Source organism: Columba livia, chromosome W (assembly GCF_036013475.1).
Source record: "Columba livia isolate bColLiv1 breed racing homer chromosome W, bColLiv1.pat.W.v2, whole genome shotgun sequence".
Taxonomy (NCBI): domain Eukaryota; kingdom Metazoa; phylum Chordata; class Aves; order Columbiformes; family Columbidae; genus Columba; species Columba livia.
The window spans coordinates 6,457,558-6,745,915 of NC_088641.1; the positions used below are offsets into that span (position 1 = coordinate 6,457,558).

The 288,358-nt window shown below is 44.2% G+C and overlaps 2 protein-coding genes and 1 long non-coding RNA gene across 21 annotated transcripts; 1 reads left to right on the top strand and 2 right to left on the bottom strand.

Moving 5' to 3' along the window:
- Positions 1-6,775: 6,775 nt before the first annotated feature.
- LOC135577077 (uncharacterized) lies at positions 6,776-17,602 on the bottom strand. Of its 2 annotated transcripts, none has more exons than XR_010468680.1 (2): positions 17,471-17,602; positions 6,776-12,976 (listed from the first exon to the last, which is right to left on the bottom strand). It is a non-coding gene; the product is annotated as an uncharacterized LOC135577077 (long non-coding RNA). The 2 variants fall into 2 exon arrangements; XR_010468681.1 differs by lacking the exon at positions 17,471-17,602 and adding an exon at positions 16,825-17,463.
- A 208-nt stretch (positions 17,603-17,810) lies between these two features.
- Positions 17,811-200,231, top strand: LOC135577076 (protein FAM219A-like). 18 transcript variants are annotated; one of them, XM_065044748.1, is made up of 13 exons: positions 17,864-17,983; positions 47,868-47,961; positions 50,669-50,770; positions 86,875-87,082; positions 95,540-95,647; positions 134,729-134,828; positions 161,347-161,449; positions 163,659-163,739; positions 164,097-164,151; positions 189,434-189,549; positions 192,980-193,027; positions 197,130-197,217; positions 198,593-199,249. In XM_065044748.1, exons 6-12 carry the CDS (start codon positions 134,792-134,794, stop codon positions 197,203-197,205), a joined length of 516 nt encoding a protein of 171 aa, XP_064900820.1. In that variant the 5' UTR covers positions 17,864-17,983; positions 47,868-47,961; positions 50,669-50,770; positions 86,875-87,082; positions 95,540-95,647; positions 134,729-134,791; the 3' UTR covers positions 197,206-197,217; positions 198,593-199,249. The 18 variants fall into 18 exon arrangements, with proteins under 18 accessions (XP_064900809.1, XP_064900827.1, XP_064900817.1 ...); XM_065044750.1 differs by having other exon boundaries at positions 95,540-95,600; XM_065044746.1 differs by lacking the exon at positions 95,540-95,647.
- Positions 180,635-188,164, bottom strand: LOC135577075 (uncharacterized). The gene is made up of 2 exons (XM_065044736.1): positions 185,127-188,164; positions 180,635-184,927 (listed from the first exon to the last, which is right to left on the bottom strand). Exon 2 carries the CDS (start codon positions 184,923-184,925, stop codon positions 183,081-183,083), a length of 1,845 nt encoding a protein of 614 aa, XP_064900808.1. The 5' UTR covers positions 184,926-184,927; positions 185,127-188,164; the 3' UTR covers positions 180,635-183,080.
- Positions 200,232-288,358: the final 88,127 nt, after the last annotated feature.

The following is a 288,358-nucleotide window of genomic DNA, read 5'->3' on the forward strand; positions in this document are numbered from 1 at the left end:
AGCTTGTAAGGTTATCAAAAATTTATTCAAAGTTTCTAACTCCATTTTGGCTGTCATATTTATTGGATATTGTTTTCCCTTACCGGATCGAAGTCCTATTTCAGTTCTATCAGTGTAGTGTTTGCTTTACCAATACTTTGGTTGCTCATACTAGTGGAAATACAGCATTCGAAACTTCCTTGGAGATTTCTTGCTTGCAGCAAGCAGATCTGCACCATCCAAGCAGCTTCTTGTGGGACATGCAACTGAACAGAATTCTCAGAAAATGTTATTTGAGCTTACAATTTACTCACCAAATCTTGACCCAAAAGAGGTATAGGGCTTTCTGGCAAATGCAAGAATTCATACGGTAAAACTTTGTTCCCAATTAGGCACTCGACTGGTCTCAAAAAACGGTCTTTCTATTATTTCCCATGATCTCAAAAACTATCATGGTGAATTTACAAAGAAGTCTTTTACAACCAGTTACCACAGAATAAGTTTATTAACAGATTTTTGGTTTAATTTCCCAGTTTCATTAGAACTACGGATCTGCTAGAGATGCCTTTAAATATCACCCTCAGGTTTTTTCCTCTTTTTTTTTTTTTTCTCTCTCCTCTCTTCTTGCTGCAGTTTAGATACAGGCAAGGCCACGCAGGTGGCATTAATTGCGGGTGCTAAATGGGAGCTTCCTAGGAGCTGCCAGGGAGCTAAGTTTATCTTGCAGCTTGACACAGGCCTGAAATTTATGTTCAAACAGTACAGCACAGGCCTAGGATACTTCGCTTTTTTATTTTCCCATTTCATTCCAGCCATAATACACTCTATATGCAATTCTAATTAGCTGAGCAATAGTTACATTCCTCAGCCCCATTTACTGTTTGCAATGTCTTACAGATGTCAATAAATAGCATATTAACCATCAATCGATTACTTTAATTTTCCTAGATCCAAATCAGGTCATATTCTAGCAAGTTTTAAAGACAACCTCCTCCAAGTCCGCATCCAACACAGCATTTAGTTTTATTTCCCTTACCTCCAAACACACACAAAAATTCAATGTGAATTAGAGTTTAACAACTTAAATTCTTTTCTGGTTTCAAAATTCTTATATAACAATAAGAGCAATTACTCTAATGTGTAAGAATGCATCCTAAGGGTGAACAAGGTGGTATTTTAGCAGCAGAACCGGTTCCCATTTTGTAATTATCTCCCCAAACAAAATTATTTTGGTACCAAATATAAATATGCAAATTAAAATGCTGAACTCAGATATGAAAACCAAACACCAAGTTCAGATATGCAGATAGATCACAATTACACTTATTCAAGACAATATCTCGATGTTAGCACTGCACCTTTGATCCGCTTACTGCTCAGCCAGGTGGAGGTGCCACTGAGTCTCCTTGACAAAACAGGTCAGTGCATGCTGGAGCCCAATCAGCACCTGCCTGCCCGCTGCAGCAAGCTGGACTGGGCAAGGCTTTTATTAGAATCTCATCTGTGGTGATACAACTGTTATCCCCAAAACCAGGATTCTTTACTTTGTGTGCATACAGAAGAGCCAAATTTAGTACACCGAGATGAGACACAGCCTATCCCAGAGTTGCGCAAGTCCGTATGTTGGAATAAAGCTAGCATGCTAGAAAGAAAAGTAACAGCTGTCACACACAAAATCTTATAATCACATTCACGCAGTGAAGAACTGAATTACTCATGATCTTCTCTATAATCACAAAATCTACATATTGAGTCAACAGATTCTCATGATTTAGCAGTCTGTGAAATCATTGTACCATATAACAGGCAAAGACTTATTTAAACTGTAATATGCTTAAACAGCTACCTACAAAGAAAACAGGTTAATGAGGAAAAGTGTCTTGCAGAGCTCAGCAAGTTTTCTGTGACTTGTGTGTTGTTAATTAATTCTCTCCCAGCTTGTTGAAGTTCAAACCTTTCCACCTGTAAAATTGTCTGAAATGATTTAATGATCTCTTGTAGACTTTTATTTTTGTCCTGCTCTTCTCGCTTTAGAAACAAAGTGTTATACTTCAAGGTTCTATTCTCCAGACACTTTTCCCAATCATCTAACTTACACAGCAGCCACCATTTATTACCATATTTCACAAGATCTTCCTTCCTCGTATTTCCAAGTGCTTTCCTATGTTCTAAAACACTTCCCAATACTAATTTCTTAGGAACATGACTGAAAACAGTCATTCCAGACCCCATCTTGTAAGTAAAAACCATGAGAAGAGGGAGGGAGGAGGGGGAAGCACAGAGCGGCTTGCGGTGTGAGTGGGTAAAGTGGAGAGAAGTCTTACAGTGCGCTTATACAAACAATATCACAAAGAAACAACTGTAACAACAGCCAATAAAACAACTCACATTCCTGACAAGCTGATTGATTTTCAGAAAGGCAATACACAGAAGCAGGTATTTCGTCATGTTCTGGTGGTTGTTATGGTTTGTAAGTAACTGGAAAGGCGAAAGAAAAATTGCCCTGCTCCATAGCCTTTTCATGGCATTTTGCATCACCACTTTGTGTTCTGCTGTCTTAGTCATGAAGGGGTTACTGTGTGCTGTATAAGCATCATTAAAATCAGGCAAAGGAGGTGCTGAGGGCAGAGTTTTAGACTCCTGACCCAACTCCACACAAATTCTGGTCTTATCTTTACACAGCTGTGATGGCATTAATGATGGATATAAAACTGACTCTTTTTCGAGATCTACAGAGCCAGACTCAAAAGGATGAGTGCTGTCAAGACTCAAATCATTAGCAACCTATTCATTTGTGTTTTTCTGTCCATCCTCCCCTGTTTGCCCTTTCATTATTTGCTTTGCCGACTGCAACTGCAATAGCACAGAGTACACAAATCTCCAAGTAATACATAAACTATTGAGAATTGAATTCTTTTGTGTGTGTAGCTGTTCCCTGACCTGTTTCCAAATTTTACTGTCAAACGTCCCCTCACTCAGAAACCAAGCACAATGCTCTCTCACCCATACCAGGAGCGAAGCGACCTGCTTCTCAGAGATACGATACCCAGAAGAACGTAATAGCTGCAGTAAAACATGCAAATACAATTTATGTTCCTGAGAAGCGGCTTGCCCCATACTAACGCAATCCCGCAGCTCTCTGATTCAACGAGGACTGCTTGTCCCTATCTTTACAATAGGGATTAATGTAGCTACAATTAAACTTTACTCACCCGTCAGATTGCGTGGTCACCACCAAACACACTGCTCGATGAAGAGACTCCAGGGGTCACACACTCACACGGGGCACCATTTGTGGCGATTAGGGACGAGGCATACCGGGACGCAGACAGAGATGCACGTACAGTCAGAGATCTTGTTCAGGAAGGAGTGCAGAGCTGGGCTGAGCAGAAAGCTGAGCCAGGCTGAGACCCTCTCTTTATTAGCCAGTAACTATTTATAGGATTTTCAGATAGAGGCCTGGACTAAGACATTACATAGGATGTTTTTCCAATAGTTGTTATTAAAAACACACCACACTCATGTTATGTTTGTTTCAGTTAGGTTCCCACTCATTCACAGACCAGGCCCAAGGACATTCACACATCCCATACACTTGGGGGCGGTTATCCGTCCCGAGATACCATTCTCACGAGTCTGGGCTATAACTTTTTACAATTATGAGAAACATATTTCAAAATAATCTGTCCAAGGACCTTTATATATTATTATGTTAGTATTATGTCTTTGACTGTCTAGATGGTCATGTTAGTATTGATCTTCCTTTATCATCCAGGTGGCTGGAACCGCACATCTTGCTTTTCAACATTTTACTTTCCAACACACAATTCTTCCACCTCAAGAATATTCTGGTAGATAAAAGGACATGAAACAGCAATCAGATTTAATGAGTTCAAGGCAAATATAGGAAAGGCAATACATTAAAAATTAAAATGATTTTCTTTTAAATTATTGTAATTAAAGTTATATGAAAAACCAAAAATCCAGAGTTTAAACAGGTAATGTTTCAGGAGCTTTAAAATATAATGAATGCCTTTACAGCACATGAATATTTTCAAATAACATGTGAATCAAAGTCCCTCAATTTGAGAATATTTGAGATAATGACTACTGAAAATGATTGAAAATATTTATCTGGAAATTTTAAAAATAAAATAAACTGAAATTCAGTGGAAACATTTAATCCCAGGTTTAGTTTATAATGTTATTATTATTAATGGGTTTTACAACATCTTCATTATCTAGGACTGGATGTGGTCTTTGGTTCTGAATTTGTGCCCTTTGCAAACTTTATAAAGCCTTTTGGAACTTTATAATTACTAGTACTTCTTAGTAGAAGCATTATGAACATCACAGTCATCCTCTCTCTTATTCTTGCCTACTCTAAAGTCCACAAGCCCTTCTACCACATGTGCAGAAATACCCAGATGGCTCCCAGAGACATCAGGCCCATGCAGAACCATTTCAGTGCTTCTGTTTTTTGGGCTCCAACCCTTGGTTGCAGGAGCAGGGAGAAGTGTTCTTGCTCTGCAGTCAGCTCACACTTAGCGGTGTTTATTATCTCAGGCTTCAGAAGTCATTAAAGAGATGTTCTTGACCCTAGGTTTCCTGTAGCATAGTCTCAGAGGTCTGTGCTAAAAAAAAAAAAAAAAAAAAAGTAAATTGAAAGATACAGCAAAGAAACAGCTAAAAGAATAGAATACAATTCAAAAGTTAGACTAAACTTATTCTGCATGACAGCCCTAGTGTGGATAAACCAGAGTCCAGATGAATCACCCTTGGGTAACTAGATGGGAATCAGATGATCAGCAAGAGTTGCTGTTCCCTTGTTGTTGAAAGAGCTCCTGCTGTATGGACTCTCTCACAGATCACTGGGATTGCCCAGGGATCTCAGCTACCACCTCACAGCTCTGAACCATTATGTCAGTCCCTCTTTTTTTCCTTCTGCTTTCCTTGGTCAGTTATGGCTTTCTGGCATATGTTCTGCACCGAGGAAACAGGCTGCTTGTTCTCCGTCACTTCTGGCTTCACCTATGCTAACTCTCTTCCCCATACCCCAAAGATCAAATACGTTGGGACCGACCCAAACCTGTTCTGAAAAAGGTTTTATCTGCCAAGTCAGCTTCTGCTTTTAAAGCACTTTGATACTCCAGTAGTAGATGAGATCCAGGAATTAATCTGACTGAGCCCTCCATCCTGTGAGAGGACGCATGCAGAGATGCCTATGCAGAGCCCAAAGGCAGACAGTGAGGTCTTACAGACACACATCCACACACATGGCTGCTCTCAGAGTAGGGTTAGGGCCACAGAGGTTAGCAGATGACCTCAATTCATTGTATGAACTGAGAGAAGACCAAAGGGAAAGTGATAAAAGTTACAGCTAAGTGTAACTGAAAGCATTTTTTAACTTTTTGAAAACAAGGATTTCAACCTGTCTGTTCTGCATCCCTTAAAGATTCTCTGACAGACTGGAGATATCTCGAGTGCTTAAAACCTGCCCTGGAAGGGAAGTGTCACACACTGTAAAAGTGACAAAACAGCATGACATTTGAAGACTTTTGTAGTCTCACAGGGATGCAACAGTACAGTGACACAATGTGAGGTGCTGTGGCTTTGGGTTTGCCTGAGTAGGGTGGTAATGCATAGAAGTGCCACAGAACATGCAGGGTGTCACTAGCAGGGTGATGGCATGCATCAGTAAAGGGACAAAGCAATGCAACATGATGTAACCATACAGCAAGCAGTGCCAAGGAGGGGCTGTGCTGAGCCTCCATGTCCCATCCAGCCCCATGGTGTTACATCTCTGCAGGGCAATCTGAAGCAAAATGAGCTGGGCTATACAGGGTGATGTAACATGTGGTGGTGGTGGGAATGTTATGTCACTGTGGGCCTGGTGTCACACCAGTGATACTGTGGCACTCATTCAGAACAGAAGCTGAGGGCAGCAGAGCCAGAGTGGGGCCCCAGAGCAATCACACAGCATCACAGTATGTCTGGGATTGGAAGGGACCTCAGAAGATCATCTAGTCCAATCCCCCTGCCAGAGGAGGAACACCTAGATGAGGGCACACAGGAACACATCGAGATGGGTTTTGAATGTCTCCAGGGAAGGAGACTCCACCCTCCCCCAGGCAGCTTGTTCCAGTGCTCCATCACTGTCACTGAAAAGAAGTTTCTTCTCAAATTTCAGTGGAACCCCTTGTGTTCCAGCTTGATCCCATTACCCCTTGTCCTATCAGTGGTTGCCACTGAGAAGAGCCTGGCTCCATCCTCATGGTACTCACCTTTTATATACTTATAGACATGAATAAGGTCCCCCCTTAGCTTCCTCTTCTCCAAACTAAAGAGACCCAACTCCCTCAGCCTTTCCTCATATGGGAGATGCTCCACTCCCTTAATCATCTTTGTTGCCCTACACTGGACCCTTTCCAGCAGTTCCCTGTCCTTCTTGAACTGAGGGGCCCAGAACTGGACACAATACTCCAAATGGGGTCTCACCAAGGCAGAGTAGAGGGGAAGGAGAACCTCTCTCGATCTATTAACCACCCCCCTTCTAATACACCCCAGGATGCCATTGGCCTTCCTGGCCACAAGGGCACAGTGCTGGCTCATGGTCATCCTGTTATCCACCAGGACCCCCAGGTCCCTTTCCCCTACGCTGCTCTCTAATAGGTCAGTCCCCAGCCTATAGTGGAACCTGGGGTTGTTCCTGTCCACATGCAGGACTCTGCGGGAAGAAATTCCATCAGAGTTCCAGACCTGAGCGGACGGAGGAAGAAATGCAGCCAACTCAATGTGAGTGATAAAGCACACTTCAACTTTATTGCCCGAGATAGCGTGCATTTATACCAAATACCATAATTATGCATACTTGTCTCTAACAGGCTAAGCACTAAAAGGTTACATTTACTTACTCCACCTACTTGGGTTTAGCTAGCTATGTGCATCCCGCATTCTTCTGACTCTTATCTCTTCAAGGATATCCTGACACTGCCTTAGTTAGTACTTTACTGTTCCACCCTTTCCCACGGCCTAATAGACAAGCTAACTAAGGCCTACTTATGTCAACTAAAATGGGCTCTGCTCGTACAGTTGCTCGGTGGATTCATGTCCATGATCCTTGAGCCAATTCCTGACATCTCCCCCCCTTTTTTTTTTTTATGAGCAGAGCCTGCCCAAGTGTCTGCTCTAAAATCTTCTTAATACATGATATAGCACAACTCAAGCATATTAATGCAACTACTACTATGATTAAGAGAGCCAGAGCACTCTGCAAAAGCCCTTTTTCCCATCCTCCTAGTCCAAACCAGTTCGTGAGGCCCTCTAAGCCAAAGAGGCCCACATCCTCTCTGATCTTCTGTGAATGGTCCGTAAGTTGTTTAATCTCCTTGTGGACGGATCTCGACTTATCCTGTAAATCCATACAGCACATTCTGTCAAATTCCTCACATCCATGGCCACGGGCTAATAACAAAAGTCTCCTGTGACTGTATTCTGCAGTGTAGCATGTCTTACAGAATTTACATCTAACAAAAGTCCGCTTAAAGCCTTAGAAGTTCTGTTTGTTTGCTTAACTAGCCAGCATCCTAATTTTTCTAAAGTATTTAAAGCTTTAGTTGTGCAAACACTAGATAAAAGAGATCCTAAAACCCTTAACCCTGATCCTCAAAAATCTACATTATCATCACATTTTGACTCATATACATGCAAAAAGTGTTTTTCTCGTCTTGCTCTTCTGTGATCTATTATCATAGATACGTTGGGCGTTAAGAGAGTTAATAGTCCCAAAATACACAGTCCTCCAACAGCATTAGAAGGAATTCCTGGTCAGGCTCTATCTTCACAGATCAAGAATACACCATACAGGAGGTTTTGGGGTCGCTGTCCCACATTATCAATGACATCCCTTGCATTCTTCTGTGAAGCATTACACTGTCGAGTTTCATTTCTGTAGTCACCAAGGGTAGCATTAACATTTTGCAGTTTTTATCCATTCATGTTCTTGTATACTGTTCTGACACTTTTCACAAACCGACTGGATACAAGTGTCCATGGGCATAGATGCCAGCAATTCCAGTTCCTGTGGTTCGATGTCTGCTTCCAGGTGGCAATTAATCCAAAGTGCCATGTTAGTATTATTACAGTTCGTTGCAATGCCTCTGCATCGACCACTATTTGAAACAGTCGTGTGATGCTGCTGTAGTCATCAAGGGGGATGCCAACCAAGCATGTGTGGAATGGGTTTTCCGGAGATGTCATAGCTAGGCATATGGAGTCCTGGCCAGTCATGTTGGCTAAAGTAATCCACATGTTAGTCTTTGTCTGTGCAGGCATCCAAAACACAGCAGCTGCAACAATCATTGTCAGGAAGATAGCACAGGTTTCACGTTTCGTGCCAGCAACCATTGCGGGCCTTGATCTGTAAAGACACAAGCATAACCTTTCCCCCAGGTTATCAATTGATGTGGCCTTTTCCATTGACCATTAACTAGTGATTTGGCCATAACTAATGTAGGTTCTTTCTGATTTAGCATGGTTTTGGGTCACACTTGCAAAGTATTTCATCACATACAATGCTTTTGACAATTGGTTTTGTGGTGTTTTCCCTACTTCTCCCCCCTTTTTGTTTTAAAAAAGAACAGAACCAAAACAAAAAACACAGTTCAGAATCAGATATGTGCATTGGACCTTGACTATGTACTCAAAATCGCAAATCAAATTTAGAGGTTCCTCCTTAAAAAGCTCTAAGTAATGTAAAGCTGTGCCAAGTTCTGCTAATTGGGTTGAACTTTCAATAATTTTCACAGAATGATGCTAATTGCTATCTTCACGCTAAACCACTACAGCTTTATGAGACTTCCCAAAACCATCAACAAAAACTGTGCAAGTATGTAGGATCAGACCAAATACAAGTATGGCCTATGACCTGATGTTAAAAACTTGCAGGTTCTGCAGTAATTTACATTTTACATTTATGCATACCAAAAGCTGTGCTGTTAAGAAAACCAGCTAGTGCAATTTACAAAGACATAGATTACAAATAAAATAAAAAATTAAAAAAAATCAGAATTAAATTTCACAAATGGTACATATATGACAAAAGGATCATGGCCTATTGAAACTTAAATTCATTCCCTGCTTTTCTTGATCAGAGTAACAAGCAGTATATCAGTCTGCTAGCAATCTCATCATACTGTTCCACAATAGCCACAGGTTGTTTCTATGTTGTAGCTATAAATAGACAAATCTGCAAGTCCAATCGAATGCAGTCAGCTTGTAAGGTTATCAAAAATTCATCCCTCAAAGCTTCTAACTCCATTCTGGCTGTCATATTTATTGGATATTGTTTTCCCTTACCGGATCGAAGTCCTGTTTCAGATTTCTCAGTGTAGTATTTGCTTTATCAAAAACATTGGCTGTTAATACTAGTAGAAATACAGCATTCAAAAGTTCCTTGAAGATTTCTCACTTGCACAAGCAGATCTGCACCATCCAAGCAGCTTCTTGAAGGACATGCAACTAAACAGAATTCTCAGAAAACGTTATTTGAGCTTACAATTTACTTAACAAATCCTGACCCAAGAGACGTATAGGACTTTTGGGCAAGTACAAGAATTCATGTATTAAAACTTTGTTCCAAATTTGGCATTCCGTTTGCCTCAAAAAACGGCCTTTCTTTTATTGTCTCCCATGTCCTCAAAAACTAGCATAGTGAATTTACTAAGAAGTCTCGTACAACTAATTACCATAGGATAAGTCTATCAACAAATTTTTGGTTTAATTGTCCAGTTTCATTAGAACTACAGGTCTGCTCAGGATGCCTTTAAACTTCACCCTCGGACTGCTCCATTCAGTATTACATCGCTGCAGTGGGGGGGAGAGAGAACCCCCCTTTCACTGCTTTAAAAGCAGGCAGCCAGGTTTTTTTTTTTTTTCAGTTGTTTTCTCTTTCTGTGCAGTGTAGATATAACCAAGGTCACGCAGCTGGCATACTGGCTGGTACAAAGTAGGAGGCTCTGGGAAACTTCTCAGTTACAATGAGCTGCACACAGGCCTGGGATATTTTGCTCTTTTTTTTTTCCCATTTCATTCCAACTACACTTTACATGCAATTTCAAGTAGCTCAGCAATAGTTACATTCCTTAGCTCCATTTACCTTTTACAATTTAGAGATGTCAAAAAAAGAGTATAAACCAGTATAACAAACATAAATCCATTATTCTACTGTCCTAGATCCAAATCAGTTCACATTCCAGCAACCTTTAAATACAACTTCATAACTTCATACAATACCCCAAGTTCACATCTATCATAGTATTTTAACAATTTAAATGCTTTTCTAACAATATAAGCGATTACTTTAATGTGTAAGGATGCATCCTAAAGGTGAGCAAGGTGGAATTTCAGCAGTGGAACCGGTTCCCATTTTTTAATTATCTCCCAAACAAGATTCTTTTGGTACCGAATATGAATATACAAACTAAAATACTGAGCTCAGATATGAAAACCATATACCAAGTTCAAATAAGCAGATGGATCACACACCAATTTAAGACAATATCTCAATTTTTTGCATTGCACCTTGAACCGCTCACTGCTCAGCCAGGTGGAGATACCTCTGGGTCTCCCTGACAAAATGGGTCAGTGTGCGCTGGAGACCCATTCGGCACCCGGCCCCACCCCCCCCCCCGCAGCAAGCTGGACTGGGCAAGGCCTTTTATTAGTGTCTCATCTGGTGCGCTACAACTGTTATTCCAAAACCAGGATTCTTTACTTGCTGTGCATACAAAAAGGCCAAATTTAGTGCACCGAGATGAGAGACAGCCTGTCACAGAGTTGCGCAAGTCTACATATTGGAATAAACCTAGTATGCTAGAAAAAAAAATATAACAGCTACTACACATAAAATCTTAACATCACCTTCACGCAGTAAGGAACTAAATTACTCATGATCTTTTGTACTATCACAAAACGCACCTTTTGAGTCAACCGATTCTCATGATTTAACAGTCTGTGAACTTACTCTACCATATAACAAAGACCTACCAAAATTGCAACATGCTTAAACAGATACCCACAAAGGAAACAGGCTAATAAGGAAAACATTGTGCAGACTTCAGCAAGTTTACTGTGACCTGTGTGTTATCAGCTAACTCTCTCTCAGCTGTCTGAAATGATTTAATGATCTCTTGTAGGGATTTATTTTGTCTTACTCTTCTCGCCCTAAAAACAACATTAATTGCAATAAGGTGTTATACTTCAAGATTCTATTCCCCGGACACTTTTCCCAATCATTTAACTTATACAGCAGCCACCATTAATTACAATATTTTACAAGATCTTCTTTCCTCATATTTCCAAGTGCTTCCCTATGTTTTGAAACACCTCCCAATACCGATTTTTTATGAACACGACTGAAAACAGTAATTTCTGACCCCATGGAAAAGCACAGGGCTGCTTGCAGCGTGAGTGGGAAAAGTGGAGAGAAAGTTTTACGGCGCACTTATACCACAAAGAAACAATTCTAACAACAACCAGTAAAACAATTAACTCACATTCCTGACAAGCTGCTTGACTTTCAGAGAGGCAATAAACAGCAGCACATAATATGCACTGTAAAACTCGCAAATAACATGTTGATAGCAGACTTTAGCATTCTCTACTGCTAATTTCAACACCAGTACTTCCTTAACTTCTAAGTTTTATACCCTGAGTCCCCAGGAGCACCCCCTTTCCCGTCACGATTATCATGACCACATTGCTGACTGTCAGATTCACTTGCTGTTAGCTGATCTAATCTGTCACACAGTTCTGTTGTCCAGTTCTATTTTCAGTGACTTCTTCTGTTCTCTCATGGAAGTTAGAGGGTTAAAAGGCAGGAAAAGCAGATTGGTAAAATTGGTAAAAGGACTGATAGTACACGTGTTTACGACTTTAGCATTCTCAACTTTCACAGGTTCTTTGAGTAAGTTGTCTGACACCAATCCTCTGGACTTGCTGTTCTCACCAGGGTTAGATGATGGTACAGGAGGCTACCCGTTCGGCATTGTTTCTCCCCCCGCCCCGGACTGCTGAACCATCGGGGGTGCCGAAAGCACAGCAGGGGATGGAATAGGGAGGGTATCGCAGACACAAACCGGGTGAACTTCACCACAACTTTCAGGATGCTTATCAGGCTGCAACGCTGCAAAAATTCTGGCAGCAGCAGACCGTTCAAGCTTCCATGTAGTTACTAATGATTTAGCTTCTGTATCTCCATTGCTGACTTTATCCCATAATTTCTGCTCCATACTGTCCCAAAGTTCAAGTTTTGAGTCACTAATGCTCGTAACAGTCTTTTCAGGTTTTAATTGCTTCAGTGTAGTATTTATCAGTTTCCAGATGGTTACAAGGCCGAGAATATATTTTTCATGGTGACTAATTGCCTTCCACAACACAGTTCCCATCTTTTTCCAAGTCTCTATTCGAAAAACTCCTGACAGGTCAGCAGGATACGCATTGCCTCTGCACCAAGTTAATAGTCTTTTGAGGTTCTTCGCTGATTTATCATCATCTATAACCATATCCCACAACACGTCTCCCAGTTTCCTCCACTCTCCTTCATCAAACAACAAATCAGGATCCTGAAAACACCCCTTAGTTTTCCCCGTTGCTACTAGACCAGCTAGCTGTTTAATGCAACTATGATCAACCCCCCGCTTTTCTAAAAAGCGCTGTAATAAATCTTGGGCTACTTCTAAATCCATGCCTCCGTTATTCATTATAATAGTACAATACCTCCCGCTAATTTGAGAGACCTCCTTGCAGCCCTTGTGTCCTGTAGCCCAGCACTGGTGAACTTTTATTGGTTCAGGCGTCGGAGACGACACACTGCAGCACAGTGTTCGGTCGCTCTTGCCCACCAGTCGCTGCTCTCCCGGCGCCTCTGCTCCTGTCCGCCACTCAGGTCCCTGCTCGGGGGCCAAATGCGGGAAGAAATTCCATCAGAGTTCCAGACCTGAGCGGACGGAGGAAGAAATGCAGCCAACTCAATGTGAGTGATAAAGCATGATTCAACTTTATTGCCCGAGATAGCGTGCATTAATACCAAATACCATAATTATGCATACTTGTCTCTATCTAATAGGCTAAGCACTAAAAGGCTACATTTACTTACTCCACCTACTTGGGTTTAGCTAGCTATGCGCATCCCGCATTCTTCTGACTCTTATCTCTTCAAGGATATCCTGACCCTGCCTTAGTATTTTTCCGTTCCCCCTTTCCCACGGCCTAATAGACAAGCTAACTAAGGCCTACTTATGTCAACTAAAATGGGCTCTGCTCGTACAGTTGCTTGGTGGACTCATGTCCATGCTCCTTGAGCCAATCCCTGACAGGACTCCACACTTTCCCTTGTTAAATTTCATCAGGTTATTCCCCACCCAACTCTCCAGCCTGTCCAGGTCCCGCTGGATGGCGGCACAGCCTTCTGGCATGTCAGCCACCCCTCTCAGCTTAGTGTCATCAGCAAACTTGCTGATAGTATACTCTATTCCCTCGTCCAAATCATTAATGAATATATTGAATAATACTGGCCCCAGTATTGACCCCTGAGGCACTCCACTAGATACTGGCCTCCAACTAGACTCCGCACCACTGACTACCACTCTCTGGCTTCTCTCCTTAAGCCAGTTTGCAACCCACCTCACTACTCTATTGTCCAGACCACACCTCCTCAACTTAGCAACTAGGATGCTATGGGAGACTGTGTCAAATGCTTTACTGAAGTCAAGGTAGACCACATCCACCGCTCTGCCATCATCCATCCACCTTGTTACATTCTCATAAAAGGCTATGAGGTTGGTCAAGCATGACTTACTCTTGGTAAAGCCATGTTGACTGCCCCTAATAACCCTCTCATCCTTGATATGCCTTGAGATGGCACCAAGGATAAGCCGTTTCATTACTTTCCCAGGGACGGAGGTGAGGCTGACTGGTCTATAATTGCCCAGGTCCTTCTTCTTGCCCTTTTTGAAGACTCAAGTGACATTTGCTTTCCTCCAGTCCTCAGGCACCTCCCCCGTTTCCCAAGACTCGGCAAAGATGGTGGAGAGCGGTCCAGCAATGACTTCAGCCAGCTCCCTCAGCACCCGCAGATGCATCCCATCTGGACCCATGGATTTATGGATGTCCAGACTACTTAAATGCTCCCTAACCCAGTCCTCATCGACTAAAGCAAACTCCTCCATTGACCTGGCTTCATCCGGGGTCTCAGGGGTACAGGGCTCCCCAGGACAGCCTCCGGCAGAGTAGACAGAGACAAAGAAGGCATTCAGTAATTCTGCCTTCTCTGTATCTTCTGCCACCAGGGCACCCACCCCAGTCATCAGTGGGCCTACATTGCCTCTGGTATTAGTTTTATCTGCTGTGTATTTGAAAAAGTTCCTTTTGCAGTCCTTGACCCCTCTCACCAGCTGTAATTCTAAGGAGGCCTTGGCTATCCTAGCTGCCTTCCTACATCCTCTAACAGCAGCCTTATATTCTTCCCAAGTGGCCAGCCCCTGCTTCCATGACCTGTAAACTCACCTCTTCTGCTTGAGCACAACCAACAGATTCCTATTCAACCACGCAGGCCTCCTGGCTCCCTTCCTTGACTTCCTACGTGTGGGGATGCTCTGATCCTGAGCACGCAAGAAGCAATCCCTGAATGCCACCCAGCTATCTTGGGCCCCTTTTCCTTCAGGCAGTCTTGCCCATGGGATTTCCCCCAGCAATTGCTTGAAAAGGCCAAAGTTAGCCCTGCTGAAGTCCAGGGTTGCAATTCTACTTATTGCCCTGGTCCTACCACCCAAGATGCTGAACTCCACCATCTCGTGGTCACTGCAACCCAGGCAGCCCTCAACCTTTACTGCTTCAACCAGACCCTCCTTGTTAGTGAGGATGAGATCCAGCAGCGCTCCTCTCCTAGTCGGCTCTTCCACCATTTGCATGAGGAAGTTATCATCAATGCACTGGAGGAACCTCCTGGACTGTGGCTGGCTGGCTGAATGGTCCTTCCAGCAAACATCAAGGAAGTTAAAATCCCCCCCAACAACCAGGGCCTGAGACTGTGAGGCCACTCTCAGCTGCCCATAGAAGGCCTCATCAACTTCCTCAGCCTGATCCATTGGCCTGTAATAGACACCTACAACAGTATCACCCCTGCCAGCCTGCCCCTTGATCCTGACCCATACACTCTCAACTCACTTGTCATCCGCTCCTGGGCAGAATTTAGTACATTGTAGTTGCTCTCTCACATAGAGAGCAACTCCACCACCACGCCTGGCTGGCCTGTCTTTCCTGAAAAGGGCATAGCCATCCATGACCACATTCCAGTCATGTGAACTGTCCCACCATGTTTCTGCAATTGCCACTAGATTGTAACCTTCTGATCGAACACAGGATTTTAACTCCTCCTGCTTATTCCCCATGCTGCATGCACTGGTGTACAGGCATTTCAGGGAGCATGACGAGCACACTGATTTCTCCCTAGGGGTACAGGAGGTGACCTGGTCCTCATCGGTTCTAGAATGCTGCCCCACTGGGACAAGCCCAGCTTCAACCCCATTCCCCTTCAACCCTAGTTTAAAGCTCTCCAAATGAGCCCAGCTAATTCCTGTCCCAGCCTCCTTTTGCCCCTGCGAGATAAGCCTTTCTCTCATATCACTGGCCGGACTGGAGTCTTATAAAACCAGCCATTATCAAAACATCCAAAGCCCTGCCTGTAGCACCAGCCTTGGAGCCAATCATTTACAGTCTGAACTTTTCTGTTCCATCCCACATGGTCATTCAAAGACGGAAGGAGCGAAGAGAAGATCACTTGAGCCCCTGAGTCTTTCAGCATCCTTCCCAAGGCCTTGACATTGTTCTTCATTCCCCTCAGACTACAGGAAGCAGCTTCCTCCCTATCTGTCTGGAAGACCAGCAGCAGGTAGTAGTCTGTCAGGTGCACCAGTTTGGGGAGCTCTCTAGCTATATCCTTGATCCAGGCACCAAGTAGACTGCAAACTTCCCTATGATGAGGGTCAACTCTGCATATTGGGCCCTCTGTTCCTCTCAGGAGGGAATTTCCTATTACAATTACCCTTCTTTCCTTCTTATTGGAGGCAGTCTTGAGTTGTGGAGTCAACTGCCTTTTCCTAAGTGACCTTGTAGGCAGGTCTGGCACCACCTCCTCATCTACCTCATCTTCAAGATCCAGGACCTCAAACCTATTACGGAGGGGCACCTGGGGAAGCAAAGCAGGTGGGGAGGGGGGCTGCCCATGACGCTGAACTGGAATACGCTTCCACCCCTCATAATCTTTTCGGTCTCCTACCTCTGCCTAACAGTGACAGGGTAGGGGCTGTTTCAGGACTTCCCCCTCTGCCTGAGGGGGCAAGGGGTCCATCTCCTTTTGGGGGGTACCTCCCCAGGGCCTTACCAACTAGCATGCCAGGGTGTTACTCCACCAGTCAATCTCCCTTTCACACTCCCTGATGGTCCTCAATCTCTCAACCTCCTCCTTAAGTTTTACCACCATACTGAACAGATCTTGCACCTACTCACACCTCACACAGGCAGAATGCTGGCCTCCCTTCCCCAGCAGCAGCAGGCTCTAGCATTCCCTGCAGTCAGAAACCTGAACAACCACAGTTCAGGGCAAAACCTCAATCTGCATTGCCACAGTCTTTTTAAGACAAGGTCTTTTTCTAGAGGCGACCACAGTCATCAGCAGTGTGGGACGCTAGCAAGGCTACAAGAGTCTGACAGGCAATGAGCGATCTCTGTGCCCTGTTGCACAAGCTACCACACCCTCTGCTGCAGCACAGTGTGGATGGGACTTACCTGAAGCACAAGCTGGTTGCTCCACTCTATACCTACTAGGCAGCAGTCACTGCCTTCCCTGAGGCTTTTTCAAGTCAAGGGAGGGGGTGTGGTCGCCGTGGGAACGCCCCCCGCCACGTCAGCTGCTCTCTCGCAATGGTTGCCGGGGCTTCGGGGATCGGGCCACGCCGAGAAACACGCTGACCCTGCTCTATTCCCGCTGAGTTTCCTAATCTTAGCTGAACCTCGTGGTCGGCTGAACCTCGCGGGCTCCGGCTCTCGCTGGGCTGGCTCCGATCAGCTGACTGAATACTAATATCGAGTTTCAACCGCTTTTAAACCTCCCGCCGTCGCCGTGGGAACGCCCCCCCCGCCACTTCAGCCGCTCTTTCGCAATGGCTGCTGGGGCTTCGGGGATCGGGACGCGCGGAGAAACACGCTGTCCCTGCTCTATTCCCCCTGAGTTTCCTACTCTCTGCTGAACCTCGTGCTCCCTCAAGTGAACCGCTATCCCCTGCAGCACGAGGCACTGCAGTGATGCCAATTTGGGTGTGACGTCACTGTGCAGGTGGTGACCTCACCAAGGTGCTATCAAACGGTAGCGCGAAGCCGCCCTGTTATGATGCCCGCTCGGGACAGACGAGAACTGCCGGCGTCTGTCGCCTACCTTGGCTGACATGGCGGCTGCCGCAGCGGCTCCCCGCCACCGGCCGAAAGGTGACAGCGGCAACCATGGCAACGCGCCGGAAGCGGCGTGCGGCCAATCCGACCGCAGAACGCCGTCGCCGCTAGCTATTCCTTCCCCCCACCTCCCCCCGCAGTGTCCCCGTTCCCCCCGAGGGAGGGAATGGTACATCCTGGCGGCAGTGAGGCGAGGACCACGGGGAACCGAGCATTCAGGCTTCGGAATCACTGCCAGAGGCCCCTCCCTCTTCATGAATATGCAAATTTAGGGGCGATGGCAGCCGGCCCCGGAAGCGGTGTGGCTGAGTCACTTCGGTGGCAATGATGAGGCAGAACTTGTGGTGGGCGTTGTTTTTCGGCGCTTGAGGAGTCTCCCTGCGTTTTTTTTTTTTTGTTTTTTTTTTTTTTTTTTTTTTTTTGTCCTGCCTCCACAATAATGATGGAGGAGATAGACCGGTTCCAGGTGCCCGCTGTTCGCGCCGAGATGCAACCACTGGTAAGGGGCGGGTAGGGCCGTGTCGTCCCCGGGAGCTGTCGCCTTGCCAGGGGGCTGGTGGGAGGGGCGTCGGTGCTGCGGTGGCTCTGAGGTTGGGCCCATGTGCCGCGATCGTTTTGTAACGGCCGTCCTCTCATCGCCCCCGCCAGGCCCCGGGGCCGTGCCCAGGGGAGGCTGCTGTGTCATCTCGGGTGTCCGTGGTTACAGCTGTCCGCCCAGTTCCTCCGTCATGCTCTTCTTCCTCGGCATTTCCCTGGCTGCTGCCGGTAGCAACAGCAGAAGCCGCTCACGGGGAGGGCGGGGGCAGGTGACCGACAGTGGCTCTGTTCCTGTCTCGGTTGAAACGTCGCATCTCCAAACTCGGTGGCGTCCCGGAGCACCCCGGTCTGGCTGGCGTGTGATGTTTCCTGCCGCCTCGGCCGGTGGGCCCCAGCGCCGGGGAGGGGGGGCGGGGAATGGAGGATTGAGGAACACGTTCGGGGAAGGACAGGCAGCCGGAGCATCTGAGCAGCTGGAGGTGCAGAAGACGGGTGAGGTTTTATTTGACTATTGCAGTATACGTGAGATCTGAGGGAAGAACTAGGCAGTGTTTGTGTGCAGTCTGGTCTGAGAGATGCTCTCCAGAGACAGGATACTTGCATGGGATGAGTGTTAAATATGTGTGTCTGGCGTGAGTTGTGGTATGAAACTGCAGGATGCTCTCTGTGGCTGATTTTATAGCCATTGTTCTTAATGCAAAACTGCTGTTAGGTACTTGTTGTGTGAAAAATCCAGGTGTTTTGCAGAGGAACATTCTGTCAAATTACAGTTTTGCTCACATAAAATTTTTAATGTGAAAAAGTAATCTGTCTCTGTGAGGAGGTCGTGGTGGTTGGTGTGGGGTGTGTTTTTTTTTTTGAACCATGCCGGGGCATGTATTTTTCATTTTGAGATGTTTTTTCCCTTTATAGGCACAATTATACTCAGTTAATGAGCTCTGAAGAAGCTGCATAAATGGGCAGGTAGAGTGGTCCTGGGCTTTCGGTAGCTTCTGAAATTACATTTATGAAGGAAGACCAGCTGGCTGGCAGCCATGAAAGATGCTAGATCATCACAAAGTAGTCCAAGACTTCTTATGAACGTATAGCTGCTTTGCTTTAATGCTACAGGCTTGCTTGTGTGTGTTGTGCTTCAGTTGCATTCTGCAGAGCACTTGAATGTGTTTATCTGTTTGTTTCCCATGTGGGTAAGGTTCCCTTGTGTGTTCTCCGCTTATTCCAGTCTGCCTCACTCTCTGAAGGTGCATTGTTATGTATAACCTGGGCCTTGTTGAAATACAATCCATCTTGGCATTAAAGTGAAACTTGGATAATGGGCTGACTCACTCAAGATGTTGATTCCCTTAGGCACCTGGAGTAAGCAAATTCCATCTTGGCATCCGATTGTGTGAGATAGTGATATTAAATGTTTGGAGAAGTGGAAAGAACTTTAATTAAATACTTGTACAGACCATTTTGACAGCAGGTGAGGATAGGTTATTGGCAGGTTCATGTTACTACTGAAGATACTACTGAGATTTCCAGTATATCAAACTACATTATTTACAGTTTATGTATCAGTCCTTGCTTTCTTGTTGCAGCTAGTGTTTACAAAAAGTTGAGAACAAAATAATTGTCTCGTGAACAGAAAGACTCTCCTATGAAGGCCTACAAACTCAAATTACCCCTTAGTAGCAAGAAAAACACTTTTCTTATGATGGGAGTGTTGAAAAATTGTTAAAATATTTTTAGCGTGGTGGTTGTTGCTTGTTTTATTTTCTTTTTTAGCCTTTAACCTTTGTGGTAGGAAAGAAAACTGTCCATAAAAGCTGATGTAGACTTGTTGCATGCTCTACTTGTTGCATATGTGTTTTTTGTCAAGCAGAGGCAGCAGACATGGCAAGGTCGGCCCTCTTTATTAATGTTGAGGGCAGTAGGCATGGTAGTAAGATTAGCAAGTTTGGAAAAGCTGTTGGCAGACCAAAAAAATCATAATTATTTTCTAGAAACCTCATAATAATAGTAGAGGAGTGGAATTAGCATGTGCATGGCCATGGAGTGACAAGAACCCGAAAAGGTTGTCTGGTCCAGCCCTGCTGTCACAGGATAGGATGGTATATTATGTAGCTGTGATAGTAAGCTTAGGAAGTAGGTTTCTTTCCCCTGAAGAGCCAAGAATTAGGAAATATTCAGAAAGGGATTTAACACTTGCATTAAAAGAATACTCTGAACCTTTGCTTTGGGGTTTCAATTGATTTTTATCTAAAGGAGTTCATAGTGAAACCTTGTGTATGTGAGGAGCTGTTGCTATGACTGGATGCGTGGGATTCTTCTGCATGCTTGGAAATGCTGACATTGGGCTTATAAGTGGGACAGAACAAGTCTGGTACAACACTTAGAGTGACTTCATCTGTTTTGTAGTTCTTGGTCTGTATCTTGCAAGTAGGGACTGAATGCTTGCAAGAATTATAGAATCGTTTAGGTTGGAAAAGAACTTGAAGATCATCAAGTCCAACTATTAACCTAGCACTGCTAAGTCCACCTCTAAACCATATCCTTAAGAACCTCATCTATGCATCTTCTGAACACCTCCAGGGATGGTGACTCAACCACTTCCCTGGGCAGCCTCTTCCAACGCCTCACAACCTTTTCTGGGAAGAAGTTTTTCCTAATATTCAATCTAAACCTCCCCTGGTACAACTTGAGGCCATTTCCTCTTGTCCTATTGTTTGCTACTTGGGAGAAGAGATCAAAACCCTCCATGCTACAACCTCCTTTCAGGTAGTTGTAGAGAGTGATAAGGTCTCCCCTCAGCCTTCTTTTCTCCAGACTAAACAGCCCCAGTTCCCTCAGCTGCTCCTCATAAGACTTATGCTTCAGACCCTTCACCAGCTTCATTGCCCTTCTCTGAACTCACTCCAGTACCTCAATGTCTTTCTTGTAGTGAGTGGCCCAAAACCAAACCCAGTATTCAAGGTACGGCTTCACAAGTGTTGAGTACAGGGGGACAATCACTACTCTAGTCCTGCTGGCTTCACTATTTCTGATACAAGCCAGGATGCTGTTGGCCTTTTTAGCTACCTGGGCACACTGCTGGCTCATGTTCAGCTGGCTGTTGGCCAGTACCCCCAGGTCCTTTTCCATTGGGCAACTTTCCAGCCACTCTTCCCCAAGCCTGTAGTGTTGCATGGGGTTGTTGTGACCCAAGTACAGGACCTGGCACCTTGTTGAACTTCCTACAATTGGCCTCAGCCCATCCACATCCCAATGCAGAGCCTTTGTACCCTCCAGCAGATCAACACTCCTACCCATCTTGGTGTCATCTGCCAGGTTACTGAGGTTGCACTTGATCCCCTTGTCTAGATCACTGATAAAGTTATTGCAGAGAATTGGCCCTGATACTGAGCCCTGGGGTACACTGATTGTGACTGGCTGCCGACTGGATTTGACTCCATTCACCACAGCTCTTCGGGCCTGGCCATCCTGCCGGTTTTTTACCTTGCAGTTCAGAACCCTGCTAGCGTTTCTCATAGTAGTTTACTTGGGTAACGCAATTTTGCCCAGTACTGCTGCTTTGTTCTATTATGGTTACCATTTGTCCTTTTCCTCTCCCCCCATCCCACACTTTCAAGTATAGAATAACCTTATGTGCTGGTTTGACTGAAAGAGAATTAATTTTCTTCATGCAGTTATTATAGATACTTTTCTTTTTCATAGCTAGCACAGTCATTGTTTGCAGTTAGTTTGCGAACACCCTGGGACAGAATTGTTGTTTTTCATCTAAGTAATTTTTCAGTGTTTTTGAGTTGGAACAAAGAGAATCTAAGACTTGACTGTTATCTTAGTTGATATCATTCTCACTGGCCTGGGCTATCACTTCTTACACTCATAGAAACCATACTTCAGTATAATCTGTCCAAGGCCCTTTAGCTGGAACTGCCGTTCCCGCATCTTCCCCCTTTTTTTTTTTGAACATCTGCTTCACAGTGAGTGCAGCAAGGACCCTGGCTTTATTCTTCTTTTTATTCTGTATCATTTCTCCAGATGATTTGGAAGACTACAAGAAAAAACATTACACAAGCATATCCAATTCCCACAAAAACCCATATATGCAGATTGAGGCCTGAAAAGCAAGCTTTTGGGTCTAATCACTTTATGCTATTAGATAATATTAGTCATTATGTCTTAAAATTATGCAGTTGATTTTGCAGGGCACTGGCTAAATCCTAAATCAGGCCTTGCACATTAGCTGAGACTGGTGTGGTTTTTTTTTTTTTTTTTTTTTTTACTTGATTTCACTCATAAACACTGTAACTCAATTTCAGTGGTATTACACATATTTAGCACTCTGATAACAGAAAATACTGGTTCAGATATCAGTTAAGGAGATTATTTAAATACAATAACATAAGAATAATGAGGATCCACAATATGCATGTAGTCACAAGAAACAAAACTAGAGGCCTTTTACTTCAGGGTACTCACAAGAAATAGTCACTCACCCAAATGAATAGGTGAGGTGTTCTTAATCCCAGGAAGTTTCCTTAGATAGTGTTCCTGTCTAAGAAAAGGACTCCAGTTTACAGACCTGCAGCTCCAAGAAGACCACTCAAAGGGTGTCTTCTTCAGGAACCCCGTTTCATAGTTTGGCCAGATGCAGCTGTGGGCATTACAACATAGTCCAGAAGCTTCTCAGCTAGTCTGGGCACCTCCTTTGTTAAGGACCCTGTTAATTGACCGAGGGTCCCACCTCTTGACCCATCAGTTGGTAGAGGTGAAGCTGATTGACAACACCGTGGTACCATTCTAGGTGTATATACGTGGGGACAGGCACAGTGGGGCACAGAAGGTGCTAAAGAGCCATCAACCTCCTCATTGAAGGCTCTAGATTTCAGGGGGATGTGCAACTGGCACACAATCTACCCTGTGACCACAGTCATCTGACAAACTACTCTGGAGTGGTGCGGTCACCTCTTGCCTCCAAAGTCAAAAGGGGGCATTCTGTTGGTGAGTTTGAATGCCCACTGTGGATCATCATACCCTATGTGTCATTTTCTTGTTATACATTATCATTACAAATAAATTTACAATAGAATAGAATAATACAAATTACAACAATTACAAATATCGGAGAAAGCTGGTTAGTTATCCTAATAAGGAAAACAAATGCATTGAAGGATTTCTTTTACCAGTTAGTAGTCTATACAATTCTGATGTGCTAGTACCTCTAATTTACAAGCTCAAAACATCTTCTGTGGTTACTTTAGATACCTTACACATTAAGACCCAGAATGGAAACAAAAGCCAAATTACTCTGAACTACACCTCCATCCCCCCATCACTGATAAAACAGATGGAACTTCTCTGACAAACAATTGTTAATAGGTTTCTCAGAAATACATACAGGAGTGGTCTCAATAATATACTGCTGTGTTTATATAAATTTAATACAATTCTTGTTATCAGCATCTGATCTTCTGGTGGTATCCATGCAACACCTACCCATTGCGTGTCATTGTTACTGCACTGTTGTAGGAGATGATAGCCAACTAGGCTAAGAAGGTGTTAACTTTAATCAAGGGCTTGCTGCTGCCATCATAGTACTTGCATTTTGCTGTAACTTTTTAGCTGCTCCCAGGTAACATCACTGGCCTCTTTCTTTGGTCTCTTCTGTTTCTTCATTGCCCTCTGCTGCAGGGACAGATGCTGCATCTCTGCTACTGGGTCCTGCGTCGTGTTTGTCCAACTCATAGAAAGGTTTAACGCATTTTGCAAGAAGCCACTTTGGTCCTGTTGGAAGAAGAACACAAGCATACCCCCTCCCCCAGGTGATTAGTTCTACAGGCTCTTGCCACTGACTGTTGTGCAGGGGATCCTGGTATAAAACCTTTGGTCTCTGAGATAGTCAATCTAGAACACGGAAGTGTTTTTCCACTGCTGTGGTAGAGGAGGGAGGCATGGTACAATTAAAAAAATTTAAAGTATATGTTGCATTGTCTAATTGTTCTTGAGGCATCATATTCCCCCTTTTTTGTTTTAATAACATCTGTTTCAGTGTGGAATGCGCTCGGTCAATGATAGCCTGTCCAGCAGGAGAATGTGGAATACCTGTGACATGCGAACCACCCCATTGCTGTAAAAAATATTGCGTGGATCTAGCAGTGTATCCAGGACCGTTGTCAGTTTTGATATGTTGTGGTACATATATGACAGATGGGTCATGGCCTATTAAGACCTGAATCCACTCTCTGTGTGTTTTGGTCAGAATAACAATCAATTCTAGAAGCTGACTAATAATTTTATTGAAAGAATTGGGAAAAACAATCCTTTCCAAGTATATCAGTCTGTTAGCATTCTCATCATACTGTCCTACAATAACCACAGGTTGTTTTTGTGTTGTAACTATAAATAGACAAATTTACCGGCTGACTGCATTTGATTGGACTTGCAAGATTGTCATAAAGTTGTTCATCAAAGCCTCTTAACTCCATTTAGGCTGTCATATCTGTTGGATATTGTTTTTCCTTACTGGATTGAACTACTGTTTGAGTTCTATCAGTGTAGTGTTGGCTTTACCGATACTTTGGCTGCCCATACTAGTGGAAATACAGCATTCAAAATTTCCTTGGAGATTTCTTGCTTGCAGCAAGCAGATCTGCAACATCCAAGCATCTTCTTATGGGACATGCAACTGAACAGAATTCTCAGAAAATGTTGTTTGAGCTTACAGTTTACTTAACAAATCTTGACCCAAGAGAGGTATAGGGCTTTCTGGCAAATACAGGAATTCATTGGTTAAAACTTTGTTCCAAATTTGGCATTCCATTGGTTTCAAAAAAATGGTCGGTCTTTCTTTTTTTTCCACAATCTCAAAAACTATCACGGTGAATTTACTAAGAAGTCTTTTACAACTAGTTACCACAGAATAAATCTATTAACAAATTTTTGGTTTAATTTCCCAGTTTCATTAGAACTATGGATCTGCTAGGGATGCCTTTAAATATCACCCTCAGACTGCTCCATTCAGTATTACAACATTTCTGCAGTGGGAGGGAGAGAAAACCCCCCTTTCACCCCCTTGAAAGCAGGCAGCCAGTTTTTTTTTTTTTCTGTTTTTTTTTTTTTTTTCTGTTTTTTTTTTTTTTGTTTTTTCTGTTTTTTTTTTTTTTGTTTTTTCTGTTTTTTTTTTTTTCTGTGTTTTTTTTTTCTGTGTTTTTTTTTTCTGTGTTTTTTTTTTCTGTGTTTTTTTTTTCTGTGTTTTTTTTTTTCTGTGTTTTTTTTTTTCTGTGTTTTTTTTTTTCTGTGTTTTTTTTTTTCTGTGTTTTTTTTTTTCTGTGTTTTTTTTTTTCTGTGTTTTTTTTTTTCTGTGTTTTTTTTTTTCTGTGTTTTTTTTTTTCTGTGTTTTTTTTTTTCTGTGTTTTTTTTTTCTGTGTTTTTTTTTTTTCTGTGTTTTTTTTTTTTCTGTGTTTTTTTTTTTCTGTTTTTTTTTTCTGTTTTTTTCTGTTTTTTTTTTCTGTTTTTTTTTTTTTCTGTTTTTTTTTTTTCTGTTTTGTTTTTTTCTGTTTTTTTTTTCTGTTTTTTTTTTTTCTGTTTTTTTTTTTTCTGTTTTTTTTTTTTCTGTTTTTTTTTTCCTGTTTTTTTTTTTTTCCTGTTTTTTTTTTTTTCCTGTTTTTTTTTTTTCCTGTTTTTTTTTTTTCCTGTTTTTTTTTTTTTCCTGTTTTTTTTTTTTTCCTGTTTTTTTTTTTTTTCCTGTTTTTTTTTTCTTTCTGTTTTTTTTTTGGTTCAGTATTTGGGGTTTATCCTCATTGTGGGGCTCTAAAACTTATTTTGTGGTTGGTTGTTGCAAGTAGCTTGAGGTGTGGTAAAAGACAAATTTTTGAAGTCTGCAGAACCTGAACATCCAAGGAACTGTCTGAGCAGACTGACCTTCTGAGAAATAGGAGAGAAACGGAGAGGTGTCTGCATTGCAGAGGGTGCATGTTGTTAATTGAGAAGAAAAAACAAATAGGAGTGTTCCTGACCAACAGTGTCATTGTAAAGGTTTTGTCCGGATGCATCTTGTGACTGATGCTTCTAAAAACAATGCACTTCTTTGTATGAAAGTGTGGGAGATTTGAGGGTTTTTCCTGAGGTTGTTGTGTGGATGGGTTTCTATTAGATGGAGGTTTATTTCTGAACTAGCCAAAGGAAACTCAAGGCCAGCCTGAAGGCTGAAAAACAGCAGTGAGACTCGGGTGCATGGACAGCTCGTGAACATGGACAATATCCAATCAGCTCATGCATGCTTGGAGCGTGGACACGTGATCAGGAAATAACTGCATATATAAGGAGGCTTGTTTCTGTAGTAAACGGCTTCGCTTGAATTTATATTGAATTGTGTGGAGTCCATGAGTTTTCGCCCTCGCAAGTGGTGACCCTGACGTGATCCATAAGGAGAATTTAAGGAAGGCGGACGACTGCTGCGGGGAGCGAGCCCCAGCTGGAACGGCTCGGCTGGACCGTGACCGGGACATAGTCTGCGGGCTGTGTGACTCCTGATTGATTGCTACAGAAGCAACAGAGGAGGGATAAAGGATCAGATATTGATGCAATGGACACCCAAAGAGGTGAGCAGCTGGGCGCGAGAGGAGATGGGGCAGAATATTTTTAAAGAAGAAGAAGAAATACTGCAGCTCCTCTCGCATATTCTCTCTAAGAGAGGGGTGAAGTATGAGGAGAGTAACCTCAAAAGACTATTAATTTGGTACAGAGGCAATGTCTTTCCTGCTGACCTGTTAGGAGTTTTTCAAATAGAGACTTGGGAAAAAGTGGGAACGGTGTTGTGGAAGGCAATCAGTCACAGTGAAAAATATATTCTCGGCCTTGTAACCACCTGGAAACTGATAATTAGTACAGTGAAGCAATTAAACCCTGAAAAGACTGTTACAAGCATTAGTGACTCAAAACTTGAACTTTGGGACGATATAGGGCAGAAATTATGGGATAAAGTCAGCAATGGAGATAAAGAAGCTAAATCATTAGTAACTACATGGAAGCTTATAATCACTACGTTAAAAGATCTTAAGGCTGAACGGTCTGCTGCTGCCGGAATTTTTGCAGCTTTGCAACCTGGTAAGTATCCTGAAAGTTGCTGTGAAGTTTACCTGTTTCATGCCTTCAATACCCTCCCTATTCCATCCCCTGCCGTGCTTTCGGCACCCCCGATGGTTCAGCAGTCTGGGGCGGGGGGAGGAAAAATGCTGAGCAGGTGGCTTCCTGTACCATAGCCCAACCCTGATGAGAATAGCAAGTCCAAAGGACTGGAGTCAGACAACTTGCCCAAAGAACCCGTGAAAGCTGAGAATGCCAAGGTCGTAAACAAGTATACTATCAGTCCTTTTACCAATTTGTACCTGCCTTTACTGCCTTTAAATCCTCCAACTTCCACGAGAGAGCAGGAGGAGTCACTGGATAAGAACTGGACAACAGAACTGTGTGACAGATTAGATCAGCTAATACCGAGTGAATCCAACAGTTGGCAATGCAGTCATGATGATCGTAATGGGAAAGGGGGTGCTCCTGGGGACTCAGCTTATACGAATAATTATGATGGTAGAAAGTATTGGCGAGAATGTGCACTGTTCCGAACCCCCCTGTTACCAACGATTCTCCAGCACCATTCAAGTCCGCGTTATCTGATGACTCGGATGAGGATGAGGGTCTGCAGCATTTTTCTTTTTTGAAAAGTTAACAGGAAAAAGAGTATGTGTACGAGTTGCCCCGAGATCGGATAAGAACCATGAAAAACTCAAGCAAAATTAGACCTATTGTCGCGGTTGAGACGGACAAACGACATGGACCAAGTTCTTTCAAGATGAAAGTAATAGATGCCATTTATTGCTACAAGTGCATTTTTATACAATTCTAATAGTTCATGTGTCTTTTCACTATTGGTTACAAGTTACAGCACTAACATCTCATTGGTTAATTTTCCTATCATCCATGTTATTCTTCTATCCCCTTCTCTCTCACGGGTACATCTCTCCTCTCTCCAGATACTCCTTTACTCCCATCCTTCTCAAGGGTAAATCTTAATATCTCAAGGCTGATCTCTACTCTCATATTTTCTGTCAAGGATTCCACAGACCCGCTGCAGTTTCCCACAATTCCCCCTTTTTTTATTTGTGCTAAAAGTGCTGCCCTCATTGTCCACTGCAGGGCCCTTTGCAGCAGAGAAATCATGCATGGCAACATTAGTAACACAACCACAACAATCATCAAAATGATCAGTCCTGTTTTCACTACTGATAACAACCATCCTAAAAACCCTCAACCACTAAGCAATTTATTTAACAAATCCCATCAAAATCTTCACACCCATGTCCTTGAGCTAATAACAAAAAATCTATCGCGGCCCTACTCTGCCATGTGGCATGTCTTACAGAATCTACATCTAAAAAAAAAAAAAGTCCACTTAAAGCCTTTTAAGTTCTGTTAGTTTGCTTAACTAGCCAGCATCCTATTTTTTCTAAAATATTTAAAGCTTTTAGCTGTGCCAACACCAGATACAAGAGATCCTAAAACCCTTAACCTTGATCCCCAAAAATCTACATTATCATCACATTTTGACTCATATACATGCAAAAAGTGTTTTTCTCGTCTTGCTCTTCTGTGATCTATTATCATAGATACATTGGGCATTAAGAGAGTTAATAGTCCCAAAATACACAGTCCTTCAACAGCATTAGAAGGAATTCCTGGTCAGGCTCTATCTCCACAGATCAAGAATACACCATACAGGAGGTTTTGGGGTCGCTGTTCCCACATTATCAATGACATCCCTTGGATTCTTCTGCGAGGCACTGCACCAACGAGTTTCATTTCTATAGTCACCAAGGGTAGCATTAATATTTTGCAGTTTATCCATTCATGTTCTCGTATATTGTTCTGACACTTTTCACAAACCAGGTTGATACAAGTGTACATGGGCACAGATGCCAGCAATTCCAGTTCCTGTGGTTCAATGTCTACTTCTAGGAGGCAATTAATCCAAGGTGCCATGTTAGTATTATTACAGTTCGTTGCAATGCCTCTGCATCGACCACTATTTGAAACAGTCGTGTGATGCTGCTGTAGTCATCAAGGGGGATGCCAACCAAGCATGTGTGGAATGGGTTTTCCGGAGATGTCATAGCTAGGCATATGGAGTCCTGGCCAGTCATGTTGGCTAAAGTAATCCACATGTTAGTCTTTGTCTGTGCAGGCATCCAAAACACAGCAGCTGCAACAATCATTGTCAGGAAGATAGCACAGGTTTCACGTTTCGTGCCAGCAACCATTGCGGGCCTTGATCTGTAAAGACACAAGCATAACCTTTCCCCCAGGTTATCAATTGATGTGGCCTTTTCCATTGACCATTAACTAGTGATTTGGCCATAACTAATGTAGGTTCTTTCTGATTTAGCATGGTTTTGGGTCACACTTGCAAAGTATTTCATCACATACAATGCTTTTGACAATTGGTTTTGTGGTGTTTTCCCTACTTCTCCCCCCTTTTTGTTTTAAAAAAGAACAGAACCAAAACAAAAAACACAGTTCAGAATCAGATATGTGCATTGGACCTTGACTACGTACTCAGAATCACAAATCAAATTTAGAGGTTCCTCCTTAAAAAGCTCTAAGTAATGTAAAGCTGTGCCAAGTTCTGCTAATTGGGTTGAACCTTCAATAATTTTTACAGAATGATGCCAATTGTTATCTTCCCGCCAAACCACTACAGCTTTATGAGACTTCCCAGATCCATCGACAAAAACTTTGCAAGTATGTAGAATCAGACCAAATACAAGTATGGCCTATGACCTGATGTTAAAGACTTGCAGGTTCTGCAGCAATTTACATTTTACATTTATGCATACCAAAAGCTGTGCTGTTAAGAAAACCAGCTAGTGCAATTTACAAAGACATAGATTACAACTAAAATAAAAAAATCAGAATTAAATTTCACAAATGGTACATATATGACAAAAGGATCATGGCCTATTGAAACTTAAATTCATTCCCTGCTTTTCTTGATCAGAGTAACAAGCAGTATATCAGTCTGCTAGCAATCTCATCATACTGTTCCACAATAGCCACAGGTTGTTTCTATGTTGTAGCTATAAATAGACAAATCTGCAAGTCCAATCGAATACAGTCAACCTGTAAGGTTGTCATAAATTTATTCCTCAAAGTTTCCAACTCCATTTTGGCTGTCATATTTATTGGATATTGTTTTCCCTTACCAGATCGAAGTCCTGTTTCAGATCAATCAGTGTAGTATTTGCTTTATCGAAACGTTGGCTGTTAATACTAGTGGAAATACAGCATTTGAAATTTCCTTGGAGATTTCTGACTTGCAGCAGATCTGCGCCATCCAAGCAGCTTCTTGTAGGCTATGCAACTAAACAGAATTCTCAGAAAACGTTATTTGAGCTTACAATTTACTTAACAAATCTTAACCTAGGAGAGGTATAGGAGTTTCGAACAACTATAAGAATTCATGTATTTAAACTTTGTTCCAGATTTGGCATTCCATTGGTCTCAAAAAATGGCCTTTCTTTCATTCTCTCTCATGACCTCAAAAACTAGCATGGTGAATTTACTAAGAAGTCACTTACAACTAATTACCGCAGAATAAGTCTATTAACAAATTTTTGGTTTAATTTTCCAGTTTCATTAGAACTATGGATCCACTGGTGATGCCTTTAAATTTCACCCTCAGACTCCTTCATGCAGTATTACAGCTCTCTAGCAGGAATATTGCTTGGGGGAGGGGCGCGGGGGGGAATAAAACTTCCCTCTCGCCCCCATTTGAGATGGCAAGACGTACAGCCCAGCATGAAAACACATCAGTTTGAACTCCACATCAAACCAGTCTGGCTCCACTCCACACTCAAATCAGTACCAGTCTGACCCAGAGAAGCACTGAACACTGTGACCCCCCAAAGCTGACCAGTGTGAAAAGACTGACTTCAGCAAGGAGGTAAAATTATGAGCTCTTTTCCCTAGATGTGCCAAAACCTAGGAAACAAGACAGAAGCAAAAATAAACAACACCAACAACCCCTGATTCAAAGCCGAAAAACAACACAGTGCCACAACAAAAATGGATGACAATACTTCAGGGAAAATAAAAGGACAGAGCGGGGGGAGTAAAGCCCCCTTTTCTCTGTTTTAATAGCGGGCAGCCAGGTTTTTCCAGTTGTTTTTTCTTTCTCTTCCTGCTGCAGTTTTAGATATAACCAAGGTCACGCAGCTGGCATAATGGCTGGTACGAAGTAGGAGGCCCTGGGAAACTTCTCAGTTACAATGAGCTGCACATAGGCCTGGGATATTTTGCTCTTTTGTTTACCCATTTCATTCCAACTACACTTTATATGCAATTTCAAGTAGCTCAGAAATAGTTACATTCCTTAGCTCCATTTACCTTTTACAATTTAGAGATGTCAAAAAAACAGTATAAACCAGTATAACAAACGTAAATCTATTAGTCTATTTTCCTAGATCCAAATCAGTTAATATTCTAGCAATTTTTAAATACAACCTCTTCCAAATTCACAGCTATCATAGCATTTTAACAAGTTAAATGCTTTTCTAACAATATAAGCAATCATTCTAATGTGTAAGGATGCATCCTAAGGGGAGGCAAGGTGGAATTTTAGCAGTGGAACCGGTTCCCATTTTGTAATTATCTCCCCAAACAAGATTCTTTTGGTACCAAATATGAATATGCAAACTAAAATACTGAGCTCAGATATGAAAACCATATACCAAGTTCAAATAAGCAGATGGATCACAGTTACACCAATTTAAGACAATATCTCAAGTTTTTGCGTTGCACCTTTGGGCCGCTTACTGCTCAGCCAGGTGGAGGTACCTCTGGGTCTCCCTGACAAAATAGGTCAGTGTGCACTGGAGCCCCATCGGCCCCCGCAGTGAGCTGGACTGGGCAAGGCCTTTTTTTTGTTTTGTTTTGTTTTGTTTTTTTAGTGTCTCATCTGGTGCGCTACAGCTGTTATTCCAAAACCAGGATTCTGTACACGGTGTGCATACGGAAAAACCAAATCCAGCACACCGAGATGAGACACAGCCTGTCACAGAGTTGCGCAAGTCTGAATGCCGGAATAAAGGTAGCATGCTAGAGAAAAGAAAAAAAATAACAGCTACTACACACAAAATTTTACCATCACATTCACGCAGTAAAGAACTAAATTACTTATGATCTTCTGTATTATCACAAAACGCACATTTTGAGTCAACGGATTCTCATAATTTAACAGACGGTGAACTTGTCGTACCATATAACAAAGACCTACCAAAACTGCAACATGCTTAAACCGATACCCACAAAGAAAACAGGTTAATGAGGAAAGCATCTTGCAGATTTCAGCAAGTTTACTGTGACCTGTGTGTTATCAGTTAACTCTCTCTCAGCTTCTTGACGTTCAAACCGTTCCAGCTGTAAAACTGTCTGTAATGATCTAATGATCTCTTGTAGAGATTTATTTTGTCCTGCTCTTCTCACCTTAAAAACAACATTAATTGCAACAAGGTGTTATACTTCAAGATTCTATTCCCCGGACACTTTTCCCAATCATTTAACATAAACAGCAGTGAAGACTGATTCCAGTATTTAACAAGATCTTCCTTCCTCATAATTCCGAGTGCTTTCCTAAGTTTTAAAACACCTCCCAATACTGATTTTTCAGGAACACAACTGAAAAGAAATATTCTTGACCCCATCTTGCAAGTAAAAACCTTGAGAAGGGGGAGGGAGGGGTAGAAAACACAGGCTGCTTGCAGCATGACTGGGAAAAATGGGGAGAGAGTTTTACGGCGCACTGAAAAACAACTAGTAAAACAATTAACTCACATTCCTAACAAGCTGCTTGATTTTCAGAGAGGCAATACACAGAAACACATAACATGTACTGTAAAACTTGCAGATAACATGTTGATAGCAAACATTAGCATTCTCTACTGCTAATTTCAGCACCAATGCTTCGTTAGCTTCTAAGTTTTCCACCTGCTTATTGATGGCCTCTTGAAGATGGTCAATAAATTGCATGTAATTCTCACTGGGACCCTGATTATAGTTGCAAATGATTTGGCTGCTTTGTCGGTTTCAGGTACCTTTATCATAGCGTGATATGCGAGGTCTGTTGACTGCCTCAGGATTTCAGAAAGTTATCGTGCCTGTAGTTGTGGTGTGTCAATTAGTGTCTCTTCCAGAAACGCACAGGGTCCCGTGGTTTAACTGTAATCGAAACTGGGGGTAAATCCCAGCTTTTTGGTAAGTTCGGTTTACGGTCTGAAACTCTACCCCCACCCTCAGGAATTCGCTTTTCAGCAGTGTGGGAGGGAGGCGGGGGCAGGTTGGGGGGACCCAAATCCATAGGAATTACGTTATTTGGCTCGGTCTGGCTCACCACGGGGGGGTCCTCCCCACCTAAGTCTCCAGGCAAGGGGGGATAGGAAAAAAAAAATGTCCATTTTTTTTCTTCCGCGACTGATAGCGGCGGGGCAGAGGGTTGAACTGTGATCAATGGTGGTGACGCAGACGGCGGAACCGCGGTTGATGATGGTAGAGGAGAGGTTTGAGCCGTGATTAACGACAGCGGAGCAGTCGGCCGAACACCCCGCTCTGACCGGTGTTTCGAGGGCCCCTCCCGAGATTGTTTATAACCCAACGCTGTTTTTTCATGTGAGTCTTTCATAGCTTTTAACTGATCTCGGGGCCACACATATGTATACGAGTCTTTTATAACTTTTTTCTGATCTCGGGGCCACACATGCGTACGCTCCTCCTTTACTCCTTTTTACTTTCCAATTAAGTGCCGTGGATCCTTATCCGTGTCAGATAATACGGACTTGGGCGGTTTTGAAGAATCTTTAGTAACAGGGGAGGTCGGAGTAGTACTTAATCTTGCTTTTTCCTCCAAATCTGGCCCAGGAGAGCCAGGAAGACCATCCCCCTCCACCGCCTCTGCCTGTTGCTGTTTTAACTCTTTTAGAGTATCTAATAACAAGTGCCATGTCGTTAACAGTTCAGTTGCTTCCTTGGACCCTTGGGTAGCACTGTCAAGCAGTTTATCCCCCAAATCCATCCATTGTGACACACTAAATGCTGTCACAGGATTAACCTCTAAACCTTGTGCTTTGCCCCATAGTAACATTTTTCTTAAAGTCAGTTCCGGAAAGCTAACACCCTGCTTCTTGAGAAGCAGCTTCCACGTGGATAATATAGTACCCTCTTCTTTAGATAAGTTTCACCCTCCCTGTTCCCGGTAGCTCACCTACTCCTTAGCGAGGTGTCTTTTCAATCGATCCGGATCTTCGGCAGCTCTCCTCGGCTGCTCTTATCAGCTGTACCGGGCTCCGTCTCCACAGCTCTTCTTCGGCTGTTCACAGCTTCACGCTGTCACCTTGTCATGCGAGATCCTCTTCAGGCAGGATCACGTCGGGGTCACCATATGTCGCAGTTGAGACGGACAAACGACATGGATCAAGTTCTTTCAAGATGAAAGTAATGGATGCCATTTATTGCTACAAGTGCATTTTTATACAATTCTACCAGTTCATGTGTCTTTTCACTATAGGTTACAAGTTACAGCACTAACATCTTATTGGTTAATTTTCCTATCATCCATGTTATTCTTCTATCCCCTTCTCTCTCACGGGTACATCTCTCCTCTCTCCGGATACTCCTTTACTCCCATCCTTCTCAAGGGTAAATCTTAATATCTCAAGGCTGATCTCTACTCTCATATTTTCTGTCAAGGATTCCACAGACCTGCTGCAGTTTCCCACAGTAAAGCTTTAGGAAACATATCAAAGTTAAGCTATTGGTCTTTTAAACGGGCTAATCTAACCACTGAGATACTAACTCAATTAATAGTAGATGTCGATGGTATTAGGCATGTTACATTTCAAAATCGTGTTGCTATAGATTTTTGTTGTTACCGTAAGGACATGGTTGTGATGAATTTAAGAGAAAGATGTTGTATTAACTTGTTTAATCATTCTGGATCTATTCGTAGTACTTCAACGTGCTGGGTTAGTTTGTCTCATAAGATTGTCATAGTAGAATTAGGGTTTGACAAATGGTGGGTAGTTGTTTGATCTTATTATGTAAGGCTTAGCTACATTATATGTAACTGTAATCATTGTTCTTAATCATATGTTGTATGCTGCAGTGTATTTCAAAGATGATTCCGCGCATTGTAAACAAGGCCTGGCTGGTTCAAAAACAAAAAGGTGGAATTGTGGGAGATTTGAGGGATTTTCTTGAGGTTGTTGTGTGGATGGGTTTCTATTAGATGAAGTTTTATTTCTGAACTAGCCAAAGGAATCTCAAGGCCAGCCCGAAGGCTGAAAAACAGCAGTGAGACTCAGGCGCGTGGACAGCTCGTGAACATGGACAATATCCAATCAGCTAATGCATGCTTGGAGCATGGACGCATGATCAGGAAATAAATGCATATATAAGGAGGCTTGTTTCTGTAATAAACGGCTTCGCTTGAATTCATATTGAATTGTGTGGAGTCCATGAGTTTTCGCCCTTGCATGAAAGCATGATTTTCTTCCCATCTACATGCATGGGATGCAAATGGAAAATACATTATCTCTGGCAGGAGCAGACTGTCTTCCCTAACTTATTATTCATGTGTACCTAAAGGACTTTATCCCCTTCCACAATATGTGGAAACTTTGATTGGGCAGGGCCAGCTCGACTGGTAGGTCCTCTAGTGTTGACTGACCAGATGGCCTTTGCTAGATTTGAACCCCAATTTCTGAAGGTTCCATCAGCCATTGCTCTCAGTGTAGTGTTTAACAGTCCATTGTACCATTCAATTTTCCCAGAGGCTGGTTCTTGAAAGAGGAAGTGATATACCCCCTCAATGTCATGCTCTTTGGCTCAGGTGTCTATGAGGTTGTTTTGGAAATTAGTCCTGTTTTCTGACTCAGTTCTTTCTGGGGTGCCATGTCACTATTTGTCTTGCTTTTCAAGGCCCAGGATAGTATTAGGGGTGTAGGGGAAAGGAACCTGGGGCTCATGGTGGACAACAGGATGACCATGAGCCAGCACTGTGTCCTTGTGTCCAGGAAGGCCAATGGCATCCTGGGGTGTATTAGAAGGGGGGTGGTTAGTAGATCGAGAGAGGTTCTCCTTCTCCTCTACTCCGCCCTGGTGAGAACCCATCTGGAGTATTGTGTCCAGTTCTGGGCCCCTCAGTTCAAGAAGGACAGGGAGCTGCTGGAGAGAGTCCAGCGTAGGGCAACAAAGATGATTAAGGGAGTGGAGCATCTCCCTTATGAGGAAAGGCTGAGGGAGCTGGGTCTCTTTAGTTTGGAGAAGAGGAGACTAAGGGGGGACCTTATTAATGTTTATAAATATATAAAGGGTGAGTGCCATGAGGATGGAGCCAGGCTCTTCTTGGTGGCAACCAATGATAGGACAAGGGGTAATGGGATCAAGCTGGAACACAAGAGGTTCCACTGAAATTTGAGAAGAAACTTCTTTTCAGTGACAGTGATGGAGCACTGGAACAGGCTGCCCAGGGGGGTTGTGGAGTCTCCTTCCCTGGAGACATTCAAAACCCACCTGGACATGTTCCTGTGTGCCCTCATCTAGGTGTTCCTTCTCTGGCAGGGGGATTGGACTAGATGATCTTCTGAGGTCCCTTCCAATCCCAGACATACTGTGATACTGTGTGATATTATGGGCAGTGGCATGGTGCATGGCATATGTTTCCAGCCATCCTGTGGTTGCTTCCACCATTGTAAGCACATAGCACTTGCCTTTGGCAGGTTTCTGGAAGTAAAATATAGTCAATTTGTCAGGCATCCCCATATTTATACTTTAGCCATCGCCTCCCATACAATACAGGCTTTAACTGCTTGGCTTGCTTGATTGCAGCACATGTTTCATATGGATGGATAACTTGTGCAATAGTGTCCATGGTCAAGTCCACCCCTGGATCTTAAGCCCATCTCTATGTTGCATCTCTTCCTTGATGACCTGAGGCATCATGGGCCCACTGAGCTAGAAATAATTCACCTTTGTATTGTCAGCCCAAATCCATCTGAGCCACTGGGATCTTAGCAGCCTGATCTGCCTGCTTATTATAGAATTATAGAATAATTTTGGATGGAAAAGACCTTTAAGATCATCGAGTCCAACTGTTAACCTAGCACTGCCAAGTCCACCTCTAAACCATGTCCCTAAGAACCTCATCTATGTGTCTTTTAAACATCTCCAGGGATGGTGACTCTACCACTTCCTTGAGCAGCATGACAACCCTATCAGTGAAGTTTTTCCTAATATCCAAATTAAACCTCCCCTTGTGCAACTTGAGGCCATTTCCTCTTGTCCTATTGTTTGCTACTTGGGAGAAGAGATCAAAACCCTCCATGCTACAACCTCCTTTCAGGTAGTTGTAGAGAGTGATAAGGTCTCCCCTCAGCCTTCTTTTCTCCAGACTAAACAGCCCCAGTTCCCTCAGCTGCTCCTCATAAGACTTATGCTTCAGACCCTTCACCAGCTTCATTGCCCTTCTCTGAACTCACTCCAGTACCTCAATGTCTTTCTTGTAGTGAGTGGCCCAAAACCAAACCCAGTATTCAAGGTACGGCTTCACAAGTGTTGAGTACAGGGGGACAATCACTACTCTAGTCCTGCTGGCTTCACTATTTCTGATACAAGCCAGGATGCTGTTGGCCTTTTTAGCTACCTGGGCACACTGCTGGCTCATGTTCAGCTGGCTGTTGGCCAGTACCCCCAGGTACTTTTCCATTGGGTGATTTTCCAGCCACTCTTCCCCAAGCCTGTAGTGTTGCATGGGGTTGTTGTCACTTAAGTGCAGGACCTGGCACTTGACCTTGTTGAACCTAATACAATTGGCCCCAGCCCATTCATCCAGCCTGTCCACATCCCAACGCAGAGCCTTTGTACTCTCCAGCAGATCAACACTCCTACCCATCTTGGTGTCATCTGCCAGGTTATTGAGGGTACAATCGATCCCCTTGTCTAGATCACTGATAAAGTTATTGCAGAGAACTGGCCCCAATGCTGAGCCCTGGGGAATACTGCTTGTGACTGGCTGCCAGCTGGATTTGACTCTGTTTACCACAACTCTTTGGGCCCAGCTGTCCAGCCAGTTTTTTATCCAGCAAAGAGTATGCCCATCCGAGCCATGAGCAGCCAGTTTTTCCAGAAGAATGCTGTGGATAATGGTGTCAAATGCTTTATTTATTTATTTATTTAGTCTAGGTAGGCAACATCCACAGCCTTTCCTGCATTACTAAGCAGGTCACCTTTTCATAGAGGGAGATCAGGTTAGTCAGGCAGGATCTGCTTTTCAGAAACCCATGCTGACTGGGCCTGATTACTTGGTTGTCCTGCACATGTCATGTGATGGCACTCAAGATGATCTTCTCCATATTCTTCACTGGCACTGATGTCAGACTGACAGGCCTGTAGTTCCCTGCATCTTCCTTCCACCCCTTCTTGTAGATGGGTGTCACATTTGCTAGCCTCCAGTCAACAGGAACCTCCCTGGTTAGTCAGGATTGCTGATAAATAGTTGAAAGTGGCTTGGTGAGCACCTCACCAGCTCCATCAGAACCCTTGGGTGAATCTCATCTGGCTCCATAGACTTGTGCATGTCCAAGTGATGTAGCAGGTTGATAACAACTTCCCCTTGGATTATGGGGGCTTCATTCTGCTCCCAGTCACTGTCTTCCAGTGCAGGGGGCTGTGTACCCAGAGCACAATTGGTCTTACTGTTGAAGACTAAGGCAAAGAAGACATTAAGTACCTCAGCCTTTTCCTTGTTCTCTGTTGCTATGTTTCCTTCTGTGTCCACTATAGGATGGACCTGCTCCTTTAGTCCTCCTTTTGTTGCTCATATATTTATAGAAATATTTTTTTCTTGCCTTTTATGGTAGTAGCCAGATTTAGCTCTAGTTAGGCTTTTGCCCTTCTAATTTTCTTCCTGCATAAATTCACAACATCCTTGTAAGTCCTCCTGAGTTGCCTGCCTTTTCTTCCAAAGTTCATAAACTCTCCTTTTATTCCTGAGTTCTAGCCGAAGCTCTCTGTTCAGCCAGGCTGGTCTTTTTCCCCACTGGCTCATTTTTTGGCATATGGGGATGGCCTTCTTCTGTGCCTTTAAGACTTCCTTCTTGAAAAATGTCCAGCCTTCCTGGACTTCTTTGCCCTTCAGGAATGCCTCCCAAGGGATTCTGTCAACCAGCATCCTAAACAGGTCAAAGTCTGCCCTCTGGAAGTCCAAGGTAGTGGACCCCTCCTCCTCCTGACCCCTCCTCCTTACTTCTCCAAGAACAGAGAAGTATCATTTCATGATCGCTGTGCCCAAGATGGCCTCCAACCATCACATTGCCCACAAGTCCTTCGCTGTTTGCAAACAACAGGTACAGTGGGGCCCCTTCCCTTGTTGGCTCACTGACCAGCTATGTCAGGAAGTTGTCTTACATACGCTCCAGGAGCCTCCTAGACTGTTTCCTCTCTGCTTTATTGTATTTTCAGCAGAAATCAGGTAAGTTGAGGTCCCCCATGATAACAAGGGATAGCAATTGTGAGATTTCTCCCAGCTGCCTGCAGAATATTTCATCTGCCTTTTCATCCTGGTTGGGTCATCTATAACAGACTCCCACCAGGATATCTTCTTTGTTGGCCTTCCCCTGGATTCTTACACATAAACACTTGACCCTTTCATCACCATCGTGAAGCTCTAGACAGTCAAACTTCTTCCTAAGATACATGGCTACCCCGCCTCCTCTCCTTCCTTGTCTATCCCATCTGAAGAGTTTATAGCCATCCATTGCAGCACTCTAGTTGTGTGAGTTATCCCACCGTGTTTCCTTGATGGCAACTATATCACAGTATCACAGTATGTTTGGGATTGGAAGGGACCTCAAAAGATCATCTAGTCCAATCCCCCTGCTGGAGCAGGAATGCCTAGGTGAGGTCACACAGGAACATGTCCAAGCGGTTTTTGAATGTCTCCAGAGAAGGAGACTAAATATAATAGTTTTTCTGCTGCACAATGGCTTCTAGCTCCTCCTGTTCTATAGATGAACTTCAGTTAAGCTATTGATCCTGCCACCTTTTTTTGGAGAGAGAAGCCCTAGTTGCTTCGTGACCCCTCTCAGGCATTTCTGTGTTTTCTAACACATCAATAACCCTTGCATCTTCATACCACATGGTTGTCCATCCCTTATCTCCACTGAGATGGCAGACTGAAGGGCCTTGCTAGCACCCTGACCCCCAAACGTTGGCATTCCTTCCCTGGATTTGTCTCTGGTGAGCCCAGTTTTCTCCCCTTCCCCCTTCAAATCTAGTTTAAAGCTCTTTCAATGAGTCCTGCTAACTCCTCTCCTTTCCCCCTTTGAGACCCATGTGGCCTGTTTGTCACCAGCAGGCCTGCTGTCATGTAAACTGACCCATGATCAAAACACAAAATTCTGCCAGTGACACCAGTCCCACAGCCAGGTACTGATCTGTTGGGTCTTTCTGTATCTTCTCTTATAATTTCTTGCAACTGTAGGGACAGAGGAGAACACTACTTGTGCTCCTGATCCTTTAACCAGTCATCTCAAGGCCCTGAAGTCCTTGATTGCTCTCAGATTTCCCGTTGCAACTTCATTGCTGCCTACCTTAAAAATCAATAATGGATAGTAATCTGAGGGCCTTACCAGGGCAGGAAGTTTTCTCTTCACATCTTTAACCCTGGCCCCAGGGAGGCAGCAGACTTCCCCAAGAAGTGGGTCTGGTTTGTGTATTGGGCTGTCTGTTCCCTTCAGAAGGGAGTCTCCTATGACAACAACCCATCTTTTTTTTTTTTTTTTTTTTCTGTATAGAAGCAGTTTTGATGGAGGGTGTAGACCAGCTTAACCTCTGCTGGCACCTTCAACTTTAGTTGAACCATTATCCTTATTATTGTTGTACTTGCAGAGCCTCATACCTGTTGTGCAAGGGAACCTGGGAAGGTTCCCTGCTGCACTGGGCAGGAACATGTTTCCATCGTTTCCTGTCCCTTGAGTCATCATGTTCTGCCATGCAGAGAGAGGATAGGGAGTCCTCTGTATCATGTGCTCTGTCTACCTGCTGAGCCTGCCTCAGGGAAGATAGGGTGTGACTCCAGTAGTCTATCTCTTCTCCTGGAGCTCTGTCACTAAGCGGAGGAGTTCCTCTACCTGGGCATACCTTCCATAGGTGTGCTTACTGCTGCCATCCAATACTGGTGTAAGAGCAGGGCACACCCTGCAGCATGAAACCTTGCTGGCAGCATGTTCCCACCAGATCTCGGTCTGGGCAGCTGCATCACTTGTGGAGGGTGCCAAGCTTACAGAAGCCATGGCTTTCTACTGGGTGGATAACGTTGCTCCCTGGTTGAGCCGGCAGCGCTTCTCTGCATTCCCTTCTGCGTCAACTACCATGCAAACTGCCACACCATGCTGTGACTGATGCATCGTGCTCTGTTTGCAGTGCTCCTGGTTGCTAGCGCTTCCTAGACTGCTTTTTATAGGCGTGGAGGATGGTCACTGTTGCTCTGGCAATGTCCAGGTCTCATCAGCATCTCCCGTGAGATTGCTGCCAGCTCCTGGTGTGTCTCTCTGCTGCCCTGGCATTTCCCTGCCTCAGGAAAGCCCTCAATGCGTCAAGATCTGCCTGTCTGCTGCAGGCCAGGTTGGCTCTGGAGGAGCTCCCCTCAGTGACTGTCTATATGTTGTTTTGATGTGGACCAACTTTCAGGCACATGAGCATCTACATGGCGTACTTTTACAGGCAGGTTTTCTAGCCGGGCAGCAATATCTTGTCATAATTCAGCAGCCTAGATGGGTTTGTCTCTATGCTGCCAGTTGCCCTGCTTCTATTGCTGTGACCACACCCACAGGGCATTCGCCACCATCAATTAAACAGTACAGAGATAAAGTAATGGCCATTTTTCTCATTCAGCAATATCTAAAGCCAGCTGGATGACTTTCATATCTGCGAAGTGACTTGATTTACCTTGTTCTTCAGTGGCTTCTGTGACTCGTCATGTGGGGCTCCACACAGCAGCCTTCCACCTCTGATGTTTTCCCACAATATGGCAGGACCCATCGGTGAACAGGGCATATTGCTTTTCATTTTCTGGTAGTTTATTATACAGTGGGGCCTCTTCAGCACTCATTACCTCTTCTGGTGATATTCTGAAATCTTTACTCTCTGGCCAGTCTGTGATCATTTCTAAGATCCCTGGGTGATTTGGGTTCCCCATTTGAGCCTGATGTGTGATCAATGTAACCCACTTATTCCATGTAGCATCAGTTGCATGATGTGTAGAGGAGACCTTTCCCTTGAACATCCAGCCCAGCACTGGTAGTTGAGGTGCCAGGAGAAGCTGTGCTTCAGTACCAACCACTTCTGAAGCAGCTCTAAACCCTTCATATGCTACTAATATCTTTTTTTCAGTTAGAGTATAGGGGGCCTCAAGATCCTCTGTATCCCCGACTCCAAAACCCCGGGGGTCGACCTTGAGTCTCCCCTGGTGCTTTCTGCTAGAGTCTCCAAATAGGGCCATTCCTCCCTAGCTACAGCGTAGAACACATTTTTAACATCTTTCCCTGCCCGGACTGTCCCAAGGGCTACTGCATGGACTGTCTCCCACTTAATTTGTTCGAAGGCTTGTTGTTGCTCAGGGCCCCATTTGAAATTGTTCTTCTGGGTCATTTGATAGATAGGGCTTACAGTCTGACTGTAGCTTGGAATGTGCATTCTTCAAAAACCCACAATGCTCAAGAAATCTTGTGTTTCCTTTTTATTAGTTGGTGGAGAAATAGCTGCTATTTCATTGATCACATCCATTGTGATCTAGCGATATCTGTCTTACTGTTTTATTCCTAAAAACTGCATCTCCCATGTAGGTCCCTTGACCTTACTTTGTTTTATAGGAAAACTGGTCTTCAGAAGAATTTGAATTATTCTCTCACCTTTCTCAAAAACTTTTTTGTTGTGTTGTTCCACACAATGATGTTGTCAATGCCATGCAGGTGTACTGGAGCTTTGCACTGTTCCAGTGCAGTCCAGTGACTTAATCTGTGGCAAATGGTAGAACTGTGTGTGTTTCCACCCCTGGGGCAGTTGATTCCAAGCATACTGGACGCCCCTCCAGGTGAAAGCAAACTGTGGCCTGCACTCTGCTGCCAAAGGAATAAAGAGAAATGCGTTAGCAATGTCAATTGTAACATACCATTGAGTTGCCTTTGATTCCAGCTAATATTGCAGTCCAGCATGGCAGCGCTTAATGGTGGTGTGACTTCATTCAGGCCGTGATAGTCTACTGTTAGTCTCCACTCTTCATTGGACTTCTGCACTGGCCATATGGGGCTTTTAAAGGGGGAGTGAGTCTTATTGATCACTCCTTGGTTTTCCAGTTAATGAATCAACTTATGGATGGGAATCAGAGAGTGCAATATTGCTGCTGGTGCACTGTCATGGTAGCAATCGGCACTTGTTGTTCTTTGAGTCTCAGCGACCGCACAACAGAAGGGTCCTCCGAGAGGCTGAGCAAGATAGACAGCTGTTTAATGTTCTCTGTTTCCGTGGCTGCTCTGCCAAAAGCTTACCAGTACCCTTTCGGATCGTTAAAATACCCTTTTCTGAGGTAGTCTATACCAAGGATGCATGGAGCATCTGGGCCAGTCACAGTGGGGTGCTTCTGCTGCCGTTTCCCAGTTAGACTCAATTTAACTTCTAATACAGTCAACTTTTGGGATCCCCCAGTCACTCCAGAAATACTGATGGGTTCTGCCTCTTCAGAATTGGATGGAATTAGGGTACATTGTGCACTGGTGTCCACTAGAGCCTAATACTCTTTTGGATCTGATGTGCCAGGCCATTGAATCTACACAGTCCAATAAACCCGCTTGTCCCTCTCCTCCACCTGGCTGGAGGCAGGGCCTCTTTAGTCCTGGTCACAGTATTCATTACTTACTTTTTGCAAGAATGAATGAGAAAGAATGAATCAGAAGCCCCTTCAAAAGGATCAGAAGTAAGATCAGCCTTTCTACTCTGTCTGGGGAGCTGCCCACTAGAAATTGGAGCGGCATTTTTCTTGGCAGAATCTCTCCTTGCAAGTCATGTACCCGTGCCTCCAGGACTGAGGTAGGTTTTCCATCCCACCTCCTCATGTCTTCTCCATGGTCACGCAGTAAAGACCACAGTGTGTCCTGTTTTGTATACCCTTTATATTCTCTGTCTTGAGCTGAGGCACGCTCATTTTGAATAGCTGAGATACTAGTCCGTACAGGCGGGGAGCTCTTGGAACAGTTTCTCAGCTAACATATCTGGCAGTTTCTGCACAGTCAAGACGCAGGCCTGTAGGGAAGAGAGACTTCCTTCATACTGCAAGAGTTGGCCAGCCAATTTATCCACCGTTTGTTCATCGCCTTCTTTCCAGGACATTACTGCTAATAAGCTGGTGTACAATGATGGTGCATTCCGCAGGAACTTCCACCACATGGTTTGTGTGCATGGGACTTCATCTGGATCTGTGGGTAAATGCTCGTTAGTTGGATCATTATAAATCTCCTTCAGCACAGCTAATTCCCTCAAGTACCAGATAGCTCTCTTCATGTTGGTCAACTTGCCTGGATGATAAGTAACATCTTCCTTGAAGGGGTATCTTTCCTTCATGCCTGAACGAAGTCACTGCCAGAGGCTGAGGTACCAAAAACTGCTGTTGTATTTTAGTCCCAGTCCCCCCTCCCCAGGCAACTAAAACCACATGCTGCTCACTCATTCGTCCCCCACTCCTGGGAGGACAGGGAGGAGAATCAGGAACCAAAAAGCAAAATTAATGGGTTGGGATAAGAGCAGTGAAAATAGGAAAAACAAACAAAAAAATAAAACAGCAAAACAAAAAAATACCAACAAAACACCTCCCCCCTCAAAAAAAAACCAACAAACAAACACAAGACAAACCAAAACATAAATAATAGTAATGAAAGAAATATACAAAACAAGAGGTACACAGCGCAGTTTCTCACCATTTAGCAACACCAATGTGCAGCTCACCTTCTGAACACCGTGTTGTTCTCCCCGCTTCTCTGTCCCAGACAGCAGCTTGTGCTCGAAACACAATATCATTGACCCACGAGGTCAAAAGAGAACAAAAGCTTGCCTGTGGACCCTTGACCTCCCCAGCAGTGGCACAGAGAAAGAGCCGTCCCCCAACACCATGTGTCTGAGGGCATTGTCCAATTGCTTCTTGAATACTGATAGGCTTGGGGCAGTGGCTACCTCCCTGGGGATCCTGTTCTAGTGCTCCACCACCCTTGGGATGAAGAAGCTTTTCCTAATATCCAACCTAAACCTTCCCTGGCACACCTTCCTGCCATTCTTCGGGTTCTGTCATTGGTCACCAGAGAGAAGAGATCAGCACCTACCCTTCTTCCTTCACTTGTGAGGAAACTGTAGACTGTGATGAGGTCCCCTCTCAGTCTCCTCCAGGCTAAAAAGACCAAGTGACTTTAGCCGATCCTCATACGGCTTCCCTCCAAACCCTTCACCAATGTTGTGGCCCTCCTCTGGATGCTCTCCAGTAGGTTTATATCCTTTTTATACTGTGGCTCCAAGGATTGCATACAGTACTCCAGGTGAGGCCACACCAGTGCAGAGTGAGACAATCACCTCCCTTGACCAGCTGGTAATGCTGTGCTTGATGCACACCAGGACACGGCTGGCCCTCTTGGCTGCCAGGGCACACTGTTGGCTCATATTCAACTTGTCATTGACCAGAACCCCTAGGTCCCTCTCTGCGGAGCTGCTCTTGTTCCCCAGTCTGTATGTACAGCCAGGGTTGCTATGTCCTAGGTGCAAAATCTGGCACTTGCCCTTGTTGAACTTCATGTGGTTGGTGATTGCCCAGTTCTCCAATTTGTCTAGGTCCCTCTGCAGGGCCTCTTTACCCTTGACAGTGTCAATGGCTCCACCCATTTTTGTCTCATCAGCAAACTTGCTTAGTATTCCCTCAAGTCCTGTGTCTAAGTCATTTATGAAGACATTAAAGAGTACCATCCCTAAGATGGATCCTTGTGGAACCTCACTAGTGACCGGTCGCCAGCCCGACATAACCCCATTTACTATAACCCTTTGAACCTGGCCCATTAGCCAATTGCCTACCCACTGTACTGTGTGTTTATCCAGCTGTATGCTGGCTATCTTGTCCAGGAGGATACTGTGAGAGACAGTATCAAAGGCTTTCCTGAAATCCAAAAATATCACATTGACAGGCTTCCCTTGGTCGACTAGGTGGGTAACCTTGTTGTAGAAAGAAATTTTGTTAAGCTGGACTTTCCCCTCATGAACCTGTGCTGGCTGAGACCAATGACTGCATTGTCATTCAGATGTTTTTCGATAACTCCCAGAATAATCTTCTCCATGATTTTGCCAGGAACAGAAGTGAGGCTGACAGGCCTGTGGTTACCAGGGTCATCCCTGTTGCCCTTCTTGTAGATTGGGACAGCGTTTGCCAGCCTCCAATCGATTGGGACCTCTCCAGATTCCCAGGAGCACTGAAAAATCATGGAGAGAAGTCTTGCTATATCAGCCAGCTCTTTAAGTACCCTTGGATGAATCCCATCAGGTACCAATGACTTGTAGGGATCTAGCTGAAGTAGCAAATCCCATACAAGTTCCGGATTCATTGGGAGGTTTTTTTCTCACAGCCATGGTTCCATGGTTCTCTAGCCCAGGGCAATGCCCCCCTCCCGAGTCCATCTTTGGTGTCGAAGACTGAGGCGAAGAAAGCATTAAACGTCTCAGCTTTGTCTATGTCCCTGTTAATAAGGTGACCATGCTCATCGAGTAATGTTATTTCTAGTTTGCCTTTTGCCATTAATATATCTAAAAAAGCCTTTTTTATTGTCCTTCACAGTATTGGCCAGCTTCAATTCTAATTGAGCTTTGGCAGTGCGAATTTCCTCCCTACAGTGGCAAGCAGCATCTCTGTAATCCTCCCATGATGCCTGACCTTGCTTCCATTGACTATAAACTTTCTTTTTTCACTTTAGTTCAAGAAGAAGATCCCTGCTCAGCCAAGCTCGCTTTTTGCCTTGCCTACTACATTTTCAGCATTTTGGAATTGCCTGGTCCTGTGCTTTTAATAGGTGGTACTTAAAAAGTGACCAACACTTATGGTCCCCAGCATCTTGAAAAGCTTCTTCCCTGGGGACCTTACTAAGTAGTTTTCTGAACAACCTGAAGTCTGCTCTCCTCATATCCAGAGTTGAGGTCTTGCTGTCAGTTTTCTTTCTGTCAGTATGATGTCCACATCCTCTGTTCTCCCTGAATAGTCACCACCCTTCTTGTTCCTACAGACAGGATGTTACAAGCTGGCTTAATGCGGGTCCTACAATTCTGAAACGGTTTCACTTTTGTATAGACCAGAAATATATGAATGTGTCTGTATTTCTATAACAACTTTTGTGTCTTACAACTTAACAACTTGTCTGTGTCTTTCAGCTAACTGGCATGGGATTAACTCTCCTTATGAGCAACATATCATTATCTTTAATAGGCTTCTTAAGTCTCTTTCATGGAAAGAACCTCCTGTCTGGTATGGGATAGGTTATTACATAAGCAGTCCTTGGCTTCATGGTGGTGATGGCTGTGACAACTGTATGGGAAAATGAATGGGTCTGCAGAACTGTTCTCCATTCTTCCATTCAGAACAGTTCTCCATTCTTTTACAAGAAGATGACCCGTCTAGTAGATGAGGGAAAAGCTGTGGATGTTGTGTACATAGACCTCAGTAAAGCCTTTGAAACCATATCCCACAGCATTCTCCTGGAGAAGCTGGCAGCTCATGGCCTGGATGGGTGTATTCTGTGATGGATAAAGAACTGGCTAGATGTCCGAGCCCAAAGAGTTGTGGTGAGTACAGCCAAATCCAGTTGGCGACCGGTCATAAGTGGTTTTCCCTAGGGCTCAGTATTGGGTCCAGTTCTGTTTCATCTCTTTATCAATGATCTGGATGTGGGGATTGAGTGCACCCTTAGTAAATTTGCAGACAACACCAAATTGGGTGGGAGTGTTAACCTGCTGGAGGGTAGGAAGGCCTTACAGAGGGATCTGGACTGGCTGGATCATTGGGCTGAGGCCAAGTGTATGAGGTTTAACAAGGCCAAGTGCTGGGTCCTGCACTTGGGTCACAACAACTCCATGGAGCGCTACAGGCTCGGGGAAGAGTGGCTGGAAAGCTGCCTGGAAGAAAAGTATTTGGGAGTGTTGATTGACAGCCAGCTGAATATGAGCCAGCAGTGCGCCCAGGTGGCCAAAAAGGCCAACAGCATCCTTGCTTGTATCAAGAATAGTGTGGCCAGCAGGACTAGAGAAGTGATTGTGCCACTGTGCTCAGCACTGGTGAGGCCGCACCTTGAATACTGTGTTCACTTTTGGGCCCCTCATCATAAGAAGGACATTGAGGTACTAGAGAGAGTGCAGAGGAGGGCGATGAAGCTGGTGAGGAGCCTGGAGCACAAGTCTTATGAGGAGTGGTTGAGGGAACTGGGGTTGTTTAGCCTGTAGAAAAGAAGGCCGAGGGGAGACCTTATTGCTGTCTACAGCTACCTGAAAGGAGGTTGTAGCATGGAGGGTGTTGGTCTCTTCTCCCAAGTAGCAAGTGATAGGATAAGAGGAAATGGCCTCAAGTTGCGCCAGGGGGGGGTTAGGTTGCATATTAGGGAAAAAAATTCTTCATGGAAAGGGTTGTCAGACATTGGAACAGGCTGCCCAGGGCAGTGGTGGAGTCACCATCCCTGGAGGTGTTTAAAAGGCATTTAGATGAGGTTCTTAGGGACATGGTTTAGTGCCAGAGTTCGTTTATGGTTGGACTCGATGATCCTGAGGGTCTCTTCCAACCAAAATGATTCTATGATTCCATTCCCAGGAACATCTAAGAGTGCATCTGTGCTGTAACCACATCAACAATTCCAGCGTAGTATAGAGATGCCTGAATTAATGTTAAAATATGAATCTCTGTCCAGACATCCCAGCATAGAGCCCAGCAGGACTGTGAAGTCTGTCCCAGAAGGCAGATAAATTAGCTTGCAGTGAGCTTCATGCTTTTCTGATGAAAATATACCTCAGGTAACTCGTTTAAAGCTAAGTGGAATTGTCTTTCAGCTGCACTGCAGTAACTCAGTAGTAAGTCCCTCAGAGCACTGATTTTTTTTTTTTTTTTTTTTTTTTTTTTTTTGCCACATGGAAGAGATTTGCTATGCAAGGGTGCATGCCTGCCAGTCATTCAGAGGTTCTGTTGCCTCACAGTTACGTCTTCACTTACTAACACATTCAATCTGCTTCCAGTAAGGTTACTTGTGAAGAGTGAGTCTAGAGGGGGAGATTCTGTTGATGTTCACTTATTTGACTTGAGTTTTATGTGAGCCCTACAGAATGTGTTTTGTAAATAACTGCAAGGGAGGCAGCATGGAAATCTGAGCACAAGTGTCTTTACTTAAAAAATATGGAAGAAAACTTGATTTCTCTTAACAGTCAGTTACTGTAGGGATGGGGTGCCATCCAGAGGCATCCTGGGTTGGGGCAACGCCTGGTATCAATACAGACTGGGGGATGAAGGGACTGAGAGCAGCCCTACGGAGAAGGACTTGGGGGTACTGGTGGATGAAAGACTGGGCATGGGCTGGCAATGTGCGCTTACAGCCCAAAAGGCCAATAGTATCTTGGGCTGCATCAAAAGGAGCATGGCCAGCAGGTCAAGGGAGGTGATTCTGCCCCTCTACTCCATTCTGGTGAGGCCCCACCTGGAGTACTGTATCCAGCTCTGGAGCCCTCAGGGCAGGAAAGATATGGACCTGTTGGAGATGGTCCAGAGGAGGGCCACAAAAATGATCAGAGGAATGGGACACCTCTCCTATGAGAAAAGACCGAGAGAGCTGGGTTTGATCAGCCTGGAGAAGAGAAGGCTCCGGGGAGATGTTATTGCAGCCTTTCAGTACTTAAAAGGGGCCTATAAGAAAAATGGGGACAGACTTTTTAGCAGGGCCTGTTACGATAGGACAAGGGATAATGGTTTTAAACTAAAGGAGAGGAGATTCAGGCTAGACATGAGGAAGAAATTTACTATGAGGGTGGTAAAATACTGGAACAGGTTGCCCAGAGAGGTGGTAGATGCCCCACGGAAACATTCAAGGCCAGGCTGGGCAGGGCTCTGAGCAACCTGATCTAGTTGAAAATGTCCCTGCTCATTGCAGGGGGTTGGACTAGATGACCTTTGAAGGTCTCTTCCAACCCACACTATTCTATGATTCTCTGAGCAGACTGAGACACAGCCCTTTTATTCATAAACACCCACATAGTTGTGCTCAACGGAGATTTGAGGCTTTCCTGCACAGGGAGTTGTTTTGGCTGAGACTTTTTAACATGTCACTATTTTGCATGACATATTCTGCAAATCAGCTAGTTTGCTTTCAAAGATGTCACTAAACATGGCTTTCTTAAACAGTCTTTCTTGCTGCCAGCCCTCCTGGTGCTGTCCCCCCAGGTTACTTCAGATTGCTGCGGTGTCAGTTCCAACTTTAAATTCTGGGGCACAGTCAAGTATGTTTTTGTGCAATTGCAGGTTTCTGTCCTTGGTGTGAGAGCCACTGAGCTTTGTGTGCATCTGCAAAGAGACTGCATATGAAGCATTTGAGGAAAGATGTCTCACAGACTTCCAGCAGAGGTTTGTAAGTTGTTTTCTGTGTGACAAGGTGTAGATGTTGGCAAGGGGTTAACAGTAGGCACGCAGGTCATGGGACCTCCTAAGATGTGATGCAGGTTGTTGCATCTATGACAAGTTGTAGCAGAGCAGAGAAAAAGAGCCCCTGGAGAACTTGAAAACACAACCCATCTATCAGCCCTGTGCACAGAAGAGGGAGCCTCAGGCTTCTCGGATGTTCAGTGGGTTGGGTTTTCTGACAAGAATTAAGCTGTAATTAGGCAGCAGTAGGGATGATGAAGAAACACCAGAGACCAGTGACCTGTAACAAGGCTTCTAATGGGAAGGTAGTAAAATCTTTTCCAAAGTTTCTAAAACCTTGGTAGACACAAACCTGCCACCAAACCCTGCTGGAATGGAGGGAGCTTTCCCAGGCAATATCAAATGTAACACTTGGATACATGCCTTGAGGGTGCACTTCTTGCTGTGGCTAATGACTGCAGTGGTCCTCTCAGCACCAAACTCTTTTTCTAAACAAATCAGCATAAATTTACCTCCCTCTTCAGAATTTGGAGGAGGGAGGCCTCTGCTTTCTGCTAGACATCTCTTCCTTTCCTGCTGCCCTGAAGTGGGTTGTACAGCCAAGGGCAGCCCCTTCACAGTACAGGTATAGGAAAAAACATGTCAGAGACTGTCATGGAAGCACCCCAAAAATCAATTTAGACAGGTGATAAGCTCCAAACAGACTTTATTCTAACCAGAATTTTTTAGCAGAGAACCAACTAGAAATGGGGTTTATCCGAAATCATTCAGCACTCCGACAAGATTATAAAACACAGATTTGGATACTGGTTGGGAGTTCAATTGCTACACAGCCAATTCAGACTCAAGAGATTCCCAAAACTTTAGAACGATGATTCAAATTGCACATCTACCCACTCATAAGAAAGTGAGGACTCTCAAGGGTACCCAGAAGATATGAACACCCACCAGTAAGGCAACATGTCTCAGTCCTCAAGGAAATTTCCTTTGATGGCACGCCAGACCTAAGGAGGAGAGTCGTCAACTGCAGACCTGTTGCTCCAAGGAAGACCAACTCAAAGGGTGTCTCTGGCAGGCTCAATTTATACCCTAGTGGAATCTGAGCTTGTGGTCATTTATGGTAGTGGTCTAGAAACTTCTCTCAGCTGAGGTGTTTCATTGATCAAGGGGCATATACATAACCATAGTGGTCCATTGGCCTGGAAGTTTCTGGTTCTTTCAGGGGGAGGGGGGGATGGGAAAGAGGTGCACCTGCCACACATCCACCCTGTGACCACAGTCATGATTCAACTGGTCTCTTTGGAGTGGTGGCTCAATCACTTCTTGCCTCTAAAGTTAAAAGGGAGTGCAGTTTCAGTGAGCTTTAGTGCCCACTGTGAATCATCATTTCTCAGTTATCCTCCAACTATTACAAATACTATCAGTAATCAACAATACAATATTGATCAACAAGTAATCAAGGATAGAATTATAACAACAATCATTAACAGCAACAGGTAAGTAGATAAGCACCATCCTGAGGTTGTAGAAGGCTGGTTAGCCATCCTGACAGAAGAAAGATGAAACACTTTTCCCAAACAATTAGTTCCCAGTGTGGCAACAATTGCCTCTGAGTCATTTGCTGCTTTCTTCATCTCGTTGATTTGGTCCTGAAGTGGCATTGATACATTCCGGATATGGACACAGCACTCGTCTATCGACATGTCCAAGACATCTGGCTACTACTGGTTCTTCTCCCACATTTATGCTATTATTCTGCATTATTTATTTTTTATTTCTTATTATTTATTATTAAATAGCTCTTCTGCACAGGTACATTTAAAGGCAAAGATTCCTTGTCCAGTTTGACACATTTGGCCACTTTCAAAAGAGAAAATATTTGAGTCATAACCATAGCAACAGAAACAAAAGTAGTGCCATTTTTAGAGAGTCCCCTTTACAGGTGTACAAATTTAGTTCTGTATCTGTAAGTTCCATTATGCCAGAACCCAGTTCATTACCATCACCATCCACATTAACAACCTTAAACTTGTTTCAAGTGTTATATGAGACAGTTTCTTTATCTGGACAGCTACAATAGCTGCCCATTACTTCTTTAGAAGACCATGTGATTTGGCCATTAATATTTCCAGCCTCCGCTACAGCATCAGGGTTTCTGTTATACTTCAAAGAGTCCACGTTGGCCACTGTCACCACCATTAAAAGGAGTGACAGGGTGGTCTGTTTCTCCATTGTCCTGTACGAAAACACCAAACTCACCTCAGGCTTTGAAACTGGGCTTTCAGGATAGAAGTCAGGGATTATCCACTGAGCACTAATACAATGGGTTTTCCCACTGCTGTCCAGAGCTTCCTAAGCATATAAGCCTTTGGGTTTTGCCAAGGTCATGGGCACAATGCTGATAGAGGGCAGCTTCACCATGACAGGTTGGCCCACATGTGTTTTCAGTGGAGGCTGGTCCTTTCCATTATTTGGTATAGAATCATTGTCTATTGGTGGCCTCTCAGGGCAAAATGCCCTGATTTTGGGGCTTCCTTAACTCCCCCAGTGGTTATTGACAATGAGGACTGCTTGTGTTAACTGTGTGTCCCAAAGGGGTTGCAAGACATCAGTATGCTTTTTAATCAGACCCTTAGTCCACTCCATAGTTCACTTGGCTTGGAGGTAATACAGTATATGGAACACCCACTTAATACCCTCCCCTCGAGCCCAATCTTGAACCACTGCTGACACATCGGTAAACCAAACCCCTCATGTGTCTGAATTTTGGATTAGCTCAGGCGCCTCCTCAATTGGAGAAGGCTTACAAGGCAAGCTTAGCAGGATTGAGTCAGGGTTCACGGATTGTTGGAGCTTTGAAACTTTGACAGAGCCCTCTTTCAATGGCAATAGCTGACTAATTCCTTCCAAATAGACATACCACTTCCATGTTGTTGCTTTCTGCGCCACCCCCTTGAGGAGGAGCAACCCTTTAAGGACTGAGTTTAAGAGTGGAAAAGGGCCTTGCATGATAATGTCCTGTGATGTACACAATCCCTCTACCTCCATAACTGCTCAGGTGAGTGAGAGAAGTCCCTTCTCCCACTCTGAGTATCACTGTTCAGTTTCCTTGAATGTGGTGGAAGAAAACGAGGGTCTGACCAGCCCATATGGTCCCTTTTGAAATATGCCACAATAGGAAGCATGCTCTGCAAAACCCCATTTCACCTTTAACAGATCCTGTGGGTGCAGCAGGCCTAGCTTCTCATAGATTTTAAGTTTGTCTTTTAGAATATCAAGGGCCTCTGTATGTTGTGGGGTTCAAACCCATTTCATGTTCTTCTGAAACAGGTCTTAAAGAGGGCAGGCAATCACCAAAAATCCTGGTATGTGTTTTCTCCAGTACCCCAATGTGCCCAATAGGTGTTGCAACTCTGCTATTTGGGGTCTGCCTCTTCTCAATAGCTGACAGGGCATCATCTGGTACTGTAATAGCTCCTGCTATCCACCGAGCCCCTAGGAATTTAATTTCCTGTCTGGGACCTTGTAATTTGAAGGTGGAATATCTAATCCATTTTTTGTCAATAGGTTCCAGATAGTCTTGGCTACCTGCCCAACCTGTTCCTTATTTTTTTTGCCCACCAGGATGTCATCTATATATTGATGTATGTGAATGCCCAAGGGCACTTTCACAGTGTTGAGGATTGCAGCTAGGGCATTGTGGGCAATAGTGGGAGAGTGTCTATACCCTCCTGGAAGCTGATTCAAAGTGTATTTTTTCCCTTCCCAGGTAAAGGCAAATTTGAGTTTGTCCTCCTTTCTTAGGGGAAACATGAAAAACATATCTTTGACATCTAGGGTGACCATCCATGGATAGGCTGCTGCTTCTATCGCAGTCATCACTGAAGTTATGTTTGGGACAGTGGCTGTTAGGGGTGGGGTGTTACTATTCAATTTTCGATAATCAGTGGTTAAGCATCATCACCCATCAGACTTGGGAAGCAGCTCCATGGGAGAATTATAGGGAGAATGAGTGCGGCTGATTATCTGTCTTTTTTCAAGATCGTTAATGACCTCTGTAATGCCCTGTCTTGCTGCACTCAGCAGGGAGTATTGTGAGTACAGGTTGTTTTGGACAGTTGCTATGAGGGAGCAAGCTGTAAAGTTCTAATGCTAGCAGCTTCTTTAGGCTGTAGCCGCGTGGGAGCGAACTGCAAGGTCCCAATGCCAGCAGCTTCTTTAAGCTGAAGCAGCACGGGAACGAGCTGCAGGGTCCTAATGCTAGCAGCTTCCACCCCATGGCTCCCAAGTCTCCATACACTACCGTTAGGTAGGCACCATCACTTTTACCCACCAAAATATCAAACCCTACTACATTCCCCTTATAAGGGCTCAGGGTGACCTCCACAGACATCATTTGCTTTTCCACAGGCAGACAAAACTGAGTTCAGGCTAAAGGACACCTTTCTGCTACACCTTTTACCTATACTATATTGATGGCTTTTTTCTCAGTGGTTTGATCCCTAACTCATCAGCTTGCTGTTTGTTTAAAACACTGATTTGAGCTCCTGTGTCAATTCAAAACTCTAAACTTATATGTTTTGGACCCACAGGAATATGTATATAAGGTTCTTTGTTAGTGGGCCATTGACAAGAATTTCACAGAATCACAGAATGTTAGGGATTGGAAGGGACCTCAAAAGATCATCTAGTCCAGTCTCCCTGCTGGAGTAGGAACACTTAGATGAGGCTACACAGGAATGTGTCCAGGCAGGTTTTGAATGTCTCCAGAGTAGGAGACTCCAAACCCCCCTGGGCAGCCTGTTCTAGTGTTCTGTTACCCTTACTGAGAAGAAGTTTCTTCTCAAATTTACCAGCAAAGTGGGTGGCCTTGGCCCAAATCCTCAGCTTTTAGTTTTTTAACTCATTTTGTTCCCCCCACAAAGGCATGAAAGGGTCAAGTTTCCCCTCCTGAAGGGGGGGAGTGCAGGTGTCAAACCATTTTTTTTTCCTCTAGCAAGTCCACCATTTGCCAGATGTGCTTGGTAAGCTATCCACGCAACATCGCTCAGGGCACCTCCAGTGCTACCACTTTCTCCAACAAGTTGTTCCTTCCTGGATTGGGAATTTGATCTGGTTTGCCTTGGGAGGGCTCAGACTCCTGGGGCGGTGGGCATCTGGTGCATGGCTCGCAACTGGCTTGTCGGGTGCTCCTACTCCCCTCTGTGCCACCTGGATCACTCCATCCGATTCCTCATCCGTAAGTAACTTCATTATGTAATGTTTCTGCCCATGCGAACATGTACGGGCAGATTTTGTATTTCTTCTGCTAATTCCAACAATCCTTTTCTTAGAAAGACTCCAGGTCCCCAGCACCCTTCCGTCCTGTCATTGCTTGACAGTTCTTCAGTCTCCATTTCTCCCAGTCTGTGCAAAAACTGTTCGCAATTCACTATGCTAGGGTCCTGTCATAGGGCTGCACAGACAATGGCTTGGGGTTTTCTGCCCTGTGGACCGGTGTGCCTCTCCATTTTAATAAGAGGTCACATGTCTTTTCTCTCCAATTCCTCCATTTTGTCAGAGTTACTTTTGTCAGGGTCTCCCCAGACGTCTCCATCCTGATCCTTGTAATCTGTACCTGCAATCAACTTTTGACTTTTGGCCACATACATGTCAATAGTGGTCTATTGAACTAGAAGTTTCTGGTTGAGGCAGAACAGGGGGAGGGGCAGGTACACCTGCCACAGAGACCAAAAGCAATTGCAGCATAAAAAATACCTTGCTTTGTTTGAGCAATGCCTAGCTTTTTTGGTCACCTTATTGTCATGGTTGAGACAGACAAACGATATAGACCAAGTTCTTCCAGGATGAAAGTAGTAGATGCCATTTATTGCAACAAGTGCATTTTTATACAGTTTTACCAATTCATGTGTCTCTTCACTATTGGTTACAAGTTACAGCAGTAACATCTCATTGGCTATTTTTGCTATCATCAGTGTTACTCTTCTACTCCTTTCTCTCTCACGGATACATCCTTAACATCTCCAGATACCCCTTTACTCCTATCTTTCTCATGGGTAGGCCTTAATATCTTCAAGGCTGATTTCTGTTCCCATGCCCTTTGTCAGGGAATTCACGGACCCACCATAGTCCCACAATTACCCCTTTTTGTATTTATGCTAAAAAAATTGCCTTAATTGTCTGCTGCAGGGCCCTTTGCAGCAGAGAAATCATGCATGGCAACATTAGTAACACAGTCACAGCAATCATCAAGACAATCAGTCCCATTTTCACTACTGATAACCACCCTGAAAGCCCCCAACCACTAAACAATTTATTTAACGAATCCCATCAAAATCTTCATAGCCATGTCCCTGAGTTAATAACAAAAAGTCTATTGTGGCTCTATTCTGCAGTGTAGCATGTCTTACAGAATCTACATCTAACAAAAATCCACTTAAAGCCTTAGAAGTTCTGTTAGTTCGCTTAGCTAACCAGCATCCTAATTTTTCTGAAGTATTTAAAGCTTTAGCTGTGCCAACACCAGGTACAAGAGATCCCAAAACTCTTAACCCTGATCCTCAAAAATCTACATTATCATCACATTTTGACTCATATACATGCAAAAAGTGTTTTTCTTGTCTTGCTCTTCTGCGATCTATTATCATAGATACATTGGGCGTTAAGAGAGTTAATAGTCCCAAAATACACGATCCTTCAACAGCATTAGAAGGAATTCCTGGCCAGGCTCTGTCTCCACAGATAAAGAATACACCATACAGGAGGTTTTGGGGTTGCTATCCCACATTATCAATGACACCCCTTGGATTCTTCTGCGAGGCATTACACCACTGAGTTTCATTTCTATAGTCACCGAGGGTAGCATTAACATTTTGCAGTTTTATCCATTCATGTTCTTGTATATTGTTCTGACACTTTTCACAAACCAGCTGGATACAAGTGTCCACGGGCATACATGCCAGCAATTCCAGTTCCTGTGGTTCAATATCTGCGTCCGGGAGGCAATTAATCCAAAGTGCCATGTTGGTATTATTAAAGTGCGTTGCAATGCCTTTGCACTGACCACCATTTTGAAACAGTCGTGTGATGCTGCTGTAGTCATCAAGGGGGATGCCAACCAAGCATGTGTGGAACAGGTTTTCCGGAGATGCCATAGCTAGGCATATGGAGTCCTGGTCAGTCATGTTGGCTAAAGTAATCCACATGTTAGTCTTTGTGCAGGCATCCAAAATGCAGCAGCTGCAGCAGTCACTGTCAGGAAGATAACATAAGTTTCACATATCGTGCCGGCAACCATTGCGGCCCTTGATCTGTAAAGAAACAAGCATAGCCTCTCCCCCTGGTTATCAATTGATGTGGCCTTTTCCATTGACCATTAAATAGTGATTTGACCATAACTAATGTAGGTTCTTTCGGATTTACCATGTTTTTGGGTCATACTTGCAAAGTGTTTCATCACAGGGCAAATTTGGGCTGCACCACTTAGATATAAGTGATTCATCACATACAATGCTTTTGACAATTGGTTTTGTGGTGTTTTCCCTACTTCTCCCCCCTTTTTGTTTAAAAACAACAACAACAACAACAACAACAACAACAACAACAAAAACCCACACAAAACAAAAAAACAGTTCAGAATCAGATACGTGCATTGGACCTTGACTACGTACTCAGAATCACAAATCAAATTTAGAGGTTCCTCCTTAAAAGGCTCTAAGTAATGTAAAGCTGTGCCAAGTTCTGCTAATTGGGTTGAACCTTCAATAATTTTTACAGAATGATGCCAATTGTTATCTTCCCGCCAAACCACTACAGCTTTATGAGACTTCCCAGAACCATCAACAAAAACTGTGCAAGTATGTAGGATCAGACCAGATACAAGTATGGTCTGTGACCTGATGTTAAAGACTTGCAGGTTCTGCAGCAATTTACATTTAGGCATGCCAAAAACTATACTGTTAAGAAAATCACCTAGTGCAATTTACAAGGACATAGATCGCAAATAAAAAAAATCAAAATTAAATTTCACAAATGGTACATATATGACAAAAGGATCATGGCCTATTAAGACTTAAATTCATTCCCTGCATTTCTTGATCAGAGTAACAATCAGTATATCAGTCTGTTAGCATTCTCATCATACTGTCCCACAAGAGCCACAGGTTTTTTCTATGTTGTAGCTATAAATAGACAAATCTGCAAGTCCAATTGAATGCAGTCAGCCTGTAAGGTTGTCATAAATTCATCCCTCAAAATCTCTAACTCCATTTTGGCTGTCATATTTATTGGACATTGTTTTCCCTTACCGGATCGAAGTCCTGTTTCAGATCAATCAGTGTAGTATTTGCTTTATTGAAACATTGGCTGTTAATACTAGTGGAAATACAGCATTCAAAATTTCCTTGGAGATTTCTCACTTACAGCAAGCAGATCTGCACCGTCCAAGCAGCTTCTTGTAGGACATGCAACTAAACAGAATTCTCAGAAAATGTTATTTGAGCTTGCAATTTACTTAACAAATCTTGACCCAAGAGAGGTATAGGACTTTCTGGCAAATACAAGAATTCATGTATTAAGACTTTGTTCCAAATTTGGCATTCTATTGGTCTCAAAAAACGGCCTTTCTTTCATTCTCTCCCATGACCTCAAAAACTAGCATGGTGAATTTACTGGGAGGTCTCTTACAACTAGTTACCACAGAATAAGTCTATTTAAAAAAAAATTTTTTTTTTTTGTTTAATTTCCCAGCTTCATTAGAACTGTGGATCCACTGGCAATGCCTTTAAATTTCACCCTCACACTCCTTCATGCAGTATTACAGTTCTCTAGCAGTAACATTGCTTGGGGGAGGGGCGCAGGGGGGAATAAAACCTCCCTCTCGCCCCGTTCTGAGATGGCAAGACGTACAGCCCAGCATGAAAACAAATCAGTTCAAACTCCACATCAAACCAACCTGGCTCCACTCCACATCCAAATTAGTACCAGTCTGACCCAGAGAAGCACTGAGCACTCTGACCCCCAAAGCTGACCAGTGTGAAAAGACTTACCTCAGCAAGGAGGTAAAATGATGAGCTCTTTCCCCAGATGTGCCAAAACCTAGGAAACAAGACTGAAGCAAAAAGAAACAACACCAACAACCCCTGATTCAAAGCCAAGAAGCAGCACAGTGCCACAACAAGGATGGATGACAATACTTCAGGAAAAAAAAGACAGAGCGGGGGGAATAAAGCCCCCCTTTCTCTGCTTAGCAGCGGGCAACCAGATTTTTCCTTTTTTTATTTCGTTCTTTTCTTGCTGCAGTTTAGATATAGCCAAGGCCACGCGGGTGGCGTAATCGCTGGTATGAAGTGGGAGGCTCTGGCAAACTCCTTGGTTACAATGAGCTGAGTTTGTCTTGCAGCTTGACACAGGCCTGAAATTTATGTTCAAACTGTACAACACAGGCCTGGGATATTTTGCTTTTTTTTTCCCCAATTAATTCCAACCGTAATACACTTTATATGCAATTCCAAGTAGCTCAGCAGTAGTTACATTCCTTAGCTCCATTTACCTTTTGCAATTTACAGATGTCAAAAACCAGCATATTAAACATCAATCCGTTATTCCATTTTCCTAGATCCAAATCAGTTCATATTCTAGCAACTTTTAAACACAACCTCATACAATACCAAGTTCACATCCATCATAGCATTTAGGATTTGTTTTGTTTCTGGTTTTGGTGTGGTGGTTTTTTTTGTTTGTTTTGGTTTGTGTTTGTTTTTGTTTTTGTTTTTGTTTGTTTTTTGTTGTTGTTCTTTTTTTTTCAATGCAAATCAGAGTTTAACAATTTAAATTCTTTTCTGGTCTCAAAATGAGCTAATTAATTTACAGTACCATACTTCACCCCATTTTTTCAAAAGTTCTGCAGAACAACATTAATTGCAATATAGCACTAAAACCCAGAATTCCACATTTAAGCCGCATTCAAGTACAGTGTCGTTTCAAGTGTTCTTTTATCAGAATATTTCCCCAAAAGTTACTCTAATGTGTAAGGATGCATCCTAAGGGGGAGCAAAGTGGTATTTTAGCAGTGGAACCAGTTCCCATTTTGTAATTATCTCCCCAAACAAAATTCTTTTGGTACCATTTAAATATATATTTATGTGAACTAAAATACTGAGCTCAGATATGAAAACCAAGTACCAAGTTCAAATATGCAAATGGATCACAGTTACACTTATTCAAGACAATATCTCAGTTTTTGCATTGCACCTTTGAACTGCTTACCGCCAAGCCAGGTGGAGGCACCACTGGGTTTCCCTGACAAAACAGGTCAGTGTGTGCTGGAGCCCAATCAGCACCCGCCCCCCTGCCGCCGCAGCAAGCTGGACTGGGCAAGGCTTTTATTAGTATCTCATCTGGTGCGCTACGACTGTTATCCCAAAACCAGGATTCTTTGGTGTGCATACAAAAGAGCCAAATTTAGTACCCCGAGATGAGACACAGCCTATCACAGAGTTGCGCAAGTCTGAATGCCGGAATAAAGGTAGCATGCTAGAAAGAAAAATAACAGCTACTACACAGAAAATTTTACCATCACATTCATGCAGTAAAGAATTAAATTACTCATGATTTTCTGTATTATCACAAAACGCACATTTTGAGTCCATGGATTCTCATTATTTAACAGTCTGTGAACTCACCGTACCACACAACAAAGGCCTACTAAAACTGCAACATGCTTAAACAAATACCCACAAAGAAAACAGGTTAATGAGGAAAGCATCTTGCAGACTTCAGCAAGTTTACTGTGACCTGTGTGTTATCAGTTAACTCTCTCTCAGCTTGTTGAAGTTCTAACCGTTCTGCCTGTACAACTGTCTGCAATGATCTAATGATCTCTTGTAGAGATTTATTTTGTCCTGCTCTTCTCACCTTAAAAACAACATTAATTGCAACAAAGTATTATACTTCAAGGTTCTATCCTCCGGCCACTTTTCCCATTCATCTAACTTACACAGCAGCCACCATTGACCATAATGTTTCACAAGATCTTCCTTCCTCATATTTCCAAGTGCTTTCCTGTGTTTTAAAACACCTCCCAATACCGATTTCTTAGGAATAGGACTGAAAACAGTAGTTTCTGACCCCATCTCGTAAGTAAAAACCATGAGAAGAGGGAGGGAGGGAAGGAGGGAGGGGAAGCTTGATTTTCAGAGAGGCAGTACACAGAAGCATGTAATATGTACTGTAAAACCTGCGCTCAACATGTTGATAGCAAACATTAGCATTCTCTACTTCTAATGTCAACACTAGTGCGTCCTTAGCTTCTGTGTTTTCAACCTGCTTAGTGATGGCCTCTTGAAGACGGTCAATAAATTGCATGTAATTTTCATTGGGACCCTGATTAATAGTTGTAAATGATTTTGCTGCTTTTTCGGTTTCAGGCACCTTTATCATAGCTTAATATGCAAGGTACGTTGACCGCCTCAGGATTTCAGAAACTTATCGTGCCTGTAATTGTGGTGTGTCAATTAGTGTCTCTTCCAAGAGTTGGGGGATACCCGCCCCTTTCAACGAATCCCCATCGTTCCATCCTAAATGATCTAGAGCTGTTACATCGCATAGGTCTAATTTTGCTTGAGTCTTTAATGGTTTTTATCTGATCTCAGGGTAACATGTACACATACTCCTTTTTCTTTTAACTTTTCAAGCAAATGCTGCAGACCCTCATCCTCATCCAAGTCATCAGATAATGTGGACTTGAATGGTGCTGGAGAATCATTAGTAACAGGGTGGTTCAGGGTTTGGAACAGTGACCTTTTTTTTTTCTTTTTTTTCTTTTTCAAATCTAGCCCAGAGAAGCCACCCCTCTCCACTGTCTCTGCGTGTTCCCATTGCTCTTTTAATCCTCTCAAAGTCTCTAGCAACAAGTGCCATGTTGTTAACAGTTCAGTTGTTTCTTTGGATCTTTTAGTAGTGCTTTGCCCCATAGTAACATAGTCCTTCATTAAGTCAGTTCCAGAAGGCTAATACCCTGCTTCTTCAGAAGCACCTTCCATGCTTTCATGTAGATAATATAATACCCTCTTCTTTAGATAAGTTCCACCCCCCCCCCCCCCCCCCCCCGTTCCCGGTAGCTCACCAACTCTTGGCGTGGTGTCTTTTCAAGGATCCGGATCTTCGGCAGCTCACCCCTGCTGCTCTATCAGCTGTACCGGGCTCCATCTCCCCAGCTCATCTTTGGCTGTCACAGCTTCACTGCTGTCTTTTCTTCATGCGAGATTCTTCTTCATACAGGATCATGTCGGGGTCACCATGTGTCGTGGTTGAGACGAACAAACGACATAGACCAAATTCTTCCAGGATGAAAGTAGTAGATGCCATTTATTGCCACAAGTGCATTTTTATACAGTTTTACCAATTCATGTGGGTGGCAGGAGATTAAATGTTTGGGGATTTAACAATGCATAATGAAAAGATAGGAAGAGATAGAGGGAGATACTTAGGGGTGTAGTGTAAGGGAAATTTCAGAGACAGATGCAGAAACATTTTACTGGAGAAATCTGGATTATGATATTATTGCTTATTGTTGCAATCTCAACCCAGTGATGTCTGTCAAGTGGTAACAGATAATCAGATAGAACTTGCCAGGCATTTCACTGGCTAAAATAACTGGATTTAATTATAAATATGTAATTATCTATTTTAAAGATTTAAGACAAATACTTAATTCAGAATCAACCTGTGTGAAATAAACTTGCTACTGTATAAATAGAACATTCAGAAGAACATGTAATATCCACATTTTGCTGTCAAACTAGCGAACTGGAAAAGTCGCTATCTGAATACTTGGTGCCTAGGTTTGATGTGCAAAGCCCTAGCTTCTCTGGGGCATGAGGAAGGTTTTTCAGGTTATTAAATTGAACTAGTTGAATTTTCACAGCTGAGAAATCAATTAGGAGTTGGAAAAAGGGAAGAAAGCTTACTTGTCTTCAAGCTGTGAATCTTTCACAGGTCTGAGGCACAGAGACACGTTTGTTCTGAAATCTTGTTGGACCTATGGTCAGAAATTTGATCAATATTGCAACACATTTATTCAAAATGTGCATTTATAAACTTAGATGTGCAGTGCTTTTAAGACTTTTTGTTGCTTTTTAAAAGTTGGATTTGTGTGTTTGACCTCCAATTGCTGTTCATATAGAGTTTCAGCAGAAGAATGGGAATTTGGGGGAGGGAAATCAGATTAATTTATCATGACATCAGAGACTGGATAAACATAACAATGGGTGATTACTTTTGCAAAGCAAAAGTAGTAGCAAAATAGTTACTATGATGTAAGACTAGATTTAGTGGCAAATTGAAAGGTAACCTTTTCTGAAAAATGGGGAGACCAGTCATCAGAGTAAAAACTAATAATGCATAAATGTGAAGTTAGTCAGTGACTTAAATTTATGTTCCATGCTTACTTTTTTTTTAGGTCACTGATGTTAATAAGGATATAAATCACTTAAATTCATTCTGCTATCTTTACCTTGCATTTCAAGGAAATGAAAACAACCAGTGCTGCAAAGGATGTACTAGCAGGAGCAAAGATGTTTTTTCCCTTGCTAGTTCTATGTAGCAAGTCATTCTAACCTGTTGAAACCCCATGCTTTCATGCTCTTGTGATCAGTACAGTACAGCCCAGGTCTTCTTTCTAATGTTCTGTAAAACTTTATGGACCCTTATGTTTCAACATGTTCTGTTGGTTGAGTTTCTGTTGTTCTGGTTAATAAATGCTTATTTGCACTACTTGCTGTTTGGTAAAGCTTATTGCTAGAGATTCAACTGTTCTAATGTAGTTGTGTTTTCTCTCCCCATAGGAGAATGTCTGCTCATGAAATCACTGCAAAAAGGAAAATAAACTTTCCTCCTTAAAATGGCTGCCCATGGACTAATAATCATTCTATTATACCATGTCTTCACTTCATAGCTTCAGTCCTAATACTGAGGCATAAATGTCATCAGTCCTGGCTTACTGCAGTGGTAGGAGGATAGACTGGATTTTCTGGGTAGTCTGAGGCCTGAAAATCCTTCTGTTAGCATCACCATAGACACAATACAGTGTACTAAGTGTAACTGGGGGGAAAGGGCTACAGTTGTGCATAGGGCAGGCACATTCTTCCAAGAACCTTCCCACCTCCACTAGTGTTTCAGACCCTTTCAGTGAATTAGTTGTTCATCACATCATAACAGAGTATAGCCACTCAAGTGTGTACAAAGTCATCTGTCACCTGATTTTGGTAGTGTGTGTGCGTCTCACAGGAGAGTGGTGCCTTGGCAGCCTGTCTTTGAGAGTGGTCTCTCCTCAGGCCTGATGTGGGCAGTGATGGGCATGACTAACAACCTACCAGCCAGGTTCAGTGCACACCATCTGCTTCTCATAGAAGTGCTGGGTAATGATCTCAGCGTGTTTCACGCCCTGGGAACTTTGTACAAACGTTATCATATGGTGGATAACAAGGAAGTTCTAAATATTTTCATCCTACAGAGCTGCTGTGAAAGCAGTAGCCAAAGCAGGAGTGGGTCAGATGCAGGCAGTCAGCAGAGATGGTGATGGCGTGGACTAAAAACGGTCACTCCACCACACACAGCACTGATAGATTTGAGCCCTGGCATGCTAAGCTTCACTTGCTCAGCTGTGCTTGTCCCTATGGAGATAAGCTGTTCTCTCTGCACAGCCCAGGACGTCTTTCCCAGCCCTCTCCTTTCTCTGCCACCAGGCTGCAGCTCTAGGGATGGTTTTGCTAACCACTAATTTCTTGTTTCATTCAAACAGGGAAGGGTCTTGTTGGATGTAGCTTTTTACCCATGATCTTAGATTTCAGAGCTGCTCTCTGTAAAGCTACAGTGCAGGGGAGGCTCATCTTATTCTATTCAGATAGAGCTATGAAACGTAAGTTGTTGTGATCTGTAAACCCTCATCCTCCTGAGGTCCTTCTTGCTGGCTGTGTGCAGCCAGAGTGGGGCAGCATCCTCTGAGCTGGCTGAGAATGGTGGGAAAGTGAAAGGGAGGGGAGGAGAGGAGAGGCAATGCTTGAGGACAACAGAGCAGGTTCAGTCTCCCAGAAACCTGTTTCTCCCTTCTCCAAGATCACACACTGATCTGATCTGATCTGATCTGATCTTCAAGAAAGGGTGCTGATACAATAAAATCGGCAAATTGAGGAAACTTCTAAAACCAGGGTTTAAGGTTTTAAAAGCAAACATTCCATTTAATGACGCGTGTCAGGCACCCACGGGGATAGCTCCACCTAGTGAGGACCTTGAACGATTCCCAGACACAGGTTATATCCACACAGATCATACATATTCATTGCGTTTCCAGGAAATCCTTTGCATATGCATTAGATTCCTTTGTTATTCGGCTTGTAACCACAAAACCAGTATGATCTGGTTCTTGCACTGGTATCACCATCTTATCTTCTGAGAGCAAGGGCATTCTCTCCTAACCTTCTCCTGTTTATCTTAACAAATACCATTCTTGTGACTTAACACCTAGTAAGTGCCTAAATCCTAACATCTGTGAACCTTATTCTTATTAATTTAATAATTGCTTAAAATCTATGACCCTTATTCTTATTATTTTATTACTAATTTCTGATTTTAGGTGCAAACTTCAGGAAACTTGGACACTTGATTTCCATGAGGCAGAGTGCTGGAACAGGTAGAGTAGAATAGCTGTTTTGGAACTCATATACAGGGCTCAAGAAACACATTTACAGCACAGCAGAGAGGAAACAGTCTAGGAGGCTCCTAGAGTGTATGGAAGACAACTTCCTCACACAGCTGGTCAGTGAGCCAACTAGGGAAGGGGCCCCCACTGAACCTGTTTTTTGTAAATAGAGAAGGACTCACAGGCAATGTGTTGGTTGGAGGTTGCCTTGGGCATAGTGATCATGAAATGATAAGAGTTTTCTATTCTTGGAGAAGGAGGGCGGTCAGCATAACTGCTACTTTGGACTTACAAAGGGCAGACTTTGATTTGTTTAGGAGGCTGGTTGGCAGAGTCCCTTGGGAGGCAGTTCTAAAGGGCAAAGTAGTCCAGGAAGGCTGGTCACAATTTAAGAAGGAAATCTTAGAGGCACAGGAGCAGGCTGTCCTGGTGTGCTGAAAGACAAGCCTGTGGGGAAGAAGGCCAGCCTGGCTGAATAGAGAGCTTCGGCTGGAACTCAGGAATAAAAGGAGAATTTATAACCTCTGGAAGATGGGGCAGGCTACTCAGGAGGACTACAAGGATGCAGTGAAGTTATGCAGGGAGAAAATTAAAAGGGCCAAAGCTCAACTAGAGCTGAGCCTAGCTAGTGCCATAAAAGGGCACAAAAAATGCTTCTACACATACATTGGCAACAAAAGGAGGGCTAAGGAGAATCTCCAGACTCTGGTGGATGCAGGAGGAAACAGTGAGAGATGAGGGAAAGGCTGAGGTACTAAATGCCTTCTTTGCCTCAGTCTTTAATAGTAAGACCAGTTGTGCTTCTGGTACACACCCTCCTGAGCTGGAAGACAGGGACGGAGAACAGAACAAAGCCCAAATAATCCAAGGGGAAATGGTTGACGACCTACTACACCACTTAGACACATACATGTCTATAGGGCCAGATGGGATCCATCCAAGGATACTGAAGGAGCTGGCAGAGATGATCACTAAACCACTTTCAATTATTTATCAGCAGTCCTGGCTAACCGGAGAGGTCCCTGTTGACTGGAATTGTGCGAATGTGACACCTATCTACAAGAACGGTTGGAAGGAGGATCTGGAAAATTAGAGTCATGTCGTTCTGACCTTGGTGCCAGGGAAGGTCATGGTACAGATCATCTTGAGTGCCATCATGTGGCACATACAAGACAAACAAGTGACCAGACCCAGTCAGCATGGGTTTATGAAAGGCAGGTCCTGTTTGACTAACCTGATCTCCTTCTATGACAAGGTGACCCTCTTAGTGGATGAGGGAAAGGCTGTGGACAGTGTCAGTAAAGCCTTTGACACTGTTTCCCACAGCTTTCTCCTGGAGAATCTGGCAGCTCATGGCCTGGATGGGTGTACTCTTCACTGGGTAAAAAACTGACTGGATGGCTGGGTCCAAAGAGTTGTGTTGAATGGAGTAAAATCCAGTTGGCTGCCAGTCAGGAGTGGTGTTCAGTGGCTTCAGTTTTGGGGCCAGTTCTGTTTAATATCTGTATTGATGATCTGGATGTGGGGATTGAGTGCACCCTCAGTAAGTTTGCAGATGACACCAAGTTGAGTGGGAGTGTTGATCTGTTTGAGGGTAGGAAGGCTATACAGAAGGCTCTGGACCAGCTGGATTGTTGGGCTGAGGCCAATTGTATGAGGTTCAACAAGGCCAAGTGCTGTGTCCTGCACTTGGGTCACAATAACCCCATGCAACACTACAGGCTCGGGGAAGAATGGCTAGAAAACAGCCTTGAGTCTTATGAGAAGTGGCTGAGGGAACTGGGGCTGTTTATCCTTGAGAAAAGGAGGCTGAGGGGAGACCTTATCACCCTCTACAACTATGTGAAAGGAGGTTGTAGCATGGAGGTTGTTGGTCTCTTCTGAGTATCAAGTGATAGGACAAGAGGAAATGGCGTCAAGTTGTGCCAGGGAAGGTTCAGGCATATTTTTTTTTTCACAGAAAGGTTTGTAAAGCAGTAGAACAGGCTGCCCAGGGAAGTGGTGGAGTCACCATCCCTGGAGGTGTTTAAAAGATGTGTAGATGAGGCTCTTAGAGACATGGTTTAGTGCTAGACTTTTGTTATGGTTGGACTCAATGATCCTGAGGGTCTCTTCCAACCAAAATGATTCAATAATTCTGATGTCACAGAGCTGGGACAGAAGACTTGGAGAGAGGCATTGCATTGTGTGCCATGGCTGCTGCTGGAATTAAAAGATGTTGGGATTCCTGCTAAAGTGGTCCTGCTCTTTAGGTATGCTGGAGTCCCATTTAGTCAGTACCTGCAGAAAATAAGGTATCTGAGTTGGCTCTTCCAGTTGGTTTCATTGCTGGAGAGGAGGAGTATTATCTCTTTGAACCCATGTTTGTTGGGTTGTAAAAAAGATAGGTTTCTCCATTGTCTTTTCTCCTGTTCTTTTTTTGATATTTTTCAATAACTGATAGCAGCTAATCAGGCTGTTCCAAAATTAGCAGAGTAAAACAGAGATAGTTTTGTTAAGTTTTCCTGCTCACCATCCTTTTCTCTGCCCTAACAGAAGTACCCAGAACATCTGTTCTTGCTGTGATATTGGTGGGCAGAGCACAAGCTGCTGCACAAGTCCTGTCTGTCTGCAGAGTTAGGACAGCATTGCGTTGCCTCACACATGGAAGCAGAGGGCTTCGCTGCTTTCACATGGAAAGTTAGCTTTTTCCAGCAGGTGTGATCATCTGTTGGGGACTGAGTCCTGTCTGCTATTTCTTTTTGTATTGGCCTACATAAGTAATTGCTAATAATATCTACAATTTAAACCAGACCACCAAGGTGAAAAGTTCTGTCATCCTTCATCAGTGCCTTAAGACACTGAGGCACCAGAGATAATCTTATGAAAGGAATTGGCAAATTGACAAGTCTTTTTTTTTTTTTTTTTTTAATTTAATTGACCTTTTATTTTGGTGATCAGTTGTAGCCACTGACCCTTAAATGAGACAAAACCCTGAAATCATTGTCTTGGACAGTAAATACCTGGACACAGTCTTAAATACAGTGATAGACTACAGCTGTAAAAGCTCTTAAATATAAAAAAAAAATCACCTTCAGCAAGTTAGATTCTTCCTCCTGAAACTTGCTATATGGGAGCTGAGACAAATGCAAAAGGAAAAGGAGTAAAATGTAAAAGAGGTAAATCTGTTGCTGTTCTTCTCATCTAGTGACTCTGGTGCAGTGTTTCAGGCTATTTGCTGTTTGACAAGATGAGTATACTGGTCCTAAAAATGTTAATAAGATTTTTGTTTTAACTTGTTTTAACTTGTTAATTAAAAATTTCTAGCTATGGTTATGACCTGCAGGAAAATGTTTAACTGGCTGTTTTCCCTAGCTGGTTAAATGTCTTCTTACTAGAAAAGAAGCAGCATGTATGCTTATAGGATTTGAATGCCTCAGACCTAGTGTAAACCAGGATTCCTGTGCTTAACACTGCCCCAGAAATTTTCACAGGTGGCATTCGCGAGTCAGCTCTCCATTTCAGCACAACAGAGCAAGCACTCGCCTGCCTCTGCTCTTCCCTCAGTAGATGGATGCAGACAGTGTGAAGCAGCAGAAACATACTCTGCTCTGATGGAGCATGGGCATATGTTTCCTCATAGAAGTTGTGGAGTCTCTGTCCTTGGAGATATTCAAAAGCCATCTCGTTATGGTCTTGGGCAACCAGCTCTAGGTGGCCTTGTTTGACTGTGGGTGGGTTGGACCAGATGATCTCCAGAGGTCACTGCAAACCTCAGCCAGCCTGTGATTCTTCTCAGCCAGAAAAACAAAGAGGGGAGGGATGCATCCTCACAGTTGCAGTAAGGCATGCTATGAATCAGCAGCTAGCAGAGGTGTAGCAGGCCAGAAAGGAGCAGTGGGGCATTTGCAGCCATCAGCTTGTGTTTGGAAGAAAGATGGCCAAGGCATGAAAGATGATGCTTGATGTTCCCAGATGAGATGAGGGTGACTAGAGATTGTGCATGGAACCAAAATGTGGGCTGGGTCTGTTGTCAAATGGGAATGCCTTCTGTCAAGGTTTAAAGCAAGGCGACAATAAACCGTGGCAGACGCTCTCTGTTACCCCTTCACCCTCCCTCCACCCTCTCCTTTAGATCAGAAAGATGATAAGGAAGATAAGGAGGAAGGAAGAGAGACTTAGACTTCAACTTGGAAGGTTTTAAAGGGTTTTACTAATGCTACTAATAAATAGAGAATATATACAAAATATGCAAAACCAATCTTGAATGCTCGATATGGAGTTGGCCTCACTCCAGTGGCAGCAGAGCTGGGTGGGCAGAGCTGGCATTGCTCCAGCAGCTGTAAGGCAGGCACTCGGAAGTCATGGGTGGGACTTCACAGCAAACCGGAAACTGGTTGCAGGGATGCAGGGCCTGAGGCCTATAGATCACAGACACGCAGAGAGGGTCCTCTTTAGATGTCGGCCATGGTCGAAGAGAGCTTGACCCTCGTGATCACCCTCTTATATAGGGGGTATGACAACTATAGGATGGAATACTCAGATGGTCAGTTTTAGTCACCTGTTCTGTCTGCCCCTCCTCAAACATGCCCCTCTCAACTATGGGATGTGTGGAATTCTTGGCTGTCATAGCAATAAATCTAAACATGAGGCTTCTTCAGCATTCCGTTGGTCTTGACCTTGGCGATATCAGCACGAAGCACAGTGTCTAAGAAAAACATGCAGGCAAAAATTCAGAAAAGTACAGTTACTTAGAAGGCACTTAGCTGAAAGGAAAATTCACTAAAAGAGAAACTGGTCTTGTTTTTAACAAAACCAGGATGCCTTCACATAACCTTGACTGGATTTCCAGCATCCAAACAGTGTTTCCTGCTAGCTGCTAGAATTCTCTCCCATTGGATTATTGGATGCTGTGCTAAATTCCACTTGTTTGTTTGCAGTTAAATGCCCATATAATTTTGTTTAGATAGTCTGAAGAAACTGTAGAAACTCACTGAGTGTTTCTTAGTGACACCTACTTTCCCATCTGCAGAAATACAACCACCTCTGGAGAGAGCAAGTACCCCTTGGGCATGTGGGGCAAAGGGAGAAGGCGGCACTTTATGAGCAGGAACATTACCATCAGAGGACAGGGCTTTCCTATTCAAGTGGAGAACACTTCAATACCTAGCACAGGCACGATTTCTGTGGTACTGAAGACCACCAGAATAATATTTCTCTTTGTCCAATAGTATTTTGAAGGGAGTGATCTGTCACTGCACTGCAGCTTCCTTTTGAAATACTTAGTTGAGGCTGAAAACAGTCAGAAGCTCAAATTCATATTTTGACAGGTTAAAGCCAAAATCTGGAAATATAATCACGTCTGTGTACAGCCATTATTGAGTTTAATGAGAACTGTATGTCTGCAACAAATGGCACCCCATTTGTCTTAATCTAATCATCCATAAAATCCTCTACTGCTAAAATCATCTCAACAAATTTGGGGTGAATCTCTGGTTGAAAGTAACTGTCTTATAGCAGTGGCCATCTGGAAATGCCTGTTGCAGCATAGCTGCAGAGTGTCAAAAAGTGGGTAAAAAATGACTGAGGTGTGTGTGCAAGAAAACCTTTAAAGCAAACACTGTTGGAAGAGTGAAAAATATTCTGTTTACTAATGTAGATTGGAATTTTCTGCTAGTTGAGAAAAATGCAAAGGTCCCTTAACAGCTGCAAGCAAACAACATGTGGTTGATTCTAAAATTAGTTAATATGTAGCATTTTCCTTTATATTAATTTCTCTTCATTTCTACCATTACAGCCAGGATGTTGTTATCGTAGAATGTCTTGAGTTGGAAGGGACCCACAAGGATCATCTAGTCCAACTCCTGTCCCTGCACAGGACAGCCCTGCAGTTCACACCATGTGTCTGAGGGCATTGCCTAGTCTCGAATACTGCCAGGCTTAGGGACCTGACTACCTCCCTGGGGACCTGTTCCAGTGCTCCACTACCCTCTGGGTAAAGAACCTTTTCCTGATGTCCAACCTAAACCTCCCTTGGCACATCGTCCTGCCATTCCCTTGGGTTCTGTCGTTGGTTGCCAGATAGAAGAGATCAGTGCCTGCCACTACTCCTCCCCTTGTGAGGAAACTGTAGACTGCGAGGAGGTCTCTCCTCAGTGTCCTCTTCTCCAGACTGGACAAACCAAGTGACTTTAGCTGCTCCTCATATGGCTTCCTCTCCAAACCCTTCACCAATGTTGTGGCCCTCCTCTGGACACTCTCCAGTAGCTTTATATCCTTTTTATACTGTGGCACCAAGAACTGCATACAGTACTCCAGGTGAGATCGCACCAGTAGAGCGGGACGATTACCTCCCTCAAACAGCTGGTAATGCTGTGCTTGATGCACACCTGGACACAGTTGGCCCTCTTGGCTGCTGGGGCACACTGTTGGCTCATGTTCAACTTGCTGTCAACCAGAACCTCCAGGTTCCTCTCCACAGAACTGCTCTCCAGCATCTCATTCCCCAGTCTGTATGTACAGCCAGGGTTGCTGTGTCCCAGGTGCAAAATCTGGCAATTGCCCTTGTTGAACTTCATGTGGTTGGTGATTGCCCAGTTCTCCAATTTGTCTAGGTCCCTCTGCAGGGCCTCTCTGCCCTCAAGAGTGTCAACAGCACATCCCAATTTAGTGTCATTGGTGAACTTATTTAGTATTCCCTCAAGTCCTAAGTCATTTATGAAGACATTGAAGAGTGCTGGCCCTAAGATGGACCCCTGCAGAACCCCATTAGTGACTGGTCGCCAGCCTGACATAACCCCTTTTAGTATAACCCTTTGAACCTGGCCCATCAGCCAATTGCTCACCCACTGTATTGTGTGTTTATCCAGCTGTATGCTGGCCACCTTGTCCAGGAGGATACTGTGAGAGACAGTATCAAAGGCTTTCGTGAAATCTGAAAATATCACATTGACAGGCTTCCTTTGGTCAGCTAGGTGGGTAACCTTGTTGTAGAAAGAAATTAAGTTTGTTATGCCAGACTTTCCCCTCATGAACCTGTGCTGTCTGAGACTGATGACTGTGTTGTCATTCAGATGTTTTTCGATAACTCCCAGAACAATATTTTCCATGATTTTGCCAGGAACAGAAGTGAGGCTGACAGGCCTGTAGTTACCAGGGTCATCCCTGTTGCCCTTCTTGTAGATTGGGACAACGTCTGCCAGCTTCCAGTCATCCAGGACCTCTCCAGATTCCCAGAAGCATTGAAAAATCACTGAGAAAAGTCTCGCTATGACACCAGCCAGCTCTTTAACACCCTTGGATGAATCCCATCAGGCCCCATTGACTTGTAGGGATCTAGCTGAAGTAGCAAATCCCATACAAGTTCTGGATTCATTGGGAGTTTATTGTTCACACAGCCGTGGTTCTCTAGGTCAGGGCAATGGGGGCCCCCAAGTCCATCTTCGGTGTTGAAGACTGAGGCAAAGAAAGCATTAAACATCTCAGCTTTATCTATTTCCCTGTTAATAAGGTGACCATGCTCATCGAGTGATGGGCCAATGTTATTTCTACTTTGCCTTTTATCCTCAATATATTTTTAAAAGCCTTTTTTATTGTCCTTCACAATATTGGCCAGCTTCAATTCTAATTAAGCTTTGGCCACACAAATTTCCTCCCTACGGTAGCAAGCGGCATCTCTATAGTCCTCCCATGGTGCCTGACCTTGCTTCCACTGACCGTATACTTTCTTTTTTCACTCTATTTCAAGAAGAACCCTGTTCAACCAGGCTGGCTTTTTGTCTCGCCTGCTAGATTTTCGGCATTTTGGAATTACCTGGTCCTGTGCTTTTAGTAGGTGGTACTTTAAGTAAAAAAGCAACCAACATTGATGGACCCCAACACCTTTGAAAGCTTCTTCCCAGGGAGTCTTACTAAGTAGTTCTCTGAGCAACCTGAAGTCTGCTCTCTTCATATCCAGAGTTGAGGTCTTGCTGGCGGTTTTCCTTTTGTTAGCATAGATTTTGAACCTGACTGCTTCACTGAGGCCAAGGGAGCTACCAGTCACCACTTCTCCCACACGACCATCTCTGTTAGTGAGTTATGGTCCTAAAACTCTTTCCACAGGCACAGTGACATGATTTTATCTCTCAAATAGCTTAGAGTTATCCTTGTCTCCCCATCAGCTGGAATCTGGTAGCACAACCATGTTATCTGCAATCATTTTATGCTGACTTGTTAAAAAGTCTTCCCTTTTATGTCTTGCACTCAGAAATAAGCTCAGGGAGAACCTGAATTATGGCCTCAGAAAACCCTAAATTTCTTTTTGCTGATGAGCTGAGAGCCACTGGCATGATGATGCATCACTATGGCCAGTCTGGAGGTGGGAAAATTTTCGGAGCCTTGGACAGAAAATAGGACAACAGTACCACAGGCATAAAACTGCCCCTGTGTTAGCTGATCTGCAAGGTAATGGTAACTTCTGAATAACGTAACTCCAGAGAGCACCTGCTCTTGCTTGAGGGGATCTTGCAGAAAATTTTTAACTTGACAGCTGTATAAAATAAACTACTTCTGAGCAGACACACCTATCTTGGGACATGTGTCTGATTCTGCAGAGGTGATTTGTATGGCAGAGAGGTAGTAATCCTTAGAAAGACTGTAGCCAGCTGATAAAGCATGAGAAACTTGTCACATTCGAGTGAGTTTGAACACTGAGAGCCAATTGTGCTGTGTAGATATAATAAATCAAATCCTCCTCTCTGCAGAATATTACTGGGGAGATGCTAGTTAGTCTGATAAACATCGCAGGTAATGGATGGCCAGTCAGTTGCTGTTCTGAATGTATGAGTATTGTGTATCTAAGCCTAAGGTGAGATCTAGGCACCTCCATTCCTTAGGTGGATCTCGCTGCTCTGCATGCAGTACCTGCACATGGTACCTGCTCTGGGTAGAGCTGTGTTAAAGCAGATACGAACACAGCAAGGCATATGGGACATAGCTTTCATGTCATATCATTAAAAGAGAGTATTTTATAATAGATAAAGTCTCATTTTTGAAAGCCCTTTTTGTTGGGAGAATGTGATCTGGAATGCTCTGCATCCAGGGAGCACTGAGGGCATGGACACAGCTGGGGGGGAAGGCTGATAACACCGTTCTGTGCAAAAGCCCCAGGCATCTTCCCTTTTTCTCCAGCCTGTCCATCTGGTGTGGCCTATTTAGTGGGACAAGCAGTAATATGTTTAGCTTCTCTAATCCTCTTGTTTATGTTAAAACTTGTGAGAATTTTAATTTTAATCTCTTGTTGAACATTCCTGATCAACAGAGTCACAGAAGTTATCAAATTGTCTAATTCCTAGCTTACTGCCTTAGGCTAGAGCTAATATTTTCTCACATTTCAAAGTCAGACATTTCCTTTCTTCTCTGTAATAAATGTAAATAGTTCACATTTAGGATTCAGGATTTCTCATTTTCTAGGTATAAGAGCCAAGATAACTGGCTTGTGTTGTCTTTTCAATGTTCTGTGTGGTTAAACAGATTACCTGGCTAGGCATCCTAATGGGAATTTAATACAAAAGATATTAAATACAAACATACCTTTTAAATGTTGATTCTATAGAGATGTTAATGTTCTTATATACTGAAAGAAGATAAAATAATCTTAGATGTTACATTGTCTTCTCATAATTTTGTTTTGACAAGGATGGGACTGCTTCACAAGGCAGTAGGGGCTGTGGAAGCATTCTGTTATACTAACATAAAACTCAAGCAATGCCTTTAAAATAAAATGTTTTTCTTCAGGTTTCCTCAGTGGACTGCAAGCAGAGTATAGTCTGCAATCCTGTGTTGTGTCTTGAGCATGGAAATCTCTATACTGATACGAGCTACAAAACAGGAAAACGATCCATCAGCAATGTGTCCACTTACACAGAACACCTGAAAAATAGCAGCAAAAGGGAAGGAAAAACCCCTCAAGCCATTTCCTCGTGCTCCCTTAACTTTTGTGCAGCCTGACCAGCGTGGCCCATGTACTGCTGGTGTCCAGAGCTGTGCTCCCAGCACTCTCTGCATGTGGCTGGCTGGCAGCCACATGTGCACGGGGTGGACAGGAAACATTGGTTGTTGGTACGGCTTGCAGTGATGCAGCAGGAGGATTCTGCAGCCATGCAGAATGTGTGAGCCAACGCAGGCAGGTCGCAGGTTTACTGTACCTTTTCTGGTATTTCTCTAATCTGTCCATGTCAAATTTCCTAAAAATAGTACAGTAGCTCTAGGGCACTGTGTTTTAGTCAGATTAATTGCCCACCCTTGGTCCTGTAAATGCACTTTCAGAAATTTGGCAGCTGCTTCAGTTTCTTGTTGTGACACTGCCATAATCAATAGATCATCAGTATAATGGGAAACAGTAACAGTACCTGACCATAGTGCTATATTAGCTGCTATCACTTGGTGGCAAATGGAGGGACTGTGTTTGTATCCCTGAGGTGATGCTTGAAAAGTATATTGGTTTTGTTGCCAAGTGTCACGGAGGCACCCCAAAGTCAGTTTTAGGCGGACAACAAGTTCCAAAACAGACTTTATTCTGACCGGAAAAGTGCAGCCAATAAACCAACCAAAACAGGGTTTATACAATTAGTTAGCACTCCAACAACATAAAATACAGGTTTGGATATCAGTTGAGGAGATTATTGGGGTGCAGCAAAATAAGAATAATGAGGATCCACAGCATGCATGCACACACACACAAGAAACAAACCAGAGCCCTCTGACTCCAGGGTAATCACAAGCAATAATCACTCACCTGGGTTAGGCAAGGACTCACACTTGCCTGGTCAGGCAAGGACTTATTCAAGGATATGTCCAGTAAATTACCACTCACCCAAATGAGGAGGTGAGGTGCTCTCAGTCCCGGGAAGTCTCCTTAGACGGCGTCCCAGTCTAAGGGGAGGGCTCCAGTTCACAGACCTGCTGCTCCGAGAAGACCACTTCAAAGGGGATCTTCGGCGGGAACCCCATTTTATAGTCTGGTCAGATCTGGCTGTGGGCATTCCAGAAGCTTCTCAGCTACTCTGGGCACCTCCTCTGCTAACGACCCTGTCAACTGACTGGGGTCCCATTAAGATCCTAAAAGAGCCATTAACTGCCCCATTGAAGGCTCCAGATCTTAGGGTAGATGTGCAACTGCCACACCAGGTAAAGGCTTGCATGGTCTTGCACTGAGATGGGGGGCAGGCATGATAGGTGGGGGCTAGGGGTAGTCAGCTTTTTTGCATAAGCGTTAACTTTTGCCATCGGCAAAACATTTCTTATGGTTTGATCCCACCTATTTCTAATCACGGGATACCAGCTTGTACAAAACCATTCCACATTTTTGTCCTCATCACCCTTTTGTTTTGCCGGGTTCCCTTTATTAACCACTCAAACAGAGGGTTATGAAATTATAGCCACAATTTCCCTCAAGGTATTCGCTAGAGTGCCTACATTACCGGTACCATTTCTCATTGCTGGTATAATCAATGGTTTTAGTGAGGCAGGCACTCCTCTCAAAAGTCAGATTTTAATACTTCTTGTCACTGCTACCCTGTCTGTATTGGATCCCATAATCAGCGCATAATCATAGCATCATTTCGGTTGGAAGAGACACTCAAGATCATTGAGTCCAAACATAAGCTAGCTCTAGCACTAAACCATGTCCCTAAGAACCTCATCTAAACACCTTTTAAACACCTCCAGGGATGGTGACTCTACCACTTCCCTGGGCAGCCTGATCCACTGCTTCACAAACCTTTCCATGAAGAATTTTTTCCTAATATCCAATCTGAACCTTTCCTGCTACAACTGAGGCCATTTCCTCTTGTCCTATCGCTTCCTTCTTGGGAGAAGAGACCGACATCCCCCATGCTATAATCTCCTTACAAGTAGTTGTAGACAGCAATAGTCTCCCCTCAGCCTGCTTTTTTCAAGGATAAACAGCCCCAGTTCTCTCAACTGCTCTTGATAAGACTTGTACTCCAGGCCTCCCACCAGCCTTGTCACCCTCCTCTGAACTCTCTCTAGTACCTCAATGTCTTTATTGTAATGAGGGGCCCAAAACTGAACACAGTATTCAAGGTGGGGCCACACCAGTGCTGAGTACAGTGGAACAATCACTTCTCTAGTCCTGCTGGTCACGCTATTCTTGATACAAGCAAGGATGCTGTTGGCCTTTTTGGCCACCTGGGCACACTGCTGGCTCATATTCAGCCAGCTGTTAATCAACACCCCCAGATCCTTTTCCATCAGGCAGCTTTCCAGCCACTCTTCCCTGAGCCTGTAGTGTTGCATGGGGTCGTTGTGACCCAAGAGCAGGACACAGCACTTGGCCTTGTTGAACCTCATACAATTGGCCTCAGCCCAACAATTCAGCTGGTCCACATCCTTCTGTATAGCCTTCCTACCCTCCAGCAGGTCAACACTCCCACCCAATTTGGTGTCGTCTGCAAATTTACTAAGGGTGCACTCAATCCCCCCATCCAGATATTAAACAGAACTGGCCCCGATACTGAGCCCTGGAGAACACCACTCATGACTGGCCACCAACTGGATTTGGCTCCATTCACCAAAACTCTTTGAGCCCAGCCATCCAGCCAGTTCTTTACCCAGTGAAGAGTACACCCATCTAGGCCAGCTTCTCCAGGTGAATGCTGTGGATAACTGTGTCAAAGGCTTTACTAAAGTCTAGGTAGGCAACATCCACAGCCTTTCCCTCATCCACTGAGTCACCTTGTCATAGAAGGAGACCAGTATGGTCAAGCAGGACCTGCCTTTCATAAACCCATGCTGACTGGGCCTGACTGCTTGGTTGTCTTGTATGTGCCATGTGATGGCACTCAAGATGATCCACTCCATGACCTTCCCTGGCACCCAGGTTAGACTGACAGGCCTGTGATTCCCCAAATCCTCCTTCCAACCCTTCTTGTAGATGGGTGTCATATTCGCCAACTTCCAGTCAACTGGGACCTCCCCAGTTAGCCGGGATTGTTGATAGATAATGGAAAGTGTCTCAGTGATCTCCTCTGCCAGCTCCCTCAGCACCCTTGGGTGTATCACATCTGGCCCTATAGACATGTATGTGTCTAAGTGGTGTAGTAGGTAGCTAACAACTTCCCCTTGGATTATTTGGGCTTCATTCTGCTCTCCATCCCTGTCTTTTGGCTCAGGGGGCTGGGTACCTGGAACACAACTGCTCTTACTATTGAAGACAGAAGCAAAGAAGGCATTTAGTACCTCAGCCTTTTCCCTCATCTTCTGTCACTATATTCCCCCCCACATCCATCAGGGGACAGAGATTCTCCTTAGCCCTCCTCTTGTTGCTAATATATCTATAGAAACATATATTGTTGCCTTTTACAGCACTAGCTAGGCTCAGCTCTAGTTGGGCTTTGGCTCTTCTAATTTTCTCCCTACATAACTGTCGAGGGTTAAGATTGCGGGGTGACAATAAAACCCTGGCAGATGTATTGTTAACCCCCTCTCCCCTCCACTTCCCCCTTTCTGCCCCTCCCTCTCCCCCCCTTCCTACTCAGGACAGGTGATCGGGAGGGAAAGAAGGACAGAGAGAAGAGAGTTGGAAAAATTAACAATGTTTTACTAATGCTACTAATAAGAATAGAGAAAATAATACAAAATATACAAAACCAATCTTGAAAGTCTCAGCAACTACAGAGCCGGCACCCAAAGTCCTGGATAAGACTCTGCAGCCAATTGGAGCTGGATTCAGTCTCTCACTAGGCCTCAGTTTGCAGGGACAACTAGCAAGGTCCTCTCCTAATGTCGGCCATAAGGAAAAAGGAAAAGGAAAAAAGGGACGAGATCCTCGTGATCTCCCACTTTTATATGAAGTATTCATGTGAATGGAATGTTATACACAGTTGGTCAGTTTCTTGGTCACCGGTTTCTCGTCGCCCCTCTCGCGAGATGTCCATCCGTGCTTATCAATAAGTTTGCATTCCATTGCTAGGTTTACCAAAACATGTGTCTGGTTCTCCAGGAAAATGCAGTTAATACGAAGGCTTTAGCTGACAGGCAAATTCACTAAAAGAGAAACTTGTTTTTAGCAAAACCAGGACATTCCACCCCTTATAATATGCCATTCACTGAATGCTTAAACCTTATCAATACAATCTATCAATACAATCTAATTAATCACTACTACTATATATATATATACATATGTACATATATACACAGGAGTAATTAATCAGTGGACCATCCTTTAAAAAGTTCATTAAGTTCATTTTGTCACAACAGTCTCCCAGGGCAGGAAAAATGGTACAAGTGCATCTCATGACCACTGTTTGTGGGTTAAAGACATCAACTTCGAAGAAGTTGTCAGGCGCCACTCGAAGAAGCTAGCTCTGGTTTCATCATCACTGTCTTGATCTGAAAGACACTTATTAAACACTGTTAGTATGGCAATTCACATTATGCAGTTCAGTATTGAATATTTTCACCTAAACTCAAATCCCCTTGAGGTACACACCGAACTTCTCCATCCTTAAGCATCACCCACCAGGTGCTGCCAGGTCCCTGGGCAAAAACAATCCCGCGAATGGGCTTGCCTTTGCCTGAGGCAGGAGTAACCCAGACTGCCTTTCCTAACATATTTTTCATGTGTACTACAGGGACTTTACCTCCTTCTACAGTCTGCAGAATTTCTGATTGGGCAGGCCCGGCTCGATTGGTTGATCCCCTGGTGTTGACCAAGTGGCTTTTGCTAAATGTGAATCCCAGTTTTTAAAGGTTCCACCACCAAGTGCCTTTAGTGTAGTTTTTAGCAAACCATTGTACCTTTCAATTTTCCCAGAGGCTGGTGCATGATATGGAATATGATATACCCACTCAATACCATGTTCTTTGGCCCAATTGTCTATAATACTGTTTTTGAAATGAGTACCGTTGTCAGATTCAATTATTTCTGGCATACCATGTCGCCAAAGGACTTGCTTTTCAAGGCCCAAGATAGTATTTCGGGCTGTAGCATGAGGTACGGCATATGTTTCCAACCATCCAGTGGTTGCTTCCACCATTGTAAGTACATAACGCTTACCTTAACGTGTTTGTGGAAGTGTAATATAATCAATCTGCCAAGCTTCTCCATACTTATACTTTAACCATCGCCCCCCATACCATACAGGCTTTAACCGTTTCGCTTGTTTGATTTCGGCGCAAGTCTCACATTCATGAATAACCTGTGAAATAGTGTCCATAGTTAAATCCACCCCTCGATCGCGAGCCCATTTATATGTTGCATCTCTACCTTGATGCCCTGAAGCATCATGGGCCCACCGAGCTAGGAAAAGTTCACCTTTATGTTGCCAGTCCAAGTCCACCTCAGCTACTTTAATCTTAGCAGCTTGATCCACTTGTTGGTTGTTTAGATGTTCCTCGGTGGCTCGACTTTTAGGCACATGAGCATCTACATGACGAACTTTCACAGGCAGGCTCTCTAGCCGAGCAGCAATGTCTTGCCACAGTGTGGCAGCCCAAATGGGTTTACCTCTCTGCTGCCAGTTGCTTTTCTTTCATTGCTGTAGCCACCCCCACAAGGCATTTGCTACCATCCATGAGTCAGTATAGAGATAAAGTATTGGCCACTTCTCTCGTTCAGCAATGTCCAAAGCCAGCTAGATGGCTTTCACTTCTGCAAATTGACTAGATTCACCTTGTCCTTCAGTGGCTTCTGTGACTTGTCGTGTGGGACTCCACACAGCAGCTTTCCACCTTCGATGTTTTCCTACAAGATGACAGGATCCATCTGTGAACAGTGCATACTGCTTATCAGCCTCTGAAAGAGTATTATACGGTGGTGCTTCTTCAGCACGTTTTACTTCCTCCTCATCTGGAGACATCCCAAAGTCTTTGCTTTCTGGCCAGTCTGTAATCACTTCTAAGATCCCTGGGCGATTGGGACTTCCAATTCGAGCTCGTTGCATGATCAATGCAATCCATTTACTCCATGTAACTTCGGTTGCATGATGTGGAGAGGGAACCGTCCCTTTGAACATCCAACTCAGCACCGGCAGTCGAGGTGCCAGGAGGAGCTGTGCTTCAGTACCGATCACTTCTGAAGCAGCTCGAACTCCTTCGTATGCTGCTAGTATCTCTTTTTCAGTTGGAGTATAGTTGGCTTCAGATCCTTTGTATCCTCGACTCCAAAAACCTAAGGGTCGACCTCGGGTTTCTCCTGGTGCTTTCTGCCAGAGGCTCCAGGTAAGTCCATTATCTCCAGCTGTGGTGTAGAGCACATTTTTAACATCTAGTCCAGTCCGAACTGGTCCAAGGGCCACCGCATGAGTTATCTCACGCTTAATTTGTTCAAAGGCTTGTCGTTGTTCAGGGCCCCACTCAAATTGGTTCTTTTTACGAGTCACTCGATAGAGAGGGCTCACAATCTGGCTGTAGTCAGGAATATGCATTCTCCAAAAACCTACAACGCCCAAAAAAGTCTGTGTCTCCTTTTTATTAGTAGGTGGAGACATTGCAGCAATTTTGTTGATCACATCCATTGGGATCTGGCGACGGCCATCTTGCCATTTTATTCCTAAAAACTGGATCTCTCGTGCAGGTCCCTTGACCTTGCTTCGTTTTATGGCAAAACCAGCATCCAAAAGAATCTGAATTATTCTCTCACCTTTCTCGAAAACTTCTTTCGCTGTGTTGCCCCATACGATGATGTCATCAATATACTGCAAGTGTTCTGGAGCTTTACCTTGCTCCAGCGTGGTCTGGATCAGTCCATGGCAGATGGTAGGACTGTGTTTCCACCCCTGGGGCAAGCGATTCCACGTGTACTGGATGCCTCTCCAGGTGAAAGCAAACTGCGGTCTGCACTCTGCTGCTACAGGAATAGAGAAAAATGCATTAGCAATGTCAATTGTAGCATACCACTTAGCTGCCTTTGGCTCCAGTTCAAATTGCAGTTCTAGCATGTCAGGCACAGCAGCACTCAGTGGTGGTGTAACTTCATTCAGGCCACGATACTCTACAGTTAGTCTCCACTCGTCACTAGACTTACGCACTGGCCAGATTGGGCTGTTAAAAGGTGAGCGAGTCTTACTGATCACACCCTGGCTTTCCAATTGACGGATCAACTTCTGGAAAGGAATCAAAGAGTCTTGGTTGGTGCGATATTGCCGGCGATGCACTGTCGTGGTAGCAATTGGCACCTGCTGATCGTCAACCATCAGCAGTCCTACAACAGAAGGGTCATCTGAAAGACCAGGCAAATCAGACAGCTGTTCAATTTTCTCAGTGTCCACAGCTGCTATACCAAATGCCCACCTATACCCTTTTGGGTCCTTAAAATACCCTCTCTTGAGGTAGTCTATGCCAAGGATGCACAGAGCATCTGGACCAGTCACAATGGGATGCTTTTGCCAGTTTTTTCCAGTTAGGCTCATTTCAGCCTCTACAACAGTCAGTTCCTGGGATCCCCCAGTCACTCCAACAATATTGATGGATTGCGTTCCTTTATAATTAGAAGGAATTATTGTGCACTGAGCACCAGTGTCCACTAAAGCTTTGTACTCCTGGGGGTGTGTTGTACCAGGCCATTGTATTTGTACAGTCCAATAAACTCCGTTATCCCTTTCCTCCACCTGGTTGGAGGTAGGGCACCTCTAATTTCTGTTTTGCACAGTCTCTGGGTGTGAATTAGAGGTTCCTTCAAGAGCATCAGAATCTCTTCTGCTCCTTTTGTAAACTGGAGCAGCCACCTTCCTAGGAGTTTTTCCTTTTATCTCACGTACTCGTTCTTGAAGTTCTGAGGTAGGTCTTCCATGCCACTTATTCATGTTTTCTCCCTGCTCATGTAGGAAGAACCACAGTGAACCTCTTTTTGTGGGCTGCCTCTGTCCTCTCTCTCGAGATTGGAAACGCCTTTTCCTAATAGCTGAAACATAGGTTTGTGCAGGTCGTGAATGGTATGTGTCTTCTCTGAGTTCTTTGATTTCTTGCAACAGCTTTTCAAACCGGTCATCAGATTTTTCACACAGTTTCTCTACAGCAGAGACACAAGCCCGTAGAGAACCAGCAAGGCTGTCCTCAAAGTTCCGGAGCTGCCCAATCACTTCAGTAATATCTTGTACACCTCCAGATGACCAGACCATTCCTGCCAATGACTTAGCATATGCAGGGGGTGCACTTTGTACAAATCTGCGCCACAGAGGTCGTGTACAATTGATTCTATCTGGGTCTGTCCCCTCTTGGTTGTCTGGTCCAAAATAGATGATCTCTCGCACAGCTAATTCTCTCAGGAACTGAATACCTCTCTCCATAGTATTCCATTTCCCTAACTTGGATATACAATCTTCCTTGTAGAGAAACCTTACTTTCATAGCTGCCAGGAGTTAGGTCCAGAGAGTAGTGTCATTAGACTCTCTTGAAATTGCCCTATCAATGGTGGAATCTCTTGACAGTGATCCCAGCTGCCTGGCTTCACCACCTTCCAATTCAATTGTTTCTGCCCCATTGTCCCAGCATCGGAGCAGCCAGGTTAAAATATTCTCGCCTTCACGACGACTAAAGTCTTTTCACACATCTCTCAGCTCACCTGGAGAAAAGGACCGAGTGGTGGTCACTTCATCTCCTCCCTGTCCTGATGATGCACCTTGAGCTGATGTTGGCCCTGTGCCATCATCTGCTGCATGGGTAGTCTTTCTAGTGACTTTCTTACAACCAGCAACTGATGCTGATATGGGTTCACCATCATTTGATTCATTTCCAGAGTCTGAATGACTGTCACAGTGGTTACAGCAGCAACAGTGCCCAGTGTGTGAAGAAGGGGGGGCTGCCTTGTTAGCCTTTGAGGCTGGAGAAGTAATGTTATCTGCAGCGACCTTGGCAGAGGAACTCTGCGGAGGAGCTGTAGCTTCAGCCTGCGAAGCCGCCGTTGGGGGGGCAGTGGCTGCAGCGGCAGCTTTCGCTGTTTTGCTCTTTCTCAAGCGGCTCGGAGTGCTTTTTGCTAAAGCTTCCGAAGATGCACCGCAAATCTCAGGACAACAAAGAGACGCAAACCTCCTGTTGAACGCCATTTCTCTTAACAGAAGCACAAACTAACACACATTCAGCAAAACAGATAACACCATCACAGTTCTATCAAAACTCCAAGGATATTCAAAATTCTCTGAAACATTTGCGAACTGTCCTAGTGAAAAAACGAAAGTATTGTTAGTCAGCCTTCCTAAAGATTCGCTCGACCAATTAGCAAACACAGAGCCGTACTGCTCTTTAATCTCTCCTGGAGGCTTTTCAAGGTAGAGCAGAAGCGAGTAAAAATTCATTAGCGTCTGCAGTATAATGAAATAAACCAGTGACAAACCACACAGTATCATCATGACCATTGTCCAGTTCCTTGTTGTTATATAATGAATACTTCGATTTAAAAAGAAGGCCCAACACAGATATGGAATCAGTGAGCACAATGTAGAAAATAACTGATACTACTTATGCCATAACATCTTTAAATCAGTGTAATTCACTTTGCCTTAATACAACTAAATAATATCCAAAGCAAACAGACGCGCAAGTATCACAACTCTATGAGTTGGCACCGTGCCAAGAAAACTGAACAGTACGTCAGAGCAGTGGAAAAGCCAAAAATCTTCAAATTTACCCCTTTCTCGTGCCCCACGTTGGGCGCCAATTATCTGTCGAGGGTTAAGATTGCGGGGTGACAATAAAACCCTGGCAGATGTATTGTTAACCCCCTCTCCCCCCCACTTCCCCCTTTCTGCCCCTCCCTCTCCCCCCCTTCCCACTCAGGACAGGTGATCAGGAGGGAAAGAAGGACAGAGAGAAGAGAGTTGGAAAAATTAACAATGTTTTACTAATGCTACTAATAAGAATAGAGAAAATAATACAAAATATACAAATAATCTTGAAAGTCTCAGCAACTGCAGAGCCGGCACCCTAAGTCCTGGATAAGAGACTCTGCAGCCAATCGGAGCTGGATTCAGTCTCTCACTAGGCCTCAGTTTGCAGGGACAACTAGCAAGGTCCTCTCCTTATGTCGGCCATAAGGAAAAAGGAAAAGGAAAAAAGGGACGAGATCCTCGTGATCTCGCACTTTTATATGAAGCATTCACGTGAATGGGATGTTATACACCATTGGTCAGTTTCTTGGTCACTTGTTTCTCGTCGCCCCTCTCGCGAGATGTCCATCCATGCTTATCAATAAGTTTGCATTCCATTGCTAGGTTTACCAAAACATGTGTCTGGTTCTCCAGGAAAAAGCAGTTAATATGAAGGCTTTAGCTGACAGGCAAATTCACTAAAAGAGAAACTTGTTTTTAACAAACCAGGACAATAACTTCACGGCATTCTCGTATTCCTCTTGAGTAGCCTGCCCCTCCTTCCAAAGGTTATAAATTCTCTTTTTATTCTTATGTTCCAGACGCAGCTCTGTATTCAGCCAGGCCAGCCTTCTTCCCCACCAACTTGCCTTCTGGCACTTGGGGACAGCCTGCCCCTGTGCCTCTAAGACTACCTTATTGAAGAAAGACCAGCCTTCCTGGACTCCTTTGTCCTTCAGGACTGCCTCCCAAGGGACTCTGCCAACCAGCATCCTAAACAGGTTAAAGTCTGCCCTCTGAAAATCCAAGGTAGTGGTTCTGCTGACCCTTCCTCCTTACTTCTCCAAGAATAGAAAATTAGATCATTTCATTAGCACTGTGCCCAAGGCGGCCTCCAACCAACACGTTGCCCACAAATCCTTCTCTATTTACAAACAACAGATCCAGTGGGGCACTTTCCCTAGTAGGCTCACTAACCAGCTGTATCAGGAAGTTGTCTTCCATTTACTCCAGGAGCCTCCTAGACTGCTTCCTCTCTGCTTTATTGTATTTCTAGCAGACATCTCGTAAGTTTAGGTCCCCCACAAGAACAAGGGCTAGCGATCAGGAGATTTTTCCCAGCTGCCTGCAAAATATTTCCTCTGCCTCTTCACCCTGGTTGGGTGGTCTATAACAGACCCCCACCAGGATGTCCGCCTTGTTGGCCTTCCCCTTGATTCTCACCCATAGACACTAACTTATCATCACCTTCCTTAAGTTCCAGACAATCAAAACCCTCCCTAACACACATGGCTACCCCACCTTCCCTCCTTCCTTGTCTATCCCTTCTGAAGAGTTTATAGCCATCTAATGCAGCACTCCAGTTTTGAGAGTCATCCCACCATGTTTCTGAGATGGCAGTTATATTGTAGTTTTTCTGCCTCACAATGGCTTCCAGCTCCTCCTGTTTGTTGCCCATGCTGCATGCATTCATATAGATGCACTTCAGCTGGGTCATTGATCCCACCACCTTTTTCTGGTGAGAAGCCCTAATTCCTTTGCAGCCATCCTGAAGTGCTTCCACGGTTTCTAACACATCAATAACCCTTGTGTTTCTATTACCACATGGCTCTCCATCCCCTGCTTCCACTGGGATGGCAGACTGAAGGGCCTCACTAGCACCCCTTACCTCAAATGCTGGCATGTCACTCTTGGGTATGTCTCTGCCACATCTAGTTTCCTCCCCCTTCAAATCCAGTTTAAAGCCCTCTCAATAAGTCCTGCTAACTCCTGCCCCAGGATCCTTTTCCCCTTTTGAGACAGGTGCATCCCATTTGTCACTAGCAGGCCAGGTGCCATGGAAGCCAATCCATGATCAAAAAACCCAAAATTCTGCCAGTGACACCAGTCCCACAGCCAGGTATTGATCTGGTGGGTCTTCCTGCATCTTTCCTCATCATACCCTGCAACTGTGGGGACAGAGGAGAACACTACTTGTGCTCCTGATCCCTTAACCAGTTGTCCCAAGGGCCTGTAGCCTCTCTTGATTGCCTTAAGATTTCCCTTTTCATTTTCATTGCTGTCTACCTGAAAAATTATTATGGGATAGTAGTGGGAGGGCCTAACCAGGCCAAGAAGTTTTCTTTTTACATCTTTAACCCTGGCCCCAGGGAAGCAGCAAACTTCCCTAACAAGTGGGTCTGGCCTGCATATAGGGCCTTCTGTTCCCTTTAGAAGGGAGTCTCCTACGACCATGACCCACCTTTTTTAATTTGTGGGAGCTGTTTTGCTGGAGGGCGGAGAGTGACTTATCCTCTGCGGCACCTCCAACTTAGTGGAAGCACCTCCCTCAGTGTTTTTGTTGGGTTTCACTTGCAAGGCCTCATACCGGTTTTGCAGGGGAACCTGGGAAGGTGGGGTGGTCGCAGCAGGTACCCTCTTCTTTCTACACCAAGCAGTAACATGCTGCCATTGCTCCCTATCCCTCAAGTGGCTGCATTCCACATCCAGAGCCTCATGCCTGTTGAACAGAGGCTCCTGAGAGGGTGGGGTAGGTAAGGGGGTGTTTCTCCTGCCACCTAGAGTATTGGCATCCTTCCATTCATTCCTTTTCCTTGACCTGTTTTCTTCAGTCAGGGAAGGGGAGAATACAGGAATCCCTTGATCTTTGTTTCTTGCTGCTGGTGTTTCCTGTCTCTGGGAGGCCAGAGCTTGATCCCACCAGTGGATTTCCTTTTCCAGCTCCCTGATACTTCTCAACCTTTCCACCTCCTCTCTCAGCTCTACTACCAGGCTGAGCAGGTCATCCACCTGCTCACACCTCACACAACTGTTCTCTCTATTGCCACTCCATACCAGTGAAAGGCTCTGGCATTCTCTGCAGCCTGAGGTCTGGGTGGCTGCATGTTCCCATGGCAGCTCTGTCTGGGTTGCTGCCTCTTTCCTGTTGAGTGCAGAGTACTTACCTTTGCCCCGAGTGGATACCATAGTCAGCTCCTTCTGCAAGGGTGACAACAACCAATTGAGGTAAGTCACTTGAGCTGGCAGAGCTTCCTTGCCCTTCCCGCTCATCCTCCTTCCCCGTGAACTTCCACGCTAACTGCCTCACCTCAGTTTGCTGGCCCTGTTCGTTGCACTCTTGATTTCCTGTGCTCCCTAGGAGGCCTTTTAAATCTCCCTTGGTTGCTCCTGGCAATGCCCCCTCCGTGTCAGCCCCTCTCATGACATCAGCCAGTTTGCGGCAATTCTCTTAGCAGGACGGTGGGTCTGGGATTTCCTCCTTGTCTCCTCAACCCGTGCGCAGTCTCAGCTCTTACCATAGCCACTATTATGCTTGTCATTTCACTGCATTTAAATCTCCCACAGTTGCTCCATATCTGCTGCTGTGCTTGTTGCTCATCGTTGACTGAGTGTTGGTTTTGGTTTCACAGCATTTGAATCTCCCTCAGTTGCTCCTGGCAATGCTCCGTCTGCATCAGCCCTCTTGCGAGATCAGTTGGTTTGCAGTGATTCTCTCGGCAGGGCCGTGGCTCCGGGATTCCCTCCTCATCTCCTCAATTCATGCCCAGCCTCAGCTCTTACCGTAGTCAACCCCATCTGCCACACTAAATTAATATCCTCCTCCATTATACACCAGTTTCCAAGGGATGACACCAATTCGACAGGTTCAGCATATGCTATTGAAACTGCTGCACACAACCACTGATATAGCATAAGTGCAATAATATCTCACCCATCAGGACCTCTGACATTTTGCATCTGAGCATAACCTTGTTGTATCTGATCATCATTAGCCATAGGGCTTGATAAATCTTTTTCACCTGCTAAAAAAGGGATCGATGCAGCTCCACTGTCCCGAGCTCTCAAAATCCATGGCAGTATTCCTTCCTCACTCTTCTGCTGACAGATCTCTAAAAATTCCCTTAATTCTTTCAGAGTATAAGCACATGTGATCTCCCCCTCCCCTACTTGTTCCTGCTGCCCCATCATTTGTATGGGGGGGTCGTGTTTCCACCACCTCCCTGCCTTTTAAGTCAGGATCAAATTCAAACCCAATATGGGAGTCTGAGGATTCACTCCAAATATTTCCATCCCATTCCTTGGGATTCCATGACCATTTTGTGCTGAGAGCATGAACCTGAGAACCCAAAAACTTACTTTTTCCATATTAATCCCTTTGTTTCTTAGCAATAAGGGCTACCAACTGGTCTACATTATCTTGTGGCTCATAGAATTGCTCTGCTTGTACAGTAATTACTTCTTACATGATCACCTTTGTATCCTATAAAATCCCAACCTCCTTTTCCAGTTCTCTCATTTTACTCTGTAATGCAACAACTTCACGGTCAAGAGCTCTAAGACCAGTAACTAATAACCATCCCCATCTCCCCGCTAACTTTTGAGAAGAATCTGATGCCTCTTTCCATGGCAACACACACATAGGCGTTTCAATTGCCTGGGGAGTAATCACCACCCTGTCATCCATCTCAGGCCATGCCTCTGGTGAAGCCAATTTAGCCAGAAAAGTGGCCATGGGGGTCCAGTGCTCAGTACTGGGCCATCCCAGAATACAGGGAGTCACCATCATGATCTCCCCAGATCTCCCCATGGCATGGCTGTTTCTGGTGCCTGCTGACCACACCAAATATGAGAGCCAATCAATGTAGGCAGGTCACAAGAACAACCACAAACCATAGATGCAATGCAAAGAGTAAATTCATTTTTGTTACTTCGCTAACCAGGGGATCTATGAAAAAAGCACCTTCCTGGGCAGAGGTCACACAAGCTGAGATGCAAACACTGCAGAATTCACCCCTTGTTGAAGATGATCAATGAGCCTGCTCATTTTGCTTGTATATTAGGGATTCACACAGGCGCAGTTTACCACACTGCTTTGATCTTTGCCTGCAGGAATTTCAAGGGTATTCGATAAGGTGCCTTTAAGACTTTTTCACTGGCTTGTTATCTAAATGCAGAGGTTCTACTTTTGAAGCACACAAGGCTAAACAACAAGTAGTGTGATTTATGTGTTTCTCTACACCCCACCTGCAGTCACTTGAGTGTATTTACAGTTCTCTCCCTTGCCAATCTTCCATTATTCCCACACACAGAACTTCTCAGAAGAGGTGGTGTCTGATCTTGTATTTATGTCCATCTCTGCTTTCTTTTTTTAGTAGATTCCTGACCTCATTTTTGTGACTCTTCATGGGAATATTTGTGAAATATGATCTTAAGGAGGGTTTGTCTGTATCACCCATGTAACTTGGGATGCTTGTAGCAACATTCAAACCATGCTAGCAGGGGAAGAGGGAGAGAGAGTCTTTAGAAGAGTTGATGCTGTAATGGTTGCTTGAATATTCTGGAATGGTAATCATAGCCTTGTAAATTTTAAAGAAAAAATAACTTGCATTGATACAGGGCAGAAAATACAACAATCTGAAATGCTTGTTGCTCAGCACTACTCCTTAACATCCGGTTTAGGAGCAACACTAGAAAAGAGTTAAGTTTTAAAATCTTTTCATTCAACCACCTATTTATGCCCCTTCCACTAATCTTGTAATAAATAACTCTGGGCCTTTTAAATTCAGGCTTCTGTTTTCTGTGTCTTCCCTAGCATGGTTTTCATAGTCTTCCTCAAGGAGGCAAATGATGGAGCCAGAGAACTGATGAGATGGTAGAAAACCTTTCGTATTTGAACTGCCAGTTCCAGTCCAGAAAAGGCGATAACCAAGATCTGTTACAATGCAATTGATATTTGGACAGAAAATCACAGATTTTCATGAAGACTAAATTCTGCTATACCAGAGCCCATATAAAAAATGATTTATGAAACACACTTTGTACTAATCTCACTCTTGATCTCATCAAACTAGCTGCAAAGGAAAGCAATGTTGGTTATCCTGTTTTCATATGTTAACATTTAACTTTGAGGGATTGTGTGGCTCTTCAGGATGGCCTGTCTTTCCCCAAGCACTACAGGCTGCTATCAGTCACATTTCCTAGGAGAGGTTGGGTTGTTACCAGCAGCACTGAAGGGTTTGGAGAGTTAGGATTAGGTGGGGTTGTGGAGTGGCTGGAGGAGCATCTCTAGCTGTTCCAGTGGGTAGTAGCTGCCAGGTCACACTGGGATGGTGGCTACCAATGCACAGCATTTGTGTATGCTTATGAATTCTACTAATAAACATATTCACACATCATATGTGGAGAAATGGGGACAGATTTCCATTGTTGCCTTATGTTTAATGAGTTTTCTGGAAACTGAATGCAGACTCCTACAGGAAAACACTTTGCTTATGAACATCCAGATACTCTGCTGTCTCCAGTTTATCCAGACTTCCTGCATAGTTTCTCTCTTCCCTGTTTCTTATTGTATCTGTGAATCACTGTGCAGCCTGTCATAATTTATTTTTACAACATGCTGAAAGGTATTAATAGGGGACTTATAAACATGCTGGGGAGAAGCCACCTGAAATAGCAAATGTTTCTAATTATAAAGTTAAAGCTGCATTTCTAAGATATTTGGTTCTTTATTATACCTTGAACAACCTGAAAATGTACTTGGCTACAATTAGAATTCCAGATACAATAGGTGAATTGTAAATTAAACCCATCCAGTGGAAAATTATACTATTAACCTGGAGCAGTAGCCCTGATCTTTACAGTTTACAATGCTGCATAGCCTACACATCCAGTAATGTTCTGAGAGTCCATAAAGTTGAAAGGACAGTCTTTTAAAATCAGAACAGTTTAGTTTTTTTAAAAATTAAAGTCATTATTACATTCTTTTACATTTATTATTTTTTAACATTTCCAGGCTTTTTCACATTAGTGTCTAGTTTAAATGGAAAGCAGTTTATCTTTGCCTTACCAAGATATACTAGGCAATGTTCCTGAAAGGGCTACATTTAATTAGTTTCAGTCATGTTTTTGGTACCTGCAGAGTAAAGAAAAAAAAAAAAAAAAAAAAGAATTTCTGTACATGGAAGAATAGTTGCAATTATAATTTAGAGTCTTTATGTTCCACAGTTGTGCATGGATTTTAATCCCTTTCCTTATGCAGAGTTGCATGCAATGGTCCAGGTTTGCTGCTTTATCAAAATACTTTACTGACTGTACTAATTAAAGTCTATGGTTCACACCTTCAATCATCACTGATTCATCACAGCATTCACAGAGAAGTGAGAGCACCAATGTCACAACTACTACACGAAGAAATGAGCTAAAGCTACACAGGAGCAGGTAGGGATTGGGACCATGTGCATCTAGGTTCAAGAGAGCAGTGAACAATTCAGAGTATTCACTGTCTAAAGCTGTCATGTCCTGGTTCCTGAAAAGGAGTCATCATACTGGCTGAGATTGACATCTGGAGCCAGCAGTCTGAATACAGCCCCTTCTTCATCTCCTCACTGCAATGGGAGCCAAGGGCATTTCAGATGCCATCGGAGATGGTTTGAGTAGGGTCTTCAGTAATTATATTGGTTGGCTGACATCTTGTCCTACAGGATTTGAATAAGTACCAGTTTGCAGGAGGCTTGCCCTAGTCATTAGAATAAACAGAAACAGGAGAGGAGCTTTCACTTGGCTAAAAAGAGGAGCTCTAGATAAGTGGTTCTTTTGCTGGAGAAGAGGTAGGAGATTCTCCTTCTGTTTTGTTGCTCTTCTATCTCTTTACAGGTAACATAATATTCAAGGTCTTCAATTCTGAATGTATCAGTAGTTTGTTTGGGAAGTATACTTAGGGATCCAATATCTTAATACAGTTCTCAAATGATCTGTTAAAGATATAATCTGTGTTAAATGAAGTTGCTTGGGTTATAAGATGTAGAAGACCACTGGTGTGTTTTCAATAAAATTGATATGCTTTCCTGTTTTCTCCTGAGAAAGAAGTTTGCTGGTAGCTTCTCCCTTCTTATGTTTTTTTGAAATGCAGCAAAAAGAAATAGTCTCTTTAACTATCTTCTGAAACACATGTGATTCTTTTAGATTTGTACTTTCTTTTTAATTAATGGAGAACAGCTGTGGAATTGTTACTCCAACAACATAAGTGAATCTCTTAACAGATGGCTTTTGCACTGGCTGGGATAAAAGCAGCCTCTTCCAGTCTAGTGTGGCTTGTTTGTTGTTCTTCAGTCCTGGTATCTTGACAGGGCTAAAGTCTTTGCTGTTTTCATTGCTATGCAAATATAGTGTTACTCCAGTAATTCTTCATTGAAGTCTTACCTGTCTCCCTTTTAAAATTTTTCTTTTAAAACAAGGGAACAAAAGTATTGACTTTTTCCTTAAATCTCAGTTCTGGTGCAACACATTCAGCTAAAGAGATCTGAATGGAAATGTAAAGTTCCTCCAGCTGGAAATGGTTTTACAAGGTAGATAGTGAGTGCAGTTATGTCCAAGACCCCCTTTAGATCTTGAAACTTTCTTCCCTCCATTACCTCAAGTGAGGGAAGTTTATTAAAATAAAGATAAGAGGTTTGGATTGTGTAATAGTTTGTATATAAAATGCCAAGCTTGCTCTGGTAACATTTAACCTCCTGTTTCTGAAGCAGGGATGAGTCTTCACATTGCAGAGATGCATGGACGCTTACTCATTTCACAGACTTGAACAGATGTAGGAGTCTCGTGCTTAGAGGTCTGTTTTCACCTGAGATGTTTCTGTGACAGTCATCTTGAATATGACGTAAGATGCACCAACCCCCTCCCTTTGCTGTGCTAGCAGAATCTGTGAATCAGCATAGCCCAGCTGCAGCAGCTTTATGGAGCTGGATCCTTCTTTTGACAGCCAGTTGATAAGTTGTGGCTCCAGCAGTACGCGCTGGGCTGCATGCATGTGCAAGACAAGGTGTGATCCCAGCCTCACTCCTTACCTCTGGGGAGTGCAGCAGCTGCTCGGGCTCCCCAGTGCTGGTGAGCACCACAGCTTTGAGGAGATGATCAGGCAGCCTATGTTGCCAGAAGAACCATTCATCTCCTCTTTCAAGAAAAAAGCAGCATGCCAGCCTGACCTGCCAGCTGAACCGCACCATTCTAAATGGTAAAAGAAATACAAAACATACTGCGAGCAAATGTCACAATTTGTGGGTGAATGACTTGTCAGCCTGGCAGTTGGTTGCAGTTGAAAGAGGAACATGTAGCATTTGTAGTAAGAGGCTCATCTGAATAGCTGAGGTCTTTATTCAAGTCATTATCATAGACCATTTTGTGTTCACCTGCCTCTACTATTCATGCTCTCTGTGGGTATGTGACTGGAAAGTGATTTTCCAAACTCTTCTTTTTACCGATCATCTGCAGGTTGAAGTCTCAAGGAGTCACACTGACAGAAGCAGCAGGAGGTCCTCTTTCTAGGGGCTTGGTAAGAAACCCTATTAGCTGATTGTTAGTGAGCTGGATTCTTCTCCGGTAAGAAAACACCTTCACTGTGATAATTACCTCCTGTAAACTGTATTGATAGTACGAGACCTAGGCTACTTCTGGAGGCCTTTGTGAAATGATGGTCTTCAGGAGAAGCCATACAGTACAGCTGTTGCTGGATGTGGCAGGGAGTGGAGACAGTGAGGAGTTAAACTGAAGTGGGGGAAGAATGCAACTTCAGCATCTGTGTTCTTGTACAGCCACGCTTTTGTGAGATATGTCTTGACTCTATATGAACCACAATACTAGCTCCTGTTCTACTTGGTGTACTTTTTATTTCTGGATTTAATACATGGCATGTTAATGCAACTGGATACCCACTGGTGCAATGGAAATATAGAACAATTACTGAAATGTTTATGCAGGATGAACAGGAGTGTCTGATTTCAAGGTTCTGGGCGTGGTTGTAAATTAAAATCTGTTTGGCATGCTCCTGTATAATTAAGATGCAACACATTGTCTCTTTGTGCATGGGTCACTGTCAGCACCTCGGGATTACTGTGGGCATGATGGCAGCGGGCAGTTACCGCTGTAATTTGCTTGATGTAAAAGCTGGACCTGAGAACTAGCAGCTCAAACTGGATTTCAGCCATAGAGATGTTTTTGGAAACTTCAAAAGCATTCACAAATTCCCTAAACCCTGCCACATTATAGCTGGGGGAGTAGTTATATCTGAAAAGTCCTTGGAGCAGTTGGAGTAAATGGCCCTAAACTGTACCATTTGTGCCATTTTATATCCATTTCTGCTCAAAGCATTTTTTCAGAGGTTTTACATAGTGTAAGAGCAGAATAATTTAATTTTGCTATGTTAAAGTCTACTAGCTCTCCTGCAAACAGGAAATAGTTCACAGCTGCTTGATAAATATGAAATGACTGAGGTGGGAAATTTGAGAGAATTACATTTCCCTGTATAAGCACAGGTTTATCCTCAGTGTTGACTACATTGCTCTGCTTCAAATGTTTGCAAATACTGCAGAAGTAGAAACATGAAAAACAGATAGGGTAGATGTACACGAGTTACCCTGTGATGAAACATAATATAATGTCATTCTTTGTATATGATATTTATCCTAGTGACTGTGCAAACTGGGTGAAACACAGATTGCAATTAAATTGTTGATTTCTCTGGCATAGATGAACCACATTAGTTGTTTTGGGTATTTTCTGGCCATAACCCTATTTCTGTTTCTGTTACCCTGTTTTGTTGGGCTCAAATCACCTCTGTGTGCTGTCTTGGAATCACCCCACATCACAACCCTCAACTAAAAGCTATGGTTCTGCAGGCACTTTACACAAGCTCTTGTGATGATACCAAATTTCCAGACACCATACAGATCACATGGTCCTGTAACTTAGGTTGAAAATGTTGCTTTCAAGGTAAAATAGTTACAAGATGGATTTTTACTTTAACAGTTGTAGAGATGGAGAAGAGTTTAAATGTAAATGTAACCAGTTTAAGTAAACTGAAAGCCTCCAAGTTTTGTCAGGTTAGAGCACAGGTTACAGATAGGGTAGAGACTGGCTGCTTCATAAGAAGTGAGATGGCTCACCCAGGAATTATTATCTCAACAGGAGACCCTCTTCAAGACTATTGGCCTCTCATTGGCAGGCAATGAGCTACTTATGGGTGAAAATAAAAGGTCTGGGAATAGAGAGAGGGAGATGGTAAGAACTAAAGAAAGTATGTGAAAGAGTAGTAAAGAGCAAAAGAACCTAAAATCATGTCCTGAGATAGCTGCGCTTAGCTGACAGGCTAATTGTTATGATTTGTGTTGTGGGTACATTATGTGATTATACATCATAATGAGCCAGGAATCTGCTGCCTCTGTTGAAGGTCATAGCAATGCACTTGGATATCTTGTGTTTGTACAACATGACAGCATCAGCTTAGATAGATCTGTATGCAATAAAGTATGCTGAAGATATACTCAGGCTTTATGTACATGAGCTTTTCAAAATGTGAATTTCATCTAAAGCATCAGCAGCTCTCTCTGAGCTCTAGTGCTGGGGGAAGGGACCTAGTGAGACTGCATTAATACAGCTCAGTAGTGGTTGGAAAGACAGCCTATCTTTCAAGGTTTAAGCAGCACTTTCTGAAAGTGCCTTCAATTAACAGCTAATGACAAGCTTGCTTTGGTGCTTCTCATTATCTCGTATAGCCAGATGAGAATGATCACCCAGAGAGACTCCAATTTATTTACCCTTTTTTATTTCATTGGGAGGCTTCTGGTTATTTGAGTCATTAACATTCCTGATTTGTGCCTCCATAAGTTAAGTGCTTGAGTTCAGCTTCAAGCTATCATTGCTCTTAAGACATACATTTCATATAGCTTTTTCCAGCAGCACAGATGTTGCAAACCTTAAATTAATGCACAAAGCTGTTTCTGCCTTGCAAAAGATGGAACTAATAGGTAAGGAAAATAGTATCTCTTTCCCATGATTGTCTTAATAATGATAATGAAATTTAAAATATCTACAAAGTGCTGTTTCGGCTAAATATTTTGTGTCCACTGGTATCTGAAAAATAATAATGAGCTGAAAGTGTTATTGTGCTCACCCACAGTGTTAATATAAAGCTGTGAAGACAAAGAAGTAGAACCAGGCTCAAGGGACCTTTCTGACAGAAACTTTATGTGAATCATCTCTCCTGTATGTGAATGTATTTTCTAAGCCATCCTCATTAAGCTAATGTCAAGGGTTAAGATTGCGGGGTGACAATAAAACCCTGGCAGATGTATTGTTAACCTCCTCTCCCCCCCCCACTTCCCCCTTTTTGCCCCTCCCTCTCCCCCCTTCCCACAGGCGATCAGGAGGGAAAGAAGGACAGAGAGAAGAGAGTTGGAAAAATTAACTATGTTTTACTAATGCTACTAATAGGAATAGAGAAAATAATACAAAATATACAAAACCAATCTTGAAAGTCTCAGCAACTGCAGAGCCGGCAACCAAAGTCCTGGATTAGACTCTGCAGCCAACCGGAGCTGGATTCAGTCTCTCACTAGGCCTCAGTCCTGGATTAGACTCTGCAGCCAACCGGAGCTGGATTCAGTCTCTCACTAGGCCTCAGTTCACAGGGACGACTAGCAAGGTCCTCTCCTAATGTCGGCCATAAGCAGAAGGGAAAAAGCAAAGGCAAAAGGGGAAAAAAGGGAGCAAAAGGGACGAGATCCTCGTGATCTCCCACTTTTATATGAAGTATTCATGTGAATGGAATGTTATACACAGTTGGTCAGTTTCTTGGTCACCGGTTTCTCGTTGCCCCTCTTGCGAGATGTCCATCCATGCTTATCAATAAGTTTGCATTCCATTGCTAGGTTTACCAAAACATGTGTCTGGTTCTCCAAGAAAATGCAGTTAATATGAAGGCTTTAGCTGACAGGCAAAATTCACTGAAAGAGAAACTTGATTTTAACAAAACCAGGACAGCTAAAAAAAAGGCTTCAATGGTAATGAGAGGTCTTCTTAATGCTTCCCCTTGTATTAATTCTACAGGCAACTTAAAAAGCAAATTGAAAACCATGCAGACGACACCATTCTTACATTTTCTTGACTCTTTTCTGATCTCTGCTTTTCCGTATACAGTACGCAGAGTAGAACAGACACAAACATGGACCTAGCCCCTAAACTTACAACTGTGAAGGTACCTTAGGAGGAAAGTTGTACATTTTTTTAATTTGTGTTTTAAGACAAAAGCTCTTCCCCTTTTAATTGTGAGCTCCTTATATAAATGAGACTTGGGGAGAAGAAATTGTCAGATGTGACAGACTGGTAGAGAGGCAACACTTAACATTGATCAGGGATGTGTAACATAACTGAAACACTGGGGATCTCTGTCCGAATTACAGTAGTTTCATAAAATCATATAATAGTTTGGTTTGGAAGGGACCTTCAAAGGTCATCTAGTAAAACCCCTGCAATGAGCAGGGACATCTACAACTAGATCAGGTTGCTCAGAGCCCCATCCAGCATGGCCTTGAATGTTTCCAGGGGTGGGGCATCTGTCACCTCTCTGGACAACCTGTTCCAGTATTTTACCACCCTCACTGTAAAAAATTTCTTCCTTGTTTTTAGCCTGATTCTCCCCTCTTCTAGTTTAAAACCATAACCACTTCTCACGTTGCAACAGGCCCTGACAAAAAGTCTGTCACCATCTTTTTTATAAGCCCCTTTTAAGTACTAAAAAGCCACAATAAGGTCTCCCCAGAGACTTCTCTTCTCCAGGCTGAGCAACCCCAGCTCTCTCAGCCTTTCCTCATAGGAGAGGTGTTCCCTTCCTCTGATCATTTTTGTGGCCCTCCTCTGGACCATCTCCAACAGGTCCATGTCTTTCCTGCCCTGAGGGCTCCAGAGCTGGACACAGTACTCCAGGTGGGGTCTCACCAGAGCAGAGTAGAGGGGCAGAATCACCTCCCTCAACCTGCTGGTCATGCTCCTTTTGATGCAGCCTGAGATATGATTGGCCTTCTGGACTGCAAGTGCACATTTCCAGCTCATGCCCAGTCTTTCATCCACCAGTACCCCCAAGTCCTTCTCTGTAGGGCTGCTCTCAGTCCCTTCATCCCCCAGCCTGTATTGATACCGGGGGCTGCCCTGAAACAGGTGCAGGACCTTGCACTTGGCCTTGCTGAACCTCCTAAGGTTCGCATGGGCCCATTTCTCAAGCTTGTCCAGGTGTCTCTGGATGGCATCCTGTCCCTCAGGCATGTCAGCTGCACCTCTCAGCTTGCTGTCATCTGCATACTTACTGAGGATGCACTCGATCCCACTGTCTATGTCATTGATGAAGATATTAAACAGTACTGGTCCCAGTATGGGCCCCTGAGGGACACCACTTGTCACCAGTGTCCATCCAGACATTGTGCCACTGACCACTATTCTCTGGATGCAATCATTCAGTCAGTTTCTCATCCACTGAAGAGTCTACCCATCAAATCCATACCTCTCCAATTTAGAGAGAAGAATGTTGTGGGTGACCATGTCAGAGGCTTTACAGAAATCCAGATAGATGATATCTGTAGCCCGCCCTTTGGCACCTGATGTAGTTACTCCATTGTAGAAGGCCACTAGGTTGGTCAGGCAGGACTTGCTCTTGGTGAAGCCATGCTGGCTGTCTTGAATCACCTCCCTCTCCTCCATGTGCCTCAGCATAGCTTCTTTTCCATGATCTTCACAAGCACAGAGGTGAGGCTGACAGGTCGGTAGTTCCCAGGGTCCTCCTTTCTACCCTTTTTAAAAACGGGGGGGCTTTGCCTGACTGCCATGACTTCTCAAATATCATGGAGAATGGCTTGGCAACCACATCAGCCAATTCCCTCAGGACTCTGGGATGCATCTCATCAGGTCCCATAGATTTATGTATTTTCAGGTTCCTCAAGTGGTCACAAACATGATCTTCACTAATAGTGGGAGGGACTTTGCTCCCCTAGTGTCTGTGTTGCAGTTCATTTTCCACTTGAGAGGAAACTACAGCTCCTGACTACTTTTTTTCCCCTGCAGTGTAGTTTGAAGTGTAATATTGGTACTTAATGTTTTTTGGTGCATGCTATCAAATGTATTAAGTAGAAATCCCTTTATGCAAATGCTTTTATCACAGGGGACAGAACCCTGGAGAAGGACCCAGCTCTTCTGCTCTTGTGTTGAGCAGCTTCACCTCTCTGGATCTCAGTTTTCTCAAATATAAAATATCTGTACAAAAACAATTTGAAAGATGAAAAGGAGGATAGAAAAGCTGAGACACGGGGGAAAAGAACTTAGCATCACTGCAGGGAACATGAATGAAGTTATCAGTGCACTGTGGTGACAGAGACAAAAAGGCAAACAAAAGTTCAGGGAGATTAAAATACAGACAAAAACCTGTGAAGCCACTCTGGATCAATAGTACATTCATTGCCTGGGACATTGCATGTGTTTCTGATCACTCATCCTAAAAAGGATATTATGGAATCAAGAAGACTTTGGAGGTCTGTAACAAGAAAGAGAGTGAAAATACTGAGATTGTTTCTTCTTGAAGAAGCAAATAGTAGGAAGCATGCTAAGAGGAGGAAAATAAACAAGGAGCTAGAAAAAGGAGAGACAGGGTTAGTAAATACTCAAACTCCTACTTCAAAACACAAGATTTTAAGAACTTAGTGAGACTGAAAGACACCAATCCCAAAGCTGAGTCACTGGGGTGAGGGGGAGAGGCTGGGATACAAATCCATTCCTACAGCTTGTGGACCACTGGCACAAGACACTGAACACCAGTTAATGGATAAGGAGGATGCCCATATCTACACCAGAATAAAAACAGTCTGAGAAGGAATAAACATTAATGTTTCAGCATCTCTGGCAGCGTTCTAATTACTGGAGCTTAAAAGGGAACTTTCCCAAGTGCCAGGTCATCCCAAAAGAGATTTCTTACCTCATTTGGGGTGAATGAGTGCAGGGCTTTGGTAAGATTGAGGTAAAAATCAGGGCTGCTGCTCCGATTTGTTTTAATAATTCCTTTGCTCTTACTTCACTGAGTGCTCCTGCTCTCCCAGCTCTCTGTTGAGAACACCTGTACAGGCAGTGGGGTGACACTGGCAAGGAACCTGGCAGGGTAGCAAACAGGGTTGCAAGACAGAATCACACAGAATCACAGAATCGACTGGGTTGGAAAAGACCTCAGAGATCATCGAGTCCAACCCTTGGTCCAACTCCAGTCCGTTTACTAGATCATGGCACTAAGTGCCATGTCCAATCTCAGTTTAAAAACCTCCAAGGACGGCGCGTCCACTACCTCCCTGGGCAGGCCATTCCAATGCCTGACCACTCTCTCTGTAAAGAATTTATTTCTAATATCCAGCCTAAATTTCCCCTGGCAGAGTTTAAGCCCATGTCCCCTTGTCCTATTGCTAACTGCCTGGGAGAAGAGACCAATCCCCACCTGGCTATAACTTCCCTTCAGGTAGTTATAGAGAGTGATGAGGTCACCTCTAAGCCTCCTCTTCTCTAGACTAAACAACCCCAGCTCCCTCAGCCTCTCCCCATAGGTCTTATGTTCAAGTCCCTTCACCAGTCGTGTTGCTCTTCTCTGGACCCGCTCCAGCACTTCAATGTCTTTCCTGAACTGAGGGGCCCAGAAGTGAACACAATACTCCAGGTGTGGCCTCACCAATGCAGAGTACAGGGGAAGGATCACTTCCCTTGTCCTGCTGACCACGCTATTTTTGATACAGGACAGGATACCATTGGCCTTCTTGGCCACCTGGGCACACTGTTGGCTCATGTTGAGCTTCCTGTCAATTAGCACCCCCAGGTCCCTTTCTGTCTGACTGCTCTCCAGCCACTCTGCGCCCAGCCTGTAGCGCTGCAGGGGGTTGTTGTGACCAAAGTGCAGCACCTGGCACTTGGCCTTATTGAACTTCATCCCATTGGAATCAGCCCATTTTTCCAGTCTATCCAGATCCCTCTGCAGAGCCCTCCTGCCTTCCAGCAGGTTGACACTCCCTCCCAACTTGGTGTCATCAGCAAATTTGCTGATGATGGTCTCAATCCCCTCATCAATCGTCAATAAATCGTCAATAAAGATGTTAAACAGGACTGGACCCAACACTGACCCCTGGGGAACACCACTAGTGACTGGCCGCCAGCTAGATGCAGCCCTGTAATAAATTTCGACTTAATCTTTTAAGTAACAAAAGTTTTATTTTTAATCAAGCAATAAGCAAAGACACCGCTGGGTGCGGCCTAGAGACCTCAGTCTCCCTTGCGGCACGCGCACACAGCTAATTCAGTTCTCTGGGTTTTATAGTCCATCTGTGGTCCACAGCTTCCGGGTGTAACTTTTCACTCATGTTGAAGGCTCTCACGGTGTGCCTTGCATCATGTGAAGTTGACTGCTGCGTAGCCAGTTTCGATCGCCTTACTTTGGTTACTTATGAGGTAAATACATCAAGCAGAACAAAGCAAGTAAGAACTCAAACAAACATCTCCTTGTTAGGTAAATACATCAAGCAGGACAAAGCAAGTAAGAACCCAAACAAACATCTCCTTGTTACGTAAATACATCAAGCAGGACAAAGCAAGTAAGGATACAAACACTTCTCAGAACTCAAACAAACATCTCCAGGAGCTTTAATGAACAAACATTTCTCGGAACTGCTTGTTACAGCCCCATTCACCAGCACTCTCTGGGCCCGACCCTCCAGCCAGTTCTTAACCCAGCGTAGAGTACACTTGTCCAAGCCATGGGCTACCAGCTTTTGCAAGAGTATATTATGGGAGACAGTGTCAAAGGCCTTGCTGAAGTCCAGATAGACCACATCCACGGCTTTCCCCTCATCCACCAGGTGAGTCACCTGATCATAAAAGGAGATCAGGTTGGTCAGACAGGACCTGCCCCTCCTAAACCCATGCTGGCTGGGTCTGATCCCTTGTCCATCCTGAAGGTGCTGTGTGATTGCATTCAGGATGATCTGCTCCATAACCCTGCCAGGCACCAAGGTCAGGCTGACAGGCCTGTAGTTGCCAGGGTCAGCTCTGCAGCCCTTTTTGTGGACTGGGGTAACATTGGCCAATTTCCAATCATATGGGACCTCCCCAGTGAGCCAGGACTGTTGGAAGATGATGGAGAGCGGCTTGGCAAGTTCTTCTGCTAGCTCCCTCATCACCCTAGGATGGATCTCATCTGGTCCCATAGACTTGTGAGGATCCAGATGGCTCAGTAAATCACCAACTATTTCCTCCTGGAATACAAGGGGCCTATTTGGCTTCCTGTCTCTGTCAACCACCTCCAGAGATGAGTTGTCCTGAGGGCCACCTGTCTTACTGGTAAAAACTGAGGCAAAGTAGGTATTAAGTACCTCAGCTTTCTCCTCATCTTTGTTAACTATATTTCCCTCAAAGTCCAACAGAGAATGGAGGTTTTCCTTGCCCCTCCTTTTGTTATTAACATATTTGAAGAAGGACTTTTTATTATCCCTGACAGAATTGGCCAAGTTAACTTCAAATTGCACTTTTGTTTCCCTGATTTTTTTTCTGCATGATCTAGCTATTTCCATAAATTCTTCATAAGTAGCCAGCCCTTTTTTCCACAGTCGGTAAAGTCTCTTTTTATTTCTGATTTCATTCAGAATCTCCCTGTTTAGCCAAGCCGGTTGTCTTCCCTGCCGGCTAGCCTTTCGGCACACTGGTGTAGCCTGTTCCTGTGCACTCAAAACCACCTGCTTGAAGCATGTCCAACCCTCCTGGGCCCCCTTGTTTTTAAGCATTGTTTCCCAGGGTATGCTCTGAACTAGACTTCTGAATAGGCAAAAATCTGCCCTCCGGAAGTCCAGCGTAGAGGTTTTGTTAATGGTTCTCCCTGCATCTCTGACTATTGAAAATTCTGTTATTTCATGGTCGCTATGCCCCAGGCAGCCTCCAACCACTACATCTCCCACCAGCCCTTCTCTGTTTGTAAACAGTAGGTCTAGCGGGGTCTTGTCCCTGGTAGGCTCATTTACCAGCTGATGAAGGAAATTGTCCTCTATACACTCTAGGAACTTCCTAGACTGCCTCTTCTGTGCAGTATTGAGCTCCCAGCAGATATCCGGCAGGTTAAAGTCACCCACAAGAACAAGGGCCGTCGATTTTGAGACATCTGCCAGCTGCTTGCAGAATAATTCATCTCCTTCATCATCCTGGTTGGGTGGTCTATAACAGACACCCACGAGGATGTCAGCCTTGTTGGACTTCCCCCTGATTCTGGTCCACAGGCACTCAACCTTGTCACTGCTGACCTCAAGTTTAACAGAGTCAAGAGACTCTCTAACATATAAAGCCACCCCTCCACCTCTCCTACTCTGCCTATCTTTTCTGAAGAGCTTGTAGCCACACATAGCAGCACTCCAGTCATATGAGTCATCCCACCATGTTTCTGTGATGGCAACTATGTCATAGCTTTCCTGGTGCATGATGGCTTCCAGCTCCTCTTGTTTGTTGCCCATACTGCGTGCATTAGTGTACATGCACTTCAAGTGGGCTGCTGTTTTCCCTCTTAATTTAGTCTTTCCATCCTTAAGCTGATCTTTGGAGAGCCCAGTTTCAATCCCTTCCCCCTTCAAACCTAGTTTAAAGCCCTCCTGATCAGCCCTGCTGACTTATGGGCTATAGTCCCCTTGCTCTCCCTAGAAGGATGAAGCCCATCTGATTTGAGGAGACTGGGTACCACGGAGCTTGCCCCATGGTCAAAAAACCCAAAGTCAGGACAGTGGAGGAGTTTGCCTTGGTTGATGAGGACTGGGTTAAGGACCAGTTAAGCAATCTGGACATCCATAAATCCATGGGTCCTGATGGAATGCACCCATGGGTGCTGAGGGAGCTGGCTGAGGTCATTGCTAGTGGTATTTCAGCAGTGATGGCGCCACTTGTCTTGCACTTTCCCAGCCTATTTCTCTGGGTGTTGGGGTTGTCCATGATGGGGTTGTAGTGATGGCTGGTGCTTATGTGTGTGAGAAGAACCTGAAGGGAAACACAATGTTAAATATACTCTATCATGATTGAAAGGAAAGGACCAGGGACTGCTTGTGCTGCTGGTTTCTCAGAGGGAAATCTTAAAAGAAATAGTGTAATTACTGCCATTTTTCTTCCTTGTCCCCCAGTTGCTTTCCCAAAGTATTTGGTCTACTTACTGAATTGGTGCTTCCTCTGTTACTGTAGACTCCCAGGATTAGTCATACATCATCATCTAAAAAAAGGGACTTTATTCCCTGTGCTGTAAATGTCATTTTTTATTAGAAAAACAGATTTCTGAAACATCTTGTTCCCTTTCCACAGCTTAGAACTTTCTGGTTGCTGCATTTTGTTCAGCGTGAATGTGGCAGTCAGGTAGACCTTTCATGGCCAGGGCTCCAAGGGAGCATTTCAGCGCAAGCACTGTGGCACAAAGGCAGACTGACACTTCTGCCCTCGTTTGAAACAAAACAAAGATCCAAATTCCTCATTATCTGCCAGTGAGTTGAGCTATACCGACTGCAGGTATACACAGCAGAAAATAATCTCAGTGCAGTTCTGGTTCAATTTAATTAATAAGACTTGAGGTATTAATCATGGGGCAACATTAACACTGCTGGCTTTTCAAGTGCTGAAAAAATGGCTTCAAATATTGGTATGTCTTACAATTATAAATGAATTGGGTTCAAATCTGGATGTTGTAGTGGATATTGCAGGCACGCAGGAAAAAAAACCAACACAGGGCGCCCCATTTTGTATACCCTTTATATTATCTCTCTTGATTGGAGAGACGCTCATTCCAAGTAGCTGAGACCCTAGGCTGTACAGCTGGGGAATGGAACTTGTCTTCAAAACACTGGAACTCTTGGGATAATTTTTCAGCTAGCACGTCTGGCAGTTTCTCCACAGCTGAGACGCAGGCTCACAGGGAGGAAGATAGACTTCCCTCATATCACCAGAGTTGGCCAGCCAGCTCATCCACTGTTTGTCCCTCACCTTCTTTCCAGGACATTACTGCCAATGAGCCATCATAGGACGATAATGCACTCCGCAAGAACGTCTGCCACATGGGTTGCACGTACCGGATTTCATCAGGATCTGTGGGTAAATTGTCATTATTGGTGCCATTATAAATCACCTCCAGCACAGCTAATTTCCTCAAGTACTGGATGCTTTTCTCCATGGTAATCCACTTGCCTGGGGAACAGGTAACATCTTCCTTGAAGGGATACCTTTTCTTCACACCTGACAGAAGTCGCCTCCAGAGGCTGAGGATTTGTGTCTTTTTTTCCAATCACCTTGTCAATGCCCCCTTCATTAGACAGGGATCCTAGTTGCTTAGCTTCCCTACCCTCTAATTCTAAGCTATTCCATTATCCCAGCATCAGAGCAGCCAAGCAATTATGTGCTTGCCATCCCAGCAGCCAAAATCCTTTTGCATATCTCACAGCTCACCTGGGGATAGAGATCAGGTGACTATCTTTGGTTCTGCCTTCTGCTCCTATTCTTGTGATGGGCCTGGGTCATCATCATCCCTCACTAAGCAAACTGATTTATTTGTGTAGTTCTTCTTCTGTATAGGGGCAACTGATACAGGCACAGGTTGGTTCTCTGGTTAAGAAATGCGGAAACTTCAACAATATCTTATAAAAATACCAATAAGAATGTGTTAGAAACAAAATCATGATCTCATAGGTTTGTTGGAAACTATTACCTTGCCAATATAATAGGCCCAGGCAGGATCTCTCAGCAAAGCGTATTTTTATGAACGATTTTGCAAGACTGGTCTTGAGGTTTTTGAGTAGGTGATTTTGTTAACTCTTCATTACTATTGTTCTTTAACACTTATATTTTGAACCTTCCCAGGGCATCTTTTTCACTAATATCTGTTCGTGATCCATAAACCCCACTTACTGAATCATCTACTCCCTGTATTGTAATTAGCTGTTGTTGGAACGATAAAGGACTCAGCATTCTGATTCAATGTGAATCACGCAAAGCCATTTATTACAGAAACAAGCCTCCTTATATATGCAACTATTTTCTGATCATGCGTCCACGCTCCAAGCATGCATTCGCTAATTGGATATCATCTATGTTCACGAGCTGTCCACGCGCTGAAGTCTCACTGCTGATAGGTCTGTTGATTTACACCACGTTGGGGCCTTGTTATTTCGGAGTTGCTTCTCTCCCACGGCAGGTCCTGTTTCCAGCCTTGAAATTCCTGGCTGGTTCAGTAACAAATCTCCATCTAACAGCAACCCCTCCACAAGCTGTAATTAGCAAAGGGTTGCACTGCAGGGACTCACATCCTGGGAGAGATTGTCCTTTGGATAGGGTAATTTTTCTTTTCAACTCTATAATCATTCATCACTCATCCCCTAAACTCTGTGGTCCAGAAAACACTGTACAAGGAGGGGCAACAAGAGACAGCAACGAAAACTATGCACTTAGTTAAGCCATCCTTAGACTCATTTCCCCTGGACATGCATATTTGTTTCCATAACTCAGTTCTCTTTGGCTTTGTACATCCCCACAATTAAGAATCTGGCAAGCATCTACTCAAATTGCTAGGGAACCTTCAGTTTTAGTGATGTTAATGATGAGTAACCCATTTGTAAATTCTACATAATACAGGATTAATAATCCCCAAATGTTCCATTTCATTTTCATTTCTGTATCTTCAGTCGAAGGGGGTCGTCAGTTGCCTGTACTTGCCACTCACTGTTGTCCTTTGGAGGTTTGACTGTCCCTTTGATCCATGTGTAATGAGTCCACCCTTTCTCAGCTGGTTGTACTGCTGTCTCGGTGGTCAGTAGAACTTGAAATGCTCCTTCCCAAACTGGCTGAAGCTTTGTTTCCTTCCAGGATTTGACCAGGACCCAGTTTCCAGGCTGAAACTTGTGAGCTGCAAACTCTAATAGTGGAGTTTGTGCGAGAAGCCCTTGGTGCCTGAGAGAAGATAGAAAAGAAGGCAACCCAAGTATACAGTTTTTGAGAAACATATCCTTAGTTTCAAACTGTGGGGGTTCGTTCATTATTTCTGCCTAGGAATAGTAGCCCAAAGAGCATTTAATAAGGTGAAACTCCTATATCCTTGTGAGAAGCAGTTCTGATTCTCAACAGGGCTATAGGTAGACATCTAGTCTGGGATAATCTACTTTCTAATACTAATTTTGACAATTGCTTCTTTAAGGCCTGGTTCATCCTTTCTACTTTTCCAGATCAAGGGAGATGCCAGGGGGTACAAAAATCCCAAGATATCTCCAAACTGTCCATTAGTCTTTGCAGTACCCTGGAGGTAAAATGTCCCCCTTGATCTGAGTCTATATTTTCCACTATTCCATATCTAGGAATAATTTGTTCTAGAACCACTTTTGCTACCACTGCTGCCATGGCAGTACTCAGAGGGAAAGCTTCTACCCACCCGGTAAGGTGATCTACCAAGACTAGTAAGTATTTAATTTGACCAACTGCAGGTAATTCTGTGAAATCAACTTGAATATTTTGAAATAGTCATAAACTTGGACTCTGCCCTCCTGCAGGCTGCTTTCTAAGTGCCTTTTTATTTATGTTTTTACAAACCACACATCTTTCACAAATGTTCTTGGCTACAGTTTAAATTCCAGTACATCCATATTTTCGTAGCACTATGTCACACATTGCTTGTGATCCCCAATGACTCCCATGATGTAAAATCTCTAATACCTCCCTCATGGTTTGCTTATTTAACATTTCTCTGCCGTCTGAGAGTACCCATTTCCCATTCTGTTCCCTGGCTCCTAATTCTTGGAGGACTTATTTTTCTTTTTCATTGAAAAATGGAATTTCTTGCGGGGCCAGGACCTCAGGCGTGAGATAATTTATAGTTATTACTTTAGGTTTTAAGGCTGCTTCTCAGGCCGTTTCATCTGCTAACCGATATCCCCTGACACAAAAGGAGTTTGCCCTCTGATGTCCATTAACATGTACTACAGCCACCTCCATTGGTGACATCAGGTTATGTAACACTTGTCCAACTAGTTCTTCATGAACCAATTCTTTCCCTTTGCTATTAATTAGACCCTGTTCTTCCCAAATTTTCTCAAAGATTTGCACTACCCCAAATGCACATCTAGAATCAGTATAAATGGTATCTTCTTTTCCTTCTAACATTCGCAGTGCCTGATTGAGAGCGTATAGCTCGCATATTTGAGCTGACCAGTTATTAGGCAACCTTCCCATTTCCTTTATTTCACCACTCACACCTTCAATGATGTCATGCCCATTGTGTCTTTTCCCCTGAATTACCCTTGAAGACCCATTAATGAAGAGGTGCAGCTCTGCATGTAGGGGTATGTCTCTCAAATCAAGTCTTTAGTTTGGTATTCTATCAAGTCTAAACAATTATGCTCTAAATCTCGATCTTCATTGTCACCTCTCCATAGGAAAGCAGCAGGGTTTAATATGATTCTGTTGTTAAGATCAAATAATCTTTTTCAGTTAATATAGTTTCATACTTCAATATTCTTGAGCCAGTTAGCCACCTCCCAGCCTTTTGGGTAAGGATTGTTTTTACTTGATGGGGAGTGCTCATACTTAAAGTTCCTCCAAAGGTTAACTTCCTGCGTTCTTTCACCGGAAGAGCAGCTGCTGCTTCAGCTTGCACACACTTTGGCCAACCTCGAGATGCTGGGTCTAAGAGCTTAGATAAGTATGCCACTGGTTATTGCTTATCCTCCCCAGCCCACTTGCTGGTGGGATGGTGCGAGAGGCAAAACAGGCCTCTCCACTCTGTGCAAGCACTGCTCAGCAATAACAAAAACATCTCTGTATTATCAACACTGTTTTTAGCATAAATCCAAAACATAGTCCCATACTAGCTACCATAAAGAAAATTAACTCCACCCCAGCCAAAACCAACATAAATTTCCAGGGAATATAATATCTTTCAAATTTTCTCCTTGTTACCCTCCCCCAAGCAATAACTGTGTTTCCACACCCAGAGCCTGTAAAAGATCTCTCTCTAATAAATAAGCTGGGGAATCTTCCACTAATACGAACCTTCCCCATACACTTTTAATTCCTCTTGTCACAAATAGGAGTTTATTCATAATTGTCTCTCCTTCCCCCCTGCTACCCCGTTTATTACAATTGTCTTCAGTCTTAGATCTTGTTTTAGGGTAAAATTTAAAAGGGATAGGGTAGCTTCTGTATCTACTTAAAACTCGACTTCATGACCTCCTACTTTACAAATTATATGCCCTTTTGCGATTTAAACAAGTTTCCCCACATTAAAAAATACAAAACAAAACAAAAAAATGCCGAGAGAAAAATTCCATCAGAGTTCCAAACCCGAGCGGACGGAGGAAGGAATGCGGTCGACCCAATATGAGTGATAAGCATACCTCAACTTTATTGATGCACTAAGCTGGTTTATATAAGACTTACAATAATTATGCATACTCGTCATCTATTAATTGGATAGTATACAGTAATTATGCCTACTCGTCTTCTATTAATTGGATAGTATACAATAATTATGCCTACTCGTCTTCTATTGATTGGATAGTATACATAATGAGCTCAACCTTCTTGTGGTTTCTCTGGAATGCAACCTCCTCACCCTGCTAGAGATAATTCCCCAGCTTGTTTATCTAAACGCTCAGCTGAACCAGAGAGCGACCGCTCAGTACTTTTCCACTTATACTGCACCAGACTCATGCTAACTGAGGCCTACTCATGCTAACTTAGAACAAAATTCTCCTGATACAACGGATCAATAGAGCCATGCCCCTTCTCTATTAGCCATGTCCCAACAATTCCCCCTTTTTCTCTTTGGGCTAATAACACTTCCTTGCGAAAAGTAGCATCAATTATCTTTAAACATAATTGCCTAATACATGAAAGGCAACACATACCAATAAGCAATATAAGCAAAATAAAGGCAATTCCTACCAATACTGGTTTAAAGAATGACAACAGCCATGAAGGAAAACCTAGCGAGGCCCACCACCTAGCGATTGGAAAGCTAATCGACAAGATGCATTATTAAAGGGTAAATGAGCTAAACAAGCATCAGGTTCCCCCGTACAATTACAGTTGTTCCAAACAGACACATTATACAGTCCTGTAAGCATCTCAATAGATTCATTGACTGATAAAGGTATTCCAATTAGACACGTCTTGAATGGCTCTTGAGCTGAAGCGAGACTCAGACAGAAATTAGGATTGTGCGTCTTATTGGCCCAAGTTAACCAAATGTTCTGTTGCTTCATCAACAAATGCGGGACAGCTGTTGCACCAATGGCAGTCAAAATAAACACCATCAGTCCTTTAATGCTGGCCGAGTCCATTTTGCAGGTATCCATCTTGGCCCTGTAGGAGTAAGTACACACATGTATCCTCTGCCAATGTATTGAACTTCTGCAGGCCCTTTCCACTGTCCAGTTTCTGGATCTCGATAAAACACCTTCATTTGAACAGTTACTTTCTTTGAGAGACCTGAATGCACTTTTACTGGTGGCTCCTCATATGATCCAAATATACAGAGGTAATTTAAAACAAACAATGTTTTCATAACCCTTTCTTGACTGTCCATGATATCTTGAAATTTCTGCAAATATTGCTTCAGCGTTTGATTCATTCTCTCTACAATTGCTTGTCCCGTTGGGGAATGTGGAATCCCTGTAACATGTTGTACTCCCCATAACTGACAGAATTTACGCATCTTCTCACTACAATAAGCTGGCCCATTATCCGTTTTAATCTGTGCTGGTACCCCCATTACAGCAAAACACGCCGTCAAGTGACGAATCACATGACTAGCTTTTTCTCCTGCCTGTGGCGTTGCCCATACAAAATGACTATATGTATCAACTGTAATATGTACATATTTGAGCCTACCCATTGAGGGCACATGCGTGACATCCATTTGCCATATCTCATTAGGACCCAACCCCCTAGGATTAACTCCTACACCTAGACCAGAACCATGATGACTACACTGAGGGCAAGTCCGTACAATTCCTTTAGCTTCCTCTACGGTGATCTTAAACTGTGAATGTAATCCTTTCGCGTTCTGATGGAACACACTATGTGATTCTCTAGCCTTGGCAAAATCACTAACAGGGGCAGAACATGCTACCAACCTATCTGCTCTAGCATTCCCTTCCCCAAGGCCACAATCCCACATATGACTACGGATGTGAATCACTGCATATGGTTTTGTTCTTCCTTGAATTAATGCACGCAACTGTCTAAACAGTTCTCCCAAGCGCAGTTGCTTAACATCCTTAATCTGAGAATCTTCTATCCTGTGTAACACACCCGCAACATACAGCGAATCGGTCACAATATTAATTGTTTCCTCTCTCCACTTTCCCATGGCCCATACAACAGCAGCAAGCTCCAATGTCTGCAAGGAATCTCCCAGAACAGCTTCCAGCAAGTGGTGGTGCCACTCACCACAAGCGATCCAGGCAACTGCAGCTCTTCTGGACCTTTTTCCTGCATCCGTAAACACTGTCTGGGCATCTTCTAGGGGTGATTTACTGCGGAGAGGTTTCTGCATCCATTCATTGTGACCAATAAACTGCACTATTGCCGCCTTTACAGGAGACAAGGATATAGTTGTAGCTGATGAGAATAAACACTCACACAACTCCTCGCTATTCTGAAGGTACCACTCTATTGCTTCTTTTTTCATCGGAACATATATTGTCTGCAACTCTTGCCCTGTGATCTGAATTACACGCTTCCTACCCTTCCTTATTAAATCTGCTAAAGTTTCGACCTTTTGCTGTATTGACTTTCTTGGCTGTAGCTTTGGAAATACCCATTCAAGTATCCCAAGTTCCTCTCGCTCCCCTTTTTTTTCTTTGTGCTGTGTAAAAGCCCCAATTAAATGACCATCTGTTTGAAAAACAGAAAAATCTACAGGTATTGCAGGGTCACGTCTCCTTGTAAAACCCAATGTGATTAAGTGAGCTAAATTCTGGATCATTTGTTTTTGCTCCATAGAGAGATCCACCGGAGTGGAGGGATCGGTTCCACGCAGCAATGGTCGTAACACCTCTAACTGCGTATTGGTAATACCCACGACAGGCCTTAACCATTGTAAATCCCCCATGAGTTTCTGAACATCATGAAGTGTCCTAATATCTGTGGTAATATGCGGTTTTTGCGGTCGAATTTGGGAGTCAGTAATTTTCCACCCTAAGTACAACCACGGTTCTTGTCGCTGAATTTTTTCCTTAGCAATTACTAAACCCTCCTTATACAACTGACAATGTAAAAATTGCAATTGTTGCTCAGTAAAGTCTTGTTCTTGTGCAATAAGAATATCATCCATGTAGTGATACACCATCGCTGTAGGCCAGGCATCACGAATAGGACGCAACGCATTGTCCACAAACAATTGACACAATGTCGGACTATTTTTCATTCCTTGCGGTAACACAGTCCACTCAAACCGCTGAGCAGGAGCTTCCCTATTTATTGCTGGCAAAGTGAAGGCAAATCGCTGTGTATCAAGGTGGTGCAAAGAAATAGTAAAAAAGCAATCCTTCAAATCCACAATTAACAACTTCCAGTGTTCAGGAAGCATTGCCGGATTCGGAAGACCAGGTTGTAATGCTCCCATCGGTTGCATTTGTGCATTTACAGCTCTCAAATCATGAAGCAGTCGGAACTTTCCTGATTTTTTCTTAATCACAAATATAGGCGTATTCCATGGGCTTGTTGACAGTTGCAAATGTCCTTGATCAAACTGTTCTTGTACCAACTGATGTGCTGCTGCAAGACTTTCCATCTTTAACGGCCACTGCTCGATCCATACAGGGTCATCTGAAGTCCATTTAAGAGGGATCGGGAAAGCCCATTTTGCAGTGACCGTCAGTGAAAAGCCCTTTCAGTTGTCAAAATGACTCCTAGCTGATCCAGTATATCTCGACCTATTAGTCCATTTACACCTGCAGGAAGAGTCATCACTGTAACAAATGAATTGGCTTTTCGCCCGTCTATGATGAACAGGATACGTTCAATACTTTGACGTACTGATGAATGACCTCCTACTCCTTCAACGCCCCCGTCCATAGGTTTTGTTGGCCAATCCTGAGGCCAGGTGCCCTCATCTACGATGGTCAAATCAGCCCCAGTGTCCAGTAACATTGTAAGTAAAATAGATTGTCCTCTAGATTCCATTCGAACTGACGCAGTTGGTCGCCGGCTCATTGACATAGTTAGCATCACAGCAGGTCCTGTCGATCCAAATCCACCACCTCCTCTTTCTGAAGATAATGCTGGCGTCATGTCCTTTGTTAATTGCGGAAGTGGTATAAATTGTGCTATTTGACTACCCTTCGGAATGAAAATCGGAGGAAACAGTGTCTGAACCATAATTTGTACAATCCCTTTGTAATCGGCATCAATAAGTCCCGGGATAATCGTAAGGCCTTTCATACCACTCGACGAACGACCAATTAACAATGCCCCTTGTGATTGTCCATTAATTATTAAAGGTCCTTTAAAGGTGGATGGTATCTTTTGTGGCCGCTGATCGATCAAACTGATATCTACTGAGGTTGCCAAGTCCAATCCGAGGCTCCCGGCTGTTGCAGGTTGGAGCGTACCAGTGGAGCAGCTGTCACTGTCATGTGGCGCTCTCTCTGTAGATCCTCTGGCGTTTCGATTGCTGGAGCTGCCACTTTTGTCGGAGCGCGGCGGCTCGGCGCGCTCATTCTCCCGTTTCCCGAGAAACATGCTTCAGTATTATGACCGCTAGATTTACAGTTCTCACACCAAACTCGAGGCACCCGGCAGTCACGGCGAAAGTGACCTTCTTTTCCACATCTGAAGCATTTATTACTCTGTCTTCCCTCATTCGGGCGTGGTCGTCTTTCTACTTCCACAGGAGTAGCACGTAGCGGGGCTAATGCAGCAAATGCCTGTTGCTGGGCTTGCAGGAGGTCTCTCCCTAGCTTCTCCATAGCCTCTACCATCATGGCTTGTGGCCCTACCGGAACTCTGCTCATTCTGTCTAACATAGCTTCTATGGTAGCGTCTGCAGGTAACGTCACTAAGATACCTCTAGTTACTGAATTTGCATTCTGCAATGCACACTGTCTTAACAAAGCTGCCCTCATCCAGCCTGGTACATCTGATTGTTCTATTGCTGAAGTAATCCTGTCTATAAATTGTGCAAATGATTCATCCCTTTCTTGCTTAATACTCATGTACGACGGAGATGGCTGTGATGTTTTAACATGCTCAATGGCTTCTCGAGCTGTTCTCATAGCCTCAGCACATTTTTCGGGGCCCATTTCTAATTGAGCTCGAACTTGAAGGAATGGTCCTAACCCCATTAACTGTTCTACCGTTACATCACTTAAAGGATCATTAGGATTTCTCGCTTGCTGTACAGAAGCCTCACAAAATCTCTGCCAATGTGCTTGCCACAATAACAACTGTGACTGTGTCATTATCATTCTCATTATTACCTTAATGTCTTCTGGACACAATAACGTACTCCCAAACAAATAATTTAAAAGCTGTTTAGTCGGCTCTCCATGCAACCCTGATTCCGAAACTGTAGCTCTCAACTGCGACAATAATTTCCAACTAATCGGATTATACTGCGCGTGCATATCTCCATATCTATCTCGCTCAAATAGTGCGGGGAACGCAAAAGGTGAATCTGGCCCAAAATCTCCATTGTCTGCAGCATCCTCCATTACCTTTTTCCAATTAACTAGTGCCGGACGCCTGACTGGTCTCTTAGATGTATCCTTTACAACTTTCTCCATCTCTGACTCACTTATAGCTTTCCGATCGTCATACTCCTCACAACTTTGTTTCTGCTGCTGCGACTGCTGTACTTGATCTACATTCCAACTAGAACTCAACTCTGCTTTCTTTTTTACACGCACCGATTGCCAGCACGGAGAAACAGGAGCCTTACATGTACTGAATAACAAATCGTCTTGTCCTGAGGGTGGCAGCGTTGGCCCCCCTGAAAACGCAGATATGCCTGTTTCCATCGGCGGAGCGGAAGGCTCCATTTTGCCGAGTTTCTGTGAAGCTACCGCGGCTAAATTCTTCTCCAGTTTATGACGCTTAATATTATTAATTACTTCCCTCCACGGTTTCATCAGTTTCTTAGCTGTTTTATCCTCGTCTATGATCATATCCCACAACACATCCCCCAAATTCCTCCATTCTCCTTCATCAAACAATAAATCAGGATCCTGAAAACAGCCTTTAGTTTTTCCCAATGTTACTAGACCAGCTAGCTGTTTAACGTAACTATGATCAACACCTCGCTTTTCTAAAAAGCTTTGTAATAAATCTAGGGCTACTTCTAAATCCATTTCTCTGTTATTCATCATTTTAACCCGTTTCTCCGTTATTCATCACTTTTAATCCGTTTCTCTGTTATTTATCACTTTTAACCCGTTTCTCTGTTATCTATCACTTTTAATCCGTTTCTCTATTATCTATCACTTTTAATCCGTTTCTCTGTTATCTATCTCTCCGTTATTCATCATTTTTAATCTATTTCCCCGTTATTCATCATTATAGTACGGTACCTCTTGCTAAATTAAGAGACCTCTTGCAGCCCTTGTTTCCTGTAGCCCAGCACTGGCGAACTTCAGTCGGTTCAGGCTTCGGAGACGACACACCGCAGCACAGTGTTCGGTCCTCTTGCCCGCCGGTCGCTGCTCTCCCGGCGCCTTTTGCTTCTATCCGCCGCTTCGGATCACCGGTTCGGGCGCCAATTGCCGAGAGAAAAATTCCATCAGAGTTCCAAACCCGAGCGGACGGAGGAAGGAATGCGGTCGACCCAATATGAGTGATAAGCATACCTCAACTTTATTGATGCACTAAGCTGGTTTATATAAGACTTACAATAATTATGCATACTCGTCATCTATTAATTGGATAGTATACAGTAATTATGCCTACTCGTCTTCTATTAATTGGATAGTATACAATAATTATGCCTACTCGTCTTCTATTGATTGGATAGTATACATAATGAGCTCAACCTTCTTGTGGTTTCTCTGGAATGCAACCTCCTCACCCTGCTAGAGATAATTCCCCAGCTTGTTTATCTAAACGCTCAGCTGAACCAGAGAGCGACCGCTCAGTACTTTTCCACTTATACTGCACCAGACTCATGCTAACTGAGGCCTACTCATGCTAACTTAGAACAAAATTCTCCTGATACAACGGATCAATAGAGCCATGCCCCTTCTCTATTAGCCATGTCCCAACAAAAAAACACACACACAACAACAAACCATTTTCAGCCCCTCTGATTTTCCAAAGTGTTTGAGTTTTCCTCCCTCAGTCATTGCGAATGGTTGCCACCCTAGGGGTAAATATCCCAGATTTTCACAATAATAGCATTCCATTTTCTCTCATTCTTTCCCTTTTTTTCACTTGATTTAGGTCTAAATCCTCCACAGGTTTTTTCCCCTTTTTTTCCCCCAATCTTTATCTTTCACTTGCAAATTCCTAGCTAAAGCTGCTGCTAACAAATCAATCTCCTGTTCCATCTTTCTTTCATTAGTTCAACTTTTTGCTTCTCTTCTGACCATCAGACACAAACATGACCACACTCAGAATTTTTGCAAATTCCTCCTGCCAGCTTGGCACATGCTCTTTGAAATACTTCCATAGATCCACAAACACACTTACTACCAGTTCATTACAAAGCCTGCCAAAATCTTCCCCAGTCAGCGCTGGTATGCGGCTCCAGCTTCTGTCTACATTCCTGCACTTCAGTTCAATTTACTCTTACCTCCTCAAAAGCTTTTATCAGATTTTTAACCACTGTTCGGCAGTTATCTCCATTTGTTTGTTATAATCTCCATTAGAATCAGCTTGGGGCCAGGCAGTCCAGTTTCCCCCTGTCTGTAGGGTTAATTCCACATTCTTTTAAATTATCTTTCTGGACAGACCAACTCTCACAATAACAGGTTAACATTGGCTCAGGATAGATTATATCCCCCCAAAAAATATTAGAAAATAATTATGCACATCAGTCCCCATCTTCCCTTAAGAGTTTGATTTCCTCACATAACCATATCCCCAGGGTCCCAGGGGCGATGGGTACATACATGTAACACTGGAGGGGAGGAGAGCATTTCACACACACTCCCCCCCCCACACTTCTTCCCCTACACACATATACACACACACATCCACTGCTGGCTGCACTGCAAAAAAACTTTAGCAATCCCAGGGTAAAGCCCAGCAAAAGCAGTAAGGACAACAGAGACAGTTGGGGAGGGAATCAAGAGGTGATACAGAGAGGGGAGTGTAGGGCGTTACAGAGAACGGCTCTGCAGGCACCTTAGTTAAATTACTCACAACTGTTGCTAAAATTCTTTCGCGATGTTTTTATACTCATTTTCGACCATCCTCTTTATGGTGGTCATATGCCAAATCATCCTATACATACCAGTAATTCATTTGTCCAGGACATCTCTTTTCTAGGTGATTTTAAGTTACAAATTGCCAATCTTCTCAATGTAAGTTCATTGGATGCTTGTCTTGACAAACTTGCTGTACCATAAATCTTTTCCCAATTTTGCAATACCTCAGCCAAGGGCGTCCCCTTTTCTATGCCAAGTTTTATTTCCCATTGCTAAAAAAAATTCGGGGAGACCCTCCTGTTGAGTCATGATATTCAGAAAGGACCCCCTTGCTTTCTAAACTTCTCTTCAGAGAGAAGTCTAGGTGCGGCTGGATCCAATCCTAGTCTCAGACTTGGTCAACGGTTTATGTCTAAAGGATATTTTCCCATTCCCAAGAGGGACTCGGACACCCTTTTATGTGTACTTTACGCTGATCATGCCACACACTTTGCACTCATATACATGCTGCAGCAAGGGAAGGACTCGACCCCACCCTGGTACTGAGGAGGATTTAAACCCCCTACAGTTTTTTTTTATGTACCAATTTATATCTTGGCATAGCCAATCATCATCGGATCCGTATTTTGGCCAGAATACCTTCCACCCCATTATGGGCTCCTTTGTCCAGACAAAAACACAATACTTTATCATTTTATTTTTATCCTTCCTTTTTGTACATCATGTCTCCCCAATACCTGAACATCTTCCCTAACGGAGTGTATGGAGGATTGTCATCAGTGATTTTTCCTTTATCCTCCCTAGGCCTAACGTTTTTCCTTTCCGTTTCCCATTTTGAGTCCCGAGGCTTCTCCTTCCACCTCATCTCTCCTCTCAGACTGCCTTCAACCACCAAGGTATTACTGTTAGCAAACAGGGCACATAACCACGGACGTAGTTATATGCGGTGCTTTTATTTCAGCGCTGGGAAACCAGGGGTTCGCACCCAAAGCTGGCTTCGACCACTGATTCGAACTCCACTACATTTATACAATTTGGTTACATACATATTCATTAGGGTTACAACATATGTATTGCATATTCATCAGATTACACCATTATTTCACAATATCAGTTGCAACACCTTGGAACTACTCTAAGCATGCGCAGTGTCCTCTGATGGTCGTTCAGGGGGTCTTCAGGATGAAGTAAGGAGTCTTCTTCACTCGTGTACTTTTCACCTTTTGTCACTGCACATGCGCACTATTCCTATATTCATTATAAAATCATGTAAAATACTCAGGTTTCTTAGATGCGCATCCTCAGCACATTCTATCCGTTCAAGATAATATAAGGACTCACTGAGAACTAACAGAACTAACTTTCAGTTCTCTATTCTCAAACTAAGAGATAAAACTTGTATACAACCTGTGAAATTTCAAGATAAGGTGAGAATCCTGGATACAGTTTACAAAAGCAAAATACAGCCAACTATAACATTACTTAACAGTCCATTTTCTTACCTTGGTCTGTGCACAGAGTTGCCTGGTTGCTTGTATTGTGCCTACCACTTTTTCCTTTATCCTTTCCCCTATGGTTTGCAGGAATCTGCCTTTTTTATTACAGCCTCAAGGGTTCGGTTCATCCCTCCTGGAGTCCCCACCTTCCCATCCTTCAGCAATAGGGATCCCCGATGTTATAAATAAGAGCCAATAAATCGATTCTGAGTCAATCAATCGATTTTATTTAGCAAGCGGTAATTAGGCAAAACAGCGCTGGGTGACCGGGGGAAGCTCAGTTCCGCCAACAGGCACACCAAATCAACCTTTCGTATGTGCTTATATATGTTATACGTTCGTTTACGTGCTGGGAATTTCCGTCTCTGGAACTTTTGTTATCTGTTGCAACATCCGGGCGCTTTGTTATCTGTAACACCATCTGGGAGTCCTATTATCTGTGGTACCATCCGGGAGTCCTTTTTTTTTTATGACACCATCCGGTAGTCCTGTTATTTATGGCACCACCTGGTAGTCCGTTATTTATGGCACCACCTGGTAGTCCTGTTATTTATGGCATTGGCTTTAACTATTACTACAAGGTTCTACAAAACATAATCAAACTTACACGAACACAGTTACTGCTTACAATAATATGCATAATACAATTGAATCCTACTCGATTTGTTCAACATTAACAATTTTGACCATCACTTATTACAATTTCCCCCTTTTTTTTTTTTACTCATTTATTTGTTGATCAAATCGAGTTACCGCTTTTCGGGCTAGTAAGGTTATTTCAGCTTCTTCATCAGTTCCATGTTTCTGTAACAACATAAGGTGTACCCACTCTACACGGTTTTTAACTAGTCCAATAAGTCGATTTAGGATACAGGGTCCAAAGGTTAGGGTGAGTAATAATATCATCAAGGGTCCAGCTATTGTGGATAGCAATGTAGTTAGCCACGGGGACTGAATAAACCAAGACTCGTACCACCCTTTTGCAGCTTCTCTTTCCCTTTTTCTCTGTTCCAGTCTCTCCCTTAATTTTGCCATCGAGTCTCGGACTACCCCTGTGTGATCTGCATAAAAACAACACTCTTCCTTCAAGGCTGCGCATAGTCCACCTTGCTGTAAGAAAAGGAGATCCATCCCTCTCCTGTTTTGCAACACCACTTCAGATAGCGAGGTTAGAGATCTCTCTAAGGCGGTTATGGAGTTTTCAATTCTCTCTAGGTCCTCATCTATCGCAGTCTTCAAGGAACTGAATCCTTGATTTTGTTGAACAAGTGAAGCTATCCCTGTTCCTGCTCCGGCTACCCCTAACCCTAGTAACGTGGCTATAGTAATGGCTGTAATGGGTTCCCGTTTAGTACGATGGAGCCCTGTATCCCAAATATCATACATTACATTTTCTTGATGATACAATATCCTTGGGATGATGGTAACTAACATGCAATACTCTCGGGAACTGTTGAACACCTTTAAAGACACACATGGAGTAAGTCCCGTCCTAGAACATATCCATTTTGTTCCATTCGGGGGAATAATATATCCTGTGGTTTCGTTAAGGCTCGGTACGATATTCCCACAAAGTGGTCTCTTGGAATTTGGTACTTTACCTATACAAGTCCCTATCCCAGTTACATGTTGCATAGTTATCCCTCTTTTCTGCTTTTCCCAAGGACATTGACTAGGCAAAGACTCCTTGTTTATGGTATACCGACGATTATCCCCTATAGCTTCATAAAAGGGTGGATTAACATTAAAACACAACCAGCAACCCATGGTTAAGTTGGGTTGCGTATAGTTTAGAGTTTGATAAGCAGCCAGGATAATTCCCCATAGAGGATTCAAAGATTCCGGGGCTTCAATATTCAGAGATTTCAAGGCTTCAGTGACAGTTTCCTCTATTACTATTATATTCTCCTTCTCTACTGTCTTTGTCTCCCTACCCAGAGGAGGAGGGGATTTTACTACTGGATTGGGACCTATCGCTCGAGAGGTCGGTTTAACTTCTTCTTTCTTTATGAGAAACATGCCTCCTTGATCAGCACCCGGTTGATAATATCGCATTCCCCAGGTTTTTCCAACAAACCATCCACTATGTTCAGGATCTGTTACATTAAGGAATATATATTCACAGTTGCCATCGGGTGGGGTGTACCCGCGGGGAGCTAATTGTAGGGAACTCCTTTCTCCCGAGGGAGGAGTGCACCCTGCAGGTCCCCATCCAACCGTTAAGAACTTATCAGTATTTGCCCGAGGAATTGGCCAGTTTGAAGCAATCGTTTCACACCCCCAGTAAGTGCAGTAATAATGTCCTGGGGTATTACAATACGAGGGCCCTGTGCTGGGGCACATATAAAACTCTATTTTGTTAAAGCATGGCTCAATTTGAACTAATTGGCATAAGGTTGTAGTAAAAGAAGGTGACCCTGATGTGGTCTGTTGTTGTATTATCGTTTGGTCCTCCCATCGATAGAGAGTCCATTTAAAAGGTTGGTGGGAACTCCCCTGCTTTATTGCTATTATTACCGGTAAGGTAAGGAGGATTAGGGAGAGCGACCCGGCCCCTGGTTGGCTGAAAATCAGCCAGTGGAGGTTCATTTTGTTGAGGGTTGTTCTGCTTAAGGAGATGCTTTATTTTAGAAGTCTTCGGAGGCACTTGCCAATCCCCACAAGGATACCCCTCTGCCTTGCCCTGGGCCTACTCTGTTGCTTCAGAGTAACCGGGTAAGTTATCTTCTCGGCAGCAGTTGTAGTCTTCAGGGGACTGCCTCCTAAATTCTCTCCTTGTTCTGTCACAACCCACTTTCCAATACTCAACCCAATAGGGCTATCTTCAAATACAAGGGTTTTGCCACTGTCCCGAATCCTCACAGGGTTTGGAACACTTTCTCTTGGTTATTTCCCAAATGTCTGGACTTATCGGTGATTATTAATATCCCAATGGTATCTAAGGTTTTTCCTCTACACTCATTACACCATCGTTCAACATACAGAATTTTTTTTTTTTTTTTTTTTTTTACTACTGTATCCCGCACCCGTTACACACACGACGTACCCGCAGATTGCATTGCTTACATACAGGACATGCGACGGGCGACTTATGTAATTCCTTACAATTGTCCATAAAAAGCCTAGTGTTCAGGGCTATGCGTCACGTGTCTGTTTCCTCTTGAAGGTCAGCTTCAACTCATCCGGTTCCCCGGTGACTTCCCAGTCTGTATGTAGGATAGGACCTTTTACTCGGCTAGCGTGTGTCCATCCTCTTTCCGCGGTGCGGACTGCGGTATCTGTAGTGAGTAAAACAAGGAAAGGTCCCTCCCAGCGAGGGGTTAACGATGATTCCTTCCATGTTTTTACGAGTACTTGATCTCCCGGCTTAATACTATGTATTGCTACATCTAAAGGTGGTCTTTGAACCACCAGGCCTCGCTTTAACAGTTCTTGCCTCCTTCTCATGAGTTCTATAAGATATTCTTGTAACATCTTTTCTTCCACTTTAGGGTGTTCGATTGGTTTCTCCAAATCATAGGGCATTCCATATAACATTTCAAAGGAGGAAAGTCCTGTATCGGCCCTCGGTTGTGTCCTTATATTCAAGAGAGCTAAGGGGAGGCACTTTACCCAGTTCATTCTGGTTTCTATCATTAATTTGGTCAGGTGCTTTTTAATTTCTCCGTTCATCCTTTCAACTTTTCCTGAACTCTGGGGGTGCCAAGGAGTGTGATACTCCCACTTGGTTCCCAGAGCTTCTAACGTTTCTCTAATTATTTTGGAAGTAAAATGGGGTCCTCTGTCCGAATCAATAACTGACATGATCCCATATCTAGGTATGATATGCTCTAATAATATTTTTACTACTGTCCTCGCAGTGGCCCGAACTACCGGAAAGGCTTCGACAAAGTGAGTTAGGTGATCTACCAAAACTAGGAGATACTTATACCTGCCTACCTTCGGTAATTCCGTAAAGTCTACCTGAATCCTTTCAAATGGCTTCTTGGCCAGTTGCCTTCCCCCAGGGACTCTTTCCCTAAGACACTGTTTATTTATCCTTTGACAGGTTAAACATTCTCCAACGATTCTTTTTGCTAAATCATACACTCCCAGGGTCATATATTTATTAGCGAACTGATCTACCAGGGCCTGTACTCCCCAATGGGTTTGCCTATGAAATTCTCTTAAAACTTGCCAAGCTACTCCTTTCGGGAGCATTTCCCTCTCATCAGGTAACCACCACTTCCCCTCTTGTTCGACTACTCCCATTTGCCCCAATTTCTCCTTTTCCTGATTTGTAAATCTCATAGCATACCTAGTTTGTACAGAGTCTTGTTCAACTGCTTTTATCACCAGTAACGCAGCTTTCTTAGCTTCCTCATCTGCTAAATTATTCCCTCTTATTCGCGTGGAGGTTCCCTTCCGATGGCCCTTTACATAAACTACCGTGATTTGTTTGGGCCCTCTTAATGCCTCCAAAGTTTGCTTTATTAAGGTCTCATGTATTAATCCTTTACCCTGAGAATTCATTAGTCCCCTCTCTTCCCAAATTTTTCCGAACGTGTGAACCACCCCAAATGCATATTTAGAATCTGTAAATATTGTTCCTCTCTTATCTTTTAACAACTGTAACGCCCTCAATACTGCGAACAGCTCACAAGCCTGCGCCGACCATCCTGAGTTAAGGGGACCTGACTCCTTAGTTATCCAGCTATTTCCATCTATTATGGCGTATCCTGATTTCCTCTTTCCGTCCACTACCCGCGATGATCCATCTACTAACAGTTTGTCTCCACATAGCAACTCCTCTTCTTCTAAATCCTCTCTTATTTTGACTTGATATTCTATTACTCTGATACAATCATGGGAAAGAGATTCGCTCGGTTCCCCATACAAAAATTGGGCTGGATTCTGCAAGTTAGTGGTTTCAAGCTCTAACTTAGGAGAGTGCAATAGGATCCCTTCATATTTCAATAACCTAGCATCCGTAATCCATTTGTCAGCTTTCTGCTGCAATACCCCTCGTATATTATGAGGTGTGTATACCTTTAATTCCCCTCCCATAGTTATTTTTCCAGCTTCTTCAACTAGGAGAGCAGTAGCAACTATGGCCTGTAAACAGGTAGGCCAGCCGCGACTAACTGGATCTAATAATTTGGAATAATATCCTACGGGTTTCTTTTTACCTGCCCATTCTTGCGTTAGGACCCCAAAGGCCGTTCCACCCTCCGTGTTAACAAAAAAGTAAAAAGGTCTTCGGGCATCCACCAGACTCAGTACTGGGGCATTTACTAAATCAGCTTTTAAGTTTTCTAATTGTTTATCATCTTCTGTACTCCATTTCATCAGACCTTCCCCCACTAACTTCTGATATAAGAACTTAACCTTGTTACTGTAATTTTCAATCCATTGTCTACAGTAGCCGAAAAGACCTAAAAGTTGTCGCACCTGCCTTTTATTCTTGGGAGGCTGGAGGGATAAAATAGCATTTACTCGATCTGGATCTAGCCTCTTAGTCCCTTTGCTCAACCAGTGCCCTAAATATTTTACCTCTTCCTCGGTAAATTGCAGTTTAGATTTTGATACCTTTAAACCCTTTAGACACAAGAAATTTAATAACTTAATGCTGGTGCTTCGCACACTATCTTGGCTTTTTCCAGCTATTAATAGATCATCTACATATTGTACTAAAACTACTCCAGGTTCCAGTTCAAAATTCTCCAAGACTTGTTCCAGGGCCTGCCCAAAGAGGTTTGGAGATTCAGTAAATCCCTGTGGAAGAACCGTCCATCTAAGTTGTTGCTTCCGATGGGTATCAGGGTTCTCCCACTCAAAGGCAAAATAGTCACGACATTCTTTTCTCAAAGGACAGGCCCAGAAGGCATCCTTTAGGTCTATTACACTATACCAGGTCAATTCTGGGGACACTTGGCTTAATAGGTTATAAGGGTTGGCCACCACCGGAAATCTAGTTACTGTTCTTTTATTTACTTCACGGAGGTCTTGTACTAGACGATAGGACCCATCTGATTTCTTTACAGGTAAGATGGGGGTATTGTGGGGCGACATACCTGGTTCTAGTAACCCTTGTTGTAACAATCGATCAATTACTGGTTGCAGCCCGCGTCTCCCATCCTGTGATATAGGGTATTGTTTAACACGTATCGGTACTTCCGGATCCGTTATTGTCACTGTAATTGGTGGAATATCTAATTTTCCAACCGACTCGGGAGTGTACCATACTTCAGGATTGATCTTAGCTTCGTCTTCGGTTGTTAAAGCGTACAGTTTTACTTTCAATTCTCGATCTTTTACCTCCAAACTAATTCCCAATTCGACGATTAAATCCCTTCCTAATAGGTTATATTCAGCTTCAGATACTAATAAAAAGGACCCTACCCCTATCCGGGATGGGGATTCTACTTCTACTCCTTTAATTATGGGTACAGAAAGGGGTTCTCCTTTTGCCCCTATTACTTGTACTTTCTCCAAGGATGGAGTGCATCCCCAGGGTACAGTTTGGACAGTAGATCTTTCTGCCCCTGAATCTACCAGGAATTCCATCTCCTGGTGCTGGGGACCTAACTTCAATTTTATCAAGGGCTCTGTTGTTTTAGAAGTCCCCAGCAAATAGAGCCCCTGACACCCCTACTCAGCAAAATACATTTTCTCATCCTGTATACGTTTCCTACAGTTCCTTCGCATATGTCCCTTCCTCTGACAGTAAAAACATTCGATTTCCTTCAAGTCCTTCAGTCCGACTTGACTTCCCTGAGGTGGCCCATTCCCACCTATGCGTGGTGGCCCTCCCTTCTGTGGAGCCGTCCTCTGTCCCTCTCGAACTGCCGCTACTAAAATTTTAGCTTGCCTCTTCTGAGTCTCTTCCTCCCTTCTCACATAAACCTTCTGTGCTTCCCTTAGCAACTCATCCAACCCTTTCTCTTGCCAATCTTCCAACTTCTCTAACTTCTTTCTAATATCCGGCCATGACTTCGCCACAAACTGTGTTTTTAAAAGAGCTTGCCCGACCGGTGTCATAGGGTCTATCCCGGAATAGAGCTGCAAGCTCTTTCTTAGTCTTTCTAACCATTCTGTGGGAGTTTCATCTTTCTTTTGTTGTTCATTAAAGGCTTTATTTATGTTCTGCCCTCGAGGGACAGATTCCTTAATCCCTTGGACAATTATAATGCGAAGATCTCCCATATGGCCTCTGTGTTCCGGGTTTTGATTATCCCAGTTAGGGCGCTGCTGGGGCCACTTAATGTCAGCACCTGGCCCTTGTTGGTGCTGCTGGTCCCAAACTCTCATCCCAGCCCTCCGAACCATTTCCCGCTCTTCTGCGGTAAATAGTATCCCTAAAATAGCTTGCAGTTCATCCCAGGTATATAAATTAGTTCCTAAAAACTGATCTAACCTTTCCGAAACTCCTAAGGGATCTTCTAACAAATTCCCCATTTCCTTCTTAAATTCTCTTACATCCCCCGAATTTAGAGGCACTGACACAAATCCCACCCCGGGTTGTGGACCTCCCATCGCTATTTCTCATAATGGGTATAGCCCTGTTTCTGATGATGCTTGCTGTCCTGCCCCTGATGTCGTTTGCTGCCTAGCTTGACTCCTCGTGATTCTTCGGGTTCCCCTAACTGACCCCGAAGAATCGGAATCCTCCTCAGAAGCCGAAGGCATAGGGGGAGAGGAGGGCCTTGGATTCGCTGCTGGCGGGGGATCATAGGGAGGGGGAGGGGGTGGAGGTTCCTCGGGAGCCCTCTTTTTGCGGACAGATTTTTTTTTGCTTATGGTAAAAATCCCAGCGCAAGTCGCAGGAGGTAGCCAACAACGCGCATATTCGCTCTCCTCAGGATCAAAGGGCTCCTTATCATTTACATAAAAATTTAGGGCCTGACAAATCCAATCTTCAAATGAACCAAAAATTGGCCAAAATAAATGATCTGGTCTAATCTGCTGGTTTCCCCAGACATGCATGCAATAATAAACCATTTTTTCCCTCTCTTTGTTTCGCGTGCAAGCTGCACCTTCCCAATTCTTGAGCATAAGGCCCAATGGGGAATCTTGGGGAATATCCGGTAACCTCTCCTTGGGTCCCTTCCCCATGGGATCAGAAGGCTTGCTCTTCCTCTGTCCCATCTTCCGGAGTGTCTTCTTTCACACACACACACGCACCCCTCGTTCGTGGCTCACGCCCTCGCGGGCAATGAGAACCGCACTACTAGAGAGTCCCGCCCTGCCTCACGGCAGGGTCCACACTCACTTCGCTTCCTCCCCAAGCGGGGGGGCGTCTCGTTCATGCACACTCCAGGATACCCACCCCAACCGAACGGAATTGCTTTCTATACTTACCCTCCCCGGGGTCTTCATCCGGTTCTTCGTGCACAAAGGTTTACGGGGTTCAATTCTTTTGCCTAATTACCTAAATTTCGGGTTCGGAGGTTAAGGTTTCAGGGCGATCCTCCGTCCACTCCAGGGCCGTCTGAAAACGGGACGGGGCGCCTCCCTGAAGTTTAGGAGTCCCTCCCAGAGATCCTTAATCCGAGTCACGGCACCAAAATTTGTTATAAATAAGAGCCAATAAATCGATTCTGAGTCAATCAATCGATTTTATTTAGCAAGCGGTAATTAGGCAAAACAGCGCTGGGTGACCGGGGGAAGCTCAGTTCCGCCAACAGGCACACCAAATCAACCTTTCGTATGTGCTTATATATGTTATACGTTCGTTTACGTGCTGGGAATTTCCGTCTCTGGAACTTTTGTTATCTGTTGCAACATCCGGGCGCTTTGTTATCTGTAACACCATCTGGGAGTCCTATTATCTGTGGTACCATCCGGGAGTCCTTTTTTTTTTATGACACCATCCGGTAGTCCTGTTATTTATGGCACCACCTGGTGGTCCGTTATTTATGGCACCACCTGGTAGTCCTGTTATTTATGGCATTGGCTTTAACTATTACTACAAGGTTCTACAAAACATAATCAAACTTACACGAACACAGTTACTGCTTACAATAATATGCATAATACAATTGAATCCTACTCGATTTGTTCAACATTAACAATTTTGACCATCACTTATTACACCCGAGATGATGACGTCAACTCCCGGGTGAGCCCCCAAAATTGTAAGAAACTATTACCTTACCAATATAATAGGCCCAGGCAGGATCTCTCAGCAAAGCATATTTTATTAGCAATTTTGCAAGACCAGGCATTCTACCTAAAGGTAGGCACACATAATAGGGCAAAAAGCCCCTGCTTATATGCCCCCACATCCCAGCCACAAATTCCCTCCCCTGTTCCCCATTGGTTGGGTACTTCAGGGTTTACAGACTACCGGACACCTGCCTCAGTTTACCTGTCTCATTCATCTAATTCTAACAACCCCCTCCCCTTATTGATTTATTTAAAATATGGATTCCTGGTTCTTTGGTTACCCTTCCCCCAGCTTAACTTTTTAAATATGGCAATCAGTTTGCGTTCTGGGATTAGTTTGAAGAGACTTTGTTTTACATTAAGGATTCATAGTCTGATGTCTCTCAGTCCTTCCCCCCTGCTGGGGTCAGGTGCCAGGTCCTCAGTTTTGTAAAAACAACATTTCTCCTTCAATGGCTCCTTATAGGTTGATATCATACAGGACAGCAATATGAAAACCTAATCCTTTTCCCAGATGTAATAAACAGCACCACAGGGACCACACAGGGCATATAGGAATACAGATGACACAGCCGTGTGGACAAACAAAGAAACATTGTTACGATTTAATTAATAGAGTAAACTTTAACACTCTCTGGTCAGCTCTGTTGTTATCCCAACCCTTTTATTTCTCCTGCCTGTCTTGCCAAAAAGGACTGTCGTAGTTTAGCCCCAGCCCCCTCCCCCACCCCCCAGCTGGCAGCAAAAAACACATGCCACTCGCTCACTGCTCCCCCGCTCCTGGTGGGATGGGGAGGAGAATCAGAAAACAAAGACAAAACTTGTGGGTTGGGATAAAAAGAGTTTAACGGAACAGCGAAGAAAAACAAAACCAAAACCCAAACAAAAATGAACAAGCAGTAACAACAACAATAATGAAAGAACCTACAAAAAACAATGGGCGCAGAGCGCGGAGGTCCCATCACTTGGCAGCTCCCCCTGCAGCTTGTTCTGAAATTCTCCCGTTTCCCCATCCCCCCCCCCCGTCAGGGAGTCACCCTGAGGTTAGTTTAAGGGACAACAGGGTCCAAAACAACTTTTATTAAACCCGTGAGAAACAGGGTTTTAGCACTCCAAAAGTGACTTGAATGCAGGTTCGGATATCAGTTGAGGAAAATTATTAAGGGGCAGCAACTAATACAACAGGCAGTCCACAGAGTGCATGCACATGGCTTCACCCAAAACAATGCCGGAGCCGTCTCTGAGTCCGGGAGGAGTACACACTTGCCTGTACACGGTGTGGGATTATTTTAAAGAGATACACGTACTCGTAGTGAGTACAGAAAGTGTACACTCGCAATTCTGCGAGGGTAAATTTATAATACACTTGCAATCCTGCGAGGGTTAATACACGTGCAAATGTGCACGGAATGTTACACGTGCTTATGTGGAAGCACGGGAGGAAAATACACCCACGATTATGCGAGGATTAATTTTACACGTGCTCATATTGAGCACGGAAAGTTACACATGCATATGTGCACGGAAAGTATAAATATACTCGCAATCCTGCGAGGAGAAGTTTTGCTCACTCCCGTGGCGGCAAGACAAGCGGAGTCTCCATCCCGGGGAGGGGGGCTCTCGGCGGCAGCATCTCGCTCGTGCTCCGAGAGACCTGTGACAATGGGTGGAGTCTCGACGAGAGTCCCGTTTTTTATAGGCTGATCAGATCTGACTGTAGGCATTCCAGAAGCTTCTCTACACCCCCACCCTGGCTGTGGGGGTGCCCCTGAAGCCTCCAAACATCCCCCACACTGGCCGGGGGCGCCCAGAGGCTCCCTGGCACCTCGGCACTCCCTTCTCCTAATGGCCCTGGCCAGGGTGCTCTGGGGCCAAACAAGCTGTTAGCCTCAAGTAGCAGAGAGAGGGGGAGATGTGTCTACTCCTTCCATGATGAAGGAGGGAGGGGGAGAAAGGGGGGGTTTGCATCCTGCCACACCCCGTCCAGTCCCGGTTCGAACCGTGACTCATGCAACTCGCGCCAGAAATACAAAAGCACCAAACCACGTGGTCAAGAAGGAGCTGACCTGGACCACCAGCAAGACAGAGATCATGACCATGGCTTCTCGCCTTTATACCTGAGCGTGACCTTATATGGTATTGAATACCTGGATGTACTGAAAGTGTAGAAATTAACCCCATCTTGACCGATCCAGCACAGTGCACTTGCCTGGGTGACAGGTAACATCTTCCTTGAAGGGATGCCTTTCCTTCACACCTGACAGAAATCACCTCCAGAGGCTGAGGGCTTGTGTCTTTTTCCCAATTGCCTTGTCATTGTCCCCTTCTCTAGACAGGGATCCCTCTAATTCCAAGCTACTAGTCCCATTATCCCAGCATCGGAGCAGCCAGGCAACAATGCACTCGCCATCCCGGTGGCTGAAATCTTTTCTCATATCTCACAGCTCACATGGGGATAGAGATCAGGTGATTATCTCTCGTTCTGCCTCCTCCTGTTCTCGTGATGACCCTGGGTCATCATCATCCCTCACTAAGTGAACTGATTTTTTTGTGTATTTCTTTTTCTGTATAGGGGCAACTGATACAGGCGCAGGTTGGTTCTCTGGTTAAGAGAGTCCTTTGCATTGCTGCAGAACATATATGAGGTGATGGATGGGAAATATGACAGTGCCTTGATGCTCCTGAGCCAGGGTTAGATACATGCTGGCACTAGGGACATTGTCTCTGGCCCAACTCAATTTTCCTTTGGTTCCATTTTACTCTTTGAAGGGAGCAGGCCTGTCCCATGCACACAGTGGTGGTCGCCCAGACTCTGTGCTAGTCATGAGTTTGTTGTGCAGCAATAACGTGTGGGTCTGCTGTAGAGCTGCACTGCTACTGAGGCAGAAAAGCATCATTCCAAACCTTAAAGATTAATTCCTGCTGTGGATTGGCATTTTTATGGACTCTGCAGGTGTGTCCATCATCCCCACCTCCAGTGTCAGGGGCAGGGGTGCAGTCTCCACCAGTTGCCAGGCCTCCTCTGTAGTCAGTAGGGGGAAAGGAAGACACATCTCCAAAAATGGACTCATCTCCTTTGAAGATGAGTGTCTAAGACAGGATGGAATGAATCACTCTTTGAAAATCATCTTTCTCTTCTCTGGTGGTCTAAGAAGCCTTTGCTCTAGCTGAGTCCTCTGGTCCAGGACCAGAGTTCAGATCCTCAAAGGCAACTCAGAACATTTCTTCCTTCCCACTGTTCATGCAAATGGATGTCTAATGTCACTGGCAAGTTACCCACAAGGAGAAGCTACTGTCAGCATATCAGCTTCCAAGACAAATCTTTAATTTAAAGAGTTTAAGTATAATTTTAACAGTTTGAATCTGAGCTAGTCCAGGTGGCCAGGCCATGCGAACTGCTAGCTGTGGGTTCCTTCCACACAGAAGTCCCTGTTCAAGTGCTGGACTGTACCATCACAGGAGGCAGTATCTGGCCATTGCACCATGTCTACTCCCATGCTTTCCTGCAGACAGCAGATTGGGGCTCCAAGGACTTTGTTGTGTTCAGTAGCACTAGGAAGCATCCAGCTCTTGGAGTCATGCTCTTTACAAACAGCTGTATTCTTCCTTTTCCCAGACTGTCAGAGAAAAGGTTCTCATCTGGGAAGCCTGGATCTGGGTGGTGGCCTGCCACTTACCACCTTATACATCCCATACATATATATATATATATATATATGCATATTTAATTTAGTTTCTAGCTTCTAGGTGGGAAGAAGTTAACGTGTTTGAGAACCAATTTTAATTTTCACTATGGTGTTAAATAGAGACAGTTCCAACAGGTTTGAAGTTTGCCATGAAAAGACTTTAAATATTTTCATCAGTGCTGGAGCTGCCTGAATTGATAGTTTGTCTATCTGTATCCTGTGATGCGCTGTACCACAGAGTACAACACTACCTGGATTAGCTTGTCTGCAAGTAGGCGTGATTGGGCAGACCCCATGTTTGGGGAGCTTTGGTTTTCAGGGGGATTTCAGTGACAGTTAAAGGTGCTGTGCTGACAGATAATGAAGTTAAATCTTTCCAGTTAGTCACAGAATAGGTCTAGATTGGGAAGTACAGACTTCTTCATTCCTCTCCAAGAGGGACCGAAGATTGAATTCTCCTACTCATTCAGTCTTCATTTGTTCAGAGCTGGACTTTCATGCAACTGGTCACAGACTTTTTATTTTTGATCATGAGGTTGACTGGTCCACTTGGAACTCAGCTGAAACTGTAAATGCATTTCATACAACACCCTGAAGAGTCATCACATGAAAATGGTTTTGGACTACTGCCAACCCAGGATGAATTTGTTGAACTGGTGACACACCCTCCATATTATATTCCCAGTATCATCCATCATATAAGTCAGATGAAATCTGGTGTTTCCAGAGGTACTTTGAGCATACTAAACATGCTTCCAAAGTTCTGTGTTTTGCTTCCGAGGTTTCAGCCATTCAAAACACCAGCATGTTCTCTGTTCCATCTGAATGCAGGTGGGAATGGACTCACCTAATAGACAATTAGAGAAGAGAGTGCATAACTTTTAGCTAAACCATTCTGTTTTGTTTCATTTTCTTTGTTAACAGGATCCAACAGCTGCATCAATTTTGGACAGAGATTGTGATACAAGAGAGGGAGAGACTATAGCCATGAACTATAAGCCATCCCCACTTCAAGTGAAATTAGGTGAGTCTTTGCTGATGGAGAGTGAAAAGGCTGAATCCAAGGTCTGAAATATGATGAGGTGCTCGTGGGATCATATGCAGATCTCCATGCATGTAACTGAGCATGCCAGCTCAGCTCAGACAACTCACAGAGCAGTTTATCAGTGTGATTCTGCTGCTCAGGGATCTGACCTAAAAATGTGCAAGGACCCTTTATCTTGGGCTGTGATAGAGGAAGGAAGTTATGCCTTCAAAGGAAGGCATAGCTTTTTAAACCTACAGATTTTTATCAAGCTAAGAACAAGGCTGGACCAGAAAAAGAATGAAGATAATATAGAGGGACTGTAAAAAGAAGACAGGATAACTGCAAACAAAAGGGAAAGGATTAGAGACTTGGACTACCAGGAAAAGATAGCTGTGTTACTGTGAGGTGGAGGGTTTGTAGCTTTGTAAAGGTTCACATAGAAATATCTGTGCTATTTCTCAGCAATATTTTTGAAGTTCTGGAAGCAAAATTATCATATTAGCACAATACTCTTCTTCCTCACAAGGTTAATGCTTACAAGAGGACAGCAATCCACACATGGCTGTCCTGCCTCCAAAATCTGAGCCACTATTGTGCCATGCAGACTCAAGAACCTGACGAGGGAGAGATCAAAGGAATAGTGTGTGTTTTGCTCAGAACATGGTTAAAAAATGGGAATCTAAGTCTGGAAAATTTCCCATAGGTGCAGGAAACAGTCCCCTGGTTGTCTTTCAGATCAGAACAAATGACATGGATGGGATGCTTCTGGAGCTGGTTGAGGTTGACATGTTGGAGCAGGTCCAGAGGAGGGCCACAAAAATGGCCAGAGGGATGGAACACCTCTCCCATGAGGAAAGGCTGGGAGAGTTGCGGTTATTTAGCTATCCCGGATAAGAGAAGGCTTTGGGGAGACCTTATTGCAGCCTTTTAATACTTAAATGGTGCTTAAAATAAAGATGGGGACAGACTTTTTATCAGGGCCTATAGTGATAGGACAAGAGGTAATGATTTTAAAATAAAAGAGGGGAGATTCAGGCTAGATCTAAGGAAGAATTCTTTTTTTTTACAGTGAGGGTGGTGAACCACTGGAATAGGTTGCCCAGAGAGGTGGTAGATGCCCCATCCCTGGAAACATTCAAGATCAGGTTGGATGGGACTTTGAGCAACCTGATCTAGTAGAATATATCCCTGCTTATGTCAGGGGGTTGGATTAGATGATCTTTAAAGGCCACTTCCAATCCAAACCATTTTGTGTTTCTATGCTCTGCTGAGTAAGGCTCTGAAAGAAGTGGGTGCCCAGATGTTTAGTGGAATAGCTTTGGCCCCTACCAAATGAGTGACAGGGAAGGTCAGCAAACAGCTAAGGCTTTAAGAAGACTTGGGGAAGTTTGGGCATTGGTGTATGATTATGAAGAGATGTTCTCTGATGATATATAGGTTTTACCCAAGGACCTACAGTATTACTGCAAGCACTGATGTTGGCCTCATTTATAAGAGGAAGCTTAAAGAAACACCAGGAAAAGGCTTGGAAGCACTTGTGCAGTCTCAAGGTTCTGCCTGAGTCTATGGTAAATTCAATAATCAGACAAATCTGGTCATGGCAGTGCAGAAAGGAATGTCATAGAGTAGACTCATGGACAGCAAAGCAAAAGAAAGTGGTTGAATAGGCAAGATCTTGCAGAAAGAGTGACTAGGGAGAAGAAGACAAAGTTGGATATACAAGCGTAGCAAGATTATGCAGCAAAGCGGAGGACCCTGAGCTACTGATACAGGATATGAGCAAGTGCGTGGGGACAGTAGATCTGTCCTGCAATCACCTGTGGCTGCTTTTCAGGAAAAGGCAGGGAGCAGCAGTTATGTGTTAATGACAGCACAACTCACAGTTCAGTAAAAGATTATCACTGCCAGCATGCCATATGCCACCAGGATCCTTTTTCACTGCCAAGTTCTGTAATGTTATTATAGAGATAATTACTACTACAATAGTTGTTTTGGATAATTTAACATCAGGAATCAGGTTGGAGAACAATCACTATTATTATTGGTAAGTTTGAAATATTCTTGCATTTCTTAGGCAATAGAAATATCTACCAGAGATTCACTAACATGACAGGAAATGGTGCTATTTTAGACATGGCTCGGTAAGTCGTGAAGACGTTATACAAGACCTGATCATAGGAAATATATTTGGAATCAGGGATAATGAGTTCAATTCATGCAAATTAAATGAAAAGTTAATTTGAGGTAGATCAATAACAAAATTCAGTTTTATAAACAAAGTGCTTAAGCAAAGAGTAGATTGAGAAGCCTAGGAACTCAAAATGTATCTGGTAGAGTAGAAGGAGAAAGTATCAGAAGAAAGGAGATTGCTAATGGAGTTCTCCAACAGCCATTTCATTTATATGTTAATTAATGACTTTAACACAAAAAGCAATTGTTGGCAAAGAGAATTTAATCATAACAGCAGCAATGAAGTTGGAATAAAGAGTCCAAAGGCGATCAAAAGAGACTTCAGGGCCTTTGGACAACTGGTTAAGGGATCAGGAGCACAAGTAGTTTTTTCCTCCATCTTTCCAGTTGCAGGGAATGATGTTGGAAGAAACAGGAAGACTCAACTAGCGTCACTGGCAGAATTTGGGGTTTTTTGATCATGGGTTGGTTTACATGACACCAGGCCTGCTGGCGACAGACGGGGTACACCTGTCTCAAAGGGAGAAATAGATCTTTGTGCAGGAGTTAGCAGGGCCTATTGAAAGAGCTTTAAACTAGATTTGAAGGGGGAAAGGGATAAAACCAGGATTGCTCAGAGATAAGAGTGGGGGTGGCATGCCAGTGTTTGAGGGACAGTGTGCTAGTGAGGTCCTTCAGTCTGCTCCATCATGTACTGAGTACACTGGAATGCATTTGAAATGTCTCTAATGTGCACAGAACCTTAGCAATCTCAGTGGGGGTAAGGGATGGAGATCCACGCAACAGGAAAGATGCAAAGGCTGTCAATGCATTAGAAACCATGGAAGCACCTGAGAACAGTCAAAAGGAATTAGGGCTTCTCCCCCCAAAAAGGTGGCAGGATCAATAGCCCAACTGAAGTGCATCTACACTAATGCACGCAGCATGGGCAACAAACAGGAAGAGTTGAAAGCCTTGGTGCAGCTGGAAAACTATGATATAATTGCAATCATGGAAATATGGTGGGATGACTTGCACAACTGGAGTGCTGCAATGGATGGCTATAAACTCTTCAGAGGATACGCAAGGAAGGAGAAGCAATGGGGTAGCCCTGTATGTTAGGGAGTTGTTTGACTGTAGCTTGACGATGGTGATGAAAGGGTCAAGCGTTTATGGGTGAGAATCAGGGGGAAGGCCAACAAAGCAGATATCATGGAGGGAGTCTGTTATAGACCATCCAACCAGGATGAAGATATAGATACAATATTCTGTAAGCAGCTGGGAGAAGTTTCATGATTGCTAGCCCTTCTTCTCATGGAGGACTTCAACTTACCAGATGTCTGCTGTAAATACAATACAACAGAGAGGAAACAATCTAGGAAGCTCCTGGAGTGTATGGAAGTCACCTTCCTGACACAGCTGGTCAGCAAGCCAACTAGGGAAGGTGTCCCACTGGACCTGTTGTTTGCGAACAGAGAAGAACTTGTGGGAGATGTGATGGTTGGAAGACATCTTGGGCATAGCGATCATGAAATTACAGAGTTTTCTAAGTAAGATTTTTTGATTCTCATAGAAGTAAGGAGGGTGGCTAGCAGAACTGCTGCCTTGGATTTCTGGAGGGCAGACTTTGATCTGTTTAGGAGGCTGGAATTACAGGCCTGTCAGTCTGACCTCAGTGCCAGGGAAGATTATGGAGCAGATCATCCTGAGTGCCATCACACGGCACGTACAGGATAACCAGGTGATTGGGACCAGTCAGCATGGGTTTACAAAAGGCAGGTCCTGCTTGACTAACCTGATCTTCTATGAAAAGGTAACCCACTTAGTGTCTACCTAGACTTTAGTAAGGCCTTTGACACTGTTTCCCACAACATTCTGCTGGAGAAACTGTCTGCTCATGGCTTTGATGGGCATATTCTTCGCTGGGTAAAGAACTGGCTGGATGGCCGGGCTCAAAGAGTTGTGGTGAATGGAGTCAAATCCAGTTAGTGGCCAGTCACAAGTGGTGTTCCCCAGGGCTCAGTATTGGGGCCAGTTCTGTTTAATATCTTTATCAATGATCTGGATGAGGGGATCGAGTGCACCCTCAGTAAGTTTGCAGATGACACCAAGTTGGGTGGGAGTGTTGATCTGCTTGAGGGTAGGAAGTCTCTACAGAGGGATCTGGACAGGCCAAGGCCAATTACATGAGGCTAACTGTCAAGTCACAACAACCCCATGCAATGCAGGCATGAGGAAGACATTTTTTACAGTGAGGGTGGTGAACCACTGGAACAGGTTGTCCAGAGAAGTGGCAGATGTACCATCCCTGGAAATATTCGAGGCCAGGCTGGACGGGGTGAAGATGTTTCTGCTCATTGTAGTGGGGTTGGACTAGATTATCTTTTAAAGTCCCTTCCAATGCAAACTATTCTATGTTTCTATGATTCTATAAGAGTGGCTTGAAAGCTCCCTGGTGGAAAAGGACCTGGGGATGTTGTTCAACATTGGCTGAATATGAGCCATCAGTGTGCCCAGGTGGCCAAGAAGTCCAACAGCATCCTGGCTTGTATCAGAAATAGTGTTGCCAGCAGAACCAGGGAAATGATCATCCCTTTGTAATTGGGACTGGTGAGACTGCACCTCAAATACTGTGTTCACTTTTGGGCTCGTCACTACAAGAAAGACATTGAGGTGCTGGAGCGCATCCAAAGAAGAACGAAGCTGGTGAAGGGTCTGGAGCACAAGTCTTATGAGGAGCAGCTGAGGAAACTGGGGTTTTTTAACCTGGAGAGGAGGAGGCTGAGAGGAGACCTTATGGCTCTCTACAGCTGCCTGTAAGGAGGTTGTAGCATGGAGGGTGTTCATCTCTTTTCCCAGGTAACAAGTGACAGGACAAGAGGAAATGGCCTCAAGTTGTGGAAGTTTAGATTGGTTATTAAGAAAAATTTCTTCTTGAAAAGGGTTGTCAAGCACTGGAACAGGCTGTCCATGGAAGTGGTTGAGTCACGATCCCTGGAAGTATTTAAAAGATGTGTAGATGCAGTGCTTAGGGACATGGTTTAGTGGTGGACTTGTTAGTGTTAGGTTAATGGTTGGACTCGATGATCTTAAAGGTCTTTTCCAACTTAAATGATTCTATGATTCTGTATTTGGGAGACACCAGTACAACAAAGACTTGGAAATGCCATAGAGAAAAAAAACCCATGAAAACTGGAATTATAGAAACAAGAAAAATATGTCAGGAGAAACTCGATCTGCTGTAAACTGAAATTTACCATCTGGAGATGACTTAAGAAGAGGAAGCCTGTTACATAGTTCACTGCAAGGTACCTAATTAAGTGACATCATTACATTAAGTGCACAAAGCCATTTTCCTCCCCTTGGGAGGGTGAGTGCTATGGTTATTTGTCAGAGAAAAGACTTCCTTCACCTCTTCCTGAGCCATCTGCTTAGGTCAGGCCTTGCTATGGCCATTCAGGTGCTCTCATCTCCTTATTTTCACACAGAAAGCCAAAAGGCTGGGCTGGGGTGACACAAGAGGATTTTATGTCTACCCTAGCACCCATTTTCTTGAATACAGTCTGTGCTTTGTACAGGTGGAATGAGTAATGTGGAAGCCAGAGTGCAGTGGCAATATAGCACTGCTATAGATTTTCTTCATGAAGATAAAAGTGCAACCTACCACTTGGAGGTCTCTTGGGGCTTGGGAGGAATTTATTTTAACATTATTTCATGTGTTATTACTCTTTCCATTTATAAGAGAAATTGCATATGCATAATTCCTGTAGGTTATCTCCAGGCTCTCTTTTGGAGGGGATGAGAGAGTGAACAGCTGGATCACATTAAGGGTAGTAGGGCTGTCTGCAGACAGAGCAGCAAAGATGAAGACAGAAAAACAGTTATGACAGACATTATTGAAGATTAGTTAGAGGAGAAATAGAGGGGCAGAAGGGAAGAGGTGCATGAAACACTGTAGCTGACACAGGCTCTGGGAAACAGTAAAGACATTAAGAGAAGCTGGAACAGAGAAATTCACTGGAATTCAGCAGAGAGCTCTGAGCAGGAGGGAGTGCGTAAGTAGGTGAGATGGAGGGAAGGGAGGTACCAGTCAGCAAAGCGCAGGAGCAAAGTATGGGCATATGAATATGAGCATGATGTGGCATGATGTTCACCAGATGTGCCTAGTCTTTCTGTCACTGCAATTTGCTTGATTTGTTATGCCACCCCACCAGGGCTTTACTGGCCTTCTCAGCCCTCCACTGTCATACATACACCTCTCTCATGACAGGTTACTAGCTACCCACGCACCTCGCAAGCCAAAAGACACACAACCACTCACATGTTGTGTTGCACAAATCGCTGTTGGCTAATATGCCTTCAGATAAAAAGTTATGAAGGAGGAGCCTGTAAGGTAGCTGAATCATTTTGATGGGCATTATCTGTCCATCCTTTGGTCAGTCCAAATTTCTACAGTACCTACAGGTCTGAAAGTCTAGGAAAGTGAACTAATCCTGAAGATCTGCTTCTACACAAATTATTTTACTTCGTAATGAGAATGGGCCAAAGCAGCTGGAGTCTGAATGGGGGGTTGTGCCTGAAGCAAAGCTGCAAATTACAGGTTTCTCTTCTTTGCATTGCCCTCATCCACTATAATCTTTCACCTCAAATATGAGAAGCAGCTCAGATATCTCCTGCTTATTTCACTAGCAGAAGGTTGAGAGGCAAAACAAATTAAGCAAAATATTGAAATTCTCTGACAGAAGGAGGAAAAAATTCTTTAATTGAAGTAGTGATAAGAATAAAAACTACCTGGTCTAGCAAATCCTAACCCCAGTAGGCAGCACCACAGCAGTGATAAGGTCTGTTCAGAAGCCGCATTGCATAGTACATATTACTCTTGTTGCTGTTTTCTATGAAGTACTTAGAGAGCTGGTTTAAAAGAGTGATGTCCCCAAAGGTGATTTACACCTTGTTCCTGACATTTAAAAGACTAGCACCATCTGAATTGACAAGGCTGCCTGCTCAGGTGTTGGTATCTTTGACATAATCAACACAGAAAAGGGCAATAGTACTAAGTTTTCTGGCTTCTCAGAGTCCTGTGTATCTAATTGTAGGTTCCACCTGTTTCTCTCTCCCACTGCAGGGGAATGGTTGGACTTGATCTTAAAGGTCTTTTCCGACTTAAGTGATTCTATGATTCCCCAATTCTGAATTGCCCAGATGTTATTATTTCTCTAATTCCTTCTAATGTCTCCAGAGGTAGATGAGTTTCTGTGTATCACTCCAGGGAAGCAAGTAGAGCCCAATGTAATTAATGTAAATTGGCTCCAGAACAGACCACAGCATCTGCACACAATATTGGATTATGTTGGGTTTTTTTTTTCTGTGTTTGATTTATTAATTATGAGCCTTAAACTGTACCTGACAGTTAACTGAATTTGTTCTGACTGTTCAGTGATGTGGGCTCCTCCTTTCTCTTCTCTGTGCTGCACACTCAGCTTTTAACCAGGAAAGGTTACTGTCTGCTTATTGACTGTTGGGGCTAAAATGCTTTGTCAGCAGATCAGGGCTCTATTAAAGAAATAATGTATAGAAATAACACATGCTTCTTAAAGGGAAGGAATTTTTGCTGATATAGGAAGTTCACTGCAATTCTTGGTTTTTAACTGTTATCCTTATGCACAGAGGATGCTCACAGCACCTTCTTGTTGCTTCTCTGAGATCTTAAAGGATTCTTTGGAGACTAGAGCCCAGAAAAACACACAAACTTCAGTGTGCTACAGCAGGAGAGCAGAACAGATGAGGATGCCATCAATATTGTGTGTCCTGGCAATAGCAGGGTCCTTATTAGGTGAGGATACCCTAGTAGACTTGGATGCAGACCTCAGCCAAGCATGAACAGAGGAACACCCAAGAATCCCTTTTCCTCTGAACCTAGGGACAAGCTTGGGTCCAAGTATAGCAGCGAGCATTCCACCCAGATGTGCACAGCATAGCCCCAGTGTGCCAGGCACAGTAAGTGATGCAGCTAAAGCTCTTAATGTGTCAGTTAGGGAGATGTACTGCATGAAATGTTGGAGAAGAAGTAGGACAGAAGCAGCAGCAGCAACAAATTAAACACATTTTTTGCCCACTTAGCACAGTCAGACTTTATCATGTCCATCAGTTTCAGTTCTGTCACAAATCCTGATTTAGGATCCTGCTGACTATGCCAATTTGTCATGAATGGGTGATTTAGACCACTTAATGAACCACTGTCAAAGGTATCAGCAAAAGTGGTTTTATTGAAATGTGATGTGGTAAAAGTGCGACTTAACGAAGTTCAATGGCAAGGTTCCAGCTGCAGGGCTCTATGGTTTGGGATGACATCTCTCATCCCCCAGCCCTGCTTATGCTCCTGCAGTACTCAAAGCAGCTGCAGCCAGCAACCTGAGGCCCATAAAGCCCCTCTCGTCTTTCAAGCCCCTTTCTCAGGGGTTTCAGCAGGGGCATAAACTTTCTCTGGCCAGTCCTGTTTCCCTCTGCCATTCGAGGCATGGCTGTGTTTTGCCACCAGTCCACTTGAGAGGTGGAAGGAAAAGGCAGCTGCCAAACCCTCAGCCCTGCATCACATCCCTGCAAGGAAGAGGACACTAAGGAACATGAAATAGCTGGCAACAGCAGCCTACCATCCCTTCTACCACTCCTCTACTGCCTAATGCTGCTAGATAGCAGTCCTATCTGAGAAAGGAGATGGGATCCCTTGAGGATGGGAAAAGGTTTAATTATTTATGATAATTTGGGACTAATCCCTGAGCCCAGTTCTGATTTCCCTGCCAAAGCAGGGTCCAAGCTGGAAGGAAAAAGATGGTAGCATCCTGCCCCCTCTGTCAGGGCACCCTATAAGGAGCAGATCACAGCACCCTGAGGGCTCCATCCTTCAGAGCACATGACAAAGGACATAAAGCCAGAGAAGAATCCATAAGCTTTATCTGAGACCTCTGCAAAGAGAAAGAGGAAAGGAGTTCCTGCTCCTCCCCTGGGGTGGGTCAGCCACCTGAATCCAGGTGAGAGTAGTGTGGATATCAAATTGACAGGCTAGGCTCTTCGAAACTGTACTTGTGAGGTCCGTGGCTGCTCTAGATAAACCCCACCTGGCTCTCTCCACACTGTCTGGCAAGACTTCAGAAGAGAGGAGTGGCAGTTTTTGAGATGTACCAGGTATAATGACTGGGCTATAATGCTGAGCTGTCCCCAGGGGCCACCATGCCCCAGTGATCTGGCAGCAGCCTGAAATAAATAACTTACGCTTTTTCTATGGATAAAAAAAACATTTAATCCAATTCCTTGTATTCCTTAAACACGTGTTCATTAGAGCATAAGCAAAACAGCGCTGGGTGCGCGGGGGATTCACTCCGCCCAACACGCACACCTTTAAACAATAAAAAGTGTGCTTAAATACAGTAAAGTATTACATATTCATAATGACCCCAGGAACGCCTATACATATTCATAACCTTTCCCCGCTTCTGATTAAAATGAGTCTCAGATAACCATTTCCATAGACCCTCCCCTGTTGCGCCTGGGCAATGCCACTTGGTGAATTTGAGGAGGGGTCTTTGGGGGTCTTTGGATGAAGGCTCCTTCAGCTTCATCACAGTGAACTTTTTACCTTTGGCTCATTATGTTGAATTGACTGGGACCCAAGCTGCCAAGTTGAATGAAACCAGACTGGCGCCCCCTTTTGCTGTAAATCTTCGTTATCTTGTCTCCTCAAGTTTACAGCTAGGTGCAGTAAAACTTCTTATCTTGGCATTCGATGGGGTTCTGTTCTTCTTAACATAAAGCTCTAAACTAAGCATTTATTGTGTGACTAAGCCTTAAAGTGTTAGCTTGTTAGTAGGCACCCATTGTAAGTTTAGTTAACCCTTAAAATGTTAGTTCCCTCTGTCAATATAACTTCATAAGCAAGTTTCATAACTTTGTACATAGAACTTAACCACCTTTTTCCAAGTTCAGAGCCCGTGCCTCATTTGGTTATATCTGTAAACATTAAACATCTTAGCACGAATCACAACTGCATTTTTCACAATTCCCCCGTTTTCTTTTTATCCTATTGATTCGTGCTTTGGCCTCAAAGTTAGGTAGTACTTGCCTAGTGGCAGCTAGGTCCAGTTTGGTGTTATCTTTTAAAATCATCAATTAATACCCTATTCCTTTTGTTGCCATTTCAGGATCTATAGGCATAGCTGAGATTTGCATGCCTTGGACTACTGAATGTATTAACCGAATAAAGCACGGGATCATACATGGTGCAAACAGTAAACCCAGAAATGCACATACTATCATGAACCCTATTTTCTTCCAGAAGGCTCCCCCAAATAAGTTATCCCACCAATGGCTAGTAAGTATAGAATTCCATTTCTGTACTGGTACATGTGCAACTCGTTTTATCTCCTCTGCTATTTTCATTATAGCTTCCCCATTATCATCTATTTCCAAACAACACTCAGAAGTATTCCATTTCCCACAGACACCCCCTTCTTCAGCTAAAAGATAATCTAAGGCTACTCGATTTTGGTACACTGCAGCCCTGGTCTGAGACAATTGTCTTGCTATAAGATTCAGTGCCTCAGCTGTCCGGTTGCTTATTATTTCAACCACTGCTTGCAACTGGATAATTCGGTTTAGCATATATATTGGGGTACGGTATCCCCAGCTTCCATCTTGGGCCCAGGTGGCTGGATCATAGTATTCAATTATCCTTTTCGCAGGCCATTCATCATCTTTCCAAGTTTGCGTTCCTCCTATGGGGACATTTATTAAACCCCTCTTCTCTCTGTTTAAAGTTTCTTACAGAGGTTTCCCCAGATTACTCCCTTTTTCCTTTGGTAAAAGGAAAAATGCTGGTTGAATTATCCCTGTTGTACAAGACCCTCTCCATTTAGGTATTAACTCCTTATAAGCTCTATTCCCACATATCCAAAATAATCCATCAGGAGCTTTCCATGGTTCGTTTACATCGGTAGAGCCAGGATTCTGCCAATATCTCCTTAAATCCCCAGTTTCCTCAAAAGGATTTGCTTTGCTTCAATTCTTCCAGCATATCGTTTCGTTTCCCAGGCTACAATTTCGAGACCAATATCCATTAGGTGGACCTGGCCACCAAGTGGGAGGAATAGAAGTATTTGATGAATTTACTCGTAACACTAACTTACAAGGGGTTTGCCCAATGTATTCAGTAAAATCCAGTTTACCATCATCCCTTGATATGCATATCTGCCCTATTATTAAGTGACTTAATACCCATCCTTCTGGTCATTTTCCCCGAGTTACATGAGTTCTGTTCCATACCAGTAATCCTTCTGGGCTTACACTCTCTCCTCTCCAAGGCCACTGTTCTACCATTTGAGACTGCCCACATATCCAGCATGATGTGACATTTAATTCCCGGGCTATCTTTTCCATAAGATCTATAAACAGGTTTTTCCCTACTGTTGTTAATTGTAATCCCTTGTCTTTTTGCCTTATTTCTTCATACCAATCACTGCTTTTCTGTACCACTTTCTGTTTCTCTTGCCTTCTTTTCAATTCATGAGTAGCACTTTTAACTGACTCCTCCTTATACTGATCTTGCACTCCCCCTCCATCTGAATAGCCCCACATGCCAGTTTGTGAAAAACAGATACTCTGTTCTCCCCTAGGGCAGGAGACAGAGCCTACACCGAGTTCACCTTTCCCTAGATTAGTTGCTACCCATAACTTCTGCCCTTGGATTTCACATTTTCCAGTTTTGTTCTATCATAACATCCAGAATTAATGAGTGTGATAATTGAGAACATATTGTGTCAGTCGTCCTATTCTCACGTGCTCATAGCGCTTGGTACAGGGATTGGCAAGGCTAAGTTGGGAACAATAAGTCACCACTCCTAGCAAGAGTATCAGGTCCAGGTTTCTACACCCTCTGCCTCTCTGGCCTACCAGGTTGCAGCTGGCAGCTGAGTTCATAATCTTCTCGGCAGCAAGGGTAGTGTCCCCGCCTTTCCTATTTTTGCCGTTAGGTGATGACTTTTTATTGTATTCCAAACTCTTGGCCTTCACTTCCCAGGAGCAACAGGACAACATGAAATTTGATTTCTCTTCTTACACTCTATTCTTCCTGTCACTGGTGGACTCTCTAAATTCCCATACACCCCTTTAGTAAATACCTCCCATCATTCTTCACTATTCTTTTTGTATTCTTCCAGTGACTGTTAGAATTCTCAACCTAGCTTTGGTTTCCTTATCTTCTATTCTTAAATGCTTATTACACAATCCTGTTGGTAATTTCCCGTTGTGGATATACCTAAACATCAAATACAGATAAAAGAATTACATATACAACTTAGTCCAACATGCTTAACTATTAAAACATTCTGATTTTCATTTATACTGGACATTCATATGAACAATACTGATAGTAGTTACATCACCGATCCCATGTTAATTTCAATTCCCCCTATCCTTGAGTTACTTTCCAGGTTCTTTCTTCCGTCAGGGGTCCTTTAACTCGAGATGCATGTGTCCATCCTTTCTCTGCAGCCCGAACCGCTGTTTCTGTAGTTTCCCAAAGTTTTCTGCAAAAGACTCCTAAACTTTTGCTGTCCTGGTAGGGAATGCTTCTGGCCAGCCTGAAAAAGTATCAGTTAATACCAACAAATATTGGTACCCCCCTTTTCCTGGGAGTTCTGAAAACTCAATTTGCCATTGTGGTCCAGGCCCATTCCCCTTCCCCATTTGACCCATTTCTAGCTTGGGCATATTTTGGGATTAGTCTGGAGGCAAAGATCACACTGCTGTCACCTGTTCTACAGTGATAGACAAATTTCTAGCTCCTGTTTCCCTAATCAAATATTTGCATAGTGGTTCTATTCCCCAAAATCCTTTCTTATGTTCTTCCCTTACTAAAGGCCAAACTACATGAAAGGGGATAATAAGTTTTCCCTGAGGGGTGTGAACCCACCCTTCCTTATTATATTATTCCTCTAAATCTATGATGAGTTTCGATTCTCTTTAGTATACTCTGGCTTACCTTTTAAAGAGACCTGTCCCCGAAGGACTAGAGCACTTTCTGTTTTTACCTTTTGCTTAGCCGTTTGTTTTGCCTCTCTGTCCACCAGCCTTTTCTGATTCCGAGCTCACTTTCTGGTGTGCCCTATTATGCATGATTGCCATTTTCTTAGGAAGTTTAACTACTTCCGATAGTTTCAACATCTCCTCTGCACGTTTGATATGTTTGCCTTGAGAGTTCAAAAGTCCCTTTTCTTTCCAAATTGCTCTGTGCATATGCACAACCCTCCATCCATAAAACAGTTGTCAGAGTTTTCAATATGAATGTCTTTTAGATCTGGTCAATTGGATGATGTTGCTTTGATGGTCTCCAGGCAGTCATGATGAACTGGTTCTCCAAAGTTACCACTGAGGAAAGAAGCTGGGTTGACAACGTTAGTGACGATAACTTCTACACCATCTTGTTAGACACTGTATGGGATACTAGCACAGTCATTTTCTGACCCATGGTAAATCTCCAGGCCTCCTGTATATTCAGTACCACTGCAGCAACTGCCTGCAGGCATCCAGGCCACCCCTTTGCAGTTGCGTCTAACTGTTCAGAGAAATAGGCCACTGCTCGTCGATATGGGCCAAGATCCTGTGCCAATATACCCAAGGCTATTCCCTGCTTCTCGTGAAAGAATAGGAAAAATGGTTTACTCACGTATTGGAGTCCTAGAGCAGGGGCTGACATCAAAGCCTTTTTAAGTTCCTTAAAGGCTCGTGTGGCTTCCTTATTCCATTGCAGGTGTTTCTGGTCCATATGGTCCAGGTCACGCACGTCTCCTTGGTTCTAGTAGCGATGAAAATGTCATCCAGATATTGTAGCATCTGTCTTTCATCAGACGAGGCTTCCCAGAATTCAAAATCTTTAACAAGCTGATTTCCAAATATTGTCGGGCTATTCGTGAATCTTTGTGGCAACACCACCCAAGTGAGCTGGGTTTTACCTTTATTTTTAGGGTTCTCTCATTCAAATGCAAATATTGTCTGGCTAGCTTCATGGAGAGGGAGGCAAAAGAAAGCATCTTTTAAATCTAAAATGATAAACCAAGTCAAATTAGGTGTACTCTCAGAAGGGTGTCTGCTACCACTGGGTAGAGGTCCTCAGCTATTTTGTTTATATCTCATAAGTCCTGAACCACCTAATATGACCTATCTAGCTTGCGGACAGGCAACATAGGGGTGTTGTAATTGGACTCACACTCCTTTAATAACCCTATTTGCAGGAATTTCTCTATTACTGGCCGAATTCCTACTTCTGAACCTGGGTCAGAAGGTGGATATCTAAGGGGAAATCAGCGTGCTCTGTACGCGTTACACACAACAAAGCAGCCCAGCAGGAACGGGCCAGGCGGCGACTGCCCCCCCGCTTCATCCCCCGCGGGCGGCAAGCCCGGAGGAGAGGAGCTGCAGCTCCAGCTCCAGCAGCCGCCACTCTCCCCGCCCCCTTTTTTTTTTTTTTTTTCTCTCTTCTCACCGCTTTAGCAGGCACTCAGCTTTTCACCTTCTTTTTTTTTTTTTTCTTCTCGCCGCAGCTTATCAAGGGGAAGCTGCCAGGCACAGGCTTGGGCTCCTCTTGCCCTTTTTCTCTCTTCATTTAATTCCTGCGTCTATAAACTTTATATGCAATTTCAATTAGCTGAGCAATAGTTACATCCCTCAGCTCCTACCTTTTGTAATTTCTTACAGATGTCAATAAGCAGCGTATTAAGCATCAATCCCTCAGCTCCTACCTTTTGTAATTTCTTACAGATGTCAATAAGCAGCGTATTAAGCATCAATCCCTTACATTAATTTTAGATCCAAATGAGTCTGTCCACAGAACAACACTAACTGCAATACAGCTAACTCAGAATTTCATATTCAAAGCACTTCCCCCACTAATTTTCTCTCATGTGTACAGATGCATCCTAAGGGGGAGCAAGGTGGTACTTTAATAATGGAACCGGTTCTCATGTTGTAATTATCTCCCCAAACAAATTCTATTGGTACCAAATCTAAATATACTAACTAAAATACTGAGCTCAGACACGCAAACCAAATACCAAGTTCAAATACGCGAACAGATCACAATTACACTTCTTCAAGACAATATCTCAATTTTAGCATTGCACCTTTGAACCACTCACTGCTCAGCCAGGTGGAGGCACCGCTGGGTCTCCCTGACAAAACAGGTCAGTGCGCGCTGGAGCCCATGGGCACGCACCACCCCCGCAGCAGCAAGCTGGACCGGGCAAGGCTTTTATCAGTGTCTCATCTGGGGCACCACAACCGCCATCCCCAAACCAGGATCCCCCCATCCGGTGCGCATACAAAAGAGCCAAATCCAGCACACCGAGATGAGACACAGCCTATCACAGAGCCATGCAAGTCCAGATGCCAGAACAAAGCCAGCATGCCAGAAAGAAAAGCAATGGATATCACACACAAAACCCCATCACCACATTCACACAGTCAAGAGCCAAATTGCTCATTGTCACAAAATGTACATTTTGGATCAATCTGTGATCTTACTATACCATACAACAGGCAAAGACTTACGAAACTGCAACACATTCAAAAAGATACCCACAAAGAAAAAAAGCTAGTACTAAAAGGCATCTTGCAGACTGTTCTGCAAGTTTTTCTGTGATTCATTTGTTATCAGCTAATTCTCTCTCCGCTTGCTGAAGTTCAAACCATTCTGCTTGTAAATCTGTCTACAGTGATTTAATGATCTCTTGCTCAGTTTGCTTGTCTTTCGGGGCTGCTATCAATGCTGCTTCCAAAACAGCAGAAATCTCAAATCTGCTTTCTTTTGCCAAGTCCCTTATTTGCTCAGTTACAATATCTGGAGACGACCAATGTCCAGAAGCCCACCTAAGACCCTCAGGACTCTGGCAAACCTTATAATCTTTCAGCAAACTCAATATCAGGGAGCAGTCCAGGCCTGGCTTGACCCAGGATGCCATGACCTACTGCCGGAGAACACAGCACAGACCGATCCGTCCTCCTTTAGAGCCTCTGGCTCCTATCCCCCCCCCCAAACCGCTTCTCACAGAATATCCCAGTTCTGACACCAAATAAACTGTCCCATCCCAACAGATGGGATGAGGGATGAGTTAACTCTTTGTTTCTCCTTATCTCTTTGAGTTTTTCTAGTTTCTTTCTTATATCTCCCCAGGATTTTGTTATAAACAGGGGGGTTCACTCCTTGAGTCCATTTATCCTTTGCTTTTTCCTTGGGTGAACTTCTCTTCATCCCAGAATTCTAGCATGATCCCCCCACAAGGGACTGTTGGGGGTCCAAAACTCTAACATGACCCCCCCCACCAAGGGACTGTCGAGGGGGGGTATCTCCGGCAGGTCGCTCCCCTTCGACCTCTTGTGGGAACCTCAAACCCACGAAACCTGGCTCACAACATGGGGATCAAACCCACTACAACTAGCTTACAACGTGGGGCTCAAACCCACAACACAGAGAGAGTGCTTCACTCACTTTGTCCCTTCAGTAGCCAAGCCCCTCGCGGGGTGTTGGAACTGCATTTAGAAGGACTCCGCACTCACTTCGCAAACAGATTGCGTCTCAAACAACACCAGTCACACAATCACATTACCCGACCTGATGGTACTTACAGTCCATTTTTCCCATCAGGACCTACCCGACCCGGTGGTACTTACAGTCCACTTTTCCCGTCGGGACCTTCGTGCACTCTGGATTACAGGTAAACTGCAGCATTCAGGGGGAGTGAGCTCAATTCTTCTCAATTCTTTTGCTTATGCTTTAATTTTGAATAACGTTGGTAGCTCTCCGCACACCCGAGTCCAAGGGCCACTATTAAAGTGGAGCGCCTCCCTTGAACCTGAGGTAACACAGAGCTATCCAAGGTTATCATGTCGGGGTCACCAATTGAAATAAATAACTTACGCTTTTTCTATGGATAAAAAAAACATTTAATCCAATTCCTTGTATTCCTTAAACACGTGTTCATTAGAGCATAAGCAAAACAGCGCTGGGTGCGCGGGGGATTCACTCCGCCCAACACGCACACCTTTAAACAATAAAAAGTGTGCTTAAATACAGTAAAGTATTACATATTCATAATGACCCCAGGAACGCCTATACATATTCATAACCTTTCCCCGCTTCTGATTAAAATGAGTCTCAGATAACCATTTCCATAGACCCTCCCCTGTTGCGCCTGGGCAATGCCACTTGGTGAATTTGAGGAGGGGTCTTTGGGGGTCTTTGGATGAAGGCTCCTTCAGCTTCATCACAGTGAACTTTTTACCTTTGGCTCATTATGTTGAATTGACTGGGACCCAAGCTGCCAAGTTGAATGAAACCAGACTGGCGCCCCCTTTTGCTGTAAATCTTCGTTATCTTGTCTCCTCAAGTTTACAGCTAGGTGCAGTAAAACTTCTTATCTTGGCATTCGATGGGGTTCTGTTCTTCTTAACATAAAGCTCTAAACTAAGCATTTATTGTGTGACTAAGCCTTAAAGTGTTAGCTTGTTAGTAGGCACCCATTGTAAGTTTAGTTAACCCTTAAAATGTTAGTTCCCTCTGTCAATATAACTTCATAAGCAAGTTTCATAACTTTGTACATAGAACTTAACCACCTTTTTCCAAGTTCAGAGCCCGTGCCTCATTTGGTTATATCTGTAAACATTAAACATCTTAGCACGAATCACAACTGCATTTTTCACAAGCCCCACATGCCACCCAAATAGCTTTTGCAGGTACTTCTGCAGCAGAAAAGTGTTGGGTCATGCCACACACAGGCTCACACAGAGATCCCCAACTCCGCTCCAAGAGGAGATGTAGTAAATTAGGGGCCAGAATTCCTGCCAACATAATTAACAAAAGCTTAATCAGCAGATGATTGGTTAATCATAAACTTATTAAATAGCTAACTGAGCTCTAAGGCTGTTTGTCAAATTTCCAGACAATGGCAGTCTCGCTAAGGGAGAGATCAGGTCAATAATCCTGTTAAGGGAGCAGATTTGCTGTGTGGGATGACTTTCTGGCTGAGCTGCTGTTGATCCAAGTACCTGGGACTGATAAAATGAATAGCAGGAAGAGGCACCCTGGGCTGTGCAGATCCTGTTCTCCCATAGAGATTCATAGTAAACAGGCAATTAATCTAGTGAAACAATGCCTGAAAGTCCTCTTCTAGTGAAGAGAATATTTGTAGGGTGGCATGCTAAGTTAGTAATGCTCACTCTTTCCCTTTCCTGGGGAGGATAATAGTGGGTATCATACTGCAGAGCAGGCATTTCTCAAAGCGTAATGGAGTGAGGAGTATCTATCCATTCAGCACATTAACCAGCCTGGTTGCCTTTTTCCATCTGCTTTCATTTTATTAGATAGAAATTATGGAAATTTGTTTTAAATGCAAAGGGTTGTAGACATCCAATGCAGCAGATGATAAAACAGAATGGATCAAATAGATGACATTTTGCTGATAAATCAAGGCCAGAAATATGTCTGGAACTGTCAGCTGAAGTCCAGTCCTGGGAACAGGAAAAGTCCAAGGGTCCTTTCCAAGCAGGATGCTGGAGTGAGAGAGCTATGAGTCCCTTCCAAGCTTGTGTACTGCCTGTGGCATTAGCATTTCTGTCCTTATTTGTTTTGGCTACTAGATGGGAACTCAACAAGTCATTCTAAGCAGTGGTATTTGCCAGCCAGTGAAAGCTTTCCCAATTACGACACATAAAAAATAAATCTGTAGTTTATATAAACTATAAAACATGCTCTCTGCCATAGACCAATCATTTAGTGTGTATTTTAGACTCATGCAAGTATGGACATTTGATTAAGTGTATATGCAGTTTAAGCCTACTTATGTCAGGCTCTATTCAAGTGGGTTTTTAATACAAATATGCACTATATGATGATCTCCTGTGTAACTGTGTTACTTCTCTAGCTTTGTTGGTTCAGCATGGGAAAGCTTCAGGCCATCTAGAAAATTCAGAAAGATTAATTTACCAATATGATCACAGAAAATTCTTTCTCTTTTACCTCTCCAGATGGGGGCTTTAACTCTAAGCTTAGAGCTTTGCATTTTAGGTCAAATTGCATATCTTTTAACATTTGTCCAAATTGGCGAGTTTTACAGTGCATTGCTGATGCCTCTTCAGGTTTTAGAACAGCTTCTAATAGCTTCAACATTCCTTGCTCATGTTTGATAGGCGACACTCGTAAAGTCAGAAGTCCTCTTTCTTTTCATATTGTCCCATGTGCCTGCACAATTCCAAAAGTATATTTAGAGTCTGTGTGTATTAACTCACTTATCTTATGACTTAGACTCTAGTCAAAACAATAAGCTCAGCTTTCTGTGCTGAGGTATTTGATGGCAATGGTTGTGTTTCAGTAATGTTCTTTAAAGTTACCACAGCGTATCCAGATAGTTATTCTCCACTCAGAACAAAACTGCTCCCACCTGCATAGAGAGTCCACTCTGGATCTTCTAGTGGAGTATTCTTTAAATCTGGTCTGCTAGAAAAGACTCATCCAATAGTCAATAGATACAGACAATAAATTAGCAGGATTCAAAGATGATGTTGTTTTCAAACTCACATCATCCTGTTCCAATAATGCTGCTTGGTACTGCACCACTCTGCTAGGTGACAGACAATGGTGTCCTTGTTGTTCCAGCACTGAGGCCAAAGCATGTGGCACAAATATAGTAACTCACTGTCACAAAGTTAGTTTGCCTCTTGAATCAGCAACACAGTCACAGGCACAATACAGTCACAGATACCTGCCAAGCTTCCAAGGTGTTTCTACCACTACATTACCAGACAAAGCAGGATAGTTCTCAAGTCCTTTTGGCAAACAGTCCAGCAAGTTGTATCTTTCCCATTCAAAGGTGAAAAGCTTCTGGCTCTCTGTATCTGATGGTATACAGAAAAATGTATCTTTCAAGTCTAAAACAGTAAAATAAACATAATTTCCTACTATATTAATCAAAGAGTGTATGGGGTTGGGCATTAACAGGTGCACATATATCACAATCTGATAAATGGTTCTTGAATCTTGTACCAACCAGTATTCCATAGAATGTAGCTTCTTTACTGGCAAAATGGGAGTATCACAGAATCACAGAATGTTAAGGATTGGAAGGGACCTCGAAAGATCATCTAGTCCAATCCCCCTGCCGGAGCAGGAACACCTAGATGAGGTTACACAGGAATGTGTCCAGGTGGGTTTTGAATGTCTCCAGAGAAGGAGACTCCACAACCTCCCTGGGCAGTCTGTTCCAGTGTTCTGTCACCCTCACCATGAAGAAGTTTCTTCTCATATTTAAGTGGAACTTCCTATGTTCCAATTTGCACCCATTGCCCCTTGTCTTATCATTGGCTGTCACCGAGAAGAGCCTGGCTCCAGCCTCCTGACACTCACCCTTTACATATTTATAAACATTAATGAGGTCACCCCTCAGTCTCCTCCAAGCTGAAGAGACCCAGCTCCCTCAGCCTTTCCTCATAAGAAGATGTTCCACTCCCTTAATCATCTTTGTGGCTCTGCGCTGGACTGTCTCCAGCAGTTCCCTGTCCTTCTTGAACTGAGGGGCCCAGAACTGGACACATATTCCAGGTGTGGTCTCACCAGGGCAGAGTAGAGGGGGAGGAGAACCTCTCTCGATCTACTAACCACCCCCCTTCTAATACACCCCAGGATGCCATTGGCCTTCGGGGCCCCAAGGGCACAGCGCTGGCTCATGGTCATCCTCCTGTCCACCAGGACCCCCAGGTCCCTTTCCCCTACACTTCTCTCCAACTTCTCCCCAACTTATACTGGTACCTGGGGTTGTTCTTGCCCAGATGCAAGACTCTGCACTTGCCCTTGTTATATTTCATTAAATATTTCCCCGCCCAACTCTCCAGCCTGTCGAGGTCTCTATATATTCTGATTAGCATTCCTGCAAAAGTCCATAGCGAGTAAACTTGTTCATCAAAGTCTCTAACCCCATTTTGGCTTTCAAGTTTATTGAATATTGTTTTTCCTTACCAGCTTGAAGTCCTGTTTCAGTTCTATCTCTATCAGCATAGTGTTGGCTTTACCAGATACTCCAGCTGCCCATACTTTTGGAAATACAGCAACCAAAATTTCCTTGGAGATTTTTTGCTTGCAGCAAGCAGATCTGTGCCTTCCAGGTATTTTCTTGTGGAATATGCAGCTGAACAGAATTCTCAGAAAAGGTTATTTGTACTGACAATTTACTTAACAAATCTTGAACCTAAGAGAGGTATAGGGCTTTCTGGCATATACAAGAATTCATGTGTTAAAACTTTGTTCCAAATTTGGCATTCCATTGGTTTCAAAAATGGCCTTTCTTTCTTTCCCATAACCCTGAGAACTAGCATGGTGAATTTACTAAAAAGTCTATTACAACTAGTTATCACAGAATGTCTATTAAAGTGTTTTAATTTCCCAGCTTCATTGGAACCAGGGATCTGCTGGGGATTCCTTTAAATTCATCCTTGGTCTCCTTCATTCAGTATTACAGCTCTCTAGCAGCAATATTGCTGTGGCAGGGGGAAAAGGCCTCTCCACCTTTTGCTGCTTTAGCAGTCGGCAGCCAGCTTTTTTCCATTGCCCTGGTCCCCATATTTCATTAAGCTTTGTAACCTTATTTAAGCGCAGCAACAAACACACACTGATTTTCTTTTTCTTAATTGAGGGCAATCTCTTTTCCAGTGTCCCTCTTGTTTACAATACACACACTGATTTTTCTCAATTCCCTGACTTGGCTTACTCCCTGATCTTTATCAGAAATTCCCTCTAAAGTCACAATTAATTGAGCTTCTCATTTCTCTTTCTGATGACCTCTATCACGACACAGGATTCTCCAAGCAACATCCAAATCCCTAGCATCATCTCCTTGCAATTTTTGCAGTTTACATGCGGAAGAACACCTTTTCAGATTTATTTTTAGATTATCCTTTCCCTTCCCTTTCCAAAGCCAAGTTGATACCACATTCCTTTTGCCATTCGGAATGCCTTCACAAACAGAAAAACATCTCTGCATACATGACCTCATCCCATTTCCCTTCTTGCTTTAAAAACAACATCAGTTGCAAAAAAGTATTATAATTCAAGGTTCCATTCTTCAGCCACTTTTCCCATAATCTAACTTATGAATTGGCCACCACTGATTACAATATTTCACAAGATCCACCCTAATACCACTAGGAACAGACATTCCTGATCCCATCTCATAAGTAAAAACCACCAGGCGGGGGGGAAAGGGGAAAGCACAGAGATGGAGAAGGCTTACATCGTGCTTACAACTTACACTAACAACACCACAAAGAAACAATTATAACAACAACCAGTAAAACAATTAACATGTACTAGTGCACTGATAAACTCTCATATACTAAAACAAGGACTTGAAGAGTTTCAGAGTTTCTCTTCCCCCTTTCTCCTTCTCCTTCTCCTTCTCCTTCTCCTTCTCCTTCTCCTTCTCCTTCTCCTTTTTTTTTTTTTTTTAGTCCTTCTTTCAAACCTTTTATAGGGGTCATCACCCCCAAATCTTTTACCTTTATTTAGGGGACTGTACCCCTGGGCCTTTCATCCAATATTTTACCTTTATTTAGGGGACTCTGCCCTTGGACCTTTCACTCCCTTTTAATCCAGATTCTTTTAGCCCAACCCTGCAAAGCTTTCACACTTTTGACTAATGGGCAGGCAAGCCCCCCCTGCGAGGCTTTCGCCCCAACCCAAACCAAAAATAATAAAAAAAAAAAAGAATGGTCCTTGGCTCAAGAATTCTGCCACCTCCGGGGATCGAGGACCTCCCCAAGAATCCCTCGGTGCCAGCTGGAGATATTTTGGTCCCAGGAGTTGGTTGAAGATCAAGAGAGTCCCACCAAAGTCACCAGAACTGATACATTAAATCGGCTAATTAAAGAAATAAATTTATTGACATGTCCTCTCCGACGGGAATAGGCCCCAAACAATTCCCAGACATGGGTTATTTCCACACAAATCATACATATTCATTACATTTCCAAGAAATCCTTTGCATATGCATTACATCCCTTTGTTATTCAGCTTGTCACCACCTTATCTTCTGAGAACAAGGGCATTGTCTCCTAACCTTCTCCCACTTATCTTAAGAAATACCATTCTTGTGACTTAACTCCTAACAAGTGCCTAACACCTAAAAGCTGTGAACCTTATTATTATTAACTTAGTAAATGCCTAAAATCTATGACCCTTATTCATATAGACTTATTTTATTACTAATTGCTGATTTTAGGCATCAGCATCAGCCAATATGAGACAGACTTTAAAGAAAAATGTCATTTACTTATTGAGGCTAGGTTGTGGTTGCTTCTCTCACCTTTTCTTTACTGTGCTGGTTTATGTATTTGATTGCAGTGAAATTACAGATTTGTGTTAAAATGTTGGACCCCAAAAGTAACATCTTCAGAAAAGCCTAAATCAGTCAGATTTCTAGAAGGAACTTGGGTTCTTAGAGCTTGAGGCCCTGGCCTTCAAACAAAACCAAAATAGCTGGAAGCCTGGGAAAGAGCTCACTGTCTAGAAATGGAGTTCACAAACTCCACCTGCTATGCTAGGAGGAAGCACTGAGCAGAAAATGGGCACTGAAAACTTCATTTCCCCATTCTGATGGACCTGATGGTTGGTGTGCTGGATTTTATAGCTCATAATTACTACAGGAGACTGGCACTCAAACAGCTCCTTTGGGTGATGGTAGAAGTAGCAGTAGTTCATAATACTTGTAAGGCTCAGAAAGCAGGTTTCCTTGCCTCAAAGCCTGAAGTGACTCATATGCATCTCCGCCACCTTTTAGGAGCTTGTCCTAACACCCCAGGGTTGTCTAGACTTCCCATTCCTCCTGCTAGCCCTCACTTTTTGGCCACCAGGGGCTCAAGATTCATAGCATCCAAGAGAGAGCTGAACTGTTGTTGATTCATGCTTAAGAAATTTGGCTGGGGACACAGGCATGGATGTTCCTACTCCACTTACATCGCTTTGGGAATGTTCACTCCAAGCCACTAAATAAGTGAAAGAAGTGGTTAAATAGGAAATCTTGTATTGTTCAAAACCACACCTTGAAATAGCCCTCAGTAAGAGCATAGAAATAGTAATGGGGAGACCTACTGGAGGAAAAAGACAACTAGCAAAAGTCCAGATTCATCGACCACATGAGTAATCTGAGTTGGAGAAAAGCATTAGTGCTTGTACCAAGCATTTGATAGAAAGCAGACAGCTCTGGTCCGTTTAAAAGGTTCAGGCAGGCCTTAACTGTCTTGACAGAAAATGAAACATGTAGCCTTGTTTCTGAGTCAGGTGCCTTTTGTGAGTTATACAGCCTCTTAAAGGATTGGCAGCTTGTCTCAGCACTGTGTATTTGTGGTCAGTGCTGGAGCTTCTGGTGTAGATGGGTGGAAGTCGGTTTATATTTAGGGTTGTAAACATTTGCCTCTATTAAACCCCGCTTTATACCTCTGTGTCTAAATAGCAAAATTCATGTGACCTGCAAAATACCAGCTTTTTATTCTGGAGACAAAGATAACCAATGCATTTGCAAGTTCCAGTCCTGATAAATTACTCTGATTTAAGGTTTTTACTTCAATCCCAAATCAGTCTCTTTGTTGCTCATGCCACAGAGAGATATTAGTCCAATCCTTTTCCTGCCAAGTTCAATGGGCATTTATTCACCTCTGCCATTGGCAGGAGTGGGGCTGGGCATGGTTTGTATGACTATGTACTCTTCTCTGCAGGTTCCTCAGCCGTGCTCATCACCATAATCTCTAGGCATCTCTGCTGCTTATTTGTCCCTCAAAAAAGCAGCCTTGGACATGTGTTCCCCTGCTCTTACCTGTGTGAAAAGGACAGAGTTGGTTCATCTTGCACTTACACACACTGGTAGGCATTCCACTTTCCCAAGACAAGTGGGAGAAGGAGCTTTTCTCTCTGAGAGGAATAAAATCTGCAAGAGAAAAAAATATATATCAGCACATTTCATATACCACAGGGGAAGCAGAAGCAAAACATATTCACTATTCAGGTTCCAGCAGTCTGGTAAACCAGGCAAGGTTTGTAGGGAAACGCTGAGCATGGGGCCAGTAAGCCAGGAAAGGACCTGGTTAAGAACTTTCTCCAGATTGTGAGAAAATGTTGGGAACTATTTATGTGCCATGGCACCTTGCCTGGTGTTGCAGGATGAGACTGGGACTGTTAGCTCAACTTTTGTGGCTAATTGCTAACTAAACCCAGTTGATTTCCCACAAGAAACAAGGAAGGGTTTTGAATCAGAAAACTGAATATCAGTTTATATGATAACCCATCATACATGGGTTCCTGTCCCTACTGGAGACAGGGATGTATTAATACAGCACAAATACTGCATACCTGCAGAAACCTTAGCTTTTGGACCTGAATTCTAATTGTGATCCTGTGGTGAGAAGTTATTAAGAGAAATAGTCTCTCCTAAATGAGAAGCTAATTTAAATCCCCTCTTGCACCAAATACACAAAGGAAGCTTGATGTGCTGCTGTACAAGTTTTAAGGTACATTTCAGCAGCAAGTAGAACAAGCTCTGAAAATTTAAGCAAAAAATATGCTATGTAAAAATACAACTGCAAAATGTTTCACTTTTTTTTTTTTTTTTCTCTTAAGTAAAAGCAAGCTCCCAAGAATCAATGGGAGATAAAAGAGAAAGACACATGGGGGACATCACAAGTTGCCAGGAAGAGAAGTAGGGAGGCAGCAACATTTTCTGCCGTGGGGTGTGTTAGTCCATTGAGTTGGGAATGGTAATAACTCAGGCCTAGTGTCAGGCTAGGCTAGACTAACACTAAATGGTGGTGTTGCTTTGATGGAGACATTTTTCTATCCCCACTGGGCCCCTCAGTGGCAGTCTCAGTAGGAGGAAAAAAAGTAAAAGGATAAATTCCCTTGCACAGCACAAAGTACATTCTTGGAGTCCATGCAGCAACCAGGTGCAGACAGAGGCAAGGTCTCTGCCCTTTCTCTGCCCCAGCTGGTTCTCATCCAGAAGTTCCATGACCATCTATCTTAGTGGGATGTTGACAACAAGCTTCTGTGAGTCAGGGTATGTTGTCTTTAGCCCCTGCTGACCTTGGAGGCAATAGGACACAGTTTATCTGGCCTTTGCTTTGTCCCTGCTTGGGAGATGGATGGATGTCCTTTTTTATTAATTCTGCTATGCCTTTTGCTGCCATCAAATCTGGGGTTCTGCAACTGTATGGTGGCCAACCAGGCTGTTGCCCTAATTTTGTTTTCCCCTTCATGTCCCATATGCAGAGAAGCAGAGGGAGCTGGCTCGGAAGGGCTCCCTGAAGAATGGCAACATGGGAAGCCCAGTTAATCAGCAGCCCAAGAAGAACAATGTGATGGCACGAACAAGGTAAAGGACTGGAAAAGCACTCATCTGTGCTCTGAGGTGCAATCCCTTATGACCTTAGGATGGGCAAGGATGACGTTCATTGCTGTTCACCTACTGCCAAACATGCTGTGAGAGCAGTGATGACCCTTTCCGGACCTGGCAGGTCCAGACGCTCTGTGCTGTGTTGCATCCTATCCTCTGGGGAAATGCAGGGACAGGTGGGCTCAGGACTGGTGACAGTGCAGCTTGAAGGAGGTAGAGGCAGCCCAGCCTGGTCAAAATCAGGGGTTTGATATGGCTGTCTTACATGTTCTGGGTAGCCTCACATAACACATAATCCTGCCAGCAGGAGAGTGTACAATGCTGCTTCATGTAAGGTGTCACGGAGGCACCCCAAAGTTAGTTTTAGGCAAACAACAAGGTCCAAAAAAACCTTTTATTCTGGTCAAAAAGGTGCAGCAGATTAACCAGTAAAGAATGGGGTTTTAGCTCTCCAATAACATAAATACAGGTTCGAATATCAGTTGAGGAAATTATCGAGGTGCAGCAAATAATAACAATGGAGATCCACAGCGTGCATACACGTGTCTCACAAAAACAACATCAGAGCCGTCCCTGACTTGAGGAAACAAATACATGCTTGCCTGAACCTGGCAAGGAATTATCAAAGAAAATACACGTGCTTATATTTAAGCACAAAATATCCTCACTTTGCCTAAGCGAGGAAAAACAAACAACACCTGCGATCCTACGAGGAAATATTAAGAAGTTTTATCACTCACCCACATGGTTCAGTGAGGGAATCCCGGTCCTGGTAGATTACCTTAGGCAGCCATCCTGCCTAAGGGGAAGGGCTCTCTACTACAGCATTTGGCCCGCGCTCCAAGAGGGCAGGCCAAGCATTTGCCTCAGCGGGGGTCCCATTTAAATACCCGAGTCAGATCTGACTGTGGGCATTCCAGAAGCTTCTCTGCACCCCCACTCTGGCTGTGGGGTGTCCAGAAACTTCTAAGCACCCCACCCACTCTGGCTGTGGGCACCCAGAAACTTCTCCGCAGCTTGGCGCCTCTGCACCCCCTCCTTCTCTCTCTTAACGACCCTGGCACACGGGCTCTGGGGTCAAACAAAAGAAGCTGTTACCCCCATTGCAGGAGAGGGGGGTGGGGAGGATGCGTAATGGCTTCCTGAAATTTTCTGAGCAGAAGCAGAACATTGCAGGTGGTTAAAGTGCAGTTGGAGCATGGATGAGATGGATTATCATATTTCGATTTATATTTTCCAAAATCTTTGTGAAGCATCATTGTGCATCATATGTTGTTAAAGACCGGTTCTTCATTTGGGAGAAAAATCTGAGTTAACCCACTGAACAAGGAGATTTTCATCATTCTTACTGTTCCCACCTGCTGAATGTAGAATCTTCTTCCATTTGCTTGGTTTGATTGATCTTATTTTAAATATGAACCAAAGTCTTTGTGCAGTTTTGTGACTGAAAGAACTCTGTTGTGAACTGGATACCATTGAATTAATATATTTTCCTTATCCTAGGAGCTCTGAAGCCTGTATTCCATTACAAAAAATCTCTCAGACAATTAAAGGTGCAAAGTCATTGTCAGCCTTTGTAACACTTCTGATGAAGTGAAAGCCATTATAAAATAATGAGATTTTAAAAGTGCTAGTCTGACTAGGCTCTTACGCTTTACCTACCAGCTCGTATTTCTTATACTACTAAATTTAGGAGTGAGACCTCAGAAATGGTGTGTTGTGGGGGCTGGGTAGGGACTCATGCAGAAAGACCAAATCCCTGATTTCCAGTAGTAGAATAGTAGGAGCACCAAACCTCTGCCTTCCCCTAGCCTCCATCTCCCATTTACTTATTGCTAGGGAAAACAAAACAAAACACCAGAAAAATGAGCAATCTGATATGACAAGCAGTGCTAGCTGAACAGGTTCACCAGAATGAAGTGTAGAGTGTCCCAACTGTTTTTTTTCTTCCAGGGAGGAGTGTGTTCCCAAGGCATGTCCAGTATTCAACCATGTGAAACTGCTCTGAACTACCCAAAGACACATCCCACTTCCTTTGAATTGCACCCATTTAAACATCTTCAGCAAAAAGGGAGGACTTGCAAGGAAGTGAAACAGGGAAAGCCTAACTATCATATGGCTTTGCTCTAGACTATGTCTGGTACTGAGCTTTACTGTGTGGTTAACAGGCAACATTTAATTATTTCAGGCTCGTCGTTCCCAATAAGGGCTATTCATCATTAGATCAGAGTCCAGATGAAAAGCCACTGGTAGCCCTGGATACGGACAGGTATGCAAAATGATATATATTATGGTAAAAGCAAGTTTTCATGCTAGAGTGCAGCACTGAAGCTAATTCCTGCTGAAACTGCTCTTGCAGGCCACTCGCACTCTTCCTTGCTGTGCCCTTTGGCATATGCCATAACGAGTCTGTGTGCGTAAACAAGTAGAAACAGATATGAGTAAAGAGCACTTTGATGGAAAGGTCTGAGGGTCACAGATGAAAGTTGCTCTCCCGATTCCCTTGATGTAATTTCTCTGTGCCTAAATTACAGCTTCACAGTATGAGAAAGTTAGGGCTAACCAGGGAATACAGGTCTCTCTAACTGTTGTTTCCTTCTTTGCTGTATCTTGTCCTTCCCTTCAGTGATGATGACTTTGACATGTCCAGATATTCCTCTTCGGGATACTCATCAGCTGAGGTGAGTTATACCCTTTTCTGCCATCGTTGCCATGAATGCTAATAGTAGAGCAGCCAGAAATGGCTTAGAGTGGCCTTGTGCTGCCAGAAACAGCTCCACAAGGAATTTACCAGTGGTGTAGACTCTCTGAGCCTGGAAGGGAACATGGCAGAAACTGTGTCATGTTTCTTTCTTCCCCAGTGATCCAGTTGGTTCTGTCCCCACGCTTCCATGGCACAGACACAGATCTGCCCGTTGACTGTTTTCACAGATACCTTTGGCCTCACTCAAACATTTCCCAGTTCTGCCAAGTCCTGAAGTGTTGGCCCAGCTGGTGCAAAAGCATCAACTTGTCTGTCACAGCAGCTCAGCAACCATCTACTTGCCAAGAAAACAAATAAAGGATCTGAGGATGTGCTGTGATTTCCAGTTCTTGTGGGAGTCAAGGTCAGCATCTTGGGTGGCAGGAACAGAATAGCAAGTAGAATTGCAACCCTGGACTTTAGCAGGGCTAACTTTGGCCTTTTCAAGCAATTGCTGGGGGAAATCCCATGGGCAAGACTGCTTGAAGGAAAAGGGGCCCAAGATAGCTGGATTGCATTCAGAGATTGCTTCTTCCACGCTCAGGATCAGAGCGTCCCCACACGAAGGAAGTCAAGGAAGGGAGCCAGGAAGCCTGCGTGGTTGAATAGGGATCTGTTGGGTATGCTCAAGCAGAAGAGGAGAGTTTACAGGTCGTGGAAGCAGGGGCTGGCCACTTGGGAAGAATATAAGGCTGCTGTTAGAGGATGTAGGAAGGCAGCTAGGATAGCCAAGGCCTCCTTAGAATTACAGCTGGCGAGAGGGGTCAAGGACTGCAAAAAGAACTTTTTCAAATACATAGCAGATAAAACTAATACCAGAGGCAATGTAGGCCCACTGATGACTGGGGTGGGTGCCCTGGTGGCAGAAGATACAGAGAAGGCAGAATTACTGAATGCCTTCTTTGTCTCTGTCTACTCTGCCGGAGGCTGTCCTGGGGAGCCCTGTACCCCTGAGACCCCGGATGAAGCCAGGTCAATGGAGGAGTTTGCTTTAGTTGATGAGGACTGGGTTAGGGAGCAATTAAATAGTCTGGACATCCATAAATCCATGGGTCCAGATGGGATGCATCCTCGGGTGCTGAGGGAGATGGCTGAAGTCATAGCTGGACCGCTCTCCATCATCTTTGCCAAGTCTTGGGAAACGGGAGAGGTGCCCGAGGATTGGAGGAAAGCAAATGTCACTCCATTCTTCAAAAAGGGCAAGAAGGAGGACCTGGGTAATTATAGACCAGTCAGCCTCACCTCTGTCCCTGGGAAAGTAATGGAACAGCTTGTCCTTGGTGCCATCTCAAGGCATATCAAGGATAAGAGGGTTATTAGGGGCAGTCAGCATGGCTTTACCAAGGGTAAGTCATGCTTGACCAACCTCATAGCCTTTTATGAGAATGTAACAAGGTGGATGGATGATGGCAGAGCGGTGGATGTGGTTTACCTTGACTTCAGTAAAGCCTTTGACACAGTCTCCCACAGCATCCTCACAGCTAAGTTGAGGAGGTGTGGTCTAGACAATAGAGTAGTGAGGTGGGTTGCAAACTGGCTTAAGGAGAGAAGCCAGAGAGTGGTAGTCAATGGTGCCGAGTCTAGTTGGAGGCCAGTATCTAGTGGAGTGCCTCAGGGGTCAGTACTGGGGCCAATATTATTCAATATATTCATTAACGATTTGGATGAGGGAATAGAGTATACTATCAGCAAGTTTGCTGATGACACTAAGCTGGGAGGTGTGGCTGACACACCAGAAGGCTGTGCTGCCATCCAGCGGGACCTGGACAGGCTGGAGAGTTGGGCGGGGAATAACCTAATGAAATTTAACAAGGGAAAGTGTAGAGTCCTGCATCTGGGCATGAACAACCCCAGGTTCCAGTATAGGTTGGGAAATTACATATTAGAGAGCAGTGTAGAGGAAAGGGACCTGGGGGTCCTGGTGGACAACAGGATGACCACGAGCCAGCACTGTGCCCTTGTGGCCAGGAAGGCCAATGGCATCCTTGGGTGTATTACAAGGGGGGTGGTTAGTAGATCGAGAGAGGTCCTCCTTCCCCTCTACTCCGCCCTGGTGAGACCACATCTGGAATATTGTGTCCAGTTCTGGGCCCCTCAGTTCCAACGAAGATGATTAAGGGAGTGGAGCACCTCCCTTATGAAGAAAGGCTGAGGTAGCTGGGGCTCTTTAGTTTGGAGAAGAGGAGACTAAGGGGGGACCTCATTAATGTTTATAAATATATAAAGGGTGAGTGCCATGAGGATGGAGCCAGGCTCTTCTCGGTGGCCAACAATGATAGGACAAGGGGTAATGGGATCAAGCTGGAACACAAGAGGTTCCGCTTAAATTTGAGAAAAAACTTCTTCTCAGTGAGGGTGACAGAGCACTGGAACAGGCTGCCCAGGGAGGTTGTGGAGTCTCCTTCTCTGGAGACATTCAAAACCTGCCTGGACATGTTCCTGTGCGACCTCTCTTAGGTGTTCCTGCTCCAGCAGGGGGATTGGACTAGATGATCTTTTGAGGTCCCTTCCAATCCCAAACATACTGTGATACTGTGTGATACCCAGTGCATGTTTATTTGGAGCACCAGAAATTCCAGGGAGGACTTGCAGATATTAACTCTTGCCCTTTCAGAGAGAAAAGGCAGGGAAGCTCAGGCTTGTTAATCCTTCTGCATTGTTTCTGAATATATTCCCAAACTCTTTTGTGCATTAGTTTTTCAGACTCTGGCTACTGCTTCTGCAGGATCTGATTTTACATCCAGGGTGCTGAGCAGCCATTCTGCACACAAGCCACTGGGAATTCTTCCCTCTTGTATCCCTTCCTTGGGCAAAATACCTCTGAAACACAGAGAAACAGCCAAGAGCAGGGACCAGCAAATGATCTAGGCCATCTCTGGGCCCTGATGAAGTGTTGTTCACCTAGATCTGGCTAGACAGCACTTGAATCCAAGATTACAAAAAGCGAAGAGGCTTTACCACCTTTCAACTGCTATAGTGCCCCAGACTGAGAGGAGGGACTGCTCAGCTGCCAGTCACTTTATTATCATTATTATTACATTACTTTGAATGAGGACTTGTCTTCATGGAAAGATTATTCCAGAATAAAATAGTGTATCAACTTGCTACTCTGGAATATCTCGCTCCTATCCTATTTTGGTATAAGTTAGAAAAGCAGAAGGCAGCCCTCACCTGTGGTCAAAACTGGGATTCTTTCATTGATGGGACAGCTGCTAATGATAGGGAAATATATTCCAAAATAAGGGGCCTCCTTCCTTTTCTGACCATCAGAAGGAAGAAGTCTCAAGTGTTTGACTGTTTGTTTCTTTGTCTGTAGCAGATCAACCAAGACTTGAACATCCAGCTGCTAAAGGATGGGTACCGGTTAGATGAGATCCCAGATGACGAGGACCTCGACCTAATTCCCCCTAAATCAGTCAACCCTACCTGCATGTGTTGCCAAGCCACCTCCTCCACTGCCTGTCACATCCAGTAGTGAGGCTGGCAGGCTGTGATCAGTGCTTTCCACTTTAACTGTAAAACTTAACAGCCATTGCTTCCTCCTATGGTAGGACATGCACCTCTTTGTCTTCATGGAGCCAGGAGAAACCAAAAAATTCATTTTATGATTGGTTAATAAGTTATTTTAAGCTATGGTTAAACAAAAGAGAAGTTGCTCAAAGTGCCAGGCAGTGCCTGGCAGAACTGACTGGTCTGGAGAATAAATGCAGGAGGGTCCAAAGATAACTCCTTGGTTTGTGTAGGCACTGGTCATGTTTTGTAATGTGTCTGTTCCAGAATGGGAAGGGTCCTGCCTACTGAAACAAATCCATCTGCAAGATTAGGGGTGAGTCAGAGGTGTCAGAGGGTTTTACCTGTGGGAGGAGGTCAGTTCTTAATTCATTCACTAAACCTGATTCGTTTGCATAACCAAAATTGTACGGTAACTGGGGGATGATAATGGGAACAGAGCAGGGCTTCCTTTCTTATGTCAAGGCTAGCCAGGACTAGCATGACACAATTCATTCACTTTCAAAGAAGACAAATAGGTGGCATTTCACTGTGAGTCAGTACTAGCTAGAGCTGTTGTGTCACATATCCAATGCAATCTATCCTTAGCTCCACATTAAATTATCACCAAACACATCAGATTCCATCTGAAATCCATCCATGTTCTTCAGGGATTCAGTCCTTACCTGAGAATACCATACTCCTGAGTTCAGTCCAGTCACATAGACTTCATCCTATACTTCATTCCTGTGAGACACATCTGCTTCCAAATATCTTAAAGTTTGTTCAACTAAGAAAAATTGAGTCCTGCACAAGACATAACTAGAGCTGTGCAGTCTGAAGTTCAGTGCCAGAAAAGTTAGCTGAAGAAAGAACATTTTTACAGAGCTTGGCTGTTGATATTCTCTTAACACTGTATCTCTTGGTGCCTGTGAGAAAGATTTGTTAATGCTGAAGGCATCTCTGTGGTGGTGTCAGACTTGGGGGGGTGTGTGTGTGTGTGTTCAGCAACAGCAGGATTATGAACAGCTTCAACTAAAAAAAACTATGAGAGGACACTACTGTTTATCCCATCTCTGCCCACTTGTGAACCAAGCTTGGTCTGTGTTAGATGTCCCACATCAGGAGCAATTGTGTTTATTTGGTGCTGGAAGTTGGGAAACCTGGTGTTATATTAGGTGGCTGGACTGAATTGCCAGTTTACCAGCAGATTGTTTTGAATGCAAAATTATTTCTGGAATGAGGAAATGTTCTCTCCCTGGCCAGTCTTACACTGCTGGTTTCAGCACGACTAAGGTGACAGATGGGCTGGCATTTTTCTCATAGACAAAATCTTTTGCCACAGGCATGACTGTGTGTTCCTGCTCTGCCAGGAGGAAGGACTGCCTACCTTGCATCAGCGCTTGCTTTAGATCCTGGGGAAAAGAGAAAGAGATGGCAATTCTGAGCTTCTCATCAGAATTTCCTTAAGTTGCAATACAGAACCTGAGCTCCACCCTGAAGGACAGATCCCCCTCGTCTGAAATATTCATGTAGTGAGCTGAGTCTAAGAAATCCTCTTTGTGATTGGGAGGACACCTATTTACCATTGTGGGTTTTCACTCTGTGCATTGCAAGGCACAGTGTCATCCACAGCATGAGCAAAAGAACAGGCACACAAGACTCCTGGGCTTTATTATTCACTAGCTGGCCCTGGGCAACCATTAAAGCTGTGTTTGCCCATCCCCAAAAAACAGGACACTGCCACTCTGACTCCAGGCCACAGAAAGAGGACTGAGCGGTGCTGTTTACTGAGCATCCCTGCCTCCTCCTTGTGCAGAAGTGCTGGTTAACTTGCCAGCTCCTCTAGGAAAAGAGTGTTTCTCAATTGAATTCCTCTCCCTTTCTCATCACCTGGTAATGCTGAGAGGGAATAGTTCCAAAATGTTTCTAAAGAAGCACAAAGCATCAGGTCCCCAAGTCTTTGCTTCTTCCTTTGTGTGCCTGCTTTCCTCTCCAGTGCTAGTTCAGGTGTGAGGTTAGCAACTTGTCTGGAGTGGGGGAAAGAGCTCTAACAAGACTCTGTAGGGAGAAAAGATAAAAGGGAAAAGCATTCCTTAAGGAGTCTCTTTTTTTTAAATGGAAAATGTAGTCAAAACCTAACAGAAATCCCATAGTCAAAACAAATCCTACAAGACATGGATGAGTCTCTTTAAATGTTCACTCTTCTAAAGCAGGACTTTGCAGTTCAGCATTGTTACCATGCAACATCTTCATCGCATTTATCCTTCTGGGTTAGTCTCTGTGCCTTCCAGCTGGGCTGCACACAGCCTTTCCCACAGCCCTTGCTCAGGTGCTTGGAGCATTTCTCCTGCTGGAGAAACAAGGCATCTATTGACATGGGTCAGCCCTGGGAGACTGCAGGTCCCACAGGTTTCCATCATGCTGCTGTCATGTTCAGTCAAGGACAGCATGAAGCTTTCTGAGACTGTATCTCCCAAGGCTGACTGACATCTCTCCTCTGAAGGTCAGACCTTCTTTCATAACCACTGTCCCATGGCACCATAACCAAGTCCTTTTATTGCCCCTATTGCTGTTTTTTGCCTGCCATGTGCCCTGCGGCATTCCCTAACCCTGCAACCTTGGAACTGCCCTCAGCCCTTTGCATTATGTGATGTGCACTTGCTTCCAGCACAACCCTTTAAGGTCTCTGGGAGGGAGATGAATTTAAATGTTTACACCCAGTGCTTCCTCCAAATACAGACAGAAGCACAAGCAAATGTTTTTCACTGCACACAGAAGGAGCTGGTTGCACAAATAGCTGTTTTGGCATGACAGTACAGGACCATAAAATGACATTTTTTTTGGTTTCTCCTCACTATGCTTTGTATTCATATATTTTATTAGGGAAATAAAGTAGAAAGGGTAGGGAAAAGTAGTTACTTGTGTGGAGTCATTATCAGGAAGGCTGAATGGATTAAGGCAATGCACATGTGGCTATAATAGAAAACTGAACACTAACCCTTCTGAATCATAGTCCCTTAAGCAGGTTATGACCATGGGGCATGTTTGTTGGCTTTTTATGGAATATGATGGAAGGCCTGACAGTATGTATTAACCGCAGATTTAGCTGGCTCTCCCTATATGGTCTCATGTTCAGACCTTTGCTTCGCTAGCCCTTGTTCTCATGAAGGAACTCAACTTACCTGATGTCTGCTGAAAATACAATAAAGCAGAGAGGAAACAGTCTAGGAAGCCCTTGGAGTGTGTGAAAGACAACTTCCTGACACAGCTGGTCAGTGAGCCAACTAGGGAAGGTGCCCCACTGGACCTGTTGTTTGTGAACAGAGAAGGACTTGTGGGCGATGTGATGGTCAGAGGCTGCCTTGGGCATAGCGATCATTTCTATTCTTGGAGAAGTAAGGAGGGGGGTCAGCAGAACTGCTACCTTGGACTTCCAGAGGGTTTAGGAGGCAGTCCTGAAGGGCAAAGGAGTCCAGGAAAGCTGGGCATTCTTCAAGAAGGAAGTCTTAAAGGCACAGGAGCAGGCCATCCCCATATGCCAAAAGATGAGCCAGCGGGGAAGAAGATCACCCTGGCTGAACAGAGAGCTCTGGCTGGAACTCAGGAATAAAAAGAGAGTTTATGACCTTTAGAAGATGGGGCAGGCAACTCAGGAGGACTACAAGGATGTTGTGAAGTTATGCAGGAAGAAAATTAGAAGGGCCAATGCCCAACTGGAGCTGAATCTGGCTACAGCCATAAAAGGCAACAAAAAAAATTTCTATAAATACATTGGCAACAAAAGAAGGGCTAAGGAGAATCTCCACCCTCTAGTGGATGCGAGGGGAAACAGTGACAGAGGATGAGGAAAAGGACGAGGTACTAAATGCCTTCTTTGCTTCAGTCTTTAATAATAAGACCAGTTGTGCTCCAAGTACACAGTCCCCTGAGCTGGAAGACAGGGATGGAGAGCAGAATGAAGCCCCAATAATCCAAGGAGAAATGGTTAGTGAACTGCTACATCACTTAGACACGCATGAGTCTATGGGGCCAGATAGGATCCACCCAAGGGTGCTGATGGAGCTGGCAGAGGTGCTCGCCAAGCTACTTTAAATTATTTACCAGCAGTCCTGGCTAACCGGGGAGGTCCACGTTGACTGGAATTTGGAAAATGTGACGCACGTCTACAAGAAGGTTTGGAAGGAGGATCTGGGGACTTAGAGGCCTCTCAGTCTGATCTCAGTGCTGGGGAAGATTGTGGAGCAGATCGTTCTGAGTGCCATCACGTGGCACATAGAGGACAACCAAGCGATCAGGCCCAGTCAGCATGGGTTTATGAAAAGCAGGTCCTGCTTGACTAACCTGATCTCCTTCTATGAGAAGGTGACCTGCTTAGTGGATGGGGGAAAGGCTGTGGATGTTTTCTACCTAGACTTTAGTAAGGCCTTTGACATTGTTTCCCACAACATTCTGCTGGAGAAACTGGCTTCTCATGGCTTCGATGGGCATATTATCACTGGGTAAAGAACTGGCTGGATGGCCTGGCCCAAAGAGTTCTAGTGAATGGAGTCAAATCCAGTTGACAGTCAGTCACAAACAGTATTCCCCAGGGCTCAGTACTGGAGCCAGTACTGTTTAATATCTTTATCAATGATCTGGATGAGGGGATCGAGTGCACCCTCAGTAAGTTTGCAGATGACACCAAGTTGGGTGGGAGTGTTGATCTGCTTGAGGGTAGGAAGGCTATACAGAGAGGTCTGGACCAGCTGGATTGTTGGGCTGAGGCCAATTGTATGAGGTTCAACAAGGCCAAGTGCTGTGTCCTGCACTTGGGTCACAACAACCCCATGCAACACTACAGGCTCGGGGAAGAATGGCTAGAAAACTGCCTTGAGTCTTATGAGAAGTGGCTGAGGGAACTGGGGTTGTTTAGTTTGGAGAGGAAGACACTGAGGGGAGACCTTATCACTCTCTACAACTATCTGAAAGGAGGTTGTAGCATGGAGGGTGTTCATCTCTTTTCCCAGGTAACAAGTGATAGGATGAGTGGGAATGGCCTCAAGTTGTACCGGGGGAGGTTTAGATTGGATATTAGGAAAAACTTCTTCATGGAAAGGGTTGTCAGGCATTGGAACAGGCTGCTCAGGGAAGTGGTTGAGTCACCATCCCTGGAGGTATTTAAAAGATGTGTAGATGTGGTGCTTAGGGACATAGTTTAGTGGTCAACTTGTTAGTGTTAGGTTAATGGTTGGACTCAATGATCTTAAAGGTCTTTTCCAACCAAAATGATTCTATGATTCTATTTTGTGATTTGGCCAGAAGGTTTTCCTTGTGCCCTTGTTAAAGGCTATGCTGTGTATAGATATGCGACTGTTCTGGCACTGCTTTCCTTAAACCAGTCTCTGCTGCCATGGCCCCAAGAAGGCAAAAGCAAAGAGCACAGACTCTGACTCTCTGTCACAGCATTATAAAGCTCTAAAATCTGCAGAGCTGTAGTAAAGCAAATCGTTCCTTATTCCAGCAAACCAGATGATTTTCTCAGGCCCCGTTTTCAGTCCCAAGTCATGCAGAATACTAAAGGGAGGAACACCACAGAGTATGAAAGGCTGTACAGCTGTCCATCTAAATTACCATACAGATAGGCTAGCTTTCTTATTTTGATGCTTGTGCCTCCACAAAGGAATTTGCATTTGATGCCTCCTAAAGCCAGACTGGCTTTTTGTTAGGATTTTATGTAATTTTAGTCATCAAATTACCTGAGTTTAAGCAAACTCTTTCCTTTTATCGCATGTTAATTTTGCCCTTTAATGTGAGCTGACTTTGGACTCCAGGGTCTCAGCACTCAACTTTTCAGTCAGTGTGAAAACTCCATATTCCCAGATGTCTGTATGAGGGGGAATATCCTCCTAGGGTTGAGGAAGATCTCTAGATAGGGTGGTCTAGTCTGCTTTTCTGGTGGTCGTATAATAAACTTTGGCCAAAAGAAGGCTGATGTCCAGGCAACCATCCCAAAGGCTCATTTGATGTCTTATCAGACATATCCTGAAGCCAATCCTTGGAAGAGCCACTGGATCATATCTGACTTTGCTGCATATCTATCCCCAATGTGTACACTTGACCATTGGGTCTGCTCTTCTCTTCTGGCTGTATTGCAACTGCAAAAGCAGGTGGCCAAGCCTGCTGCACAGACTTCAAAAGAGACTTCAGGATGCCGTGCTCCCCCACAGATAGGACTGACTCAGCTGTTTCTGGTTTGGATCTCTGGCTCCTTTCTCAAAAGGAGACACCTGCTCTTGTCAGCCGTGTGCTGGCTGACACATTGGTCTGTGATCCTGAACAGAATCCTCTTCATGCAGAATCTGTCCTCGATCTGGCCTGCAAGCTATACAGTGGCATGCAGGAGGCTTGAAAAGTAAAGTGCCCTGTATGTGACAATGGAAACATGAAAATGCTTTTGAAGAAAGGAAGGACCCAGCTGGGCATCAGATGGAATGACAGGAAAAGGAAAACAAGCAGTAACTAGAAAGGTTGCCAAGTACTGTCTTGGCCTAAGGCAGATCCCAGTTGTCCAAGTTAATCTATTCAGTACAGTGCTGATACCAGCAGGGAGCAAAGCTCACTTTCAGATGCACACACCAGAAACACCATGTCCCTGAGCTGGCACTGCAGCCAAATACTACTACAGAGAGTCTGCTAGACTGTTAGAGCATAGAAATGAGATCTGGGATCCCTTGCTGATGTTGGCACATACTACATGTTTGCTCTAACTTCAGACAAGTTACATCCCCTCTTGATATCCGTTCCCTTCTCCAGCACAGGGGAGAAAGCCACCTTCCCAAGATGCTACCACTACCCTGCATGGATGTTGCCAAGTATGTGGCAGGCACCATTGATAGGATACCTCTGCAAGCAAGATGCAAAAAGCATGCTATAGAAGTTTTACGTGTATTTTCAAAGTACTACAAAGAACAGCAGCACAACTCTGCTTTCCCTCTGTTTAACACCTTCTGATGTTGCTTGCATGTGCCAGAAGGCTGCAGGGTGGAGGTTTGTAGAGAAATTAAACAGCTTTGGGGCCAGATGTTTGGCAAGGTTGTGTTTCCCAGTTATTTGGCAGCTGGCTCTTGCACAACTGGCTTCTTAATCTGCATGCTGCCACAGAGAATGTGTGAGATTTGATGGCCTGACAGCACCATCCCCTGCTAGTGATGTTAAGGAATTTAGGAGTGCAACTGGGATAGTGAGTGCTGATGGAAGGGAAAAGAGCATTGAAGGTCTCCTTTTGTATATACCCATGGCAGTTTCATGCTCTTAATTTTAGCATCCATGTAATGACCTGAGGGTATAAATTGGCAGTTTTGCCTGGGCTCTTGCTTTACTTTACCATTCTCCCTTAAAGCTCACATGGGGTATGGCCACCCTTACCAAGAATGAAGCAGGCTTTGTCACCTGGCTGCTGCTCAGCTCAGCAAGCACAGGCTGCATGTGCCACTGTAAATATACCCTGGCTTTGACCTCTTCCACCCTTCAGAGTTAACTCTTCACATCACTCTCCTATTTCTACTTCTTACGTCTCAAAAGAAACATATGCATAGATGGGCAGTGCCACAGGACAAGCTGGGCTAGGTTGAGCCTAAGGGAAAGGCATGGAAAGATGTTCATTTTAAGGTGCTTTTCACCTCTAGGAGAACATGGCATCCTTGTCACTTCCTTTCAAGGCTTTCTTGTGTGAGGGATTGTTCCAAATCTTGAACCACATCTCATCAGACAAACCCACCTCTGTTACAGAGCCACACAAGCCCTGAAGCAGAAGGGCCAGCAACTTAGCATAGAGGAAGACCTGGGATTACCTATAGAAGATTAATGCCAGACTAACCAGATGCAGGTTTCTCACAGGGTCTAGCATACATATTTTAAGTCCCTGTATTGTGCGGCTGAGCTGCTGCATTGCTTCCAAAAAATTACAGTTACATCCCCTCCTTTGGCCTCCTTCACATCGGTGGCAATGCCAGGATCACAGCAGCTAAATGCTGCCTGGCTGGGCAGTCCTCTGACAGCTTGCTGAGAAGGCAAAGGCCAAGGACTAATTGAGACTACATGGAGTAGAGCACAGTGGCCCACAAAACTAAGCAGCAAGCTAGGTTGCAGAGCAGCATGGACACCAGCAGGACAGGTTGCAGCTTTCCCTGGTGCCTGCAGAGAGCAGCTCTTCCCATTGATTCCCAGACCCAATTGCCAGGAAATATTGGTGGTGGCTCCAAGCCTTTTTCTCTCTGTAAAAAGCTGCTCTAGCAAAAGATGGATTTGCTCCTAGAAGGAGCCCATCTCACTGGTTGTGCTTGGTCTGTGGAGCTATTCCATAGTAATAAATGGTGATACAGGTGGTAGAATTGCATCAGGGAGTGAAAGGTACAAAAGAAACCTCATTGAAATGTGACTCTCTCAGATGTGACACTGGAAACCAGCACAGTAGGCACCAGGAAAAGAAAAGGACACTGGAAGGCCATGCTGAGATAAGTCCCATTAGCTGCCGAGATGTTTGCCCTCCCAGAGCAGCATTTCTCCCCTAGTTACCCATCCAGCAGCCCCAGATGAGCTTACCAGGAAGAACTGCTCTCCACCTGGGCTGCCTTCTCCCTTCCACGCTGGTCCCAAAAGAGCTGTGACTCCATTTGTTACCCACCTTCCTCGAGCCTGCATGATTTGGGAAACGTGAAGTTTGTTGGGAGGTGTAATATAGACCAATGGAAAGAGCTGGAAAACTTGGACAAGCTGTCTTCACAACAGCCCTTCTGGTTTTTATCACCTTGATCTCCAGCTCACTGATTTCTCTGCTCAGTATTTTGCACAGAAAAGCTGGGATAGCATCTGTGTTTGGCTTGTAGATGCTTCTGTCCTGAGACAAACCCAAGGCAAACATCAGAACAGTGGGAGATCCAACAACTGTGATGGTGGATGAGACAGAGAGCAGGCTGGGATTTCTCTTCATCCACCTGAAGGCAGTGGGGCTGAGGGTTAGCCAGGCTACTGTAAAACCTTGGTGTGATCCAGCAAGCCAAGCTGGCTGCCTTCACTGTCCCAGGATCAGTGCTGTGGGAGGTCTGGGACCCAAGCACTGGGTCTCAGGCCTGCCAGCCCATGTGCAAATAGACTGGAGACCTGCAGCAGAGGCACAGGTGGGAAGCTTGTTGGCTGTGCCCTTTCTGTGCTGGGGCAGGGTGCTGTGAGACATGCTGGTAGGGCCGTAGCTGTGCAGGGAAAAAGACTCTTGCAGAGGATGAAGTCTTTGCAGGGGAGAAAACTAAGAAAGTTTTTTCTCCCCCTTTTTGCACATTTTTAACAATTTTTACTCCTTGCATGGAGGTTTTTGAATTTTCAGTTTAATAAAGAAGGAAATGAGTCACCATTAAATAGCTTTTTGAAGGGTTCTGAAAGCAGGCACCACTTAAATGCAGAGATGATCTGTGCCTAACATGCGACTTCCGGACCTCATTGTACATCCTGTAGTTGAGTCACCATGTGCGCCATGGGGACTGGGATGGGAGAGTCAATGCTGACCATCATGTCAAACAGCCACAGCTTCCCAAACTCAAGAAGAATCAGATCAGGAAGGGGGGAAAGCAGCAGCGACAGTAGAAGGATAGCTAGTTGTCACAGGTAAACTTCAGTATCCATGTCCAGTGGCTAGTTCTAGAATCACAAGCATACGTCCTCCTTCCACTCTTTTCTCAAAGTAACTATTGTCTTCCCCTCTCTGTGCACTAGTGATGAGCATCAGAGGTGGGTTGCACCAAAGTGACTCTCAGCCCAGTTCTGCATCCCCTCACCCACCTGAACCCAAGGCAGTCCAGATAGGCATTTGCCATCCCAAGTCTTAGTTTTTAGTAACCCTGCTTGGGTTTCTTTCCTCGTGTACCATAGCTTCCTCCCCACACACCCTGGCAGGGCAGTACAGGAGGCTCCAAACATGTCCCAAGAAGCTTCTTTGCCCCCTGGCAGCATCTTGCAGACGTGCACCTTACTGGGAATGTACTGGGTCAGTGCTTGTGAGATCTGGCGTTGCCAATCTTGCATAGGTGGCAGCTGATGGGGATCCAGCAGGAGAAGCTGGCAGGAAGTGTCTACTGTCCCTTTTCTTTTTTTGAGGGAGAGTGGGATATTTTTTGGCATTATGATTATTGTCCATCTTCCAGTGGCCAAGTTCCAGGCTGCATTAATAACTGGGGTTAATTGGCTGTCTGAGCAGGTATGGAGCTTCACACCAACTTTTATAGCAAACACTGTGGCTGTGTCCAGAGCCTGGATACAAGCTGGGTTTCTCCTGTGCTGGAAAAGTTCTTTCAGCAGGCCCCAGATAGCCATTTCTGGCAGATAATGAAAAAGCACTCCTCAGAGTCTAGATCAAATCTGCACTTCCATTTCATGTCCTCAGCTTGGAAAAAACACAACCCAAACAAATGCTTTCCAGGTCTCCTTTCCCTGTGTGATGCCTGGCACCCCAGGGGAGGGGATGGCAGGAGGCATTTGGGGGTCACCGAAAGTGAGATCTTTTTTGGATGTATTTAATGGAAATATCTTTCAGGAGGAGAGACCTCCTGACCTTTGCATTAATCTCAGAGCAGGAGATGAATGTCCAGCTGTCCTTGCATATAGTGAAACATAGCTGAAACATGCAAATGCAAAGTACAGTTAAATGTAGGGTTTGATCCAAATAACCTTTTAATTAAGAAGATAAATTTGTTGTAGCTTGACCTTAGTCCATGTTAGGAACCTGCTAATCATTTGACATACAGATTGTATTAATGCTGCACTTAACTTGGCCATTGGTTTTATTATTTGGGAGGTTTTTCATTCCCAAAGCACCAATCTGCATATTATATGGGTTTTTTTTTTCTTTCCTTTTTCCGGTTCAGAACATGTAGCACACTGTTGTACTTCTTTCTGTTCTCATCCACATAGAGTATTGCCTTAAACAGATCAGTTGTGTTGTGGTTTGGTTTGGGTTTTCTTTTTTCTACCATCAGTTTTATGCATTAATTTATTATTAAATGTGGATTTTTTAAAAAAACATGAAACATATTTTTTTTTAACATTTCCATTGCAGTATTTATCATTGTTACTGGTTGTGTGTAGTGTAACAGAATTAATATTAAAAAGCATACATATGAAAACCAGCCTGCTGGACTGTCATTGGAGCAAGCCATGGTGAGAGGGTATGAATCACACCATCTTCTCTGAGCCCCCAGCAATCACAGATGCTGAAATCAGGGGGTGCCAGCCTTCATGCCATGGCCAATACCAGCCTGCTTGGGTCCAGTAGAAGCAGCTGGTGTGGAGCTGTGCTGTATGGTGCAGTTAAACCTGCTGGGATTGGCCAGCCCCCAGCCAGCATTTGGGAAGGCTTCTCCTCAAGGCAGCGGGAAGGCGCATTGAGGGGGACCCAGCCCCTGCATCTGGGCTATGCCTCTCCTCCCAACAGTGACAGAAGCAGAAGGAAGTGCTGTGTCTATACAACATCGATGGGTGAAATAACCTTTTCTCCAGCCTTGCAGATATTTCTGCCCCTTAAAGCTGTTGGCACAAGAGCCAAGCACTGACTTTAGAGTCCAACATCAGCAACTGGAAACCCCAGGGACTGCTGGGGACAGGGGACAGCCACGGGGGGGGGCACTGGCTCATGCTGGCAGCTGACCCACTGCAGAGTGAGTCCCCCCGCAGCCAAGAGGCTCGGACCCCACCTCTCTGCAGAGTGGTGCTCTCCAGATCTGTGCCCCAGGGTGCTCCAAGGCCACGGGAGTGGGGAGGGGGAGGCATCACTGACACTCCCGTGTCCACCCTTCCCCCTCAGCCTCCCACTGGCTCTCAGGAGGGGACGGGGCTGATGGAGAGCCTGAGCCTGGCTCAATAGAGACCAGTGGGGTGTGAAAAATCAATGGCAACTTGTTTTTGTCATTTCAACAGCACATTAATCATGTTTGCCTGGGTGCATTTGGGTGCCCCAGGCTGCCTAGCCCTGCAACAAAAAGAGCAGGGCTTGACAACCCTTCAGGGATATGTTTTGAGATCCAGCCTGCCAAAATGGACCGGAAGCAGAGTGGGGCTCCAAGTTGGCACTGTGTGACAAGTCAAGCCAGAGCAGTTTCTGCTTGGCTCCCCATCTCAAAGAAAAGCAAACCCAGTTCATGCAAATCCCTCCCTGGCATAACCCAGCTGCCTCTGCACTGAGATAGATGAGGATCGCTCACTCCAACTACAGAGCCCATTGCAGCACTCAGGACAGGAGAGCAAACGAGTCACACAGGGTCACCTAAATCCAACTTTTTCATTAAAAAGGACAGACAGAGCAGGCATCAATTCCCCTGGCTACCCCAGCAGGCTGGGCCAGCAGTGCCTGGTGCTGTGCCCTAGGCACTGGCTGCACAGGTGTAGTGCTGTGCACACACAGCTGGGTTGCTGCAGGATTTCCAAGAAAATATTGGAGAGAGGGACTGGAAAAACAATTGCTAGTCTTGCACACCCTAAAATAAAATTACCTTGACTAGGACCAGCTGAAACTGTTTCCTACCATTGTTAAGCTAATTACCTGCAGGAGGGGAGAAAGCTCAGAGCCAGGACAAAACCAAGAGGGTACAGCTGTGCCCATGGAGCAATGTATGCGGTGATGCAGGTAGTAATTGTTGCACTCTAGCCTAGGACCTGCTACTCTTGGGAGTGCAGCTGCAGGGCTGATAATTACCAAATCTCCCTGCTCTTGCACTATGATATCACTAATGCCATAAGCACCACCTTGGGCTTGTTAGCATTCAAGACACATAACCACAGGTGCAGTTATATGCGGTGCTTTATTTCAGCACTGGGAAACCAGGGGTTCGCACCCAAAGCTGGCTTCAGCCACTGATTCAGTCTACACCATATTTATACAATTTGATCACATACATATGCATTACAATTCTTGACAACCATTAGCATATCCCACACCTATTCTAACACAAATTATCTATCTAAGCAATGCTAAGTAACATTCGCATGTTTATCAGTTATTTCTAAGTTACCTGTTTTTACCTGTTTTAAAGAATATATCATAAATCTATATCAATCTTAAGAATAGGGTATGGTTTAAGTTACCTGTTCTAAAGAATGTCATAAATCTATGTCAATTTCAAGAATAGGGTATGGTTATATAAAATCATGCTTGAATGCACATTCTGAACCTGGATACAGTATCAAAGCTAAGAATCTTGGATACGGTCTACAGAATCAAAACACAGCCCACAAAATTCAATTCAACTATAACATTTCCCCCCTTTGAAAATGCTTTTCTATTCCTAGACAATGCATTTTCACTACATTATATTTTCCTTATAAGCTGGAGGGTTGTCAAAAGTGGATCTGCTACGAACAGTAAAGATGCGGTCGTTCTTTGCGTTTGATTGACTTATTTGATGCTTAATACAAGCATAAAGCAAAAGAAAAGAGTAACTATAATGGCAAGCAAAAATAAACTCTCCAATAATGAATGTACCCATCCTCCCAGGTTCAGGTTCAATTTGCCTAGCAAGGCCCCAACCCAGCTCTGCTCTACATCTTGTTTTTCCGCTTGCAGTTCTTCTTCTGTTTGGGTTAACTGGGAAATATCCTTTTCCACTTCAGAGGTTACGTTTGGGATATGAATGCAGCAATGATCAACCCTATCTTTTAAATATCCACAAACCCCATTTTCTTTTAGCAACATTATGTCAAGTGCCATTCTGTTCTGCAAAGTCATTTTGGTCGTAGCTTGCAATTGTATATTGAATTCTCGAAAACCCTTTTTGGTTACCCTTGCCAATCGATCCATCTGTCCAATTAATCTGTCAATCATTTCTCTGTTTCTATAGGCTGCGATTGGTGCAAAGAAAGATTCTAATGCCCAGCCGAATTTAACACTACCCGATGGCTCGTGCCACACATCATCTTCATCTATCTCTCGCTTGTGCCTAACTTGTAGGAGTTCTTGCCTATTCTTCAAGGGTGACCTTTTCCAAATGGGACATAGGGTTGGTAACCCCAAAGTAACCTCCCTTACTGGTCCTGCTATCGGTAAATGTGTTGTCCAGGTTCCATCACTTAAGGCCCAAACCAAATGTCCCACACTACCTATAGTTCCTCTACAATCTATCTTATCTCCATCAATGCCCATTTTGATTGCTTCCTTTGGATCCAATTGTTTCTGACAAATGCAACCTGCGATTACTGCAACTTTAATGATGGACAGAGGTATTTCTTTCACATCTGTCTGGCAGGTCATTACTTGAGAGCAATTCCACCACGGTACTGTTACTCCTCTTGTTACATTGGTCCATCGTATACACCATGGAAATGCTTCGCTATATTGATATTGCTGTACTATACTCAACGTCCACATGTTATCCCATGATTCAGTTATGTTCTGATTATCCTGATCTTTACATTCCCAATAGGCTCGCTCAACCTTTTAATATACTGTTTTGGTGGTCCACATTTCATACGTGCAATACCCAATATTATGAAATCGTCATATCTTTACAAATTCTGCTCCTGGCAACTTTAAGCAGTCACCTCTTTTTATCATGGCATTCTTAACAAGCTCTTTTGTCCGTTGTTCAATTGGTACTTGCTCTATTTTAGTATGGGACTCACACACTATCTTACCAGTCTTATTTACTTCTGGTAAGGTCATAGATATTATTCCCCACTGTACCGGATCTTCAGCTGATTTCGGGATGGGAAGACAAGCAGTGATGCTACTGACATTTTGGGTTTGTGCAAAATCTCGAATTAGTCCTATCATCAGATTCTCTGCCTGATTCTGTACACTCTGTACTACTTGTGGCATTTGAGTATCGTCACTATCTCCTATAGCCCTTCGTGTTTTACATAATTGTTCTCCAGCGACTTTGCAAATCAGTGTGGCATACAGTCTGGGTACATAAACTACTACAAAAACAAAACGGTAACAAAAGTTAGACATCCTGCGTCGTGATTGCCACAGTTTCGGGACTTTCTTCACTCGGGTGTAATGTATCCAGGAGTCTATTTCAGCAACCTTAATTGCGGTAAATGTAGTTAAAAGTACTTGATAAGGTCCGTCCCAACGTTCTTTTAAAGGATCTTCTCTCCAAGTCTTTATATACACCATGTCTCCAGGTTCTATATCATGTACCGGATTCTCAAGTGCTAGTGGGCGATTCCACACTAATACGGATCTGAGTCGATTCAATGTCTTGCCGAGAGACAACACATAATTGTACACATCCTGATTACCTTTTACATGTACACTTGGATTCGGATCAGGTGCTTCATATGGTTTGCCATACAGAATTTCGTATGGGCTTACCGACATTCCACTCCTAGGTTTAATCCTAATTCGCAATAACGCTATTGGTAAGGCCTGGGGCCATTAAATTTTGCTTCTTGGCAAATTTTGCTAAGTTGTCGTTTTAACGTCTGATTCATTTTCTCCGCCTGGCCACTAGACTCGGGTCTCCACAGGGTGTGTAATTCCCATTTAATTCCCAAACATCTACTGACTTCCTTTACCACTTGAGCAACAAAATGCGGTCCCCTATCAGATGATATTCCCAATGGTACTCCAAATCTAGGAATTATTTCCTTCAGTAACCATTTTACAGTTTCTTGTGCCTGGTTGGTGCGACAAGGGAAGGCTTCTGGCCATCCTGAAAAGGTGCATACCCCAACTAACAGATATCTGAATCCTCGAGTTTTGGGGAGTTCCACATAATCTATCTGCCAACAATCCCCTGGTTGTACACCTGTCCTAATTTTTCCCATATCTACTTTTCTTTTAACTAAAGGATTATTTCTCAAGCAAATTTCACACTTAGCTGTGATAGATTTTGCCATTGTTAACATCTGGACCGAGATAATTTGTTTTCTTAGATAAGTTACCAATGCTTCTGCACCCCAATGACACTTCTGGTGCTCCGCCTGAAGTATCCCTCTCATAATTGTGATCGGGACCACAATTTGTCCGTTGGTGGTTACATACCATCCAGAATTATCCTTGACGGCTTTTACTAGTCTTGCCAATTTCTCATCTTCTGTAGAATATTCAGGTGCCTCTGAAGGTGTAGGTAATAAATCAATTGCTCTTACCTTTTGGGAGACAAGACCCACCATCATCCAGACTCGTCGTGCCACTGATCGGGCTGTTTGATCAGCAAGTCGGTTTCCTTCAATAATTGTTGATGTCCCACTCTGATGAGCTTTACAGTGCATGATGGCAACTAGTGATGGCTTTTGAACGGCATTAATCAAGTTCAATATTTCTTTTTGGTACTTGATGTTTGTTCCTTGGGAGGAGAGTAGTCCATGCTCTTTCCAAAGAGCTCCATGTACATGAACAACCCCGAATGCATATTTTGAGTCGGTCCAAATATTGACCCTTTTGTCCTCACTGAGCTCTAATGCCCTAGTTAGGGCTATCAACTCAGCTTTCTGTGCTGATGTGTTTGGTGGTAGGGATTTAGCTTCAATTACTGTTTTGGCAGTAGTAATCGCGTATCCTGCATACCGCACTCCGCTTTCCACAAAACTACTGCCGTCAGTAAAAAGCTCCCAATCCGTCTTCTCCAATGGGGTATCTTTCAGGTCAGGTCGACTTGCGTGGGTATATTCAATGACCTCCACACAATCATGTTCCAGATTTTCTTCTTCAGTCTCTGCGCTTAAAAACACAGCTGGATTCATTAGGTTAGTTGTTTTTAGGATAACATCATCCTGCTCTGTTAAAATTGCCTGATATTTCATCATTCTACTTGGGGAAAGCCAATGGCCCCCCTTTTGTTCCAATACAGTAGTCACCATATGGGATACAAACACTTCGATCCTTTTCCCCATAGTCAGTTTCCGGACTTCCTGAATTAATATCACGGTAGCAGCCACCGCCCGCAAGCACGCCGGCCATCCAGCACTTACCGGGTCAAGTTGTTTAGAGAAATAACCTACAGGCCTTTTCCAAGATCCCAGCCGTTGGGTTAATACCCCTAGAGCAAGTCTCTGTCGTTCATGTACAAATAACTGGAAGTCTTTACTCAGATCAGGTAGGCCCAAAGCAGGCGCTTGCATTAAGGCCTGTTTCAATTTTTGAAAAGCTTCTTGTTGTGGTCTTTCCCACACCAAGGTCTTATTCTTCTGTGCCTCGTATAAAGGTTTGGCAATAAGTCCATAGTCCATGATCCAGAGCCTGCACCATCCTGCCATTCCTAGAAAAGATCTTAATTCATGTAAGTTACGCGGTTCTGAGATCGCACAGATAGCATGTACACGGTTTATACCTAGTCTTCGCTGTCCTTGAGAAAGCTCGCATCCTAGATAGATCACAGTTGTGGATGCAATCTGAGCTTTATTTTTTGACACTTTATATCCATTCATTCCTAATTGATTCAATATTTCAATTGTTACCTGAATGCAAAGTTCTTGGGTCTCAGCAGCAATCAGAATATCATCCACATATTGCAGCAACAAATACCATTGTCGAGGAATTCCGATATGGCCTCTTGTAGTCCATTCCTCAAGCTCTTTGGCTAGTTGATTTCCGAAGATAGTTGGACTATTCTTAAATCCTTGTGGAAGGCGTGTCCAGGTTAATTGGGCCTTTCTCCTGTTGTGTGGATTCTCCCATTCGAAAGCGAATAGCTTTTTGCTTTCCTGGTCAAGGGGTATGCAGAAGAAGGCATCTTTTAAATCAAGTACTGTAAACCATTTATATTTCTCTTTCACAGATGTTAACAAGGTATACGGATTTGCAACTACTGGATGTATGTCCTTAGTGATCTGGTTTATTGCTCATAAGTCTTGGACTAGTCGATAGCTACCATCAGGTTTCTTTACTGGAAAAATTGGAGTATTGTATTCTGATTCACATTCTTCTAGAATTCCATATTTCAAAAATTTCTCAATTAAAGATACTATTCCTAATCTGGCTTCCAATTTCAATGGGTACTGTCTTAATCGTACCGGTTCAGCACCTTCCTTCAGCGCTACTTTCACAGGTTTAGCTGCCTTTGACTTCCCAGGTATGTCAGTTTCCCATACCGTGGGAATCACTGCATCTTCTATTGCCTGTGGTATTTTCACAATTGGATTTTCCTTTAATAGTAAAATTTGTCCTACCTTTGACTCCGGAACTTTCATTACCAAATTTCCGTCCTCAAATGTTATTGTGGCATCTAATTTGGTCAGCAAATCTCGTCCTAAAAGAGAAACCGGACAATCTGGAACATATAAGAACTCGTGGGTTAGCTCCTTTTCTCCAAAACACAAATCCAAAGGTTGCAGGAATGGCCGTACTTCCTCCTTCCCCGTGGCACCAACAATTGTTGTAGCTCTGTGACCTACCGCCCCCTGTAAGGAATTCAGTAGAGACTATAAATAGCCCCTGTGTCTACTAAAAATTTTACATCCCGGTTTTGGCAGCTTCTTTTAATCTTTCTAAAAAGGCCGAGGGAGACTCATTGTTTTCCTGCATCACATCATATAATTTTGACCAATTCATTTGCTTCGGCATAGCAGTTTAAACGCCAATCAATAACCAATCCTGATACCTCCGGAGACGGCTTAACCCGCCTCCTGTATTGTCTGTATCTCCTGTATTATCGGGGATCTTCTTTTGGAAAGTTCTCATCAACGTTAGCCTCTACTTTCCCATTCCAAATATCTTCTCTCACCTTATCCCTCGCAACCTGTATAACCACATATTTTTCTGTAGAGTCCATTAATGTATCTAAAATGACTTGTAAATCATCCCAATCAGGATTCTGCGTCTTAATTATCATCTTAATCACTTTTGCAACCTTAATCACTTTTGCTTCCAGATCACTAAATCTCCCGGCGAAAACGGGACTTTTACATAGACTGGTTCCCCCCCAACACCTACTGCCTGCCGCAGGGGTGCTATTACGTTTGATGATCCCCCGCGGGCGGCGAGCCCGGAGGAGAGGAGCTGCAGCTTCAGCCTTAGCAGCCGCCGCTCCCCCCCCCTTTCCCACCGCTTTAGCAGACAGTCAGCTTTTCACCTTTTTTTTTTTTTCTCTCTGCAGCTTATCAAGGAGAAGCTGACGGGCACAGGTTTGGGCTCCTTTTGCCCTTTTTCTCTCTTCATTTAATTCCTGTGATTATAAACTTTATATGTAATTCCAATTAGCTGAACAATAGTTACATCCCTCAGCTCCTACCCTTTTGTAACTTCTTACAGATGTCAATAAACAGCATACTAAACATCAATCCCTGACATTAATTTTAGATCCAAATCCAAATCAGTCTATCCACAAAACAACACTAACTGCAATACAGCTAACTCAATTTACTTTCATGTGTACAGATGCATCTGAAGGGGGAGCAAGGTGGCACTTCAGTAACGGAAACCGTTCTTATTTCGTAATTATTTCCCCAAACAAATTCTTTTGGTACCAAATATAAACATACAAACTAAAATACTGAGCTCAGACATGCAAACCGAATACCGAGTTCAAATATGCAAACAGATCACAATCACACTTCTTTTATGCATAAACTGTCCAAACCCAGCCTTCTTCTAATGTTTCAGAAAGCAATTTGACGGCGATACGTTTGAATTGGACATATCAACAGAGAAGGATACAGATAACTAACACAGAAAGATAACACAGGTAACTTTACCAGAACAACAGTAAACAGGATCAAATCACCGGTTTCAACAGTAAATACAGATTAAATCACCAGAACTACAGACCAGGTGCTGAGTAGCACAAATAACCAGACCAGATGCCGAACCTGCAGAGGTTTCCCTCTGTCTGACGGACGGCTGCCTAGGCAATACCACGGGAGCTCCCTGCCCAACCGAGCGTGGCTTTCGCCGCGTCTGACCGGCAGGCTACCAGATGCCTGACCAGCAGGCTACCAGACCAGAACCAGACCAAGTGGGTACCCAACAATCCAGATAAAGCACCTTCTTACCAGTCAGAGGTCCGTCGTGAGCAGCAGAGGGTCGGTCGCGTCCGATGCACTCCCCAAGAATACCTCGGTGCTAGCTGGAGCAGGATCAAGACGCGATCCGCCTCAGCAATGCTCGCGAGGTCCCATCTGGGTCGCCAAAAATGTTAGCATTCAAGACACATAACCACAGGTGCAGTTATATGCGGTGCTTTATTTCAGCGCTGGGAAACCAGGGGTTCGCACCCAAAGCTGGCTTCAGCCACTGATTCAGACTACACCATATTTATACAATTTGATCACATACATATGCATTACAATTCTTGACAACCATTAGCATATCCCACACCTATTCTAACACAAATTATCTATCTAAGCAATGCTAAGTAACATTCGCATGTTTATCAGTTATTTCTAAGTTACCTGTTTTAAAGAATATGTCTTAAATCTATATCAATCTTAAGAATAGGGTATGGTTTAAGTTACCTGTTCTAAAGAATATGTCATAAATCTATGTCAGTTTTAAGAATGGGGTATGATTATATAAAATCATGCTTGAATGCACACTCTGAACCTGGATACAGTATCAAAGCTAAGAATCTTGGATACGGTCTACAGAATCAAAACACAGCCCACAAAATTCAATTCAACTATAACAGGCTGACAGAACAGTGGCACCACGGCCCCATTTACTTTCCTGAGCAGGCTGGGAGCCTCCAGCCACATGCAATGCTGCTGATCCCACCATGGGACCCTCCAGGACTCTGAGTGTTCCTGTCCCAGTGGGCTGCTACACCATATTCCTCTTTTCCCAAAACCACAAGAACCTTGTCAGCACTTACAATGACTCCTACTGTCTGTCATGTTCTGTCAAAAAGACCATCCAAGAGCAGGTTCCACTGCAGCTCTGGAAAGAAAACAAGTTTTTGATGCAGGTAAATGCCACGGGAGGATGAAACCTTGGGGTTTCTACCCCAACCCACTTGTAGATGCTCAATGCCAGGCAGGTGGCACAGGGACTCATGGCTGCATGGCTGTAATGGGAGTGGGGCACAAGGAGGAGTCATGCTCCCTGGTTAGCAAAGCATTTGACACCCCATGGCTTGTGCTTGCTGGCTTCTTGTCCTCTGGAGCTGCACCCTGCAGTGGCTTAGGCTTCTGGGGCAGGCAGTTGTAGGTACAAATTCTCATGTGTCAGCCCTGTTCATCAGTAAGTTTCAGAGTGTGCAGGATCTTGCTGAGGAAAGGGAAACTGAAGCAGTGGCAGGGCTCAGCCCAGGGCTGATGCATGACATGATGGTGATAGGGAAGTATATCAGGTGGCTCTGAGAGCTGTTCCAACACAGCTTGCAGGCTTGGCTCAGCTCTGACTGGGTGGTACTCCATGCCAGGGGGACCCTGTGGGGGCTAAGAGGAGATCTGAGCACTGCAACACATCTCCCATCCCTGGTCCTAGAGGAATCCCTGAGCTGTGGCCTTGCTGTGGAGGGGTGTCCATGGGACATTGCATGTGTACTGTGGACATGCAGCTCTCTCCACATGGGCTAACAAGCATGCAGACTCCGATGCAAAGCATACTGCAAACTGGCTCATCTCTTGTAGCCTTGTTAGCCTGTGCATTATAAATGAGGGAGCCAGTAGAGAGCATGGAGAGGGATGTTGCTGCTGTGCAGGGACAGAAATGGCTCATTCAACCAGGGTGCTTGTCTGCCCTGAAAGACCCCAGCCCTCTTGGGCTTTGTCAACTGCAGAAGATTGGTTTCACCCTTCTCAACCTCTCCTGGCCCCATACCTTACAGCTTCAGTGCACCCACCCCATCTCCTGCTCTGCAAAGTGCCCAGATGCCTATGGATACCCTGGTGCAGGGGAAAAGGAGCCGGCAATGTGTGGCCATTCTCCGTCCCCCAGTTTTGGGTGAGTGGGAAGTTGTGTGGAGGGGGGTGCTGCTACAACTCTCATAACCACTCACTGCAGAGAAGGGGGGCTTGGTGCTTGTGGTGAGTCTCTGGCATTAGATCCTGCCCAGTAATCGGATTCACTATGTGCCTCAGCATCTGCAAAGACAGGCACTGCTATATGTCCCAGGCATCTCTCCCCACTTGCTGCTGTCTCTAGGGATTAACGATGCCCCTGGTGTGAAATCTGGCAAGCCAAGGCCAGCCCGAGCAGCTGATTAAGGTGGCAATGCAAGAGTACTACAGGAATTCCACAGACCCCGCTGGTTGGCCAGGTCCAAAGGTACCACTGAGGTCCCAACTCTCCTCCCCTCAGCATCACACAGGGCACATCCCCAGGGGGCTGAGGGTAGTGGGAGTGGCTCTGTTCATCCCCCCTTTTGCATCCTGTGTTCCCCCCACAGTGGTGAAGGGACCCTCCCTCAGCATCTGCACTCATGACTTTGCCACGGCTGCCCATCCCTGCACTGAGACTGTACTGGTCCCAGGGATGTCTGCAGGTCCCCAGGGCTCGTTCCCCTGGTGGCCCCTAAATACCCCTTGGTGGTAGGTGCTGCCTGGGGGACATCCTCCTGGCACATCATAGCTTCCAGGGACCAAGGCTGTGTGGGCAGGGATGAGTGACCAAGGGGCTGGAAGCAGTGGGTGTCACTTCCATCACAGATCCTTAACAAGGACTCTGGGAGCAGCACTTCTGACGTGCCCTCTGGCATGTCCCCCTCATGTCCCTGGCACCAGAGGACACCCCTGCCTGTCATTTTTGTGTTGCAGAGAAGTACAACACAGTTTTTGTCAACAAGAACAAATACATCCTCTGGAGAATGGGTCCCTACAACAGCACAGCCTGGAATAAGCACTCTTCCTACCTCCCCCTCCTGCCCGAGACAGGGTCCAGCCCCTCCAAACCAGAGCCACTGGCACCTCAGGCTCTGCAGTGGAAGGGTGAAAATCCTGCAAAGGTTTGCCGTTGCTCCTTGCAGGAGACGAGGATGGAGACCTTCCTGTGCAGCATACCTGTGCTGTGCCACCCAAAACCCACTTGCCTCAATCAGTCTGCTAACTACCCTCACCCTGCCCCTGTGCTTTGTCTGTAGCTGTGCCTGTGCCATGCCAGCAGCTATCCAGGTGATGGGCTGATTACTCCTCCTCATCCTTACCCTTACCATCCCTCTGCTTGCAGAGGGAGGTGGCTGCTGACATGCTGTGCAGCCTGTTGCGGTTCTCACCACTGTTCCTGCAGCCTGTGTACACCATGATGGGGCAGGGGACCCTTCCAGGGCTACTGCAGCTCCTGCTCTTGGTGCCACTACTGCCTGTGAGGGATGGACTACTACATCGATGGGGCCCCTGCTATCAGAAGTCATCTCCACATGCTAGCAGAGAGGGTTGTAAGGTTGGGATGGCTTACCTTGCCTGGAGTGGCTTGCCATGGGATGGGATGGGTTAGGTTGGGATGGACATGACCCCCCGCCTTGTCCTCAGGGCCACCGCTCACTCTACCTCTGCTGTCTCTTGCAGGAATATCCTGTGCTGCAGTTATAGCCCCAGAGCAATGGTCTGTGCATCTACACATCACCCCAAGCCATCTTCCCTGTACACAAGCCCTAGGTGCAGACAGGTTCAGTGGGGGTGGTTAGTAGGTCGAGAGAGGTTCTCCTTCCCCTCTACTCTGCCGTGGTGAGACCACATCTGGAATACTGTGTCCAGTTTTGGGCCTCTCAGTTCAAGAAGGACAGGGAACTACTGGAGAGAGTCCAGCACAGGGCAACAAAGATGATTAAGGGAGTGGAGCATCTCCCTTATGAGGAAAGGCTGAGGGAGCTGGGTCTCTTCAGCTTGGAGGAGACTGAGGGGTGACCTCATTAATGTTTACAGATATATAAAGGGTAAGTGTCACGAGGATGGAGCCAGGCTCTTCTCGGTGACAAACAATGGTAGGACAAGGGGTAATGGGTTCAAACTGGGACACAAGAGGTTCCACTTAAATTTGAGAAGAAACTTCTTCTCAGTGAGGGTGACAGAACACTGGAACAAACTGCCCAGGGGGGTTGTGGAGTCTCCTTCTCTGGAGACATTCAAAACCCGCCTGGACGCCTTCCTGTGTAACCTCATCTAGGTGTTCCTGCTCCAGCAGGGGGATTGGACTAGATGATCTTTCGAGGTCCCTTCCAATCCCTAACATTCTGTGATTCTGGGGGAGCACTCTAGGCAGGGTGCCCTGGAGGAAAAAGCCTATTATTCTTTTCCACCATCCAGCCACTAGGTCTCTTTTCATTGGGTTTTAACACAAAATTACTCAGAGGGTTATTGTGGGGGCAATGGTATGGACTGCAGACCCCGAGGGGTAATGTGTCCCTTCATGGTGCCCATGCAAGCAGCTATGCAGCTGCTGCACCTTCATGTTGCAGGCTAAGTGGACATGACTGGGGAGGGCAGGATGCCATTGTGATGCTGGGCTCTGGCACATGTTGTTGCCACCTGCAGAGAAGCAGTAACCAAATTTACTCCCAGGGCAGGTGTTTTTATGCTTGGTCTTATCCTGCAGTCCTTGGGACTGTATGGTACCTGAAATCTTGCTGGCACCCCTAAGCCCAACTGCATGTAGCTTAGCATCTCAGTGCCACATCACTGTTTCTTGGGCTGCTCTTTGTGTTTTCTGTCATCATCAAATGCTCTTCTTATCCAAGAACCTGTTCCCTGGTCATGCTGTTATTCCCTCAGTAATCAGCCCTTTCCTTCACCTGCTGCAGGTTCAGCAGCACCTTTTAATCCTCACATGTTTACCTTTAGGATGTCTCCATTGCTGAGGCAGCTCTTTTCCTGGAACAGCCATGGGGAAGCAGCAAGGGGAGAGGGGAGGCTGTTCAACCAGCTTAGTCATCACTCTGCTACTGCATCAACCCTCACTGTCCAAAATTAGGCTTCATGCTTGTAGAAAATGTGCAATTGGCTTTAAATTCCCGAGCCCAGAAACTAAATCCAAACAAGAACAGAGAAGGCTGGGTTCCCCATAGATGTCCCTATGTCCAAGCCTTTGTGAGATGCTTCTCAAGGTCTTCTCCACTGAGAAACAGGCAGATTTGTTTGGACTTGTATGGCTCTGCGAATTAAGGCTTTAGGAAAATGACAGTGCAAAGGTGAGTGGGTGTTTCCAGGGTGGGAGACTCACTGGAAGAAGCTCACTGAGATGGCAGTGCCAGGGAGCTTCAGCTCTTCTGCCCAGGCTTTGCTTTGGTCTTAGCACCCAAAGACACACCTCAAAGTGGATGGGGGCAGCTGTGTGTCTGCTTCTCACCCCTAAGCAATGCTGGCAGCCAGAAGCAGGTGTTCTGCTCTTCCTCACTGGAGTTTTGTCCTCCTATGGCTGATAACTTTATCTCCTCTCTTAGGTGGAACACAAGCCACTTCAGGAAGACAGGAGGAGTCCGGAGAAGCAGGTTCACCATCCACCCCAAGTTTGCCTCATAGTCTTATTCTACCTTGTGGCACTGGTTAAGAGAAAAGATGGGCTTTTATTAAAACTGGCTTGAGCAACCATTCCCCTCGGGCCCTTTTCTACAGGCTGGGGAAGTCCCTAGGGAATGGGGATAAACATAAGCGGCTGCTGGCTTGGTGTGCACTTTAACAACCCTCAGGGGCTGGTAACCAAAAAAGCATGCATGGAAAAGCTTTCAGAGCATAGTAACAGAGCTAGAAATGAAACCAATTGTTGATACCCATGTTTGTCAGCCTCACTCTGGGCTGCTTAGGGTGTACTTGCTTTTGCCAAGTTATCCATGAAGAGCTGTCATACATCTGGGAGGGGGATTTTGAAAGCAGTATAAAATGCCATTCTCAGAGGAAGATCTGGGAGCCCGATGTCAATGGGGAACACCACCCAGGGCCTCAAGTACATGCTTTGGATCATAAACCCACAGGGCTGCAGTCCTCATGGGAGGGATACTCCAGCATGGAGTCATCTGGGTCTCCACGTCCCCACAGGGCAGCACTGCTGCCAAGCTGTACCCACCCCAAGCAGCACCTGAACCCCACTTTGGGCAGGGAAAGCCCCATGAAAACCCCATCCCCTGGAAGCTGGATGATCCAGGGCATCCCAGTGCAGGTCCACCACCACCAAACCCCAAGTGCCCCCAGCACAGCCCCAAGGGTACCAACCACTGGGGAGCCCCATCGACTCCAGCTCCCAGAGCAGCCTTGCTACCACCAGCTCGGGCTGGTGCTGCTGCCACCAGGGAAGCAGTGGGGCCCAAACTACATCTCCCAGCAGGGAGCGCGGGGCTGACTGGGGGGACCAGGCCAGGGCAGCGGGATGCACCCAACCCTGGGACAGCTGTGGTCCTCTGGGTGTGCTCCCGGTGCCGCGCAGAGCACAGCTATGGTCCAGCATCGCTGGTAAGTTTACCAGCTCCCAGAGATACCACTCAGGGAAGGATGCTGCAGCCTCTGGGGCAGGTTTGGGGTGTGTATCCTCTGGCATGGGGGGGATGCCGCATCCCACAGATCCCAGGCTGCAGCTGGCAGCAGGAGTGGGAAGATGCCTGCCTGCTTGCAAAGGCCGGTGGGGAGGTGGGTATCAGTGCAAACCTGCACCCTCACCTTTGGAGTGCGAGCCTTTCACATTCCACGGTGGAAGGGTCGAGAAAATTTTTCTCGTGATGGTGTTGTGGTTTAACTCCAGCTAGCAACTAAGCACCACACAGCCACTCGCTCATCCCCCCACCAGTGGGATGGGGGAGAGAATTGGAAGGGTAAAAGTAAGAAAACATGTGGGTTGAGATAAAAGCAGTTTAATAATTGAAATTAAAAAAAATAAAAATAATCGTACATTGTAATGAGAAGGAAAATAACAAAGGCAGAGAAGTAAAACCCAAGAAAGACAAGTGATGCAAATGAAAATAATTGCTCACCACCAACCAACCAGTGCCAAGTCAGTCCCGAGCCCCCCCCGGCCAACCTCCCCCCCCGCCAGTTTTATTGCTGAGCATGATGTCATATGGTATGAAATATCCCATTGGTCAGTTGGGGTCAGCTTTTCCAGCTGTGTCCCTTCCCAACTTCTCATGCACCCCCAGCCTACTCACTGGTGGAGTGGTATGAGGAGCAGAAAAGGCCTCTGTTACTCTGTGTAAGCACTGCTCAGCAATAACAAAAACATCCCTGGATTATCAACACTGTTTCCAGCACAAATCCAAAACATAGTCCCATACTAGCTACTATGAAGAAAGTTAACTCTATCCTAGTCAAAACCAGCACATTCTCCACCCCTTAATTCCATACCAATTACGTCATGCTCAGGTCCCATACTGTCTAATACATTAACCTCCCCCCACTTCCCATCCTTTGATTTAATATACAGATATCATTTCCTTAGGCTATGGGCCACCCCTGTGAAATGTCCAAAAATGTCCATTGAGTTAATTTAGTCCATGACTTTGGGCTCCATCTGTTATGGTGGTCACTCAGGACAGGAAAGGTGGTGTGTTGCATAGGGCACCAAAGCCAGCTCAGATCAGGACACTGCTGCACTTGCGCTACTTCTTGTGAGGATTGTCTTCTGTTGGTTCAGGTAGTTTCTGCTTCTGTTGTAGTACTTCCTGTAACATGCAACTCAAATTATGGGTTACAACAATTTAAAGGTATATCCATTACATTACTCACGCCTGGTCCCTTTGGACTAGGCCTTAAGTTTTAACATTGAAATGAGTTCCTCCTCTTGCCTCTAACTTGGCTAGCAATGAGAGGTTCCTGCTATAATACCTTTGATATATGGCAGTCACAGCAGTGGTGATATACAGCATCATGTAACACTGACATAATACAATTCAAAACATGGATTATTTTTGCCCAGGATGAAGCCACCTTGAGGTACATATTGGACTCCCCCATGCTTCTGCGTTACCCACCAAGTGCACCCAGGTCCTTGAGCAAAAGCAATTGCACAAATGGATTTACCCTTTCCTGAGGAAGGAATAACTCAGATTGTTTTTCCCAACAAGTTCCTTCTATGTACTACAGGGATCTTATCTCTTTCCACAGCGTGCAGAGGTTTTGACTGGGCAGGGCCAGGTCAACTGGCAGATCCTCTAGTATTAACTAGCAAAGTGGCTTCTGATAAATGTGTATCCCAATGCTTGAATGTCTCAGCACCCATTGCTATCAGTGTAGTTTTTAACGGTCCATTATATCGTTTAGTTTTCCTGGAGGCTGGTGCATGAAAGTGGATGTGATACACCCACTCAGTGCCATGCTCCTTGGCCCAGGTCTTTATGAGGTTGTTTCGGAAATGAGCCTCATTGTCTGATTTAGTTTGTTCAGGGGTGCTGTGTCACCATAAAACTTGCTTTTCAAGGCCTAAGATAGTATTCTGGGCAGTGGCATGGGTCACAGGGTATGTTTCAAACCATCCAGTAGTGGCTTCCACCATTGTAAGCACATGGTGCTTGCCATGGTGGGTTCGTTGTAGTGTGATATAATCAATCTGCCAGGCTTCCCCATATTGATATTTCAGACATCATCCCTTATACCTGTCACGGTTTGATTGCAGGGCGACAATAAACTGTGGCAGATGCTTTGTTAACCCCCTCTCCACACCCCCCCCCGCCCCCCCCTTCCCACTAAGGAGAGGTGATAGGAGGAAAAGAGAGACAGACTTGCAAGTTGGAAAAAATTGAAAATGTTTTACTAATGCTACTAATAAAACAGAGAAAATAATACAAAATATACAAAACCAATCCTGAAATTCCCGGCAGCTCCGCACTGCTCCAGCAGCTGCAGGGCAGGCACCCGGAAGTCCTGGGTTGGACTCTGCAGCAGACCAAACTGGATTCAAGGATGCAGGGTCTGTCACTAGGCCTCAGGTCCCAGGGATAGCAGACAAGGTCCTCCCCAGATGCTGACCATAGTTGAAGAAGAACGAGACCCTCGTGATTGCCCACTTTTATATGGTGTTATGACGTGGATGGGATGGAATACTTAGTTGGTCAGTTTTAGTCACCTGTTCAGTTCGTTCCTCCTTGCTTACGGGACATGCATCCTTATCAGCGACCTTGCATACCATTGCTATGTCTACCAAAACATGTATCCAACTTCAGAAAAGTGCAGTTACTAAGAAGAATTTAGCTGAAAGAAAAATTCACTAAAAGAGAAACTGGTCTTGTTTTTAACAAAAACGGGACAATACCAAAAAGGCTTTAACCGCTTGGCTTGTTTGATTATGGTGCATGTTTTTATTCATGGATTATCTGTGCAATGGCATCAATAGTGAAATTCACCCCTTGATCATGAGTCCATCTGTATGTTCATCCCTTCTTAGATGTCCTGATTTATCATGGGCCCATTGAGCTATAAACAGATTATGTAGGGTCCCAGTCCGATTTTCGGGCTTGGGAAGGTTTCAAAATGATCCCAAGAGTGAGATTAAGATGCAAACAAGGTCAGATGCCACCAAACAATCTATTTTATTTTTATGCCTGAAGATAGAACAATAGAATAAGTGGGAAATATGAATTCCTTCATATGCTACTAATATTTCTTTTACAGTTGGAGTGAAACGGACTTCAGATCCTCTATATCCCCAACTCCAAAACCAAAGGTTGACTTTCCAGGCACTTTTTGAGAGAGGCACCAGGTGGGGCTGTTATTCCTGGCTGAGGTGTAAAGCACATTTTTCAAATTTTGTCCTGTTCGGAATGGCCTGCACAAACAGTCTCCCATTTAATTTGTTCAAAGGCTTGCTGCTGCTCAGGGCCCCATTCAAAGTCATTCCAGGTCACTTGATAGAGAGGGCTTACAATCAGACTATAACCTGGAATATGCATTCTCCAAAAACCCACCACAACTAAGAAAACTTGTGTTTCTTTTTTGTTACTTGGTGGAGATATAGCTGTTATTTTATTGATCACATCCATTGGGATATGACAACACCCATTTTGCCACTTTATTCCTAAAACTAGATCTGCTGTGCAGATCCTTTGACCTTACTTTGTTTTATGGCAAAAACAGCTTTCAAAAGAATCTGGATTATTCTATTTCCCTTCTCAAACACTTCCTTCATTTTGTTGCCCTACACGATAATGTCATCAATATACTGCAGATGTTCAGGAGCTTCACCTTGCTCCAGTGCAGTGTGGACCATTTTATGGCAAATGGTAGGAGTGTGTTTCCACCCCTGGGGCAGTCGATTCCAGGTGTACTGGATACCCCTCCAAGTGAAAGCAAACTGGCCTGCACTCTGCTGCCAAAAGCTTAAGAAAAACATGTTAACAATATCAATTGTTGCATACCATTTAGTGGCATTTGTCTCCAGTTCATATTGGAATTCTAGCATATCTGGTATGGCAGCACTCAGTGGCAGTGTGACTTCATTCAGGCCTTGATAGTCTACTGTTAGCACCCACTCTCCATTAGATTTTTGCACGGGCCATATGGTACTATTAAAGGGTGAATGAATGAGTCTTTCTGATCACTCTTTGACTCTCCAGTCACCGGATCAGCTTATGGATAAGAACCAGGGAGTCCTGATTGGTGTGATATTGTCATGGTAGTAACTGGCACCTGCTGCTCTTTAACCCATAGCAAACCCACCACAAATGGGTCCTCTGAGAGACCAGGCATGGTAGACAGATGTTTAATCTTCTCCATACTCAAGGCAGCTATACCAAAAGCCCGCTGCCACCCTTTTAAGTCCTTAAAGTGCTGTTTGGGAATAGACTGCCTTAGCTTATTGAATTAGTGGGTATACTGCTTCTTATAGAACTTGGTTAGAAACTGCTTATATAGAATTTGCTTAGCATAAGTAAGTTTGCTTAGCATAACTTCTGCAAGCTGTGAAACTTTGAACTTTCTGCTTTGTTAAGTAAAAAAGGCCTCAGGGTCTTCAAGCCAGAAGATAAGGGGAGCTGCATCCCTGGAAATAAATAAAGGAACAGAAATGCACCTAACAGAAGATGATAAACAGAATAATATTTTGGCTATTACCAAGAACTTATTTTCTCCAAATGCAGGTGAAAAATAGCAATTGAAAGTTGGGACTTCAACTGATGGCCTGCCTGATGAAAATCAAGAGATCCAATGAAGAATGGGGAGACTCCAGACTCCAATTTTGCAAATGGCCTGGAGTGATACTTGGTGGGGGGGTGTGGGGGCTTGGATTGTGGGGGTAGAATTGTCCAAGTTTTTTCCACTGAGGGTGCCTCTTCAGGAGGCACCTAGCTCAAGCTGCAATACGCTGTACCTTGTGAATAAAATATGTATTTAAGAAGAATTTCTGGAATCCATGCCTGAGTCTCTGCTGTGGGAAACGTAAAGGAATTTCCCTAACAAGTACCCTCTCCAGAGGTAGTCTATGCCAAGGATACATGGAGACACTGGACCAGTCACAATAGCATGCTTTTGCTGCTCATTCTCGGTTAGGCTTACTTCAACCTCCAACACAGACAGTTCTTAGGATCCTCCTGTCACTCCAGAAATACAGATGGATTCTGCCCCTTTGTAATCTGATGGTATTAGGGTACACTGTGCACCGGTGTCCACTAGAACTTTATACTCCCATGGGTCTGATGTGCCAGGCCATTGAATCCACACAGTCTAGTAAATCCAGTTGTCTCTTTCCTCTACCTGGCCAGAGTCAGGGCCCCTCTATTCCTGGATGGAGTCTTCATTACTTGATTTTTGTAACTGCAAAACCGAAGTCCCTTCATCAGGGTCAAAAGTATGATCAGCCCTTCTACTCTGCCCAACAGACACTGGAACAGTAATTTTCCTGGATGGATGATGCCTTTTGGCTGTTGTTTTTCCTTGCAGTTCCTGTAGATGAGCTTCTAGTCTCCAGGTAGGTTCACCATCCATCCCATGTCCTCATGTTTTCCCCCTAGTCACACAGGAAGACCCACAGGGTTTTACATGGTGTGCACCACTAGTACTCTGCAGAGAAAAGTCCCATCAGAGTTCCAGACCCGAGCCGACGGAGGAAGAAATGCGGCCGACCCAATATGAGTGATAAAGCATACTTCAACTTTATTGCCCGAGATAGCGTGCATTTATACCAAATACCATAATTATGCATACTTGTCTCTATCTAATAGGCTAAGCACATTTACTTACTCCACCTACTTGGGTTTAGCTAGCTATGCGCATCCCACATTCTTCTGACTCTTATCTCTTCAAAAATATCCTAACCCTGTCTTAGTTAGTACTTTTCCGTTCCCCCCTTTCCCACGGCCTAATAGACAAGCTAACTAAGGCCTACTTATGTCAACTAAAATGGGCTCTGCTCGTACAGTTGCTTGGTGGACTCATGTCTGTGCTCCTTGAGCCAATCCCCGACAGTACTCTTTTCCTAGAACAGAAAAAGGCTGACTCTCAATAGCTGAGGCCTTGGTTGGAGTGCATGAAGAAGACCTATCCTTGCAAGTTTGCTCGGGCATTTTTTTGGGTCAGGCTATCCACAGCCAAGATGCAGGCCCACGTGGGCAAGACAATCTTCACATTCTTGGAGTTGTCTGGCCAGTCTATCTATAGTAGGTGCCTCTGTGTCTGTCCAGCTCATTATTGCCATGGTGTGAGTGCATGACATTGGTGCATTTTGTACAAACTTTTGCCACGTGGACTGCATACACTGGATTTCATCTGGGTCTTTGGATACCTGGCCATTATCCAGGTTTTATTGGTCACCTCCACCACATCTAATTCCCTTAGATACCAGATACCTCCCTCAATGGTTGTCCACTTGCTTCGGGAGTTTGCAAATTCTTCCTTGAAGGGATGCCTGTCCTTCATACTTGACAGGAGTTGCCACCAAAGACTGAGAACTCTTGCCTTTTTTCCAGTCCATTTGTCAATGGCCTTATTCTTAGCAAGGGATCACAGCTGCCAGGATTCCTTACCCTCTCAGTCCTGACTATTTGCCCCAATATCCCAGCATTGGAGTAACCAGCTGAGAATTAGCTCACCTGGTTGATGTCTAAAATCTTTTCGCATATCTCACAGCTCACTTAGGCATAGGGATCGGGTGGCTTGTCTCATGTATGATTTCAGTCTCTTCCTCCTCCTGTTCTTATGTCTGCTCTGCTGCAGAACAGGATGCCTCTTCTGATTCTTTCTCCTGCTCCCTCTTCAAAATTTCTTCATCCCTTACTAAATGAGCTGACTTCTGCTTCCATTGTTTCTTTTTAGTTATAGGGGCAACTGATATAGTGTCTGGTTTAGCCATAGTGTCTGTTGGTATGTTTTCCCTCTCTTCTCCCTGAGGGTGTTGCATAATATCGATCAGTGTTTGGTAGATTTTTGGAGCGAATAAAGGACCCTGCACTCCGATTCAATGTGATTCATTCTAGAGCCATTTATTACAGAAACAAGCCTCTGTATAAATGCAACTATTCTTTGATCATGCATCCACGCTCCAATCATGCATTCAATGACTGAATATCATCTATGTTCACGAGCTGTCCACGCACTGGAGTCTCACTGCTGATAGGTCTGTTGATTTATGTCATGTTGAGGCCTTGTTATTGTAGAAATGCCTCTCTCCCACGGCAGGTCCTGTTTTCAGCTTTCTGAGGTGGCCTTGAATTTCCTTTGGGCCTGGCTAGTTCAATAACAAATCTCCATCTAACAGAAACCCATCCACAATTCCCCCTTTTTGTTCTTGAACCAGCCAGGCTCTATTTACAGCACGCTGAATCATATTTGAAATACACTCCAATATACAACACGATTAACAACAATAATTACAGTTACATATAATGCAATTAAGCCTTACTTAATAAGATCAAACAACTAGGCACCTATTCCCAAATTTTTAAGCCATTTGTCAAACCTTAATTCTACTATGATGATCTTATTAGCGTGCTGTTTTAGTTTGTCTAAAGTACTACGAATAGGTTCAGAATGATCAGACAAGTTAATACAACACATTCTCTCAAATTCTTCACAACCATGACCTAGTGTTAAAAGATCTATAACTGTGCGATTTTGTAGAACAGCATGCCTAATACCATCAACATATACTATTAATTGAGGTAGTATCTCAGAAGTTAGATTAACCTGTTTAAGAGACCAATAGATTAACTTTGATATGTCTCTTAAAGCTTTACCAAGACTAAGGAGAAAGAGTGCAGTAGATACTACGGTAGGAATGTCTTATAATTTTACCTCATCTTTGCACTGATTATCTAAGTGTAATATCACCCTTTTGGCTCTCCTGCTGTTTGTTCAAATTGCCATTCTCCACAGAAGGTACACCACTTGCTTGCTAATAGGCTTCTGGACCACCAGGTTTGTGAGCATCTATAACACTGAATTAGTATCCACGGTTTACATCTGAAATAATCCTCACAACTAATCTCCCTCCTGTCCGTCTGCATCCGTTGAATATTTGTTGTCTTTATTCAGCCATGGGTTGACCCATTTTGCGGGAATCCACTTGGATCCTTGGCCTGTAATGACAAAAGCATACCCTTTTTCCCCAGGTTATCACCTGATGTGGCCTTTTCCATTGACCACTAACTAATGATTTGACCATAACTAATGTAGGTTCTTTCTGATTTAGCATGGTTTTGAGTCATACTTGCAAAGTGTTTCATCACATACAGTGCTTTTGACAATTGGTTTTGTGGTGTTTCCCCTACTTCTCCCCCTTTTTTTTATTTTTTGTTTTTGTTTTTGTTTAAAAAACCAAACAAACCAAAGAAAAACCAGTTCAGAATCAGATAAGTGCGTTGGACGTTGGACCTTGACTACGTACTCAGAATCACAAATCAAATTTAGAGGTTCCTCCTTAAAAAGCTCTAAGTAATGTAAAGCTGCGCCAAGTTCTGCTAATTGGGTTGAACCTTCAATAACTTTTGCAGAATGATGCCAATTGTTATCTTCACGCCAGACCACTACAGCTTTATGAGACTTCCCAGAACCATCAACAAAAACTGTTCAAGTATGTAGGATCAGACCAGATACAAGTATGGACTGTGACCTGATGTTAAAGTCTTGCAGGTTCTGCAGCAATTTACATTTAGGCATGCCAAAAGCTGTGCTGTTAAGAAAACCAGCTAGTGCAATTTACAAAGACATAGATTGCAAATAAAAAAAACAAAATTAAATTTCACAAATGGTACATATAGGACAAAAGGATCGTGGCCTATTGACTTAAATTAATTCCCTGCATTTCTTGATCAGAGTAACAATTGGTATATCAGCCTGTTAGCAATCTCATCATACTGTCCCACAATAGCCAGAGGTTGTTTCTATGTTGTAGATATAAATAGACAAATCTGCAAGTCCAGTCGAATACAGTTAGCTTGTAAGGTTGTCATAAATCGAAGTTTCTGACTCCATTTTGTTTGTCATATTTATTGGATATTGTTTTCTCTTACTGGATTGAAATCCTGTTTCAGATCTATCAGTGTAATGTTTCTTTTATCGAAACATTGGTTGTCAATACTAGTGGAAATACAGCATTCGAAATTTCCTTGGAGATTTCTCACCTGAAGCAAGCAGATCTGCACCATCCGAGGAGCTTCTTGTAGGACATGCAATTAAACAGAATTCTCAGAAAACGTTATTTGAGCATACAATTTACTTAAAAAATCTTGACCCAAGAGAGGTATAGGGCTTTCTGGCAAATACAAGAATTCATATGGTAAAACTTTGTTCCTAATTTGGCAGTCCATTGGTCTCAAAAAACGGCCTTTCTTTCATTCTCTCGCATGACCTCAAAAACTATCATGGTGAATTTACTAAGAAGTCTTTTACAAGTAGTTATCACAGAATAAGTCTATTAAAAAAATGTTTTGCTTTAATTTCCCAGCTTCGTTAGAACTATGGATCCACTGGCGATGTCTTTAAATTTCACCCTCAGACTCCTTCATGCAGTATTACAGTTCTCTAGCAGTAACATTGCTGGTGAGGGGGAAATGGGGGGGAATAAAACCTCCCTCTCACCCACATCTGAGATGGCAAGATCCCCAGCCCAGCATGAAAACAAATCAGTTCGAACTCCACATCAAACCAACCTGGCTCCACTCCACACCCAAGTCAGTACCAGTCTGGCCCAGAGAAGCACTGAGCACTCTGACCTCCCAAAGCTGACCATTGTGAAAAGACTGACTTCAGCAAGGAGGTAAAATGATGAGCTCTCTCCCCAGATGTGCTGGAACCTAAGAAACAAGACTGAAGCAAAAAGAAACAGCACCGACAACCCCTGATTCAAAGCCGAGAAGAATGCAGTGCCACAACAAGGATGGATGACAACACCTCAGGAAAAAAAAGACAGAGCGGGGGGGAATAAAGCCCCCCTTTCTCCGCTTTGCAGCGGGCAACCAGGTTTTTCCTTTTATTTTTTTTTTCTTCTTTCTCTTCTTGCTGCAGCTTAGATATGGCCAAGGCCACGCAGGTGTCGTAATCACTGGTAGAAAGTGGAAGGCTCTGGCAAACTCTTCTGTTACAATGAGCTGAGTTTATCTTGCAGCTTGACACAGGCATGAAATTTATATTCAAACTGTACAACACAGGCCTGGGATATTTTGCTTTTTTGTTTTCCCATTTCATTCCCTCCATAATACACTTTATATGCAATTCCAATTAGCTCAGCAATAGTTACATTCCTTAGCTCCATTTACCTTTTGCAATTTACAGATGTCAAAAAACAGCATATGAAACATCAATCCATTATTCCATTTTCATATGCTAGTTCATATGCTAGCAACTTTTAAATACAACCTCATACAATACCAAGTTCACATCCATCATAGCTTTTCACATCCATCATAGCTTTTAGGGCTTCTGTTTTGTTTGTTTGTTTGTTTGTTTGTTTGTTTTGTTTTGTTTTCCAATGCGAATCAGAATTTAACAATTTAAATTCTTTTCTGGTCTCAAAATGAGCTAATTAACTTACAGTACCATATTTCACCCCATTTTTTCCAAAGTTCTGCAGAACTACATTAATTGCAATACAGCCCTAAACCCCAGAATTCCACATTTAAGCCACATTCAAGTACAGTATCTTTTCAAGTGTTCTTTATCAGAATATTTCCCCAAAAGTTACTCTCACGTGTAAGGATGCATTCTAAGGGGGAGCAAGGTGGTATTTTAGCAGTGGAACCAGTTCCCATTTTGTAATTATCTCCCCAAAATTCTTTTGGTACCAAATACAAATATATGCAAACTAAAATACTGAGCTCAGATATGCAAACCAAGTACCAAGTTCAAATATGCAGATGGATCACAGTTACACTTATTCAAGACAGTATCTCGATTTTAGCATTGCACCTTTGAATTGCTTACCACCCAGCTAGGTGGAGGGGTGGAGGCACTGATGGGTCTCCCTGACAAAACAGGTCAGTGCGCACTGGAGGCCAATCGCTCCCCCCCCCCCCCCCCCCCGGAGCCACAGCAAGCTGGACTGGGCAAGGCTTTTATTAGTGTCTCATCTGGTGTGCTACAACTGTTATCCCAAAAACAGGGTTCTTTAAATGGTGTGCATACAAAAGATCCAAATTTAGTACAGCGAGATGAGACACAGCCTATCACACAGTTGCGCAAGTCTGGATACTGGAATAAAGCTAGCATGCTAGAAAGAAAAATAACAGCTACTACACAGAAAATTTTACCATCACATTCACGCAGTAAAGAATTAAATTACTCATGATTTTCTGTATTATCACAAAATGCACATTTTGAGTCCATGGATTCTTACAATTTAACAGTCTGTGAACTTATCGTACCGTATAACAAAGACCTACTAAAACTACAACATGCTTAAACAGATACCCACAAAGAAAACAGGTTAATGAGGAAAGCATCTTGCAGACTTCAGCAAGTTTTCTGACATGTGTGTGTTCAGTTAATTCTCTCTCAGCTTGTTGAAGTTCAAACCGTTCCACCTGTAAAACTGTCTGAAATGATTTAATGATCTCTTGCAGAGATTTATTTTTGTCCTGCTCTTCTCGCTTTAAAAACAATGTTATTTGCCACAAAATATTATACTTCAGGGTTCTATTCTCTGGCCACTTTTCCCAATCATCTAACTTACACAGCAGCCACCATTGATTACAATATTTCACAAGATCCTCCTTCCTCATATTTCCAAGTGCTTTCCTATGTTTTAAAACACCTCCCAATACTGATTTCTTAGGAACACGACTGAAACCCATCATTCCCGGCCCCATCTTGTAAGTAAAAACCATGAGAAGAGTGGGGGAGGAGGGGGAAGCATGGAGCGGCTTGCAGCACGAGTGGGAGAAAGAGGGAGGTTTACAGCACACTTACACAAACAATACCACAAAGAAACAACTGTAACAGCAACCAATAAAACAATTAACTCACATTCCTGACAAGCTGCTTGATTTTCAGAGAGGCAATACACAGAAGCATGTAATATGTACTGTAAAACTCGCAAATATAGCTTATGTACAGAGGAAGCAGCTTGTTCTATTACGAATGCAATCCCGCAGCTCTCTCGTTCAACAAGGATGGTGTGGCCACAAAAATTTACTCAGCTGTCGGATTGTGTAGTCACTGCCACACAGACTGCTTGATGAAGAGCCTCACAGGAGTCAAATGCTCAGACAGGTCACCATTTGCGGTGATGAGGAATGATTCATACAGATGCAGAGACGCACAGACACAGATTTCTTGTTAGCAGCGAGAGCAAAGCCAGGCAGAATTGAGCCAGGTTGAGATGACTTTTATTAACATATCTCATTTTATAGCTTTACAGATACAGGCCTGGACCAAGAAGTTAGAAAGGATGTTTTTTCAAAAAATGTTATCCCAAACACACCACACTCATCTTGTGACTGTTTTCAGTCACATTCCCATGCATATCTTGTGGGCAGCATTCCGACCCACTAATTCACATGCCCAGGCCCAACATTCACGTATCATACATATGGGGGCGGTTTTCCAACCCAAGACACCATTCTCACTGGCCTGGGCTATCACTCCTTAGACTCATGAAAAACATACTTCTATATAACCTGTCCAAGGCTGTTTAGCTGGAACCGCACATCCTGCCGTTCCCACAGTGTATGTGACTGGAGTCACTGTGCCCCAGGGGGGAACATGTGATGGTTGGATTCCAACTAAGGTTCAAATGGTATTTTAACTACCCAAGGACGTTCAAGATACTGAGAAGTTACTGTAATGACGGAGAAAACATCACAGAAGAAGGTAGCAAAGGTGCCATTCTGTATTTCCTCCACAAAAAACCTCTCAGAGGAAGTAGTATTATATAATTGCTAATTGTCTCCACAAGATGGTACCCAAAGTACTGTAATGACTTCAGTACAGAGCCCAAATATGAGATTAAGCTCAAGGTCAGTGTTTTAATAGCAAATATCCCAGTCAAAAGTAATCACTACAGAGCACAGCAAACTGCAAAAGTCAACACCAATCTTTAACATGTACAGCAAAAAAAAAAAAAACAGAGTATGGCGCAGATCAGATAAACTAATAACAAGAACAGATGAATCAATATCATAACTTGCACTGTTGACAGATATAAATCCCTTCTAATATGCTTGAGTCAATCTGTTATTAGCTCAAATCCTTCGAGTCTCACATTTGGCACCAAAAAGGACTGTTGTGGCTGATCCCCAGGTATCTGTTTAAACATATTACAGTTTCATAAGTCTTTGCTTGTTATATGGTACAGTAAGTTCACAGGCTGTTAAATCATGAGAATCCATTGACTCAAAATGTGCATTTTGTCATAATATAGAAGACCATGAGTAATTTAGTTCTTTACTGTGTCAATGTGATGATAAGATTTTGTGTGTAATAGCTGTTACTTTTTTTCCTAGCATGCTAGCTTTATTCCAGTATCCAGACTTGCACAACTCTGTGATAGGCCGTGTCTCATCTCTCTGTACTAAATTTGGCTCTTTTGTATGCACACCGGACAAAGAACCCTGTTTTTGGGATAACAGTTGTATCACCCCAGATGAGACGCTAATAAAAGCCTTGACAAGTCCAGCTTGCTAGAACAGCAGGGGGCAGGTGCTGACTGGGCTCCAGTGCGCACTGACCTATTTTGTCAGGAAGACCCAGTGGTACCTCTACCTGGCTGAGTAGTAAGTGGCCCAAAGGTGCAATGCAAAAATCGAGATACTGTCTTGAATAAGTGTAACTGTGATCCATCTGCATATTTGAACTTTGTGTTTGGTTTGCATATCTGAGCTCAGTAGTTTAGTTTGCATATTTATATTTGGTACCAAAAGAATTTTGTTTGGGGAGATAATTACAAAATGGGAACCGGTTCTGCTACTAAAATACCACCTTGCTCCCCCTTAGGATGCATCCTTACAACTTAGAGTAACTTTTGGGGAAATATTCTGATAAAAGAACACTTGAAAAGATACTGTACTTGAATGTGGCTTAAACGTGGAATTCTGGGTTTTAGTGCTGTATTGCAATTAATGTTGTTCTGCAGAACTTTGGAAAAAATGGGATGAAGTACAGTACTGTAAGTTAATTTGCTCTTATTGTTATCTAATAATTTTGAGACCAGAAAAGAAATTAAGTTGCTAAACCCTGATTCGCATTGAATTTATGTGCTAGTTGGAGATATAGGAAAGGAAACTGAACGTTATGATGGATGTGAACATGGAAGAGGTTGTATTTAAAAGTTGCTGGAATATGACCTGATTTGGACCTAGAAAAATAAAAATAAAGGATTGATGGTTAATATGCTGTTTATTGACATCTGTAAGAAATTGCAAAAGGTAAATGGGGCTGAGGAATATAACCATTGCTCAGCTAATTGGAATTGCATATAAAGTGTATTATGGAGGGAATGAAATGGGAAAATAAAAAAGCAAAATATCCCAGGCCTATGCTGTACAGCTTGAACATAAATTTCAGGCCTTTGTCAAGCTGCAAGATAAACTCAGCTCATTTTAACTGAGAAGTCTGCCAAGGGTTGGCAGCTCCCACTTGGTACCAGCGATTATGCCACCTGCATGGCCTTGCTTGTATCTAAACTTCAGTGAGAAGGACTGTCCTGGTTTTGTTAAAAAACAAGTTTCTCTTTTAGTGAATTTGCCTGTCAGCTAAAGCCTTCATATTAACTGCATTTTCCTGGAGAATCAGATATATGTTTTGCTAAACATAGCAATGGAATGTGAAGTTATTGATAACGAATGGATACAGCTTTCACGAGAAGGGCAATGAGAAACAGGTGACCAAGAAACTGACCAATGAAGTATAATATCCCATTCACGTGAATACTTCATATAAAAGTGGGAGATCACGAGGATCTCGTCCCTTTTCCCTTTTGCTTATGGCCGACATTAGGAGAGGACCTTGCTAGTTGTCTCTGCAAACTGAGGCCTAGTGACAGACTGAATCCAGCTCCGGTTGGCTGCAGAGTCCAATCCAGGACTTTGGTTGCCGGCTCTGCAGTTGCCGGGACTTTCAAGATTGGTTTTGTATATTTTGTATTATTTTCTCTGTTCTTATTAGTAGCATTAGTAAAACATTTTTAATTTTTCCAACTCTCTTCTCTCTGTCCTTCTTTCCTTCCTGTTTGCCTGTCCTTAGTGGGAAGCGGGGAGAGAGAGGGGCTAAAGGGGGAAGGGTGGGGGAGAGGAGGATAACAATACATCTGCCAGGGTTTTATTGTCACCCTGCAATCAAAACCCTCAACAGATAATTGATACCCAATGTAGGGCCGAGAAAGGGTTAAAATTTGGCACTAAAAAGGGGTAAATTTGGAGATTTTTGGCTTTTCTACTGATCTGACATGCCTTTCAATTTTCTTTGCGCGGTGCCAACTCAGAGTTGTGATACTCGCGCGTCTGTTTGCTTTGAACGTTATTTAGTGGTATTAAGGCAAAGTGAATTACATTGATTTAAAGATGTTATGGCATAAGTTGTATCAGTTATTTTCTACATTGTGCTTGGCAATCCCATACCTGTGTTGGGCCTTCTTTCTGAATCAAAGTATTCATTATATAACAACAAGAAACTGGACAATGGTTATAATGATACTGTGTGGTTTGACACTGGTTTATTTCATTATACTGCAGCCACTAATGAATTTCTACTTGTTTCTCCTTTACCTTGAAAAACCTCCGGGAGAGATAAAACAGCGATACGGCTACGAGTTTGCTAATTGGTCGAGTGAATCTTTAGAAAGGCTGACTAACGATACTTTAGTTTTTTTGCTAGGACAGTTTGCAAATATTTTAGAGAGCTTTGAATATCCTTGGAGCTTTGATAGAACTGTGATGGTGTTATCTGGTTTGCTGAATGTGTGTCAGTTTGTGTTGCTGTTAAGAGAAATTAGGTCAAATAGGAGATTTGCGTCTCTTTTTAGTCCTGAGATTTGCAGAAGGAAGCTTTAACAAAAAGCTTTAACAAAAAGCACTCCCAGCCACTCAAGAAAAACAAAACAGCAAAACAGCAAAAACTGCCACTGCAGCCACTGCCCCCCCAATCACGGCTTCACAGGCTGAAGCTCCAGCTCCTCCACATAGGTCCTCTGCCAAGGTCACTGCAGATAATGTTACTTCTCCAGCCTCAAAGGCTAATAAGGCAGCCCCTTCTTCCTCACACACTGGGCACTGTTGCTGCTGTAACCATAACAACCATGCCAGTGACAGTAATTCAGACTCTGGAAATGAATCAAATGATGGTGAGCCCATATCAGCATCAGTTGCTGGTGATAAGGAAGTCACTAGAAAGACTACTTGTGCAGCAGATGATAGCACAGGAACCACAGGGCCAACATCAACCCAAGGGGCATCATCAGTGCAGGTGTTAGCATTCAAGACACATAACCACAGGTGCAGTTATATGCGATGCTTTATTTCAGCGCTCAAGACACATAACCACAGGTGCAGTTATATGCGGTGCTTTATTTCAGCGCTGGGAAACCAGGGGTTCGCACCCAAAGCTGGCTTCTGCCACTGATTCAGACTACACCATATTTATACAATTTGATCACATACATATGCATTACAATTCTTGACAACCGTTAGCATATTCCACACCTATTCTAACACAAATTATCTATCTAAGCAATGCTAAGTAACATTCGCATGTTTATCAGTTATTTCTAAGTTACCTGTTTTTACCTGTTTTAAAGAATATATCATAAATCTATATCAATCTTAAGAATAGGGTATGGTTTAAGTTACCTGTTCTAAAGAATATGTCATAAATCTATGTCAATTTCAAGAATAGGGTATGGTTATATAAAATCATGCTTGAATGCACATTCTGAACCTGGATACAGTATCAAAGCTAAGAATCTTGGATACGGTCTACAGAATCAAAACACAGCCCACAAAATTCCATTCAACTATAACATTTCCCCCCCTTTGAAAATGCTTTTCTATTCCTAGACAATGCATTTTCACTACATTATATTTTCCTTATAAGCTGGAGGGTTGTCAAAAGTGGATCTGCTAAGGACAGTAAAGATGCGGTCGTTCCTTGCGTTTGATTGACTTATTTGATGCTTAATATAAGCATAAAGCAAAAGAAAAGAGCAACTATAATGGCAAGCAAAAATAAACTCTCCAATAACGAATGTACCCATCCTCCCAGGTTCAGGTTCAATTTGCCTAGCAAGGCCCCAACCCAGCTCTGCTCTACATCTTGTTTTTCCGCTTGCAGTTCTTTTTCTGTTTGGGTTAATTGGGAAATATCTTTTTCCACTTCAGAGGTTACGTTTGGGATATGAATGCAGCAATGATCAACCCTATCTTTCAAATATCCACAAACCCCATTTTCTTTTAGCAACATTATGTCAAGTGCCATTCTGTTCTGCAAAGTCATTTTGGTCATAGCTTGTAATTGTATATTGAATTCTCGAAAACCCTTTTTGGTTACCCTTGCCAATCGATCCATCTGTCCAATTAATCTGTCAATCATTTCTCTGTTCCTATAGGCTGCGATTGGTGCAAAGAAAGATTCTAATGCCCAGCCGAATTTAACACTACCCGATGGCTCGTGCCACACATCATCTTCATCTATCTCTCGCTTGTGCCTAACTTGTAGGAGTTCCTGCCTATTCTTCAAGGGTGACCTCTTCCAAATGGAACATAGGGTTGGTAACCCCAAAGTAGCCTCCCTTACAGGTCCTGCTATCGGCAAATGTGTTGTCCAAGTTCCATCACTTAAGGCCCAAACCAAATGTCCCACACTACCTATAGTTCCTCTACAATCTATCTTATCTCCATCAATGCCTATTTTGACTGCTTCCTTTGGATCCAATTGTTTCTGACAAATGCAACCTGCGATTACTGCAACTTTAATGATGGACAGAGGTATTTCTTTCACATCTGTCTGGCAGGTCATTACTTGAGAGCAATTCCACCACGGTACTGTTACTCCTCTTGTTACATTGGTCCATCGTATACACCATGGAAATGCTTCGCTATATTGATATTGCTGTACTATACTCAACGTCCACATGTTATCCCATGATTCAGTTATGTTCTGATTATCCTGATCTTTACATTCCCAATAGGCTCGCTCAACCTTTTAATATACTGTTTTGGTGGTCCACTTTTCATACGTGCAATACCCAATATTATGAAATCGTCCTATCTTTACAAATGTTGCTCCTGGCAACTTCAAGCAGTCACCTCTTTTTATCATGGCATTCTTAACAAGCTCTTTTGTCCGTTGTTCAATTGGTACTTGCTCTATTTTAGTATGGGACTCACACACTATCTTACCAGTCTTATTTACTTCTGGTAAGGTCATAGATATTATTCCCCACTGTACCGGGTCTTCGGCTGATTTCGGGATGGGAAGACAAGCAGTGATGCTACTGACATTTTGGGTTTGTGCAAAATCTCGAATTAGTCCTATCATCAGATTCTCTGCCTGATTCTGTACACTCTGTACTACTTGTAGCATTTGAGTATCGTCACTATCTCCTACAGCCCTTCGTGTTTTACATAATTGTTCTCCAGTGACTTTGCAAATCAGCGTGGCATACAGTCTGGGTACATAAACTACTACAAAAACAAAACGGTAACAAAAGTTAGACATCCTGCGTTGTGATTTTAAGTGTGGTTGGACCCACTAATCGTGATTGCCACAGTTTTGGGACTTTCTTCACTCGGGTGTAATGTATCCAGGAGTCTATTTCAGCAACCTTGATTGCGGTAAATGTAGTTAAAAGTACTTGATAAGGTCCGTCCCAACGTTCTTTTAAAGGATCTTCTCTCCAAGTCTTTATATACACCGTGTCTCAAGGTTTTATATCATGTACCGGATTCTCAAGTGCTAGTGGGCGATTCCACACTAATACAGATCTGAGTCGATTCAATGTCCTGCCGAGAGACAACACATAATTGTACACATCCTGATTACCTTTTACATGTACACTTGGATTCGGATCAGGTGCTTCATATGGTTTGCCATACAGAATTTCGTATGGGCTTACGGACATTCCACTCCTAGGTTTAATCGTAATTCGCAATAACGCTATTGGTAAGGCCTGGGGCCACTGAATTTTTGCTTCCTGGCAAATTTTGCTAAGTTGTCGTTTTAACGTCTGATTCATTTTCTCCACCTGGCCACTAGACTGGGGTCTCCATGGGGTATGTAATTCCCATTTAATTCCCAAACATCTACTGACTTCCTTTACCACTTGAGCAATAAAATGCGGTCCCCTATCAGATGATATTCCCAATGGTACTCCAAATCTAGGAATTATTTCCTTCAGTAACCATTTTACAGTTTCTTGTGCCTGGTTGGTGCGACAAGGGAAGGCTTCTGGCCATCCTGAAAAGGTGCATACCCCAACTAGCAGATATCTGAATCCTCGAGTTTTGGGGAGTTCCACATAATCTATCTGCCAACAATCCCCTGGTTGTACACCTGTCCTAATTTTTCCCATATCTACTTTTCTTTTAACTAAAGGATTATTTCTCAAGCAAATTTCACACTTAGCTGTGATAGATTTTGCCATTGTTAACATCTGCACCGAGATAATTTGTTTTCTTAGATAAGTTACCAATGCTTCTGCACCCCAATGACACTTCTGGTGCTCCGCTTGAAGTATCTCTCTCATAATTGTGATTTGGACCACAATTTGTCCGTTGGTGGTTACATACCATCCAGAATTACCCTTGACGGCTTTTACTAGTCTTGCCAATTTCTCATCTTCTGTAGAATATTCAGGTGCCTCTGAAGGTGTAGGTAATAAATCAATTGCTCTTACCTTTTGGGAGACAAGACCCACCATCATCCAGACTCGTCGTGCCACTGATCGGGCTGTTTGATCAGCAAGTCGGTTTCCTTCAATAATTGTTGATGTCCCACTCTGATGAGCTTTACAGTGCATAATGGCAACTAGTGATGGCTTTTGAAAGGCATTAATCAAGTTCAATATTTCTTTTTGGTACTTGATGTTTGTTCCTTGGGAGGAGAGTAGTCCACGCTCTTTCCAAAGAGCTCCATGTACATGAACAACCCCGAATGCATATTTTGAGTCGGTCCAAATATTGACCCTTTTGTCCTCACTGAGCTCTAATGCCCTAGTTAGGGCTATCAACTCAGCTTTCTGTGCTGATGTGTTTGGTGGTAGGGATTTAGCTTCAGTTACTGTTTTGGCAGTAGTAATCACGTATCCTGCATACCGCACTCCACTTTCCACAAAACTACTGCCATCATTAAAAGGTCCCAATCCGTCTTCTCCAATGGGGTCAGGTCAGGTCGACTTGCGTGGGTATATTCAATGACCTCCACACAATCATGTTCCAGATTTTCTTCTTCAGTCTCTGCGCTTAAAAACACAGCTGGATTCATTAGGTTAGTTGTTTTTAGGATAATATCATCCTGCTCTGTTAAAATTGCCTGATATTTCATCATTCTACTTGGGGAAAGCCAATGGCCCCCCTTTTGTTCTAATACAGTAGTCACCATATGGGATACAAACACTTCGATCTTTTTCCCCATAGTCAGTTTCCGGACTTCCTGAATTAATATCACGGTAGCAGCCACCGCCCGCAAGCACGCCGGCCATCCAGCACTTACCGGGTCAAGTTGTTTAGAGAAATAACCTACAGGCCTTTTCCAAGATCCCAGCCATTGGGTTAATACCCCTAGAGCAAGTCTCTGTCGTTCATGTACAAATAACTGGAAGTCTTTACTCAGATCAGGTAGGCCCAAAGCAGGCGCTTGCATTAAAGCCTGTTTCAATTTCCGAAAAGCTTCTCGTTGTGGTCTTTCCCACACCAAGGTCTTATTCTTCTGTGCCTCGTATAAAGGTTTGGCAATAAGTCCATAGTCCATGATCCAGAGCCTGCACCATCCTGCCATTCCTAGAAAAGATCTTAATTCATGTAAGTTACGTGGTTCTGAGATCGCACAGATAGCATGTACACGGTTTATACCTAGTCTTCGCTGTCCTTGAGAAAGCTCGCATCCTAGATAGATCACAGTTGTGGATGCAATCTGAGCTTTATTTTTTGACACTTTATATCCATTCATTCCTAATTGATTCAATATTTCAATTGTTACCTGAATGCAAAGTTCTTGGGTCTCAGCAGCAATCAGAATATCATCCACATATTGCAGCAACAAATACCATTGTCGAGGAATTCCGATATGGCCTCTTGTAGTCCATTCCTCAAGCTCTTTGGCTAGTTGATTTCCGAAGATAGTTGGACTATTCTTAAATCCTTGTGGAAGGCGTGTCCAGGTTAATTGGGCCTTTCTCCTGTTGTGTGGATTCTCCCATTCGAAAGCGAATAGCTTTTGCTTTCCTGGTCAAGGGGTATGCAGAAGAAGGCATCTTTTAAATCAAGTACTGTAAACCATTTATATTTCTCTTTCACAGATGTTAACAAGGTATACGGATTTGCAACTACTGGATGTATGTCCTTAGTGATCTGGTTTATTGCTCGTAAGTCTTGGACTAGTCGATAGCTACCATCAGGTTTCTTTACTGGAAAAATTGGAGTATTGTATTCTGATTCACATTCTTCTAGAATTCCATATTTCAAAAATTTCTCAATTAAAGATACTATTCCTAATCTGGCTTCCAATTTCAATGGGTACTGTCTTAATCGTACCAGTTCAGCACCTTCCTTCAGCGCTACTTTCACAGGTTTAGCTGCCTTTGACCTCCCAGGTATGTCAGTTTCCCATACCGTGGGAATCACTGCATCTTCTATTGCCTGTGGTATTTTCACAATTGGATTTTCCTTTAATAGTAAAATTTGTCCTACCTTTGACTCCGGAACTTTCATTACCAAATTTCCATCCTCAAATGTTATTGTGGCATCTAATTTGGTCAGCAAATCTCGTCCTAAAAGAGAAACCGGACAATCTGGAACATATAAGAACTCGTGGGTTAGCTCCATTTCTCCAAAACACAAATTCAAAGGTTGCAGGAATGGCCGTATTTCCTCCTTCCCTGTGGCACCAACAATTGTTGTAGCTCTGTGACCTACCGCCCCCTGTACGGAATTCAGTAGAGACTATAAATAGCCCCTGTGTCTACTAAAAATTTTACATCCCGGTTTTGGCAGCTTCTTTTAATCTTTCTAAAAAGGCCGAGGGAGACTCATTGTTTTCCTGCATCACATCATACAATTTTGACCAATTCATTTGCTTCGGCATAGCAGTTTGAACGCCAATCAATAACCAATCCTGATACCTCCGGAGACGGCTTAACCCGCCTCCTGTATTGTCTGTATCTCCTGTATTATCGGGGATCTTCTTTTGGAAAGTTCTCATCAACGTTAGCCTCTACTTTCCCATTCCGAATATCTTCTCTCACCTTATCCCTCGCAACCTGTATAACCACATATTTTTCTGTAGAGTCCATTAATGTATCTAAAATGACTTGTAAATCATCCCAATCAGGATTCTGCGTCTTAATTATCATCTTAATCACTTTTGCAACCTTATCTGGGTTTTCCCGATATGGACCAGCCGACTGCTTCCAGATCACTAAATCCCCGGGCGAAAACGGGACTTTTACATAGACTGGTTCCCCCCCAACACCTACTGCCTGCCGCAGGGGTGCTATTACGTTTGATGATCCCCCGCGGGCGGCGAGCCCGGAGGAGAGGAGCTGCAGCTTCAGCCTTAGCAGCCGCCGCTCCCCCCCCCTTTCCCACCGCTTTAGCAGACAGTCAGCTTTTCACCTTTTTTTTTTTTTCTCTCTGCAGCTTATCAAGGAGAAGCTGACGGGCACAGGTTTGGGCTCCTTTTGCCCTTTTTCTCTCTTCATTTAATTCCTGTGATTATAAACTTTATATGTAATTCCAATTAGCTGAACAATAGTTACATCCCTCAGCTCCTACCCTTTTGTAACTTCTTACAGATGTCAATAAACAGCATACTAAACATCAATCCCTGACATTAATTTTAGATCCAAATCCAAATCAGTCTATCCACAAAACAACACTAACTGCAATACAGCTAACTCAATTTACTTTCATGTGTACAGATGCATCTGAAGGGGGAGTAAGGTGGCACTTCAGTAACGGAAACTGTTCTTATTTCGTAATTATTTCCCCAAACAAATTCTTTTGGTACCAAATATAAACATACAAACTAAAATACTGAGCTCAGACATGCAAACCGAATACCGAGTTCAAATATGCAAACAGATCACAATCACACTTCTTTTATGCATAAACTGTCCAAACCCAGCCTTCTTCTAATGTTTCAGAAAGCAATTTGACGGCGATACGTTTGAATTGGACATATCAACAGAGAAGGATACAGATAACTAACACAGAAAGATAACACAGGTAACTTTACCAGAACAACAGTAAACAGGATCAAATCACCGGTTTCAACAGTAAATACAGATTAAATCACCAGAACTACAGACCAGGTGCTGAGTAGCACAAATAACCAGACCAGATGCCGAACCTGCAGAGGTTTCCCTCTGTCTGACGGACGGCTGCCTAGGCAATACCACGGGAGCTCCCTGCCCAACCGAGCGTGGCTTTCGCCGCGTCTGACCGGCAGGCTACCAGATGCCTGACCAGCAGGCTACCAGACCAGAACCAGACCAAGTGGGTACCCAACAATCCAGATAAAGCACCTTCTTACCAGTCAGAGGTCCGTCGTGAGCAGCAGAGGGTCGGTCGCGTCCGATGCGCTCCCCCAGAATACCTCGGTGCTAGCTGGAGCAGGATCAAGACGCGATCCGCCTCAGCAATGCTCGCGAGGTCCCATCTGGGTCGCCAAAATGTTAGCATTCAAGACACATAACCACAGGTGCAGTTATATGCGGTGCTTTATTTCAGCGCTGGGAAACCAGGGGTTCGCACCCAAAGCTGGCTTCAGCCACTGATTCAGACTACACCATATTTATACAATTTGATCACATACATATGCATTACAATTCTTGACAACCATTAGCATATTCCACACCTATTCTAACACAAATTATCTATCTAAGCAATGCTAAGTAACATTCGCATGTTTATCAGTTATTTCTAAGTTACCTGTTTTTACCTGTTTTAAAGAATATATCATAAATCTATATCAATCTTAAGAATAGGGTATGGTTTAAGTTACCTGTTCTAAAGAATATGTCATAAATCTATGTCAATTTCAAGAATAGGGTATGGTTATACAAAATCATGCTTGAATGCACATTCTGAACCTGGATACAGTATCAAAGCTAAGAATCTTGGATACGGTCTACAGAATCAAAACACAGTGCACAAAATTCAATTCAACTATAACACAGGGGGGAGATGAAGTGACCACTACTCGCCCCTTTTCTCCAGGTGTGCTGAGAGATCTGTGAAAAGACTTTAGTCGTCGTGAAGGCGAGAATATTTTAACCTGGCTGCTCCGATGCTGGGACAATGGGGCAGAAACAATTGAATTGGAAGGTGGTGAAGCCAGGCAGCTGGGATCTCTGTCAAAAGATTCCACCATTCATAGGGCAATTTCAAGAGACCTTAATACCACTACTCTCTGGACCCAACTCCTGGCAGCTATGAGAGTAAGATTTCCCTACAAGGAAGATTGTATATGCGTATTAGGGAAATGGAATACTATGGAGAGAGGTATCCAGTTCCTGAGAGAATTAGCTGTGCGAGAGATCATCTATTTTGGACCAAACAGCAAAGAGGGGACGGACCCAGATAGAATCAATTGTACACGACCTCTGTGGCGCAGATTTGTACAAAGTGCACCACCTGCATATGCTAAGTCATTGGCATCAATGGTCTGGTCAGCTGGAGGTGTACAAAATATTACTGAAGTGATTGAGCAGCTCCAGAACTTTGAGGACAGCCTTGCTGGTTCTCTACGGGCTTGTGTCTCTGCTGTGGAGAAACTGTGTGAAAAATCTGATGACCGGTTTGAAAAGCTGTTGCAAGAAATCAAAGCACTCAGAAAAGATACATACCATTCATGACCTGTACAAACCTATGTTTCAGCTATTAGGAAAAGGCATTTCAAACCTCAAGAGAGAGGACAAAGGCAGTCCACAGAAAGAGGTTCACTGTGGTTCTTCCTACATGAGCAGGGACATAACATGAGGAGGTGGCGTGGATGACCTACCTCAGAACATCAAAAATGAGTACGTGAGATAAAACAAAAAACTCCTAGGAAAATGGCTGCTCCAGTTTACAAAAGGGGCAGAAGAGATTCTGATGCTCTTGAAGGAACCTCTAATTCACACCCAGAGACTGTAAAAAACAGAAATTAGAGGTGCCCTGCCTCCAACCAGGTGGAGGAAAGGGATAACAGAGTTTATTGGACTGTACAAATACGATGGCCTGGTACAACACACCCCCAGGAGTACAAAGCTTTAGTGGACACTGGTGCTCAGCACACAATAATTCCTTATAATGATAAAGGAACACAATCCATCAATATTTTTGGAGTGACTGGGGGTCCCAGGAACTGACTCTTGTAGAGGCTGAAATGAGCCTAACTGGAAAAAACTGGCAAAAGCATCCCATTGTGACTGGTCCAGATGCTCTGTGCATCCTTGACACAGACTACCTCAGGAGAGGGTATTTTAAGGACCCAAAAGGGTATAGGTGGGCATTTGGTATAGCAGCTGTGGACACTGAGAAAATTGAACAGCTGTCTGATTTGCCTGGTCTCTCAGATGACCCTTCTGTTGTAGGACTGCTGATGGTTGACAATCAGCAGGTGCAAATTGCTACCATGACGGTGCATCACCGGCAATATTGCACCAATCAAGACTCTTTGATTCCTATCTAAAAGTTGATTCATCAACTGGAAAGCCAGGGTGTGATCAGTAAGACTCGCTCACCTTTTAAAAGACCAATTTGGCCAGTGCGTAAGTCTAGTGACGAGTGGAGACTAACTGTAGACTATCGTGGCCTGAATGAAATTACACCACCATTGAGTGCTGCTGTGCCTGACATGCTAGAACTGCAATTTGAACTGGAGTCAAAGGCAGCTAAGTGGTATGCTACAATTGACATTGCTAATGCATGTTTCTCTATTCCTTTAGCAGCAGAATGCAGGCTGCAGTTTGCTCTCACCTGGAGGGGCATCCAGTACACGTGGAATCGCTTGCCCCAGGGGTGGAAACACAGTCTTACCATCTACCACGCTGGAGCAAGGTAAAGCTCCAGAACGCTTGCAATATATTGATGACATCATTGTATGAGGCGACACAGCGAAAGAAGTCTTTGAGAAAGGTGAGAGAATAATTCAGATTATTTTGGATGCTGGTTTTGCCATAAAATGAAGCAAGGTCAAGGGACCTGCACGAGAGATCCAGTTTTTAGGAATAAAATGGCAAGATGGCCGTCGTCACATCCCAATGGATGTGATCAACAAAATTGCAGCAATGTCTCCACCTACTAATAAAAAGGAGGCACAGACTTTTTTGGGCGTTGTAGGTTTTTGGAGGATGCATATTCCTGACTACAGCCAGATTGTGAGCCCTCTCTATCGAGTGACTCGTAAAAAGAACCAATTTGAGTGGGGCCCTGAACAACGACAAGCCTTTGAACAAATTAAGCGTGAGATAACTCATGCGGTGGCCCTTGGACCAGTTCGGACTGGACTAGATGTTAAAAATGTGCTCTACACCACAGCTGGAGATAATGGACTTACCTGGAGCCTCTGGCAGAAAGCATCAGGAGAAATCCAAGGTCGACCCTTAGGTTTTTGGAGTCGAGGATACAAAGGATCTGAGGCCAACTATACTCCAACTGAAAAAGAGATACTAGCAGCATATGAAGGAGTTCGAGCTGCTTCAGAAGTGATCGGTACTGAAGCACAGCTCCTCCTGGCACCTCGACTGCTGTTGCTGAGCTGAATGTTCGAAGGGACGGTTCCCTCTACACATCATGCAAACAATGTTACGTGGAGTAAATGGATTGCATTGATCATGCAACGAGCTCGAATTGGAAGTCCCAATCACCCAGGCATCTTAGAATTGATTACAGACTGGCCAGAAAGTAAAGACTTCGGGATGTCACCAGATGAGGAGGAAGTAACACATGCTGAAGAAGCACCACCGTATAATACTCTTTCAGAGGCTGATAAGCAGTATGCACTGTTCACAGATGGATCCTGTCATCTTGTAGGAAAACATCGAAGGTGGAAAGCTGCTGTGTGGAGTCCCACATGACAAGTTACAGAAGCCACTGAAAGACAAGTTGAATCTAGTCAATTTGCAGAAGTGAAAGCCATCCAGCTGGCTTTGGACATTGCTGAAGGAGAGAAGTGGCCAATACTTTATCTCTATACTGACTCATGGATGGTAGCAAATGCCTTGTGGGGGTGGCTACAGCAATGGAAGAAAAGCAACTGGCAGCGCAGAGGTAAACCCATTTGGGCTGTCACACTGTGGCAAGACATTGGTGCTCGGCTAGAGAGCCTGCCTGCAAAAGTTCGTCATGTAGATCCTCATGTGCCTAAAAGTCGAGCCACTGAGGAACATCTAAACCAACAAGTGGATCAAGCTGCTAAGATTCAAGTAGCTGAGGTGGACTTGGACTGGCAACATAAAGGTTAACTTTTCCTAGCTCGGTGGGCCCATGATGCTTCAGGGCATCAAGGCAGAGATGCAACATATAAATGGGCTCGCAATCGAGGGGTGGACTTAACTATGGACACCATTTCACAGGTTATTAATGAATGTGAAACTTGCGCCGAAATCAAACAAGTGAAACGATTAAAGCCTGTATGGTATGGGGGGCGATGGTTAAAGTATAAGTATGGAGAAGCTTGGCAGATTGATTATGTTACACTTCCACAAACACATCGAGGTAAGCGTTATGTACTTACAATGGTGGAAGCAATCACCGGATGGTTGGAAACATATGCTGTACTTCATGCTACAGCCCAAAATACTATCTTGGGCCTTGAAAAGCAAGTCCTTTGGTGACACGGTACGCCAGAAATAATTGAATCAGACAATGGGACTCATTTAAAAAACAGTATTATAGACAATTGGGCCAAAGAACATGGTATTGAGTGGGTATATCATATTCCATATTATGCACCAGCCTTTAGGAGAATGGAAAGGTACAATGGCTTGTTAAAAACTGCACTAAAGGCACTTGGTGGTGGAACCTTTAAAAACTGGGATTCACATTTAGCAAAAGCTACTTGGTTGGTCAACACCAGGGGATCAACCAATCGAGCCAGGCCTGCCCAATCAGAAATTCTTTGTACTGTAGAAGGAGTTTAAGTCCCTGTAGTACACATGAAAAATATGTTAGGAAAGGCAGTCTGGGTTACTCCTGCCTCAGGCAAAGGCAAGCCCATTCGTGGGATTGTTTTTGCCCAGGGACCTGGCAGCACCTGGTGGGTGATGCTTAAGGATGGAGAAGTCTGGCGTGTACCTCAAGGGGATTTGAGTTTAGGTGAAAATATTCAATACTGAACTGCAGGATGTGAATTGCCATACTAACAGTGTTTAATAAGTGTCTTTCAGATCAAGACAGTGATGATGAAACCAGAGCTAGCTTCTTTGAGTGGTGCCTGACAACTTCTTCGAAACTGATGTCTTTAACCCACAAACAGTGGTCATGTGATGCACTTGATGTACCACTTTTCCTGCCCTGGGAGACTGTTGTGACAAAATGAACTTAATGAAGTTTTTACAAAGGATGGTCCACTAATTAAGGTGAATTACTCCTGTGTATATATGTACATATGTATACATATATATAGTAGTAGTGATTAATTAGATTGTATTGATAGATTGTATTGATAAGGTTTAAGTATTCCATGAATGGCATATTATAAGGAGTGGAATGTCCTGGTTTTTTTAGAAACAAGTTTCTCTTTTAGTGAATTTGCCTGTCAGCTAAAGCCTTCATATTAGCAGCATTTTCCTGGAGAACCAGATACATGTTTTGGTAAACCTAGCAATGGAATGCGAAGTTATTGATAAGCATTGATGCACCTCTCGTGAGAGGGGCAACGAGAAAACAGGTGACCAAGAAACTGAACAACGGAGTATAACATCCCATTCACGTGAATACTTCATATAAAAGTGGGAGATCACAAGGATCTCGTCCCTTCTGCTTATGGCCGACATTAGGAGAGGACCTTGCTAGTCCTCCCTGCAAACTGAGGCCTAGTGAGAGACTGAATCCAGCTCTGGTTGGCTGCAGAGTCCAATTCAGGACTTTGGGTGCCGGCTCTGCAGTTGCTGGGACTTTCAAGATTGGTTTTGTATATTTTGTATTATTTTCTCTATTCTTATTAGTAGCATTAGTAAAACATTTTTAATTTTTCCAACTCTCTTCTCTCTGTCCTTCTTTCCCTCCCAATTGCCTGTCCTTAGTGGGAAGAGGGGAGAGGGAGGGGCTGAAGGGGGAAGAGGAGGGAGAGGAGGTTAACAATACATCTGCCATGGTTTTATTGTCACCCCACAATCAAAACCCTCGACAGGGGCACAGCTGCCAGGGTCATATTAACATATATATCCACATGCACTGGAAAACCTTGTTACAAGTATACAGCTCAGGGCTATGTCCAGCACCAGGGGCTTTCTGATGAAGAAATCAACCCATATGAGTCTAAGGACTCCACTTTAATGCTGATAGGTGAGTGGAGCAGTGTGGGTCTGCCTTGTCCAGTCAGTGGTGAAGTATGGTCGTGAGGATGAAGGACCATGGGTAGGATGTTCTTCCAGGCAGCATATTTTTAAGCAGCAGAGCCTGCCACAATCAGACCCTCTTGACACGGTGTTATTACTAAACAGCAGTAACAGTCAGAGACCCCAGAGCACGTATCATTTTCCGAAGCACTGACATGAGGTTTTACCCAGCTGCTGTGAATAGGACTGAAACACAACCGCTTAAAAAAAATTAAAAAAACCCCACATATCTGAAAAGCTAGGCACATAGTCAAGCGATCACCAGAATTAATTATGCGTGGCAGATCTGTGCTGTAGACCATGCACTGCATGTGAAGCCCTCACTGCTGAACCTGAGAGGCCTCTACTCTGAACCAAATTAAAAATCCTGCTTCAAGTGACATTAATTCACTGTTACTACAGTCAAAGGCATCACAGTGCTGCACCACCACTGCCACTTTTTATTCTGGTGGCCCAAGTTTGGAAAGCCTCTACAACAAACCATATGACTCTCAGAAACCTTCATGATCACCTTCTTTAGTGGCAAAATCACCTCTCTTTTGCAGCCCCTCACCAGGCAAAGAAGGGTCCCTTGAAGACATACTAGCTCTCTGAGAGAGATCAGCATAGGTTTCAAGCAGCACCTCCTCCTTCCTTCCTGAAGGAGCTCTGAATCTGGGACACATCCTTCTCAAAGTTAATGGAAAATCAGATACTCCCCAAAGTTAAGGATGTGCTTATATGATTTCCTAATTAGGGCTGGATTGAAAAATATGCTTAGATGCTTTTGAGTCAGAGCCAGAAACAATCCCCCCAATCCACCCCTTTTGCTCAACGCAACAGCAGATAGATTACAGTTTTCATTAAATCCTTGGTATCAATGCAAGATTTAATGCATCCTTAATCAGAATACTGTAGCTGGCACCCCTAAAATATTTTCAAGGAAAGAAAATGCAAAATTTTAAGCTCTGCAAGAGTGTACCAGCCCACAGCAAACAGCTCTGGGACTAATACACAGCACAGTGTGAAACACAGGTAAGAAACTTCCACATTACAGAAAATGCCAGCATATTTTAGTCTTGTTTTAAAACCAGCCAAATGAGAGACATTCATTTGAAGGAAGTAATGTAACTAATTAGATTCAAATACCAAGGTAATCTGCAATCTTTCATCTTACCCCAGTTTACTAGCTAACAGGTGACTGTGTTCTGAGCAAGCACAGATTCTTACTGAGTGAAAATATGCTGTTTACTGCATATTCTCATGGTAATCAATCATTTTAAATCTAAAGACAAAGTAGAGCCTTTCTTTAGAAAGATCTGTCTGCCAAACTCTCCGAATATATGTGCTTTTTAGGCAGGCTTGGACAAAATATTTTGTATATATCTAGCAAGTGACACCAATAGGCTCAGTAATACCTTCTAGCTCTGTTTTTTATGAGCTGAGAATAAAGGAAGTTATATTTTGGAGGAAAGGAGAGTAACAAACCATGGCTACCAATATTCAAATGACAAAAAGCTCTGAGTAAATTCCAGATGTCAGCCATGTGTTATGGTTTTATATTTTAGCTCCGAGTCACAAGCACAAAAACTTGTTACAAAACACATATGCCTGTCTGTGTGTGTGCGCACACATACCAGTGTGAACTATTTAAAAAAGAAAGCAGTCATACTTTTCATGGCATTAGTAGCACTTGAGAAAAGTGGTTAATCTGAGCTGAAGTGGAAGAAAATTTGCAGTTTGTCCTGTGCCACAGACCAGGAGTGTGATAATTTGTAGTTTTAACACTGAATGAGTTAAAGCTGAAGAGAAATTAAACATCCACTTCACATGTGTCACAGTCCATTTGGATCTCTCCAATTTACAGGACAACATACCCTGCAAATTAAACTTTATTGATGAGCTCATTAAGAAATACAACAAACACACATGACAAATGGGCTCAATCACCTTTGCCCAGACTAGGGTTTGAAGGGAGGGGAAGCACAGGCACATTCTAGGCAGTGGCAAGCGAAAGAAGAATGAACAGAATGTGGTCTAAAAGAGAGATAAACAGGGAGAAGAGGTGCTGAGGATGGAAGCTCCTTCTTTGCTGGTAGGAAGTAGTCCAAGTTCATTCAGAGATGATGTTTGCCAGATATCAGGCTCTTCTTCACTAAATGACCTATTTGGCAACATTATATATCAGTGTGTGAACGGGTTTGTGCTTTTCTGTTGGGCAATGTGGGTCTTTGCAGGCTCTATTGTGTTCTGCTGGGCCCTAACACACACTGTCTACCTTTGTCAAGATCTGTCAGTCTCTGTCAAGCTCTGTAAAGCTTTTTCAGGCCCTGTCAGGCTTTGTCAGGCTCTGTAAAGCCCTGTCGTGCTCTATAAGGCCCTGTCAGGCTTAGTCAGGCTCTGTTGGGCTTTCTTGGAATTTGTCAGTCTCTGTCTGTCTGTGTTAGGCTCTGTTGGGTTTTTTGGAGGCATGTAGGGTCCTGTCAATGTGTGTTAAGCCCTGTCGGGCTCTGTCTATCTGTGTCAGGCTCTGTAGGGCTTTTTCAGGCTTTGTTGGGTTTTGCCAGCTTCTGTCTGACCCTGTGGGGTCCGCTTGGGCTCTGCCGGGTTTTGTCGGGCTCTGTAAGGCCCTGTCAAGCATTGTCGGGGAGTATCAGGCTTTGTTTGGCTTTGTCGATCTCTGTCATGTTCTGTTGGGCTCTGTCAAGCTGTCAAGCTCTGTTGGTCTTTGTCGGGCCCTGTTGAGCCCTGTCAGGCTCTGTCAGGCCGTGTCAGGCTCTTTTGGGCTTTTTTGGCCCATGTAAGGCCCTGTCAATCTGTTTCACGCCCTGCTGGGCTTTGTTGGGCCTTGTCAAGCTCTGTCCAGCTTTGTCAGGCCCTATCAGGCTTTGTCTATCTGTGTCAGGCTCTGTAGGGCTTTTCTGGGGTTTGTCAGGTTTTGTCGGCTTCTGTCCAAACCTGTTGAAAAAAGGTCGTAGGTAGGCGCTGGATAGAGATTCGAACTCTTGTGGGTTACTCTGAGCAGTATTTATTGTAGAAGATTCACAGGAACAGCAGCGTTGGGTCACCTCCTCAGAGAGTGACAATCATACAGCAGTATAACTAGTCATTATATAGGGTTCTAACAGGTATTATGCAACTAAGCAAAATTTATCACTGTCTATCACTGTCGATATCTATCACTGTCGATATCCTCAGGTTCCTTCCGTTCCAGTGGTCTGCGGGTTCCACTTCTTCTTTCTTGGCAAGTACTGAACGAAAGGTCATCGGGTCGCAGGGCTAGCTTCTTTTGAAGTTCCACCTGTCTCATTTGTTATCCATAGTTCATCAGTCTAGCATAGAAATCAGCAACCCTAAGAATAGCATTTATCAATGTCTTAACTAAGGGTACAAAGCAAGCATAAGGTAACCACGCTCGTGGTTCTGGGTAAGGACTATACAGGGGACAAGCTGAGACTTGCAGCCTTAGCAGCACAGCTTATAACACTGATATAGGCCTAAAATCCTAATTTCCTATTTTCCTACAACACCTGTGGGGCCTGCTTGGGCTCTGTCGGGATTTGCTGAGATCTGTAAGGCCCTGTCAAGCGTTGTCGGGGAGTGTCGGGCTTTGTTGGGCTTTGTCAATCTCTGTCATGTTGTGTTGGGCTCTGTCAAGTTCTGTTGGTCTTTGTTGGGCCCTGTCAAGCCCTGTCAGGCTCTGTCAGACCATGATGATACAGGGAATTAACAATTAACTAATTAACACTTAAAGAAGTAAGGAGCTAACACTTAGAGACCTAACCCTTAACGTACCTCACTATTGCCCAACCTGGCTTAGCTTTGTGTAACTTATTGTACAAGAAACAGGAGTTCGCTGACGCCTTGCAAAGATAAAAAACCTTGGGTGCATCCTTGGGTGAACTAGATTACAGAAACATGGGCACAGGACAGGAGATACGCCAATTTTAACCAACTCAGCAGTCTGAGTCCTAACCAACTCATCACACTGGACCAAAGGTGACCATGAACAGAGAAGAAGACCCGGGTTCGCAATCTCTGTGCAGCTGCAACCAGGAGGAGCCAGAGGTGGAGACTATGGAACTCATTATAATAAGAACCACCTTCTTGGGGACAGGTTATGAATATGTATAGGCGTTCCTAAAACATTCATGAATATGTAACACTTTACTGCATTTAACCAAGCTCACAGCTACTGGAAATTTACACACGTATTAGGTGAAATTATTCCTCGTGTGTCCAGCTCTGTAAATACATACCTTCCTTATAACCTCAAGGGTTGTAAGGTCCTTTCCGCACCTTATTTTGGTGAGCCAGCCAGGAGGGCATTCTGCTTGGCTGCATGAACAGCTAAGAATGGATGGCTTTGGTGCGCCCTGAAGATTTTTTGGGAGACCTCTGCTCCCAGCTGGTCATTTGCGGGAGCAGACAAAAGACCTCTGACACTAACAGTGGATAAGGTATATTTTAATAAAAATTGCATTTAATTGCATTTGGCGAGGAGCCAGTAAGACGTGAAGGGACGCCTTACACATGGCCGGAGTTTCCACAGTGTTATTTGGTGTAGAGGTACCTGGGAAGTTGGGGCTGCTGTGTGAGAGTTGGCCGCTAGTGATTTTGGGAGTAGATCGAGAAACACTGAGATTTCTGCATCCTGGTTTCAGGAGCCAGGACAGACTTTTGCTAATGATTTTAGCAAGGGTGAAAGGTAATGCAGAAATGTCTCAAGTTATTTTTGCAGCTGCTGAAAAAGGTAATAGTCAGTGAAAAAGGAGTAATAGTTGATATGTAACTGTGTGTTATCTTTTGTAAGTGCCCGCGCATTCCATGCATTCCATTCTAAATTGTAAAGTAAATGTAAGTTGTAAAACCAACCAGCCATGTCTGTGTGAGCTTTGTGTGTGCTAATTACAGTAATTACTGTTTAAGTACTGTGGTATGCTTTAGCCTGTGATCTGTTGTCCTGGTTTTGTTAAAAACAAGACCAGTTCTCTAATAGTGATTTTTCTTTCAGCTAAGTTCTTCTGGGTGGCTGTACCTTTCTGAGTTTTAGCCTGCATATTTTTCCTCAGATGCTGTACTCGGTGCTGATAAGAAGACCAACAGAATGCTGAAGAAGTTCATGTTTAGATATATTACTATGGTAGCCAAGAAAGACTGATAAGTTTTCCCACATTCCGTTGTGAGAAGGGCGTGTTTGAGGAGGGGTGGATGGAACAGGTGACTAGAACTGACCAACGGAAGTATTCCATCCCATAATCGTCATACCCCCTATATAAGAGGGTGATCACGAGGGTCCAGCTCTCTTCGACCATGTCTGTCATCTAGAGAGGACCCTGCCTGTCTGCCTGTGATATACAGGCCCCAGGCCCTGTAATCCTTGCAACCAGTTTCCAGTTTGCTGTGAAGTCCCACCCATGACTTCCGGGGGCCTGACCTGCAGCCAGTCCAGGAACTCCTTTTAGGAAAACCATAAGGAAGCAGAACAGCACACTGAACACCAAAAAGTTGTGGGTGCAAGGAGTCTTGTGCAGACCTTTCCCACTGTATGCAATTTGACTAAGAGTCAGCGACGTTATTCTATAAATATGACAGCCTCGGTGAGCCTACTTTGAGCTCTCTCTGCTAAACAAGCTGGCTGTATGGCAATGGTTTTTACTGCTCACAGATCACTGGATGAGCCCAATTTAAGTTTCATATTGATCATTTAGCTTAAGTAAATGCATACTAAATATAATCCATTCTCTAGAAGTATAAGGTTGTGTGATTTTTTAATATACTCTCTGCTTCATGTTACTTAGTAAGCTGGATTTGCTGAAATCTTAAGCTGTAAAGTTCTGCTCATATTTACCAAAAGCAACTACAAACTACACTGAACACTTGCAAGATAAGGTCTAGTTTGCACTTTTCTGGAAAGAACGGAATTGACTGGGGAAAAAATAACTATTTCAAGGCTAACACAAAGACATTACGGACATCTGCAAAATGGGACCTGTTTTACGCTTCACTGAGAAGAAAAGGATTTATTCAGACAAAACAGTATCTGCAAGGCTATGGACTATAAACAATATCTACAACTAAATAAAACAAAGGCACATATGAGATCAGTGAAAAAGATCCAATGAGAAGCAAGAAGACCACAAACTGAAATATTGCTATTGGAATTAATCATGGTATGAATGATCTGTAAAGATATAAAAATCTAAGTTTTTCTATGCTTGGACCTATGCTCAGCTTGAGCCAGCCCTCTGGCTATTCTACTCCATTAATTTTTTTAAATTTATTTATGCAATTTCTGTTACCTGAAAGTTTGCTCCAAGAATGATTATCAGGCTTCACCTCAAAGTTTGCCTCTGGAGTTCTGAAATACAGACTCCAGAGAAAATGGTTATCAGAGTGAAGACAGATGAAAGTTTGCTCAGTGAACAGTTATCAGGCTCTTGGAGAGAAGGTAAGCAGCATTTGGCTTGGCATGTTTCCTCCATGCAGTAAATAACAGAGTGAACCTGCACCAAACTCCTTTAAGTTGCACTTTTCTTTGAGTGATCTAAATATCATTCTGTGGTAAGCAGAACCCCAAATCACTCCACCGTTGTAGCTTGTTTCAGGAGTGTCTGTATCCCTATGACTGTGCTCATTTAACAGAGAGAACATCTCTATTGCTGTGCTCAAACACGTTTCCTTCTTTGAAAGAGTTTCCAGTTTAGATGAGCAATGTTTTAAATCATGAATGTGAAGAAAATACACAGCATTAAATTAATGGGTCACATTTTAAAATAATAATTACTCCCTCTTTCCTAATGTACAGTTGGTTTTATTCTCCCATTTATCTGGACTCCAAGTTTTACTGATAACTGCATTTTGAAAATTCAATATATTATGATGCCTAAAATAGTTGATTGAATTTAGTAATCTTTAGAAGCTAATCATAAAAGTTTATGACATAACTACACAAACATAAAATTCCTTGTGCAAGCAGACCTTGTACTAGAGATTTATGACATATTCTTAGAAACAGGATCTAGTCTTTAGAAATAGGACCTGAAACAGGATGTTAAAGCAGTAATTAACTAGAAAAACAGCAGATGTGGCTCAAATAATAGCTTATGTAAGTATGTATCTACAGCACTTGGTCAAAGAACTGCCAACGAGGAGAGGTCAATTGGCAGACACGTGATGAAGATGATGAAAAGACCCTTGAAGAGGATGATTATGACCACCAGAGGCTGTAAGAGGCTGCACTACCACATAACGGACACGAGATGGCAGCAAAGATTGTAAAATAACTATCTTCCTGTTTACATAATTAATTAACAGAATCAGAGAATCACAGAATGTTAGGGATTGGAAGGTACCTCAAAAGATCATCTAGTCCAATCCCCCTGCCGTAGCAGGAACTCTTAGATGAGGCTACACAAGAATGTGTCCATGCGGGATTTGAATGTCTACAGAGTAGGAGACTCCACAATCCCCCTGGGCAGCCTGCTCCAGTGTTCTGTCACCCTCATTGAGAAGAAGTTTCTTCTCAAATTTAAGTGGAACCTCTTGTGTTCCAGTTTGTACCCATTACCCCTTGTCCTATCATTGGTTGTCACCGAGAAGAGCCTGGCTCCATCCTCATGACACTCACCCTTTATATATTTGTAAACATTAATAAGGTCACCCCTCATTCTCCTCTTCTCCAAACTAAAGAGACCCAGCTCCCTCAGCCTTTACTCATAAGAGAGATGTTCCACTCCCTTCATCATCTTCGTTGCCCTGTGCTGGACTCTCTCCAGCAGTTCCCTGTACTTCTTGAACTGAGGGGCCCAGAACTGGACACAATATTCCAGGTGTGGTCTCACCAGGGCAGAGTAGAGGGGAAGGAGAACCTCTCTTGATCTACTAACCACCCCCCTTCCAATAAACCCCAGGATGCCATTGGCCTTCCTGGCCACAAGGGCACAGTGCTGGCTCATGGTCATCCTGTTGTCCACCAGGACCCCCAGGTCCCTTTCCTCTACACTGCTCTCTAATATGTAATTTCCCAACCTATACTGGAACCTGGGGTTGTTCCTGCCCAGATGCAGGACTCTACACTTTCCCTTGTTAAATTTCATTAGGTTATTCCCCACCCAACTCTCCAGCCTGTCCAGGTCCCGCTGGATGGCAGCACAGCCTTCTGGCGTGTCAGCCACACCTCCCAGCTTAGTGTCATCAGCAAACTTGCTGATAGTATACTCTATTCCCTCGTCCAAATCGTTAATGAATATATTGAATAATACTGGCCCCGGTACTGACCCCTGAGGCACTCCATTAGATACTGGCCTCCAACTAGACTCCGCACCATTGACTACCACTCTCTGGCTTCTCTCCTTAAGCCAGTTTGCAACCCACCTCACTACTCTATTGTCTAGACCACACCTCCTCAACTTAGCTGTGAGGATGCTGTGGGAGACTGTGTCAAAGGCTTTACTGAAGTCAAGGTAAACCACATCCACCGCTCTGCCATCATCCATCCACCTTGTTACATTCTCATAAAAGGCTATGAGGTTGGTCAAGCATGACTTACCCTTGGTAAAGCCATGCTGACTGCCCCTAATAACCCTCTTATCCTTGATATGCCTTGAGATGGCACCAAGGACAAGCTGTTCCATTACTTTCCCAGGGATGGAGGTGAGGCTGACTGGTCTATAATTACCCAGGTCCTCCTTCTTGCCCTTTTTGAAGAATGGAGTGACATTTGCTTTCCTCCAATCCTCGGGCATCTCTCCCGTTTCCCAAGACTTGGCAAAGATGATGGAGAGCGGTCCAGCTATGACTTCAGCCAGCTCCCTCAGCACCCGAGGATACATCCCATCTGGACCCATGGATTTATGGATGTCCAGACTATTTAATTGCTCCCTAACCCAGTCCTCATCAACTAAAGCAAACTCCTCCATTGACCTGGCTTCATCCGGGGTCTCAGGGGTACAGGGCTCCCCAGGACAGCCTCCGGCAGAGTAGACAGAGACAAAGAAGGCATTCAGTAATTCTGCCTTCTCTGTATCTTCTGCCACCAGGGCACCCACCCCAGTCATCAGTGGGCCTACATTGCCTCTGGTATTAGTTTTATCTGCTATGTATTTGAAAAAGTTCTTTTTGCAGTCCTTGACCCCTCTCGCCAGCTGTAATTCTAAGGAGGCCTTGGCTATCCTAGCTGCCTTCCTACATCCTCTAACAGCAGCCTTATATTCTTCCCAAGTGGCCAGCCCCTGCTTCCACGACCTGTAAACTCTCCTTTTCTGCTTGAGCATACCCAACAGATCCCTATTCAACCACGCAGGCTTCCTGGCTCCCTTCCTTGACTTCCTTCGTGTGGGGACGCTCTGATCCTGAGCGTGGAAGAAGCAATCTCTGAATGCAATCCAGCTATCTTGGGCCCCTTTTCCTTCAAGCAGTCTTGCCCATGGGATTTCCCCCAGCAATTGCTTGAAAAGGCCAAAGTTAGCCCTGCTAAAGTCCAGGGTTGCAATTCTACTTGCTATTCTGTTCCTGCCACCCAAGATGCTGACCTTGACTCCCACAAGAACTGGAAATCACAGCACATCCTCAGATCCTTTATTTGTTTTCTTGGCAAGTAGATGGTTGCTGAGCTGCTGTGACAGACAAGTTGATGCTTTTGCACCAGCTGGGCCAACACTTCAGGACTTGGCAGAACTGGGAAATGTTTGAGTGAGGCCAAAGGTATCTGTGAAAACAGTCAACGGGCAGATCTGTGTCTGTGCCATGGAAGTGTGGGGACAGAACCAACTGGATCACTGGGGAAGAAAGAAACATGACACAGTTTCTGCCATGTTCCCTTCCAGGCTCAGAGAGTCTACACCACTGGTAAATTCCTTGTGGAGCTGTTTCTGGCAGCACAAGGCCACTCTAAGCCATTTCTGGCTGCTCTGCTATTAGCATTCATGGCAACGATGGCAGAAAAGGGTATAACTCACCTCAGCTGATGAGTATCCCGAAGAGGAATATCTGGACATGTCAAAGTCATCATCACTGAAGGGAAGGACAAGATACAGCAAAGAAGGAAACAACAGTTAGAGAGACCTGTATTCCCTGGTTAGCCCTAACTTTCTCATACTGTGAAGCTGTAATTTAGGCACAGAGAAATTACATCAAGGGAATCGGGAGAGCAACTTTCATCTGTGACCCTCAGACCTTTCCATCAAAGTGCTCTTTACTCATATCTGTTTCTACTTGTTTACGCACACAGACTCGTTATGGCATATGCCAAAGGGCACAGCAAGGAAGAGTGCGAGTGGCCTGCAAGAGCAGTTTCAGCAGGAATTAGCTTCAGTGCTGCACTCTAGCATGAAAACTTGCTTTTACCATAATATATATCATTTTGCATACCTGTCCGTATCCAGGGCTACCAGTGGCTTTTCATCTGGACTCTGATCTAATGATGAATAGCCCTTATTGGGAACGACGAGCCTGAAATAATTAAATGTTGCCTGTTAACCACACAGTAAAGCTCAGTACCAGACATAGTCTAGAGCAAAGCCATATGATAGTTAGGCTTTCCCTGTTTCACTTCCTTGCAAGTCCTCCCTTTTTGCTGAAGATGTTTAAATGGGTGCAATTCAAAGGAAGTGGGATGTGTCTTTGGGTAGTTCAGAGCAGTTTCACATGGTTGAATACTGGACATGCCTTGGGAACACACTCCTCCCTGGAAGAAAAAAAACAGTTGGGACACTCTACACTTCATTCTGGTGAACCTGTTCAGCTAGCACTGCTTGTCATATCAGATTGCTCATTTTTCTGGTGTTTTGTTTTGTTTTCCCTAGCAATAAGTAAATGGGAGATGGAGGCTAGGGGAAGGCAGAGGTTTGGTGCTCCTACTATTCTACTACTGGAAATCAGGGATTTGGTCTTTCTGCATGAGTCCTTACCCAGCCCCCACAACACACCATTTCTGAGGTCTCACTCCTAAATGTAGTAGTATAAGAAATACGAGCTGGTAGGTAAAGCGTAAGAGCCTAGTCAGACGAGCACTTTTAAAATCTCATTATTTTATAATGGCTTTCACTTCATCAGAAGTGTTACAAAGGCTGACAATGACTTTGCACCTTTAATTGTCTGAGAGATTTTTTGTAATGGAATACAGGCTTCAGAGCTCCTAGGATAAGGAAAATATATTAATTCAATGGTATCCAGTTCACAACAGAGTTCTTTCAGTCACAAAACTGCACAAAGACTTTGGTTCATATTTAAAATAAGATCAATCAAACCAGGCAAATGGAAGAAGATTCTACATTCAGCAGGTGGGAACAGTAAGAATGATGAAAATCTCCTTGTTCAGTGGGTTAACTCAGATTTTTCTCCCAAATGAAGAACCGGTCTTTAACAACATATGATGCACAATGATGCTTCACAAAGATTTTGGAAAATATAAATCGAAATATGATAATCCATCTCATCCATGCTCCAACTGCACTTTAACCACCTGCAATGTTCTGCTTCTGCTCAGAAAATTTCAGGAAGCCATTACGCATCCTCCCCACCCCCCTCTCCTGCAATGGGGGTAACAGCTTCTTTTGTTTGACCCCAGAGCCCGTGTGCCAGGGTCGTTAAGAAAGAGAAGGAGGGGGTGCAGAGGCGCCAAGCTGCGGAGAAGTTTCTGGGTGCCCACAGCCAGAGTGGGTGGGGTGCTTAGAAGTTTCTGGACACCCCACAGCCAGAGTGGGGGTGCAGAGAAGCTTCTGGAATGCCCACAGTCAGATCTGACTCGGGTATTTAAATGGGACCCCCGCTGAGGCAAATGCTTGGCCTGCCCTCTTGGAGCGCGGGCCAAATGCTGTAGTAGAGAGCCCTTCCCCTTAGGCAGGATGGCTGCCTAAGGTAATCTCCCAGGACCGGGATTCCCTCACTGAACCATGTGGGTGAGTGATAAAACTTCTTAATATTTCCTCGTAGGATCGCAGGTGTTGTTTGTTTTTCCTCGCTTAGGCAAAGTGAGGATATTTTGTGCTTAAATATAAGCACGTGTATTTTCTTTGATAATTCCTTGCCAGGTTCAGGCAAGCATGTATTTGTTTCCTCAAGTCAGGGACGGCTCTGATGTTGTTTTTGTGAGACACGTATATGCACGCTGTGGATTTCCATTGTTATTATTTGCTGCACCTCGATAATTTCCTCAACTGATATTCGAACCTGTATTTATGTTATTGGAGAGCTAAAACCCCATTCTTTACTGGTTAATCTGCTGCACCTTTTTGACCAGAATAAAAGGTTTTTTTGGACCTTTTTTGGACCCAGGTCCCTTTCCCCTACACTGCTCTCTAATAGGTCATTCCCCAACTTATACTGGAACCTGGGGTTGTTCCTACTCAGATGCAAGACTCTACACTTTCCCTTGTTATATTTCATTAAAATTTTCCCTGCTCAACTCTCCAGCCTGTCTGGGTCTCACTGGATGGCAGCACAGCCTTCTGGTGTGTCAGCCACTCCTCCCAGCTTAGTGTCATCAGCAAACTTGCTGATAATACACTCAATTCCCTCGTCTAAATCGTTAATTAATATATTGAATAATATTGGCCCCAGTACTGACCCCTGAGGCACTCCACTAGATACTGGCCTCCAACTAGGCTCTGCCCCACTGACCACGTCTCTCTGGCTTCTTCCCTTCAGCCAGTTCACAGTCCACCTCACTACTCAATCATCCAGACTGCACTCCCTCAGTTTAGCAGTAAGGATGCTGTGGGAGACTGTGTCAAATGCCTTACTGAAGCCAAGGCAGACGACGTCCACCACCCTGCCATCATCCATCCACCTCGTTATGTCCTCATAAAAGTCTATGAGGTTGGTCAAGCACGACTTCCCCTTGGTGAAACCATGTTGACTGCCCCTAATGACCCTCTTATCCCTGATATGCCTTGAGATGGCACCTAGGATAACTCATTCCATCAGTTTCCCAGGGATAGAGGTGAGGCTGACCGGTCTGTAGTTACCCGGGTCCTCCTTCTTGCCCTTTTTGAAGACTGGAGTGACATTTGCTTTCCTCCAATCCTCAGGCACCTCTCCCGTTTCCCAAGACTTGGCAAAGATGATGGAGAGTGGTCCAGCAATGACCTCAGCCAGCTCCCTCAGCACCCGCGGGTGCATCCCATCCGGACCCACGGATTTATGGATGTCCAGATTGCCTAATTGCTCCCTAACCCAATCCTCATCAACCGAGGCAAACTTCTCCATTGTCCTGACTTCCTCTGGGGACTCAGCAGTATGGGGCTCCTCAGGACAGCCTCCGGCAGAGTAGACAGAGACAAAGAAGGCATTCAGTAGCTCTGCCTTCTCTGTATCTTCTGCCACCAGGGCACCCACCCCAGTCATCAGTGGGCCTACATTGCCTCTGGTGTTAGTTTTATCTGACACGTATTCGTAAAAGCTCTTTCTGTTGTCCTTGACCCCTCTCGCAAGGTTTAATTCTAAGGAGGCCTTAGCTTTCCCGTTTGCCTCCCTGCATCCTCTGACAACAGCCTTATATTCTTCCCAAGAGGCCAGCCCCTCCTTCCATGCTGTGCTGCCATCCAGCGGGACCTGGACAGGCTAGAGAGTTGGGTGGGGAATAACCTAATGAAATTTAACAAGGGAAAGTGTAGAGTCCTGCATCTGGGCAGGAACAACCCCAGGTTCCAGTATAGGTTGGGAAATTACATATTAGAGAGCAGTGTAGGGGAAAGGGACCTGGGGGTCCTGGTGGACAACAGGATGACCATGAGCCAGCACTGTGCCCTTGTGGCCAGGAAGGCCAATGGCATCCTTATGTTAGTATTATTTCTTTGACTGTCCAGATGGTCATGTTAGCATTGATCTTCCTTTATCATCCAGGTGTCCGGAACTGCACATCTTGCTTTCCCACACCCCACAGAGGCAGACAGCGCCTAACAAAACATGACAGAGCCTGACATAGCCTGCCAGACCCCATCAGGTAGCGACAGCGCTTGACAGGGCCTGATAGAGCATGACAGGGCTTTACAGAGCCTGACAAAGTCTTAAAGGGCCCGAAAGAGCCCAACAGAGCTTGACAGAGCCCGACAGAGACTGACAGATCTCGATAAACCAGACAGAGATCGACAAAGCCAGACAGAGCATGACAGGGCCCGACAGAGCATGACAGAGCCCGAAAAAGCCCGACATAGCCCTACATTCCCCGACGGAGCCTGAAAGACCTGACAGGGCCTGACAGAGGCAGACAGAGATTGACAAAGACTGACAGAGACCGACAGGGCCTGACAGAGACCTACAGAGTAGGACAGAGCTTGACAAAGTCCAACAGAGCGTGACAGAGCCCAACAGCGACTGAGAAAGCCTGACCGACAGTACCTGTGAAAGCTCAACAGGGCCTGACAGAGGCCGACAATTCTTGACAGAGACTGACAAAGCCTGACAGAGCACTACACAGTCTGAAAAAGCCTGACAGAGCCTCACATTGCCCAACAGAGCCTGACAGAACCCAAGAGAGCCTGAAAGACCCCAACAGAAACTGTCGGAGCCCAAGAGAGCCCGACACGAAGTCCTGGAATCTCCTTACAGATGGGAAGAGGACCCCAGCATTCAGGCACTCACCTCCCTCCACCTGTAGAGTGTTCATAGTGGCCCAGACAGTGCCAGAAATGAGAAACCCTCTTCACTGGGCATTATATGTGGGCCACCCAGAGTTAGGCAGGTTCTTCTTCACCCTGCCCCTAGTAAGGCATTGATAATGATTCTCTCCTCAAATCCTTCTATAGTCATTACCACTTAAAGAATGAATCCTGTGGGCAATTGACCAGTTTCAGGTTAGTCTGCTCTTTTCACCTTAGACATCCTGAAGCCTGACCGACGAGTTGTTTGACACATATCTCGACGTTGTCAGATGGTGTCCTTTAGATGAACTTTGCTCATTATAATACTAAAAAGCACACCCACAGGACTGAAGATGCCAACCCAGCATGAAACGTGTGACATGAGACCCCCCTCCCCAGTGAACATGCATAGTACTAAAATTAAGTAACCAATAAGCAAATGTGTGACCAATGTAACGGTTGAGATGGACAAACAACATAGACCAAGTTCTTCCAGGATGAAAGTTGTAGATGCCATTTATTTCCACAAGTGCACTTTTATACAGTTTTACCAGTTCATGTGTCTCTTCACTATTGGTTACAAGTTACAGCAGTAACATCTCATTGGCTAGTTTTGCTGTCATCAGTGTTACTCTTTTACTCCCTTCTCTCTCACGGGTACATCCTTAACATCTCTGGATACTCTGTTACTCCCATCTTTCTCATGGGTAGGCCCCAACATCTTCAAGGCTAATTTCTGTTCCCATGCCCTCCTTCAGGGAATCCAAAGACCCACCGTAGTCCCACAATTCCTCCTTTTTGTATTTGTGCTAAAAAAATTGCCTTCATTGTCCGCTGCAGGGTCCTTTGCAGCAGAGAAACCACGCAGGGCAACATTAGTAACACAACAACAGCAATCATCAAGATAATCAGTCCCGTTTTCACTACTGATAACAACAACCCTGAAAGCCCCCAACCACTAAAAAATTTATTTAATGAATCCCATCCAAATCTTCATACCCATGTCCTTGAACTAATAACAAAAAGTCTATTGCGGCTTTATTCTGCAGTGTGGCATGTCTTACAGAATCTACATCTAACAAAAATCCACTTAAAGCCTTAGAAGTTCTGTTAGTTCGCTTAACTAGGCAGCATCCTAATTTAAAGCTTTAGCTGTGCCAACACCAGGTACAAGAGATCCCAAAACCCTTAACCCTCATCTCCAAAAATCTACATTATCATCACATTTTGACTCATATACATGCGAAAAGTGTTTTTCTCGTCTTGCTCTTCTGTGATCTATTATCATAGATACATTGGGCATTAAGAGAGTTAATCGTCCCAAAATACACAGTCCTCCAACAGAATTAGAAGGAATCCCTGGCCAGGCTCTGTCTCCACAGATCAAGAATACACCATGCAGGAGGTTTTGGGGTCGCCATCCCACATTATCAACGACACCCCTTGGATTCTTCTGCAAAGCATTACACCATCGAGTTTCATTTCTATAGTCACCAAGGGTAGCATTAACATTTTGCAGTTTTATCCATTCATGTTCTTGTATACTGTTCTGACACTTTTCACAAACCGGCTGGATACAAGCGTCCATGGGCACAGATCCCAGCAATTCCAGTTCCTGTGGTTCAATATCTGCTTCCGGGAGGCAATTAATCCAAAGTGCCATGTTGGTATTATTACAGTGTGTTGCAATGCCTCTGCACCAACCGCTATTTTGAAACAATTGTGTGAATGCTGCTATAGTCATCAAGGGGATGCCAACCAAGCATGTGTGGAACGGGTTTTCCGGAGATGCCATAGCTAGGCATATAGAGTCCTGGTCAGTCATGTTGGCTAAAGTAATCCACATGTTAGTCTTTGTCTGTGCAGGCATCCAAAACGCAGCAGCTGCAGCAATCACTGTCAGGAAGATTTCACAGGTTTCACATATCGTGCCGACAACCATTGCGGCCCTTGATCTGTAAAGACACAAGCATAGCCTCTCCCCCAGGTTATCAATTGATGTGGCCTTTTCCATTGACCATTAACTAGTTATTTGACCATAACTAATGTAGGTTCTTTCAGATTTAGCATGGTTTTGGGTCATACTTGAAAAGTGTCTCAGCACAGGGCAAATTTAGGCTGCATCACTTAGATATAACTGATTCATCACATACAATGCTTTTGACAACTGGTTTTGTGGTGTTTTCCCTACTTCTCCCCCCTCTTTGTTTAAAAAAAAAATAAATAAAACCAGTTCAGAATCAGATACGTGCATTGGACCTTGACTACATACTCAGAATCACAAACCAAATTTAGAGGTTCCTCCTTAAAAAGCTCTAAGTAATGTAAAGCTGCGCCAAGTTCTGCTAATTGGGTTGAACCTTCAATAATTTTTACAGAATGATGCCAATTGTTATCTTCACGCCAGACCCCTACAGCTTTATGAGACTTCCCAGAACCATCAACAAGAAGTGTGCAAGTATGTAGGATCAGACCAAATACAAGTATGGTCTGTGACCTGATGTTAAAGACTTGCAGGTTCTGCATCAATTTACATTTAGGCATGCCATAAGCTGTGCTGTTAAGAAAATCATTTAGTGCAATTTACAAGGACATAGATTGAAAACAAAAAACCAAAATTAGATTTCACAAATGGTACATATATGACAAAAAGATCATGGCCTATTAAGACTAAAATTAATTCCCTGCATTTCTTGATCAAAGTAACAATTGGTATATCAGTCTGACAGCAATCTCATCATACTGTCCCACAATAGCCAGAGGTTGTTTCTATGTTGTAGCTATAAACAGACAAATCTGCAAGTCCAATTGAATGCAGTCAGCCTGTAAGGTTGTCATAAATGTATTCATCAAAGTGTCTAAGTCCATTTTGTTTGTCATATTTATTGGATCATTTTTTCTCTTACTGGATTGAAGTCCTGTTTCAGTTCTATCATGTATAGTGTTTTTTTTATCGAAACATTGGCTGTAAATACTAGCGGAAATACAGCATTCAAAATTTCCTTGGAGATTTCTCACTTGAAGCAAGCAGATCTGCACCGTCCAAGCAGCTTCTTGTAGGACATGCAACTAAACAGAATTCTTAGAAAACGTTTTTTGAGCTTACAGTTTACTTAACAAATCTTGACCCAAGAGAGGTATAGGGCTTTCTGGCAAATACAAGAATTCATATGGTAAAACTTTGTTCCAAATTTGGCATGCCATTGGTCTCAAAAAACAGCCTTTCTTTCATTCTCTCCCATGACCTCAGAAACTAGCACACTGAAATTACTAAGAAGTCTCTTACAACTAGTTACCACAGAATAAGTCTATTAAAAAATGTTTTGCTTTAATTTCCCAGCTTCATTAGAACTATGGATCCACTGGCAATGCCTTTAAATTTCACCCTCAGACTCCTTCATGCAGTATTACAGTTCTCTAGCAGTAACATTGCTGGGGTGGTGAGGGGGGGAATAAAACCTCCCTCTCGCCCCATTCTGAGATGGCAAGATGTCCAGCCCAGCATGAAAACAAATCAGTTCGAACTCCACATCAAACCATCCTGGCTCCACTCCACACCCAAATCAGTACCAGTCTGACCCAGAGAAGCACTGAGCACTCTGACCCCCAAATCTGACCATTGTGAAAAGACTGACCTCAGCAAGGAGGTAAAATGATGAGCTCTCTCCCCAGAATGTATCAGAACCTAAGAAACATGATGGAAGCAAAAAGAAACAGCACCAACAACCCCTGATTCAGAGCCGAGAAGCAACGCAGTGCCACAACAAGGATGGATGACAACACCTCAGGAAAAAAAAGACAGAGCACTAAAGCCCCCCTTTCTCCGCTTAGCAGTGGGCAACCAGGTTTTTCCATTTTTTTTTTCTTTCTCTTCTTGCTGCAGTTTAGATATAGCCAAGGCAACTCAGGTGTCGTAATCGCTGGTATGAAGTAGGAGGCTCTGACAAACTCCTCACTTACAATGAGCTGAGTTTATCTTGCAGCTTGACACAGGCCTGAAATTTATATTCAAACTGTACAACACAGGCCTGGGATATTTTGCTTTTTTATTTGCCCATTTCATTCCAACCATAATACGCTTTATATGGAATTCCGAGTATCTCAGCAATAGTTACATTCCTCAGCTTCATTTACCTTTTAAAATTTACAGATGTCAAAAAACAGCATATGAAACATCAATCCATTATTCCATTTTCCTAGATCCAAACCAGTTAATATTCTAGCAACTTTTAAATATAACCTCATACAATACCAAGTTCACATACATTTATGCATACCCAGAATTCCACATTTAAGCTATATTAAAGTACAGTATCATTTCAAGTTTTCTTTTATCAGAATATTTCTCCAAAAGATACTCTAATGTGTAAGGATGCATCCTAACGGGGAGCAAGGTGGTATTTTAGCAGCGGAAGCGGTTCTCATTTTTTAATTATCTCCCCAAACAAAATTCTTTTGGTACCAAATAGAAATATGCAAATTAAAATACTGAGCTCAGATATGAAAACCAAATACCAAGTTCAAATATGCATATAGATCACAGTTACACTTTTTCAAGACAATATCTCAGTTTTTGCATTGCACCTTTGGGCCGCTTATTGGTCAGCCAGGCAGAGGTGCCGCTGGGTCTCCCTTACAAAACAGGTCAGTGTGCGCTGGAGCCCAATCGGCACCTGCCCCCCCGCCGACACAGCAAGCTGGACTGGGCAAGGCTTTTATTAGTGTCTCATCTCATGCGCTACAACTGTTATTCCAAAACCAGGATTCTTTACTTGGTGTGCATACAAAAGAGCCAAATCCAGCACATCGAGATGAGACACAACCTATCACAGAGTTGCACAAGTCTGGATATTGAAATAAAGCTAGCATGCTAGAAAGAAAAGTAACAGCTACTACACACAAAAATTTTACCATCACATTCGTGCAGTAAAGAACTAAATTACTCATGATCTTCTGTATTATCACAAAACGCACATTTTGAGTCCATGGATTCTCATGATTTAACAGTCTATGAACTTACTGTACCATATAACAAAGACCTATTAAACTGTAATATGCTTAAACAGATACCTACAAAGAAAACAGGTTAATAAGGAAAGCATCTTGCAGACTTCAGCAAGTTTTCTATGACCTGTGTGTTATCAGTTAATTCTCAGCTTGTTGAAGTTCAAACTGTTCCGCCTGTAAAGCTGTCCGAAATGATTTAATGACCTCTTGTAGGGATTTATTTTGTCCTGCTCTTCTCACCTTAAAAACTACATTAATTGCAACAAAGTGTTATACTTCAAGGTTCTATCCTCCGGCCACTTTTCCCAATCATTTCACTTATACAGTAGCCACCATTAATTACAATATTTCACAAGATCTTCCTTCCTCATATTTTCAAGTGCTTTCCTATGTTTTAAAACAGCTCCCAATACCGATTTCTTAGGAACACGCCTGAAAACAGTCATTCCTCACCCCATCTCATAAGTAAAAACCTTGAGAAGAGGGAGGGAGGGGGGAAGCACAGGGCTGCTTGCAGTGCGAGTGGGAAAAGTGAGGAGAAGGTTTTATGGCGCAGTTATACCACAAAGAAGCAATTCTAACAACAACCAGTAAAACAATTAACTCACATTTCTGACAATCTGCTTGATTTTCAGAGAGGCAATACACAGAAACACGTAATATGTACTGTAAAACTTGCAGATAACACGTTGATAGCAAACATTAGCATTCTGTACTGCTAATTTCAACACTAGTGGGTCCTTAGCTTCTAAGTTTTCAACTTGCTTATAGATGGCCTCTTGAAGATGGTCAATAAATTGCATGTAATTCTCATTGGGACCCTAATTAATAGTTGTAAATGATTTGGCTGCTTTGTCGGTTTCAGGCACCTTTTTGATAGCTTGATATGCAAGGTCTGCTAACTGCCTTAGGATTTCAGAAACCAATCGTGCCTGTAATTGTGGTGTGCCAATTAGTGTCTCTTCCAAGAGTTGGGGGATACCCACCCCTTTCAACGAATCCCCATCGTTCCATCCTAAATGATCTATAGCTGTTACATTGCATAGGTCTAATTTTGCTTGAGTCTTTCATGGTTTTTATCTGATCTCGGGGAAACACATACACATACTCCTTTTCCTTTTAACTTTTCAAGAAAATGCTGCAGATCCTCATCCTCATCTGAGTCATCAGATAACGTGGACTTGAATGGTGCTGGAGAAGCATTAGTAACAGGGGGATTTGAGGTATGGAACAGTGCACTTTTTTTTTTTTTTCAAATCTAGTCCAGGGAAGGCACCCCGCTCCACTCTCTCTGCATGTTCCCATTGCTCTTTTAATCCTCTCAAAGTCTATTGCAGCAAGTGCCATGTTGTTAACAGTTCAGTTGTTTCTTTGGATTTTTGAGTAGTGCTTTGCCCCATAGTAACATCCTTCATAAAGTCAATTGCAGAAGGCTAATACCCTGCTTCTTCAGAAGCAATTTCCATATGGATAATATAATACCCTCTTCTTTAAATAAGTTCCACATCCCCCCCCCCCGTTTCCGGTAGCTCACCAACTCTTGGCGTGATGTCTTTTCAAGGATCCGGATCTTCGGCAGCTCCCCCATGCTGCTCTATCCACTCTACCGGGCTCTGTCTCCACAGCTCATCTTCGGCTGTCACAGCTTCACCGCTGTCTCTTCTTCATGTGAGATCCTTCTTCATACAGGATCACGTCGGGCTCACCAGATGTCGTGGTTGAGACGGACAAACGATATAGACCAAGTTCTTCCAGGATGAAAGTAGTAGATGCCATTTATTGCCACAAGTGCATTTTTATACAGTTTTACCAATTCACGTGTCTCTTCACTATTGGTTACAAGTTACAGCAGTAACATCTCATTGGCTATTTTTGCTATCATCAATGTTACTCTTCTACTCCCTTCTCTCTCACAGGTACATCCTTAACATCTCCGGATACTCCTTTACTCCCATCTTTCTCATGGGTAGGCCTTAATATCTTCAAGGCTAATTTCTGTTCCCATGCCCTCTGTCAGGGAGTCCACAGACCCACCGTAGTCCCACAGACCAATTGGCTCTTTAGGACTGCCCTGAGGGTTTTGACAAGCTCTGTCCCACTTTGTTGGGCTCTTTTACATTCTGTCGGGCTTTGTTGGTCCCTGTCAGGCTCTGTCAGGATTTTTGGGCTCTGTCGGGCTCTGTTGGGACCTGTTGGGCTCTCTCGGGCTTTGTTGGGCTCTGTCAGTCTCTGTCAGGCTTTGTAGGACTCTGTCAGGCTCTGTCCTGCTTTGTTGGACTCTGTCGGGCTCTGTCGGGCTTTGTCAGGCACTGTCAGGCTCTTTCAGGATTTGTTGGGTCCTATCGGGCTCTCTCAGGCTCTGTCAAGCTCTCTCAAGCCCTATCTGGCTTTTTTGGGCTCTGTCAGGCTCTGTTGATCTCTCTCTTGGGCTTTGTAGGGCTTTGTTGGGCTCTGTTGGGCTTGGTTGGGCACAGTCAGGCTCTTTCTCAGTCTGTCTGGCTCTTTCTCAGGCTGTCTGGCTCTTTCTGGTGTTTTCATGCTCTGTCAGGCTCTGTTGGGCTTTGTCAGGCTCTGTCTGTCCCTCTCAGGTTCTGTCAGGCTCTGTCGGGCTTTGTTGGACTGTTTTAGACCTTTTTGGTCTCTGTTGGGCCCTTTCGGCTACTATTGGGCTTTGTGTAGCCATCTCGTGCTCTGTCGGGCTTCATCGGGCTCTGTTGAGCTCTGTTGGGATTCATCGGGCTCTGTAGGGCTTCATAAATCTCTGTCACGCTTTGTTGGGCTCTGTAAGCCTCTGTCGGGCTTTCTCAGTCCCTGTCGTGCTCTGTCAGGATTCTTTGTCCTCTGTTGGGTTCTGTAGGGCTTCATCAGGGTATGACAGATTCTGTTGGCTTCTGTAGGGCTTCATCAGGGTATGACGGATTCTGTCGGGATCTGTCAGTCTCTGTCGGGCTTTGTCGGTCTTTTTCAGGTTTTGTCGGGCACTGTAGGGGTTTGTCAGAGTCTGTCCAGCTTTGTTGAAATCTTTTGGGCTCTATCGGTCTCTGTTGGGCTTTGTCATGCTCTGTCAGGCTGTGTCAGGCTTTGTCAGGCACTGTCAGGCTCTGTGGGGCTCTGTCAAGCTCTGTCTGGTTGTGTCAGGCTTTTTTGGGCTCTGTCAGGTTATCTTGGTGTCACAGAGGGACCCCAAAATTAGTTTTAGGCGGACAACCAGGTCCAAACCAGGCTTTTATTCTGTCTAGGAAAGTCCGGGAAAACAACCAATTAGAAACGGGGTTTATACAATCAGTTAGCACTTTGGTAACATAAAATACAGGTTCAGATATCAACTTGAGGAGATTATTTGGGATACAGCAAAATAAGAATAATAGAGATCCACAGCATGCATACACGCACTCACAATAAACAATGCCAGAGCCGTCCCCAACTCCAGAAAAAATACATTCCTGTGTCTAGTGAGGAATTATACTAAGGATATACGCTTGCCTGAGTCTGGCAAGGAAAGTACACTTGATGTATAAGCAAGGAAAATACACACGTGCTTATATTTAAGCACGGAATACACTTGCTGGTCCAGTGAGGAAAATACAAAGATATATCTAGTATGTTATCACTCACTCAAAAAAGGGGGCAAGGACAAGCCTATCTGGCTTTTTCAGGCTCTGTCAGGCTCTGTCGGGCTTTTTCGGGCTCTGTCGGGCTCTCTTGGGCTTTTTCAGTCTTTGTTGGGCTTTATTGGTCTCTGTTCAGGCTTTGTAGGGCTCTGTCAGCCTCTGTCAGGTTATCTTGGGCTTTTTCAGTCTTTGTTTGGCTCTGTCAGTCTCTGTTAGGCTTTGTAGGGCTCTGTCAGGCTATGTCAGGTTCTGTTGGGATCTGTCAGTCTTTGTTGGGCTTTTTCAGGCTTTGTCGGGCACTGTCGGGCTTTATCGGAGTCTGTCAGGCTTTGTCGGAGTCTGTCAGGCTTTGTCAAGATCTTTTGGGCTCTATTGGTCTCTGTTGGGGTTTTTCATGCTTTGTCGAGCTGTGTCAGGCTTTGTCGGGCACTGTCAGACTGTGTGGGGCTCTGTCAAGCTCTGTCAGGGTGTGTTGGGTTTTTGGGGCTCTGTTGGGCTTTTTTGGGCTCTGTTGGGATTTTTCGGGGACTGTCAGGCTCTGTTGGGCTCTGTCAGTCTTTGTTGGGCTCTCTCAGGCTCTGTTGGCCTTTGTCAGTCTCTGTCGGGGCTTATCTTTCTCTCTCAGGCTCTCTTGGGCTCTGTTGGGCCCTGTCGGGCTCTCTTGGGCTCTGCCAGGCTTTGTCAGGCTCTGTCAGTCCTTGTTGGGCATTGTCAGGCTCCTTTGGGTCTGTCAGTTTTTTTCTGGCATTTTTGGGCTCTGTCAGGCTCTGTTGGGCTTCATCAGGCTCCGTCTGTCCCTCTCGACTTCTGTTGGACTCTGTCGGGCCCTCTTGGCCTCTGTTGGGCTCTGTCAGGCTCTGTCGGGCTGTGTCAGGCTTTGTTTGTCTGTCGGGCTTTGTCTGGCTTTGTCAAGCTCGGCTGGGTCCTATCACGCTCTGTCAGGCTCTGTCGAGCTATGTCGATCTCTTTCTCAGGCTTTGTTGGGCTCTGTTGGGACCTGTCGGGCTCTCTTGGGCTATGTTGGGGTTTGTCAGGCTCTGTCACACTCTGTCGGGCTTTGTCGGTCTGTGACGGGCTCTGTCAGAATTTGTCGGGATTTGTCAGACTCTATTGGGCTCTTTCAGGCTTTTACAGGCTTTGTCAGTTTCTGTCAAGCTGTGTCGGGGTCCGTTGGGCATACCCAGTCTCTGTCAGGCTCTGTCGGGCTTTCTCAAGCTCTGTTGAGCTCTGACAGGCTCTGTCAGGCTGTGTCGGTGTCTCTCAGGCTTTGTTGGGCTCTGTTTGGACATGTCGGGCTTTCTTGGGCTATGTCGGTCTTTGTTGGGCTCTGTTGGGCTGTCGGGTTTATCCAGCTCTGTCGTGCTTTATCAGGCACTGTCGGGCTCTGTCAGGGTATGTCAAGCTCTGTTGGGCTCTGTCAGGCTTTGTTTGGCATTGTCAGGCTACATCAGGCTCTGTCAGGCTCTTTCAGGCCCTATCTGGCTTTTTCAGGCTCTGTCAGGCTCTGTCGGGCTTTTTCGGGCTCTGTCGGGCTCTCTTGGGCTTTTTCGGTCTTTGTTGGGCTTTATTGGTCTCTGTTCAGGCTTTGTAGGGCTCTGTCAGCCTCTGTCAGGTTATCTTGGGCTTTTTCAGTCTTTGTTTGGCTCTGTCAGTCTCTGTTAGGCTTTGTAGGGCTCTGTCAGGCTATGTCAGGTTCTGTTGGGCTCTGTCAGGCTTTGTTGGTCTCTGTCAGACTTTGTTTGGTCTCTGTCGGGCTTTGTTTGGCCATGTCAGGCTCTGTTGGAATTTGTCGGGTGCTATCGGGATCTGTCAGGCTCTGTCGGGCTCTGTCAGGCCATATCTGGGTTTTTAGGGCTCCTGCAGGCTCTGTTGAGCTATGTCAGTCTCTCTCTCAGGCTTTGTAGTGCTCTGTCGGGCCCTGTCGGACTCTCTTGTGCTCTGTCAGGCTTTATCAAGCTCTTTCGTGCTCTATCGGTCTCTGTCGGTCTTTGTTGGGCTCTCTCTGGCCCCCTCTGGCTCTGTCGGGCTCTTTTGGGCTCTGACAGGCTTTCTTGGGGTCTTTTGAGCTCTTTCTGTCTTTGTCAGGTTCTGTCGGGCTATGTCGGGACCAGTCGGTCCCTGAAGGGATTTGTTGGTCTCTTTCAGGTTTTCTCTGGGTCTGTTGGGCTCTGTCAGTCTTTGTCGGGCCGTATTGGGCTCTGTTGGCATCGTCCAGGTATTTTCGGTCTGTATCGGGCTCTTTCGGCTAGTATCGGGCTTTGTTTAGCCATCTCATGCTCTGTTGGACTTTGTCGGGATTCGTCAGGCTCTGTAGGGCTTTGTCAATCTCTGTCACACTTTGTTGGGCTCTGTAAGCCTCTATCAGGCTTTCTCGGTCTCTGTTGGGCTCTGTCAGTATTTTTCAGCCTCTGTTGGGCTCTGTGGGACTCTGTCAGTCTATGTCGGGTTCTGTCGGGTTCTATCAGTCTCTGCTGGGCTTTGTCAGTCTTTTTCGGGCTTTGTCAGGCACTGATGGTGTTTGTCGGAGTCTATCTGGCTTTGTTGAAATCTTTTGGGCTCTATCGGACTCTGTTGGGCTTTCTCATGCTCTGTCAGGCTGTGTCAGGCTCTGTGGGGCTCTGTCAAGCTCTGTCTGTGTGTGTCAGGTTTTGCAGGCTCTGTTGGGCCCTATCAGGCTCTGTCGGGCTTTTTCGGGCTCTGTCAGACCCTGTTGGTCTCTCTTTGGCTCTGTCAGGTTCTGTTGGGCTCTGTCAGTCTTTGTCGGGCCCTGTCAGGCCCTATCACTCTCTCTTGGGCTCTGTCAGGTTTTGTTGGGCACTGTCAGGCTCTTTCAGGGTCTGTCAGGCTCATTCTGGCATTTTTGGGCTCTGTCAGGCTCCATTGGGCTTTGTTGGGCTCTGTCTGTCCCTCTTGGGTTTTGTCAGGCTCTGTTGGGCCCTCTCGGCCTCTGTCAGGCTTTGTCAGGCTCTGTCACACTCTCTTGGGCTTTGTCAAGTCATGTTGGGCTCTGTCAGCAGAATTTGTCGGGTTTTGTTGGATTCTGTTAGGCTCTTTCAGGCTTTGTAGGGGTCTGTCAGGCCCTGAAGGGCTCTGTTGGGCTTTTTCAGGCTCTGTGGGTCTTTGTTGTAGTCTGTCAGGCCTTGTTGCACTCTGGCAAGATTTTTTGGGCCTTGTCAGGCTCTGTCAGGATTTTTCAGGCTCTGTCAGGCTCTGTTGGGCGTTCCCGGGCTCTGTCGGGCTCTGTCGGGCTTTCTCAGACTCTGTTGGGCTCTGTCAGGCTGTGTCTGTCATTCCCGAGCTCTGTCAGGCTCTGTCAGGCTTTCTCAAGCTCTGTCAAGCTCTGTCGGGTTCTGTCAGGCTGCATCAGTCTTTCTTGGGCTTTGTTGGGTTCTGTTGGGACCTGTCGGGCTCTCTCTGGCATTCCTGAGCTCTGTCAGGCTCTGTCAGGCTTTCTCAAGCTCTGTCGAGCTCTGTCAGGTTCTGTCAGGCTGTGTCAGTCTTTCTTGGGCTTTGTCGGGTTCTGTTGGGACCTGTCGGGCTCTCTTGGGCTATGTCTGTCTTTGTTGGGCTTTGTTGATCTCTGCCTGGCTTTGTTGGGCACTGTCAGGCTCTGTCCGGCTTTGTCGGGCTCTTTCGGGCCCTGTCAGGCCCTGTTGGGCTGTGTCGGGCTTTGTTGGTCTCTGTCGAGCTTTGTCTGGCCTTGTCAGGCTTTGTCAGGCTCTGTCAGGTGCTATTGGGCTCTGTCAGGCTCTGTCAGGCCCTCTCTGGCTTTGGGTTCTTTCAGGGTCTGTTGAGCTATGTCGCTCTCTCTCAGGCTTTGTAGGCCTCTTTTGCACCTTTTTGGTTTCTCTTGGGTTCTATCAGGCTATGTCAGGTTCTGTCGGGCTCTGTCAGTCTTTGTCGATCCCTTTCAGGCTCTTTCAGGGTCTGTCGAACTCTATCAGTTTGTGTCGGGCTTTGTTAAGGTCTTTCGGGCTCTGTTGGTCTCTTTTGGGTTTTCTCGTGCTCTGTCTGTCCCTCTCAGGGTCTGTCAGTCCCTATCTGTTTTTTTAGGCTCTATCAGGTTCCCTTGCGCTTCAGTGGGCCCTGTCAGGCTCTGTCAAGCCCTGAAAGGCTCTGTCAGTCTCTGTAAGGCACTGTCAAGCCCTCTCCGACTCTGTTAGGCTTTGTTGGCCTCTGTCGTTTTCTGACATGCTCTGTCAGGCTTTGTTAGGCCCTGTCAGGCTCTGTTGAAATTTCTCAGGCTCTATTGGGCTCTGTCGGGCTTTGTCAGGCACTGTCGGTCTCTGTCAGGCTCTGTCGGGCTTTGTCGGGCTTTGTCTGGCCCTGTCAGGCTTTGTCATGCTCTGTCGGGTTGTATCTGGCTTTGCCGGGCTCTGTCGGTCTCTGTTGGGCCCTGAAGGGCTCTGTTGGTTTCTGTTGAGCTCTGTCAGGCTTTGTAGGGGTCTGTTGGGCTCTTTCAAGCTTTTTCGATCTCTGTAAGGCTCTGTTGGTTATTGTCAGTATTTGTTGGGGCATCTTGGGCTATGTCGGGTTCTGTTGGGCTCTGTCAGCCTCTGTCAGCCTTTTCCAGCTCTGTCAGACTCTGTCGAACTTTTAAAGTTTGTATTGGGCTCTGTTGGGCTTTGTTGAGGTCTTTTGGGCTCTATTGGTCTCTTTTGGGTTTTCTCACGCTCTGTCTGTCACTCTCAGGGTCTGTCAGGCCCTATCTGGTTTTTTCAGGCTCTGTCAGGTTCCCTTGAGCTTTGTTGGACCCTGTCAGGCTCTGTCCAGCTCAGAAGGGCTCTGTCAGTCTCTGTCAGGCATTGTCAAGCCCTCTCAGGCTCTGTTAGGCTTTGTCGGCCTCTGTTGGGTTCTGACATGCTCTGCCAGGCTTTGTCGGGCCCTGTCAGGCTCTGTTGGGCTTTGTCAAGGGTTTGTCAGGCTCTTTCGGGCTCTATCAGGCTCTGTTGGCCTTTGTCAGGCTCTGTTGGTCTCTGTCAGTCTTTGTCGGTCTCTTTCGGGCTTTGTCGGGCCCTGTCAGGCTTTTTCAAGCTCTGTCGGGTTCCCTTGGGCTGTGTTGGGCCCTATCGGGCTCTGTTGGTCTTTGTCAAACTCTGTCAGTTGCTCTCGGTCTCTGTCAGGCTCTGTTGGGCTTTTTCAGGCTCTGTTGGGCTTTGTCAGGCTCTGTTGAGCTCTGTCAGGTTCTATCAGTCTCTGTTGGGCTTTCTCATGCTCTGCCTGTTCCTCTCAGGGTCTGTTGGGCTCTGTCTGGATTTTTCAAGCTCTGTTGGGTTCCCTTGGGCTTTTTTGGGCCCTATCGGGCTCTGTTGGTCTTTGTCGAAGTCTGGCAGTTGTTCTCGGGCTCTCTCAGGCTCTGTCGGGCTTTTTCAGGCTCTGTTGGGCTCTGTCAAACTCTGTCAGTTTGTATCGGGCTCTGTCAGGCTTTGTTGAGGACTTTCAGGTTCTATCGATCTCTGTTGGGCTTTCTTGTGCTCTGTCTGTCCCTCTTGGGGTCTGTCAGGCCCTATCTGTTTTTTTTCAGGCTCTGTCAGGTTCCCTTGAGCTTCAGTGGGCCCTGTCAGGCTCTCTCAGGCCCTGAAGGGCTCTGTCAGTCTCTATCGGGCACTGTCAAGCCCTCTCAGGCTCTGTTAGGATTTTTCGGCCTCTGTCAGCTTCTGACACGCTCTGTCAGGTTTTGTCGGGCCATGTTGGTCTTTGTCAGAATTTCTCAGGCTCTGTTGTGCTCTGCTGGGCTTTGTCGGAGTTTGACGCACTCTGATGGGCTCTATCAGGCTCTTTTGGGCTTTCTCAGGATCTGCTGGTCTCTGTCGGTCACTGTCAGGCTCTGTGGGTCTCCATTGGACTATGTCGGGCGGGCACTGTCAGGCCCTCTTGGGCTCCTTCAATCTTTGTTGCGCCCTGTCAGACTCTGTCGGTCTCTGTTGGGCTTTGTCGGGCTCTGTCGGCTGTGTCAGGCTTTGTCGGTCTGTTTCAGGCTCTGTGGGGCCCTTTCAGCCTCTGTCTGGTGGTGTTGGGCTTTTTCGGGCTCTGTCGAGCTCCATTGGGGTTTTTCGGGCTCTATAGGGTTCTATCTGGCCTTCAAGGGCTCTGTTGGTCTCTGTCAGGTTCTGAAGGTTTTTGTCAGGCTCTGTTGAGCTCTGTCAGCCACTATCAGTCTCGGTTGGGCTTTCTTGGGCTCTGTCTGTCCCTCTTGGGGTCTGTCGATCTCTGTCTAGCTTTTTTGGGATCTGTCGGGCTTTTTGGGCTATGTTGGGCCTTATCTGGGTCTGTTGATATCTGTTGGGGCTTTTCGAGGTCTTTCGGGCTCTCTCGGTCTGTGTCAGGCTCTGGCGGTTTTTGTTGGGCTTTGTCGGGCTCTGTCAAACTCGGTCAAGCATTGTTGTTCTCTGTCGGGCTCTGTCAATATTTGTCACTCCCTGTCAGGCTCTGCGGGCTTTTTTGCTATTTGTCAGGCTCTGGTGGGTTTGTCGGGCTCTCTCAGTCCCTCTCAAGCTCTGTCAGGATTTTTCAGGCTCTGTTGGCCTCTGCCAGGCTTTGTCAGGCTCTGTCAGGCTCTGTCGGGCTTTGTCGAGCTCTGTGCGGTTGTGTCAGGCTTTGTTGGTCTCTTTTGGGCTCCGCTGAACTTTGTCGGCCTCTGTCAGTCTTTCTCACACTCTGGTGGGTTTGGTTGGGCTTTGTAAGTGATACAGGGAAACAATTGCTTACAGTCTTCACAGTATGTTTCGGATTGGAAGGGACCTCAGAAGATCATCTAGTCCAATCCCCCTGCCAGAGCAGGAACGCCTAGATGAGGTCACACAGGAACATGTCCAGGTGGGTTTTGAATGTCTCCAGGGAAGGAGACTCCACAACCTCCCTGGGCAGCCTGTTCCAGTGCTCTGTCACCCTCACTGAGAAGAAGTTTCTTCTCAAGTTTAAGTGGAACCTCTTGTGTTCCAGCTTGATCCCAGTACCCCTTGTCCTACCATTGTTTGCCACCGACAAGAACCTGCCTCCATCCTCATGGCACTCACCTTTTATATACTTATAGACATGAATAAGGTCCCCCCTTTGTCTCCTCTTCTACAAACTAAAGAGACCCAGCTCCCTCAGCCTTTCCTCATAAGGGAGATGCTCCAGTCCCTTAAACATCTTTGTTGCCCTACGCTGGACTCTCTCCAGCAGTTCCCTGTCCTTTAACTGAGGGGCCCAGAACTGGACACAATATTCCAGATGTGGTCTCACCAGGGCAGAGTAGAGGGGAAGGAGGACCTCTCTCGATCTACCAACTACCCCCCTTGTAATACACCCAAGGATGCCGTTGGCCTTCCTGGCCACAAGGGCACAGTGCTGGCTCATGGTCATCCTGCTGTCCACCAGGACCCCCAGGTCCCTTTCCCCTACACTGCTTTCTAAATAGGTCATTCCCCAGCCTATACTGGAACCTGGGGTTGTTCCTGCCCAAATGCAGGACTCTACACTTGCCCTTGTTAAATTTCATCAGGTTATTCCCCACCCAACTCTCCAGCCTGTCCAGGTCCCGCTGAATGGCAGCACAGCCTTCTGGCATATCAGCCACTCCTCCCATCTCAGTGTCATCAGCAAACTTGCTGATAATACACTCTATTCCCTCGTCTAAATCGTTAATGAATATATTGGATAATATTTGCCCCAGTACTGACCCCTGAGGCACTCCACTAGATACTGGCCTCCAACTAGACTCCGCACCATTGACTACCACTCTCTGGCTTCTCTCCTTAAGCCAGTTTGCAATCCACCTCAGTACTCTATTGTCCAGACCACACCTCCTCAACTTAGCAACTAGGATGCTATGGGAGACTGTGTCAAACGCTAATTAACTAACAATTCACTAATTAACACTTAGAGGAATAACCCTTAACCCACATCACTATTGCCTAGCCTTGCTTAGCTTTGTGTAACTTATTGTATGAGAAACAGGAGTTCGCTGACGCCTTGTAAAGATAAAAAACCTTGGGTGCATCCTTGGTGTATCCTTGGGTGAACTAGATTACAGAAACTTGGGCACAGGACAGGAGATACACCAGTTTTAACCAACTCAGCAGTCTGAGACCTAACCAACTCATCACACTGGACCAAAGGTGACCATGTACAGAGAAGAGGACTCGGGTTCACGATCACTGCACAGCTGCAACCAGGAGGAGCCGGAGGTGGAGACTCTGGAAATGGTCTCCTGGAACTCATTGTAATAAGAACTGCCTTCTTGGGGACAGTTTATTAATATGTATAGGCGTTCCTAAGACTTTCATGAATATGTAACACTTTACTGCATTTAACCAAGCTCACATCTACTGTAAATTTACACATGTATTAGGTGAAATTATTCCCCGTGTGTCTGGCGCCATGTAAATACATACCTTCTTAACAACCTCAAAGGTTGTAAGGTCATTTCCGTGCCTCATTTTGGCGAGCCATTCAGGAGGGAGTTCTGCTTGGTTGTAGGAACAGCTGGGAACGGACAGCTTTGGCGCGCCCTGAAGTTTTTTCTTTTGAAAACCTGTGCTCCCAGCTGGTCATTTGTGGGAGCAGACAAAAGACCTCCGGCTCCAACAGTGGATAAGGTATGTTGTAATAAAATTGCATTCAATTGCATTTGGCAGAGAGCCCGTAAGACGTAAAGGGACGCCTTATGTGTGGCCAGAGTCCGCAGTGGTGTAAAGGTAGCTGGGAAGTGGGGGCTGCTGTCTGAGAGTCAGCCCCTAGCGATCTTGGGAGTAGATTGAGCAACCCCGAGGTTTCTGTGTCTCGGTTTTGGGAGCCAGGATGGACCTTTGCTAATGACTAATTTGAGCAAGGGTGAAAGATAATGCAGAGATCTCTCTTTTTGCAGCTGCTGGAAAAGCTAATAGTCAGTGAAAAAGGAGTAATAGCTGATCTGTAACTGCGTGTTATCTTTTGTTTTTATTTTTGTTATCTTTTGTAAGTGCCTGGGCATTCCATGCATTCCAGCCCTGTCTGTGTGAGCTGTGTGTGTGCTTATTACAGTAATTACTGTTTAAATGTATGGTGGTATGCTTTAGCCTGTTATCTGTATAAAGCAGAAGAAGAGCTTAAAACACCTTGATTTAAGTCACGTGGCATGAGTTAAATTGCAGTGCACGTGGTGTAAGAAAGTATATGCAAGTATGTTTTTCACCTTCCGAAAGCAGGGACATGATAACAAAATGGGAACTGGTTCTGTTAAAATACTAAAATACCATCTTGCTCTCCTTAAGATGCATCCTTACACATTAGAGTAACTTAATGGGGAATCCTGATAAAAGAAAGTTTGAAACAATATTGTATTCACTTGTGGTTTGAGTGTGGGGTTACAGCAATTAGTGACAATTAATGTTGTTCTGCAGAACTTGGAAAAATAGGATGAGATACAGTACTGTAAGTTAATTTGCTCTTATTGTTATCTAATAATTTTGAGACCAGAAAAGTATTTAAGTTGTTAAACTCTGATTTGCATTGAATTGATTTACTATCGGAGACAAATTTGAGTAGGCCTCTTTTAGAAGGTAAGCCAGAATATACTAAGGAAGACCGGGAACTTATAATAGATTTAGAGGGATCATATAATGAGGAAGGGTGGGCTCACACCCCACAAGGAAAACCTATTGTTACCTCCTGTTTAGTAAGAGAAGAGCACAGAAACAGACATTGAGGAGCAGATGCACTATATAAACATTTGATGAAAAATAGTAACTACAAATTTGTATACTACTGTAAGACAGGTGACACAGCAATGCGATCATTGCCTCCAGACTAATCCTAAGAATATACCCAAGCCAGAAATGGGTCAAATTGGGAAAGGAAATGAACCTGGGCAACAATGGCAAATTGATTTTTCGAAACTCCCAAGAAAAGGGGTGTTGCTGGGTTTCTATTAGATGGAGATTTGTTACTGAATTAGCCAGGCCCAAAGGAATTTCAAGGCCACCTTGGAAAGCTGAAAACAGGATCTGCTGTGGAAGTAAAACAGTTCAGTAGCTACAAGGCAGCAACACGATGTAAATCAACAGGCCTATCAGCAGTGAGACTCCAGCGCATGGACAGCTCATGATATCCAATCAATTAATGCATGCTTGGAGCACGGACGCATGATCAGGAAATAACTGCATATATAAGGAGGCTTCTTTCTGTAATAAATGGCTTTGCATGATTCACATTGAATTGGAATGCTGAGTCCTTTATTCGCTCCAACAAATGGTGACCCTGACGTGATACTCTGAACAGCGTCTCACTACGATCGGGGAAAAGCCTGGAGGGGCCCAGCTGGAGGCGGATCAGCTGGACTGAGAACCAGATGGAGGCATACGGATGCTCCGGAGACAAATTTGTTGACAAAATCACCAGCAAATGTGAGCGGCTGGGGGCAGGAGGACGGAAGAGTGAAGTTATGGGGCAAAATGTATCCTCTGAAGAACAAGCCATAGTTAACCTCCTCCTGCATATTCTCTCTGTGAGAGGACTTAAATATGAAGAAAGTAACATACATAGACTGTTAGTTTGGTATAGAACTAACGGCTACCTGGCAGAAACCGAGAAGGCTTTTAAACTTGAAATTTGGGACGATATAGGGCAGAAGTTATGGGATACGGTCAGCAATGGAGATAAAGAAGCTAAATCATTAGCAACTACATGGAAGCTTATAATTACCACCTTAAAAGATCTTAAGGCTGAACGATCTGCTGCTACCGGAGTTTTTGCAGCGTTGCAGCCTGATAAGAAACCTGAAAATCGCTATGAAGCTTGCCTGGTTCACGTCTTTGATACCCTCCCTACTCCATCCTCTGCTGTGCCTTTGGCACCCCCAAAGGCTCAGCAATGCACTGTTCTGAACCCCCCTGTTACTAATGATTCTCCAGAACTGTTCAAGTCCACGTTATCTGATGACACAAATGAGGATGAGGGTCCACAGCATTTTCTTGAAAAGTTAAAAGGAAAACGAGTATGTGTACGTGTTGCCCTGAGATCAGATAAAAACCATGAAAGACTCAAGCAAAATTACACCTATGCAATGTAACAGCTGTAGATCATTTAGGACGTAACGATGGGGATTCGTTGAAAGAGACAGGTATCCCCTAACTCTTAGAAGAGACACTAATTGGCACACCACAATTACAGGCACTATTAGTTTCTGAAATCCTGAGGCAGTCAGCAGACCTTGCATATTAAGCTATGATAGAGGTGCCTGAAACCAACAAAGCAGCCAAATCTTTTATAACTACTGTCAGAGTCCCAGTGAGAATTACATGCAATTTATTGACCATCTTCAAGAGGCTATCAATAAACAGGTTGAAAACTTAGAAGTTAAGGAAGCACTGGTGTTGAAATTAGCAGTAGAGAATGCTAATGATTGCTATCAACGTGTTATCTGCGAGTTTTACAGTACATATTACGTGCTTCTGTGTATTGCCTCTCTGAAAATCAAGCAGCTGGTCAGGAATGTGAGTTAATTGTTTTACTGGTGGTTGTTAGAATTGTTTCTTTATGGTAATTTTATAAGTACATCATAAAACATTCTCCCCACTTTTCCCACTCGCGCTGCAAGCAGCCCTGTGCTTCCCCCCCCTCCCTCCCTCTTCTCAAGATTTTTACTTTCGAGATGGGGTCGGAAATGACTTTTTTGAGTCGTGTTCCTAAGAAATCGGTATTGGGAGGTGTTTTAGAACATAGGAAAGCACTTGGAAATATGAGGAAGGAAGATCTTGTGAAATATTGAAATCAGCGTTGGCTGCTGTATAAGTGAAATGATTGGGAAAAGTGGCTGGAGGATAGAACCTTGAAGTATAATACTTTGTTGCAATTAATGCTGTTTTTAAGGTGAGAAGAGGAGGACAAAATAAATCCCTACAAGAGGTCATTAAATCATTTCAGACAGTTTTACAGGTGGAATGGTTTGAACTTCAACAAGCTGACAGAGAATTAACTGATAACACATGTCAGAAAACTTGCTGAAGTCTGCAAGATGCTTTCCTTATTAACCTGTTTTCTTTGTGGGTATCCGTTTAAGCATATTGCAGTTTTGGTAGGTCTTTGTTATATGGTACGATGAGTTCACAGACTGCTAAGTAATGAGAATCCATGGACTCAAAATGTACATTTTGTGAGAATATAGAAGATTGTGAGTAATTTAGTTTTTTATTGCATGAATGTGATGGTAGAATTTTGTGTGAGGTAGCTGTTATTTTTCTTTCTAGCATGCTAGCTTTATTCCGGTATCCAGACTTGCGCAACTGTGTGACAGACTGTGTCTCATCTCGGTGTACTAAATTTGTCTCTTCTGTATGCACACCAAGTAAAGAATCCTGGTGTCCTGGTTTTGTTAAAAACAAGTTTCTCTTTCAGTGAATTTGCCTGTCAGCTAAAGCCTTCATATTAACTGCATTTTCCTGGAGCACCAGACACATGTTTTGGTAAACCTAGCAATGGAATGCAAACTTATTGATAAGCACAGATGGACATCTCGCGAGAGGGGCGACGGGAAGAAAGAGACCAAGAAACTGACCAACTGTGTATAACATTCCATTCACGTGAATACTTCATATAAAGTGGGAGATCACGAGGATCTCGCCCTTTTGCCCTTTTTGCCCTTTTCCCTTCTGCTTATGGCCGACATTAGAAGAGGACCTTGCTAGTCGTCCCTGCAAACTGAGGCCTAGTGAGAGACCGAATCCAGCTCCGATTGGCTGCAGAGTCTAATCCAGGACTTTGGTTGCCGGATCTGCAGTTGCTGAGACTTTCAAGATTGGTTTTGTATATTTTGTATTATTTTCTCTATTCTTATTAGTAGCATTAGTAAAACATCTTTAATTTTTTCCAACTCTCTTCACTCTGTCCTTCTTTTCCTCCCGATCGCCTCTCCTTAGTGGAAAGGGGGAAGAGGGAGGGGGAAGTGGGGGGGGCGGGGAGAGGGGGTTAACAATACATCTGCCAGGGTTTTATTGTCACCCCGCAATCTTAACCCTCGACACCTGGTTTTGGAATAACAGTTGTAGCATACCATATGAGACACTAATAAAAGCCTTGCCCAGTCCAGCTTGCTGTGGCTGTTGGGGGGCGGGTGCCGATTGGGCTCCAGTACACACTGATCTGTTTTGTCAGGGAGACCCAGCGGTACCTCTGCCTGGCTGAGCAGTAGGTGGCCCAAAGGTGCAAAGCAAAAACTGAGATATTGTCTTGAATAAGTGTAACTGTGATCCATCTGCATATTTGAACTTGGTGTTTGGTTTTCATATCTGGGCTCAGTATTTTAATTTGCATATTTATATTTGGTACCAAAAGAATTTTGTTTGGGGAGATAATTACAAAATGGGAACTGGTTCCTCTACTAAAATACCACCTTGCTCCCCCTTAGGTTGCATTCTTACACATTAGAGTAATTGCTCATATTGTTATCTAATAATTTTGAGACTAGAAAAGAATTGAAGTTGTCAAATTTTGATTCGCATTGAATTTATCTGTTAGTTGCAGGTATGGGAAATATAACTAAATGCTATGATGGATGCAAGCTTGGTATTGTATGAGGTTGTATTTAAAAGTTGCTAGAATATGAACTGATTTGATGCTAGGAAAATGGAATAATGGGTTGATGTTTAATATGCTGTTTTTTGACATCTGTAAATTTTAAAAGGTAAATGGTGCTAAGGAATGTAACTATTGCTGAGCTACTTGGAATTGCATATGAAGTATATTATGGTTGGAATGAAATGGGAAAACAAAAAAGCAAAATATACCCGGCCTGTGCTTGAACTTATATTTCGGGCCTGTGTCAAGCTGCAAGATAAACTCAGCTCGTAACTGAGGAGTTTGCCAGAGCCTCCTACTTTGTAACAGCAATTATGCCAGCTGTGTGGCCTTGGCTATATCTAAACTGTTGCAAGAAGAGAAAGAAAAAAAAAATTGAAAAACCTGGCTGCCTACTTTCAAGGCGGTGAAAGGGGGGTTTTCTTTCCTCCCCACTGCAGCCATGTTGTAATACTGAATGGAGCAGTCTGAGGGTGAAATATAAAGGCATCCCTAGCAGATCCGTAGTTCTAATGAAACTGGGAAATTAAACCAAAAACTTGTTAATAGACTTATTCTGTGGTAACTTGTCCTGGTTTTGTTAAAAACAAGACAGGTTCTCTTTTAGTGATTTTTCTTTCAGCTAAGTTCTTCTAGGTGGCTGTACCTTTCTAAGTTTTAGCCTGCATATTTTTTCCTAAGATGCTGTACTCGGTGCTGATAAGAGACCAACGGAATGCTGAAGAAGCTCGTGTTTAGATTTATTACTATGGTAGCTAAGAAAGACTGATAAGTTTTCCCGTTCCGTTGTGAGAGGGGAGGGGCGTGTTTGAGGAGGAGTGGATGGAACAGGTGACTAGAACTGACCAACGGAAGTATTCCATCCCATAATCGTCATACCCCCCTATATAAGAGGGTGATCAGGAGGGTCAAGCTCTCTTCGACCATGGCAGGCATCTAGAGAGGACCGGGTCTGTCTGCCTGTGATCTACAGGCCTCAGGCCCTGCATCCCTGCAACCAGGTTCCAGTTTGCTGTGAAGTCCTGCCCATGACTTCCGGGGGCCTGGCCTGCACTTGCTGGAGCCACCAGGTCTGCACACCCAGCTCTGCTGCTGCTGGAGTGACGCCAACTCAACATCGAGCGCTTGAGATTGGTTTTGTATGTTTTGTATATATATTCTCTATTTATTAGTAGCATTAGTAAAACCCTTTAAAACTCCCCAACTTGAGCTCTAAGTCTCTCTTCCTTTCCTCTTATCTTTCCAATCATCTTTCTCATCTAAAGGAAGGGGTGGCGGGAAATGAGGGGATAACAGGGAGCGTCTGCCACTGTTTATTGCCGCCTTGCCTTAAACCTTGACATAACTAGTTGTGAAAGACTTCTTAGAAAATTCACCATGGGAAAGAAACAAAGACAGACCATTTTTTGAGACCAATGGAATGCCAAATTTGGAAGAAAGTTTTACCATATGAATTCTTGTATTTGCCAGAAAGCACTATACCTCTCTTGGGTCAAGATTTGTTAAGTAAATTTTAAGCTCAAATAACATTTTCTGAGAATTCTGTTTAATTGCATGTCATACAAGAAGCTGCTTGGATGGTACAGATCTGCTTGCTTCAAGTGAGAAACCTCCAAGGAAATTTCGAATGCTGTATTTCCACTAGTATTAACAGCCAATGTTTTGATAAAGCAAACACTACACTGATAGATCTGAAACAGGACTTCGATCTGGTAAGGGAAAACAATATCAAATAAATATGACAGCCAAAATGGAGTTATAAACTTTGAGGAATAAATTTATGACAACCTTACAGGCTGACTGGATTTGATTGGACTTGCGGATTTGTCTGTTTATAGCTACAACATAGAAACAACCAGTGGCTATTGTGGGACAGTATGATGAGATTGCTAACAGACATATACCGATTGTTACTCTGACCAAGAAATGCAGGGAATGAATTTAAGTCTTAATAGGCCATGATCCTTTTGTCATATATGTACCATTTGTGAAATTTAATTCTGATTTTTTTTTATTTGCAGTCTATGTCCTTGTAAATTGCACTAGCTGGTTTTCTTAACAGCACAGCTTATGGCATGCATAAATGTAAATTGATGCAGAACCTGCAAGTCTTTAACATCAGGTCATAGGCCATACTTGTATCTGGTCTGATCCTACATACTTGCACACTTCTTGTTGATGGTTCTGGGAAGTCTCATAAAGCTGTAGTGGTCTGGCGTGAAGATAACAATTGGCATCATTCTGTAAAAATTATTGAAGGTTCAACCCAATTAGCAGAACTTGGCGCAGCTTTACATTACTTAGAGCTTTTTAAGGAGGAACCTCTAAATTTGGTTTGTGATTCTGAGTATGTAGTCAAGGTCCAATGCACATATCTGATTCTGAACTGTTTTTTTTGGTTGTTTTTTTTTTTTTAAAAAAAAAAAAAAAGGTGATGTGACTGCACTACTCCACATGACAGACTGAGGAAAGCATTATATGTTTTGAACTTTTTAGGCCTCCCCCAAGGGTCCGATATTCCACCTATGATTCACCATGGAACAAGTTTAAAAGACCATCTAACAGACCTTAGGGAAAATCAGTGTAAGGTCGAAGTGCGCCATGGTGTTTCAGGTGAATAGGAAGGTCCTTTCCAATTAATAACTTGGGGAAAAGGTTATGTTTGTGTCATTACAGGCCAAGGATCGAAGTGGATTCCTGTGAAATAGGTCAAGCCATGGCTGAATAAAGACAACAAAGATTCAATGGATGCAGATGGACAGGAGGGAGATAAGTTGTGAGGACTGTTTCAGATGTAAACCATGGATCCTAATTCAGTGTTATAGATGCTCACAGACCTGGTGGTCTAGAAGCCCATTAGCAAGCAGTTGGTGTACCTTCTCTAGGGAATGGTAATTTGAATAAGCAGCAGGAGAGCCAAAAGGGTGATATTACACTTAGATAATCAATGCAAAGATGAGGTAAAATTATGAGACATTCCTACCATAGTATCTACTGCACTCTTTCTCCCTGATCTAGCAGCTGGTAAAGCTTTAGGAGACATATCAAAGTTAAGCTGTTGGTCTCTTAAACAGGTTAATCTAACTTCTGAGATATTACCTCAATTAACAGTAGATGTTAGATCAGGCATGCTACTCTACAAAATCACACAATTATAGATCTTTTACTTCTAACACTAGGTCATGTTTATGAAGAATTCAAGAGAATGTGTTGTATTAACTTGTCTGATCCTTCTGAATCTACTCATAGTACTTTAGACAAACTAATATAGCATGTTAATAAGATTGTCATAGTAGAATTAGGGTTTGACAAATGGCTTAAAAGCTTGGGAATAGGTGGTTGGTTGTTTGATCTTATTATGTAAGGCTTAACTGCATTATATGTAATTGTAATTACGTTGTTAATCATGTGTTGTATGTTGCAGTGTATTTCACAGATGATTTAGCACGCTGTAAACAAGGCCTGTCTGGTTCAAGAACAAAAAGGGTGAATGTGGATGGGTTTCTATTAGATGGAGATTTGTTATTGAACTAGCCAGGCCCAAAGGAATTTCAAGGCCACCTTAGAAAGCTGAAAACAGGATCTGCTGCAGGAGTAAAGCAGTTCAGCAGCTACAAGGCAGCAACATGACGTAAATCAACAGACCTATCAGCAGTGAGACTCCAGCGCGTGGACAGCTCGTGAACATAGACGATATCCAATTAATGAATGCAGGCTTGGAGCATGGACGCGTGATCAGAAAATAACTGCTAATATTAGGAGGCTTGTTTCTGTAATAAATGGCTTTGCCTGATTCACATTGAATCGGAATGCTTAGTCCTTTATTCGCTCCAACAAAGGGGGTACCGATATTTGTTGGTACTAACTGATACCTTTTCAGGTTGGCCAGAAGCATTCCCTACCAGAACAGCAAAAGCTCGGGAGGTAACTAAAACAGTAGTACAAGAAATAATACCAAGGTTTGGAGTTCCAGCTGTTATATCCTCTGATAGAGGGCCACATTTTATTTCAAAAGTTGTACAGCAAATCAGTCAGTACTTGGGAATAGACTGGCAGCTACATACCCCTTATTGTCCTCAGTCCAGTGGCCAGGTGGAAAAAAAAATGAATCATCTAATTAAACAACAAATTGTAAAACTGGGGCAGGAGGCAAATTTGGCTTGGCCTCAATCTTTGCCTTTGGCCCTCTTGCATATCAGAACAAGGTCAAAAGCAAAGGAAGGGTTTAGTACTTTTGAAATCCTGTATGAGAGACCCTATAGTGTACAGGAGGGGATGTCTTCACAAGAAGGGGATGAAATTATGACTTCTTATATGGTGGCATTGGGTAAATAACTTAATAAAATTGGGAAACGTGTTTAGGACTGGGAGTAGAGGTTTGGATGGGCCAGTACATAACATCCAACTGGGAGATTATGTGTATGTGAAGTCTCTTCCAGAAAAGGACTTTGGAACCACAATAGGAAGGTCCATTTCAAGTCCTCTTGACATCCTTTACTGCTATCAAGATTAAAGAACAGAACGCCTGGATCCATCATTCTAGAGTGAAGAAAGCCTGCAAAGCACCATGAAGGGTAACCCAGGCGCAACCTGGAAAGTTGTATTTCTTATGGTCATAGCCTTAGCACACAGGTGGGACGAAAATTGGCATGGGCAAGATCTGAATAAAACCATGGGGGGATGCTTTAAATTGGTGCTTTGGAATCAAAACAGAGTATATATATTACATTGCCCACTTCTGCAGGAGAGAGCTTTAAATTTATAGTATTTAACCAAAACCTTTCTGAAATTCTATCAAAGAAATTAGGTTATGTCCACCTTGACATATTTTGGTCCTTCTGGACCTTCTGGGTGACCTTTTTCGTCCCTTTGGTCCTTTTGGTCCTTCTGGGTGACCAGCCCGGGCGGCACTTACTACCTCAGCAAGAAGAAACCCAAAAGAGAAGACAAATGCTACAGCTGCAGTGAGTGGGGTTACCATGCCAGAGAATGCAAGCTCCTGTCGCAGCCCAGAACATGCCATTTCTGCCGGAGCACCAGCCATATGGTCGCCAGCCACCCCAAAGGAGCTTAGCAGCGCAGTAGACAAACACTAGGAGCCTGACTTTTGCATTAACATTAAAAATCTGTTCAAGGATAGTGATGGGTTTTCTCAGGTAGAAGTAGCCTTCTTACCTGTGGCCAGAGAAAACATAGATAAAGAATCATCACATTAGTAAAAGAATTTACTAACCTCTTAGAAAAGGGGGGAATGATACAGGGAATTAAAAATTAACTAATTAACACTTAGAGAACTAACCCTTAACCCACATCACTATTGCCTAGCCTTGCTTAGCTTTGTAACTTATTGTACAAGAAACGAGTTTGCTGACGCCTTGCAAAGATAAAAAACCTTGGGTGCATCCTTGGTACATCCTTGGGTGAACTAGATTACAGAAACTTGGGCACAGGACAGGAGATACACCAGTTTTAACCAACTCAGCAGTCTGAGACCTAACCAACTCATCACACTGGACCAAAGGTGACCGTGTACAGAGAAGAGGACCTGGGTTCACGATCACTGCACAGGCACAACCAGGAGGAGCTGGAGGTGGAGACTCTGGAAATGGTCTCCTGGAACTCATTGTAATAAGAACCGCCTTCTTGGGGGCAGGTTATGAATATGTATAGGCATTCCTAAAACTTTCATGAATATGTAACACTTTACTGCATTTAACCAAGCTCACAGCTACTGTAATTTTATACACTTATTCGGTGAAATTATTCCTCGTGTGTCCAGTGACATGTAAATACGTACCTTCTTAACAATCTCAAGGGTTGTAAGGTCATTTTTATGCCTCATAAGGCTCTGTCATGCTTTTTCGGGCTTTTTCGAGGGCTTTCGGGCCCTTTTGGGCTCTGTCAGACTCTGTCAGATCCTATTGGGCCTTTTGGGCTCTGTTGGGCCTTTACAGGCTTTTTGGTCTCTGTTGGGCGTTGTGATGCACTGTTGGACTCTATCAGGCTCTGTTGAACTCTGTTGGTTTCTCTCGGACTCTGCCAGGCCATGAAGGGCTCTGTCGGTCTCTGTTGGATGCTGTTGGGCACTGTTGGGCCCTCTTGGCCTCTGTCAATCTTTGTCACACCCTGTCAGCCTCTGTCAGTCTTTGTCAGGCTCTTGTGGGCTTTGTTGGGCTTTGTTAGGCTCTGTGAGGCTCTTTCACACTTTTTCGGGCTTTTTCGAGTGCTTTTGAGTGCTCTTTCAGGCCCTGAAGAGCTCTGTCTGTCTCTGTTATACTCTGTTGGCACTGTCGGGCCCTCTTGGGCTCCACTGATCCTTGTCTTGCCCTGTCAGGCTCTGTCGGGCTTTGCTGGGCTTTGTCAGGCTCTGTTGGCCTCTGTCAAGCTTTGTCTGGCCTTGACAGGCTTTGTCAGGCTCTGTTGGGCCCTATCGGGTTCTGTCAGACTCTGTTGGACTCTGTCAGGCCCTACCTGGATTTGTCGGGCTCTGTCAGGCTCTGTCAAGCTATGTCACGCTCTCTCAGGCTTTGTAGGGCTCTGTCATGCCCTGTCAGTCTCTCTTGGGCTCTGGCAGGCTATGTCAGGCTTTGTCAGGCACTGTTGGGCTCTGTCAGGCTTTGTTGAGCTCTTTTGGGCTCTATCAGTTTCTGTAGGTCTTTGTTGGGCTCTATCGGGCCCTGTCTGGCTCTTTCGGGCTCAGCCGGGCCCTGTCAGGCTTTGCTGAGCTCTACTGGGCCCCTTCTGGCTCTGTCAGGCTCTTTCAGGCTCCATCAGGCTTTGTCAGGATCTTTCGGACTCTTTCGGGCTTTGTCGATATCTGTTGTGCTCTTTCGATTACTGTCTGTATTTGTCAGGGCATCTTGGCCTGTGTCGGATTCTGTCGGACTCTGTCAGTCTCTGTTGGGCTTTGTTAGTTTCTTTCAGGCTTTGTCAGGCTCTTTCGAGATCTGTTGGCCTCTGTCGGGCTTTTTTAAGCTCTGTTGGGCTCTGTCAAACTCTGTCAGTTTGTATTGGGTTCTGTTGGGCTTTGTTGAGGTCTTTTGGGCTCTATCCTTCTCTGTTGGGCTTTCTCGTGCTCTGTTTGTCCCTCTTGGGGTCTCTCAGGCCCTATCTGATTTTTTCAGGCTCTGACAAGTTCCCTTGAGCTTTGTTGGGTTTTATCAGGCTCTGTTGGGCTTTTTCAGGCTCTTTCTGGCTTTGTTGGGCTCTTTCGGACTCTGTCGAGCTTTGTCGGACTCTGTCAGGCTCTGTTGAACTTTGTCAGGTTCTGTCAAGCTTTGTCAGGTTCTATCGGGCTCCGTCAGTCTCTCTCTGGGTTTGTCCGTCTCTTTCAGGCTTTGTTGGGCTCTGTCGAGCTCTGTCGGGCTCTGTCAGGCTTTGTTGAGATCTTTCAGGTTCTGTCAGTTTCTGTTGGGCTTTTTCATGCTCTGCCTGTCTCAGGGTCTGTTGGGCTCTGTCTGGATTTTTCAGGCTCTGTCGGGTTCCCTTGGGCTTTTTTGGGCCTTATTAGGCTTTGTTGGGGTTTGTCGAACTCTGTCAGTTTCTCTCAGGCTCTGTGAGGCTCTGTCGGGCTTTTTCAGGCTCTTTCTGGCTCTTTTGTGCTTTGTCGAGCTTTGTCAGGCACTGTCAGACTCTGACAGGCTCTGTCAGGCACTGAAGGGCTCTGTTGGGCTTTGTCGGGCTCTGTCTGGCCCTGTCTGGCTCTGTCAGGCTCTGTTGGGCTTTGTCAGGCTCTGTCTGTCCCTCGTGGTGCCTGTCAGGGACTGTTGGGCTTTGTTGAGATCTGTTGTTCCCTCTCGGGCTCTGTCAGACTCTATCGTTCTGTGTCAGGCTTTGTCGGGCTCTGTCTGGCTCTGTTGGGCTCTATCAGGCCCTGAAGGGCTCTGTTGGGCTCTGTCAGGCTCTTCCTGGTTCTGTTTGGCTTTGTTGGTGTTTGTCGAGCCTTTTCAGGCTCTGTCAGGATTTGTCGGGCCCTGTCAGTCTCTGTCAGACTCTGTCAGGTTTCTTCAGGGTCGTTTGGGCTCTGTCAGTTACTTTTGGTCTTTTTAAAGCTCTGTTGGGCTCTGTCATTCTTTGTCACACCCTGTCAGGCCCTGTCTGGCTTTGTCGGGATTTGTCAGGCTCTATCCATCTTTGTCAGGCTCTCTCAGTCCCTCTCAGGCTCTGTCGGTCTCCATTAGACTCTGTCGTGCTTTGTTGGGCTCTGTCGGGTTCTGTCAGAATCTGTCAGGCCCTTAAGGGTTCTATCAGGCTCTGTTGGGCCCTCTTGGGATCTGTCGGACTCTGTTGGGATTTGTCAGTCTTTGTCTAGCCCTCTCAGGTTCTGTCAGGCTCTGTCAGGCTTTGTCGGTTTGTTTCAGTATCTGTGGGGCCCTTTCAGGCTCTGTCAGACTGTGGTGGTGTCGGGCTTTTTTGGGCTCTTTCGAAATGTGTTGGGCTTTGTCAGGCCCTGTAGTGCTCTATCTGCTCCTGAAGGGCTCTGTTGGTCTCTGTTTGGTTCTGAAGGTTTTTGTCAGGCTCTGTCGAGCTCTGTCAACCACTATCAGTCTCTGTTGGGCTTTCTTGGGCTCTGTCTGTCCGTCTCGGGCTCTGTCGATCTCTGTCTAGTTTTTTTGGGCCCTGTCGGGCTTTGTCGGGCTCTGTTTGGCCCTATCGGGGTCCGTTGAGCTCTGTCGAGCCTTTTCAAGGTCTTTCAGGCTCTGTCGGTCTGTGTCTGGCTTTGTCGGTCTTTGTCAGGCCTTGTCGGCCTCTGTCATACTCTGTCACACTTTGTCGTGCCCTGTCAGTCTCTGTCGGGCTTTTTTGGTATTTGCCAGGCCCTGTCCAGCTTTGTCAGGCTCTCTCAGTTTCTCTCGGGCTCTGTCAGGCTTTGTCGGCCTTTGTCTGGCTCAGTTGGTCTCTGTCAGGCTTTGTCAGGCTCTGTCAGGATCTAAAGGTCTCTTTCGGGCCCTCTCAAGATCTGTCGGGTTCTGAAGGGCTCTGTCAGGCTCTGTCGGGCTTTGTTGGGCTCTGTCAGGCTCTGTCATTCTTTGTCAGGCTCTGCAACCCTTGTCGGGCTTTTCAGGCTCTGTCGGGTACTTTTAGGCTCTGTCATGCTTTTTTTGGGGCTTTTTCAAGCACGGTCGGGCCCTCTCAGGCTCTGTAAGGCCCTGTCCAGGTCTTTTGGGCCCTTTTGGGCTCTGTCGGTCTCTCTTGGGCTTTGTCAGACTCTGTCGGGCTCTGTGAAGCTCCTTTGGGCTGTTTCGGGCTTTGTCAGGCTCTGTCAGACTTTGTTGGGCTCTGTCTTGCTTTGTCAGGCAGTGTCGGGTTCTGTCAGGCTCTGTCGGGCCCTGAAGGGCTCTGTCTGGCTCTTTCAGGCCCTGTCAAGCTCTTTTGGGCTGTGTCAGGCTTTGTCGGGCTCTGTAAAGCTCTGTCTTGCTTTGTCAGGCAGTGTCAGGCTCTGTCAGGCTCTGTTGGGCTTTGTCTGGCTCTGTTTGGCTCATTTGGGCCCTTTCGGGCTCTGTCAGGACTTGTGCTGGATTTTCGGGCTCTGTCCGGCATTGTTATTTTTATAGGGCTCTGTTGCATTTTGTCGAATTTCTGTCTGCGTCCTGGTATGCGTCGTTCCTAATCGCTGCAGTCCAGGGCTCTGTACTGGGCCATCCCGGAATATGGGGAGTCGCCCATGAGGCCTCCCCTGTCCCCGGTGTTTTTTTTTTTAAAAGCCACAGCATGGCTGTTTCTAGCCAAATATGTGCACAAGAACAGGCATGTTGCAAGAAGAGCCAGAGGCCACAAATGCAATTGCAAAGAGCAAGTTTTATTTTAGTTACCTCTCTACTGGGGGATCTCCGTAGCCGCACCTAAGCTCCCAGGCAGAGGCGACATAAGCAGGGACGCAGGCACGGATAAGTTCAGCCCCGCTGGAAGATTGTTAGGCTAGCTATGCTCATCTATATTTCAAGGCTTAGAGCAGATGCAGCTGTGGGAAACTGCAGCGGGTCTGTGGAATCCTTGACAGAAAATATGAGAGTAGAGATCAGCCTTGAGATATTAAGATTTACCCTTGAGAAGGATGGGAGTAAAGGAGTATCCGGAGAGAGGAGAGATGTACCCGTGAGAGAGAAGGGGATAGAAGAATAACATGGATGATAGGAAAATTAACCAATGAGATGTTAGTGCTGTAACTTGTAACCAATAGTGAAAAGACACATGAACTGGTAGAATTGTATAAAAATGCACTTGTAGCAATAAATGGCGTCTATTGCTTTCATCTTGAAAGAACTTGGTCCATGTCGTTTGTCCGTCTCAACCGCGACATATGGTGACCCTGACGTGATCCTGCCTGAAGAGGATCTCGCATGACAAGGTGACAGCGTGAAGCTGTGAAGAGCCGAAGAAGAGCTGTGGAAACGGAGCCCGGTACAGCCGAGGAGAGCTGCCGAAGATCCAGATCGATTGAAAAGACACCTCGCTAAGGAGTAGGTGAGCTACCGGGAACATGGGGGGAAACTTATCTAAAGAAGAGGGTACTATATTATCTACATGGAAGCTGCTTCTGAAGAAGCGGAGTGTTAGCCTTCCGGAACTGACTTTAAGAAAAATCTTACTATGGGGCAAAGCACAAGGTTTAGAGGTTAATCCTGTGACAGCATTTAGTGTGTCACAATGGATGGACTTGGGAGATAAACTGTTTGACAGTGCTACCCAAGGGTCCAAGGAAGCAACTGAACTGTTAACGATGTGGCGCTTGTTATTAGATACTCTGAAAGAGTTAAAACAGCAACAGGCAGAGGCGGCGGAGGGGGATGGTCTTCTTGGCTCTCCTGGGCCAGATTCGGAGAAAAAAGCAAGATTAAGTACTGCTCCGACCCCCCCTGTTACTAAGGATTTGTCAAAACCGCCCAAGTCCATATTATCTTACACGGATAAGGATCCACGGCACTTAATTGGAAAGTAAAAAGGAGTAAAGGAGGAGCGTACGTCTGTGTGGCTCCGAGATCAGAAAAAAGTTATGAAAGACTCATATACATATGTGTGGCCCCGAGATCAGATAAAAGCTATGAAAGACTCACATGAAAAAACAGGGTTGGGTTATAAACAATCTCGGGAGGGGCCCTCAAAACACCGGTCAGAGCGGTGCGTTCGGCCGACCGCTCCGCTGTCATCAATCACGGCTCGAACCTCTCCTCTACCATCATCAACCGCGGTTCCGCCGTCTGCGTCACCGCCATTGATCACAGTTCAACCCTCTGCCCCACCGCTATCAGTTGTGGAAGAAAAAAATGGACATTTTTTTTCCTATCCCCCCTTGCCTGGAGATTTAGGTGGGGAGGATCCCCCCGTGGTGAGCCAGACCGAGCCAAATAACGTAATTCCTACGGATTTGGGTCTCCCCAACCTGCCCCCGCCTCCCTCCCACACTGCTGAAAAGCGAATTCCTGAGGGTGGGGGTAGAGTTTCAGAGTGTAAACTGAACTTACCAAAAAGCTGGGATTTACCCCCAGTTTCCATTACTGTTAAACCACGGGACCCTGTGCGTTTCTGGAAGAGACACTAATTGACACACCACAACTACAGGCACGATAACTTTCTGAAATCCTGGGGCGGTCAATAGACCTCGCATATCAAGCTATGATAAAGGTGCCTGAAACCAACAATGCAGCCAAAACATTTGCAACTATTAATCAGGGTCCCAATGAGAATTACATGCAATTTATTGACCACCTTCAAGAGGTCATCAATAAGCTGGTTGAAAACTTAGAAGCTAACGAAGCATTGGTGCTGAAATTAGAGAGAATGCTAATGTTTGCTATCAACATGTTATCTGCAAGTTTTACAGTACATATTATGTGTTTCTGTGTATTGCCTCTCTGAAAATCAAGCAACTTGTTAGGAATGTGAGTTAATTGTTTTACTAGTTGTTTTTCAGTGCGCCATAAAACTCTCTCCCCATTTTTCCCAGTCGTGCTGCAAGCAGCCTGTGTTTTCTACCCGTCCCTCCCCCTTCTCAAGGTTTTTACTTGCAAGATGGGGTCAGGAATAATTGTTTTCAGTTGTGTTCCTGAAAAATCAGAATTGGGAGGTGTTTTAAAACTTAGGAAAGCACTCGGAATTATGAGGAAGGAAGATCTTGTTAAATATTGAAGTCAGTGTTCGCTGCTGTTTACGTTAAATGATTGGGAAAAGTGTCCGGAGAATAGAATTTTGTTGCAATTAATGTTGTTTTTAAGGTGAGAAGAGCAGGACAAAATAAATCTCTACAAGAGATCATTAGATCATTACAGACAATTTTATAGCTGGAACGGTTTGAACGTCAACAAGCTGAGAGAGAGTTAACTGATAACATACAGGTCACAGTAAACTTGCTAAAGTCTGCAAGATGCTTTCCTCATTAACCTGTTTTCTTTGTGGGTATCGGTTTAAGCATGTTGCAATTTTGGTAGGTCTTTGTTATACGGTACAGTAAGTTCACAGTCTGTTGAATTATGAGAATCCGTTGACTCAAAATGTGCGTTTTGTGATAATACAGAAGATCATAAGTAATTTACTTCTTTACTGCGTGAATGTGATGGTAAAATTTTGTGTGTAGTAGCTGTTATTAGTAGCTGTTATTTTTTTTCTTTTCTCTAGCATGCTACCTTTATTCCGGCATTCAGACTTGCGCAACTCTGTGACAGGTTGTGTCTCATCTCGGTGTGATGGATTTGGCTTTTCCTTATGCACACCATGTACAGAATCCTGGTTTTGGAATAACAGCTGTAGCGCACCAGATGAGACACTAAAAAAAACAAGACAAAACAAAAAAAAGGCCTTGCCCAGTCCAGCTCACTGCGGGGGCCGATGGGGCTCCAGCGCGCACTGACCTATTTTGTCAGGGAGACCCAGAGGTACCTCCATCTGGCTGAGCAGTAAGCAGCCCAAAGGTGCAATGCAAAAACTTAGATATTGTCTTAAATTGATGTAACTGTGATCCATCTGCTTATTTGAACTTGGTATTTGGTTTTAATATCTGAGCTCAGTATTTTAGTTTGCATATTCATATTTGGTACCAAAAGAATCTTGTTTGGGGAGATAATTACAAAATGGGAACCGGTTCCACTGCTAAAATTCCACCTTGCCTCCCCTTAGGATGCATCCTTACACATTAGAGTAATCGCTTATATTGTTAGAAAAGCATTTAAATTGTTAAAATGCTATGATAGCTGTGAATTTGGAAGAGGTTGTATTTAAAAATTGCTAGAATATTAACTGATTTGGATCTAGGAAAATAGAATAATGGATTTATGTTTATTATACTGGTTTATACTGTTTTTTGACATCTCTAAATTGTAAAAGGTAAATGGAGCTAAGGAATGTAACTATTGCTGAGCTACTTGAAATTGCATATAAAGTGTAGTTGGAACAAAATGGAAAACAAAATAGCAAAATATCCCAGGCCTATGTGCAGCTCATTGTAACTAAGAAGTTTACCAGAGCCTCCTACTTCGTACCAGCCATTATGCCAGCTGTGTGACCTTGGTTATATCTACACTGCACAGAAAGAAAAAACAACTGGAAAAACCTGGCTGCCTGCTTTTAAAGCAGTGAAAGGGGGGTTCTCTCTCCCCCCCACTGCAGCGATGTAATACTGAATGGAGCAGTCCGAGGGTGAAGTTTAAAGGCATCCCGAGCAGACCCGTAGTTCTAATGAAACTGGACAATTAAACCAAAAATTTGTTGATAGACTTATCCTGCGGTAATTAGTTGTAAGAGACTTCTTAGTAAATTCACAATGCTAATTTTTGAGGTCATGAGAGAGAACGAAAGAAAGGCCGTTTTTTGAGACAAACGGAATGCCAAACTTGGAGCAAAGTTTTAATACATGAATTCTTGTATTTGCCCAAAAGTCCTATACCTCTCTTGGGTCAGGATTTGTTAAGTAAATTGTAAGCTCAAATAACGTTTTCTGAGAATTCTGTTTAGTTGCATGTCCTACAAGAAGCTGCTTGGATGGCGCAGATCTGCTTGTGCAAGTGAGAAATCTCCAAGGAAATTTTGAACGCTGTGTTTCCACTAGTATTAACAGCCAATGTTTCGATAAAGCAAATACTACACTGATTGATCTGAAACAGGACTTCGATCTGGTAAGGGAAAACAATATCCAATAAATATGACAGCCAAAATGGAGTTGGAAACTTTGAGGAATAAATTTATGACAACCTTACAGGTTGACTGCATTCGATTGGACTTGCAGATTTGTCTATTTATAGCTACAACACTGAAACAACCTGTGACTATTGTGGAACAGTATGATGAGATTGCTAGCAGACTGATATACTGCTTGTTACTCTGATCAAGAAAAGCAGGGAATGAATTTAAGTTTCAATAGGCCATGATCCTTTTGTCATACATGTACCATTTGTGAAATTTAATTATGATTTTTTTTATTTTATTTGTAATCTATGTCTTTGTAAATTGCACTAGCTGGTTTTCTTAACAGCACAGCTTTTGGCATGCATAAATGTAAAATGTAAATTGCTGCAGAAACTGCAAGTCTTTAACATCAGGCCATAGGCCATACTTGTATTTGTTCTGATCCTACATACTTGCACAGATTTGGCGATGGTTCTGGGAAGTCTCACAAAGCTGTAGTGGTTTGGTGTGAAGATAACAATTGGCATCATTCTGTAAAAATTATTGAAGGTTCAACCCAATTAGCAGAACTTGGCACAGCTTTACATTACTTAGAGCTTTTTAAGGAGGAACCTCTAAATTTGGTTTGTGATTCTGAGTACATAGTCAAGGTCCAACGCACGTATCTGATTCTGAACTGTGTTTTTTGTTTTGGTTTTGTTCTTTTTTTTTAAAACAAAAAGGGGGGAGAAGTAGGGAAAACACCACAAAACCAATTGTCAAAAGCATTGTATGTGATGAAATGCTTTGCAAGTGTGACCCAAAACCATGCTAAATCAGAAAGAAACCTACATTAATTATGGCCAAATCACTAGTTAATGGTCAGTGGAAAAGGTCACATCAATTGATAACCTGGGGGAGAGGTTATGCTTATGTCTTTACAGATCAAGGGCCGCAATGGTTGCTGGCACGAAACGTGAAACCTGTGTTATCTTCCTGACAATGATTGTTGCAGCTGCTGTGTTTTGGATGCCCGCACAGACAAAGAGTAACATGTGGAGTATTTTAGCCAAAATGACTGACCAGGATTCCATACACCTAGCTATGGCATCTCCGGAAAACCCGTTCCACACATGTTTGGTTGGCATCCCCCTTGATGACTACAGCAGCATCACACAACTGTTTCAAAATAGTGGTCAGTGCAAAGGCATTGCAACAAACTGTAATAATACTAACATGGCACCTTGGATTAATTGCCTTCCGGAAGCAGATCTTGAACCACAGGAACTGGAATTGCTGTCATCTATGCCCATGGATGCTTGTATCCAGCCGGTTTGTGAAAAGTGTCAGAACAGTATACAAGAACATGAATGGATAAAAACTGCAAAATATTTATGCTACCCTTGGTTACTATAGAAATGAAACTCGTTGGTGCAGTGCCTCGCAGAAGAATCCAAGGGATGTCATTGATAATGTGGGAGAGCGACTACAAAACCTCCTGTATGGTGTATTTTTGATCTGTGGAGATAGAGCTTGACCAGGAATTCCTTCTAATGCTGTTGAAGGACTGTGTATTTTGGGACTATTAACTCTCTTAACGCCCAATGTAACTGTGATAATAGATCACAGAAGAGCAAGATGAGAAAAACACTTATTGCTTGTGTATGAGTCAAAATGTGATGATAATGTAGATTTTTGGGGATCAAGGTTAAGGGTTTTAGGATCTCTTGTATCTGGTGTTGGCACAGCTAAAAGCTTTAAACATTTTAGAAAATTAGGATGCTGGCTAGTTAAGCAAACTAACAGAACTTAAAAGGCTTTAAGTGGACTTTTTCTAGATGTAGATTCTGTAAGACATGCCACATGGCAGAGTAGGGCCGCAATAGATTTTTTGTTATTAGCTCAAGGACAAGGGTGTGAAGATTTTGATGGGATTGGTTAAATAAATTGTTTAGTAGCTGGGGCCTTCCAGGATGGTTGTTGTCAGTAATGAAAACAGGACTGATCGTTTTGATGATTGTTGTGGTTGTGTTACTAATGTTGCCATGCATGATTTCTCTGCTGCAAAGGGCCCTGCAGGGGACAATGAGGGCAGCATTTTTAGCAAAAATAAAAAAAGGGTGAATTGTGGGAAACTGCAGTGGGTCTGTGGAATCCTTGACAGAAAATATGAGAGTAGAGATCAGCCTTGAGATATTAAGATTTACCCTTGAGAAGGATGGGAGTAAAGGAGTATCCGGAGAGAGGAGAGATGTACCCGTGAGAGAGAAGGGGATAGAAGAATAACATGGATGATAGAAAAATTAACCAATGAGATGTTAGTGCTGTAACTTGTAACTAGTAGTGAAAAGACACATGAACTGGTAGAATTGTATAAAAATGCACTTGTAGCAATAAATGGCATCTATTACTTTCATCTTGAAAGAACTTGGTCCATGTCGTTTGTCCGTCTCAACCGCGACATGCAGCCTTTTGCTGTGCTCTGCTCTTTCTCAAAACAAAGCAGGAATCTCAGACATGATAAGGTACCATAGGGTTTCTCTCAGGCCTATGTTATCTCACACAGAGGTTCTACTTGTCAAGCACACAAGGTCAGTAAAACAATTATCGTGGTTGCGATAAGGATTGACCCATAGTGGTCTTTCAGTTAACCATCTTAGTGCTGAAGTGGGCCGAGAAACACCCTGCATCACAGTGACCCCTGCTAAAAATCCGTACTTATCCGTACTCCCCACTGCCCTAGGCAATCCCTCCCCCATAAATTCAGCGGGGCTGGGGCCACATAAGGTCTCACTGTAGCCCTTTGCTTTTCGGGATTAGCAATCACTATTGGTTTAGCTGACATCAAACTGTTTGCGACTCCACCCAGTCCCATCACACCTACAGTATTTGAAACCAAGGGCCAAGAAGGAGGCCAGTCCTGTTGTGAAATTATAGTGACATCTGCTCCTGTATCAAGCAGTCCAGTAAGGGTCACCTGGCTGGGGACAAAAGCATTCATTATGAATGTACAAAGCATTTGTGGCCTTTTCTCTGACACTGTTTGAGACCAAAAAATAAGTGGCTTTCCAGTTGAACCAGGTCCATTGTCCCCACGAAGAACTTGCTCAGTCCTAGGAACAGAACTCAAAAAGGGCACAAGTTGAGCTAAAAGTGTTCCTTTTTGTATTGTCACAGGTGGTGTTGCTGTGGAAACCAAGGCACAAATTTGTCCTGTATAGTCCGCATCAATAACCCCCACGTGTACCATTAATCCTCGCAGGGTACTACTTGATTGTCCTATTAACAAAGCACTCAGTCCCCTGCCAATTGGCCCCCAATCATCCAGGGGCACTTTATGCACCTCTTGAGTTGTTATAGTTACTGTGTGGGCGGTGGATACATCCATCCCAGCTGCTCCGCTGGTTTTTCCTGATAGTGTGTCGCAGAAGGCTGCATGTGCACTGACCCCAGAAACGGATTGCCAGGGTTGCAAAGCTTTGTTGAAGGAGGCATTTGTGTCTGCACGCACCCCTTCGCCCTCTTCTTGCCGTTTCCCTGTGGCAGTAGCTGTCCGTTAGAATGATACCTAGAATGGCACTGCTTAGAAAAATGTCTCTTTTTTCCACATTTGAAGCAAGTTACTGAGGCTGTATCATAGACAGGTGTGTGTACAGCTTTTGAAGCCTGTTTGTTTTTACGTGGACTGATGAGTCTTATAAGACCATTCCGACTGCGTTCATAGCACTTTTGATATTGTGTTTTAGCTGCTGCCATAGCAGCAGCAAGTGCAGTCATTTTATGTTCCACTGAACCGACCTTGGCACAAGCAGTAATCATTGCTTCTAAAGTTGGATCCTCTGGAAAAGTTTCAATCACTATTTGGCAATCTGTATTAGCATTATCACGAGCTAGCTGTTTTACTAGCAGTCCCCGGACATTCACATCGAACACCTGACGTTCGACAGCCACTTGTAATTTTTCAATGAAGGAAAGAAACGGCTCTTTAGGACCCTGCTTGATAGCAGTGTATCTCTGTTTTGGTTCTGCCAGCTCTGCTGTTCTAATTATAGCCTGAATCCCTATGGCCTTCACTTGCTCAAGCACTAGAGGAGGCCATTGCGCTTGAAGTTGCGGATCAATATACGGCCCCGAGCCCATCAATACATCCACACCAGTAGCAGAACGGGGATCAGTGTCTGGGAAGTGTATGTTTATCACTGCTTGTGCCTCAGCCCTTCGAAACACTGAGAGCTGTACAGGTTGAAAAATAACCTGAGCTAACTGAGAAACATCGTAGGGAGTCATAGCTTCCATAGATAACAAACGTAACAGCTGCATAACCGCAGGGGAGTTAGGCCTGTAGTGAGCAGTGGCTTTTTCCAAATCTTGAGTTACTTTCCAGGAATAAGAAACGTGCTCATGGGGCTCCCCCTGTGCAGGGTTATGGTATATGACGGGAAATGCCATAGATTCAACAGGTTCAACGGGTGGCGGCTCAGTAACAGGGGTAGGAACCGATATAGTTTCTGATAAGTCCCAGTCCCCTATTTCCAGAGCTTTAGCCTTCACCCTCTTCCAGAAACGCACAGGGTCCCGTGGTTTAACTGTAATCGAAGCTGGGGGTAAATCCCAGCTTTTTGGTAAGTTCGGTTTACGCTCTGAAACTCTACCCCCACCCTCAGGAATTTGCTCTGCAACAGCGTGGGAGGGGGGCAGGGGCAGGCTGGGGGGACCCGAATTTATAGGAATTACGTTATTTGGCTTGGTCTGGCTCACCACGGGGGGATCCTCCCCACCTAAATCTCCAGGCAAGGGGGGACAGGAAAGAAGATGTACATTTTTTTCTTCCGCGACTGATAGCGGCGGGGCAGAGGGTTGAACTGTGATTAATGGCGGTGACGCAGACGGCGGAACCGCGGTTGATGATGGTAGAGGAGAGGTTCGAGCCGTGATTGATGACGGCGGAGCAGTCGGTTGAACGCACTGCTCTGACCGGTGCTCCGGGGGCCCCTCCCGAGATCGTATATAACCCAACGCTGTTTTTTCATGTGAGTCTTTCATAGCTTTTATCTGATCTCGGGGCCACACATATGTATGTGACTCTTTCATAATTTTTTTCTGATCTCGGGGCCACATATACGTACGCTCCTCCTCTATTCCTTTTAACTTTCCAAGAAAGCGTCGCAGATCCTTATCCGTGTCAGATAATGTGGACTTGGGCGGTTTTGACGAATCTTTAGTAGCAGGGGAGGTCGGAGTAGTACTTAATCTTGCCTTTTCCTCCGAAACTGGCCCCAGGAGGGCCAGGAAGACCAACCCCCTCCGCCACCTCTGCCTTATCCTGTTGCTGTTTTAACTCTTTCAGAGTATCTAATAACAAGCGCCACGTCGTTAACAGTTCAGTTGCTTCCTTGGACCCTTGGGTAGCACTGTCAAACAATTTATCTCCCAAGTCCATCCATTGTGACACACTAAATGCTGTCACAGGATTAACCTCTAAACCTTGTGCTTTGCCCCATAGTAACATTTTTCTTAAAGTACCCATAAAGTTCCCTTTCTTAAAGTCGGTTCTGGAAGGCTAACACCCCGCTTCTTCAGGAGCAGCTTCCATGTGGATAATATAGTACCCTCTTCTTTAGATAAGTTTCCCCCCATGTTCCCGGTAGCTCACCTACTCCTTAGTGAGTTGTCTTTTCAAGATCCAGATCTTCGGCAGCTCTCCTCGACTGCTCTCCTGGCGGCAGCATCTTGCTCGTGCTCCAAGAGACCCGCGGCAATGGGCGGAGTCTCAACGAGAGTCCCGTTTTTGTTATCTGATCAGACCTGACTGTAGGCATTGTAGAAGCTTCTCTGCACCCCCCACACTGAGTGTGGGTGCCCCTGAAGCCTCCCAACATCCCCCACACTGGGCGCGGCTCAGTGTGCCTTGGCACTCCCTTCTGCTAATGTCCCAGGAGCCAGGGTGCTCTGGGCCAAACAAAAGAAGCTGTTAGCCTCAAGTAGCAGAGGAAGAGGGAGATGTGCCATACTGAAGGAGGGAGGGGGGTTGCAATCTGCCACACCTCCATCTAGTTACTCAAGACAATATATCATGGGGATTCACAAATTTATGGGAAAGCCTCACTTCCTGGCTTCCCAACTTAACTAGGTTATGATCCTTATTTGTAGCTTTAGTGGGAATATTAGCTTTAGGGATACTAGTCTGTATAATGATGAGATGTTTCTTGTGGTGTTGCCAGAGTGCCGGGGATATTTATCGGAACTGGAAGAAACATCAATTAAGGCAGAAGCTAGAATCTAATAGGTATTTTGTAAAGACATTAGATAAAGAATCATCATATTAGTAAAAGAATTTACTAACCTCTTAGAAAAGGGGGGATTGATACAGGGAATTAACAATTAATCAACTAACAATTAACTAATTAGAACTAACCCTTAACCCACATCACTAGACTTAAAGAGCTAACAGAGAGCTAACCCTTTAACCCACATATGGCAGATGCACACCACCCTCTCTCTCCCTCCCTTCCTTTGATATGGAAGGTGCAGACACATCTCCCCCCACTCTCTCCTGCAATGGGGTTAACAGCTTCTTTTGTTTGACCCCAGAGCCCGTTGGCCAGGGTCGTTAAGAGAGAAGAGGAGGGGCGCAGAGTTGCCAAGGAGCCGCTGGGCACCCACAGCCAGAGTGGGGGTGCTTAGAAGCTTCAGGGCACCCCACAGCCAGAGTGGGGGCGCAGAGAAGCTTCTGGAATGCCCACAGTCAGATCTGATAAGGCTTTTAAAATGAGACCCCCACTGGGGTTGTGCCCGTTGTGTGGACCTCTCAGAGTGTGGGCCAAATGCTGCCACTGAGATCCCTCCCGGGACAGGGACGCCGTTTGCCTCATCTCCACATCTAGGTGAGTGAAATAATTCCTCACCACTTGGGCAGGTGCTTATTCCGTGCTTAAATATAAGCACGTGTATTTTCTTTAATAATTCCTTGACAGATTCAGGCAAGTGTATACTTTTCCTGGAGTCAGGGACGGCTCTGGCTTTATTTTTGGTGAGCCACGTGTATGCACACTGTGGATCTCCATTGTTATTATTTTCTGCACCTCAATAATTACCTTGACTGATACTCAAACCTGTATTTATTTCACTATTGGAGAGCTAAAACCCCGTTTTCCACCGGTTAATCTGCTGCACTTTCTTTACCGAATAAAAGTTTGTTTTGGACCCTGTTGTCCACCTAAACCTCCTTCAGGGTGCATTTAACCAAGCTCACAGCTACTGTAAATTTACACACGTCTTGGGCGGAGTTATCCCCCATGCGTCCGGCGCTGTGTAAATACACATACCTCTTTACAATCTTACGGGTTGTAAAGTAATTTCCACACCTCACTGTCAGGCCCTCTCAGGCATTCTTAGGCTTGGTTGGGCCCTGTCGGGCTTTTTCTGCCTCTGTCAAGCTCTGTCAGGTCCGGTCGGGTTCTGCCAAGCTCTCTCAGGCCCTGTTGGTCTCTGTTGGTAGCTGATGAATTTTTCTCGGACTATGTCGGGCGCTGTCGGGATTTTTTCTGCCTCTGTCATGCTGTGTCAGTCCCTGTCGGGTTTTATCAAGCTCTGTTGGGTCCTGTCGGGCTCTGTTAGGCTCTGTCAGTGTCTGTCAGTTTCTGTTGGGCCCTTTCAATTTCTGTCGGTTTCTGTCTGGCACTGTCAGACTCTGTAAAGCACTGCCGGGCTTTTTCAGGTCCTATGAAACACTGTCAGGCTTTTTCAGGCTCTGTCCTGTCCTGTCGGGCTCTGTGAGGCTCTGTCAGTGTCTGTCAGGCCCTGTGAGGCTTTTACAGGACTTTTCAAGCTCTGACGGGCTGTGTTGGGCCCTGTCAAGCTCTTTCAAGCTCTCTCGGGCTCTGTAAATTCATGTCAGGCCCTGTCGGTCTCTGTCGTACTCTTTAAGGATCTGTTGGGGCCTGTCGGGCTCTGTCAGGCTCTGTCAGTGTCTGTCATGCTCTGTGAGTCTCTGTCAAGTGCTGTTGGGCTTTGTCAGGCCCTGTCAGGCCCTATCGGGCTTTGTTGAGCTCTGTTCACTTCTGTCAGGTTTATTCGCATTCTGTCAAGCCCTGTCAGGCTTTGTCGGGCTCTTTCAATGTCTATCAGGCCCTGTGTAAAATTTTTTGGGCCCTGTCAAGCTCTGTCAGTCTCTGTCAGGCCCTGTCGGTCTCTGTCAGTCTCTATCAAGCACTGTCAGGCTTTGTTGGGCTACGGTGGGCCCTGTCAGTCTCTGTCGGGTCCTGTTGGTTTTTGTCGGGACCTGTTGGTCTCTGTTGAGCACTTTTGGGCCCTGTTGGCCTCTGTCAGGCTCTGTCAAGCCTTGTCAGCCTCTGTCAAGTGCTTTCAGGCTTTGTCGGACCGTGTCAGACCCTATAAGGTTTTGTCTGGCTCTGTCGGTCTCTGTTGGGCCCTGTCAAGCCCTGTAAAGCCCTGTCAGGCCCTGTAGGGCTCTGCCAGGCTCTGTCAGTGTCTGTTGGGCCCTGTCCGGCTCTGTTAGGCTCTCTCAGTCCCTGTCAGGCCCTGTGGGGATTTGTTGGGCTCTGTCAGGCCCTGTCGGGCGCTGTCAGGTTCTGTCGGGCCCTGTCAGGACCTGTCAGGCTATGTCAGTGTCTATTGGGCTTTGGCCGGGCTTTATTGGTCTATGGTGGGCCCTGTCGGGTTCTGTTAGGCTCTGTCAGGTTCTGTCGGGTCATTTCAATTTTTGTCTGGACCTGTTGGGTTCTGTCATTCCCTGTCGAACCCTTTCTGGCTCTGTCGGGCCCTGTCAGGTTCTGTCGTGCTCTGTCGGGCCTGGTCGGCCTCTGTCAAGTGCTGTCAGGCTTTGTCAGACCCTGTCAGGCCCTCTGCAAGGGTGAAAACTCATGGACTCCATACAATTCAATATGAATTCAAGCGAAGCCATTTATTACAGAGACAAGCCTCCTTATATACACAGTTATTTCCTGATCACGCGTTCACGCTCCAAGCATGCATTAGCTGATTGGATATTGTCCATGTTCACGAGCTGTCCACGTGCCCGAGTCTCACTGCTGTTTTTCAGCCTTCGGGCTGGCCTTGAGATTTCTTTGGCTAGTTCAGAAATAAATCTCCATCTAATAGAAACCCATCCACACAACAACCTCAAGAAAATCCCTCAAATCTCCCACAATTCCCCCTTTTTGTTTCTGAACCAGCCAGGCCTGGAATCATCTTTGAAATACACTGCGGCATACAACATATGATTAACGATTACAGTTACATATAATGTAGCTAAGCATTACATAAAAAGATCAAACAACTACCCACCATTTGTCAAACCCTAATTCTACTATGACAAACTTATTAATGTGCTGGGTTAGTTTGTCTAAAATACTATGAATAGATCCAGAATGATTAAACAAGTTAATACAACATCTTTCTCTTAAATTCATCACAACCATGTCCTTACGATAACAACAAAAAACTATAGCAACAAAATTTTGAAGTGTAACATGCCTAATACCATCAACATTTACTATTCAGTTAGTATCTCAGAAGTTAGATTAACCTGTTTAAAAGACCAATAGCTTAACTTTGATATGTCTCCTAAAGCTTTACCAGCCGTTAGACTAGGGAGAAGGAGTGCAGTAGATACTATGGTAGGAATGTCTCATAATTTTACCTCATTTTTGCATTGACTGTCTAAGTATAATATCACCCTTTTGACTCTCCTGCTGTTTGCTGAAATTGCCGTTCTCCACAGAAGGTACACCACCTGCTTGCTAATGGGCTTCTAGACCACCAGGTCTGTGAGCATCCATAACACTGAATTAGGATCCATGGTTTACATCTGAAACAGTCCTTACAACTTATCTCCCTCCTGTCCATCTGCATCCGTTGAATCTTTGTTGAATCCACTTCAATCCTCGGCCTGTAATGACACAAGCATAACCTTTTCCCCAGGTTATCAATTGATGCGGCCTTTTCCATTTACCATTAACTAGTGATTTGACCATAACTAATGTAGGTTCTTTCTAATTTAGCATGGTTTTGGGTCATACTTGAAAAGTGTCTCAGCACAGGGCAAATTTAGGCTGCATCACTTAGATATAACTGATTCATCACATACAATGATTTTGACAATTGGTTTTGTGGTGTTTTCCCTACTTCTCCCACCTTTTTGTTTAAAAACAAAAACAAAACCAAAAAAACCCCAGTTCAGAATCAGATATGTGCACTGGGCCTTGACTACATTCTCAGAATCACAAACCAAATTTAGAGGTTCCTCCTTGAAAAGCTTTAAGTAATTGTACTGGTTTTGTTAAAAACAAGTTTCTCTTTCAGTGAATTTTGCCTGTCAGCTAAAGCCTTCATATTAACTGCATTTTCCTGGAGAACCAGACACATGTTTTGGTAAACCTAGCAATGGAATGCAAACTTAATGATAAGCATGGATGGACATCTCGCGAGAGGGGCAACGAGAAACCGGTGACCAAGAAACTCACCAACGGAGTATAACATTCCATTCACGTGAATACTTCATATAAAAGTGCGAGATCACGAGGATCTCGTCCCCTTTGCCCTTTTGCCTTTGCTTTTTCCCTTCTGCTTATGGCCGACACTAGGAGAGGACCTTGCTAGTTGTCCCTGCGAACTGAGGCCTAGTGAGAGACTGAATCAATCCAGCTCCGGTAGGCTGCAGAGTCTAATCCAGGACTTTGGTTGCCGGCTCTGCAGTTGCTGAGACTTTCAAGATTGGTTTTGTATATTTTGTATTATTTTCTCTATTCTTATTAGTAGAATTAGTAAAACATTTTTAATTTTTCCAACTCTCTTCTCTCTGTCCTTCTTTCCCTCCCGATCGCCTGTCCTGAGTGGGAAGGGGGGAGAGGGAGGGGCAAAAAGGGGGAAGTGGGGGGGGGGGAGAGGGGGTTAACAATAAATCTGCCAGGATTTTATTGTCACCCCGCAATCTTAACCCTGACAGTAATGTAAAGCTGCGCCAAGTTCTGCTAATTGGGTTGAACCTTCAATAATTTTTACAGAATGATGCCAATTGTTATCTTCATGCCAGACCACTACAGCTTTATGAGACTTCCCAGAAACATCAACAAAAACTGTGCGAGTATGTAGGATCAGACCAGATACAAGTATGGCCTATGACCTGATGTTAAAGACTTGCAGTTTCTGCAGCAATTTACATTTAGGCATGCCAAAAGCTGTGCTGTTAAAAAAATCAGCTAGTGCAATTTACAAGGATGTAGACTGCAAATAAAAAATCAAAATTAAATTTCATAAATGGTACGTATATGACAAAAGGATCATAGCCTATTAAGACTTAAATTAATTCCCTGCATTTCTTGATCAGAGTAACAATTGGTATATCAGTCTGTTAGAATTCTCATCATACTGTCCCACAATAGCCACCGGTTGTTTCTATGTTGTAGCTATAGATAAACAAATCTGCAAGTCCAATCAAATCCAATCAGCCTGTAAAGTTTTCATAAATTTATTCCTCAAAGTTTCTAACTCCATTTCTGTCAGGGACTGGCTCAAGGAGCGTGGACATGAATCCACCGAGCAACTGTACGAGCAGAGCCCATTTTAGTTCACATAAGTAGGCCTTAGTTAGCTTGTCTATTAGGCTGTGGGAAAGGGGGAACGGAAAAGTACTAAGGCAGGGTCAGGATATCCTTGAAGAGATAAGAGTCAGAAGAATGCGGGATGCGCATAGCTAGCTAAACCCAAGTAGGTGGAGTAAGTAAATGTAACCTTTTAGTGCTTAGCCTATTAGATAGAGACAAGTATCCATAATTATGGTATTTGGTATAAATGCACGCTATCTCGGGCAATAAAGTTGAAGCATGCTTTATCACTCGTATTGAGTTGGCTGCATTTCTTCCTCCGTCACATCAGGTCGCTACCTATGCGAGAACCCTTTTTCCAACAAATGGCGCCCGAACAGGGACCTGAGTGACGGAAAGGAGCAGGGTGCTGGGAGCAGCGACCGGCGGGCAAAGAGCGGCCGAACACTGTGCTGCGGTGTGCCGTCTCCGACGCCTGAACCGATTGAAGTTCGCCACTGCAGGGCTACAGGCTGAGGGCTGCAAGGATATCGTTTTATACAAAAGGAACAGAGGTATTGTAATACGTCATAATGAATAACGGAGGCATGGATTTAGAAGTAGCCCAAGATTTATTACAGCGCTTTTTAGAAAAGTGGGGGGTTGATCATAGTTGCATTAAACAGCTAGCTGGTCTAGTAGCAACGGGGAAAACTAAGGGGTGTTTTCAGGATCCCGATTTGTTGTTTGATGAAGGAGAGTGGAGGAAACTGGGAGACGTGTTGTGGGATATGGTTGTAGATGATGATAAATCAGCGAAGAACCTCAAAAGACTATTAACTTGGTGCAGAGGCAATGGGTATCCTGCTGACCTGTCAGGAGTTTTTCAAATAGAGACTTGGAAAAAGATGGGAACTGTGTTGTGGAAGGCAATTAGTCACCGTGAAAAATATATTCTCGGCCTTGTAACCATCTGGAAACTGATAAATACTACACTGAAGCAATTAAAACCTGAAAAGACTGTTACGAGCATTAGTGACTCAAAACTTAAACTTGAACTTTGGGACAGTATAGAGCAGAAATTATGGGATAAAGTCAGCAATGGAGATACAGAAGCTAAATCATTAGTAACTACATGGAAGCTTGAACGGTCTGCTGCTGCCGGAATTTTTGCAGCATTGCAGCCTGATAAGTATCCTGAAAGTTGCTGTGAAGTTCACCCGGTTTGTGTCTGCAATACCCTCCCTATTCCATCCCCTGCTGTGCTTTCGGCACCCCCGATGGTTCAGCAGTCCGGGGCAGGGGGAGGAACAATGCCGAACGGTTAGCCTCCTGTACCATCATCTAACCCTGGTGAGAACAGCAAGTCCAGAGGATTGGTGTCAGACAACTTACTCAAAGAACCTGTGAAAGCTGAGAATGCTAAAGTCGTAAACAAGTGTACTATCAGTCCTTTTACCAATTTTACCAATCTGCTTTTCCTGCCTTTTAACCCTCTAACTTCCACGAGAGAACAGAAGAAGTCACTGAAAATAGAACTGGACAACAGAACTGTGTGACAGATTAGATCAGCTAACAGCAGGTGAATCCGACAGTCGGCAATGTGGTCATGATAATCGTGACGGGAAAGGGGGTGCTCCTGGGGACTCAGGGTATAAAACTTAGAAGTTAAGGAAGTACTGGTGTTGAAATTAGCAGTAGAGAATGCTAATGTTTGCTATCAACATGTTATTTGCGAGTTTTACAGTGCATATTATCTGCTCCTGTTTACTGCCTCTCTGAAAGTCAAGCAGCTTGTCAGAAATGTGAGTTAATTGTTTCACTGGTTGTTGTTAGAATTGTTTCTTTGTGGTATTATAAGTGCGCCGTAAAACTTTCTCTCCACTTTTCCCACTCACGCTGCAAGCAGCCCTGTGCTTTTCCATGAGGTGTTTCAAAACATAGGGAAGCACTTGGAAATATAATTAATGGTGGCTGCTGTATAAGTTAAACGATTGGGAAAAATGTCCGGGGAATAGAATCTTGAAGTATAACACCTTATTGCAATTAATGTTGTTTTTAGGGCGAGAAGAGTAAGACAAAATAAATCCCTACAAGAGATCATTAAATCATTTCAGACAGCTGAGAGAGAGTTAACTGATAACACGCAGGTCACAGTAAACTTGCTGAAGTCTGCACAATGTTTTCCTTATTAGCCTGTTTTCTTTGTGGGTATCTGTTTAAGCATGTTGCAATTTTGGTAGGTCTTTGTTATATGGTACAGTAAGTTCACAGACTGTTAAATCATGAAAATAGGTTGACTCAAAAGGTGCGTTTTGTGATAGTACAAAAGATCATGAGTAATTTAGTTCCTTACTGCGTGAACGTGAAG

Coding starts and splice junctions, on each gene's coding strand:
- LOC135577076 (XM_065044737.1), top strand. CDS start 17,924: ATGATGGAGGAGATAGACCGGTTCCAGGTGCCCGCTGTTCGCGCCGAG. Junction 17,984..134,728: donor GCGCCGAGATGCAACCACTG/GTAAGGGGCGGG, acceptor CTTTGTTAACAG/GATCCAACAGCTGCATCAAT. Junction 164,152..189,433: donor CGGGATACTCATCAGCTGAG/GTGAGTTATACC, acceptor CATACCTTACAG/CTTCAGTGCACCCACCCCAT.
- LOC135577075 (XM_065044736.1), bottom strand. CDS start 184,925: ATGGCAGGATGGTGCAGGCTCTGGATCATGGACTATGGACTTATTGCC.